Source organism: Dendrobates tinctorius, unplaced genomic scaffold, assembly GCF_039654945.1.
Source record: "Dendrobates tinctorius isolate UK_male_01 unplaced genomic scaffold, ASM3965494v1 ptg000120l, whole genome shotgun sequence".
In the NCBI taxonomy this organism is placed as follows: Eukaryota; Metazoa; Chordata; class Amphibia; order Anura; family Dendrobatidae; genus Dendrobates; species Dendrobates tinctorius.
Window position 1 is genome coordinate 35,958,980 of NW_027361788.1, and position 243,793 is coordinate 36,202,772.

At 45.7% G+C, this 243,793-nt stretch overlaps 4 protein-coding genes across 7 annotated transcripts; 2 read left to right on the forward strand and 2 right to left on the reverse strand.

Annotated features, from left to right (window-relative positions):
- The first annotated feature begins 17,330 nt into the window (after positions 1 to 17,330).
- DBH (dopamine beta-hydroxylase) lies at positions 17,331 to 97,023 on the forward strand. Its single transcript, XM_073541154.1, has 12 exons — positions 17,331 to 18,978; positions 19,539 to 19,685; positions 20,393 to 20,650; positions 57,981 to 58,157; positions 58,247 to 58,349; positions 62,861 to 63,027; positions 76,804 to 76,947; positions 77,378 to 77,416; positions 89,451 to 89,510; positions 94,115 to 94,242; positions 94,701 to 94,860; positions 96,594 to 97,023. The coding sequence occupies exons 1-12, from the start codon at positions 18,643 to 18,645 to the stop codon at positions 96,726 to 96,728; spliced, it is 1,854 nt and encodes a 617-aa protein (XP_073397255.1). The 5' UTR covers positions 17,331 to 18,642; the 3' UTR covers positions 96,729 to 97,023.
- Positions 97,024 to 119,130: 22,107 nt separating this feature from the next.
- On the reverse strand, positions 119,131 to 201,386 carry SARDH (sarcosine dehydrogenase). Of its 3 annotated transcripts, none has more exons than XM_073541158.1 (21): positions 201,246 to 201,386; positions 194,804 to 195,116; positions 194,169 to 194,347; positions 192,177 to 192,356; positions 191,662 to 191,785; positions 187,429 to 187,529; positions 178,231 to 178,335; positions 174,993 to 175,122; positions 172,995 to 173,081; positions 172,148 to 172,238; positions 166,514 to 166,655; positions 154,396 to 154,479; positions 146,712 to 146,825; positions 144,667 to 144,805; positions 143,670 to 143,783; positions 135,128 to 135,275; positions 133,438 to 133,531; positions 129,083 to 129,245; positions 123,884 to 124,052; positions 123,216 to 123,351; positions 119,131 to 120,325 (listed from the first exon to the last, which is right to left on the reverse strand). In XM_073541158.1, exons 2-21 carry the CDS (start codon positions 195,114 to 195,116, stop codon positions 120,200 to 120,202), a joined length of 2,739 nt encoding a protein of 912 aa, XP_073397259.1. In that variant the 5' UTR covers positions 201,246 to 201,386; the 3' UTR covers positions 119,131 to 120,199. The 3 variants fall into 3 exon arrangements, with proteins under 3 accessions (XP_073397259.1, XP_073397258.1, XP_073397257.1); XM_073541157.1 differs by lacking the exon at positions 201,246 to 201,386 and adding an exon at positions 197,732 to 197,846; XM_073541156.1 differs by lacking the exon at positions 201,246 to 201,386 and adding an exon at positions 195,568 to 195,714.
- Positions 198,552 to 223,269, forward strand: REXO4 (REX4 homolog, 3'-5' exonuclease). Of its 2 annotated transcripts, none has more exons than XM_073541161.1 (9): positions 198,552 to 198,656; positions 205,615 to 205,852; positions 205,956 to 206,266; positions 209,320 to 209,472; positions 218,131 to 218,324; positions 218,411 to 218,499; positions 219,034 to 219,108; positions 219,605 to 219,679; positions 222,712 to 223,269. In XM_073541161.1, exons 2-9 carry the CDS (start codon positions 205,637 to 205,639, stop codon positions 222,838 to 222,840), a joined length of 1,242 nt encoding a protein of 413 aa, XP_073397262.1. In that variant the 5' UTR covers positions 198,552 to 198,656; positions 205,615 to 205,636; the 3' UTR covers positions 222,841 to 223,269. The 2 variants fall into 2 exon arrangements, with proteins under 2 accessions (XP_073397262.1, XP_073397260.1); XM_073541159.1 differs by lacking the exon at positions 198,552 to 198,656 and adding an exon at positions 202,552 to 202,709.
- On the reverse strand, positions 223,070 to 243,354 carry STKLD1 (serine/threonine kinase like domain containing 1). Its single transcript, XM_073541388.1, has 19 exons — positions 243,340 to 243,354; positions 243,137 to 243,286; positions 242,916 to 242,987; positions 238,403 to 238,477; positions 238,165 to 238,269; positions 237,365 to 237,435; positions 236,791 to 236,906; positions 234,419 to 234,531; positions 234,181 to 234,341; positions 233,812 to 233,942; positions 233,277 to 233,360; positions 233,034 to 233,150; positions 230,391 to 230,528; positions 229,243 to 229,371; positions 227,746 to 227,874; positions 227,312 to 227,440; positions 226,928 to 227,068; positions 225,720 to 225,799; positions 223,070 to 224,529 (listed from the first exon to the last, which is right to left on the reverse strand). Exons 1-19 carry the CDS (start codon positions 243,352 to 243,354, stop codon positions 224,473 to 224,475), a joined length of 2,013 nt encoding a protein of 670 aa, XP_073397489.1. The 3' UTR covers positions 223,070 to 224,472.
- Between the last annotated feature and the right edge of the window lie 439 nt (positions 243,355 to 243,793).

Below are 243,793 nucleotides of genomic sequence, written 5' to 3' on the forward strand. Positions count from 1 at the left end.
TATCTGCCTATTGGGGACCTGTGCTGCCTACTGGGGACATTTATCTGCCTATTGGGGACATTTACCTGCCTGTTGGGGACATTTACCTGCCTATTGGAGACCTATGCTGCCTATTTAGGAGCCTATGCTGCCTATTGGGGACATTTACCTGCCTATTGGGGACCAATGCTGCCTATTTAGGACCCTATGCTGCCTATTGGGAACTATGCTGCCGATTGAGGACCTATGCTGCCTGATGAGTACCTATGCTGCCTATTGGGGACATGTACCTGCCTATTGGGGACCTATGCTGCCTATTGGGGACATTTATCTGCCTATTGGGGACCTGTGCTGCCTACTGGGGACATTTACCTGCCTATTGGGGACATTTACCTGCCTGTTGGGGACATTTACCTGCCTATTGGAGACCTATTCTGCCTATTTAGGAGCCTATGCTGCCTATTGAGGACCTTATGCTGCCTATTGGGGACTATGCTGCCTATTGAGGACCTATGCTGCCTATTGGGGACATTTACCTGCCTGTTGGGGACATTTACTTGTCTATTGGGGACTATGCTGCCTACTGGGGAATATGCTGCCTATTGGGGACATGTACCTGCCTATTGGGGACCTATGCTGCCTATTGGGGACATTTATCTGCCTATTGGGGACCTGTGCTGCCTATTGGGGACATTTACCTGCCTATTGGGGACATTTACCTGCCTGTTGGGGACATTTACCTGCCTATTGGAGACCTATTCTGCCTATTTAGGAGCCTATGCTGCCTATTGAGGACCTTATGCTGCCTATTGGGGACTATGCTGCCTATTGAGGACCTATGCTGCCTATTGGGGACATTTACCTGCCTGTTGGGGACATTTACTTGTCTATTGGGGACTATGCTGCCTACTGGGGAATATGCTGCCTATTGGGGACATTTACCTGCCTATTGGGGACTCTTGCACCACACCAGTCTAGGCCTGAGGTTAAAGCAGAGTTCCACCAATATGGGCACTGGTGAGGCTGAAATGATATGGACTGGCAAGGCTGCATTGATGGGCATTGATCAGACTGCATTGATGGGCACTGATCAGACTGCATTGATGGGCAGTGCAGTCTGTATGTCTCTGTGTGGGCAATTTTATTGCTGGCATATTGTTTTTGTAGTGCTGTATATATATTGGTATTTTACTAATAGCAATTTGGAATTCCTAGGAAACAATGATATCAAGAAAGAGAACAATTGCTTCACTTGTTACCACTAGCAGTGACAAATATGGAACCGGTCATTGACCATCTCATTAGCCAAAAGCAGGCCCACAGTTCCCATTGAAATACCAGTAAGTTTGTTGATTTAACTTTACTTGCTCTTTATTTTAAAAATTGTTTTTGTTCCTGTTTTGTTTTTTTTTACTTCAAAATAAGATATGTGCTGTGTGCATAGAAATTTGTTCATCGTTTTCTTTAACCCCCTAACCCCCAAGGGTGGTTTGCACGTTCATGACAGAGCCAATTTTTACAATTCTGACCACTGTCCACTGTCCCTTTATGAGGTAATAACTCTGAAACTCTTCCATGGATCCCACTGATTCTGACATTGTTTTCTCATGACATATTGTACTTCATGTTAGTGGTAAAATTTCATTGAAATAACTTGGGTTTATTTGTGAAAAAAAAGGAAATTTGGTGAAACTTTCGCAATTTTCCAACTTTGAATTTTTATGCCCTTAAATCACAGAGATATGGCACACAAAAAACTTAATAAATAACATTTCCCACATGTCTACTTTACATCAGCTTAATTTTGGAACCAAAATTTTTTTTCATTTGGAAGTTATAAGGGTTAAAAGTTGACCAGCGATTTCTCATTTTTGCAACACCATTTTATTTTTTCGGACCACATCACATTTGAAGTCACTTTGAGGGGTCTATATGATAGAAAATACCCAAAAGTGATACCATTCTAAAAACTGCACCCCTGGAGGTGCTCAAAACCACATTCAAGAAGTTTATTAAACCTTCAGGTGCTTCACAGGAATTTTTTAAATGTTTAAAAAAAATGATCATTTAACTTTTCACAAAAAAATTACTTCAGGTCCAATTTTTTTGATTTTACCAAGGGTAACAGGAGAAATTGGACTGCAAAAGTTATTGTGCAATTTCTCCTAAGTACGCTGCTACCTGATATGTGGGGGGGAACCACTGTTTCGGCGCATGGCAGAGCTCAGAAGGGAAGGAGCGCCGTTTGACTTTTTCAATGCAAAATTGGCTGGAAATCAGATCGGACGCCATGTCACGTTTGGAGAGCCCCTGATGTACCTAAACAATGGAAACCCCCCACAAGTAACCCCATTTTGGAAACTAGACCCCCCAAGGAACTTATCTAGATATGTGGTGAGAACTTTGAACCCATAAGGGCTTCACAGAAGTTTATAACGTACAGTCGTACAATTAAAAAATCATTTTTTCCACAAAAATGATCTTTTCACCCTCAATTTTTATTTTTCCCAGGGTAACAGGACACCAAAAGTTATTGTGCAATTTGTTGTGAGTACGCTGATACCCCATATGTGGGGGTAAACCACTATTTTGGCGCAAGCAGCACAATTTGATTTTTTTGGCTGGAATTGGTATTGGACACCATGCCGCGTTTGGAAAGCCCCTGATGTGCCTAAACAGTGGAAACCCCCCACAAATGACACCATTTGGAAACTAGACCCCCCCAAGGAACTTATATAGATGTGTGGTGAGCACTTTGAACCCCCAAGGGCTTCACAGAAGTTTATAATGCCCGGGCGTGAAAATAAAAAAATCATATTTTTTCCACAAACATGATCTTTTAGTCCCCAATTTTTTATTTTCCCAATGGTACTGTAGCAGGAGAAATTGGACCCCAAAAGTTGTTGTCAATTTTTCCTGAGTACACTGATACGCCATATGTGGGAGAAAACTACTGTATGGGCACACGTCAGAGCTCGGAAGGGAAGTAGTGACGTTTTGGAATGCAGACTTTGATGGAATGGTCTGCCGGTGTCATGTTGCCTTTGGAGAGCCTCTGATGTGCCTAAACAGTGGAACCCCCCCCACAATTGACCCCATTTTGGAAACTAGACCCTCTAAGGAACTTATCTAGATGTGTGGTGAGCACTTTGAACCCCCCAGTGCTTCACAGAAGTTTATAATGCCAGGGCATGAAAATAAAAAAATCATATTTTTTCCACAAACTTGATCTTTTAGTCCCCAATTTTTTTATTTTCCCAAGGGTAACAGGAGAAATTGGACCCCAAAAGTTGTTGTCCAATTTGTCTTGAGTACACTGATACCCCATATGTGGGAGAAAACTACTGTATGGGGACACGTCGGGTTTCGGAAGGGAAGTAGTGACGTTTTGGAATGCAGACTTTGATGGAATGGTCTGCGGGTGTCATGTTGCATTTGGAGAGCCTCTGATGTGCCTAAACTGTTGAAACTCCCCACAAGTGACCCAATTTTGGAAACTAGACCCCCCACGGAACTTATCTAGATGTGTCGTGAGCACTTTTAACCCCCATGTGCTTCACAGAAGTTAATAACGCCCGGGCGTGAAAATAAAAAAATCATATTTTTTTCCACAAAATGATATTTTTGCCCCCAATTTTTTATTTTCCTAAGGGTAACAGGAGAAATTGGACTCCTAAAGTTGTTTTGCAATTTGTCCTGAGTACGCAGATACCCTATATGTGGGGGTAAAACACTGTTTGGGCATATGGCACAGCTTGGAAGGGAAGGAGCACCATTTGACTTTTTCAACGCAGAATTGTTTGGAATTGAGATTAGACGCCATGTTGCATTTGGAGAGCCCCTGATGTGCCCAAACAGTGGAAACCCCCAATTCTAACTCCAACCCTAACCCCAACACAACCCTAACCCCAACACACCCCTAACCCTAATCTCAGCCCTAACCCTAGCCCTAACCCTAATGGGAAAATGGAAATAAATACATTTTTTTAAATTTATTATTTTTCCCTAACTAAGGGGGTGATAACGGGGGGTTTGATTTACTATTTATGGCGGGTTTTATGTTTGGCAGCTGTCACACGCTAAAAGATGCTTTTTATTGTAAAGATAGTTTTTGCATCACCACATTTTGAGAGCTATAATTTTTCCGTATTTTGACCCACCAAGTCATGTGAGGTCTTATTTTTTGCGGGACGAGTTGACGTTTTTATTGGTACCATTTTCGGGCACGTGACATTTTTTGATCGCTTTTTATTCCGATTTTTTGGATGCAGAATGAACAAAAACCAGCATTTCAAGAATTTCTTTTGGGGGGGTGCGTTTACACCGTTCCACGTGCAGTAAAATTGATAAGGCGGTTTTATTCTTCGGGTCAGTACGGTTACAGTGATACCTCATTTAGGTCTTTTTTTATGTTTTGGCGCTTTTATGCAATGAAAACAATTTTATATAAAAAAATAATTATTTTTGCATCGCTTTATTCTGCGAGCTATAACTTTTTTATTTTTTCGCTGATGATGCTGTATGGCAGCTCATCTTTTGCGGGACAAGATGACGTTTTCAGCGGTACCTTCGATATTTATATGCGTCTTTTTGATCGTGCGTTATTGCACTTTTTGTTCGACGGTATGATAATGAAGCATTATTTTTTGCTTTGTTTGTTATTTTTATTTTTTAAGGGGTTCACTAAAGGGGTTAACTAATGGGACAGTTTTATAGGGCGGGTCTTTACGGACGCGGCGATACCAGATATGTGTACTTTTATTGTTTTAGGTTTTTTATTTCCAAAAAATGAATTTTTAGGGAATTTTTTTTTTTTTAATTTATTTCGTGATTTTTTTATAAATTACTTTTACACTTTTTTTTTTAACTGTATTACAATGTCCCAGGGGGGACATAACTGTCATATGACAGATCGCTGATCTGTCACATCACAGATCACTGTGACAGATCAGTGATCTGTCACAGGCAGTGCTGCAGGCTTCCTCGTGCCTGCGCTTTGCATGCACTGAGGAAGTCGGCTCCCTGCAGGCCCCCGAATGTCCCCACCGCCAGTTTGGATCCGGGGACATCGCGCTGCTGTGGGGGTCGCAGGGAAGCACGGAGGGAGCCCCCTCCCTGCCGATGCTTCCCTAAACCCCCGGTACACTGTGATCGTGTTTGATCGCAGTGTGCCAGGGGTTAACGTGTTGGGGGCGGTCCGTGACCGCCCCTGACACATAGTGCCGGGTGTCAGATGTGATAATCAGCTGACACCCGGCCGCGATCAGCAGCGCTGACCAAGTGAGCGCTGCTGATTGCTATGACGTACTATCCCGTCCCTGGGAATTAAGTCCCAGGGGACATGGACGGGATAGTACATCATATGGCAGAAAGGGGTTAATTAAACTACTGTATATTCTGGCCCTCCAGTGGTCCGAGGGACAGTAAACTGGCCCCCTGTTTAAAAAGTTTGAGGACCCCTGATCTAAATCTTTACAGCGGTTGTGTCTTCACACAACCACCCAAGGTGAGAAAACCTATAGTTTTTACTGTCCCCTACATTTGGGTTTTACCCTATTGTGCTCTTCTCCCTTCACACTGTTTACTTAACGTAACCTGGACAATTTAGGGTCCCGTTTCACTTAGCAACGCACCAGCGATCCCGAAAACGATACGACCTGGTAAGGATCGCTGGTGCGTTGCTACATGGTAGCTAGTAAGCTGCCAAACAGACAGATATCTTCAGCGAAGCAGCAACGATCCAGCGATCAAACACAGTGATGGCCAGCAGGACGCCAACGACGAAAAAATGACCCAGGACATTCCTGCACGATCAGCGATATCCAGCAGGGGGGCCGGTCGCCGCTGCGTGTCACATGTAGCGAGATCGCAGGCGAGATCACTGTTGCGTCACAAAATCGGTGACGCATTAGCGATCTCGCTAGCGATCTCGCTATGTGAGACGGGGCTTTTAGACACCTGAATGTAGTTATTTCTTAGTTTTCTTAGTTTTCTTGTCCATTATTTTGCCCACTTCTCTTGCCAGCAGAAGGCGACACTGAGCACAGAGATAAACTTCCCCTAGTGTTATTTGAATGACAAATTTCAGACCCTCTGGATGGGAGCGAATTTAATAATAGAAATGAGGATATTAAGCAAACGCTCTTTTATGAAACTTATTACATTATAGAGTAAGGATGATTATCATATATTTGATGATGAGTTCGGCAGTGACGGGAGCTGCCCTTTAAATCCCTACTGCTCTGGTTCGTCAATCGTCAGAGCGTCTGCCATCATCATTAATTGGGGGAACGTCATTGCCTATCAGTGTGACTCTTTCATATCAAGGATTTATTTCCAGTTTCCCATTAGCAAAGTGCACTATCAGTTTCTGGCTCCGTGCACACAGACATCCAGTCACAAGCTGAGCTGCCAAACATGGAGAGCAAAACAATTTTTTTTTTTCTTTTTTTTTTTGCATGAATCTTGCATACACTAATTGCCAAGAACCAAAATTTCATGTATAATCTGCAGGAACAAGAATGGGACTTGTGTCGTTTTCTGAAGGTTGATGCCGCCACGCCGCCGTCTCCATCCTGTCCTTTACAGTCCTCCTGCCGCAGCTCTGATTGGCTGGGAGGCTACAACTATCTGAATTAATAGGGCAAAACAACACACACCATTATCTGTCTCCAAGGGACTGGACGGATCATTTTATTTTGCTTGACCTGCAAATATCCTCATTGTTAACTCTACTGCAGCCTCAAAAAAAAAATAGGAAGGTCACGGTATCACGGTAACTAGACTACTGCTCGTACAGCGGCGAAAGGCAAGCGAGCCCCTGCATGTATGTAAAAGGTTAAATATTGATGAGCAATCCTGAAAATCTAACCAATCTAACCAAGCGGGGGCTCTCCATTCAGGAGGCTATGGCTTAAAAAAATGTTTCTGATCCCAGAGGATTTGGCATGTTCATGAATTATACTGGCATTGTAATACTGCCTTCCTCCTATGGTGGCGCTGCAGGGAAATTGAACAATTGCTACGGGTCCCTCAGCTGATCGCTGGAACAGTAAACCCTGTGAGATGAGCTTATTTTCTAATAAAGGATTTTTTTAAGCGGACATCCCCCTTAAGAAATTGCAAATATAGTCATATCTCCCTTGAAAATAAAAGGATTGGTCAGATTAGATTCAAAATGCCCGATCCTTACTTCCTCTGATATCATTGGGTTTTTCAGAGGGCTCAACATAATAGTCTGTTTCTCTATTAATAATCTGTGGCGCCCCCAGGAGTATGGTCGCCACACTGGCTTTGCCTTCCTCCAGGGGAGGGTAATGCCAGGCTTGGAAACAGTGATGGGTCTCTCCAGTAGTTAACCTAATGCATGCAACACAGTTCCACTCCGGGCCAGCAGGGGGAACTCTGAACCAGGATTCTGGAGAGGAGTGTCCTCTGAAGGCCAGGAGGAAAAGGATCAGATAGTCTGCGGAGGGTGAAGTCTGCAGACGGGAGGTGCGAAGCTGAGAGGTTGAGCTGCAGAAGGCGAGCTCCCTCAGCTTGAGAGCGCACAGAACTGGAGCCTGGTCTCCACGGTGGTACGGATACTGACGGTCCTACCACAGATACCAGAGGAGTAGGAGGCTGTAAATGCCCTGCTCCCAGCAAAGACTTGGGGCACAACAGCAATTGAATAGAGAGCCAGGACTGAAGAGAGGAGTCCCCGAGAGAGACTACATCTGTCTGTCATACAAGTAAAGTTCTAGGAACATCTGAAGAGAGGCATTTCAGAGTAACTAAGTACTGGAGTGCTTCACACTACAAAGCGCTAGGAAGGAGACTGCACAGCCCTTCTGCTGAGAGAGAATCCTGATCTGCTTCCAGGCTAACCTGCTCCAATACCATCTGTAATCAGGACTCTGGTCTGCATTTACTCAGTAAAGGTACAGAAACTACAACCGCTGTGTCTTGTCTGTTCCCTACGCTTTCGGCACTGCTACATCCCCGTGCCAGCTACATCTACACTGCCCTGGGACTACAGCTCCACCTGTGGGGAGCTTTACCATCTAAGCTGCACATGCCATGAGTCCCAGCGGATCTGTATGCAGCATTGGCCTAACACCATATTTGCCAAACACCACGGGTGGCGTCACGAACTATCCTACCATTAACTACATCTCCCCATTGCTTGGGCGCCCAGGGCCACGGTCCGGGTCACTGCTGCTGTGACACATCCCCCTGACACAGGCCCGGTACCGAGTACCCCACAGCCCTGGGAGGGTGACCCAATTTGGCGTCACGAACAGGATCACGGAGCCCGGTATCCTCGGGTCCTGTGTGCCATAGACTGTGTTCCGGAGAACAAAAAGTCCTGCAGAAGGAGATCCGAGCCCTGATGCGAAGGCAACAGGTAGAACTCTCTGGTGGAGAGATTGGCAGCGTCAGAGTGAGTGATGCTTTTCCCATTGTAATACCCCCCAGATGTGAAATGTTGGTTTGGTGTCAGGCACCCATAGGGCTCAGAGGGCAGGATTACCAGGCATTGGTAGAGCCAGTATATTCAGATAGCAGACCACTGTCCTGACAGCCAGAGGGGTGGTTGATGTACGAAAGGGGAGAGTACCTGTACGCCTTCTGAATTGTGGGGAGGAGGAAGCCACAATACCTCGGTACGCCACAGTCGCTAAACTGCTCACTGTTAATAACAACTCATTGCAGGCAGCAGAGCCTTTGGTCTCATCCGATCCGGGGGAGGACAATGGCCCTGTGAAACAGCTAGAAGAGTGGTGCCAGCAACTGCAGGTGAGAACTGACTCTAAACCTTCATACCAGAGAAATGGGGTTTACGGAGTGACACAAGAGTATGAGCGGGTATTCAGCAAACACCCACTAGATTTTGGGCAGGCAAAAGGGGTCCAACATCATATCCCCACCGGAGACCATCCACCCATAAAGGAGAGGTACAGACCTATACCCCTAACACAGTACCAATGTGCTAAGAGTATGTTGAAAGAGATGAAGGAAGCAGGGGTCATTAGGGACAGTTGTAGCCCATGGGCAGCTCCAATAGTGTTTGTAAAGAAAAAGGATGGTACTATGAGAATGTGTGTAGATTACAGGAAAATTAACAGTATTACACATAAAGATGCCTACCCATTGCCTAGAATTGAAGAGTCATTAGCTGCACTTAAAACTGCTAACTACTTTTCCACCTTGGATCTCACCAGTGGGTACTGGCAGGTTCCCGTGGCAGAGGCAGACAAGGAGAAAACCGCATTTACCAGTCCAATGGGTCTCTGTGAGTTCAATTATATGCCATTTGGGCTCTGCACTGCTTCAGGAACCTTTCAACGGCTGATGGAGTGTTGCCTGGGACACATGACCTTTGAAACAGTCCTGTTGTACTTGGATGATGTCATTGTTTTTTCCAAGACCTATGAAGAGCATCTGGAACACCTGGCCGAAGTGTTTGAAGCTTTGTCCAATTTTGGCCTGAAAGTGAAGCCTTCAAAATGCCACCTCCTGAAGCCTAAGGTACAGTACCTCGGTCATGTGGTCAGTGCAGAAGGTGTGGCACCAGATCCTGACAAGGTCACGGTCATCCGGGACTGGACGAAACCCAACAACCTCCATGAAGTACGCCAATTCCTGGGACTGGTAGGTTACTACCGGAGATTCATCAAAGGCTTTACTGAAATAGCCACCCCGATGCAAAACCTTCTGGTCGGGCAGTCCAAGAAAGGCAAGCAGAAGAATTCCACATTTGAATGGACTGAAGAGTTGGAGAGGTCTTTCACCAGATTGAAGATGGCTCTCACAGGTGACGAAGTTCTGGCCTACCCAGATTATGACAAACCCTTTGTGCTGTACACGGACGCCAGCAACGTGGGATTAGGAGCAGTACTGTCGCAGGTGCAGAATGGAAAAGAGAGAGTGATCTCCTACGCCAGCAGGAAGCTGCGTCCCACTGAGAGGAACCCTGATAATTACAGTTCTTTTAAGCTGGAGTTCCTTGCCATAGTCTGGGCTGTCACCGAAAGGTTCAAGCATTACCTAGCTTCGGCCAAATTTACAATCTTCACGGACAACAACCCGTTGATCCACTTGGACACTGCCAAGCTAGGAGCACTGGAGCAGCGATGGATGGCTCGGTTATCCAATTATGAGTTTACCATCAAGTACCGGGCAGGGCACAAGAATGCCAATGCTGATGCGCTATCCAGGATGCCTAATCTGCCAGATGCAGGAGAAGACCCTGAGGCTCTGGAAGAGGTAGAATTGCCTCCCTTCCACCAGCCACTGGCGGCCCAACGTGCTCAAGGAGTGAGAAACAGGCGGCCTGGCTTGAAGGAAGTCACTCTGAATCCGTTGCCCCATCATGATTGGGCAGAAGCGCAAGATAGTGACCCTGCAGTCCGCCTGGTGAAAGAGCTGCTGACACAAGGTGACTCACGCCCAGAGTTGAATGCTCCTGAAGAAACTCATCAGTTGAAAAGAAAGAGGTCGGCTGTTCATTTATGAAGGGAAGCTGTGTCGGAGGAGTATCAATGCCTGCACACATGAGCTGGTCTGGCAGGTGGTGGTCCCAAAGAGAGATGCATCAATGGTCCTAGGAGCATATCACAATGGAGCTGGACACTTTGGATGGAAGAAGTTGGAAACATAGCTCCGAGAAAGGTTCTACTGGATGGGCATGAGAAAAGCCATTGAGAGGTGGTGCTGGGAGTGTGGACAATGTAACCTGCGCAGAAAGGATCGAGACAGCCAGAGAGCTCCCCTACTGCCAATTATCACCAAACAGCCACTGGAGTTGGTAGCCCTGGACCATGTGAAGTTGGTTCCAAGCCGGTCAGGCTACCTCTATGCCCTTACCATAGTGGACCACTATTCCAGATTCCTGGTGGTTGTGCCGGTCAAAGATCTATCGGCCAGGACCGCAGCCAGAGCGTTCTAGCAGCACTTCTGCAGACCACATGGTTATCCTGAGAGGGTGCTGACAGATCAAGGTCCAGCTTTCGAGGCAGAAGTGTTCCATGAATTTTGCAACTTATATGGGTGTAAGAAGATCCGGACAACACCTTATCACCCACAGACCAACGGCATGTGCGAGAAGATGAAACAGGAAGTGATTGATTTACTGAAGACATTGCCCTTGGAGGAGAGAAATCTGTGGCCAGAAAAGTTGCCTGATCTGGTGGACCTCTACAACCATATCCCAGTGAACTCTACCAACTGTACTCCAGCGTACCTGATGAGAGCAAGGCCTGGTAAGCTGCCTATTGACTTGGACATGGGAGTCCTGAAGCCTGAAGTAACGTCACCAGATGCTGACTGGGACAAGGAGAGGCAGCAGCAGTACAGAAGGGTACAGGAGTGTGTGGAGAAGAGTCTGGCTCAGGCAAGGCAGAAGCAGGAGAGACTTTATAACCAAAATGCACCTGCTGTTCCTTTTTCGCTGGGAGAACAAGTTCTCAAGAGAAAAAGAAGACTGCATAAGCTGGATGATCAATGGGAAGAGGAGCCCTATACAATTCTGCCCTCGAACTTTGATAATGCCAAAGTATGCCTTGTTAGCAAAGATGGAGGCGAGACCTCAGCAGCGGTATCCAGGGATCGCTTGAAGTTATGCCCTGAACAGTTGAAAGAAAAAGCGGGAGGAGCAGATAACATCCCACCTACAGAGGAAGAAAAGACAGTCAGTACCGTGCTGGGAGAGTTCCCTGCAAATTGGACTAGAGTTAATGATGCAATCGTGGTGCCGGTGTTGTTATTTCCCCAAGTAGAAGCACAGGAGAATAGGACTCAAGAAGACCTTGAAGATCGAGAAAATCAGGCAACAGAGGCCACACCAGCAGTGGAGCCAGAAAACCCTCACCCTGCCAGTGGTGAACCTGTTGCACCCATGGTGAGTCTAAGAGTCCATAGGAGAATGCTACCTAGTTTGCCTACACTAGGGTTATGCAGATCCACTCGCACCACACAAGGCATACTACCAGTTAGATAGCGCATATAGCAAAATAGATGTAAATGTTGAAATTATGTAAATATGCAACTGTTTTTCAAGCTTTAGTGGCTACAGGTAACCTGTAAGAGTTTCCTTTGGAGTTTGTTTTATGGACACTGAACCACAGGACTTGTCTGTGGTCAAAAACTTTTACCATTTGCCCAGGGATGGACCATGGACATTGATGCTGAACTTATCATCATAGGACCATTTTTGAGCTCTTGGTTTTTGTAAATTTTTCCCTTTTTCAAATCTTGTACAATAATTGGTGTTTAAATGTTTATATGTTGTTTTTCATGTTTTTGTTCAGCCCAGGAGTGCTGACTTGCACTAGGGGGGAATGTGGCGCCCCCAGGAGTATGGTCGCCACACTGGCTTTGCCTTCCTCCAGGGGAGGGTAATGCCAGGCTTGGAAGCAGTGATGGGTCTCTCCAGCAGTTAACCTAATGCATGCAACACAGTTCCACTCCGGGCCAGCAGGGGGAACTCTGAATCAGGATTCTGGAGAGGAGTGTCCTCTGAAGGCCAGGAGGAAAAGGATCAGATAGTCTGCGGAGGGTGAAGTCTGCAGACGGGAGGTGCAAAGCTGAGAGGTTGAGCTGCAGAAGGCAAGCTCCCTCAGCTTGAGAGCGCACAGAACTGGAGCCTGGTCTCCACGGTGGTACGGATACTGACAGTCCTACCACAGATACCAGAGGAGTAGGAGGCTGTAAATGTCCTGCTCCCAGCAAAGACTTGGGACACAACAGCAATTGAATAGAGAGCCAGGACTGAAGAGAGGAGTCCCCGAGAGAGGCTACAGCTGTCTGTCATACAAGTAAAGTTCTAGGAACATCTGAAGAGAGGCATTGCAGAGTAACAGAGTAAGTACTGGAGTGCTTCACACTACAAAGCGCTAGGAAGTAGACTGCACAGCCCTTCTGCTGAGAGAGAATCCTGATCTGCTTCCAGGCTAACCTGCTCCATTACCATCTGTAGTCAGGACTCTGGACTGCATATACTCAGTAAAGGTACAGAAACTACAACCGCTGTGTCTTGTCTGTTCCCTACGCTTTCGGCACTGCTACATCCCTGTGCCAGCTACATCTACACTGCCCTGGGACTATAGCTCCACCTGTGGGGAGCTTTACCATCTAAGCTGCACATGCCATCAGTCCCAGCGGATCTGTATGCAGCGTTGGCCTAACACCATATTTGCCAAACACCACGGGTGGCGTCACGAACTATCCTACCATTAACTACATCTATCCCCATTGCTTGGGCGCCCAGGGCCACGGACCGGGTCACTGCTGCTGTGACACATCCCCCTGACACCGGCCCGGTACCGAGTTCCCCACAGCCCTGGGAGGGCGACCCAAATCCATCCTCTATAGCCAAGATCCCATCTTGCCGTAATCTATAAGGACCCGACTGTAATAAGAACTTTTGCCACCCCTTTAATGATGGCTATTAGTTCACATATGGCATCTATATAATTATTTAAAAGGGGTTATTTGAAATTATTTCCAGAAATTTTGTGCTGCAATTCATCCCCATTCTCTTGAATGCTGCAATACCAGACACTGCCTGTGCACAAAAGTGGCGCTGTTTCCGGAACAAAATCAATTTCTAAATTTATGGTGTCTAGTGTTTGTAACTATTGCTCACTTACAGGAAACCTTGTATCCCTTGCCCTTTAATCAATTAATTGTTTTACCTATGAGTAAATTGGGCAGTGATTGTTTTTTTCCCGTTAAGATGACTACGTGTGTCTGATCAGTCGTCTCATGCATACCTTGTCCTCCCCCGAGGCTTCATTTTTGGTGTTGCGTCACAGCGTCCGTGATTCAATAAAGCCCCTTAAAGATGCGGATATGGGCAAAGTGAGAATGTCATTTACCCCGGGGCGACGGGGTCTGTTCACAGCACTCATCCAGTCTGTGAGGAGCAGGTGCCGTTCTCCTGGGTATAATTCAATTATCTGATAGGCAGGAGAGTGCAGCATTTGATTGCAGCTGAAGAGACAGTGCCCAGATCAATGAGACTTCAAGTGGATCACTTCCCGATAAACTGGTAGTAAATGATCCCTGGACCGTGGACGAGACGGGTCCTAGGAATAGCCAGAGGCCTTTCTCCTATGTATAACCAGAGAGAGGATGTGCCACTGTCTCCTGCAATGACACGCCAGATTAATGTAATAGACCCGGAATATGAGACTTAAAGGGCATCTCGTCCCTTGACATATATATACATTGGCGTTTAGAAACGTAGAATTTGTAACAGTTCAAAAAAAAAAATAGTGGAAGTAAAAGTGATTTTTTCGTGGTCTTAAAATACAGGACCATGGTGCTGTGTAGAGAGAACTGTTCATTTACGATTGCTCTCTCTGACATCGATTACTTGTTTCAGTAGGTGAGTGGTGTCTATGACACTGAGTCACCAAATATTGGCCACCGAACATTAGCAGGTATTCTGCATGCGCGTTGGAAGTGCCAACCGCACCACTCACCTACCAATGCTTAAGAGTGCATGAAGTCTACCAGATGTTACGGGATCTTGATCACCATTGGAAGTCTTTGTAAAATCTTTCACACCTAGAGACACCTGCGAATATTAGGTCATGGATGAGTCATTCCGATCAGCAGGGAAAACCCAGTCATTGCCATGAGGCCCCTGGTGTCCCATGGGGTTAACCAAACCAAAGTGTGGGACAGCAGGCTCAACGACAGATGAAGACAAGTTAGCTTAAAAGTATTTACAGACCACCACAACCGGTGACTCAATCAAGTCAGAATAAACAGTGTGGATAGTAACTTGTTGGGATGCCAAAAGTCCTGTACTTTAACCATATCTCGGTACTCCATGGGCTCTTGTGTCTTGACTTGTCCTCTCCACCAGTTCATGTTCCTGGTGGCTTTTCTAGCTCCATATTACCTACCTAATTCTCTGTATCCAGGACTAGTTACAGAGTTTGCACGTTAGTCTGTAGGTTTCTGTGCCCATTGTACTGTTTACACCTGGGTCATTGCCCAATATACACCACTATCAACAGCTACGTATGTAAATGCGAATATACAATAGATGAGCCTGTAGCCTTCGGCTGTGTGCACACGATGCAGATATCCAGCGGATTTGCAGCGGATTTTACCGCGCAGAAACGTTGCATATCCGCATTGTGATGTACAGTAGCATTTAAATCAATGAAAAAAAAAACCGCTGTGCAAACGCTGCAGATTTTTCCGCGTGGTTTTCCTGCGGTACAAAATCCGCAGCATGTTACTTCTTTTGTGCGGTTTTCCACCTCCCCAGTCTCCAAATCCGCAGGGGGAAAACCGCAGTGGAAAACCGCATGAAAACCGCATTAAAAATGGAAGAAATCCGCAGGAAAAATGCAGGTCATTTGACCTGCGGATTTCTTCAATTCTGCGCGGAAAAATCCGCAGGGCAAAAAAGTACGTGGGCACTCAGCCTTCCAGTTGTTTCAGAACTACAACCCCCTAACATGGCCTATATGTGATGGTCGCAGTCGGAGACAACCAATACTTGTAAACACTTGCCATGATTTGCAAAAACAAGATTATCTGCAGTCTTCATAGCCTCTGAAAATGTGCTAAAGCCTTGATTGTCCTCAATAAGATCTGCGAGGCGGCTGAAGAAAGCTGGATGAATACTATGTAAATTTCACTGTGATGCCAGGAGAATGCAAGAAACACGGAGCAAGCATTTACCGAGCTTTGCTTTTATTGTCTGTGTCTAGTGGGCCGTAAAAGGATTTTCCATAGAATTTATCGCACAAGTATTGTATGTGTAGGCAATAAAGCTAGGCATACACAAAGAAATAGCTGACAAGTGGCTACCCCCTGCCTGGGTTCTGCTGAGAATTGAGGTTCTTCCAGTGCTTCAGGTCCTACTGGAGCCAATGTTCTGCTATTCTACACCTCAATGGTTATATCTTTTGCCCTGTATTTAAATACAATGCTGGAACCCCTTGGTCTCCAGCACCCAGTCCCAGAGTATATGTCCCAGTAGCCCGCTTGGCTGCACCCTTCATTCTACACCACGTCAAGAAGAAGGTGAAAAGGAGAACAAGTGCTTGGTTCTCCATTTTGAGGATGGAAATTATCATGGCATCACAAAGAATCTCATTTAAGATTCGAAGCCCCACTTCATGTAGGTTAAAATAAGACCAAGGGGTTGGTCCTCAATTTTGGGGAATGGATTAGTGATTATAGGTACTAATATTCATAGGAGATTTGGCTTAAATATGTATTTAAATTTGGAGAAGATGGATAGGAAAACAAATGCTCTGTCCTCTGATTCTAGCTATGTGTGCAACCATTGACCATTCAGGATTGGGTGGAGAAACCTTATATTTCCAACACTGTCTAAAGAAGAGACTGGATAGGATCGCAAGTGCTTGGTCTTCCATTTCTAGCGGTGGTGAAATCTTATATTTACAACACAATATACAGGAGACCATGGATAGGAGAACAAGTGCTTGGTCCTCCCTTTCCAGCGATGTGTGCTGATGTAGGGTTCGTGGGCCGGGCTGGGGGGTGGTCCCTCTGTATACTGCGCAGAGACAAGATGGAGGCAGGTTCTGGGTGCAACGGGTCCAAGTTTATTCGTGCTCTCGCCGTCTGACTGACGGTCCTCACAATGCGACACAGTACCTTCCTTACGGCCCTCTGTGTTCGAGGCCGCTTCACACACCGTACTTTTCACCTGAGACGTATATGTACGTCCTGTACCTTTTTCACTCTTTGACGCTCCTGTCAGCTCCGTCACTGTGGCTGCCATAGGCCTGTACACCAACAGTAGTTTCACTGGTCAGACATCGTGCCAAATATGGTGTCCTACACCCGGTGTCTCGTCTATAGTGTGGTTCTTCCTGTCAGGACCACCCCCCTGACTTCCTCTCTTCTCGGTCCCCCGGTACGGTTTTCCTCACAGTGCACAAACTGTCATAGTCCTCCTGTCACTGGAGCCCCCCCTGGGGACTGGAACTTTCTGGAACCCTCCTGTCAAATTTATATCATTCCTGGTTCCCTGTAATTCCGCCCCCCATGACCAACGGTTTCCTAAGCCCTAAGCTGATGTCAAGTCCTTTGCTCACACTCCTCCCTGCCCTCTAATGTTCAACCCAAGGTACTGCACGTCCACTACACTTCCTCAGCTGTTTCCCCACTGTAGTAACTGACACCTGTCTAAACTGTGCAGACCTTCCTTTCTCTATTCTGACAAGTCCGTCCGTCCGTCCGTCCGGTCACCTTCCCTACACTGACATTAGCAGATGAATTCTTGTTCTAGTTTGGGTGTAAGAATCTTCTGTATAAAAAATAAATATGTAGAGAAGAAAGTGGAAAAGTGGATGGGAGCACAACGTTCTTGGTCCTCCATTTCTAGAGGTTTATGCAACGCTGGTGGATATGGACCCACTGCGCCACAGTGCCGGGCTTACCCGGAAGGGAAGTAACTAAATTTCTACCTGGTCTTCACTAGGGCCTCTGATGGTGAGGACAGGCGGGACTGCCAGTAAACACTAGGTACCACTCCAGAGCAGTCCCTGGGACTGCAGAAGATACCCGGAGGGTCAGAGATGTGAGTACAAGGTACAGCAGGGCATGACAACAATGTAGTTAGATGGTCCGAGTTCAGGGCTGGCAGCACGGGTTCACTATTCAAAGCTGAAGTCAGAAATATAGATGTCAAACAAAGTGGGTAAACAGGCCGGGTCGATAACGGGTGACAGAATACAAAGGTTCCGAGTAAGCTAGGAACCAATGATAGCAGGTGATAGGCTGGGGAAGCAAATCTTTGCAGCACAGAGTGGATACAAATTCCTGCAGAGTTAGGCCCCCCCTAAGACTCACAACCAGCACAAATCAACTCTTAGCAATGGTTAGGCACTTGGTGGAGCAGAGCGAAACACATGGTGAGTAGGAAGGCGTGCGAATGGCCAGCGTAACAATGTGTGCCACCACTGGCAGGTGAAGCCCCATCCTTGATTGGGTGAAGAAATCTTCTGTATACAAAACCTTGTAGAAAAGAAGGTGGAGAAGATAACAACTGCTTGGTCCTCAATCTTGGAGATGGGATGGATAATGGAAGCTACCACCACCTGTTTATGGAGCTCCAGCTAAGATTGGAGTGTGGAAATTGCCTAAATATGTACTTCCTATTGGTGAGTCCAAACATTCTGCATTATGGTTAGATATGAAGACTTAATCAATTTGTTGCTTTTTCCCCTAAAAATGTGCTGTTTTTTTTTTGGGTTTTTAGGACAAACAGTTACTGCCAAGTTCCACCATAGATTGCAGCTAATCATTAGTGATTCACTTAGCAGGACACTCTGCAAAGACTCTTGTAACAAAAAAGTGGACAGAAAGAGGCTTTTTAGTGGTAACTTTATTTAAAGTGGCAAAGGCTCATGTACCCAGGATGGACATTGAACCTGGCAGCCGTTGTCATTCAGAGATGTAGCAGGTATTGAAAGTCAGTTAAAAGCTGCATGGACATCTCCAATTAGGGCCCATTAGTGTGTGGCAGCCAATGAAGACAACATGACCCGAGGGCACTGAGCTCAATGAGATTTGCAAGCAACTAAATGTGATTATAGACCTTTGCTGACCCAACCTGCTGAGGCGAGTAGAGGTATAAAAGTCACCAGCCCGGCGACTGTTTCCTGATCACACGCAGAGATGGCTCAGGGGAGACCATGCTCCTTTTCACACCTGAAGATCACCACCGTCGTCCCCATCTACTTCACCATGATTGGTTTGGTTTTGGTTCTGTCTCTTGTGACTCTACATGACACAACCCAAGTGTCCAGCTCATTCCCATATACTGTCCCCCTGGATCCCGAGGGGTCTCTCCAGCTCTTCTGGAACATCAGCTATGCCGAAAAAGTGGTGAACTTCCAGATCCTCATCAAGAACCTAAAATTTGGGATGATTTTCGGCATGTCAGACCGAGGAGAGTTTGAAGGTGCAGATCTGGCCATCCTGTGGAGTGACGGATTCAGTTCTTATTTTGGCGTAAGCTTCTGTTTTCTTTTCTTCAATACATAATAATAATCTTTATTTTTATATAGCGCTAACATATTCCGCAGCGCTTTACAGTTTGCACACATTATCAATATAAGTAGTTTTGACTTTGAGGGTCTAATTCTCCCATAAAGCCAAGGTGCATTGATCTGTTGCTGCTCTGTTGATTGAGACAATATGGAAAGTCTAGTTTTTTTGATCTTTTGACATGGGACTGGTGCAGTGCTGTGATCTGAATATACTTTGTATTTCAATTCTTAACCTGCTTGTTGTCAGTGAATGTGAATATTAACATAGGCTGTTGTAACAATGTGCTGCTCACACAGCTGAAAGGCTTTTTACGAGTGGAGCTCAACCCACTGATAACCACATCTCCTATAACTACAGAATGGATCAGTGGACAATTCTCCAACTACTTCAACCAGACAGGAATTTAAGAGTCCACTTCCCGTGATCGGAGAAGGATCACAGTCAATGCCTAATGACAAACTCGGCTTTTTTGCATCTGCCACTATCAGCTCTGCTACATCTTTGTCCTTTTGCATTTTCAGGATGCCTGGAGCGATGAAGACGGACATCTTCATATTGATTCACACCAAGACTATCAGCTGCTTTCCGCACAACAGACTCCTGAGGGGCTCTATCTTGTCTTCAGGAGACCGTTCACTACCTGCGATCCCCATGACTACTTCATAGAGGTACTATGTATCTTGTTACTCCCGATGTAGGAGCATATATGTCATAGAGGTAGATACTGGGGCTGCTGTGGGGCCATTAGAGATAGGGCACCCATGTTAGGTTGGTCCTATCACCGTTTCTATTTGTGGGTAGATATATTCTCTATAAGTCGTATTTTCCAACTTTTGGCCATGCTCAACAGGAGGTACATGAGTAATTTTTTAACTGCTTCCCCTTTAGGGTCATGCCCTTGCATAACCTATTTTCACACCCAAAATGGGTGTTTGAAACTGGCATTTTGCACAAGAAACTGACTGCATATTCCTCTTGGCCGGAATATTGAAAAAATTTGTGAGCATTTATAAGATTTTCCAACTTCTACAGTAGGTCTCTCCTTTTTCCAAGAGCCATTTGGCAAATATGGTATAAACGAGCCACATTGTTAGCAATCAGTAGGATGGCAAATGGGCACAATGGTTATGGAAAGGGTGTGGAGGAGAGAGGACCAGATTATTCTATCTTGAATGGCAAAATCCGGCAACACAATTGGATTTTTACTATGGGACCCCATCTCTTCCATGTATAATGCCCAATATATTACAAAATTGGCTGAGCAGAGGGAATGCCCTGTCCATGACGGGGGCAAAGTGACAGTGATTGGTGCTTGCTCTAGATGGAAAACTCATTGGACATTCATATTTTTCTATTCATTAATCTTCCTCTCCAGGATGGGACAGTCCACCTAGTCTATGCCTTGCTGGAGAAGCCATTCCAATCCCTTTCTGCTATCAATATCTCCTTACTCCACCGAGGACTCCAGAGGGTGCAACTCTTGAAACCAGAGATCCCCACACCCCACCTTCCGAAGGATGTAGTCACTATGGATGTCCGGGCGCCCAATGTGGTTATCCCAGATAAGGAGACAACTTACTGGTGTTACATCACCAAGCTGCCGGAGGACTTCTCCAAACACCACATAGTGATGGTAAGCTCTACTAGATATGGCCATAGATTGAGGTGACCACAAGATGGACCACCAAATATCGTTTGTTTTACTGTAAACTACAATGTAGGATACTGTGTTTGAAATCACGTTAAAACCCCCGAATCCCAACTTCTATCTGATTTCAAGTAAATTCCAAGTTTTGGCTCAGTTTGTAACCATGAAACCTTCTCTCCAGGTTGATTCTATAGTTTCAGGTGTTTCTACTAGAAGCTACTGTATATATCCACAAGTTGGCTATCAAACTGTACAGCGTTTCCATGGAATTCACAAGCCAGAATTTGTGGATGTGGGGGGGTTATCCTCTTAGGCGGCATTCACACATCTATGCGTCACAGTCTGAGCATGGCCTGTGATTCTCCGACTGGTCGTGGGTCTCCTGACCCAAACTTGACAGTCTCATAGACAGTATGTCTATGAGACTGTGGAGTTCTAGTCAGTAGACCCATGGCCAGTACGAGAATCACGGTTATGCATGAGGTTGAATTCCTTTAGACTATGTTTACAAGGCAAATTTTAGGAGGAAAATGTGGAAAAATCACACTCAGATTCGCAAGAAAATTTTCTGCAGAAATCCGAGGTTGACCATTAGATTTCTGGCTTGGGTTTGCAGCGGGAAATACCTCCAATCTGCTCACAGATTAGCCCCATTGAATTGGACTAAGCAATGTCCCAATCCTGGTCACTTTATTGTAGCAAATGTCCCCATCTTGGTCACCTTGTTGTAGCATTGTCCCCATCCTGGTCACATTGTTACAGCAATATCCACATTCTGGTCACCTGATTGTAGAAAATGTCCACATCCTAGTCACCTTGTTGTAGTAATGTCCCATTCTGGACACCTTGATGTAGCAAATGTCTCCATCCTGGTCACTTTGTTGTAGTAATGTCCCCATCCTGATCACCATGTTGTAGCAATGTTCCAATTCTGGTCATCTTGTAGCAATGTCCCCATCCTGGTCACCTTCTAGCAATGTCCTCATCCTGGTCCACTTGTTGTAACAATATCCTCATCTTGGTCATCTTTACGTAGCAATGTCACCTTCATGTAGCAATGTCCACATCCTGGTCCACTTGTTGTAACAATGTCCTCATCGTGGTCACCTTCATGTAGCAATGTCCCCATCCTGATCAACTTCATGTAGCAATATCCCCATCCTGGTCACCTTCATATAGCAATGTCCCCATCCTGGTCAACTTCTTGTAGCAATATCTCCATCCTGGTCACCTTGTTGTAACAAATGTCCTCAATGTTGCTGCTCTTCATATAAACATAAAAAAATCCTTCACACCTGACCTCGCTCCCTTGGCGAACAGTGACCTTTTCCTTCTGCACAGCAGCACATGGCAGTGACGTCATACGCTTGCCACACCGACATGCTAACATCAAATGCCGGCCTCTGATTGGCCGGTGACTGGTATTGGTATTGCGGCGCAGGATGATGGTCTCTGTGCCGCAATACATTTCTGTTGAATGTGCTTCCAAGGACACACATTCAGCTGAAACAAACCGCTGACACAGGTGGCCCCTGGCTTTTGAGACCACTGGGCTAACCCAACAGGAATTCCATGTGGAGTTGGTGCAAAATTCTCTTTGAGAAGTAACCTCTCACAAAGAGCTGTAGATTTCCCACAGAAATCACTGAGAGATGGAGGAAGTGCCAGTCTGAGAGCGCACTGTCAATCTGCTGCCAGAAGAGTTAGAACTCGATTTTCAATGATATCGTCCTGAGACTGGGTTTTTTAATTTCTATCAACAGCCCGCTTAAATAACATGGAAAGAGGCGGGGGGATAATCTCCCTGCCTGCTCTTATGATAGGGGTTTGCATTTTTTGAGTGTCTTGGAAATGAAGATTAATTTTCGTCGTTAAATATATTCATTGCAGCGTCGCTATAAAACCTCCAAATGTGATATAAAATTAGGCTTTGCCACAGGAAAAATCTGACAGAAGCTGCTGACGGAGCCCGTTCTCTTCCAGTTGACACTGAATCGTAATTACTCTGGTAATTATACACGCAGAATGGAAGATGGCAGAATTGTGAGTCCTGTCAAATATGTTTGCCATACCAGCAGAAATGCCTGAAGAAATGATGAAAAAATTGGGGAGGGGGGAGAAAAGTCCCACATAATGACGAGACGGTTCCTAAGGCATTTCTAGATTAGAAAATTGCACCCTGTGAGGTGACTGACACTTCAGTGGAAGTAGAAAAGTACAAAAAATGCAGTGTAACAGCCTCCCCCTCATCAAGAGATGCCATTATCAACCTGCTGGACAGGAATCCCCAAAAACACCGGCAAGAGAAGACCCCAAATCAAACATGCAAAATAATCTAAATTGATAGAATTACTATTTAGCACAGCTCTGAGTATAATACAGGATGTTGCTCAGGATCAGTAATGTAATGTATGTACACAGTGAGTGCACCAGCAGAATAGTGAGTGCAGCTCTGGAGTATAATACAGGATGTAACCCAGGATCAGTATAGGATCAGTAATGTAATGTATGTACACAGTGACTGCACCAGCAGAATAGTGAGTGCAGCTCTGGAGTATAATACAGGATGTAACTCAGGATCAGTACAGGATCAGTAATGTAATGTATGTACACAGTGACTGCACCAGCAGAATAGTGAGTGCAGCTCTGGGGTATAATACAGGATGTAACGCAGGATCAGTACAGGATCAGTAATATAATGTATGTACACAGTGACTGCACCAGCAGAATAGTGAGTGCAGCTCTGGAGTATAATACATGATGTAACTCAGGATCAGTAATGTAATGTATGTACACAGTGACTGCACCAGCAGAATAGTGAGTGCAGCTCTGAGTATAATACAGGATGTTACTCAGGATCAGTAATGTAGTGTATGTACACAGTGACTGCACCAGCAGAATAGTGAGTGCAGCTCTGGGGTATAATACAGGATGTAACTCAGGATCAGTAATGTAATGTATGTACACGGTGACTGCACCAGCAGAATAGTGAGTGCAGCTCTGGAGTATAATGCAGGATGTAACTCAGGATCAGTAATGTAATGTATGTACACAGTGACTGCACCAGCAGAATAGTGAGTGCAGCTCTGGAGTACAATACAGGATGTAACTCAGGATCAGTACAGGATCAGTAATGTATGTCATAGTAAAAAAAGACAGCAGGATGGCGCTCACCGTTCTCTTGAAATGATTCACTTTATTTCATATCGACAAAGCATAGGCACCGGCACGGGAGGAATGTAAAAAGACGGTCCGTCTTTTTACATTCCTCCCGTGCCGGTGCCTATGCTTTGTCGATATGAAATAAAGTGAATCATTTCAAGAGAACGGAAAGTGCCATCCTGCTGTCTTTTTTTACTATGACATTTCATGTTTTTCTTCATATGGATAGAGCACCCGTTCAGTAAAGGGTTACAGGTGTTACACTGATAGCGGTTACAAGCAGCTTTGCGGGTATTTCTTTCCCAGGGACAGTGCCGGATGTTTTCTTTCTTTCTTTGGACTGATAGTTAATGTAATGTATGTACACAGTAACTGCACCAGCAGAATAGTGATTGCAGCTCTGGGGTATAATACAGGATGTAACTCAGGATCAGTACAGGGTCAGTAATGTAATGTATGTACACAGTGACTGCACCAGCAGAAGAGTGAGTACAGCTCTGGGTATAATACAGGATGTAACTCAGGATCAGTACAGGATCAGTAATGTAATGGATGTACACAGTGACTGCACCAGCAGAAGAGTGAGTACAGCTCTGGGTATAATACAGGATGTAACTCAGGATCAGTAATGTATGTACACAGTGACTGCACCAGCAGAATAGTGAGTGCAGCTCTGGAATGGGTAAGGAATGTATTCAGACACCTTTACATTTTTCACTCTTTGTTTCATTGCAGCCATTTGGTAAATGCAAAAAAGTTCATTTATTTCTCATTAATGTACACTCTGCACCCCATCTTGACTAAAAAAAACCCTGAAATGTAGAAATTTTTGCAAATTTATTAAAAAAGAAAAACTGAAATATCACATGGTCGTAAGTATTCAGACCCTTTGCTCAGACACTCATATTTAAGTCACATGCTGACCATTTCCTTGTGATCCTCCTTGAGATGGTTCAACTCCTTCATTGGAGTCCAGCTGTGTTTAATTAAACTGATAGGACTTGATTTGTAAAGGCACACACCTGTCTATATAAGACCTCACAGCTCACAGTGCATGTCAGACCAAATGACAATCATGAGGTCGAAGTAATTGGCCAAAGAGCTCAGAGACAGAATTGTGGCAAGGTATACATCTGTCCAAGGTTACACCACCTGTCCAATACAATCCCAACAGTGAAACATGGTGGTGGCAGCATCATGCTATGGGGATGTTTTTCAGCTGAGTGGACAGGACGACTGGTTGCAATTGAAGAAAACATGAATGCGGCCAAGTACAGAGAGATCCTGGATGAAAACCTCTTCCAGCGTGCTCTGGACCTCAGACTTGGCCGAAGGTTCACCTTCCAACAAGACAATGACCCTAAGCACACAGCTAAAATAACAAAGGAGTGGCATCAGAACAACTCTGTGACCATTCTTGACTGTCCCAGCCAGAGCCCTGACCTAAACCCAATTGAGCATCTCTGGAGAGACCTGAAATTGGCTGTCCACCAACGTTCACGATCCAACCTGAGGGAACTGGAGAGGATCTTCAAGGAAGAATGGCACAGGATCCCCAAATCCAGGTGTTAAAAACTTGTTGCATCCTTCCCAAGAACACTCATGGCTGTAATAGCGCAAACGGATGCTTCTACTCAATACTGGGCAAAGGGTCTGAATACTTATGACCATGTGATATTTCAGTTTTTCGTTTTTAATAAATTTGCAAAAATTTCTACATTTCTGTTTTTTTTCTGTCAAGATGGGGTGCAGAGTGTACATTAATGAGAAAAAAAATGAACTTTTTAGAATTTACCAAATGGCTACAATGAAGCAAAGAGTGAAAAATTTAAAGGGGTCTGAATACTTTCCGTACCAACTGTAGGATGTAACTCAGGATCAGTAATGTAATGTATGTACACAGTGACTGTGTACACAGTGACCAGCAGAATAGTGAGTGCAGCTCTACTCAGCTGCTGCTCATTGTGGTGACTGAGGGTGTGTTCGCCGCTGATCCTGCTGTGTGCTCCTAAGCTCTGAGAAACAACACCTCTCCACCTGGGCACCTGCTCTCTCTCCTACCCAGGGAGGAGTGGGTTTCCTGGGATGAGCAATGGAGCCAAGTCCCAGGCTTCTGTTTCCTGGACCAGGCCGGCGGGGGGCAGAAGAAACCTTCAACTGGCCTGCACATCAGAGGGACTCAGGGGTGAAGCGCTCCACCAGGAGTCACAGCAATGTGACTCCTACACCCCCTGGGTCTGCAGAGACCCAGAGATGCCGCAAGGCTTCCAACATGGAGGAGAAGCCTGCGAGCAGCGTGCAAGATGGCGGTCCTTCCGGAGGAAAGTTGAGTGCTCACGGAGGTGAGGCTGACCTCATTGAGGAAGGTTGGGGGCTGCAGAGACCTAAGGAGTCTGTGTCCACCTCCACCTATGGCTCCCGGGTCATGAGCCACCTCCATGAATATGAAGAGGCGAGTAAGACCATCAGGAGGCTCCGGGAGGAGCTGCGCTGCACAAGCGCCAAAGCTGCAGGTGCCTCCAAACCGAAGAAGACCCAACTCCAGGTGGAGGTAAAGAGACTGAAGCTTGATAGTAATGAGCTGGAGGTGAGGAAAGCATTCCTAAGAGAAAAAAGTGGACCATTTAAAGAAAAACTACTGAATGAGGACAGATTCAGAAAAATGGCTGATAACAGAGAGCAAAGGCATTTGGGGCTGCAGCCTGAGAACCATGCCCCTTGAGAAAGGCACCGCCGAAACGCGCATCAGAGTTTAACTGGTACATCTCCGTGGACCACCCTCCGGAGCCTAAGCCTGCCATTTTCAACCAGGTAACATGTCCATGCTATACCTTGCATTGAGAGCTTATTTATGCGGTGAGGATATCTCCTCCATAAATCCTACCTGGTAAACAGACTCTTTAACAAATTTACCAATTTAAATTAATTTATAGAATTAATGCATCTATATAAACATTTTGCATCTATTGTACAGCTTCTGTCAGGGGCTTCAGGGATTTGTGTGGTCTGTTATCTATACAGTTTCATCCCTTGCACAATTTTTTCCGTCTGTTCCCCATACCAAATCTATGTGTAGATCTCGAAAAAAATCAAAAAGGCCTAAAGCAGGCACTTCCCATATATAAATAACTCTTACCAAAAAAAGGAAGTATACGCCAAGTTCAAATAAATCTCAATCCATCTTTATTCAAAACACCAATAATAAGATAAAATAATGAAGATACAGGTGCAAATTAAGGACTACAGACCACAGGTAGCTTAATCACACATCATTAAAGTCATAAAAACTTGTATACTCTATTATTAGGCATCCTCTGTTAGAGATAATAGCTATATGTATGACCAATCAATGGTCTAAAAGACCTAAAATAGTTTCCACAAGTATAAAATTGCATAGGTGTTACAAAAATCACATAATAAAGTGCACTAGTGAAAAAATAAAGTATATATACTTAGTGTAGATGCCAAAAAAAAAAAATAAATAAAAATATATATATATATATATATATATATATATATGGCACTGCTTATAGGTTATATTAGGGTAGTACAAAAATAGACTTTCAATAAATCACAATAACGGTTAATCTGCAAAATGCAGATAATACAAAATGCTAGAGGTAATGCCAGCAGTCTTGGTAAATATATAAATATATCAACAGTACTACAACTAATAATAGTACCCTAATTCCCTAAATAAAGTGCACTAGTGCAGAACTAGGCTGTTAAACATATACTTAGTGTGAATGCCAAAAGTATAGTACTGCTAAATTAATATAGTACAGGAATGGACTTTCAATAGATCACAATAATAGTTAATCCGCAAAGTGCAGATAGTGCAAAAAGCAAATAGTGCATGGCAATCTTGGTAGATATATGAAGATTTAGCCCATTAAATATATAAAGTTAGGAGAGTAACACCTGGTGAATGATACCTGACCTGGGAGTAGTCATTGTGCCCCGACGCGCGTTTCACGTTTAGCTTATTCTGTGGGGGAAATACGTTAATGCCGGAGTGCCTCCTTGATCTATTTATAGTCCTGTCTGCATTGATGGCAGTGGGATGTAATGGCGCTCGTCTCGCTGTGAAGGGGAGTGACGTCAGGCTGCTCGGCGTCTCACGTGACTGATCCACCCACTGCCCGATGCGTCAGAACGGGGGGAAGAACCAGCCAAACTAAGGACGCGTTGCCACGGTGACTCACTACCTGACAGCATGAGAGAGCACACACCGCTATCTGAGCTAGTACAGGAGATAATACCATCAGTTCAAATGAGGAATTGAGAAATAATGAGACAGTGCCACTTTCTCTGATCATTCCAAATATAAAAGGGAATTTAAAGATTGTATATAAACTGCAGTCATCTTATCCATATTCTGGATATAAAAAAATATATTATAAAAAAAAATATATATATATATATATATATATATATGAAAAAATGAAAAATAAAAAATGAATAATAAAGTGATAATGAAATAAACAATAAATATCCATTAAGGTAGTCTCCATATATCCACCAACTACCAATAATCAACAAATTACAGCGTTTACAGTAATATAGTATAATGCTCCAATTTATTAATATTCAAATACATAAATATACATCCAGGTGATACATATATATAATTATAAATGTAGTGATATGAATGATAATATAAATTGATCCATATAGTGTAATATAATACAGATGGGCACACTTTAAAAAAGTGTGTGTCCAATTTGATGGTGATAGTGAATAGACATAAAATAGTTAATAAATAAACATTAGTGTTAAATTAGTGAATATACATAAAAAAAAATTCTAAAAAATTTTTCTATAAAGAATAATCAATGATATTCATATATCTAGACTCCTTATATGGAACATCTCGAAAATCGCAGCTGTTCATTTCCCAAAAAAGCTGTCTCCATCTTGGAATAATCCATAAAATCCTTATCCCCAATTTCCTGGACTGCTCCACCATACACAGCTTTGGTATTCCATGGATAAAGATAATTAACCTAAAAAGACTTAAAAATAAAAATGATTAAAATACAATAAAAAAGATATGACAAAAATAGAAACATGACTTATAAGAAAGGGGCAAAACTAAGAACTTCATTTAAGCCATTAGGTTGAACCGAACAACCCGAAAAATCCACTTGGCTTCCAATTGGGCCAAGTCTCTCCTCCAATTCCCTCCTCGTTGACTTATCAACACCTTATCTATTCCTATTACTTTAAGTTGATTTGCATTGCCATCATGGGCCTTTTTGAAGTGTCTTGGTATAGGTTTTAACTCTGAGATTTCTTCAACATCAGGAGCATTTTTGATGTCCCTAAAGTGTTCTCTTACCCGTGTTTTCAAGGGTCTAGAAGTTAGACCTATATATACTTTCTTACATGGACAAAATGCATAGTACACAACACCAATAGAGCTGCATGTTATGTTTTGAGTAATGGTAAATGTCTTAGTGCCATCACTAGATTGAAAGGTCAAGGCTCTCTGCATGTTGGGACACGATATACAATCATTACAGGGGTAAAAACCCCATTTAGGTCCTATGGATCCAAATACTCTCTCCACCTTTTCACCTCTATGGTAGCTGTGAACTAACATGTCTTTAAGATTTTTAGCCCTTCTGTATGTAATAGAAGGTACATCATTCACATGTTTGGTGATGGTTTGATCCATTTTCAAAATTGACCAGTATTTATCCAAAGCTCCTCTCATAGCTGACTACTTCTCACTCTATGTCGAAATAAACCTCACCTTTTGTTCACATTTCTTCCTGGATTTAGGTTGCAACAGATCAATCCTTTTTTCCCCAATAGCTCGATTCATGCCTCTTTTGATACTTCTATTGGAATATCCTCTATTTCTAAACCTTTCAGCGAGCTCATCAGCCTGTTGTCGAAAAAGGTTATCATTAGAGCATATCCTCTTGATACGAAGGAATTGGCTGGTCGGAATTCCATTTAATAATGGTTGAGGATGGGAAGACGATGCGTGTAATAGAGAATTCACTGCTGTGTGTTTACGATAAACATCTGTTTCCAATACGTTGTCAGCTCCTTTTGATATCATAATGTCTAGAAACTCAATTTTCTCCCGATTGTACTTATAAGTTAATTTAATGTTCATTGAATTATCATTTAAGATCTCAAAAAAGGCCTTCAGGTCCTGTTCTGAGCCCTGCCAAATCATGAAAATATCATCAATATATCGGGCCCAGAACAGGACCTTCTCAATGAACGCAATCGTATTGGTGAAAGAAAATTTTCTCTCCCATAATCCCAAGAAAACATTTGCATACAAGATGGCGAAAGCCACCCCCATCGCGGTCCCACGTTGCTGCAAATATACTGTTTCTTTAAAGATAAAATAATTATGCTCCAATGTAAATTGGAGAAGGGAGATAAGAAAATCAACTAAATCCATTCCATGTTCGGTCATAGACAAAAATGTTCGAGCTGCTTTTAACCCATCCTTGTGCTGAATAGATGTGTATAAGGATTCTATATCGAATGTGACTAACCACATATCTTCTTCCATAGGTATTCCGTCTACCTTACTTAACACATCTCCAGTATCCCTGATGTATGAAGGTAACGATTGAACCAGGGGTTTCAAGTAAAAATCCAAATACTTACTGATCACTTCGCATAGACTCCCATTCCCGGATACTATTGGTCGTCCCGGTGGATTAGATAAACTCTTGTGGATTTTTGGGATGAAATATATACATGCCGTCTTTGGATAGGCTGGTATTAAGTTATCTTTCAACTCCTTTGTAATTATTCCTTCCTGGAAGGCTTTATCCAATATGCTTTGTAGTTCACTCTGAAAGGTCAACATAGGATTAAATTGACATCTCTCAGTTGTCTCAGTGCTTCCTTTTCATATTGCACTCGGGGCCATACAACTATATTGTCCCCCTTATCTGCTGGTTTTATTATTATTTCATTAAGGCTCTGGAGTTCTCGCTGAGCTTTTCTCTGATTAATAGTTAAGTTATCATTAGATGTTCCCTTAGATATTTTCTCAAACTCCTTTGTGACCTACTTCACAAATAGTTCTATATTCGGGTATATGTTAAGCGGGGGAAACCTCTTTGGAGTTGGAGGTATAAATTTGTTCATACTAGATGTACTTACCTGATGTTCACTGTCTAGTTCCTCCAATGTAGTTATTGCTTCTAATTCCTGAGTACTCCAGGCTTCACCAGCATTAGACTTGTCATGTAATTTCTTTAAAATAAGCTTTCTCGCAAAGAGATGAAGATCCTTTACAGCTGAGAAAAAGTCAAAGGGAGACACAGCTGAACATGAAAGACTCAGGCCCAGAACTTCCAATTGAGATTTAGTTAATTCTATTTCTGAGAGATTAATCACCTGTAATCTAGAAGAGGTACCAGTCATCATCACCTGTATCTTCATTATTTTATCTTAATATTGGTGTTTTGAATAAAGATGGATTCAGATTTATTTGAACTTGGCGTATACTTCCTTTTTTTGGTAAGAGTTATTTATATATGGGAAGTGCCTGCTTTAGGCCTTTTTTATTTTTTTCGGGTGTTTACTGATTGTTTTTTTGTATTTATTACAGTGAGTATTTTCTCATATTTGGCCAGATGGATGTTAAAGCTAGGGACACAGCCTGGCTTTCTTGCATATATTCTGTTTTCAATGGAGATACAGGGCAAAGTAGTAATAATGAAAGTGGGCAAAAATTAGAATCCAAGAATACTATCAAATATCTTTTAAAAAGACGAACGCGTACCTGGTGGAACAAGGCTTCCCTAGAAAAATAATTGGCAAAAGGACTGATACCTAGAGGCCTCTGTGTAAAGATTATGCCTTCTTTTCCGGTAGATGACAGTACATTTAAAATCAAATGGGAAGATGCATGTAGTTCAAAGTCCCTTATGGAATTGCTTATAGGTCATAATAAGAAAAGTTTGGATAAATTTGATTTGGAGATTGAAAATATATGCAAGAAATTGACAGGAACACTAACAGTATCTGAGCTAGAAGAACTGAATAAGGATATTGATACTCAATTTCAGATATGGGAAAAAGAAGTTAAAAGTACCAAGACCAAAAAATTCCAAAGAGATTTGAATGATTTTAAAAATGGAACTGTCTATAAGTGGCAGAATATTTCTACTACAGAACATGAACGTATGAGGTCATCTTCAGTTTCCTCGATGTCATCACGGGATGAGGATACAGAACATTGTACTGGAAATCGACTTTATAATTTGAGGGGGAACAATCATAGAATAAAAGGAACATATCATAGTAATAAAAAGGATAGGAGGGTGACTGGTACCTCTTCTAGATTACAGGTGATTAATCTCTCAGAAATAGAATTAACTAAATCTCATTTGGAAGTTCTGGGCCTGGGTCTTTCATGTTCAGCTGTGTCCTCCTTTGACTTTTTCTCACCTGTAAAGGATCTTCATCTCTTTGCGAGAAAGCTTATTTTAAAGAAATTACATGACAAGTCTAATGCTAGTGAAGCCTGGACTACTCAGGAATTAGAAGCAATAGCTACATTGGAGGAACTAGACAGGTAAGTACATCTAGTATGAACAAATTTATACCTCCAACTCCAAAGAGGTTTTCCCCGCTTAACATATACCCGAATATAGAACTATTTGTGAAGTTGGTCATAAAGGAGTTTGAGAAAATATCTAAAGCCCCCGTTACACACTGCGATATCGCTAGCAATATCGCTGTAAAGTCACCGATTTTGCGACATTACAGCGATATTACTAGCGATATCGCTGCATGTGATACTTACCTCCGACCGGCTCCCCCGCTGGTAATCGCTGATCGCGCGAGAAGCTGCTGGACCATTCCTCGTCGTCCACTTCCTGCGGCGCTTCCTGCTGTGACGACGAGCGACGCGTGGAGCCGGGCGGGAGGACGCAGGATCGCCGCGTCTGACAGGTAAGTAGCGATCCCCGTCCCCTGCGATGTCGCTGGTGAGATCTGCCTGAGTGGCAGCTCACTAGCGACCACCCAGCGATTCACCAGCGATCCTGACCGCGTCATATCGCTGGTCGGGATCGCTGGTGAGTCGCTAGGTGTAACGGTACCCTAAGGGAATATCTAATGATAACTTAACTATTAATCAGAGAAAAGCTCTGAGAGAACTCCAGAGTCTTAATGAAATAATAATAAAACCAGCAGATAAGGGGGACAATATAGTTGTATGGCCCCCGAGTGCAATATGAAAAGGAAGCACTGAGACAACTGAGAGATGTCAATTGCTATAGGAGATTAACCTTTAATCCTATGTTGACCTTTCAGAGTGAACTACAAAGCATATTGGATAAAGCCTTCCAGGAAGGAATAATTACAAAGGATTTGAAAGATAACTTAATACCAGCCTATCCAAAGACAGCATGTATATATTTCATCCCAAAAATCCACAAGAGTTTATCTAATCCACTGGGACGACCAATAGTATCCGGGAATGGGATTCTACGCGAAGTGATCAGTAAGTATTTGGATTTTTACTTGAAACCCCTGGCTCAATCGTTACCCTCATACATCAGGGATACTGGAGATGTGTTAAGTAAGGTAGAAGGAATACCTATGGAAGAAGATATGTGGTTAGTCACATTCGATATAGAATCCTTATACACATCTATTCAGCACAAGGATGGGTTAAAAGCAGCTCGAACATTTTTGTCTATGACCGAACATGGAATGGATTTAGTTGATTTTCTTATCTCCCTTCTCCAATTTACATTGGAGCATAATTATTTTATCTTTAAAGAAACAGTATATTTGCAGCAACGTGGGACCGCGATGGGGGCGGCTTTCGCCCCCTCGTATGCAAATGTTTTCTTGGGATTATGGGAGAGAAAAATTTTTCTCACCAATCCGACTGTGTTAATTGAGAAGGTCCTGTTCTGGGCCCAACATATTGATGATATTTTCATGATTTGGCAGGGCTCAGAACAGGACCTGCAGGCCTTTTTTGAGATCTTAAATGATAATTCAATGAACATTAAATTAACTTATAAGTACAATCGGGAGAAAATTGAGTTTCTAGACATTATGATATCAAAAGGAACTGACAACGTATTGGAAACAGATGTTTATCGACACAGCAGTGAATTCTCTATTACACGCATCGTCTTCCCATCCTCAACCATTATTAAATGGAATTCCGACCAGCCAATAACTTCGTATCAAGAGGATATGCTCTAATGATTACCTTTTTCGACAACAGGCTGATGAGCTCACTGAAAGGTTTAGAAATAGAGGATATTCCAATAGAAGTATCAAAAGAGGCATGAATCGAGCTATTGGGGAAAAAAGGATTGATCTGTTGCAACCTAAATCCAGGAAGAAATGTGAACAAAAGGTGAGGTTTATTTCGACATAGAGTGAGAAGTGGTCAGCTATGAGAGGAGCTTTGGATAAATACTGGTCAGTTTTGAAAATGGATCAAACCATCACCAAACATGTGAACGATGTACCTTCTATTACATACAGAAGGGCTAAAAATCTTAAAGACATGTTAGTTCACAGCTACCATAGAGGTGAAAAGGTGGAGAGAGTATTTGGATCCATAGGACCTAAATGGGGTTTTTACCCCTGTAATGATTGTATATCGTGTCCCAACATGCAGAGAGCCTTGACCTTTCAATCTAGTGATGGCACTAAGACATTTACCATTACTCAAAACATAACATGCAGCTCTGTTGGTGTTGTATGCTATTCATTTTGTCCATGTAAAAAAGTATATATAGGTCTAACTTCTAGACCCTTGAAAACACGGGTAAGAGAACACTTAAGGGACATCAAAAATGCTCGTGATGTTGAAGAAATCTCAGAGTTAAAACCTATACCAAGGCACTTCAAAAGGCCCATGATTGCAATGCAAATCAACTTAAAGTAATCATTTTTATTTTTAAGTCTTTTTAGGTTAATTATCTTTATCCATGGAATACCAAAGCTGTGTATGGTGGAGCAGTCCAGGAAATTGGGGAATAAGGATTTTATGGATTATTCCAAGATGGAGACAGCTTTTTTGGGAAATGAACAGCTGCGATTTTCGAGATGTTCCATATAAGGAGTCTAGATATATGAATATCATTTATTAATCTTTATAGAAAAATTTTTTAGAATTTTTTTTTATGTATATTCACTAATTTAACACTAATGTTTATTTATTAACTATTTTATGTTTATTCACTATCACCATCAAATTGGACACACACTTTTTTAAGTGTGCCCATCTGTATTATTTTACACTATATGGATCAATTTATATTATCATTCATATCACTACATTTATAATTATATATATATGTAGCACCTGGATGTATATTTATGTATTTGAATAGTAATATATTGGAGCATTATACTATATTAATGTAAACGCTGTAATTTGTTGATTATTGGTAGTTGGTGGATATATAGAGACTACCTTAATGGATATTTATTGTTTATTTCATTATCACTTTATTATTCATTTTTTATTTTTCATTTTTTCATATATATATATATGTATATATATATATATATATATATATTTTTTTTTTAATTTTTATAATATTTTTTTAGATCCAGAATATGGATAAGATGACCGCAGTTTATATACAATGTTTAAATTCCCTTTTATATTTGGAATGATCAGAGAAAGTGGCACTGTCTCATTATTTCTCAATTTCTCATTTGAACTGATGATATTATCTCCTGTACTAGATCAGATAGCGGTGTGCGTTCTCTTATGCTGTCGGGTAGTGAGTCACTGTGGCAACGCGTCCTTAGCTTGGCTGATTCCTCCCCCCGCTCTGACGCGTCGGTCGGTGGGTGGATCAGTCACGGGGGATGCCGAGCAGCCTGACGTCACTCCCCTTCACAGCGAGACGAGCGCCATTACATCCCACTGCCATCAATGCAGACAGGACTATAAATAGATCAAGGAGGCACTCCGGCATTAACGTATTTCCCCCATAGAAGAAGCTAAATGCGAAACGCGCGTCAGGGCACAAGGACTACTCCCAGGTCAGGTATCATTCACCAGGTGTTAAGGCCCTTTTACATTTATCGATGCACCAGCGATCCGACCAGTGATCCGACCCGGTCAGGATCGCTGGTGCATCGCTAAATGATCGCTAGTGAGCTCTCATACAGAAAGATCTCACAGCGATGCAGCAGCGACGCAGAGCGCGATACTCACCTTTCACACACAGCGATCCTGACGTCCTCCCGCCCGCGTCCACGCGTCGCTCGTCGTCACAGCAGGAAGTCTCAGCAAGAAGCGCCCGACGAGAAATGGAGCCGGACATTCTCGCGCGATCAGCGATGGACAGCTGGGGAGCCGGTCGTTGGTAAGTATCACACATAGCGATATCGCTAGCAATATCGCTATAACGTCACAAAACCAGTGACGTTTTAGCGATATTGCTAGCGATATCGCTTAGTGTAAAACCCCCTTTACTCTTCTAACTTTATATATTTAATGGGCTAAATCTTCATATATCTACCAAGATTGCCATGCACTATTTGCTTTTTGCACTATCTGCACTTTGCGGATTAACTATTATTGTGATCTATTGAATGTCCATTCCTGTACTATATTAATTTAGCAGTACTATACTTTTGGCATTCACACTAAGTATATATTTAACAGCCTAGTTCTGCACTAGTGCACTTTATTAAGGGAATTAGGGTACTATTATTAGTGGTAGTACTGTTGATATATTTAGATATTTACCAAGACTGCTGGCATTACCACTAGCATTTTGTATTATCTGCATTTTGCGGATTAACCGTTATTGTGATTTATTGAAAGTCTATTTTTGTACTACCCTAATATAACCTATAAGCAGTGACATATATATATATATATATATATATTTTTTTTTTTTTTTTTGGCATCTACACTAAGTATATATACTTTTTTTTTCACTAGTGCACTTTATTATGTGATTTTTGTAACACCTATGTAATTTTATACTTGTGGAAACTATTTTAGGTCTTTTAGACCATTGATTGGTCATACATATATATATATATTATCTCTAACAGAGAATGTCTCATAATAGAGTATACAAGTTTTTATGACTTTAATGATGTGTGATTAAGCTACCTGTGGTCTGTAGTCCTTAATTTGCACCTGTATCTTCATTATTTTATCTTATTATTGGTGTTTTGAATAAAGATGGATTGAGATTTATTTGGACTTGGCGTATACTTTCTTTTTTTGGTAAGAGCTATGTGTAGATCTGTTTACACTGTTTGTGTATTTTAATCAATAAAGTTATTGTTTATTTAAAATATACTATTTTCTGGACTAGTACACTTTTGTTGCTTTTTGCAACTTTTTTTCTTTGAAAATGTGTTGGTGTGTCCCACACTCTAATCCTGCACACTGATTGCTATTATATTTGCCATTATGTGTGCTTGTTGGTGGAATTTACTGAGCCTGAGAACCAGGTGGATGATGATGATGAGGACCAGCAGAAAGCCCCACCTGGCAGCCTGCAAACTCACCCGCTGGCCACGTGCAGCGGGCTCCCTGCTGGACAGGCGACATTGGCATCTTGTCGCAGTTCTGCTGGCTCTCGGGATGACAGTAACAACAGCAGCCTGGGAGGGGCACTAATGGCGGAGATCAAGCTCCTGGAGTCCCCAGTGTGCCTTCAGTATTTCCTTCTTGGTGACGATTTACCAGAGGAGGCACCTGGTGGCCAGAATAAAAAGCCAAAGAAGACCAATCCAAAGCTCCAGGAAGCGGTAAGCTATGTATATGCCTCCCTCCCTGTACCCCCTGAGTCAGCTGCAGGGTCAGGTTGCTGTATAAGCCCCGTTGCCCAGCCCGGGTTCTGCTGTGGATCCGGTGCAAAGGCGCGGGGAAAGTACAGAGCATGGTAGTGAGGCGCAGAGCTCCATCTCTGCTTGTAGTAGCAGGGACATAGCAGGAGGTGCATCAGCCGAGAGGCTGGACAGTGAGGACGGCCCGGCGGCGGGCATACGGTTAGGCCACGATACTGTGGTGCGCTCCTCAGAGGGAAGGGGGAGCGGCCCAGTGTCGGGGGCAGCTCCAGTGGCCTCGACGCCCCTGAATGCTGATGCCACTGATCACTTAGTTGAGAAGCGGCAGAAGTGTGAGGGGGTTGTCGGGGCTGGACGTTCCGATCCTCCCAAAGTCCTGTTCTGCGTTGGTGCCGCTGGTCAGCAAGATCTTGATGTAAAGGATCAGTGGCGCCTCACAGCGGTAAAAGATCAGCGCGCCTAGTGAAGCAATGAAAATTACCAACTGATGATGCGGAGGGCACCCGTAAGTCCAGGGGTGAGGTCGCCTCCAGTTCTGTGGAGGATACTGAGCCCCTTGTGCCTGATGATGCGGAGGTCAAAATTCCACCCCTTGTCACTGGTCCAGCAGGAGAGAATGTGGTGGGAAGTGTGGATGAGGAAGTTTCTTGTCTAGTGGTGTGGTTGATGATTTGGTGGAGGGTGAGGGGGTTATGGAGGTGGGTAATAGTGGTGTTGATGTGGTCACTGGTCCGGTTGCCCCCATGGTGGTGGCAGAACTCGTCAGAAGTTATGCCGCTGTCACCTCCAGGGGAAATAGGGCATCCTCCTCATCTCCGGGCTCTGGCAACAGCATGTTGCAGCAGCGTCTCCTGGAGGCCCTAAAGAAGGGGGAGAGATCACTAACGGTAGAGGGTCGAGAGGTTGATCTATCCTTCTGGATAGAGAGGCATGGCCTCGGGGCCTTCCGAGAGCAAAATGGGGAAAATACAGTGTGGTTCCTTCCCGACAGCCGGGCCAGGTAGTGTGCGTAGGAATGTGGTCTGTCTTCGGTGGAGGGGCAGGGATGCGTGTCATCCAAGGTCTGAGGTTGTGGAGCTCCTACTGAAGATGGGCTTCAGGGCTATTGACATCTACGCCTTGATACATCCCTATTCCACGCCTGAGTTTGATGTCAGCTTTGTTCGGCCACAAGGCATTGAGCTCTTCTGGTCGTATTATGAGTTGGCAAAAAATGAGTCCGGCTGGCGAGACTTTGCCATCCAGGCGGTGTCATGCCAAAACCAAGTCAAGAAAGTGACCGTGATGACTTGTAACGAGTCGCTTTCTCATCATGACATCATGACGTGGCTTGGCCGATATGGAGAAGCGGTGGAGATGCCAAAGAAAAACCGTGACAAGTATGGTATCTGGTCATGGGCCTGGACATTTATGGTAAAACTTAAGCGTTCAGGTGGTACGCTTTCCCACATTCCATCATCTGCCTTCCTGGGTAGGGACCGTATCAATTTACCACAGGGGGGTTATTATAGTATCCCACCACTGCCACAATATGTTACAAGCTGTCGGGATTTATAGATATCCCACTTTTCAGATCCACTTTGGAACTCGCAACTCTCCAGCGCCCCCCCTTACCCTCAGGTCAGTCAGGGAATTACACCTGGGATAATTGGTCGCCGGACTGGCCACTCACTGTGGACAGGCTGTTAGGCGCGCTGCAGCGAGGGAATTATAAATGCTCTGGCCGCAGCCACAAAAAGCTTATACAACCCATTCCGTTGCTGCCAGCTTCACCCACCCAACCAGGATCACACTTTGCTGCCACCAGCTAACGATTCTCTTAATCAATAATTTAATTAAGAGGGTCCGTAGCAAACCCCAAATTAGTAGCGTAATTACTGCAGGCATACATTCGTCATAGAGCAAGGAGGCAGATCTAATACATTTTATAGTTTATTCCCAAAAGATGGGCAGTGTTTACAGATGATAAAAAGGCTTTACGAAATAAGACATTTAAAATATGTACAATGCAATTAGAAATAAAAGGGATTTAAAAGCAGAAAATACACTAACATAATGCTTAGATCATTTCAGGCAGAACCATGCGGGGAGGAGGAGCCAGATGTCCCAATGTATTTGAGATCCTATTGGCACGGCATTCCAGGCTAGAATGAGGGAGGGGATAGTGGAAAATACTTTATACCTTTGGACTTGTGACCTCACTAAAGGGGCTGTCTTGTGACGGTCCTCCCCCTAGCTCAGCGTTACAGAACTGGTTCCGAAACTTATAATAACCATATCTCGCAGAGGGTACCTCGTATAGAAGTGTACATAGTATTATCTTTTCCAGCTCATTGCTGGCATTGATTCAAAACCAAACTCAAACTTATTTCACATCGTTCAGGGGAAATCCATTTCTATGGTTCCGCGGGTGCTAAAAATTAGCAAGAACCACTGTGGTGGTGTAATGGTCAATGTGTGACTGGACACACCGCCTTCAGCAGGGCGAATTTATATGACACACGCGACCCTGGATACACCACCTCCAGTAGGGAGAATTTAAATAATAAGACGTGCAGCCGGATACACCGCCTCCAGCAGGCGAATTTCAGAAATACACGTGAAACTGGATACACCGCCTCCAGCAAGGCGAATTTAAAGAATAAGGGGAAACACCAGGGAAACAATTACAATGGTGGGCCCTGCTATAGGGAACGGGGACGTGGAGACCTTCTGCACTCCCCTGAGTCAGTGTCTCTACACTCCTACCGATCCCTAGGCCGGTTCCGCACCAGGCGCCGATCAGGATACCTTTAAACCCTAGCTCGCCCTGCACCTATCCCTTTCTAGTGAAATGGCCGGTGCAGAGACTAATCCCACCACTGCACTGAAACACACATAAAGAAAAGGCACAAACAGGGAAACACCACTTAGCGTTGCTCTTGCTCCCAGCAACAGAGTTCACCACCAGAATGCAGCTTTCCTCTTGAAGAGCTGCCACCAAGCTCTGTCAGAGCTGCAAGGAAATCCCCTCTGACTCCTTCCACACCAGGACTCTGACTGTGCTGCAAGGAACTCTCTCTAGCTCCTTTCTCCACCAAGGATGGTTGAAATGAACACTATCACCAACCCCAGTGAGAGCACATGACACACTTTTATCGTTAAGCCAGAGGAATCACACCTGTTAGTGATTCCCGTATAATAACGCTAACCACCACCGGGGGCAAACTAGAACAAAAGACACCACTGTGTAATAATCCTAATGGCCACCGGGGGCAAAACCAAACTTAAGCACACAGCTAAAGGAAAAAAAAAGTTACATGTGCTTTTAACTGTCATCATCCAACCTGGATCATGACCGTACCCTCCCTCAATGAGGGGCCTCTGGACCCTCAAGACCGCTCCTCATTGGGGAACCACCTACAGAGGGGATGCCCAGATCCCGAGTTCACCCCTGCAACTACCTGCATGTCAGGTTGATGACAAACGAACACCGCTGATATTGGCAATGTACCTTCTGGAGGCACCAGACATCTCCGAAGCGCCGACCTGGGGAACGAGTTGTGTATGTGTATGTTTGGGGGTAACTCGAGTTGGTAAGACTCCGCAACACACTTCCACTGGATGTTTTTTGGTGGCCACCCATACATGCTCGTTCACACACAGGTCCGGACCTGAACGTTTATTGCCACTCATTCGTTTGTCTCCATTAGGTAAACTCTTTCTGGGATTGACAACAGAGGCGTCCTCTGTGTCACCACCCTCACACCCCTGCAACTCCCCACGGGGTACACCACCCTCCAACCCCTTCCGCCACGAGTTTTGCGCCTCCCAGGGTTGGCTAATGGTGAGGGTTGAGACTTGCCCCTACTCTCCTGCAGCACATCTGCTGCTCTCACTGGAGAGAAAGGGGTCCGTTGAAGAGAGACGGCAGAGACAGTAGTCCCTAGGCAGCAGCCCTCACACGACTGCCCCCAGCTGACCACTTCCCTCGCCCGCCAATCTATTACCGGGTTGTGTTTTTTCAGCCAAGGGAGGCCTAAAACGATAGGTACTGGCATTCCCTCCAAGACGTAGCATGGCAAGTGGGTCGCCCTCCCAGGGCTGTGGGGTACTCGGTACCGGGCCCGATGAGCTTCAATGGGAGATGTCACGGCAGCTGGGACCCGGCCCGTGGCCCTGGGCGCCCATTGTAAAAAGGGGAAAGTTTATAAGTGAGTCATGACGCCACCTGTGGTGTTCGGCAAGGAAGATGTAAGCCAACGCTGCAGACAGATCCTCTGGGACAGATGGTGTGGTGCAGCAATGATGTTATAGCCCTCCACAGGCAGGGCTGTAGTCCCAGGGCAGAGTTGGTGAAGTGACACTTAGATGGTGTAGTGTCAGGCGCAAGGGATGTAGCAGTGCTGAGTGGGTTGGCGCAGGAATAAGTGGAGGACACCAGGGCATGTAGTTCCAAAGCTTTACTCACAGTCTGTTGTGCATACAGATGCCCGCCTCGATGCTGTGTCCTCCAGGTCAGGAGCTCAGCCAACTTCCAGGCAAGATGAAGTACTCCCTTCCAACACTCCGCCAACATATGTGCCTTTTCTGAACGTCTCCTCTTATAGCGCCTTTGAGTGAAGTACTCACAGTACTGAGTTACACTGGAGTTCCTCCTGTCAGATGTTCCTATGAACTCTACTTGTACGGCAGAGAGCTGTATCCTGCTTCGGGGACTCCTTACTACCTAGTCCCGGCTCACTATCGTTGCTGGTGTGCCCCCAAGTCTTGTGTGGGAATAAAGCGGTCACTACTTCTATTCCTCCGGTGTCTGCTGCAGGACCATTAGTATCCGTATAACCTCGGGGACCGGGCCCCGGCTTTGCACTTAGACCTTGGGAAGGCTTCTCTCTTCCAACCCCGATCCTTAGTCGTCCTATTCTCCATACGTTCCGTACTAATCCTTCTTTCCAATGGAGAATCAAGCTTCCTTTCTGTGTCTCTTTCCTGTGCCAGCAGACCCAGATCACTGTGGCCTGTTGCAGCACTTCCTTCTTCCATCCCTCTCCCGGAGATCTTCTCTTTCTCACTCTCTGTCCTTCTACATCCTCACTCACTGACTGAATGAAAGACTGACTGACTGACTCAACTCTTCCCGCTCTTTTTATGTGAACTAAACTCCATCTACCTCCCAGCAAGTTTCGTGTTCCAAGCAGGGAGCCAAGGGGTGCTATGCTACACTCCAAGCAGGGAGCCGCCGAAGGTGCTTTGCTACACTACTTTGTGGTGTGGGGTGCAGGTGTTGGAGTGTGGTCAGGTGTCTCCACCTTACCTCGATAGTGGGGTGCCACACCTCAGGAGGAGGTGCAGTACCTCTGTGGCGACTGAACCCTCAGGGGCGTCACACAATGACTCCTCATGATGTCCTATACATAGATGGATATTTTCTGCGACTTGGGTCATGCTCCCCTGGCTCAGTGGAAGAGAATTTATGGCCTGGACACTTATAGATTGGGCAAGCGTCCTACACCTCAGGCCATGAGACTGGACAAAGCAAGCATCCACCAGACTAACTCCTGCTCCGCTGTCAACAAGCACCGTCGAGCAATGTGGGAGATTATGACTCTGCCAAGGAAACTCCTTGACAATAGGGTTCTGTTGACCCATTTCCAGAGGCCTCTGGGGATTGCCCAAGTCAGGATCTTGGGGTGGGTTTGCATCTTTTGAGTTCTATCAGGATCCCCTCGAAGTTTTGGGAGTTGGCTTGGCGCTGCTTCCATGGGAAACTGTGTGTGAGAGACAATCTGAAGTGTAGGAGCTCTGAGGACAGGAACTGTCCTCGGGAGCATTGTGGTACCATGCTGGAAAGCATGGACCATTTCCTGCTTCATTGTCCCTTCAACACAGAGGTGTACAACGGGGTGGGCGCCTCCATTGGCTGGTCTCAGCTGGCCGGTCTCTCCTATGCGGAGTGGGCCTATGGAGCATTCGGAGATCTTGGTGGCCGGGACCGCTGCACTTTATTTCTAGTCAGCGCAGTGGTTAGGTATCACACGTGGAACGCACGGTGCTTAGTATCGACGCAACGGAAAATCCTCCCAGTGGACAATGTGTTTAGGACCATACTCAGTGAACTGGTGAAGGTGCGCTCTCTGGAGTGTGAGAGACTGGGCACACGTAGGGCCGCTCTCCTCTGGAGGGGCTTTTCTTTTAGTGTGCCCTAGTCTGGTCACCTCCTTTCCTGGTGGTGGGCTGCTGCTGACATTGTAGATTTTTGTTTTGTGATTGGTATACAGTGATGTAGGGCTGCAGGCGCCGAACTTGGGCTTTGTGATTTGTAGGTATTGTTGCTTGTTTCTGTATATATTGTATATAGGGATATAGATTTGGGTGTAGGTGTTAGGTTGGGTGGTGGGAAAAGGGGGGAGGTGGGTTTATCTTGTGGGACTATGGGACACTGGGGTGTTTGGGGAAACACTGGCACTGCCTGATCTGGCCTAGGGACGTTGGACATGGACTGAGGCATGAGACGCAGGACCAGCTCTCAGGTCAGTGCGGGGGTTGGGAATGGTGGGCTTGAGTGTGGGGTGTTTAGTTTAGTCTTGTATATATTTGTATAGTTTGGTTATTTCATATATATATATATTTATGAAAAAAAAAGTTTATGTATATATTTATGTCGGCCTTTATTTTATTGTTTGTAATTAGTTGGTTGGTGACCAGACCGGAAGGTGTAAGTTATTATTAGTTATTATTCTCTATATAATATGTGTGAGAGGAGATAATGAGCGGCAGCACCAGTGTTCAATATACGGATTATTTTCTAGCTGATATTCTTGTTATGTTTCTGTTATTATTATTGTTATGTTTTTCATTTTTATAATAAAAGATCTACAGGATGTAACTGAGGATCAGTAATGTAATGTATGTACATGGTGACTGCACCTGCACCAGCAGAATAGTGAGTGCAGCTCTGGGGTATAATACAGGATGTAACTCAGGGTTAGTACAGGTTCAGTAATGTAATGTATGTACACAGTGACTGCACCAGCATAATAGTGAGTGCAGCTCTGGAGTATAATACAGGATGTAACTCAGGATCAGTAATGTAATGTATGTATACAGTGACTGCACCAGAAGAGCAGTGAGTGCAGCTCTGGTGTATAATACAGGATGTAACTCAGGATCAGTGATGTAATGTATGTATACAGTGACTGCACCAGCAGAATAGTGAGTGCAGCTCTGGTGTATAATACAGGATGTAACTCGGGATCAGTAATGTAATGTATGTATACAGTGACTACACCAGCAGAATAGTGAGTGCAGCTCTGGTGTATAATACAGGATGTAACTCAGGATCAGTAATGTACGAGGGGCGATCCAAAAGTAATGATAATCGGGTATAATACAGGATGTAACTCAGGGTCAGTACAGGTTCAGTAATGTAATGTATGTACACAGTGACTGCACCAGCAGAATAGTGAGTGCAGCTCTGGTGTATAATACAGGATGTAACTCGGGATCAGTAATGTAATGTATGTACACAGTGATTACACCAGCAGAATAGTGAGTGCAGCTCTGGAGTATAATACAGGATGTAACTCAGGATCAGTAATGTAATGTATGTACACAGTAACTGCACCAGCAGAATAGTGAGTGCAGCTCTGGTGTATAATACAGGATGTAACTCGGGATCAGTAATGTAATGTATGTACACAGTGACTACACCAGCAGAATAGTGAGTGCAGCTCTGGAGTATAATACAGGATGTAACTCGGGATCAGTAATGTAATGTATGTACACAGTGACTACACCAGCAGAATAGTGAGTGCAGCTCTGGAGTATAATACAGGATGTACAGTGGGGAAAAAAAGTATTTAGTCAGTCAGCAATAGTGCAAGTTCCACCACTTAAAAAGATGAGAGGCGTCTGTAATTTACATCATAGGTAGACCTCAACTATGGGAGACAAACTGAGAAAAAAAAATCCAGAAAATCACATTGTCTGTTTTTTTTTTCATTTTATTTGCATATTATGGTGGAAAATAAGTATTTGGTCAGAAACAAGCAATCAAGATTTCTGGCTCTCACAGACCTGTAACTTCTTCTTTAAGAGTCTCCTCTTTCCTCCACTCATTACCTGTAGTAATGGCACCTGTTTAAACTTGTTATCAGTATAAAAAGACACCTGTGCACACCCTCAAACAGTCTGACTCCAAACTCCACTATGGTGAAGACCAAAGAGCTGTCAAAGGACACCAGAAACAAAATTGTAGCCCTGCACCAGGCTGGGAAGACTGAATCTGCAATAGCCAACCAGCTTGGAGTGAAGAAATCAACTGTGGGAGCAATAATTAGAAAATGGAAGACATACAAGACCACTGATAATCTCCCTCGATCTGGTGCTCCACGCAAAATCCCACCCCGTGGGGTCAGAATGATCACAAGAACGGTGAGCAAAAATCCCAGAACCACGCGGGGGGACCTAGTGAATGAACTGCAGAGAGCTAGGACCAATGTAACAAGGCCAACCATAAGTAACACACTACGCTACCATGGACTCAGATCCTACAGTGCCAGACGTGTCCCACTGCTTAAGCCTGTACATGTCCGGGCCCGTCTGAAGTTTGCTAGAGAGCATTTGGATGATCCAGAGGAGTTTTGGGAGAATGTCCTATGGTCTGATGAAACCAAACTGGAACTGTTTGGTAGAAACACAACTTGTAGTGTTTGGATGAAAAAGAATACTGAGTTGCATCCATCAAACACCATACCTACTGTAAAGCATGGTGGTGGAAACATCATGCTTTGGGGCTGTTTCTCTGCAAAGGGGCCAGGACAACTGATCCGGGTACATGAAAGAATGAATGGGGCCATGTATCGTGAGATTTTGAGTGCAAACCTCCTTCCATCAGCAAGGGCATTGAAGATGAAACGTGGCTGGGTCTTTCAACATGACAATGATCCAAAGCACACCGCCAGGGCAACAAAGGAGTGGCTTCGTAAGAAGCATTTCAAGGTCCTGGAGTGGCCTAGCCAGTCTCCAGATCTCAACCCTATAGAAAACCTTTGGAGGGAGTTGAAAGTCCGTGTTGCCAAGCGAAAAGCCAAAAACATCACTGCTCTAGAGGAGATCTGCATGGAGGAATGGGCCAACATACCAACAACAGTGTGTGGCAACCTTGTGAAGACTTACAGAAAACGTTTGACCTCTGTCATTGCCAACAAAGGATATATCACAAAGTATTGAGATGAAATTTTGTTTCTGACCAAATACTTATTTTCCACCATAATATGCAAATAAAATGAAAAAAAAACAGACAATGTGATTTTCTGGATTTTTTTTTCTCAGTTTGTCTCCCATAGTTGAGGTCTACCTATGATGTAAATTACAGACGCCTCTCATCTTTTTAAGTGGTGGAACTTGCACTATTGCTGACTGACTAAATACTTTTTTTCCCCACTGTAACTCAGGATCAGTAATGTAATGTATGTACACAGTGACTGCACCAGCAGAATAGTGAGTGCAGCTCTGGTGTATAATACAGGATTTAACTCGGGATCAGTAATGTAATGTATGTACACAGTGACTACACCAGCAGAATAGTGAGTGCAGCTCTGGAGTATAATACAGGATGTAACTCAAGATCAGTAATGTAATGTATGTACACAGTGACTGCACCAGCAGAATAGTGAGTGCAGCTCTGGTGTATAATACAGGATGTAACTCGGGATCAGTAATACGAGAAAAGTGGTTTGGTACCGTGTTAGCCAGTAGAAAAAAATATATAAAGTGCTCTCAGTGAGAGAAACAAAATAGGAATCTTGTGGGTATGATACCTTTTAATGGCTAACAAATAATAGTGAATGTTGTTACAAAGCAAGCTTTTGGGATTGCTTACGTCCCTTCATCAGGCTGATATGACAAAATATTTGAAGAAACCTTATTTATATACAGTTTAAAGCACAACATTTCAATAAACAAACAATGAGCTTGGAGAGAGAATCCTTAATTAGGTAAGATGAGATAGGTAGTATGAAAAGTTCTGAAGATCAAAGGGCTACTTGGAGGAGATAGCTCAGATATGGTAATGGGTCATAAAACCTTCTGACAAATTGAGTCCTGTGTGAATAGAATCAAAGATTGTAATGAATTTATGCTCCCACACTCTCCAATGTGTCTGTGATTTAAAATTGCCTTTTAAAATGACAACTTTCATATTGCCTATGTTGTGTCCTGGACCACAGAAATGTTTAGCCACAGGTAAATGGTTTTTTTTGTCTGTAATTGTATGACGATGAGACCTCATCCTTGCTCTCAGTCTCTGTCCTGTTTCTCCAACATAGAGGCCACCCACAGGACATATATTGCATAGAATTAAATACACCACATTGGAAGAGGAACATGTGAATGTCCCTGGGATCTTATAGTCCTGCTGTGTGTTGGGAATTTGGATTTTGTCTTTGGTCTCTATATGAATGCAGGTTTTGCATCTTCTCCCATTGCGAGGATATGTTCCTCTTGGTGAATCTGAGGGCATTGAACTTCGGATAATGATGTTTCTTAGATTGGGAGGTTGTCTGTAACATAGCAAGGGGGGGTCTTTGAATAGTGTTTTTAACCGGTCATCCTTGTGTAGGATATGGTGAAGTTTCTTAGCCATTTTTCTGAGTATTTCAAGCTGTGGGTTGTAGGTCACTACCAGAGGTGCACAATGATTTTCCTCTTTTTTTCTGTATTGAAGTACTTGACTTCTAGGGATCCTTGTAGCCCTAACGATCTGATCATCAATGGAGGTGGGATGGTAACCTTGATTTAAAAATGACATTTTAAGCTGGGTTAGGTGTTCATCCCTGTCCTTGGGACTGGAACAGATGCGGTTATATCTGAGGGCCTGGCTGTAGATAATGGATTTCTTAATGTGTTTAGGATGGAAGCTGTCCCATTTGAGGTATGTGGGACGGTCAATTGGTTTCCGATATACTGATGTTTGGAATGAACCATTTTGGATTTTTATGGTGGTGTCTAGGAAGTTGATTTCTGTTTTTGAATGGTCTAATGTCAAGTTTATGGTTGGATGAAATTTGTTGAATTTGTCATGGAAATTTAAAAGTTATTGTTCAGGCTCAGTCCAGATTATTAATATGTCATCAATGTAACGGAAATAGGCAAAGGGTTTGATGGAGCAGGATGCTAAAAAGTCATTTTCCAGTTTAGCCATGAAGAGGTTAGCGTACTGGGGTGCCATTTTACTTCCCATAGCGGTGCTGGTGCGTTGTAGGTATAGCTCCTCACCGAAAGAGAAAAAGTTGTGTGTGAGGATGAATCTGGTAAGTGCTATTACAGACTTGGAGGGGATCCCATTGGCCTCAAGAAACATTCGGCAGGCGGATAGTCCATCTTCGTGTGGGATGTTGGAATATAAGGATTCGACGTCCATGGTGGCTAAGATGGTGCTGTCGAGGAGGGGACCTATCGTGGATAGCTTATTAAGCAGGTCTGTAGTGTCCTGTATTTAGCTGGCTGTCTTCCTTACCAGCGGCTTGAGGATGTTTTCAATCCACCCTGAGAATTTTTCAGTTAGTGTTCCCACCCCTGAGATGATTGGCCTCCCTGGGTTGCCTGGCTTATGAATCTTGGGAAGCATATAGAAAGTTCCCATCCTTGGATTCTTGGGTATTAAGTCCAGAAGGTTTATTGGGTCTGTACATAGACCTTTGATGACTCTTTTCAACTCCCTCAGATATTTTGGAGTTGGGTCATTATCCAGTTTGGTGTAGTACTGTATATCCATCAGTTGTCTGTGAGCCTCTTTGAAGTAGTTGGTTGTATTAAGGAGAACTATGGGACCACCTTTATCCGCAGGCTTAATAGTGATCTCCCTGTTGTTCTTAAGGCCGTGAATCGCCATTTTCTCCTGCAAACTTATATTAGATGTTTCCTTTGCTTTTTTATAAATATCGTGGACTGCATCGAATGTCTAAATGAGTCAATATATTGGTCCAAAATGGTGTTGCGGCCAGAGGGAGGTGTCCAGTCAGAGTTTTTCTTATTCTCTAGGTTGACTTGAGTTTGGCTGCCCAGAAGCCCCAAGTCCTCTTTGACAGAGAAGAACTCCTTCAGTCCAAGTCTCCTGAAGTATTGTTCCATGTCACTACAAAGTTCTGTTTTGTCTAGAGGTTTTGTAGGACAGAATGTGAGGCCTCTGGAAAGTACATTGAGTTCTAGATTAGTGGGTTTGTAAGATGACAGATTAATAACACATCTGACTGTACCTGTGTCCTTCTGGTGGTTTTGCCCCATGCTGTAGTGTTTAGGAGGGTCTTGACTGGTGCTGGAATGTAATCCTGCTTTCAGTCGAAGTCTGTGGAGTTTCTTTTTCTTGTTGTATATTAGGGATCAGTAATGTAATGTATGTACACAGTGACTACACCAGCAGAATAGTGAGTGCAGCTCTGGAGTATAATACAGGATGTAACTCAGGATCAATACAGGATCAGTAATGTAATGTATGTACACAGTGACTGCACCAGCAGAATAGTGAGTGCAGCTCTGGGATATAATACAGGATGTAACTCAGGATCAGTGATGTACTGTATGTATACAGTGACTGCACCAGCAGAATAGTTAGTGCAGCAATGGAGTATAACACAGGATGTAACTCAGGATCAGTAATATAATGTATGTACACAGTGACTGCACCAGCAGAATAGTGAATGCAACTCTGGGGTATAATACAGGATGTAACTCAGGATCAGTATAGGATTAGTAATGTAATGTATGTACACAGTGACTGCACCAGCAGAATAGTGAGTGCAGCTCTGGAGTATAATACAGGATGTAACTCAGGATCAGTATAGGATTAGTAATGTACACAGTATGTACACAGTACACAGTGTATGTGTACATGTGACACAGTTATGTACACAGTGACAGAAATGGCCGGAGTGAGCCTCCCGGCCCCCTATAGGAGGCGTAGGCGGAGGCCATCATGACGGGGGCTTTGGAGGGTTTAGTGTGAGGGAAGGGTTAATGGGGCGGGGGAGCTAAGGGGTATTTAGGTGGGGTCCGGGGTGTTCCCGCTCTCCCAGCTCCAAGATAGACCCACATACTCACCGGGATGCCTGGAGTGGATCAGGCCCTGGACAGACTGCGGGCGGCAGTGGCGCGGCGTCCTCCGGGATGGTTGGAGGCACAAGTCGCGGGCCTGCTTCAAGGTGCACCTGTGCAGGCCGATGTGAGGGAGCGTAGCTCCAGGCGGGTGAGGCCTCCGGAACGGCTCTCACCCGACACCGCTCCCCGGGCCTCGCGTCGGCACAGGAGCCCCTCCCGGGACCCTCCAGGCCCTCCTGGGAGGAATCCTCAGGTGCGGCGAGGCCCTGCGGCAGTGTCTGGACCTTCGCCCCGGAGCAGGAGGGGGGCGGAGCCAGCACGCGCCCGGCTTCTGTCTCCATCTGCTCCTTCGGGGGGCCGCGGTGGTGACGGGCATGCCGTGCGGCCTGCCTCCACAGCTCCCATGACTTCGGCCGCCGGCAGAGTGGCGGCCTGCCGGGCGGGAGGGCCGGCTTCTTCGTTCCCCAGCGGTGTGGGGGAACAGTCCTCGGCGGGGGGGGCGCAGCTGCGCTGGCCCCGCAGCTGCGCCTGCCTCTAACGCCGTGACGATGCATCACAGCCCTGGGCGCCGGCTGCAAGAAGATTCGGGCAAAGGAGGACGATTTCGGGCTCCCAGCTATCGGCGGGGGGTGCCAGGAGGCATCAGACTTGTGAGTACCGCTGCCTGGTTCACTCCAGGGGTTCAGGCCTCTCACCCTCGCTGCGGGGGTTTTCGGAGACCAGCAACGCGGCATGCGAGTCCGCCACCGGGAGTCGCGAGGCTTCGGGGGATCCAGGCTTTTCGGCTGGAGGGCACACAGTCCCCTCGTAGCCCGGTGAGTATGCGTCTATGTCCCCTGTTTGTCACCCGTTTTTATCTTCATCAGTGGTGGAAAGGGGGCCCTTAGCTGAACCTAGTGGTGTCGGGGTGGGGGCTGGGTTGAGCAGTTCAGGGGCGGCCATGGGAGTGTGTGATATGCTGGCGGATGTGCGTAGCTTGCTGTCACGATTGGAGCGGGGTTTTGTTGGGTCGTCACCGGTAGCAGCGTGGGTCGGGTCGCAAGTTAGGGGGTTGTCTGGTCAGTGCGGTGTAGAGCCGGGCCCTCGCGCCGGCGAGCCAGTGTCGGTGTCGGTCCAAACCGACAGAGAGAAGGAGTGTCGTGTGCATTTGGACGATCGGGCGCATGGTGAGGTGTACGTGTGCTTCAAAGGTTCGTTGGGGGCTCATTTAAAAAAAGAGGTGAAAGAGCGAATTTGGAAGGATGAGTATGTGGAAATATTTTCGTTGCTGCCTCTTGAGAAGTTTACTTTAGATAAAAGCAAGAAAGAGGATAGCAGAAAGGAGGATGAGGAAAAGCGGAGGTGGCGTTTGATTCCTCAGACATTTGTAAATTGGCAGCAAGCTTTTGCCATTTTGGCAAGTGTTATTGGGGAACAGGCCCCTGACAATTGCTCCGCGCTGTTTTGTTATCTGGATGCTATAGGAGAGGCTTACAGAGTGTATGGCGGTCAGGCATGGCTGAGGTATGACGAGCAATTCCGTCAGAGGAAGGCTGTGCGTCCGGCTATTCGCTGGGACCAGAAAGATATTGGTCTGTGAATGCATGTGATAGCGCAGAATAAGTTTAGGAGCTCCTTTCATGGGGGGGCTGGAAGCACCAGCCAGAGTAGTGGCAACTCCAGCTCTATGGGTGGCGGAGGTCAAGGGCAGGCAGGAACGCACAAGGTGGGGGTGTGCTGGCAGTTTAACGATGGCCAGTGTAAGTTCGGGGCCAATTGTAAATTTAAACACCTCTGCTCTAATTGTAATGGCGCCTCACATGGAGCATCAAAGTGTTTCAAGAAAGGGAAGTCAAGAGCTGGGGGCGGAAATTCGCAAGGGGGAGACTCCGGTGAATCTGGAAAGGATGGTTCCCTATCTAAATAGGTACCCGGATAGGGAAAGAGCGGGGTTGTTGTATTCAGGTTTTAAGGAGGGTTTTCGCATTCCGAGTCCTCCGTTTAAAATCCTGTTAGTTTTGAAAAATTTGCGCTCAGCTTTGGAGCATTCCACAGTTGTTTCTGAGAAACTCAGGAAATAAGTTTCGTTGGGCCGCATGGCGGGCCCTTTCGCGTCCCCTCCTTTTCCAGATTTGGTGGTTTCCCCTTTGGGGGTGGTTCCGAAGAAGGAGCCGAATAAGTTTCAGCTCATTCAACATTTGTCTTACCCACATGGGAGGTCGGTTAACGATGGTATTGATCCGGAGATTTATTCGGTGGTATACTCTTCGTTTGACGAGGCAGCGCGTTGGGTGCGGAAATGTGGTCGTGGTGCCCTTATGGCAAAGACTGATGTGGAATCCGCTTTTCGTCTACTACCGGTTCACCCTGAAAGTGTGAAGCTGCTAGGCTGTTTTTGGGAAGGCAGGTTTTTTGTGGATAGGTGTTTACCTGTGGGTTGTTCGTTGTCCTGCGCATATTTCGAGGCGTTTAGTTCCTTTCTTGAGTGGGTCGTGTGCGACGTTTCCGGTTTTGACTCTGTTATTCATTACTTGGACGACTTTTTGTGTGTTGGTCCGGCGGATTCATCGCGTTGTTGCAGGATTTTGAAAGCCATTAAGTGGGTGGCGGATCGTTTCGGGGTCCCGTTGGCGCCCGGAAAAACGGAGGGCCCCACCACGTGTTTGCGTTTTCTGTGGATCGTCATTTATACAGTTGAATGGGAGTTCAGGTTGCCTGAGGACAAACTAGTGGATTTGAGGTTTGAAGTGGTCCGAGCTCTTAGTTTGAGGAAAATATCGTTGCGCGATCTTCAGTCGCTGTTGGGGAAGCTTAACTTTTCTTGTCTTGTGATGCCGATGGGTCGAGTTTTTTCACGTAGGCTGGCTAGCGCTACTTCGGGGATTCGGGCTCCCCACCATTTTGTTAGGTTGTCGTCGGAACTCAGGGCTTATCTGGCGGTCTGGGAGTCCTTTTTGGAGGAGTACAACGGTCGTTCTTTGGTAATGGCAGACGTGGTAGGTAACAATGCATTGGATTTGTTTACGGATGCAGCTGGCTGGAATCGGTTTTGGTGCCTATTTCAGAGGGCAATGGTGCGCAGCGCAATGGCCTGACACGTGGGTTTCGGCCGGTCTGGTGCGTAACATCATGTTGTTGGAGATTTTTCCGATTCTGGTGGCGGTGCACTTGTGGGGGCAGGATTTCCGGAATCGGCGTGTTCGTTTTAATTGCGACAACATGGGCGTTGTGAGCGCGATTAATGGTCTTACCACGTCGTCCCCTTCGGTTGTTCGGGTTTTACAGCAATTGGTGCTATTGTATTTGTCTTTGAATGCCCATGTGACTGCGACGCACGTGCCCGGCGTGAGGAACGAGATAGCTGACTCTCTCTCTCGTTCGCAGTGGGATCGTTTTCGTTCTTTGGCTCCGGAAGCAGAGTTCGAGGGTCTAATTTGTCCGGAGGAGCTGTGGAGGGTGGCTTACGAGCTGCAGAGTCACTGATTGAATCGTCACTGGCACCAAAAACTTGGGAGGCCTACCGAGCGGAGTAGTGGATGTGGGAAGAGGCCGGCCTCACCAGCGGGGCCGGGCTTGAGCAAGAGGGAATGTTGTTGGCTTGGTTGGGGCGAGGTACGAGCGAGGGTTGGTCCCGTGCGAAGGTGACGCGCTTGTTAGCAGGTTTGTCTTTTGGTTTTCGGTTGCGCGGGTGGAGGGATTTGACAAAAACATTTCTGGTAAAACAGGCGGCAAAAGGTTTTCGACGTTTCAGAAGCGGTGGTGATTTAAGACGGTCTGTATCGTTTAATATGCTGGAACAATTGGGGCGGGTTCTGGAGTCGGTCTGTTCGGATCGTTATGAGGCTGTGTTGTTTCGCCTGGCCTTCTCGTTTGCATTTTTTTGGGCTTTGCGGGTTGGGGAGCTCGTGTCTCCCAATAAAGAGTCGATGGGAGGCTTATTAGCCCGGGATGTGTTATTGACCTTGCGGGGGGTTGAATTTTGGCTGCAACGGTCCAAAACGGACCAGTCTGGAATTGGTCGCCGGGTGGTGTTGAGTGGTGTGTCCGGTTCGTTGATGTGCCCTGTTCAGTGCTTGCGGAATTTTTGGGAGCTTTGTCCCAGTTTGAGCGGTTCCTTGTTGTGTCACGCAGATGGGGGTAGTTTGTCCCGGTATCAGTTTGGCGCGGTTTTTAAAAAATCCATTCGGGGTTTGGGAATAGACGACTCCCGTTTTGCCTCTCATTCATTCAGAATAGGAGCGGCGACCGAGGCGGCGGTGTGTGGTTTAGGCCCCTCTTTGATACAGCGCATTGGGGGGTGGAGGTCCAATCGGTACCGCAGTTATGTTCTGCCTTAATTCGGAAAGGTATGGGGGGAGAGGGGTTTGGTTAGTCGCGAACATGGGATGGACAGGAGTCTGAGTGGGTGGCGACAATAAATTTATTCTGCGAGTTTTGCTTCTCTGTTAGTGTTGTTTTTTGTTTCAGGTGCTGAGCCGCCGCTGGTCTGGATTTTTGGGCACTCCTTCGTTTATTGGGGAGCGTTGCGAGCCAATGTCAGGAACGAAGGCAGACAGCTGGGGATTCCCAGGGAAGTGGCGGTGGTGCGGTAGCTCGGTTTCAGGGGACTGGTGTGGCGAAGGGTGTTGCCGGAGATCCACAAGTGCGTACTGTTGGATCGGGCTCCAGATATTCTTGTTATTCACGCTGGGGGTAACGATCTGGCGGTGCGGCCCTTCCGGGAGTTGGTCAGGGATATTAAGCAGGATTGCTTAAGGTTGTGGTTGTTGTATCGGGGGGTCTGTATTGTGTGGTCTGAGATTGTGCCGCGCAGGCGCTGGCGGTCTATGAGATCGTTGGAGAAGGTTAATCGCGCCAGGATAAAAGTTAACAGAGCGGTGTCTGCTTTCATTGTTAGGAATGGGGGAGTTGCCGTGCGGCATTTCGATTTGGAAAAGGGCGAGGGTGATTTTTGGTTGGCGGATGGTATCCATTTAAGTGCTGTGGGTTCCGATATTTGGGCCTTCGCCCTTCAGGACGGTATAGAAAGGGCCGTCGCTTGGCGGGTTGGAGGGGTCTCGGGTCGTTGAGGTGTTCAAGGCCCCCTCGTTGTGGTGGGTTTGGAGGAGGGGGAGTCCTTGAAATCGGTGGAAATTGGTTTTGGAGACTCGGTGTGTAGGGTCTCCTTCGTTAAAAGGTATGCTGGTCGTGATCTGGTGAAAGGTGGATGGGGAGTTTCCATTGGAAGAGGGCGGATCTCCAAGTAGTTCGTGGGCAATATCTATTGGTGTGCTGGTGCTCCCGAGCCTGTGGGGTAACGGCTGGGAGCAAATGGACGGGGGTTGTTCACAATATTTTGGACTACTTCACCATGATCTTGTGGCTTCAAGGACTTCTCCTTCCAGGGTTCAAGTCATTGTACAGTCATGGGCAAAAGTTTAGAGAATGACACAAATATTAATTTTTACAAAGTCTACTGCTTCATTTTTTCTAATGGCAATTTGCATATACTCCAGAATGTTATAAAGAGTGATCAGCTTAACAGCAATTACTTGCAAAGTCAATATTTGCCTAGAAAATGAACTTTATCCCCCAAAACACATTTCAACATCATTGCAGCCCTGCCTTAAAAGGACCAGCTAACATCGTTTCAGTGATTGCTCCATTAACACAGGTGTGGGTGTTGATGAGGACAGGGCTGGAGATCAATCTGTCATGATTAAGTAAGAATGACACCACTGGACACTTTAAAAGGAGGCTGGTGCTTGGCATCATTGTTTCTCTTCTGTTAACCATGGTTATCACTAAAGAAACACGTGCAGTCATCATTGCACTGCACAAAAATGGCCTAACAGGGAAGAGTATTGCAGCTAGAAAGATTGCACCTCAGTCAACAATCTATCGCATCATCAAGAACTTCAAGGAGAGAGGTTCCCTTGTTGCCAAAAAGGCTCCAGGACGCCCAAGAAAGACCAGCAAGCGCCAGGACCGTCTCTTAAAAGTGTTTCAGCTGCGGGATCGGGCTACCAGCAGTGCAAGGCTTGCTCAGGAATGGCAGCAGGCAGGTGTGAGTGCATCTGCACGCACTGTGAGGCGGAGACTCTTGGAGCAAGGCCTGGTCTCAAGGAGGGCAGCAAAGAAGCCACTTCTCTCCAGAAAAAACATCATGGACAGACTGATATTCTGCAAGAGGTACAGGGAGTGGACTGCTGAGGACTGGGGTAAAGTCATTTTCTCTGATGAATCCCCTTTTCGATTGTTTGGGACATCTGGAAAACGGCTTATTTGGAGAAGACCAGGTGAGCGCTACCACCAGTCTTGTCTCATGCCAACTGTCAAGCATCCTGAAACCATTCATGTGTGGGGTGGCTTCTCAGCCAAGGGAATGGGCTCTCTCTCAGTCTTGCCTAAAAACACAGCCATGAATAAAGAATGGTACCAGAATGTCCTCCAAGAGCAACTTCTCCCAACCGTCCAAGAGCAGTTTGGCGATCAACAATGCCTTTTTCAACATGATGGAGCACCTTGCCATAAAGCAAAGGTGATAACTAAATGGCTCAGGGAACAAAACATAGAGATTTTGGGACCATGGCCTGGAAACTCCCCAGATCTTAATCCCATTGAGAACTTGTGGTCAATCATCAAGAGACGGGTGGACAAACAAAAACCTTCAAATTCAGACAAAATAAAAGCATTGATTTTGCAAGAATGGACTGCTATCAGTCAGGATTTGATCCAGAAGTTGATTGAGAGCATGCCAGGGAGAATTGCTGAGGTCCTGAAGAAGGGTCAACACTGCAAATATTGACTTGCTGCATTAACTCATTCTAACTGTCAATATAACCTTTTGTTACTCATAATATGATTGCAATTATATTTCTGTATGTGAAAAAAACATCTGACAAACACACATAAAAACCAGAGGGCAGCAGATCTTGTGAAAATATAATATTTGTGTCATTCTCAAAACTTTTGGCCATGACTGTACTTATGTTATTTATGATACAGTGTTTACTGTTTTTTGTTTGTTTGTATAATAAAAGGCTGTTGTGGCCATAAAAATTCCAAAGAAAATACTTGTGTCGTGTATTAGTTGGCGGCGTTGAGGGGGTGGGTTTTTTTTTTATGGTCACGCAGGGGTAACGGGGGAAAGGCAAGACGCTTGGTCTCCCACGAGGTAAACCACTTGACAATACCAACGTTATGCACCAGCAGAATAGTGCCTAACTACCGCCATGTGTTCCTAGACCTAGAGAGAATTGCATGTTCTCGGTCTTGATCCTTCGCTGCTCACATGATTCTCAACTATTGTTCTGTCCGTCTGCAGTATGAGCCGATCATCACGGCGGGGCACGAGGCCATAGTCCATCATATTGAGGTCTTCCAGTGCTCGGAGGACTACGATACCATCCCCCACTATAGTGGACCCTGCGACTCCAAGATGAAACCACAAAGGCTCAACTACTGCCGGCATGTCCTGGCCGCCTGGGCGATGGGAGCCAAGGTTGGTACAGAGACCGGGAATGTGGCACTAGGTGGGCTTGTTATAGGGTCTCCTTGTCACAGGTGTAATGACCGTCCTCCGCACCGCAGGCTTTCTACTACCCTGATGACGTCGGCTTGGCGTTCGGAGGTCCCAGATCTTCCCGGTTCCTTCGACTAGAAGTTCATTATCACAATCCGCTGGAACTGAAAGGTAAAAACCAGAACCATGCCAGTCACACACTCTGCAGAACATTGCACCTCTAACCTGCCAGTCACACACTCTGCAGAACATCGCACCTCTAACCTGCCAGTCACACACTCTGCAGAACATTGCACCTCTAACCTGCCAGTCACACACTCTGCAGAACATCGCACCTCTAACCGGCCAGTCACACACTCTGCAGAACATCGCACCTCTAACCTGCCAGTCACACAATCTGCAGAACATCGCACCTCTAACCTGCCAGTCACACAATCTGCAGAACATGGCACCTCTAACCTGCCAGTCACACAATCTGCAGAACATCGCACCTCTAACCTGCCAGTCACACAATCTGCAGAACATCGCACCTCTAACCGGCCAGTCACACACTCTGCAGAACATCGCACCTCTAACCGGCCAGTCACACACTCTGCAGAACATCGCACCTCTAACCGGCCAGTCACACACTCTGCAGAACATCGCACCTCTAACCTGCCAGTCACACAATCTGCAGAACATCGCACCTCTTACTGGCCAGTCACACAATCTGCAAAACATGGCACCTCTAACCTGCCAGTCACACACTCTGCAGAACATCGCACCTCTAATCGGCCAGTCACACACTCTGCAGAACATCGCACCTCTAACCTGCCAGTCACACACTCTGCAGAACATCGCACCTCTAACCGGCCAGTCACACACTCTGCAGAACATCGCACCTCTAATCTGCCAGTCACACAATCTGCAGAACATCGCACCTCTTACCGGCCAGTCACACAATCTGCAGAACATCGCACCTCTAACCTGCCAGTCACACAATCTGCAGAACATCGCACCTCTAACCTGCCAGTCACACACTTCAGAACATTGCATCTCTAACCGGTCAGTCACACACTGCAGAACATCGCACCTCTAACCAACCTGCCAGTCACACAATCTGCAGAACATCGCACCTCTAACCTGCCAGTCACACAATCTGCAGAACATCGCACCTCTCACCTGCCAGTTACACAATCTGCAGAACATCGTATCTCTAACTTGCCAGTCACACAATCTGCAGAATGTCGCACCTCTATCCTGCCAGTCACACACTGCAGAACATCGCACCTCTAACCAACCTGCCAGTCACACAATCTGCAAAACGTCTCACCTCTAACCAACCTGCCAGTCACACAATCTGCAGAACATCGCACCTCTAACCGAGCAGTCATACAATCTGCAGAACATCGCACCTCTAACCTGCCAGTCACACAATCTGCAGAACATCACACCTCTAACCACCCTGCCAGTCACACACTGCAGAACATCGCACCTCTAACCTGCCAGTCACACAATCTGCAGAACATCGCAAGCACCTCTAGCCTGTCAGTCACACACTCTACAGAACGTCGCACCTCTAGCCAATCTGACAGTCACACAATCTGCAGAACATCGCACCTCTAACCTGCCAGTCACACACTGCAGAACATCGCACCTTTAACCAACGTGCCAGTCACACAATCTGCAGAACATCGCCCCCTAACTGACCAGTCACACACTGCAGAACATCGCACCTCTAACCTGCCAGTCACACACTGCAGAACATTGCACCTCTAATCTGCCAGTCACACACTGCAGAACATCGCACCTCTAACCTGCCAGTCACACACTGCAGAATATCGCACCTCTAACCAACCAGCCACACAATCTGCTGAACTTCGCACCTCTAACCTGCCAGTCACACAATCTGCAGAGCATTGCACCTCTAACCTGCCAGTCACACAATCTTCAGAACATCGCACCTCTAACCTGCCAGTCACACAATCTGCAGAGCATTGCACCTCTAACCTGCCAGTCACACAATCTGCAGAACATCGTATCTCTAACTTGCCAGTCACACAATCTGCAGAATGTCGCACCTCTATCCTGCCAGTCACACACTGCAGAACATCGCACCTCTACCCAACCTGCCAGTCACACAATCTGCAGAACATCGCACCTCTAACCTGCCAGTCACACACTGCAGGACATTGCACCTCTAACCAACCTGCCAGTCACACAATCTGCAGAACATCGCACCTCTAACCTGCCAGTCACACACTGCAGAACATCGCACCTCTAACCTGCCAGTCACACACTGCATAATATCGCACCTCTAACAATCCAGCCACTCACACAATCTTCAGAACATCGCACCTCTAACCTTCCAGTCACACAATCTGCAGAACATCGTATCTCTGACTTGCCAGTCACACAATCTGCAGAATGTCGCACCTCTATCCTGCCAGTCACACTGCAGAACATCGCACCTCTACCCAACCTGCCAGTCACACAATCTGCAGAACGTCTCACCTCTAACCAACCTGCCAGTCACACAATCTGCAGAACATCGCACCTCTAACCGAGCAGTCATACAATCTGCAGAACATCACACCTCTAACCACCCTGCCAGTCACACACTGCAGAACATCTCACCTCTAACCTGCCAGTCACACACTGCAGAACATCGCAACTCTTACCAACCTGCCAGTCACACAATCTGCAGAACATCGCACCTCTAACCTGTCAGTCACACACTGCAGGACATTGCACCTCTAACCAACCTGCCAGTCACACAATCTGCAGAACATCGAACCCCTAACTGGCCAGTCACACAATCTGCAGAACATCGCACCTCTAACCTGCGAGTCGCACACTGCAGAACATCGCACCTCTAACCTGCCAGTCACACACTGCAGAATATCGCACCTCTATCAAACCAGCCACTCACACAATCTTCAGAACATCGCACCTCTAACCTGCCAGTCACACAATCTTCAGAGCATCGCACCTCTAACCTTCCAGTCACACAATCTGCAGAATGTCGCACCTCTATCCTGCCAGTCACACTGCAGAACATCGCACCTCTACCCAACCTGCCAGTCACACAATCTGCAGAACGTCTCACCTCTAACCAACCTGCCAGTCACACAATCTGCAGAACATCGCACCTCTAACCGAGCAGTCATACAATCTGCAGAACATCACACCTCTAACCACCCTGCCAGTCACACACTGCAGAACATCTCACCTCTAACCTGCCAGTCACACACTGCAGAACATCTCACCTCTAACCTGCCAGTCACACACTGCAGAACATTGCACCTCTAACCTGCCAGTCACACACTGCAGAACATCGCACCTCTTACCAACCTGCTAGTCACACAATCTGCAGAACATCGCACCTCTAACCTGCCAGTCACACACTGCAGAACATTGCACCTCTAACCAACCTGCCAGTCATACACTGCAGAATATCGCACCCCTAACTGGCCAGTCACAGAATCTGCAGAACATCGCACCTCAACCTGCCAGTCACACAATCTGCAGAACATCGCACCTCTAACCGAGCAGTCATACAATCTGCAGAACATCACACCTCTAACCACCCTGCCAGTCACACACTGCAGAACATTGCACCTCTAACCTGCCAGTCACACACTGCAGAACATCGCACCTCTTACCAACCTGCCAGTCACACAATCTGCAGAATATCGCACCTCTAACCTGCCAGTCACACACTGCAGAACATTGCACCTCTAACCAACCTGCCAGTCATACAATCTGCAGAACATCGCACCCCTAACTGGCCAGTCACAGAATCTGCAGAACATCGCACCTCAACCTGCCAGTCACACAATCTGCAGAACATCGCACCCCTAACGGGCCAGTCTCAGACAGTATCGCTCTGTATTCTGGGCTGATGATTTTCTTATATAGATATAATCTCCTTATTATTAATATCTGGCGATTTTCTGCATCCCGGCCACAGTCTCTGTATTAGAGCCGGGATATAAGTAACCGTACAGAGATACTTAGCAGCGCTGCCACCCATCATCTGCCACAGAGCGCGCTAGCTCCTTTACCTTCAGTGTCTGAAGGGTTAATGCTGCTCATCCTGGAGTTGCCACCATTCATACACAGCAGCTCCTGCCGCCAGGATCTGGCAATTCTCACCGCGTCAGGACTGTGTGTGCCGTGTAGGATGCAGTGTGCCCGCCTGGCACATGGCTGATAATGCCCATTCTGTACACCGCCATCTGTGGAGGACACACACTGCTCCTGGTGGAGGCAGCAGCGCGGTATTTATAGATGGCGGTCAAAGGAAAGTTCACTGTTATGGAACAAAAACGTATTTCCGAGCTATTAGTATTTGTCCGATGTGACGGTAAATGCCAGGCCTGATTCCCAGAGAGGCACAAGCAGGAGCACGGGAGCAGCTCAGCGCCAGCGGCAGCCATTGTGGTGATGGGAGACGAAGGAGGGCTAGGAATGGACCCAGTGCTGAATACTCACTGGGGCAGCAAAGTATATGGGCACAGGAAAACGGCACTGATATTGGGGCACAGGATAACGGCACTGATACTTGGGATGCAGGATAACGACACTGAGACTTTTGATGCAGGATAATGGCGCTATCACTTGGGGTACTGATACTTCGGGTACAGAATTGTAACACTGATGCTCGGAGTACTAATTAGTATTATTTTCGATTTTTTTAGGTTTACGAGACTCCTCAGGTATCCGCCTCCATTATACTCCATCACTGAGGAAATATGACGCAGGGATCATGGAGCTCGGCCTGGTGTACACCCCAGTAATGGCCATCCCGCCCTACCAGAGGGAATTCTCCCTGACTGGATACTGTACAGGGAAATGCACAGACCTGGTGAGTGTCCTGTATATACACAGTACTACCCTCCTATCCTGTATATACACAGTACTACCCTCCTATCCTGTATATGCACAGTACTGCTCCTCCTATCCTGTATATGCACAGTACTGCTCCTCCTATCCTGTATATACACAGTACTACCCTCCTATCCTGTATATACACAGTACTGCTCCTCCTATCCTGTATATACACAGTACTGCTCCTCCTATCCTGTATATACACAGTACTACCCTCCTATCCTGTATATGCACAGTACTGCTCCTCCTATCCTGTATATGCACAGTACTGCTCCTCCTATCCTGTATATACACAGTACTACCCTCCTATCCTGTATATACACAGTACTGCTCCTCCTATCCTGTATATACACAGTACTGCTCCTCCTATCCTGTATATACACAGTACTACTACTCCTATACTGTATATACACAGTACTACCCTCCTATCCTGTATATGCACAGTACTGCTCCTCCTATCCTGTATATGCACAGTACTGCTCCTCCTATCCTGTATTTACACAGTACTGCTCCTCCTATCCTGTATATGCACAGTACTACTACTCCTATCCTGTATATACACAGTACTACCCTCCTATCCTGTATATACACAGTACTGCTCCTCCTATCCTGTATATGCACAGTACTACCCTCCTATCCTGTATATGCACAGTACTGCTCCTCCTATCCTGTATATGCACAGTACTGCTCCTCCTATCCTGTATATGCACAGTACTACTCCTCCTATCCTGTATATACACAGTACTACCCTCCTATCCTGTATATACACAGTACTGCTCCTCCTATCCTGTATATACACAGTACTACCCTCCTATCCTGTATATGCACAGTACTGCTCCTCCTATCCTGTATATGCACAGTACTGCTCCTCCTATCCTGTATATACACAGTACTGCTCCTCCTATCCTGTATATACACAGTACTACTACTCCTATCCTGTATATACACAGTACTACCCTCCTATCCTGTATATGCACAGTACTGCTCCTCCTATCCTGTATATACACAGTACTACTACTCCTATCCTGTATATACACAGTACTACCCTCCTATCCTGTATATGCACAGTACTGCTCCTCCTATCCTGTATATGCACAGTACTGCTCCTCCTATCCTGTATATACACAGTACTACCCTCCTATCCTGTATATACACAGTACTGCTCCTCCTATCCTGTATATACACAGTACTGCTCCTCCTATCCTGTATATACACAGTACTACCCTCCTATCCTGTATATGCACAGTACTGCTCCTCCTATCCTGTATATGCACAGTACTGCTCCTCCTATCCTGTATATACACAGTACTACCCTCCTATCCTGTATATACACAGTACTGCTCCTCCTATCCTGTATATACACAGTACTGCTCCTCCTATCCTGTATATACACAGTACTACTACTCCTATACTGTATATACACAGTACTACCCTCCTATCCTGTATATGCACAGTACTGCTCCTCCTATCCTGTATATGCACAGTACTGCTCCTCCTATCCTGTATTTACACAGTACTGCTCCTCCTATCCTGTATATGCACAGTACTACTACTCCTATCCTGTATATACACAGTACTACCCTCCTATCCTGTATATACACAGTACTGCTCCTCCTATCCTGTATATGCACAGTACTACCCTCCTATCCTGTATATGCACAGTACTGCTCCTCCTATCCTGTATATGCACAGTACTGCTCCTCCTATCCTGTTTATGCACAGTACTACTACTCCTATCCTGTATATACACAGTACTACCCTCCTATCCTGTATATACACAGTACTGCTCCTCCTATCCTGTATATACACAGTACTACCCTCCTATCCTGTATATGCACAGTACTGCTCCTCCTATCCTGTATATGCACAGTACTGCTCCTCCTATCCTGTATATACACAGTACTGCTCCTCCTATCCTGTATATACACAGTACTACTACTCCTATCCTGTATATACACAGTACTACCCTCCTATCCTGTATATGCACAGTACTGCTCCTCCTATCCTGTATATACACAGTACTACTACTCCTATCCTGTATATACACAGTACTACCCTCCTATCCTGTATATGCACAGTACTGCTCCTCCTATCCTGTATATGCACAGTACTGCTCCTCCTATCCTGTATATACACAGTACTACCCTCCTATCCTGTATATACACAGTACTGCTCCTCCTATCCTGTATATACACAGTACTGCTCCTCCTATCCTGTATATACACAGTACTACCCTCCTATCCTGTATATGCACAGTACTGCTCCTCCTATCCTGTATATGCACAGTACTGCTCCTCCTATCCTGTATATACACAGTACTACCCTCCTATCCTGTATATACACAGTACTGCTCCTCCTATCCTGTATATACACAGTACTGCTCCTCCTATCCTGTATATACACAGTACTACTACTCCTATACTGTATATACACAGTACTACCCTCCTATCCTGTATATGCACAGTACTGCTCCTCCTATCCTGTATATGCACAGTACTGCTCCTCCTATCCTGTATTTACACAGTACTGCTCCTCCTATCCTGTATATGCACAGTACTACTACTCCTATCCTGTATATACACAGTACTACCCTCCTATCCTGTATATACACAGTACTGCTCCTCCTATCCTGTATATGCACAGTACTACCCTCCTATCCTGTATATGCACAGTACTGCTCCTCCTATCCTGTATATGCACAGTACTGCTCCTCCTATCCTGTTTATGCACAGTACTACTACTCCTATCCTGTATATACACAGTACTACCCTCCTATCCTGTATATACACAGTACTGCTCCTCCTATCCTGTATATACACAGTACTACCCTCCTATCCTGTATATGCACAGTACTGCTCCTCCTATCCTGTATATGCACAGTACTGCTCCTCCTATCCTGTATATACACAGTACTGCTCCTCCTATCCTGTATATACACAGTACTACTACTCCTATCCTGTATATACACAGTACTACCCTCCTATCCTGTATATGCACAGTACTGCTCCTCCTATCCTGTATATACACAGTACTACTACTCCTATCCTGTATATACACAGTACTACCCTCCTATCCTGTATATGCACAGTACTGCTCCTCCTATCCTGTATATGCACAGTACTGCTCCTCCTATCCTGTATATACACAGTACTACCCTCCTATCCTGTATATACACAGTACTGCTCCTCCTATCCTGTATATACACAGTACTGCTCCTCCTATCCTGTATATACACAGTACTACCCTCCTATCCTGTATATGCACAGTACTGCTCCTCCTATCCTGTATATGCACAGTACTGCTCCTCCTATCCTGTATATACACAGTACTACCCTCCTATCCTGTATATACACAGTACTGCTCCTCCTATCCTGTATATACACAGTACTGCTCCTCCTATCCTGTATATACACAGTACTACTACTCCTATACTGTATATACACAGTACTACCCTCCTATCCTGTATATGCACAGTACTGCTCCTCCTATCCTGTATATGCACAGTACTGCTCCTCCTATCCTGTATTTACACAGTACTGCTCCTCCTATCCTGTATATGCACAGTACTACTACTCCTATCCTGTATATACACAGTACTACCCTCCTATCCTGTATATACACAGTACTGCTCCTCCTATCCTGTATATGCACAGTACTACCCTCCTATCCTGTATATGCACAGTACTGCTCCTCCTATCCTGTATATGCACAGTACTGCTCCTCCTATCCTGTATATGCACAGTACTACTACTCCTATCCTGTATATACACAGTACTACCCTCCTATCCTGTATATACACAGTACTGCTCCTCCTATCCTGTATATACACAGTACTACCCTCCTATCCTGTATATGCACAGTACTGCTCCTCCTATCCTGTATATGCACAGTACTGCTCCTCCTATCCTGTATATACACAGTACTGCTCCTCCTATCCTGTATATACACAGTACTACTACTCCTATCCTGTATATACACAGTACTACCCTCCTATCCTGTATATGCACAGTACTGCTCCTCCTATCCTGTATATGCACAGTACTGCTCCTCCTATCCTGTATATACACAGTACTGCTCCTCCTATCCTGTATATACACAGTACTACTACTCCTATCCTGTATATACACAGTACTACCCTCCTATCCTGTATATGCACAGTACTGCTCCTCCTATCCTGTATATACACAGTACTGCTCCTCCTATCCTGTATATGCACAGTACTGCTCCTCCTATCCTGTATATACACAGTACTGCTCCTCCTATCCCGTATATACACAGTACTACTACTCCTATCCTGTATATACACAGTACTACCCTCCTATCCTGTATATGCACAGTACTGCTCCTCCTATCCTGTATATGCACAGTACTGCTCCTCCTATCCTGTATATGCACAGCACTACTCCTCCTATCCTGTATATGCACAGTACTGCTCCTCCTATCCTGTATATACACAGTACTACTACTCCTATCCTGTATATGCACAGTACTCCTCCTTCTATCCTGTATATGCACAGTACTCCTCCTCCTATCCTGTATATGCACAGTACTACTACTCCTATCCTGTATATACACAGCACTACTACTTCTCTCCTGTATATGCACAGTACTGCTCCTCCTATCCTGTGTATACACAGTACTACTACTCCTATCCTGTATATGCACAGTACTCCTCCTTCTATCCTGTATATGCACAGTACTCCTCCTCCTATCCTGTATATGCACAGTACTGCTCCTCCTATCCTGTATATGCACAGCACTACTCCTCCTATCCTGTATATGCACAGTACTGCTCCTCCTATCCTGTATATACACAGTACTACTACTCCTATCCTGTATATGCACAGTACTCCTCCTTCTATCCTGTATATGCACAGTACTCCTCCTCCTATCCTGTATATGCACAGTACTACTACTCCTATCCTGTATATACACAGCACTACTACTTCTCTCCTGTATATGCACAGTACTCCTCCTCCTATCCTGTGTATACACAGTACTACTACTACTATCCTATATATACACAGTACTACTACACCTATCCCGTATATACACAGCACTACTCCTCCTATCCTGTATATACACAGTACTACTACTACTATCCTGTATATACACAGCTCTACTCCTCCTATCCTGTATATACACAGTCACAGTACTACACTCCTATCCCGTATATGCACAGCACTACTCCTTCTATCCTGTATATACACAGCACTACTCCTCCTATCCTGTATATACATAGCACTACTCCCCCTATCCTGTATATACACAGTCACAGTACTACACTCCTATCCCGTATATGCACAGCACTACTCCTTCTATCCTGTATATACACAGCACTACTCCTCCTATCCTGTATATACACAGCACTACTCCTCCTATCCTGTATATACACAGCACTACTCCTCCTATCCTGTATATGCGCAGTACTGCTCCTCCTATCCCGTATATACACAGCACTACTCCTCCTATCCTGTATATACGCAGCGCTACTCCTCCTATCCTGTATATACACAGCGCTACTCCTCCTATCCTGTATATACACAGCGCTACTCCTCCTATCCTGTATATACACAGCGCTACTCCTCCTATCCTGTATATACACAGCACTACTCCTCCTATCCCGTATATACACAGCACTACTCCTCCTACCCTGTATATACACAGCACTACTCCCCTATAATGTATATACACAGCACTGCTCCTCCTATCCTGTATATACACAGCACTCCTCCTCCTATCCTGTATATACACAGCACTACTCCTCCTATCCCGTATATACAAAGCGCTACTCCTCCTATCCTGTATATACGCAGCGCTACTCCTCCTATCCTGTATATACACAGTACTACCCTCCTATCCCGTATATACACAGCACTACTCCTCCTATCCTGTATATACACAGTACTACTACTCCTACCCGTATATACATAGCACTACTCCTCCTATCCTGTATATACACAGCACTACTCCTCCTATCCTGTATATACGCAGCACTACTCCTCCTATAATTTATATACACAGCACTACTCCTCCTATCCTGTATATACACAGTACTACCTTCCTATCCCTTATATACACAGCACTACTCCTCCTGTCCTGTATCTACACAGCACTACTCCTCCTATCCTGTATATACACAGTACTACTCCTCCTGTCCTGTATCTACACAGCACTACTCCTCCTATCCTGTATATACACAGTACTACTCCTCCTGTCCTGTATCTACACAGCACTACTCCTCCTATAATATATATACACAGCACTACTCCTCCTACCCTGTATATACACAGCACTACTCCTCCTATCCTGTATATGCGCAGTACTGCTCCTCCTATCCTGTATATACACAGCGCTACTCCTCCTATCCTGTATATACACAGCGCTACTCCTCCTATCCTGTATATACACAGCGCTACTCCTCCTATCCAGTATATACACAGCACTACTCCTCCTATCCCGTATATACACAGCACTACTCCTCCTATCCCGTATATACACAGCACTACTCCTCCTACCCTGTATATACACAGCACTACTACTCCTATAATGTATATACACAGCACTACTCCTCCTATCCTGTATATACACAGCACTACTCCTCCTATCCTGTATATACACAGCACTACTCCTCCTATCCCGTATATACAAAGCGCTACTCCTCCTATCCTGTATATACACAGCACTACTCCTCCTATCCTGTATATACGCAGCACTACTTCTCCTATAATTTATATACACAGCACTACTCCTCCTATCCTGTATATACACAGTACTACCTTCCTATCCCGTATATACACAGCACTACTCCTCCTGCCTGTATATACACAGCACTACTCCTCCTATGCTGTATATACACAGCACTACTCCTCCTGTCCTGTATCTACACAGCACTACTCCTCTTATAATGTATATACACAGCACTACTCCTCCTACCCTGTATATACACAGCACTACTCCTCCTATCCTGTATATGCACAGCACTACTCCTCCTATCCCGTATATACATAGCACTACTCCTCCTATCCTGTATACACACAGCACTACTCCTCCTATCCTGTATATACGCAGCACTACTCCTCCTATAATTTATATAGACAGCACTACTCCTCCTATCCTGTATATACACAGTACTACCTTCCTATCCCGTATATACACAGCACTACTCCTCCTGCCTGTATATACACAGCACTACTCCTCCTATGCTGTATATACACAGCACTACTCCTCCTGTCCTGTATCTACACAGCACTACTCTTCCTATAATGTATATACACAGCACTCCTCCTCCTACCCTGTATATACACAGCACTACTCCTCCTATCCCGTATATACACAGCGCTACTCCTCCTATCCTGTATATACACAGCGCTTCTCCTCCTATCCTGTATATACGCAGCGCTACTCCTCCTATCCCGTATATACACAGCACTACTCCTCCTATCCTGTATATACACAGTACTACTACTCCTACCCGCATATACATAGCACTACTCCTCCTATCCTGTATATACGCAGCACTACTCCTCCTATAATTTATATACACAGCACTACTACTCCTATCCTGTATATACACAGTACTACCTTCCTATCCCGTATATACACAGCACTACTCCTCCTGCCTGTATATACACAGCACTACTCCTCCGATGCTGTATATACACAGCACTACTCCTCCTGTCCTGTATATACACAGCGCTTCTCTTCCTATCCTGTATATACGCAGCGCTACTCCTCCTATCCTGTATATACACAGTACTACCCTCCTATCCTGTATATACATAGCACTACTCCTCCTATCCTGTATATACACAGTACTACCCTCCTATCCTGTATATACATAGCACTGCTCCTCCTATCCTGTATATATACAGCACTACTCCTCCTATCCTGTATATACGCAGCACTACTCCTCCTATCCTGTATATACGCAGCACTACTCCTCCTATAATTTATATACACAGCACTACTCCTCTTATCCTGTATATACACAGCACTACTCCTCCTATCCTGTATATACACAGCACTACGCCTCCTATCCTGTATATACATAGCACTACTCCTCCTATCCTGTACATACACAGCACTACTCCTCCTACCCTGTATATACACAGCACTACTCCTCCTATCCCGTATATACACAGCACTCCTCCTCCTATCCCGTATATACACAGCACTACACCTCCTATCCTGTATACAGTATACACAGCACTACTCCTATCCCGTATATACAGTTGTGGCCAAAAGTATTGATACCCCTGCAATTTTGTCAGATAATACTCAGTTTCTTCCTGAAAATGATTGCAATCACATATTCTTTGGTATTATTATCGTCATTTAATTTGTCTTAAATGAAAAAACACAAAAGAGAATGAAGCAAAAAGCAAAACATTGATCATTTCACACAAAACTCCAAAAATGGGCCAGACAAAAGTATTGGCACCCTCAGCCTAATACTTGGTTGCACAACCTTTAGCCAAAATAACTGCGACCAACCGCTTCCGGTAACCATCAATGAGTTTCTTACAATGCTCTGGTGGAATTTTAGACCATTCTTCTTTGGCAAACTGCTCCAGGTCCCTGATATTTGAAGGGTGCCTTCTCCAAACTGCCATTTTTAGATCTCTCCACAGGTGTTCTATGGGATTCAGGTCTGGACTCATTGCTGGCCACCTTAGAAGTCTCCAGTGCTTTCTCTCACACCATTTTCTAGTGCTTTTTGAAGTGTGTTTTGGGTCATTGTCCTGCTGGAAGACCCATGACCTCTGAGGGGGATCCAGCTTTCTCACACTGGACCCTACATTATGCTGCAAAATTTGTTGGTAGTCTTCAGACTTCATAATGCCATGCACACGGTCAAGCAGTCCAGTGCCAGAGGCAGCAAAGCAACCCCAAAACATCAGGGAACCTCCGCCATGTTAGACTGTAGGGGCCGTGTTTTTTTCTTTGAATGCCTCTTTTTTTCTCCTGTAAACTCTATGTTGTTGCCTTTGCCCAAAAAGCTCTACTTTTGTCTCATCTGACCAGAGAACATTCTTCCAAAACGTTTTAGGCTTTTTCAGGTAAGTTTTAGCAAACTCCAGCCTGGCTTTTTTATGTCTCGGGGTAAGAAGTGGGGTCTTCCTGGGTCTCCTACCATATAGTCCCTTTTCATTCAGACGCCGACGGATAGTACGGGTTGACACTGTTGTACCCTCGGACTGCAGAGCAGCTTGAACTTGTTTGGATGTTAGTCGAGGTTCTTTATCCAACATCCGCACAATCTTGCGTTGAAATCTCTTGTCAATTTTTCTTTTCCGTCCACATCTAGGGAGGTTAGCCACAGTGCCATGGGCTTTACACTTCTTGATGACACTGCGCACAGTAGACACAGGAACATTCAGGTCTTTGGAGATGGACTTGTAGCCTTGAGATTGCTCATGCTTCCTCACAATTTGGTTTCTCAAGTCCTCAGACAGTTCTTTGGTCTTCTTTCTTTTCTCCATGCTCAATGTGGTACACACAAGGACACAGGACAGAGGTTGAGTCAACTTTAATCCATGTCAACTGGCTGCAAGTGTGATTTAGTTATTGCCAACACCTGTTAGGTGCCACAGGTAAGTTATAGGTGCTGTTAATTACACAAATTAGAGAAGCATCACATGATTTTTCGCACAGTGCCAATACTTTTGTCCACCCTCTTTTTAATGTTTGGTGTGGAATTATATCCAATTTGGCTTTAGGACAATTCTTTTTGTGTTTTTTCATTTAAGACAAATTAAATGAAGATAATACCAAATAATTTGTGTTTGCAATCATTTCCAGGAAGAAACTGGGTATTATCTGACAGAATTGCAGGGGTATCAATACTTTTGGCCACAACTGTACATAGTACTACTCCTCCTATCGTGTATATGCACAGATGACTGGGGTTGGTCTGACTATTTTGTTTTTAAGCTTTTCCTCTGCACTCGACAGTGCTCTTTGCAGCCAGCACATCACACAAGGGGTTAATTCTATTGCCCGTTTCAGTCACACTTCATGTTGATGTGAGCAGCGGCTGTCGGAGATGCTCTGTGGATGATTTCTGCTTGTCTTTATGCTGCGCGGTGATGATTGTTTCATTCCCCCACAGTCCGGGTGTCTGCCACTTGCTTGTTCTTTGATAGATTTTCGTTTTCCTTTCATGGAAACAAAAGTATTTCCTGTAACAATTAATGGAGTCATACGGGGAAGAGGGTGGTGCTGTCATACATCCACATCGTATGGCACACTACTCCATGCTGCATACGTACACTCCATACCGCACACACATACACACTCTCCATACTGTTCACATACGCTCCATACTGCACACTGTCATGAACTGGGGGGGGTGAGGTTGCCCCCAGATGTCAGGGATTTATTGTATCTCACCTTCCAGTTACGGTTTAGGGACTTGCAGCTCTCTGGCGCCCCCTTACCCTCAGGTTAGTCAGGGAACTACACCTAGGATAAGTAGTCTCCAGAAAGGCTGATTTACCGTGTACTGGCTATTGGTCACTCTGCAGTGAGGGCAGTATGTATGTCTCCCGTCTCAGGCGGGTAATACATAATACATAAAACCTTTGTTGCATCACTAGCAGAGTCTGCCAAGTACCCCAGAAGACTTTGCTGCCACCAGCTCCTTGTTCTACATAAAAATCAATATTGAGTCAGGAGCCAACCCACTAGATAGCGTAAATTTAGCATGGAGGATGTGGTGGCACGTTATAAAGCAAGGAAAACGAAACTAGTAAATTTTTATAGATTTAGGCTAGTTTCACACTAGCGTTCATGGGTGTAGGGCCGCCGCTAAGCCCCGCCCCTGGCTGCGCCCCTTCCAGTCAGTTCCTCCTCTGATCGCATGAGGCTGCATGCGATCAGCATATCCTATATTTAGTGTTGGATAAGCTGATCGTGCGTTGGTCTGATTTTGCTGGCGCTGCACCCTTTTGGCACTGTACCCAGAGCACAAAAATGCAACACAGCGCGTTTTTGTGCGCTGGGCGCAGCGCCAAAAGGGCACAGCGCCTGCAAAATCATACCAGCACACAGTCAGCGCACGATCAGTGTATCCAACGTTAAATATAGGATACGCTGATCGCATGCAGCCTCATGTGATCAGAGGAGGAACTGACCGCAGGGGGCACGGCCGGGGGCGGGGCTTAGCGGCGGCCCTGCGCTGCGCCCACGAACGCTAGTGTGAAAAAGGACTTACTCCAGAAAATATAGTCAGTATTTACAAAAATATAAAAGATTTTACAAACAAGACAACATGCAGTATATACAGGCAATTACAAAATAAAGTGGATTAAAATAAGAACTTACATATCACAGTCAATGGCACGCCATGTGGAGGAGGGGGGAGGGGCGCCTTCCCCAAGTGAAAATGGTCTATCAGCACAGCTTCCTAGCTGGCACCCCGGGCAAATGACCAATTCCTAATTAGGCATCATAGCGTTATACTTTCTTCTGGCCCTTTTGAAAGTTACTAAAAGCTTATGAGAGACATAACTCTGGCTGCTGGGCTCACAGGGTGTTGACAGAAGTATCATATGTTTTCTTACCAAATTATCTTTCATTTAAGTCCAAACAGGCCGTGTCTGTCTGGCACGGTCGGGTAGAAATACGTTTCTTGGATTCTGGTGGTCGCAGAAGTCGCCAAATGCTGTGGTGAATAGCTTTAATGATGTAGATACCAAAAATATAAGTTTCCTGCCTCTATGCCTAATCTGCATTTTTATATTCTAGTTTGATTAGACAAAAGAACATGTGATACAGGCAGACCGGATTTTGCTGGTCATAAGCCACATTCCCTAGTTTATGGGGCTGTTTTTCTTTTGTACTTCCACTTTTGGGCTACTATGGATGAAATGTTCTTGTGTTTATCCTTGTTTGTCATGGTCAGTGTGTAGTTCATTTAGGTATGTGCCTACCTTTACAAGCCACAGGAGCATTGCTGTGATGGTCTATCTTATTATTCATTATGGCACATCTTTTTTATGATTACTGTCATTGATCCTTGGCAATTTATACATGTTTTGAGTCCTTGTTACTATTCTACATCATATTGTTATTAGGTCTCAATACTGTCTATACATTTTATACCCCATATCTGATCATTATCATTGATCTTTGGTATCTTACATGTGTCTTGAGTCCTTTGTACTGTCTTACATTATATTGTTATTAGGTCTCAATATTGCTTGTACATCTTATACCCCATACCCGATACTTTGTTTTGTAGATCAGTGCAAAAGGATTTTTTTGACACTGTGCACAATTCGCATATATCTTTTTCCTATGTAATTCATTTTTACTATTTTTATATATTTTGTAGTAAAATTATTATTTTTAACATTTTGGACTCTGTTCTCCATGTCTCTTGTAGGATATTAATTGAAGCGGAGTGTCCGTATTTTTCGGTCCATTATTATATAGAATGACACATTTTTGTGTCACTATATTATTTCTAGTTTGGATGATATTGATTGTTGCTCTGACACTGAGTGCTAGCCAGGACCCAGATTATATAAGAGATGGGAGTGACGTACAGTGAGCAGCTGAGAGCCTTAATGCAGGAAAGCTTGGAGGAGCTCTCAACTGAGCAGATTAACCCCTGCACTGCCAAACTAAATTTACACAATTTAATAAGAAGGTGAAGTGCTTCTAATCAGTGCAGGATTAGGAGAAATCAGACACTGCAGTATTTTGGCTCCTCTCTGTTGCGGTAAACCAGTGACACACACCATGCAGTACACCCCCATACTGTACACACCCCCTCAATAGTGTACACACACCATGCTGTACACCCCCATACTGTACACACACCATGTTGTACACCCCCATACTGTACACACCCCCTCAATAGTGTACACATACTCCATACTGTGTACACACCCCCTCCGTAGTGCACACACTTCAAGTTGTATACACACACTCTATGCAGCATACTCTCTCACACACGGTGCCCCAGCTACATCAGCCACATTTTATGTGTCACGTTCTTCCAAGGTAGACTGGAAGCTTTTAGGAATGAAGGGAAGCACCATAAAGAGTTAGTAGCCACCGGCAGATAGTCTTATTGGCACTGAATTATCACTAATGTCCTGCAATTCTGACACTTGGGGACCACCAGCCATTGACCTCACTCTGCCCAAAGTTTGGATGGCAACTTGTTCTAGCTCATGGGTTGGAGTCATGGACGTTGGGACCTGCAGAACGACAAGTGATAAAGCTGAGCTAGATCCTGGGAAAAAAAGAGAAATCTTCAACAATGATGGACTCACAACGGCCTCAGCAAAAAGTAATTTTATCCCAGTGATAGACTTCCTCAGGGGTGTACTCAAAAATTAGGGGGTCACAAAGCAAATAAAACTCCACAGATAGGCATGCTGGGAATTGTAGTTGTATAGTCAGGTGGGCGGGGCATCTGGTGACATCTAGTTCAGCTGCTCATGCCTGGACTGAACCTTTGTTACTTTCCGGACCCAGAGTTTCTGTATCCTCCATCGCCTGTCATGTCTCTGCCTCGCCCTCTCATGCAGAAGAGACATTGACATGAAGCCTGATGTATGAATAATTGAGGAGCGCACACAAAACTCACTTTTATTTTTTTGGATTACCCAGGTGTTTAGAGTGATGTGACAAGAAAGGGACAGAGGCACAGATCTGTAAGACGCTATTGATATAAATGGCACATTTCACATGGTGCCCCCTTGTATATATTTTAGCCATATTTTTTGTGTTGCAGGCCCTTCCCTCAGGCGGCATCCACATATTTGCCTCTCAGCTTCACACTCATTTAACAGGGCGAGCAGTGACCACTATGTTGGTGCGGGACAAAAAGGAAATGGCCATTGTGAATGAAGACAAACACTTCAGCCCACACTTTCAGGTAAGGGATTCCTGGACTTGAAGCGTCCATATAGGAGGAGGGACTGAACCAAAAAGCAAAATTGGGCACTATACTTGTAAAGCTTTATATTACCTCCTCATATCATGAATATGTAGAGAGGAGGAGGCCGTGCCTGGTTCTTACCACCCATGGAGAAGGGGCCAGCTTTGTAAGGAGACCATCCTCCATGTGGTCCCATGGACATCGAAAACAATGTGCAAGATATTTAGGGATGAGTTGCACACCTGTATTTTTCCCTGTCGCCTTCTGCTGACTCACGACCTGCGGTGTACTCTGCTGTGTCGCATTGTTGGAGGTGTAGTGTGTATAGCGTCCACATACAATGACCTGATATAACCCCCATTTCAGACATGTACTTACCGTAATTACAACTTCACCTAATTCCCATATTTTTGATTTGTTTCCACAGGAGATCAGGATGCTGAAGAAAGCCGTCCAAGTTTTACCAGTAGGTAAAATTCGGGATCTAAAATTGGGTTATTTAACCCTTACCGTGTTCATCTGGAGTATTGAGAAGAAGTGTATATTTATAGGGTCAATGATGTAAGGTGGATCATCAATGCCTGGGGCAAAGATAGTAATTTAAAGGGAACCTGTCAACACTTTTTTGGGCTACCAGCTAAAAATATAATTTAATTTAGTGTCACCTATGCATTACACAACTACTTCTGATACCCCCTGACTTCCCATATATCATCCATAAATACCTTTTTTTATTCCTCCCGCGCTGTATGTTAATATTGTCGGTCCGATGGGCGGGTCTTCGTTTCCATCCCCCGCTTGCTCTACGCATTCCTTGTGGTGAATTTCGGCAATCGCGTAGAGTTTATGCGTGTACGCATTCAAAAGGCATCTTGCGTGTGTGCAGTATGCTTTGCCCAACTGTGGGCAAAGCCGAAAAGCGGTATTGCGCATGCGCCAGCAGGGAACACACAAGTGGCAGCGAAATACCTCCTGGCCATAGAAAGTAAATACTGCTTTTTTGCTTTGCCCACAGTTGGGCAAAGCATGCTGTGCATGCGCAAGAGATGCCATTTGAATGCGCACTCGCAAAAACTGTATGCAATCTGTGATATTCACAGCTAGAAATACGTACAGCAAGCCAAGGAGGGGGAGGGAGAGATGGACACTAAACCACGCCCATCGGACCGGACAGAACAGATTACCATACAGCACAGGAAGAATAAAAAAGGTATTTATGGATGATACATGGGGAGTCAGGGGGTAACAGAAGTAGTTGTGTAATGCATAGGTGACACTAAATTAAATTATATTTTTAGCTGGTAGCCCAAAAAAGTGCTGACAGATTCCCTTTAAACCTAAACAGAGGGAAATACCAAAGATAAAGAACGCATAAATGCCTACGAACAAACCAACTGAAGACCCACAAAAACTTAGGCAAAAACAATCCAAATGATTAAAATATGTTCAAATAATTTTAGTAACACATTATAAACCATAACACCATAAAAATAGAGACAGAAAGAAAATAAAAGTTGTAATAAATAATTACAATATATCAAATAAGGGGGGAGGGGAGGTGTGCAAAATGATTAAACTGTCAGTTCATCATAATTTACCAATTGATGCAATAGGGCATAAGGTATCAATAAATGTAAATAGGAAGAGAACCACTGCATAAATAAAGGCATCAAGAAGTCATAAGGAAAGTGCTGCGTGCAAAAATATATTGTTCATACAAAATCTGATCAAATAAAAAGTAATAAATAAAGAATTTGTATATCACATAGAGTCAATTTATAATGAAAAATTGATCAGACTATGACTCAGGATATTGCACATAACCACTCTGCATAATGCCCAAGACAGAATATATATAATTTAACCCCTTAACGACCAGAGGTATTTTTGGTTTTGCGTTTTTATTTTTTGGTCCCCTTCTTCCCAGAGCCATAACTTTTTTATTTTTCCGTCAATATGGCCATATGAGGGCTTGTTTTTTTGCGGGACAAGTTGTACTTTTGAACGACACCATTGGTTTTTCAATGAGTGTGCTCAAAAAAAGGAAAAACAAAACAAATGCGGTGAAATTGCAAAAAAAGTGCAATCCCACACTTGTTTTTTGTTTTGCTTTTTTTACTAGGTTCCCTAACTGCTAAAACTGGCCTGCCATTATGATTCTCCAGGCCATTACGAGTTCATAGGGACCAAACATGTCTAGGTTCTTTTTTATCTAAGGCTACTTTCAGACTAGCGTACTGAGGCGCAGCGCAGGGCTGCCGCTAAGCTCCGCCCTCGACCGCGCCTCCTCCAGTCAGCTCCTCCTATGATCGCATGACGCTGCATGCGATCAGCATACCCTATATTTAGCGTTGGGTACGCTGGCCGTGCGCTGGTATGATTTTGCCGGCACTTGCGCCCTTTTGGCGCTGCGATGAGCGCACAAAAACGCACTCTGTTGTCATCAGCGTCATACGATCATAGGAGGAGCTGTGGCCAGGGGCGGAGCTTAGCGGCGGCCCTGCGCTGCGCCTCAGTACGCTTGTCAGAAAGTAGCCTAAGGCTGGTTTCACATTAGCGCTTTTTAAGCGCACGCACGGCCGGGGGTAGCTCCGCCCCCGAGCCGGCTCTCTGCCCGGCGTGCCCGCCCCTTGCTTGTAGCGCCGCCTCCTAGCGGACAGCGGCGCCTGCGATCGCCGTGCGCGCACCGTCAAAAGTGCGCAGCGCAGGTCAAAGCGCAACTAGCGCACGGCCTGCGCACGATCTGCGCACCCTATGCTAAAGATAGGGTGCGCCGATCGCAGGCGCCGCTGTCCGCTAGGAGGCGGCGCTACAAGCAAGGGGCGGGCACGCCGGGCAGAGAGCCGGCTCGGGGGCGGAGCCACCCCCGGCCGTGCGTGCGCTTAAAAAGCGCTAATGTGAAACCACCCTAAGTGGTGAAAAAAAATCCAAACTTTGTTTAACCCCTTCACCCCCAAGGGTGGTTTGCACGTTCATGACCGGGCCAATTTTTACAATTCTGACCACTGTACCTTTATGAGGTCATAACTCTGGAACGCTTCCATGGATCCCGGTGATTCTGACATTGTTTTCTCGTGACATACTGTACTTCATGTTAGTGGTAAAATTTCATTCAAATAACTTGCGTTTATTTGTGAAAAAAACGGAAATTTGGCAAAAATTTTGAAAATTTCGCAATTTTCCAACTTTGAATTTTTATGCCCATAAATCACAGAGATACGGCCCACAAAAAACTTGATAACTAACATTTCCCACATGTTTACTTTACATCAGCACAATTTTGGAACCAAAATTTTTTTTTGTTAGGAAGGTATAAGGGTTAAAAGTTGACCAGCGATTTCTCATTTTTACAACACCATTTTATTTTTAGGACCACATCACATTTGAAGCCACTTTGAGGGGTCTATATGATAGAAAATACCCAAAAGTGACACCATTCTAAAAACTGCACCCCTTAAGGTGCTCAAAACCACATTCAAGAAGTTTATTAACCCTTTAGGTGCGTCACAGGAATTTTTTTGAATATTTAAAAAAAAATGAACATCTAACTTTTTTTCACAAAAAAAATACTTCAGGTTCAATTTTTTTTATTTTACCAAGGGTAACAGGAGAAATTGGACTGCAAAAGTTATTGTGCAATTTGTCCTGAGTACGCTGATACCTGATTTGTGGGGGGGGACGACTGTTTCGGCGCATGGCAGAGCTCAGAATGGAAGGAGCGCCGTTTGACTTTTTCAATGCAAAATTGGCTGGAATTCAGATCGGACGCCATGTCACGTTTGGAGAGTCCCTGATGTACCTAAACAGTGGAAACCCCCTACAAGTGACCCCATTTTGGAAACTAGACCCCCCAAGGAACTTATCTAAATATGTGGTGAGAACTTTGAACCCACAAGGGCTTTACAGAAGTTTATAACGTACAGCGGTACAATTAAGGAATCATATTTTTTCCACAAAAATGATCTTTTCACCCCAATTTTTATTTTCCCAAGGGTAACAGGACCCTAAAAGTTATTGTGCAATTTGTCCTGAGTATGCTGATACCCCACATGTGAGGGTAAACCACTATTTGGGCGCATGGCAGAGCTTGGAAGGGAAGCAGCGCCATTTGACGTTTTTGGCTGGAATTGAGATCGGACACCATGTCGAGATTGGAAAACCCCTGATGTACCTAAACAGTGGAAACCCCCCACAAATGACACCATTTTGGAAACTAGACCCCCCAAGGAACTTATCTAGATGTGTGGTGAGCACTTTGAACCCCCCAGTGCTTCACAGAAGTTTATAACGCCCGGGCGTGAAAATAAAAAATTCGTATTTTTTCCACAAACATGATCTTTTAGTCACCATTTTTTTTATTTTCCCAAGGGTAACAGGAGAAATTGGACCCCAAAAGTTGTTGTCCAATTTGTCCTGAGTATGCTGATACCCCATATGTGGGAGAAAACTACTGTATGGGAACACGTCGGGGATCGGAAGGGAAGTAGTGACGTTTTGGAATGCAGACATTGATGGAATGGTCTGCGGGTGTCATGTTGCCTTTGGAGAGCCCCTAATGTACCTAAACAGTGGAAACTCCCCACAAATGACCCCATTTTGAAAACTAGACCCCCTAAGGAACTTATCTAGATGTGAGGTGAGCACTTTGAACCCCCAAGGGCTTCACAGAAGTTTATAATGCCAGGGCATGAAAATAAAAAAATCGTATTTTTTCCACAAACATGATCAATTATTCCCCAATTTTTTTATTTTCCCAAGGGTAACAGGAGAAATTGAACCCCAAAAGTTGATGTCCAATTTGTCCTGAGTAAGCTGACACCCCATATGTGGGAGAAAACTACTGTATGGACACACGTCAGGGCTCGGAAGTGAAATAGTGACGTTTTGGAATGCAGACATTGATGGAATGGTCTGCGGGTGTCATGTTGCCTTTGGAGAGCCCCTAATGTACCTAAACAGTGGAAACCCCCACAAATGACCCCATTTTGAAAACTAGACCCCCCAAGGAACTTATCTAGATGTGAGGTGAGCACTTTGAACCCCCAAGGGCTTCACAGAAGTTTATAATGCCAGGGCATGAAAATAAAAAAATCGTATTTTTTCCACAAACATGATCAATTATTCCCCAATTTTTTTATTTTCCCAAGGGTAACAGGAGAAATTGAACCCCAAAAGTTGTTGACCAATTTGTCCTGAGTAAGGTGAAACCCCATATGTGGGAGAAAACTACTGTATGGACACACGTCAGGGCTAGGAAGGGAAGTAGTGACGTTTTGGAATGCAGACATTGATGGAATGGTCTGCGGGTGTCATGTTGCCTTTGGAGAGCCCCTAATGTACCTAAACAGTGGAAACCCCCCACAAATGACCCCATTTTGAAAACTAGACCCCCTAAGGAACTTATCTAGATGTGTGGTGAGCACTTTGAACCCCCAAGGGCTTCACAAAAGTTTATAATGCCAGGGCATGAAAATAAAAAAATCGTATTTTTTCCACAAACATGATCAATTAGTCCCCAATTTTTTCATTTTCCCAAGGGTAACAGGAGAAATTGGACCGCAAAAGTTGTTGTCCAATTTGTCCTGAGTACGCTGACACCCCATATGTGGGAGAAAACTACTGTATGGACACACGTCGGGGCTCGGAAGGGAAGCAGTGCCATTTTGGAATGCCGACTTTGATGGAATGGTCTGCGGGTGTCATGTGCGTTTGGAGAGCCCCTGATGTACCTAAACTATTGAAACTCCCAACAGGTGACCCCATTTTGGACACTAGACCCCCCCACGGAACTTATCTAGATGTGTGGTGAGCACTTTGAACCCCCAAGTGCTTCACAGAAGTTTATAACGCTCGGACGTGAAAATAAAAAATTTTTTTCCACAAAAATGATATTTTTGCCCCCAATTTTTTATTTTCCTAAGGGTAACAGGAGAAATTGGACCGACATGTGGGGGTAAAACACTGTTTGGGCGCATGGCAGAGCTTGGAAGGGAAGGAGCACGATATGACTTTTTCAACTCAGAATGGGCTGGAATTGAGATCAGACGCAATGTTGCATTTGGAGAGCCCCTGATGTGCCCAAACAGTGGAAACCCCCAATTCTAACTCCAACCCGAACCCCAACACACCCCTAACCCTAATCTCAGCCCTAACCCAAGCCCTAACCCTAACCCTAACCCTAGCCCTAACCCTAGCCCTAACCCTAACCCTAGCCCTAACCCTAGCCCTAATGGAAAAATGGAAATAAATACATTTTTTTAATTTTATTATTTTTCCCTAACTAAGGGGGTGATAACGGGGGGTTTGATTTACTATTTATGGCGGTTTTTATTTTTGGCAGCTGTCGCACACTAAAAGACGCTTTTTATTGTAAAAATAGGTTTTGCATCACCACATATTGAGAGCTATAATTTTTCCGTATTTTGACCCACCGAGTCATGTGAGGTCTTATTTTTTGCGGGACGAGTTGACGTTTTTATTGGTACCATTTTCGGGCATGTGACATTTTTTGATCGCTTTTTATTCCGATTTTTGGTACGCAGAATGAACAAAAACCAGCGTTTCATGAATTTCTTTTGGGGGAGTGCGTTTACACCGTTCCGCGTGTGGTAAAATTGATAAAGCGGTTTTATTCTTCGGGTCAGTACGGTTACAGCGATACCTCATTTAGGTCGTTTTTTTATGTTTTGTCGGTTTTATGCAATGAAAACTATTTTATATAAAAAATAATTATTTTTGCATCGCTTTATTCTGCGAGCTATAACTTTTATATTTTTTCGCTGATGATGCTGTGTGGTGGCTCGTTTTTTGCAGGACAAGATGACGTTTTCAGCGGTACCATGGATTTTTATATGCGTCTTTTTGATCGCGCGTTATTGCACTTTTTGTTTGGCGGTATGATAATAAATCATTATTTTTTGCTTCGTTTTTTATTTTTATTTTTTAAGGGGTTCGCTAAAGGGGTTAACTAATGGGACAGTTTTATAGGGTGGGTCGTTACGGACGCGGCGATACCTAATATGTGTACTTTTATTGTTTTGGGGTTTTTTTATTTTCAAAAAATGAATTTATTGGGGAATATTTTTTTTTTTTTCACTAATTTATTTGGCGATTTTTTTTTAAATTATTTTTACACTTTTTTTTAATTTTTTTTTTACTTTATTACATAGTCCCAGGTGGGACATCACTGTCCTGTGACAGATCGCTGATCTGTCACATCACAGATCACTGTGACAGATCAGCAATCTGTCACAGGCAGTGCACAAGGCTTCCTCATGCCTGCGCTTTGCAGGCACTGAGGAAGCCAGCTTCCTCCAGGCCCCCGAAGGCCCCCGTCGCCATCTTGGATCCGGGGGCCTGGAGGAAAGGAGTCCCCCGCAGCAGCGCTGCACATTGCGCTGCCGTGGGGGGCTCAGGGAAGCACGGAGGGAGCCCCCTCCCTGCCGATGCTTCCCTTTAACTCCCGGTACACCGCGATCATGTTTGATCGCGGTGTGCAAGGGGTTAACGTGTCGGGGGCGGTCCGTGACCGCCCCTGACACATAGTGCCGGGTGTCAGCTGTGATAATCAGCTGACACCCGGCCGCGATTAGCGGCGCTCACCACGTGGGCGCCGCTGATCGCGCTAGACGTACTATCCCGTCCATGGGCATAGGGTCCCGGGTCCCATGGACGGGATAGTACGTCTGATGTCAGGAAGGGGTTAAAAGAAAAAAAAGTGCCATTTTCTGATACCCGCAGCGTCTCCATTATTCGTGATCTCGGGTTGGGTGAGGGCTTTTTTTGTGAACCAAGCTGGCGTTTTTAATTATATCATTTTGGTGCAGATACGATCTTTTGATCGCCTGTTATTGCATTTTAATCCAATGTCGCGGCAATCAAAAACCGTAATTCTGGTATTTTGACTTTTTTTTCTCGCTACGCCGTTTAGCGATCAGGTTAATCCTTTTTTTTATTGATTGGGCAATTCTGAACGCGGCGATTCGAAATATGTGTATGTTTCTCTTTTTTTTTAATTGTTTTATTTTGAATGAGGTGAAAGGGGGGTGAGTTGAACGTTCAGTCTGGCAGTGACAACCATAGATGTCTGCAGGAGACCTCTGGTTGTCAGGCCGACCCATGGGTGACCCACGATCACGTGACGGGGTTGCCAATGGGCGGATTTCCGTCTCGATTGCTGGAAGCGCATGTTAAATACTGCCGTCAGTGTTTCATAGTGGCATTTAGCGGGTTAATAGCCGCGGGTGGATTGCTGTTCAAAACAGCTGACATGTGCCGCAAAAATGTAGGTTCACCGCCGGAGAGAACATAAAAGGGAGGGCGTCCGATATCGACATACATTTACGCCCATTGTTGGGAAGGGGTTAACCACATAATGTGTGGATAACAATAAACGCGAGTAAACCGGATCTATAAAGAGCCCAGTGGATACTATTAAACATATGCATGGAGCCTGATGGAAAATACATAGATGCCAGCACCGATAGTACACACCAAGTCCCCCTCCCCAATCGGTGCTGTCATGTATGTATTTTCCATCAGGCTCCATGCATATGTTTAACAGTATCCACTGGTCTCTTTCTAGATGCGGTTTACTCACCTTTATTGTTATCCACACATTACGTGGTTAAATAATATATATTCTGTCTTGAGCATTATGCAGAGTGGTTATGTGCAATATACTGCGTCATAGTCTGATAAATTTTTCATTATAAATTGACTCTATTTGATATACAAATTCTTTATTTATTACTCTTTATTTGATCAGATCTTGTATGACCAATATATTTTTGCACGCAGCACATTCTTTATGACTTCTTGATGCCTTTATTTATGCAGTGGTTCTCTTCGTACTTACAATTTTTGATATCTTATGCCTTATTGCATCATTTGATATATTGTAATTATCTATTACAATGTTTTATTTTTTTTCTTTATGTCTCTATTTTTATCGTGTTATGGTTTATAATGTGTTAATAAATTTGAATATATTTTAATCATTTGGATTGTTTTTGCCTAATTTTTTGAACATGTTTTTGTGGTTCTCAAGGATAGTATTTTTCCTGAGACCCTGCCACCAGTATTGAACCCCTTAGCACATATGCTTTATTTTTAGAAAATACTGATGTACCGTATATACTAGAGTATAAGCCGACCCGAGTATAAGCTGAGGCACCTAATTTTGCCATGGAAAACTGGGTAAGCTTATTGACTTGAGTATAAGCCAGGTATGCATTGTCCCCTCATCCCTGTCCTGGTATGTGTGGCTCCCCCTGTTGTATGCATGGCTCCTCCGTCCTGCCCCTGCTGTATGCATGGTTCCTCCATCCTCCCCCTGCTGTATGCACCGTTCCTCCGTCCTCCCCCTGCTGTATGCACGGTTCCTCCGTCCTCCCCCTGCTGTATGCACGCCTCCTCCGTCCTCCCCCTGCTGTATGCACGCCTCCTCCGTCCTCCCCCTGCTGTATGCACGCCTCCTCCTTCCTCCCCCTGCTGTATGCACGCCTCCTCCGTCCTCCCCCTGCTGTATGCACGCCTTCTCCGTCCTCCCCCTGCTGTATGCACGCCTCCTCCGTCCTCCCCCTGCTGTATGCACGCCTCCTCCGTCCTCCCCCTGCTGTATGCACCGTTCCTCCGTCCTCCCCCTGCTGTATGCACGGCTCCTCCGTCCTGCCCCTGCTGTATGCATGGTTCCTCCGTCCTCCCCCTGCTGTATGCACCGTTCCTCCGTCCTCCCCCTGCTGTATGCACGGTTCCTCCGTCCTCCCCCTGCTGTATGCATGCCTCCTCCGTCCTCCCCCTGCTGTATGCACACCTCCTCCTTCCTCCCCCTGCTGTATGCACGTCTCCTCCCCCCCTGCTGTATGCACGCCTCCTCCGTCCTCCCCCTGCTGTATGCACGCCTCCTCCGTCCTCCCCCTGCTGTATGCACGGCTCCTCCGTCCTCCCCCTGCTGTATGCACGTCTCCTCCGTCCTCCCCCTGCTGTATGCATGGCTCCTCCGTCCTCCCCCTGTTGTATGCATGGCTCAGCGTCCTCCCCCATGTATGCATAGCTCCTCCCCATGTATGCACGCCTCCTCCGTCCTCCCCCTGCTGTATGCACGCCTCCTCCGTCCTCCCCCTGCTGTATGCACGCCTTCTCCGTCCTCCCCCTGCTGTATGCACGCCTCCTCCGTCCTCCCCCTGCTGTATGCACGCCTCCTCCGTCCTCCCCCTGCTGTATGCACCGTTCCTCCGTCCTCCCCCTGCTGTATGCACGGCTCCTCCGTCCTGCCCCTGCTGTATGCATGGTTCCTCCGTCCTCCCCCTGCTGTATGCACCGTTCCTCCGTCCTCCCCCTGCTGTATGCACGGTTCCTCCGTCCTCCCCCTGCTGTATGCATGCCTCCTCCGTCCTCCCCCTGCTGTATGCACGCCTCCTCCTTCCTCCCCCTGCTGTATGCACGCCTCCTCCCCCCCTGCTGTATGCACGCCTCCTCCGTCCTCCCCCTGCTGTATGCACGCCTCCTCCGTCCTCCCCCTGCTGTATGCACGGCTCCTCCGCCCTCCCCCTGCTGTATGCACGTCTCCTCCGTCCTCCCCCTGCTGTATGCATGGCTCCTCCGTCCTCCCCCTGTTGTATGCATGGCTCAGCGTCCTCCCCCATGTATGCATAGCTCCTCCCCATGTATGCACGGCTCCTCCGTCCTCCCCTTTTGTATGCACGGCTCCTCCCATCCTCCCCGTCATACTCACCGCCTCCTGGGGGGGTCTCTGGATTTTCCTGCTTCTACGATGGTCTCCGGCAACAGCAGCTTGTTCCTGTGTTCAGCGGTCACATGGCACGACTCATTAAAGTAATGAATATGCGCTCCACGCCTATAGGAGTGGAGACGCGTGCATATTCATTACTGTAATGAGCGGTACCACGTGACCTCTGAACACAGGAACAAGCTGCTGTCTCCGGAGACCATCGGAGAAGCAGGGAAATGCAGAGACCGCGCCAGGAGGGGGTGATTTAATGTGAAAGCCGCCGGCTCCTGCCGCTCCCCCTCCCTCGCCGACCACCTGGGTCAATGACTCAAGTATAAGCTGAGAGGGGTACTTTCAACCTAAAAAATGGGCTAAAAATCTCGGCTTATACTTGAGTATATACGGTAATTATAGTTTCTCCATTTTTTTTATTAGCTTTTTTTGTTGAAATCTGTCCAAAACATGTTACAAAATACAAAGGTATATCTGCTTATTCAATTTTTTTTTTACTTTTTTATATTATTTTAATCAATGTATTTTAGTATTTTTATTACTTTAGGACTAGCTCTAGCCCTAAACCTAACCATGGCCCTATGCATTACTCTAGCACAAACAGTAGCCTGAACAAATCTCTAGTACTAACTCTAGCCCTTACCATAGTATTAAACCAAATCCTAACCCTAAAGCTAATTCTAGCCCTAATTTTAGACCGTAAACCTAACCATAACCCAAAACCTAGTCTTAACTGTAGCCCTAATTCTAACTCTAGCCCTAACTAACCTTAAAACTAACCATAGCCCTAATTGAAACCCTAGCCTTAAATAAATCCCTATCTCTAAACTGAACTCTAGCAGTAACACTAGCCCTAAAGGAAAGCCTAGCCCTAAATCTAACTGGAGCTCTAAACCAAGCCTTAACTGTAGCCCTAAATTAAACCTAGGGCATAGCCCTAAATTTAACCATAACCATAGCCCTAAATTTAACCATAACCATAGCCTTAAATCTAACCATAGCCCTAAATCAACCCCTGCCCTAAACCTAACTGTAGCCCTAACCTGGAGATTTATCATGTTTATCAAAAACCAGGCCCCTTTTATATAAATTCTTAGCGGAGTCGTTCTTTAAAGTTGCGGCACCCCCTTGTCAATAACTCAGATTATTCACTAAGCCCCGATCCCTCCGCTCGTCATCAGTCTTAATTCCTTGTGATGTTTACTTTCATTAACCTTCAACCTGGGCGCTTTCATCTCTTAATTATAGCCGTCTGGATGGAGCAGGATCGAGGTGGGGAGTTATTTTTCTGATTAATCTATTAATCAGATTGTTCCCGGCTTTTACAGACGTCAATACCACTTATGCGGACAATGCACTCTGACATCTCTACGTGTAATAGTCTAAGTGTACTGTAAAATCAAGGTCACAACAGCAGCAAACTACCAGTAGCACCCTCATAGCGACTATTAATTGTAATGTTGCTTTAAATCTTGGGTCTGCATGGATTAGAAAACTAAAACAGCGCCACGTCAGTCCAGAGGTTGTGTCTGGTATTGCAACTCACCTCTATAGAATTCAGTGGAGTTGAGCTGCAGTACCACATACTACCTATGCACAGGAGAGGCGCTGTTTCAGTTAGAAAGCAGCCGTGTTTTTATAGTGGATATTCGTGTCATAGGTAGTTTTAGTTTTGCAACATGAATGTTCTTCAGTTATCCTTTTCCTTCCCATGTAGGCTGTAGTAACTGAACATGTTGTGTATTTGGCCTTCCAGGGGGATTTGCTGATTACAAGATGCTCTTACAATACACAAGACAGAAGCAAAGTCACAGTGGTGAGAACTCGTGCAACGCCGGCGTCTTTGTAGTTCACCATCCCGATCTATGAAGAAATAATAGTGGAGTCAGTACCACACTTTGAAAAAAAAAAGTACCTACCATATAGTGCCTACATAATACTGTTGTCTAGTGTCCACGTAATCGTGCCATACTGTGAAAAGATAATAGTACCATATAATGCACACATATGAATTCTGCTATATATAGTGACATAATGATGCCATACCGTTAAGTAACAGTGCCATATAGTGTCCACAAAATACTGCCTTATAGCACTTATATAATGATGCAATGCTGTAAAATTAGATAATGCCGTTTAGTGCTCATTTAAATAATGCTGATGTATAGTTTCCAGGCATTAGTGCCATACCAGACATTAGTGCACATATTAATACTGCCATATAGTACTTACATAATGATGTAAGGCTGAAGAAACATAAGGCCATATAGTATTTACACTACCGTTCAAAAGTTTAGGGTCACTTAGAAATGTCCTTATTTTTGAAAGAAAAGCACAGTTTTTTCCAATGAAGCTAACATTAAATGATTCAGAAATACACTCTATACATTGTTCATGTGGTAAATGACTATTCTAGCTGCAAACGTCTGGTTTGTAATGCAATATCTTCATAGGTATATAGAGGCCCATTTCCAACAACCATCACTCCAGTGTTCTTATGGTACTTTGTGTTTGCTAACTGTGTAAGAATTCTAATGGATGGTTAGAATACCCTTGAAAACCCTTGTGCAAGTATGTTAGCACAGCTGAAAACAGTTTGGCTGATTAGAGAAGCTATAAACCTGACCTTCCTTTGAGCTAGTTGAGAATCTGGAGCATTACATTTGTTGGTTCCATTAAACTCTCAAAATGGCCAGAAAAAAAGAACTTTCACGTGAAACTCGACAGTCTATTCTTGTTCTTAGAAATGAAGGCTATTCCATGCGAGAAATTGCCAAGAGACTGAAGATTTCCTACAACGGTGTGTACTACTCCCTTCAGAGGAGAGCACAAACAGACTCTAACCAGAGTAGAAAGAGAAGTGAGAGGCTCCGCTGCACAACTGAGCAACAAGACAAATACATTGGAGTCTGTAGTTTGAGAAATCGACGCCTCACTGGTCCTCAACTGGCAGCTTCATTAAATAGTACACGCAAAACGCCAGTGTCAATGTCTACAGTGAAGAGGTGACTCCTGGATGCTGGCCTTCAGGGCAGAGTGGCAAAGAAAAAGCCATATCTGAGACTGGCTAATAAAAGGAAAAGATTAATAAGGGCAAAAGAACACAGACATTGGACAGAGGAAGATTGGAAAAAAGTGTTATGGACAGACGAATCCAAGTTTGAGGTGTTTGGATCACACAGAAGAACGTTTGTGAGACACAGAACAGCTGAAAAGATGCTGGAAGAGTGCCTGACGCCATCTGTCAAGCATGGTGGAGGTAATGTGATGGTCTGTGGTTGCTTTGGTGCTGGTAAAGTGGGAGATTTGTACAAGGTAAAAGGGATTTTGAATAAGGAAGGCTACCACTCCATTTTGCAACGCCATGCCATACCCCGTGGACAGCGCTTGATTGGAGCCAATTACATCCTACAACAGGACAATGACCCAAAGCACACCTCCAAATTATGCAAGAACTATATAGGGAAGAAGCAGGCAGCTGGTTTCTATCTGTAATGGAGTGGCCAGCGCAGTCACCAGATCTCAACCCCATTGAGCTGTTGTGGGAGCAGCTTGACCGTATGGTACGCAAAAAGTGCCCATCAAGCCAAACCAACTTGTGGGAGGGGCTTCTGGAAGCATGGGGTGAAATTTCTCCAGATTACCTCAGCAAATTAACTGCTAGATTGACAAAGGTCTGCAATTCTGTAATTGCTGCAAAGGGAGCATTCTTTGACGAAAGCAAAGTTTGAAGGAGAAAATTATTATTTCAAATAAAAATATTTTTTTCAAACCTTGTCAATGTCTGGATTAGATTGTAAATTCATTTGGCAACTCATTTGATTTGGCAAGTCATTTTTCATGGAAAACACAAAATTGTCTGGGTGACCCCAAACTTTTGAACAGTAGTGTAAATAGTTATACTGCTATATAGTATAAGTGCCTTATAGTACTCACAAAATAGTACTGTTATATAGCCATATACTAGTGCCATGCTGTGAAAAGTAACATATTAAGAATGCTGTATGGTACTTACGTGATAATGCCAAATTGTGGAAAAATAAATAAAATACCATATAATGCCCACATACCTATACAGATATATACTACCTACATTACATATTAGTGCAATATTGTGAAAAGATAACAGTACCATATACAGTTAGGTCCATATATATTTGGACAGAAACAACATTTTTCTAATTTTGGTTCTAGACATTACCACAATGAATTTTAAACAAAACAATTCAGATGCAGTTGAAGTTCAGACTTTCAGCTTTCATTTGAGGGTATTCACATTAAAATTGGATGAAGGGTTTAGGAGTTTCAGCTCCTTAACATGTGCCACCCTGTTTTTAAAGGGACCAAAAGTAATTGGACAATTGACTCCAAGGCTATTTCATGGACAGGTGTGGGCAGTTCCTTCGTTATGTCATTCTCAATTAAGCAGATAAAGGGCCTGGAGTTGATTTGAGGTGTGGTGCTTGCATTTGGATTGTTGTGAAGCTGTGAAGGAAACATGCTGTCAAAGGAGCTCTCCATGCAGGTGAAACAAGCCATCATTAAGCTGCAAAAACAGAAAAAACCCACCCGAGAAATTGCTACAACATTAGGAGTGGCAAAATCTACAGTTTGGTACATCCTGAGAAAGAAAGAAAGCACTGGTGAACTCATCAATGCAAAAAGACCTGGGCGCCCACGGAAGACAACAGTGGTGGATGATCGCAGAGTAGTCTCCATGGTGAAGAGAAACCCCTTCACAACAGCCAGCCAAGTGAACAACCCTCTCCAGGAGGTAGGCGTATCAATATCCAAATCTACCATAAAGAGAAGACTGCATGAAAGTAAATACAGAGGGATCACTGCAGGGTGCAAGCCACACATAAGCATCATGAATCAAGAGGCTAGACTGGACTTTGCTAAAAAAACATCTAAAAAAGCCAGCACAGTTCTGGAAGAACATTCTTTGGACAGATGAAACCAAGGTCAACCTCTACCAGAATGATGGAAAGAGAAAAGTATGGCGAAGGCGTGGTACAGCTCATGGTCCAAAGCATACCACATCATCTGTAAAACATGGCAGAGGCAGTGTGATGGCTTGAGCATGCATGGCTGCCAGTGGCACTGGGTCACTAGTGTTTATTGATGATGTGACACAGGACAGAAGCAGCCGAATGAATTCTGAGCTATTCAGAGCCATACTGTGTGCTCAGATCCAGCCAAATGCAGCCAAACTGATTGGTCGCCGTTTCATACTACAGATGGACATTGACCCAAAACATAAAGCCAAAGCAACCAATGAGTTTATTAAAGCAAAGAAGTGGAATATTCTTGAATGGCCAAGTCAGTCACCTGATCTCAACCCAATTGAGCATGCATTTCACTTGTTAAAGACTAAACTTCAGACAGAAAGGCCCACAAACAAACAGCAACTGAAAACCACCGCAGTGAAGGCCTGGCAGAGCATCAAAAAGGAGGAAACACAGCATCTGGTGATGTCCATGAGTTCAAGACTTCAGGCAGTCATTGCCAACAAAGGGTTTTCAACCAAGTACTAGAAATGAATATTTTATTTACAATTACTTAATCTGTCCAATTACTTTTGGTCCCTTTAAAAACAGGGTGGCACATGTTAAGGAGCTGAAACTCCTAAACCCTTCATCCAATGTTAATGTGGATACCCTCAAATGAAAGCTGAAAGTCTGAACTTCAACTGCATCCGAATTGTTTTGTTTAAAATTCATTGTGGTAATGTCTAGAACCAAAATTAGAAAAATGTTGTCTCTGTCCAAATATATATGGACCTAACTGTATTGTGCCCATAACAGTTCTACTGTATTGTATTTACATAATAGTGCCAGTCTGAAAAAAAATAAAAAATCCATATAGTGCGCACATAATGCTATCATATAGTAAACTACATTGGAGTGCTATACTATGAACGCTACCATTCAGTGGATACATATTAGTACTGTCATATAATACTTTTATAATAGTGCAAAACAATGAAAAGGCAACAGTACCACAGAGTGCCTGAACAATAATACGATGTAGTGTTACAATTGTACGCATATAGTGCTAACCAAAAGTTTTCGCACCCTTGAAAAAAAGTTCCAGAAAATTATTGCAATTACATGTTTTATTATACTCGGTTTCCCCTTTGTGTCTATTGGAACGACACAAAAAAACTGAGAAAAAAAGGCAAATTGGACATAATTTCACCCCAAACTCCCACATGCTCTACTATTTACTGCACACATATTATTACTGCCATGTAGTAATTTCATAATAGTGACGTAATAAGAGTAATAGTACCGCAATACTACCACATAGTGCAAATACATACCACTATTATAGGGGGACTATATAGAAGTACAGATGTCGTGGTACTGCTTCTAAATGGCGGAGGCCTCTTTTTTATTATTGTGTTGCTTTTCTTAGGGTGGATTCAGCATTACAGATGAGATGTGTGTGAACTATATACATTATTACCCCCGCACTGACCTGGAACTGTGCAAGAGCCACGTAGATCTCGGATATCTGAAGAAGTATTTCAACCTTGTGAATAGGTGAGCAAGAGCGAAATATATCCTTGGGGGTGGGGATAGAACACCTGGTAGCCAATCAAATCACAAGGGTGATGACAGGCAGCAAGAGAACAGTGTGCTTATTTTGTGCATTCTGGTTAAACCAATTTTTGCCTTAGTCAACTGCCTCTTCTGCCTAACCCTAGTTTTCCCTGTGTCGTGCAGGGCCCTCCAAAGGCGACTAATATTTATTCAACATTATTATTTCTGCAGTTTATTAACATAAGTTCACATGTACACTGCAAAAAATGATCTATTTTTTTACCCACGTCTGCAAAAACTGAGTGACCCAATACAGTTGTCTCTTTATGGTAAGGGCCCCACTACTACTTTTATGTGTGCGCCTGCACTAGTGACAGGAACATGTGTCATGTACAGAACACTGTCCCATTGTACCTTTTATGATCCGGACGCCCCATTGACAGCTGTTGTTCCTGTAGATTCAGCGGTGAGGAGGTCTGCACATGTCCACAGTCAGCTGTCACCGAGCAGTTCAACGAGGTCCCATGGAGTTCCTTCACCAGCGAAGTCCTGGATTCCTTATATCGTTATTCCCCCATCTCCATGCATTGTAACAAATCCTCTGCTGTGAGGTTCCCGGTGAGTTTCATAGATTCGAGGGCTGCAATTAATGGTCAGAAGTCAAGAATTGACCACACTGTTAGCAGGAGGACCAGGCAATAGTATAGCATCCCAGCTCCACCATAGGAGTCATTATTGGGCAAAGGTAGCAGGCGCACTCGGTCCCTGGAGCTAAAGAGGTCCTAAAGGTCTCTCTACCAAATAAGTAGGACATAGTTGGAGAACTATACAGAAACTTCAATCACCTGTAACTTTGACTTTGACCTATACACGCCAAGGCCCCACATGAGAATGTTTGGGCTAGGGCCCACTGGGCTTGATGTATCTATGAATGCCCTATGCTTGTAGCGTCAAGGATGGAGTAGACAAGAGATCAACTCTACTGGGACCATAAGGGAACCAAACACAACCAGAGCCAGCCCCCGGCATGAGACAGCTGCACTCCAATAAAATGGAAAATTAGGATTAAGGTATATTTCCCAAAGTGTCAGGACTGGGACAGGGCAGCTGGCCGCTGGAGGAGAAGGATGGAGAGCCCGGGACTAGGACTGGGACATGGCAGCTGGCCCCTGGAGGAGAAGGATGGAGAGCAAGGGACTAGGTCTGGGACAGGGGTGCTGGCTCCCAGTTGGAAAGGATGGAGAGCATGGCATTGGAGCCAGGACAGGGGAGCTGGCCCCTGGAGAAGAGCCCAGACACATTGGAGCCAGGACACGTACCAGTATAGCAGTGATCTCATGAGGGGAGCCTTTCAGTCCTCCCTAGCTCCAGAACTCATGTGCATTTGCCCCCTCTATAGTTCCACCCCTGAAGTACCAGCTAAAGCCCACATATATAATAGAGAAAATGGGCCACATGAAGGGTGAAGGGGCCTCTAGATTTTGCTTTCAGCTTCAAGTATACATTTTGTAGCTTTTTCCCTGCACTGAACCTCGGGATACTGTAACCTTCGTCCCACACGTTTCTTAAAGAGCGCCGAAGAATACAAATTATATATAGAGGTGTGGAGGGTTCAGGCTCTCGAAAGCCCTCGTTTTATAGACCGTGAGACACAGAAACCTATAATTCCCTAATCTATACGTGGCACAGTCCTACACTGCACTTTTCTCTGCTCGCCTGTGAATACAGCTTTGTTTTCGCGCTGAGCTGGGTGAAATGTTTTCCCACGGGGAAGGAACAAGTAATCTTTTTGGGGATAAACACTACTAATGCGCTGCTCACCCACGCTGCTAGTGAGATGGAATAAACACGAGCACCCCCTCCGCCCCCCGTTGCTCGCTCGCTCTGAGGAGGAGGCGGAATCTCTCACCGCTTTCTTATACATATATATATATATATATATATATATATATATATATATATATTTTTTTTTTTTTTTTACTTGCCGTAGAAAAGAAAAGGTATTTTATATTTTGGGTTTTTTTCCTCTCTTCGCTCTGCGAGAAGGTGTTTGTAGGAAATTGAATGACAGATTTCATGCCGCTTTGGAGAAAAAGAAAGTAGGTCTATTGAAAAAGAATTGTGGAGAACTGCTGGGATTTAACTGAGCCAGTGATCCCGATATACAGAGCGGATACTAGTGGGGGGGGCCCTTACGGAATCGGGGTTTGTCATCCAGGACCCTGTGGACAATTTCTACCCAATTTTTGTTCCCCTATAGAGGTACACAATAGGAAAGGTTATGGGATTAACCACCACTACTGCCCCTATTTAAATCCAGTACTGACTGCCGCCTCTTTTCGCCTTTTCAGGGTGAGTGGGAGAATCAGCCATTACCAGTGATTAAAGAAGCCCCGGCACCCAAAGTTACAAGCTGCCCGCCCCAAGAGGTCTCCATGCCTGCCGGACCAGCCATTGTGAATATAAAGAATTGGGGATACCATTGAAAAAACCTGATTCATCCCATTTCTTTGGGTTTTTAGTGATCTGATCACATCGCCACCAACGGGTGATGCCAAGTATTAAGTCATCCATCTATAAGAAACATCAATAAAAAGTATTTTCACATCAAAAGATAAAAATATTTTTGGACAGATGAGCAGAAAACTTATCTGTATCCGCATTTACACAACACAGTGATTTTTTTTGTCATTTAAAGAAGATGTAGCATCCATTTTTTAACGTTTGATAAATTGGAGGTTTTTTTTGGCTTATTCTAATAAAATGTTTCCCGTTTCTGTATGTTCTTTCTTTCCTGAGTTATCATGTTTTAAAATATTATTATTTTGGAGAACAATAGGTTTATAGTGCATTAAAGGTTGGGGGCGCTGTTGAGCTGATATCTATGGAAAGTAATTTTCCAGCAGCTGTGGTGAACAGTGGTACTGCAAGTGATAGTAATTGTGAGCTGCAAAAATTAAATGAACCAAGTATCTTCTGGGAGAAAAGAATTGTGTTCTATTAAAATTATTTCTAATCGGTTCCAGTGGGAGATTAATATTTCTATCAACATATTAGAACAAGAAGAGAAAAGTAGATTTTTATAAAAAGATTTAGTAGAAGTTGCCATTTAGTAACGTTAATCGCTGACCTTATTGCACTTATGAGTCCAGTGGGCGGTCTCACTCAATGTTGTCAGATGAGTAAGACTGCCCTCTGGACTCATAACCACGGCAAGACCGGGATCAATAAATTACAGCTTATAAAAAAGTCATTTCCCACAAAACTATATACAGTATATCGATCTGCTCAGATCTATCACTCGCTGCCCTCAGATTGGACATCATATTTAGTGGAAGAATTTCCCTTGACGCATGAATCAAGAACACGCTTATCCCTGTGCGGAATCCTCCCGGAATCCACTCCGTCTTCTTCCTTACGTAGCCAGATCCAATGTATATCCCTTACAACATCCACATCTAACAGTTATGGAACTCTCGTCGTCACCAGGGTTTCAAAATGTCTATACTCGTGCTTGGCCTAGTGGAGTAAGCCATGGTGGCCATTAGTCCCAAACTGGCCAGGATTATCCCAATTTTTAGATAAATAATGGCAAATTCAGGGGTTTTATGTAAATCTTCCTAAAAGTAGGTGGCCCTGTTCGATTTTCAGGCGTGACTTTACTACCAGCAGCGATGTATATAAGTATTAGTGAACAGACATCTACTAATCTCCACTTTATAAGGATGGGACATGTTGAAATTCAACATGCCCAATTCTTCTTTCTTCCAACATCAGAAAATAGGCGTACACCCATACACATTGTTGGTGGGTTTAGACGACATTGAAGGGTGCTGCTCTTACTTGCACATCTATTAGGCATCAATTGATTTCACTTACTCGACAAGTCTTGGGCGCACATCATATTCTCATCGCAGGAGCGCAAGACTTGGAAAGATGCCGCATCAGCCACTCTTCTCACAGAAGAGCTGTTGCAAATTCCCTTTAAATCTAATATGTATGGCCACTTTAAGGAGGATATCACGCGATATGACTAAGGCATGCAGACATGCGCTTTTACTACAAACTGACATGATTTTGTTTTACCCGCATGTGGCCATTAATGGCACCGATTTGCAATAGAACCACACGCTGGCTGCACCGTGTAGACCAAGAATTAACCTTCAGTGTCTCCTCACCGTTGTCACTTAAGCTGTGCTCAGCAGAACTGAACTTCTTGGCATCCTCACCATATCCTCCCAAGGGGACGCAAACTATTTACACCTAAAGACATCGGACCCCTTGTCAGTTTACAAATGAATCGAGGGAGTCGGGAGCGGGAACAGAGCGCTTAGTTGTCACGAAAAAAAAAGGGAAACTTCAGTGAGGTCTTTCTCATATTCGCCCGGAGTCAGTGAAATGCAATCTCCATATTTTCATTTGGAACTTTATCTTATACATGAATATGAGGCGGCAGACAGCTGGCATCGGAGCTGGGCAATGCCCTCCAGGGATTTCACTGAACGGCTAATGAATCTCAGAAAGGTTAAATTGTTCAAGAACTGGGAGATTACGTAATGTCAGGGCAATGCTCAGATCTGGAATTGACATGTCAGGGCGGAAATACAGTGGGCAAACTGAGATACTAGGTCTGGGCCTTTAAAGAGGACCTCTGTAGTCTGTGGTCACAGACAGCGCACTATTTAGCGACATATTCCTATAACCGATACCATTTATTTCTTTCTCTCTGATCAAAACACACATTACAGCAGCTAAAATACTGCTCATCCTGAGCCTCCTGCTTCGACAGAGTAACAACAAACACAAAATGAAGAAAGGTAAAGGGACAGTGCATGATTAAAAACAGCTCCACATCTGTTCACAGGTTAGGTTTGGTATTACAACTCAGTCTTGAACTGCAATACCAGACATGTATAAAAAAAACTGGAGTCTGAACTGAGAAAGTAAGTTAATGTGTATGTACAATGTAAGTGCATATTAACACATGACCATTACCAGAGAAAACAAAAAGCAAAAAACACAAATATCCTGAACTAAAAAGTAAAAAATATACTGCAAATAATGCATAAAGGTAATAATAATAATAAGGGTATTTAGTAAACATAATTTTGATCAAAATAATGTACAAGCCATCCCGCCACGTCACGGCAACCCTTGTGGGACAGTCCCTACTCTAGTATCTAAAACCTTTTCACTTGCCAAGTGACGTGAATGTGAACAAGGATCGAGCAGCTGAACCACTTGTAACAGCTTAGGCCAGACTGGATGGCTTTCCCAGCTCAGAAAAAGGGCGGTCACACCCCTATATGCACTGAATGCACAATGAAATGAATAAAAAACAAATCTGAACTGAGAAAAGTAAGTCAATGTGTATGCACAATGTAAGTGCATATTAACACATGACCATTAACCAGAGAAAACAAAAAGCAAAAAACACAAATATCCTGAACTAAAAGTAAAAAATATACTGCAAATAATGCATAAAGGTAGTAAAAATAATAAGGGTATTTAGTAAACATAATTTTGATCAAAATAATGTACAAGTCATCCCGCCACGTCAAGGCAACCCCTATGCGACAGGAAAACCATCCAGTCTGGCCTAAGCTGTTACTAGTGGTTCAGTCCCTCGACCCTTATTCACATTCACTTCACTTGGCAAGTGAAAAGGTCTTAAATACAAGAGTAGGACTGTCCCATAGGGGTTGCCTTGACGTGGCGGGATTTAAATTTTTCACTCTTTGTTTCATTGCAGCCATTTGGTAAATTCAAAAAAGTTCATTGTTTTCTCATTAATGTACACTCTGCATGCCATCTTGACTGGAAAGAAAAAGAAATGATGATTTTTTTGCAAATGTATTAAAAAAGAAAAACTGAAATATCACATGGTCATAAGTATTCAGACCCTTTGCTCAGTATCGAGTAGAAGCACCTTTTGAGCTAGTACAGCCATGAGTCTTCTTGGGAAGGATGCAACAAGTTTTTCACCCCTGGATTTGGGGATCCTCTGCCATTCTTCCTTGCAGATCCTCTCCTGTTCCATCAGGTTGAATGGTGCACAGCTATTCATATTGTATCTGCTCCTATTCATCACATCAGAGTGGAGGTATAATTCTTTACAGTTTTCCCCCACATACTGTACATAGTTGTGCAGATGCTGCCCTCTGGTTTGAACAATAGGGTCAGTATTCGCACAGCAGGAATGTGTGTGATACTGTATGATTGGGACTCAATCTAAAGGCCCCGTCACACACAGCGAGATCGCTGCTTTTGTGACGTCACAGTGATCTCGCCAGCGACATCGCTGTGTGTGCCACACATCAGCGACCGGTCCCCCTGCTGGGTATCGCTAATCGTGCAGGATCGTCCTGGGCCATTTTTTGATCGTTGGTCTCCCGCTGGCCAGCACACATCACTGCGTGTGGCAGTGGGAGACGAACGATCAGAGACGCTGCACGCTGGTGTCTAAGGTAAACAGCGGGTTCCTAAGAGCCTAGCTTCATTCCTGATATTTCAGTGTGTTTAGAGCCCTCTATTATGTGTTTAGTTCAATGACACTGGTTATTAGTCAGCGCTATATGCCGGTACATTGTGCGCCAAAAAATTTGGTCAGTGTTGACAAATGGTGTCTGACTTATTAGTGGGCGAATGTGCAATAGATCCTGGCCGGGGTGCTTGATATCTTAACCCAGTGAAGGTTAGATCTATTGCAATATTATTAACATTAACCCCTTGTTGGGGAAATTTGAGGATATGATATAGGGCCCTAGTGCAATAATATTAAATACATATTCCTCTTTCCACTTTTGGGTATGGATAATTTTTTTCTGATAGGAAGATAAAATATTATCCATTTTGTTTTGTACCAGTGTCTGGTTATATATCAATATCCACTATTGGTAATCAAAAGTGGATAGACTGTACATAATTATGGTGGTCACCTCTATTTTTACTAGCTGAAGAGCCCGGTGTTGCCCGGGCATAGTAACTAACTACGGTTATAACAAATTATAATGATTATTTCTATATATATAAAGCTGAGTGTACAGCCCCGTCCACTCCGCATAGCCACATTCACTATAATATCCCACATCATCCCGTCAGCCAGAGCTACCGGACTACTACCACTAAAATCCCACATCGTCCCGTCAGCCAGAGCCACCGGACTACTACCCCTAATATCCCACATCATCCCGTCAGCCAGAGCCACCGGACTACTACCCCTAATATCCCACATCATCCCTTCAGCCAGAGCCACTGGACTACTACCCCTAATATCCCACATCATCCCGTCAGCCAGAGCTACCGGACTACTACCCCTAATATCCCACATCATCCCTTCAGCCAGAGCCACTGGACTACTACCACTAACATCCCACATCATCCTGTCAGCCAGAGCCACCGGACTACTACCCTTAATATCCCACATCATCCCGTCAGCCGGAGCTACCGGACTACTACCCCTAATATCCCACATCATCCCTTCAGCCAGAGCCACTGGACTACTACCACTAACATCCCACATCATCCTGTCAGCCAGAGCCACCGGACTACTACCCTTAATATCCCACATCATCCCGTCAGCCGGAGCTACCGGACTACTACCCCTAATATCCCACATCATCCTGTCAGACAGAGCCACCGGACTACTACCACTAACATCCCACATCATCCTGTCAGCCAGAGCCACCGGACTACTACCCTTAATATCCCACATCATCCCGTCAGCCGGAGCTACCGGACTACTACCACTAATATCCCACATCGTCCCGTCAGCCAGAGCCACCGGACTACTACCCCTAATATCTCACATCATCCCGTCAGAGCCACCAGACTACTATCCCTAATATCCTACATCAACCCGTCAGCCAGAGCTACCGGACTACTACCACTAATATCCCACATAGTCCTGTCAGAGTCACCGGACTACTACCCCTAATATCCCACATCGTTCCGTCAGAGCCACCGGACTACTACCCCTAATATCCCACATCATCCTGTCAAAACCATCGGACAACTACCCCTAATATCCCACATCATCCCGTCAGCCAGAGCCAACAGACAACTACCACTAATATCCCACACATCATCCCATCAGCCAGGGCCACCGAACTACTACTCCTAATATCCCACATCATCCCGTCAGCCTGGGGTCAGAACCAGAGCTCTGAGTGGAACTGTCCTAACTTCCATACCGGGGATTCCTTTAATAGAGGTCTGAGGTCAGAACCAGAGCGCTGAGTGGATTTGTCCTGACTTCCATACCAATGATCCCTTTAATAGAAGCCTGGGGTGAGAATCAGAGTGCTGAGGGATTTACCCTAACTTCCATACCAGAGATCCCTTTAAGAGGCCTGAGGTCAGTACCAAAGCGTAGAGTGGATTTGACCTCACTTTCATACCAGGGATCCTATTAAGAGAGACTGGGATCAGAACCAGAGTGCTGAGTGGATTTGCCCTGACTTGCATATCAATGATCCCTTTAATAGAACCCTGGGGTCAGAATAAGAGCGTTGAGGGATTTGCCCTAACTTCCATACACGAGATCCCTTTAAGAGAGCCTGGGGTCAGATCCAAAGCACTGGATGGATTTGCCCTGACTTCCATACCGGAGATCCCTTTAAGAAAGGCCTGGGGTCAGTACCAAAGCGCAGAGTGGATTTGCCCTAACTTCCATACCAATGATCCCTTTAAGAGACCCTGGGGTCAGACCCACAGAGCTGAGTGGAACGGTCCTAACTTCTGGATCCCTTTAAGAGAGGCCTGGGGTCAAAACCAAAGCCCTGGATGCATTTGCTCTGTCTTCCATACCAATGATCCCTTTAAGAGGGAAGATGTGCCTATGGGATGGAGGATGTGTGATGGGAATATGGGCAGGGAGGGGGGGATTCATATCTGTCATGTGCTCTCTGCTCCTTTTGGGGGGGCAGACAATGGCTGGGAGATTATGCTCCCAGGGATGCTAGATTTTTCCCACCATGTCAGTGTTTGCTGAGGCATTGTCAAGTGGGAAAACTTGCTCATAGCAACAAATCACAGCTCAGCTACTTTCAACCAGCTCTGGTGAAATGAGAGATGCTTAGTGATTGGTTGCAAGGAAAACTGTTGCTCATAGCAACCAATCACAGCTCAGCTTCTTTTGAACAGCTCTGGTAAAATGAAAGATGCTTCGTGATTGGTTGGTGATACACACACACACATACATACATACATTCACTTTTATATATATAGATTGGGAAATTATTAAAGATTATGTTTTAGCTTTATTGGTTGTCCACCACAGTCAGTGAATTTTTTGTTTCTCATTTGTTCCAGAATTTCTTTGGATCACAGCATGATGTCTAACTTTTCAGGATCTTTTGATTATTTCATTTTGTCAGGCAGGTCCTATTTAAGTGATTTCTTGATTGAGAACAGGTGTGGCAGTAATCAGGCCTGCATGTGGCTAGGGGATGTGAACTCGGCTTCCCAAAGATGTGATAAACCACAGTTAATTTATGTTTTTTTGGGGAAGGCAATCACTTTTTCACACAGGGCCCAGTAGGTTTGGATTTCTCTTTCCCTTAATAAAAAAGACCTTCATTTAAAGACAGCATTTTGTGATTACTTGTGTTATCTTTGTCTAATATTTACATTTGTTTGGTGATCTGAAACATTTAAGTGTGACAACATGCAAAAGAATGGGAAATCCGGAAGGGGGCAAACACTTTTTCACACAACTGTATGCTTTCAAAAGCTGGGTGAGCACATAACTCGATAAGTTTCCATTCAGGGTGCAGCCTCCTCGCCAATCATCTGTGCAATTCTATGACGCGCACTCATATGAAGCAACTTACCAGGAGCCCGGGACTTCCTTTATGATACCCACATGTCCTAATAGGCTCCATAGAACAATTCCTTTAACGGTTGTCATTAGGAGAATCGGAGTGAATCAGGACCCAAGAAAAGCTGTGTAATGTCCCATCGATGCAATATTGGTTGTAGCCAATAGAACAATACAAAATGATCATAAAAATATATAATAACAAAGTAATGAAATTAAAAAATGTAATAAAAAATTTCAGGGAAAATATCTAAATTAGCTGAAAAATTATAATAAAAAATATAATTTAAAAAATGGCAGAAAAATTCTAAAAAATGTAATTTTACATAATTTTGATGAAAGGATTACCCCGATTTCAGGATACTAATTTAAAGGGAAAAGTGATATGGAAAGACGACTATGTATGCTGAGCTCAGTAGCTGAGTCCGCTACGGGGGGCTGGGGGCTTCGTCTTCTTTTGTTATATTATTAGGTAGACTTTTCCTGCAGTCAGCAATCACAATAAGACAGCTTGACACAGGTAACGATCGCTCACTGTCATAATCATAGAGAAGTCACGTTTCTCAAACACCCAGCCACCCCCGCAGAGCACGAACAATGTGTCACACCCGCATTGTGCATTCAGCCCCCTAAAAGAAACATTTACTTATCCAGACTATGTTCTACCTGATGTTAAAAATCAGTACGGTTGGTGGTGGCTGAAAATCTTTTATCTTTGCCCCTATAAAGTTGTCCATCAGTCGAATATAATTGGTTAAATAGGTTTTCCAAGGTTTAAAAAAATTGCTTGGTTCCAAAAACAGCACCACACGTCTATGGATCGAATCTGAAATTGCAGCTTGGTTCCATTAAAATGAATAATGCACAATTGCATTACCCCCCATAACCTGTGTACAGTACAGGTGTGGCGCTGTTCTACGAAGACGGCAGCCATGTTTTTCTAATCTTGTAAAAATCCTTTAATTTTATATTTTACTCGTGGAAACATTGTTGAATGTTGCCACCTACACAGATATCCAATAAGGTTTTAAGGGGCACTTTGAAAAATCCCAAGGTCAATTTCATTTAACGAGGACCTGTCAAAAGTGACCAGTTTTTGCTTTTATTTTATTCTCCCGTGAGTATTCCATGTTTTCATCTTTTAAAAGCCATCATAAGGTTCCAGAAATACGTGCCTTTTTGTTTAGTACTATTTTTTATGGTCTTTACAGAGACATGACTCACAGAGTAATTATATGTGTTACTATGCGGCACTCAAAAAATGAAGGATAAGGTGCTCAAGCAGGGCATCCACCCCGCAAAGTCCAATATCCAATATACTTGGCACTCAGGTGAAAGAAAATCCTTTTTATTTTATTTTGCATTCATAATTATCAAACGTTTTCGGTCCTGCTAGGTACCTTCGTCAGAACTAAATACAAAGAAGGAAGGTGTACAGAAAAGAAAGGGAAAGGGTATTACTGTCACAGCATCACAATTTATACATATACCAAAAATCATCAACATCTCTGTTCGAACAATGAAACATATGTCAAGGGTTCCAAATAATTCTACAGGTGCCATTTTAACCTGTCCAGAGAGGAGAATTCAATATAAATCGGTTTGATGACATGATCAAGGTAACAAAGAATTTGCATATCATAGAATCATAGAATGGTAGAGTTGGAAGGGACCTCCTGGGCCATCTGGTCCAACCCCCTGCTCAAAGCAGTATAACAAACAAAGATAAGTATAGTGACCTTCTGAGCATCGAACACTATGCTGTATAAGGGATGAGAAGGTTACACTGGATATTCACAGTGATGGAAAGGTGGAAGGATACAGGGTTATCCTAAAAAAGGATACCGGAGAGAGAGTCCACTTCGCTAATCCACTTGAGGAAGGACAGATAGGTGCAGAGAATTCTATAGCTCTTGATGACAATATTCAGTGGTTGATCACAATATACCTGAGGGAGGGAGGTGAGGAACACGATTAGAGCCATAATTAGTATAGCATATGGGGTAAGTACAGGTAGGAGAGTGTTAGCCAAGCCGCTACCCCAATCTCAGTAATGCATGTAGTAGAGCGTATTACCTGAATGCCCATGGAGAAGGAACCTTGTTGCAATAGTGTATGTGGTCGCGAGGGTAAGCGCCATGTCATTTAGTGTTTTCTCCGGTTTAAATGGTGTCCGTGTAAAGAGGAAGACCGGGCCATGGGTACTTGTTCTGTGCCGGGTCCGGAACTGTTGGGGCTGTCTCCTACCTTTGTCTCTAAACTGTGCATTCTACCATTCAACTTTTTATTTCCCCATTTACCTGTTTACCTCCCTGCTGGAGTATCTCCCTGCTAAAGTATAGTTGTTAACTCTTGCTCTGCCTTGTGTCTGTCACTGCATCCCGCAACCTGCTCACACTTGGCGTAGTCGACAGGATGCAGTCCACAGGCATGGAAGTGACAGACCAAGCGGCTGTGGGTGCCCCAAGGGCCAGTATACCACTGGGGGCAATGTTGAGCAACCTCCCACAGTTCACAGGGAGCAACACTTTACTATGGGATTGGACTGAGTGTGTCAAGGGTATGTTGAGAATGCAACACATGACCCCCGCGATGCAGGCAGAGATTGTCATGATGGCCCTGAATGGAGATGCTCCATCATGTCCAGGCCCCCGCATGAGCAGGACACCTTTACCAACGTGTTACAAATCCTAAAAGAGATGCACGGGGACCCCACAGACATTGGAGAATTGCGCAAGCTCTTGTTTAGCCGTGTTCAAAAGGAGGGGGAGTCTGTGATACAATACATGAATGCAGCGTAGGAGATCCACGCTGCCATCGCTACGTGGGATGATGTAGGCGTAGGACCGCCTGATATGGTTCTGAGAGACCAGCTAGTGGCAAGCTTTAGAGATAACATAGTAACATAGTTTTGAAGGCTGAAGGAAGACCTTATGTCCATCTAGTTTAGCCTATTTTTAGTGTAGCTGTTCTGCATTGTTGATCCGGGGGAAGGAAAAAACCCACAAAGTAGAAGCCAGTTTTCTCCATAGGGAAAAAAATTCCTTGCCCTAAGCTGGGTCAACCATCTACCTATAATATTCTGTTATTCGTAACCTTCTATACTGTTACTCACAAGAAAAGCATCCATTCCTTTCTTAAATTCCTTCAGTGAGTTGGCCATCACCACTTCCTCAGGAAGAGAATTCCAGAGCCTCACTGCTCTTACCGTGAAGAACCCTCTTCTATGCTGGGGCAGAAATTGTCTTTCCTCCAAACGAAGAGAATGCCCCCTTGTTCTTGTCACAGTCCTTGGTACAAACAGTTCATTGGATAGATCTCTGTATTGCCCTCTGATATACTTGTACATATATATTAGGTCTCCCCTAAGTCTTCTCTTTTCTAGAGTAAATAGACCTAATTTTGATAACCTTTCTGGGTATTGTAGTGAACCAACTCCATTTATCATTTTATTAAAAACACATGTGACATACACACATATGAACAAGTCAGTAGGACACTGTTCATACCACCCACTGACTCAAACACAAACAGAGAGCACAGAATGACAATTGTGCAGAAATATCCTGCAGTAAAACATATAGCAGTAGTCAGCAAGTGCTGATGAAAAGATGATAACAAATACAGGGTATTTAGTCGATACTTTTTTTGCAAAAAAATGTATATCAAGCTGCTTCACCGCGTCAAGGTAACCCCTACTGAAGCAGTCCCTATCTAATGTATTTAAAACCTGAACATGTGAACAGTGTCTAAATGAACAGGATGAAGATAGGCCGCTTCCTAGTATGGGCACGTGGTGTAAGCCAGCTCTTTATGTGCATGTCACACAAGAGAGGGGTGGGGTCTCTCAAATCATGCATAGGCACGGAAAAAACTGGATTAAAAACACATGTAATATGCACACATATGAACAAGTCGGTAGGACACTGTTCATACCAGCCACTGACTCAAACACAAACAGAGAGCACAGAATGACAATTGTGCAGAAATATCCTGCAGTAAAACATATAGCAGTAGTCAGCAAGTGCTGATGAAAAGATGATTTATCATTTTAGTAGCCCGCCTTTGAACCCTTTCAAGTTCAGTAATGTCTTTCTTGAGCACCGGCGTCCAAAATTGCACACAATACTCCAAGTGTGGTCTGACGAGTGATTTGTACAGAGGGAGAATTATGTTTTCATCTCGTGTCCCCAGACCTCTTCTAATGCATCCCATGACCCTATTTGCTTTGGTGGCAGCTGCCTGACACTGGGCACTCCAATTTAGCTTCTTATTGACTAAGATGCCTAAAGGCACTGTCACACTTAGCGATGTACCAGCGATCCCGACCAGCGATATGACGCGGTCAGGATCGCTGGTACATCGCTAAGTGGTCGCTAGTGAGCTGCCACACAGGCAGATCTCACCAGCGACATTGCAGGGGTTGGGGGTCGCTACTTACCTGTCAGACGAGGCGATCCTGACGTCCTCCCGCCCGTGTCCACGCGTCGCTCGTCGTCACAGCAGGAAGCCCCAGCAGGAAGCTGACGACAAGAAACGGCTCAGGACGTTCTTGCGCGATCAGCGATAACCAGCGGGGGAGCGGTCGGAGGTAAGTATCAGACATAGCGATGTCGCTAGCAATATCGCTATAACGTCACAAAATCCAGTGACGTTATAGCAATATTGCTAGCGATATCGCTTAGTGTGACAGGCCCTTAAGTCTTTTTCCACGTCTGATTTGCTCAGCAGTTTCCCATTTAGTAAGTAATTGTAGCATCTGTTTCTCCTTCCCATGTGCATAACCTTACACTTATCGGTGTTAAACCTCATTTGCCATTTTTCAGCCCAATTCTCCAATTTACTCAAATCTGTCTGTAGTTGCAAACTGTCCTCCTTTGTGTTAACTACCTTACATAGTTTTGTATCATCTGCAAATACTGATATTTTACTGTATAAGCCATCCACTAGATCATTAATAAATATATTAAATAGTAGGGGGCCCAATACAGAACCCTGTGGTACCCCACTAGTAACCCTGGCCCAATCTGAGTATGCCCCATTAATAACCACTCTTTGTTTTCTATCACTAAGCCAGCTACCTACCCATCTACACACATTTTCCCCTAGCCCAAGCTTTCTCTTCTTACTTACCAATCTTTTATGTGGGACAGTGTCAAATGCTTTAGAGAAGTCGAGATAAATGACATCCAATGATTCTCCTTGGTCCATTTGAGAGCTTACATCCTCATAGAAGCTGATCAGCTTAGTTTGACAGGAGCGATCCTTCATAAATCCATGTTGATATGGAATTAAACATTTATTAACATTGAGATATTCCATAATGGTATCCCTTAGAAACCCTTCAAAAATTTTACCCACAACAGAAGTTAAGCTTACCGGCCTATAGTTTCCAGGTTCCCGTTTACACCCCTTTTTGAATATTGGTACCACATTTGCTTGCCGCCAATCAAAAGGAACAGACCCTGTTTCTATAGAGTCTTTAAATATAAGGAATAGAGGCCTGTCTATCACATTACTTAACTCCCTTAATACCCGAGGGTGAATGCCATCAGGGCCTGGTGATTTGTCAATTTTAATCTTACTAAGGCGGTTCTGCACGTCTTCCTGGGTTAGGCAGCTAATACTTAATGGGGAGTTTACATTATCACTCTGCATTTCCCCTGGCAAATCCTTTTCCTGTGTGAACACTGTTGAGAAAAAAGTATTTAAAGCATTTGCTTTTCCCACATTGTTCTTTAAAGGGCCGACACCATCAATTTTAATCTTTTTACTGTTTATATAATTAAAGAATAGTTTGGGGTTTGTTTTACTTTCCTTAGCAATGAGTCTCTCAGTTTCCACTTTTGCTAAATGTATTTGTTTTTTACACATTTTATTTTTTTCTCTATAACTTTTTAATGCTTCTTCATTGCCTTCTTGTTTTAGCTTCTTAAATGCCTTGTTCTTGTTATTTATTGCCCCTTTTACATCCTTATTTAGCCACATTGGTGTTCTCCTGTTCCTAGCCCTTTTATTTCTGTACGGTATGGCTAGCTCGCAGTGGGTGTGTAAAACTGATTTAAATATTCCCCTTAAACAAACCTTGCGAGAGCGCTTGCGGGTTAATCCACGTATGTCCTTTCTGGAAGTTGGGGTGGAAGCACGTGCACCTGAGCAGGAGCAGAGGGTGATAGTCCCGATGGGGAAGGTCCAGAGCTGGGAGGTATCCTTTTCGCTGAGAACTGAACCAAGTTAGGTGAGAGCTTTGGAAGGAAATCCAGAACATGTGAAAGGAATGGTCCGACTTAAGGAAGAAACCTTTAGTACCCCTGGGCCCCTCCAGAGTCAGAACTGAACCCGAACCCCGCCAGCAAACAAGATAGCTTCGTGCAGAAAGGCCGACAATCTGCTTCACCTGTGGACACACTGGACATTTTGCTCGAGGATGCGCGCGTCGGGCATGATCCCTCCACCACCGTCCGTTAAACTCTAGTGGGCTCCGTGGCTGGGGGAGCCTAAACAGCCAAGAAGGAGAGAAAGCAGTCCCACAAGTTTGGTTTCCCTGAGTCCTCTCATTTGGGCCAAAATAGATGGTCAGGCCGTCCGCTGTTTAGTTGATACCGGCTCCCAAGTAACCACCATGCCCGAGACTTACTTCTGATGGCATTTCCCCGAGGTGATGCGGCCTGAATGAAGCCCAGTGATCAAATTGACGGCAGCCATTCAGTGGCCCATTCCGGTTGTAGGGGTAGTCTGGATGCAAATCATTGTGTGCGGCAAAGATGTGGATCGGAAAGGAGTCGTGTTGACCGCTGGGGACCCTGGCAATGTTCCCCCTGTGACTTTAGGAGTGAACATGTTGAAAAAACTCAGGAATAAGAAAAAAGTGAATCAGAGAAAAGTGTTCCAACAGTTGATACGGGTGGCCCAGGCCCAAGAGACGTCGAGTGAAGGAAAAACATTGTACAAGGTGGTCATTCTGGCTGCCGCCAACCTCGTCTTACCACTAGGGCAGACTGTGCTCACTCTGCCTGTCCGAGCCTGCACCCATCTTGAAGGAGTGGAAGTTTAGATCGAGCCAGCTTTTATGTGTATCAGCTACCTCCAGAACTCCTCGTTGCGCGGACATTAGCCACTGTTTACGACGGTAATGTACCGGTGCGATGTGTCAACCTAGGAGAAGACGATCTTACGCTCTCTCCCAAGAGTGAAGTAGCACAGGTAATGGGAATGCCGGAAGAGCTGATACCACCAGAGGCCGTTCAGCTGGCGGTGAAACAGGGGGATCCCTGGACAGTGGCTGTAACGGTGTCCTCCGAACAGACATCCAATCACCTAAAAGAAGGACGCCGAATCCTGGAGCAGATGCAGGCCGAGCTAACAGAACTCTCAACCCAACAGGTACAAGTGGAGGCAGAACTAGAGCTATATCAGGACGTTTTTGCTCATCATGATGATGATTTAGGGTGTACCATAGTCATCACCCAGGAGATTCCAACGGGAAACACCGCATCAAATCCAACCACAAATGTGCCAGAAAGTGAAAGAATTGTTGGTGCATATGCTGCAGAGTGGGGTCATCCAAGACAGCCAAAGTTTGTGGGCTGCGCCCATTGTCCTAGTACAGAAGGATGGAACCCTGCGCTTTTGTGTAGACTACCGGAAACTGAACGCCTGCACCATGCGAGACTCATACCCACTACTGAGAATAGAAGAATCATTGTCTGCCATGGGAAAAGCAAAGTACTTCTGTTTGTTGGATCTCGCCAGTGGATAGTGGCAAGTCCCCATGTCTGAGCATCACTGGGCGAAAACAGCATTCATACTGCCCACGGGATTGTTCAAATTCAATTGGATGCCTTTCGTCCTTACCTAAGCACCTGTGACCTATCAACAATTGATGGAGAGATGTTTGGTAGACTTGAACTTTGAAGCTGCCCTCATTTATTTAGACAACATCATCGTTTATGCAGCCACCTTTGAGGACCACCTGCGACGGCTGGAGCAAGTGCTGAGCTGGCTACAGAAACACAGCCTGAAAGTGAAACCTCGGAAGTGCTATCTCTTCGGAAAGCAGATTGAATATCTGAGACATGTCATATCCGCCGAAGGAGTGAGACCGTCGCGTGAGAAGATCGCAGCAGTACAGGACTGGACCACCCCGAAAACCGTGAAGGATGTCCGGGCATTTCAGGGCCTTACTGGGTACTATCGACAGTTCGAAAAAAACTTCAATCGTATTTCTAATCCGCTGCTGGAATTGTTTGAAGGGGTGCCGTCTGGCGCAAAGAATCGGACCATCCAGTGGGGAGATAGCCAAGAAGAAGCTTTCTGAGCCCTAAAGATGGCCTTGACTGAAGCACCCGTGTTCGCCTATGAAGACTTCTCTCAACCCTTCATCCTTCACACTGACGGAAGTCTGCATGGACTAGGAGCGTTATTGGTTATGAATAGGTCACCGAGGAGGATGGCAGGAATAGGCTAGGAAACCAGGAACTAAGACATTTAGTTGATACTTTTTTTGCAAAAAAATGTACGCTAAGCCACTCCACCACGTCACGATATACCCTTCTCGGAGCAGTCCTATCTAATATATTTAAAACCTGATCATTTTTTGCAAAAAAAGTATCAACTAAATACCCTGGTTTTGTTAACATCTTTTACTAGCGCTTGCTGCTTACTAGTACATATATTTTACAACAGAATATTTAGGCACGTTTGTCATACTGTGTGTTTTTTCTGTGTCTTAGTTCTTGGGTGGTGTGAACAGGGTCTTACTGACCTGTTCATTTTTTGTGCATGTGTCATGTGTTCTGAATTTATTGATTTCTTGCTTATGCAAGCTTTGGGAGATCCCCGTCTCTCTCTTTTGGGACATACACATAAAAAGCCATTTTGCCCAGCGAGCCCATACCGGGCAGCACCTTTCTGAACCCTGCTCATGAAGGTATTGTTCACATGATCAGGTTTTAAATATATTAGATAGAACTGCTCCGAGAAGGGTATACCGTGACGTGGTGCAGTGGCTTAGCGTACATTTTTTTTGAAAAAAAATGTATCAACTAAATACCCTGGTTTTGTTAACATCTTTTACTAGCACTTGCTGCTTACTGTTACATATATTTTACAACAGAGTATTTATGCACATTTGTCATACTGTGTGTTTTTTCTGTGTCTTAGTTCTTGGGTGGTGTGAACAGGGTCTTTTACTGACCTGTTTATTTTTTGTGCATGTGTCATGTGTTCTGAATCTAGGCCACCAGGAAACCAGAAAGGTTGGTAACTTTGCGGATTGCAGACCCCTAATCCTAACAACACAACTAGCAGTAGCCGTGGGGCATACCTACGGTGTCCTAGACGCCTCAGCACAGCCGGAGAACTAACTAAGCTTAAAGCAAGAAAGGTGAAATCTAAACTGCCCCGGAGTAGAACCCCAAAGAAATAGATAGCCCCCAAACATATATTGTCGGCAGAAAATAGACTGAGCAAATGATGAGGCCCAAACTGTCTAGATAGGATAGGAAAGGAAAGACATGGTCTGCAATCACGCAAAAACCCTAAAAAATCCAACACGTCTGATGTACGAAAACACTGATATCTCACGACCTCTCCCCCACTAAATCAGCATTCTGGTGTGAACTGGCAGCAAAGCAAAAGAGACTAATATAACAGGGGACTGAACAAACTGACACAAGCTGTAACATATGGAGCGGGGTCCAGCACTGCCCCAGCAGGGAGCACGCTGAACCCTCACAGCAAAGCAGAAAGAGGCAAAACTAGATCAGATGCAAAGGATTGGCAAATGAACAACTTAACTGAAAAATGCAGGATCAGGCAGGAGACAGCAGACCTCAAAATGCACAGGACGATACAAGTCACCAGCAGCAACTTAGGGAAGCCTGCTCACTTATATCCTCCCAGTCAGTAACCCCTGATTTCCAATCATCGTCGTCAGGTGGCAGACTTTTGTCAACCCAGCCAGCTCCACTTCCCACTGTAACCACCAGAGGGAGCCCCACTCAGAAGTCAGATCAAGAGAATTCACAACAGTTATTGTCACAAATGCAGGACAAAAAAGAGTGAGTGATTGCTTATGCGAGTCGGTCCCTCCATGACTCTGAACGAAATCCAGTTAACTACAGTTCTTTCAAGCTGAAACTACTGGCGTTGGTGTGGGCCATGACTGAGAAATTCGCTGAGTACCTGTCTGGGTCTAAAGTCTTAGTACACATCGATAACAATCCTCTGGCCCACCTGGAAAATGCAAAACTTGGAGCCCTGAAGTAGAGATGGGTGGCCCGTATGGCCAAGTACCGATACAAGATCGCGTATTGAAGAGGGGTTGAGAATATACATGCCAATGCTTTATCCATAATAACTCACGAGCGACCTGAACACAACCGGGATTAAGAGCTGGAGGCCGAAGAGATTCCTGGATTTCAGAATTCCGCCAAGACGCTGGCGGCAACGCAGGGACAGATCGGGGAGATGACTGGAAAACATACACTGGGATGACCCCGTGATGATTGGGTACGGCTGCAGCAGGAAAATGGGGAGCTCGCTCAGTTGAAGCAGTGGGTGGCTTTGAAACAACTTCCCAAAGAGACAGAGACGCCCTGTCTCCAGGAACCCTGCAGATCTTACGGCAGTGGGAGAGACTCCAACTGGAAGATGGCATGCTGTATTGGAAAGTGCAGTTAGCACGGGAATGGGGAGTCACTTGGCAAGTGGTGATCCCAGAAAAGTTGCTCAGGGAGGTGGCCACAGAAGCTCATGAGAGAGGGGTCCACTTTGGCCCAGAGAAGACGCTCCAGTGGCTGCAGAAGCTGGTCTACCATCCTCGGCTGAAGAATGCAGTAGATAAAGCCTGTCAGCAATGCAGGAACTGTGAACTAGCTAAGCCTCCGGAACAAAGGGTTCCTATGCAGACCATCATGACTTCTGCTCCCCTAGAGGTGTTAATGATCGACTACTTGACTGTGGGTCCAGCTCATCTGGGATATGAACATTGTCTGGTCATGACCAATCATTTTACCAAATTTGCTGTGGTGACTCCGACCTGGGATCAGACTGCTGAGTCGCCGGCACAGGCCGTTTGCAGACACTTCATCCAAGTGTATGGTTGTCCAAAGAAAATTCATTCTGACCAAGGTGCCTGTTTTCAAGGACGAGTAATAAAAGAACTACATCGCCTGCATCAGATTGAGAAATCCAGGACAACGCCCTACCATCCGCAAGGAAATGGCACCTGCAAGTGTTTCAATCGGATGCTGATTAAGATGCTGAGGATGTTGGAGGAAGACAGGAAAGTTTGCTGGCCTAAGTATATGGCTGAATTAGTCTGGGTGTACAACCAGGTGCACAGCACAACTGGATACACGCCCTACACCCTGCTGTTCGGCCGAAAAGGGCGAGAAATCACTGAGCAGGAAATGGATCCAGAGGCGGAATACCCACGAACGTGGGTGTCCATCTGGGTCCGTGAACATTGGTATCTGTTGCAGACTCTCCATTGACTCGTGCAGACCAAGTTTCAGGAGCTTGAACACCATGAGACAACTCCCCTGTGAGGGACAGCTCTCAAGGACGGGGACCGAGTGTTGGTCCAAGACAAACGTCCTCGAGGAAATTGGAATACCGGTGGGAAAAGACTCTGTACCAGGTGAAACGCCGGATCAGAACTGATGGTCCTGTCTATAAGGTTCAACATGAAGGGGAAGATGGCCCCACTCGAGTAGTCCATCGAAACATGCAGCGTCCTTGCTTGTCGCGAAATCTAGATCAACCAGAGAAAGTGCACATAGTCCCTGAACCACTCCCTTCTAAAGCTTTTGACTATGAGAAAGAAGAGGAACAGGAGCCTGGAGCTCCTGAGATGGCTGCTCCATTGAACCTGGGCACGTACCATCCTCGCCCACTCAAACTGACTCCAATACCCAACCTGACTTATGCCGCACAGAACAGACAACGGCTGGAATACCACCCAACCTGTTGTGAATTCCCTTGCTCGGATTTCTGAGCCGAAGCTCCCTCTGCTCCCTCTGTTGGTTACTGAGAGTAATGGAGCTGGCTAGGTTGATGGAAGTTCCCCACCTGACGACGATAATTGGGAACCTGGTATTACTGGTTGGGAGCATATAATTGAGCTGGCTGCTCTTGGAGGTTGCTGGTGATTTTCCTCCTTGTGCATTTGGAGTTTTTTTTGTCCCCTGCCTGATCTGCATGGTTCAGTTAAGTGATTCTTTTGCTAATCCTTTGCATCTAATCTGATTGTGCCTTTTTTTTGCTTTCTGCTATGTTGCTAGGGTTCAGTGCACTCCCTGCTGGGGGCAGCGCTGGGCCCTGCTCCATAAGTTACTATGTTACAGCTTGTCAGTTTGTTCAGTCCCATGTTATGTTAGTATCTTTTGCTTTGCTTCCAGTTTATACCAGAGTGCTGATCTAGCGGGGGTGTGGTCGTGTGGCCTCAGAAGTGTTGGATTTTTTTAGGGTTTTGTGCGTGATTGCAGACAGTATCTTTTCTGTCCTGTCCTGCCTAGACAGCTTGGGCCCCACCGTTTGCTCAGTCTGTTTTCTGCCTGTGTTTGTGTCTCATCTTGTCTCATCGACAATATATGTTTGGGGGCTGTCTATTCCTTTGGGGATCTGCTCCGAGGCAGTTTAGATTTCACCTTTCTGGCTTTAGGCTTAGTTAGTTCTCTGGCTGTGTCAAAGCGTCTAGGGCATCGTAGGAACGCTCCACGGCTACTGCTAGTTGTGTTGATAGAATCAGGGGTCTGCAATCCGCTTAGTTACCAACCTCTCTGGTTTTCTGGTGGCTTAGCCTGTTCCTGCCATCCTCCTCGGTGACCTATTCATAACACCAACCATTACAAACAAGACCAATTTGGCAGCGAATCATCCAAGAGATGGAGGCGTGTCAACGTTTGCTACAGGAACTGTCACCTGTGGAATGGCAAGCTAAAGGAGAGGAGGAGTGTAAGGAGGAAGATCGGGCCACTAGTACCTGTTCTGTGCCGGGTCCGGAACTGTGGGGGCTATCTCCTCTGTTGTCCGGGGGAAAGCATAAGGGACCAGACAACCTTTGCACCTGGAAGTAGTGGGTGTGGCTAAGCTGCAACAGCCACAGCACACGCGGAAGCAGTCAGTCTTGGTGGGAACAGGCAGCGCGTGGCAGGGAGAGAAGAGTGTGTTGTCCCTGGAGTACCACTACCGCACAGGCCCGCGTACCTCCGCCACCACTAGTGGAGACGTGCAGTGTGTGTGGTGGTGACTAGAAAACAAGGTGACATAATGTACGCTGCGAGTCCGTGAGTACAGCGCATGTGCCACCTAAGAGAAACCGGGTGCGGGACAGACGTTTGCGCCCTGACTTGCCAATATACATTTGTCAGGCTACGTTGGACCCGAATAGCGCTGTGGCCTGCCCAATCTCGGCTTCACCAATTAATGGACTAGGGGCTCAGCAGAACGTACCGGAGACTGACCGCTGCCGCCAGAAGACGGAACATCGTTACCCACAGGACCTCATCAGACAAGCATAACGCCATCCGTTGTTGGCGCCATCATCCGTTCAGCAACACCCATGGCCTGAGAAATGACTGACAGGATAAGTTAACTTAAATGAACTGCCGTTACTGAATTTCTTCCTCTTCATCCCTGCATACCCTTTGTCTGTGCATTCTACCATTCAACTGCTTATTTCCCCATTTAACTGTTTACCTCCCTGCATGGGAGTATCCCCCTGTTAATGTAAAGTTGTTAACTCTTGCTCTGCCTTCTGTCTGTCACTGCATCTGGCAACCTGCTCATATCCGTATCCGGAAGTGTGGGTATGCTGCGAGACTCTCATGACGGCCGGTCACGTCATCGCATCACGTGACGTGACACGGGGCCAAGGGATACATAAGGCAGCATTGGGCATTTGTGAGTAGGAATGATCGGTGCGATGCATCAGTGGGCGTATACGAATATTCTACAGCGCTAGCTGTAGGATCGGTATAGAGTATTGAGAGGGAACATTGCCAAGGGTGGACACATAGTCATATATATGCTAATAAAAGGGCATTGTGATGTAAAGTATCGCAGCGTGTAATACTTTACTTGCGCTGCTATGTGGCCATTGGTGTGTATCACTTGCAGCACTTGACACTTGTGCTGCTGTGTGGCATTTGGTGTGTATCACCCCCCTTTTTTGGAATATTGTGGTTTTACATACATATGTTATAGCATGTATGTTGTGATGAACCATTAAGTACTCTGCGTTCTACTGTATACTCGATTACTGTGTACTGTATGAAACAAAGGCAATTACAAGTCATATATTATCATGATGGATTATAACTGCTTTTCCGATATGTTATGTAGCATGCTATACTATGTGAGACCGTGTTATATGCTGAGTGTAGCCAGAGTATACTATACCATAGGTGGCCAGAGGAAGTCAAGAGAGGTTCGAAAAGAAAATCTAGCAATTCTAGAAGGAATGAGAGAGATAGTCATTCACGCTACAAGGCATACTAATATCACAAATGATTCACATCAATATAGAATGCATTATTATGTAGCAGTCCCATTTGGACAGGCAGATTCTTCAAGAAAGTTTGCCATGTCATAGTCCCTATCGAGGCCTATGGGTTTCGGAGTCTGTAGTGCGAAGATCCAAAACGCCTCTCTTCTCTTGAGAATTTTGATCCAGTGTAACCTTCTCATCCTTTATATAACATAATTTTCTAGGTCACTATCCTTATCTTTGTTTGCTATACACAAATTCTTTGTTACTTTCATCATGTCGGCGAATGGGTTTATATTGAATTCTCCTCTCTGGACAGTTTAAAATGGCAACTGCATAGGGTAATTATTTGGAACCCTTGACATATGTTTCATTTTTCACCGTATGTACTGTTTCAAACAGAGATGTTGATGATATTTGGTATATGTACAAATTGTGATGCTTTGACATTAATACCCTTTTCCATTTCTTTTCTGTTCACCTTATTTCTGACAAAGGTCCCTAGCAGGACTGAAAACGTTCAACAATTATGAATGCAAAATAAAATAAAAAGGAACTCAATTCTCACAAAGGATTTTTTTTTTCGTCAGCGTGCCAAGTTTATTGGGTATTGTAAGTCACAGAGTAATTATGCCAAGCAGCCTAAAGACACGCCCCAGAGGATCTGTGAGCCATGCCCCCTTAGTAAAAACCATACAAATTAGCACCAAATAAATAGGGTAAAGAGTGCACAAATCTCAGCAGGATAGCGGGAATAAAATAAGGGCAAAAAATGGCCACTTTTCACATATTGCCAGTTCCTCTTTAAAGGAATTACCGTAAACAGTATTAAAAAAAAAATCTCTGCTTATCTTCAGAATTAGCGCCACACTTGTCTACAGGCTGTGTGTGCTATTGACGCCTGGCTCCATTAACTTAATTAGAGCTAAGCTGTTTTTAGAAGATAGCAGGTATATTTTTCTAACCCTTTACAACCCCTTTATGGCAATATTCGATTTTGGCACCTGTAAATATGAGAAATGACAAATCCTTCTCTAGCTCACCCCATTCCTTGTACAGATAGCAAATTCTCATTTCATAAACTGTAGGGGTGTGAATGACCGCTGGCCAGGACTTGGGTAAGGCAGCAGGGTCTCTTTGATGGTCGTTTCTCTTCAGGACTCCATTGTTTGATCAGAGTCAGTGAAGGTTGGACCGTTGGACCATACCATTATGTATAAGAGGTGTGACAAATTATAAAACCTCATAGCTCCATTTAGGTATTGAATCCAGCCATCAAACCTCTAATGACCAAACTATTGAGAGATGTCCAATCATGGACCATGAGACTATGACAATGCTAAATCCGTCATATCCCCCGCTAAAGAGATCATAGAAGCCTTATTAACATGGCAATATTCTAGTTATTTCACATACATAATCTACGTAGCACAGGCAATACATTATTCGCCTTATAAGTAAATTTACTTTAGTCTTTTCTGCCAAGATGGCAGCTTGATCGGTTAATCAACAAAGGACGACATTGCCATCACTCATAGATTTCTTGGGTACATGTTCTCTAGATAATGATTGAACCTTGGTGGCTAGTAAGAGTAGTAAGGGCTAATAAGTGTCTCTGACCAGTTTGTGTCACAGTGACCAGTTTAGTAAATCCCCTTGACCCGATTATTATTGGGGTCAAATGGGGACTTGAGGTGGGCTTCTGCCAGGTATGTCACCCCCATCCTCTCCAGAGCGTATTCTCCGCTGCGAACAAAATCCAAAGTGACCTGCGTAAAGAAGATCAAAATCAAGCGTCAAAATCAGTGAATTCTTTTTTTTTTTTTTTTTTTTTTACAAAAATCTGATCAATAACAGGCATCACTTAAAAAAACACAAGCCCTAATATGTTTCTATTGACAGGAAAATAAAAAAAAAGGATTTTTGAATGTGTGGAAAAATTGAAAGCTAGAGAAGCCGACTGGAAATTTGTTGCCCAAGGGTCCAAACTAGCCTGAAGCCAGATCACCATATTGGATGGTACTCAAATAACCTCGCCACACACTTCCATACAGTAATCTAAAAAAACAACAAAAAAATGTTGCCAATGTCGTAGGCAATGTTGAAATAAATAAATAAATGAACCAAGTATGGTAATCCCCTCACAGGTTCTGTAACGATGCAGCCCAAGTTTCCCGCTGGCCTCTACTTCCTGGTGTTATCTCAATACAAAAAAACTAACCAATCATTAGTCGCAGTGGGGACACGCCTCAAGACGTGATTGTTTGAGAGGCAAGACCAGGAAGTGGAGACTGGGCAGTGCCAAAACAAAACAGGACCAGTGGGGTAAATCGATGAAATGGGGATTTTAAAGCCGTCAACCCTAAGAGTAATGGTGGAAAGAAAACTTTAGCGCCAGGTCATTGATGGCAGCCACTGGAGAGGATTATTGTGCCCAGGGTGGTCATCCTCAAAACTGGTCCTGGTAAATAGTAAGTAATGGTGGGCAGATGTCGGGCTGAATGTGCATAGAGTTGTTGCTTCACCTTATGTCTCCTTTTTCATAAATGTTTATTCTTTCTGGCAGAACGTGCAGCTCCTCAGCTTTATAGGTAGATTAATGATCCTGGCACATGAGAGCGCTGCGCCCATCACCCCCAGGGCTTGATTATCGGACCATGTTTTAAGAGACTGAACAACCAGTGAACCAACCATCAACTTATTACGTTCTCCAGAGGGCCGCGCCAGCTGGATCCGGGTTGTAAAATAGCTCGTTAGCTAATGAATGTGACATAAAACAGCTGGTATGGAATGAGATGTGCCGTATCTTTATACGGTGCCGGATTCATTTCACTGATAAGTGCCAGCGAGCATTGTGTGTGACGGGTCGTAAGAGCGGCAGGAAGATAAATTGTACATTTTGGGCCCCCTTTTCCTTAATGAGCATTTTTTTTTATCTCTCTAGAAAAAAACACAAACAAGCTTTCCGGGCAAATAAAGTGATCAATAAGGCTGGACCAATTTATATGATGAACTGCGCCATTACATTATTGGTGGCCGTGGCTTCCCAAGACCATGGACTAAGGCTTATGATCGTTACGTCCTGAATAATGATACAGGAAGGATATGGAAGGCCAGACCGTGAATCTACTGAGAATTAGGGTCCGAGGTTCTGCTCAATTAGTGGTTGGAAATCATACACAAGGGTAAGGACTGGTTTACAGCAGGCACTACGGGAAATTAGGAAAGTCTGTACGAGAATATAGCATTATTGCGTTAATTAGAACTCCAAAAAGTGGCAAATGGCAGCATTAAGTCATCTGAAAGAAGGATTGTAGGCTAGGCTGATAAAAAATCCAGATATTGCATCAGAATATGGGCCTTACCATTTGGTCTTCAGCTTACTGGCCTGCCCAAGGTACATTACCAAATATCGGAGCCATAACCAGGGGCCCTGATTCAAAATCTGCATTAGGTTCATAGATTTGCAACCAACATATATGCAAACTGTCCCAAATTTGCTAGATTTTTCCAAAAATTTCCTACATTTTGCCAGGAAAATTCTTCCTGCCACCGGTCAAGCCACAAATAAGCCACATCTGCTCTTGACCCCTCTCCATGATGCCTATATGTCCCTATTAGTGAGAATGAGGTGCTAACATTCTGCTTCACTGTAAGCTGTAAAGCGAGATGCTTTATTTTTCTCTAGTGAAACCCATTGTGCTGACATCTAGAGGTCAATGTGAACACTGCGACAAAATAAACATCTCAATTTTTTTTTAGAAAATTGTTGACAGTCTATTTTTTGTTCCCATATGCCAAATACTTCTCTACTGATCAATTAGGCAGTGTTTTACCTTTCATGACACACAGCTTAAGAAACACCAGAGCGTGTTATAGGCGGTGATAGGAAAATAACTCAAATTACAGATTATTTTTACTCTAGAGATAAAGGCACCTCTCTGGGGACTGACAAATGAAATTCAGATGCCCACAAGTCTCCTTTTTGCTGGCAATCATTACTTGCCCCGACAATAGGCCAAAAATAAATGATTTAATGAGTAGTTTAGTAAATGGCCAATAGCAATGGTTTTGTTGACAAAAATAGACAACTGCTAACGTCACGTATAGAGAAAAATACACACTCCCAGGCAATGCAGAGGAATTCGTGGCGATTCACAAAATTGTTCCTTAAGTGTCCCTTAATCTTAGCTTTAACCCCACCAAGTCCAATGCTGAACGGATGATGCAAGCTTATTGTACATTTAATAGAACTTTCCAGGCTATATTTAAAAAAATGACTTAAATATCAATTTGGGCTCCGCAGCAAAAATTTAATTGGGCCCCCAATTATAATGTCAGGTTCTGCTACCCAGGCCAAAAAGGGCCTAGAGTTTCCTTTCTCTGTGCATTCATCTTTGGCCAATTTCCTATCCCCTTGTTTATAACCAATGTAGTTCCTCAGGGGAGGGGCTTGTTTTGCAGCCAATGCTAAGCCACCCCTCCCAAAGGAGTCTTCTTCAATTGTAGGAAAGCTCTTGTGTCAAATGTGACATCTACCTACAGCATGATCGCATTTTTCTTTCAATTTTGTCTCCCTTCATTGGTCTAAATTGATTTGGAATTTCTAAAGATGTTTTCTGATTGGTCAGAAATATTACTAAATTAACTTATACTTACCGGACCTCCATCAGGATTTCTGATGTAACCATACGCAATTGTTTTATTAATCGCAAATCCAAAGTCGGCCCTTCTGATGTGACCGACAGCGATACCATTCCTCCAAATGGCTTCTAGACCAAACAGAGGGACCTTCCTTGATAATTCAAGAAAACACAGATAAAGATAAGAAATTATGTAAATAAATTTAAAGAAAAATATGAATGATGGCTGCTTTTTTTTAATCAGAAATAGCGCCACACCTGTCCAAAGGTTGGTTGTGGTAATTCAGGTTGGTACTATTCACCTGAATGGGGTTAAGCTGCAATACCAAATTTAAGCAGCCAAAAAAATCGTATTAAAAAATGCATTCTTTTATCGATCTCTCTGTTGACATATAACTAAGGTGAAAGGAGAAGAACCTATTAGCAGCACATATCATTTCAACAGAAAAGTGCACTGTTTCTGTGTGTGGTCGTACCTTGTGAACTAATTGATCTGTATTACTGAGGACAAGATTGCATGTGGTAGGGCAAAGGTAGCAAAGAGGGTTATATGCTAAAAAACCCACAAGCAACACAGAGTATTTTAGGAGAGGAATGTAATCTTGTGGGAGGGAAGTTGCACAAGATCAGGTAAGGAAGAGAAACTAAGCAATTTTGAGTCCACAGAGTAAAAAAAACACTCACTCATTAATAGTAAATCCCACCAGCCGCTTACGAAGTCCCTCAGTCTTCTGCTTCTCCAGAGCTTCCCGTCCTAGAAATGGGATGCTGGATTTGAGTTTACAAGTAAAGGCGAGGCCGGCCTCCAGAGGGGTGTCATCGGGGCGCAGGTCTGCATGCCAGTGCCGGTAGCCTAGAAAACAGAAGGGTATTTACAAAGTGATATTTTGGAATCTCTTGGGCTACTCAGCATGGCGTTATTTACAGTCACCCTAGATGGCGGCACTTGTACTTTTACTGTTGATTTTTCTACATGGGTCAATCCTGTAATCTGGTGCAGTACACTGTTAAAGATCTTTCACTGCTTATCTGCTAGCCACTACTCAGAAACATGCTCAGGATACTACACATGCAACAGAAGTGGGACTCTTGCAACAGACGTTGCACCCCAGCAATAGATGTGGCAGCCCCGCAAGAGATGCTGGCCCATCCCAACAGAGAAGGGACCCCCTGCAACAGACACAGGACCTGTGCAATTGACATGGGACACCTGCAACAGATACAAGAACCTTGAAACAGACACTGGACCGCAGCGATAGATGCGCGATCCCTGCAACAGACGCAGGTGTAAGAGGAGGCGATGGTACCCTTGAAGAGTGAAGAGCCCCTGCATGATGTCATTAATGCAGAAAGGTTACCACCTACTGGCTAGACCGGACCATGGAGAACCAACCGACACCAGAAGAGTTGCAGGGGGAATGAGTTCAACTGTGGGACCCGGTCAGGTGCCTTGGATGACAAAGTTCCTGAATATGAAAGGTCTTGAGTGCCAAACTGCGGAGGGATTTGGTGCCAAGGAAAGGAGCGGTATGGATGTAGGCCAGAGACTACGCTGAAGCCAGTGTGACAGGCCTCAGCAGAGAGCGCGCAACAGCAAGGTGCAGGCCGCTGTCAGACTGAGCCCGGACGACGCCCAGTGAGATTTGACTACGCTTGTCAAGACCCGTGAACCAGATATAAGCCAGTCAAGATCCAGAGCCCAGACTGCATACGTGAAAGTCCGAATCCCCAATCTGCGCCAGTCAAAGTCCAGAGGCCAGATGACGGTAGCCGGAGCCCAGCCCTCTTTTCCCTCGGCCCAGGAGACACCCAATGCAGTCAAGCACCGAAGATCCAAAAGGAGACATAGACCAGGGGAGGCTGCTTGCAGTGATAGAAGGGAAACGGGTTGTCACTTTCTACACCAGCGTACAGCACAGGGGTCAGCCTGGGCAAGGACAAAAGTTGGGGTGGGATCAGCTGGGACAAAGAAGGCTCAGCATTCAGGACTTTATTAGGAGGACTTGTGGCCTAGAGGGAATACCCGGTGACCCCTGTTAGGGCCATTGTGTCAATAGGAGCTACCGTAGCAGCTCTCGCAGGAACAAAGAGACACCAGTATAATCGTTTAAGAGACTTCTCCGATTATTCCGATTGAACTGTAAGACTTATTGTAGGTTTTGCATTGTGTATGGGTCGCCCTCCCAGGGCTGCGGGGTACTCGGTACCGGGCCGGTGTCAGCGGGATGCGTCACAGCAGCGGTGACCCGGACGGTGGCCCTGGGAACCCAAGTAATGGCTATATGTGAATGGTGAATAGTTCGTGACGCGACCTGTGGTGTTCGGCAAGGTGTTAAGCCGAAGCTGCAGACAGATCCTCTGGGACAGTTGGCGTCGTGCAGCAGTGATGGTATAGCCCTCCACAGGCAGGGCTGATGTCCCAGGGCAGTGTAGATGTGGGGACACTTAGATGGTGTAGTGTCTGGTGCAGGGGATGTAGCAGTGCCAGGCGGACGGACGCAGGAAGGAATGGAGGACACCAGGGCATGTAGTTCCAAAGCTTTACTCACAGTCTGTAGTGCCCGCTTCTGTGCCGTGTCCTCTGGGTCAGGGACTCAGTCAACCTCCAGGCAAGATGGAAAGCTCCCTTCCACTCTCCGCCAACTTATGTGTCTTTTCTGAATGTCTCCTCTATAGCGCCTTTAAGTGTGAAGATCTCCTAGTACTGAGTTACACTGGAGTTCCTCTTGACAGATGTTCCCAAGAACTCTACTTGCACGGCAGACAGCTGTAGCCTGCTTCGGGGACTCTCTACTCCTGAGTCCCGGCTCTCTATCCGTATTGCTGTTGTGCCCTCAAGTCGTAGATGGGAGTAGTGCATTTACAGCCCACTACTCCACCGGTGTCTGCTGCAGAACCATTAGTGTTCATACAACCTCGGGGACCGGGCCCGGCCTTGCGCTTAGAACTTCTAGGCAGGGTTCTTCCTCTAACCCACGTCCTCTGTGTTCCCTTTTACTCCTACGTTCCGTACTTGTCTTTCCCTTCTATGGAAGCTCAGGTTTCAGTTCTACGTCTTTCTCCTTCTTTCCTTTTCCGTGCCAGCTGGCTCAGGTCACTGAGGCAGCTGCAGCACTCCTTCCTCCATCCCTTCTTCCAGGGATCTCCTTTCCTCACTCCTCTCTGAGTGACTTCCTCCCTCCGACTGACCTCCTGTCAGACTGACCTGTAATCCTAAACTATCCCACTCTTTTATGTATTCTAAACTCCACCCGCCTCCCAGCATGTTTAGTGTTCCAAGCAGGGAACCACCAAAGGTGCTCTGCTTCTCTCTAAGCAAGGAGCCACAATGTGGTTATGCTGAACTACTCTATTGTGTGGGGTGCGAGTGTTGGAGCGTTGTCAGGAGCCTCCAACCTACCTGGATGGTGGGGCACCACACCTTAGGAGAAGGTGCAGTACATCTGTAGCGACTGAGCCTCAGGGGCGCCACATATACTCCACTTGTGTTTGCACCGTTTTCTGTTCCGCAAATTCCCGCCACACTGGAATTAATAAATAGTTTTGTTGACTGTTCCCGCCTTGTGCTCATCTGTGCGTTGCCTCCGGTCTCCTGCTTACACGGGACTCGTGCAATAGACCCGGATCCCTAAAACAGATGCTGGCCCCCTGCAGTAGACGTGGGATCCGTACAACTGACACAGGCCCGCCATATTTTATTTCCCCTTCAATTCTTGCCCCTGGTGCCATGTACCTGCTCTAGTCTGGGTAGCTAGATAAAGGACTAGGCAGCTGAGTGAATCTCTGCCCTATTAAAAGAAAGCCTTTCCATGCCATCTCTATGGTCAGGTGCAGTTTGATCCAATCCCAATTATTATAAATCAACATGGCGACCATGATCTAAATCAGCTTCGGCTGTAATTACGCAGCACCACGGACAGATGCTGGGACCATTAACACCATTATGACTATTTAACGCTAATTGTTCTTAATTTTTCCATTACCACCCACAGTCAGGGTTTTGCTTTCCTTTCATGTTCTTCTTCCGGCTGGGGAGTCCTCCAATTATTTAGTCATCTGTGACTCCCGCTAATGATCATCTCAGTGTGACACAGGAGCCGCTCGGGGATCATCGTTAAATCTACACATCTGTTAAACGACAGCAAAAAGTCTCCCGTGTGATCTCACATAAAAGTGTCACGGCTCCATTCACGTCTCTCTCTTTTTTATTACAGAAAATGAATATTCCTTCAGCTTCTTGTCACAGGATAAAAAAAAAACCTCTTAATCATCCTGAGACATTTGTTGTGAGAGGTGGCAATTTATCTCCATTTGCACATGTCAATATCTTTTCATTTCTAATGAGACCACGACATTCAATTCACTTAGCGAAGGTCTAAGGAAATGAAACGTTACTTTCCGTCTTCCATTCTCCGTGTCTTTTCTTCCCTAAAATTCATACATGTTTTATGTGAACTTCAAAATCGCAGTCAGGAAGCGGCGGGGAGCACGTAATTTAATTTCTAGGTGAAGGTTTCCTTGCAGACAATGTGACATCAACCAAGGAGATTGGATCCGGTGCCCTTGTTTCATGTATGCTGCCCAAATACATATTTAAAGGGCAAGGCCGCACGCATGCGATATCACCATCAATGGTGCAGAAAATATACAGAAAATGGTAACTACATTTTCAAAAATTATATCTTATTGTAACTCTGAGTTTTCCACCCGTCAAGTGTCTGATTGTCTATTAGATTTCATAGTCTCTTTCATTAGTGCTCTTTGTCGCCCCCTGCTGAGTCATGCCCTTTGTACAACCTGCCAAAAGAAGAGATCCATTAAATACCCTAAGCCCAGAGGAATATCTGTGCCCCAAAATCTGTATCAGCCCCTCCCTATATTGTGTCTTCTTATGGGACATTAGGGCCCCCTCGAGGCCTTGGGGTTGGGTATGACTCTAACCTCAGTAACCCCCAATACCTACATTCCTCAGCCAGTTAATGTGTTACACCTCCTCCGTTGTTTTTCGGTGTCGCTACATGAACGCTGTCAACAAGTTGCAGATGACGGATCCATCATCAAGATGCTATTGATAGATCTTGTAGATATTAAATGTATAAAGATGTTCAGCTGTTGGTGTGAACAGATCCAGAGTATGACCTTATACCTCCTGGGCAAGAGGAGCAGTGTCGCTACATGGAAACCTTTAGCAAGGTGCAGATGACAGAACTATCATCAGCAAGTTGCTGATGATGGATCTTGTAGACACTACAGTAGATGCAACAGCATTTCCTGCTGAGGCTTGACTGTTGGTGTGAATGGATCCTTGAAGCTCCTGGGCCCCAATGTAAAATCTGTAAATAGGCCCTACCTGCTCATGTGGCACCCGAGTCTATACCTACACCCTTCAGCCATTAAATGTACCTCCTTCTTTAGTAAGCAGAGGGGAGAGTAAAAAATAAATCTCATGTCACTGAAGAAACAGTCAGGAAGTTGCTGATGACAGATCTTGTAGACTTTAAATGCATAAAGATGTCCTGGCGGGGCTGAGTGGTCTGTGTGAATGGATCCAGAGCCGGACCTTAAGCTTCTGGACCCTGATGTAAAACCTGTTAAAGAGCCCATCTGCCATGTGTCATATGTGACACCGACCAAGGGAAAAAAGGCTATTTGGCATTTTAGCTGTGTCCCCAATTGGATCAATACGATACGCCGGTATATATGTGTTAGTAAACATTACATCATCATGCAATAAAAAGGTTAGATGAGGATCTGTAAACTGAAGCACCAGCTATCATACTTGCTGCTTGTTTCCATTTATTAAAATTGCAAAACTTCCTGATGTTACTCCACTTTGGATGGTGGTACTGTGACCCCCTAGCACCAACCTTTGGTGAGCATTACCTTTTTCGATGCTGAGAGAGTCGATTGCCCTGTACCCGGCGTTGCCAATTCCATGCTTGGCTCCAGCTTCCATGACTGCTCGATACACGGGCACACAGGCCTCCCTGGGCATATGTAGTTCCAAACCCATCTCTCCTACAAAGGACAGCCGGATGGCACGCACCTGGATGGAGACAGGGAAGAGTTAATAAGGAGAATGTGTAGAGCGGATTCCATCAGAGCGGAGAAAATGGTTTTACCAAAGGGGCAGCCTGGAGCTAAAGTGCTTTACCGTAGTGCAGAAGCTAATGCAACCCTGGACTTAACTTGTCACGTCCCCTATGCATCCTCTATGTATGCGGCCATGCACAGCGCTACTTGTGTACGTTCTGAGAAACTGAACCTGCACATTGTCAGGGGGTCAGTGATCGAGACTTGTCTCTGGCGTTCACCGCCAGCCCCCCATCCGGAGCAGAATACAGGCCGTCTCCTTCCTTATGGCTGCAGAATGGAGCCCTTTGATATTCCCTACTGGCCCTATATGGGAAGCCAAGAGCGCAGTCCCCATGAGGCTCTATTATTTGGCTGCTTTGGTTGATAGAGCTGAGTATGATGTTGGAGCTATTAGTTGCTTTCCTATCGATTCCTCTTGTGGTTTTTGCTTGCTCGCTGATTAATAAGTGGATGAAAAGGTTCCCGTGGGTCTGATGATGGGCAACGCTGTAGCACTGGACTTTAATCAGGGAGATTTACAGATAAATGGATGGAGATCCTGTCGTCTTCTCCACACGGACTCATACATCTAGGAGCCGCCGCATTTTGATAAATATGGATTTTTAACGATCATATTTTGGGGTCTTCCTCAGAAGCTTCATATTAAACAAGTGAGTGATTGAAATCCGAGACTAAAACCAGGTCCAGGAATCAGAAAAGTAAAAAGAGAGATTGCTATAACGTGTAGAGCAAAAGTCTGAGAAGTCATATAGTACACGGTCATATAACGCCCTAATAATATCACCACACAGCGCCTAAAGAAAGCCTCCATACAGCATCTAAATAGCACTGCCATACACTGCCATCCTGCCTATGGTAGTGTCCCAGGTAATCAAGGGAAAAGTAGGTAGTAAAGTCCCAGGTGGCCTAGAGCAGTATAGGGAATATAAGTAATGCCCAAGAAGGACTAGGGCAGTGTAGGGGGAAAGTGTGAAGTCCCAGATGATTTAGGGCAGTGCAGGGAAGAATGGTAATATCCCAGGTGGTCTAGAGCAGTATAGGTACATAGTTACATAGGTCTTTTTTCAGCCTAAGTTCAACCTTTCTCCACCAATTGTTCATTTTGTCACTAATGTAACTATAACCCCCAATGTTATGTGTATCAAGGAAATCGTCCAGCCCTTGTATAAAAGCTGTTATAGTGTCGGCCATTACTACCTCTTGTGGTTGGCATTCCACAGTCTGACTGCTCTAACTGTAAAGAATCCTTTCCTATTTAGCTGCCAGAATCTCCTTTCTTCCACCCGTAACGAGTGCCCCCTGGTCTTTAGAATGGTCCTTGGAAGGAAATGATTTATAAAGGGGTAACAATACATTGGGATCACAGGATTTTATGTCTCTTTTCATACACCCCAAGACCTTGTTTGCTTTTGCGGATGCTGCCTGACATTGAGCACTGCTGCTCTGCTTACTTGTAACCAGAATACCCAATATTTGCCCATTCAGACGTTTCATCCAGATCGTTTTGTAATACTATAAAGTCAAGGTCAGATTTTAGTATTCTACATAGTTTGGTGTCGTCAGCACAGCCTGACACTTTACTCTCAATCCCATCCACAAGGTCATTAAAAAGGTTAAAAAGAATCGGTCCCAGAACAGATCCCTGAGGTACCCACTGCTCCCACTACAGATCCCTGCGGTACCCACTGCTCCCACTACAGATCCCTGCAGTCTACACTGCTCCTAGTACAGATCCCTCTGGTCCCCACTGCTCCCAGTACAGATCCCTGCATTCTCCACTGTTCCTAGTACAGATCCCTGCAGTCCACACTGCCCCAGTACAGATCCCTGCGGTCCCCACTGCTCCCAGTACAGATCCCTGTGGTACCCACTGCTCCCAGTACAGATCCCTGCAGTCTACACTGCTCCCAGTACAGATCCCTGTGGTCCCCACTGCTCCCAGTACAGATCCCTGTGGTCACCACTGTTCCTAGTACAGATTCCTGCAGTCCCCACTGCTCCCAGTACAGATCGCTGCAGTCCCCACTTCTCCCAGTACAGATCCCTGAAGTACCCACTGCTCCCAGTACAGATCCATGCAGTACCCACAGTGCAGTGCAAGGCAAAATGGTAATGTCTCAGGTGGTCTGAGGGCAGTGCAGGACAAAATGGTAATGTCCCAGGTGGTCTAGGGCAGTTCAAGACAAAATAATGTCCCAAGTGGTCTAGGGAAGTTCAGGACAAAATAATAATGTCCCAGGTGGTCTAGGGCAGTTCAGGACAAATTAATAATAATGTCCCAGGTGGTCAAGCGCAGTATATGGAATATTTATAATGACCCAGGTGGTCTAGGGCAGTGCAGGACATAAGAGTAATGTCCCAGGTGGTCTAGAGCAGTGCAGGCCAAAATAGTAATGTCCCAGGTGGTCTAGAGCAATATAGGGAATATTAATAATGTCCCCGGTGGTCTAGAGCAGTGCAGGCCAAAATAGTAATGTCCCAGATGGTCTAGAGCAATATAAGAAATATTTATAATTACCCAGGTGGTCTAGGGCAGTTCAGGATAAAAAGTAACGTCGCAGGTGGTCTAGAGCAGTATAGGGACTATTAATAATGAGTCAGGTGGTCTAGGGCAGTGCAGGAGAAAATGATAATGTCCCAGGTGGTGTAGGGGGTATAGCTGATCAAGTCTTTGGTGGTTTATAGCAGTGTCATAGCTCATGGCTAGATCTTTGACAGTCCAGGACACTAAAGGCGGGTAATAGTAAGCACCATGGTGGTCCAAGGTAGTGTTGGGGCAAATTATAAAGTCCTTTGTGGTCTATGGCAGTTTAAGGGAAAATAATAAAGTCCCAGGTAGTGTGGGGCAGTATAGGGCATAATAGTAAAGTCCCTGGTTGTCTATGACAGTTTTGGGCTTAAGTCCCTGGCGGTCTAGGGTAGTGTAGTGGTTTATGGTAAGTGCCCTGGTGGTGTAGGGTAGTAAAGGAGCTACCTGTTAATTACCTCTCAAGGCTCTAGCAATGTCAGGCTGTTACGGGAAGCTGAAGGTCGGATCAGTTTACCATTGATCATATAGATCTATTCAAAAGAGGAGCATGAGAAGAGCGCCACTCTTGGAAACATCTTGTATTGCAGCTCAACCCCAATTGCTATACCGAGACCGAACAGCAATACCATACACAAGCCATATGCCAGGACTATGCCTACCTGTGAGGAATATGTCCCCTAGGTGATTACGGGGTCCCGTACATGACAATTTGGAAATTTAATAATCGGATTTACTGCATCCCACTTTTCTATTTTCTCATCTGTTCTTTCCCAGTGAAGGATGCACCACAAGGAGTTAAGAGAATTTCTTGCTACCAGCAGAGTTAAATGAAGTACAAAACGCAGAAATCCTTCACGGTGTGTGATAGAAGCCGGCGTGCATTGCAGATGATGTTCACGTAACCCCTCACTTGTCTCCCCGTCCCTCAGATTGTGTCAGAAGCGTACTTTCGGAGGCTCTTTTGCACACGGGGCCGTGTGCTGGGCCAGCCAGGAGCTCTTTTCTCCATTATACTATTAGATCAGTCAGGCAAGGAGATAGATGGAAGGATATAGCTGGGGAGGATCCCACAGCCTATTTGGGTTACAAAAAGGAAGCTTTTAACAAAACACAGCTGCTAGGGATCCGGTGGGGGTCACTGAACAATCCCAAGCACCTGCAGACCCAGAATAGCAATGTGCAGCAAAAAGTAGGGTGTAGGACTCAACCAGCTAAATAGTAGTCACCTAACTGTCTCTGTGGATCCTGATTGCTCCTATGCAGCACTAATCGTCTTTTACTAAGCCATTCAGTAAGTGTCTCTTACAATGGATTACACAAAATATCAATTCATTGCACATACAGCCCATTAGTTTCAATTGTCTTGGTGTAATGCTTTGTTTAGCCACTGGTGGCACTGCAGGAAAAAGTAACACTTGCTGCAAGGTCCCTCCGACAATCACAACTGATTGCTACTAGTCCTAACAGCAGAATTACCCATGATGATCTTATGGTAGCAAAATGGGGTTGTCCAAACCCCTTTAATGAATTTTAAGCCTATATGAAGCCAAACGAATACCAATACATGAGAACCATACTGTCACTTACCTGCTGAAAAGAAAATGGCACATACCTTAAACCCAGCAGCTTTGACAATCTTGTGCGTGGAGAATGGAAAAGCGTCATTGCTCAAATCTTTATCCAGGACGTCTTGAAGAATGGAGAGACTGAAGACAGAACACAGATGGTTACTTGGAGCTAACTTCTAGTTTATTACAGGGATTATCTAAAAAATAAAACACTTCATGTGATCTTTTACGCTGTAGACTGCAATTTAGCTCTCTTCCATTAGGAGGCAGCAATGATCATTGACTCCAGCTGAACTGCATTGTCTGTTGGAGTCTGAGGTAGTCCAAAATCTCACAAGTTCAAAAGGAAGTCAGTACTCCATTCCATTTCATCGAAAATAAAAGCTAGGGAACAAGTTGGCCACTCGAACGAGTCCCATAATGGCATTCATCCACCATTCTCTGACTTCCAACCATTATGCCGAAATACATCCCCTGTGACAAGACCTAGGAATTTGTAATGGGAGCCAACTAGCTTTCCCCAAACTGAAACAGCAAGCATGATAGAAATTTTGAGGGGGACTTCATCTCTCAAGTGATATTAAAGGGAACCAGTAACATTGTACATGGCATCAATCCATTTTATAGAGTGGGAGGAGACGAGTAGATTGATATATAGTTTTTGGGGGAAAAATATTCAATATAAGTTGTAGTTTATCAATTGGAAACCCATTGTCTTATATCACCAAGTAGGACCGCCCACTGGACTCTTGAACATAAAAAAAGGAGGGATTTAAATAAAAAATATAAATACAAATTATGCTGAATGTTTCCGCACAAATTATATATCAATCAGCTCAACCCCTCCTGCTGTATAACCTGCTGACGGCATTATGATGCTTTCCTAATCATCCTAATAACCTAATCAGAGCCATTTACCTGCATCCATCCAGGCATGCTGACTGTTTCCCCTTACCTGTTGTGAGTTAAATGTAATTTAAAGGGCCGCAGGGCTAAATATGTTGCATGTGAATTTAGGTAACTGGCATGAGATCAGTTCTAGACGCAGACAGCAGCAGTAATCCGTGTTATTAGGATTTAATGTGACATCTTTGGTTCTCGCCTTGTCGCAGGCCGCTCGTTACAGGCACACACATGTGCGAGCCACACGCATTAAAGATTGATACAAGTTGAAAGAGATTTGGGCTTCGGGGCTGCCGGGAAGGAAGGAGCTTGCTGATTTTAAGCTAACGTGGCAGGTCACACAGAATGACCGTAAGGATGGGACATCAAATATTCTGACGATTTAGCACTGAACATTTCTGTCTGCACCGTGCGGAGAGGAAGGAGGCGCAGTACAGACACTGCCATACGGTCACCAGTCTTTCAAACAGGCGATGTGAGGAGCACACTGGGTATGTTATGCCATTATAAGTGGCAGGGGGGATTCAGAAGACCCACAGCAGTCATTTGCCTTGGGCACAATGACTTAAGAAACAGAATTCACGTACATTTCTTAAAGGGGTTTTGCGGATTTTACACAAATTTTGCGAAAAGTTCTGCTCTGAAGAGCGCAGCTATGAGTATGTAGCCATGCTACTAGTTACCAGACTGATAAGAACCTATTGGGAATGAGAATGAAGACCTTCTTCATGGACACTCTACCTCTAGAACCTCCATCATCATATTTCCACAAGGTCCAACTTGTTGTAGACTACATCGAAGCCATAAATGAATCAAGTCCTTCCAACCTACCTGGCCGGTCCCTGAATGCTTATCATCCCCAGATCTTCAGAGCAGTCAATCAGCTTACACTTGAACTTCTTGTCCTGGAGGACATTGTTGATGTGGCTCCAGTTATGTTGAGCGACTGCTCCACCGATGGCTAGATAGTAGCCGTCACCTGAGAATAGAACAGACGTCTAAATTTTAGTTTCTATCAGACCCTTTATGGATTACTACGACTATCACTTGTTTGTTCATGTCAGGTTTTCACCATGCTCCCACCAATGATCATAGCATGATGTGAAGATGGAAATCATCACTGGCTTAGGAGCTCATAAAGATCTCCCACCTTTTCCACTTTTACTAAATTCGGTTCACCCTCCCAGGATCCTTCTCAGTCCAGTTCCTCTGGCACTTTTTTGGTGTCTTCTGTCATTTAGCAGGCACAAAATCTTGTGGTCAGCATGCACTACTTGGACAAAAGTATGTGCCCACTCCACATTACATCTCCAGGAACTTTTGTAACTTCCGATTTTACATTCACAGACATTAATATAAAGTCGCCCCTCTGCAGCTATAACGGCTCCCGCTCTTCTGGGAAGGATTTCTACAAGATTTTGGAGGTGTGCCTTGTTTTCGCTATCATGTTTTTCCAGTAGCACTTTTGTTGCCCTTTTTTGATTGGCAGCATTTTCCCAATTTTGAACTAGCGATCATGAACTAGGAGTGATCCAAAAACTTTTATTGTAAATAGTTTGCACCTCTTTAGGTGCCCTTTCTTGGTTTTACATAAAAAGACACTTTGCGAAGAAAATGTTTCTGCATGGACACTTTTCGAAGATGATGTCTACCTCCAAGGACACTGCAAGAAATCCCGGCTGGGAGCGGTGTCCAGCACTTACAAGAATAATTGTTGAATGTTTTACTGTGAAGTATTTGATAATGTGTTTTATAAGAGTATTAGTAACTGAGAAATGGCTTTTGTAGAAGAATTAGGAATGTCTGTTCTAGAGATGAGTGATGTGAATAAAGAATTCAAAGTAAACAGGTGACAGACCAGGTACTTGCGGTCAGCGTCTTGCGTCTAGAAGAGACAGTGAAAGTAGAAAAATAAATGTGTACTAGAGAAGAAAATGAGAGGAAATGTGTTACGGAGAATAGCACTTTGACTTGAGAATTGCACTTAGAATTAAAAATTTTAGATAGGATTTGAGATAGAATTGTTTGTAACGTTCAAGATGAGTACCTCCTATAGTAGGAAGATTAGTATAAGAAGTGTTTATGCATTACAAAATTTTTTGTATGTTTCTTTGCTGTCTACTTTGTTATCTTGCAGCCCGCGGACGTGCTGTGTTTAACGAGGGGGTATGTGGCGCCCCTGAGGCTCAGTCGCCACAGAGGTACTGCACCTTCTCCTAAGGTGTAGTGCCCCATGGCCTAGGTAAGTCGGGAACTCCCTTCCACACTCCAACATCTGCATCCCACACACAGGATAGTTCAGTAGGTCCGCCTAGCAGCTTCAGGCTGGGGGTAGCAGAGCACCCTTCGTGGAACCCTGCTTCGTAACACAAGATGTGCTGGGAGGTGGGTGGAGTAAGGCTGAGTTCACACATGGCGTTTTTTTCGCGTTTCCGCGGCGGTTTTAACCGCGCGATTTTGCCGCGAAAACGCGAAAAATAAGCATCTCATGCATTCCTATGGGATTCCGCAATGCTGTGCTAATGCTGCGGTTTTTACCGCGGTGGAATCGCTTCACGGTAAAAACCGCAGCATGCTCATTAATTTTGCGGAATCGCGGCGATCCCGCACCCATAGGAATGCATTGTTCCGCTTACTTCCCGCATATGGCTGTGCACACCATGCGGAAAGTAAGCAGAACATTTGCGGATGGTACCCACGGTCCGGAGGAGAGGAGACTGTCCTCCGGGCTTTGGGTACCATATCCCTGTAAAAATTAGAATTTAAAATAAAAAATATTGTTATTCTTATCTTCCGGCGTCCCGTGCAGCCTTCCCGCTTCTCTCCACGCTCTCGTTCCCAGTAATCCTTTGCGAAAATGCCCGCGACGACGTCCGTTCTCGCGGGATCGCGAAGTCTCTCGGTCATTCGCGCGACGTCATCGTGAATGACCGCGAGACGTCACAATCCCGCGAGAACGGACGTCATCACGGGCATTTTCGCAAAGGATTACTGGGAACGGCTGCGCGGGACGTCGGAAGGTAAGAATAACCCCATTTTTTTTTTTTTTTTTACACTTTATCTTTTACTACTGATGCTGCATAGGCGGCCTCAGTAGTAAAAAGTTGGTCACACTTGTCAAACACTGTTTGACGAGTGTGACCAACCTGTCAGTCAGTTCTCCAAGCAATGCTACATATCACTTGGAAAACGCTAGCATTTTGCAAGCTAAATACGCTTGCAAAATGCTAGTTTTTCCGCGGGAAAATCGCGGGAATTTAAAATGCAATTTTCCCGCGGAATGGAATTCCGGAATTCTCGCGGTAATTTCCACCAGAGTTCCGGTACGTGTGAACTTAGCCTTAGTATAAAAGAGAGGGAAAGTTGAGAATTGTAGGTCAGTCTGACAGGAGGTCAGGCGAGAGGAGTTCAGTTCTGAAGTTAGTTTTGAGTTCAGTCTGAGTTCAGTTTAGAAAGAGTGCTGCAGTTGCCTCAGTGATCTGAGCCAGCTGGCATGGGAAAGAGAAGAGAAGGAGAAAGACGTAGACCTGCAACCTAAGCTTCCATAAGAGAGAGAAGGAACAGCGCGGAACGAAGGAGTAGGAGAACAGAGAGGAGTTGTGGGTTGGAAGAGGAACACTGCCTATAGGTTCTTAGCGCAAGTCCGGGGCCCGGTCCCCGAGGTTGTATGGACACTTATGGTTCTGCAGCAGACACCGGTGGAGTAGTTGGCTGTAAATGCACTACTCCTATCAAAGACTTGGGACACAACAGCAACTGGATAGAGAGCCAGGACTTCTGAGAAGGGAGTCCCCGATAGAGGCTACAGCTGTCTGCCATACAAGTAAGGTTCTAGGAACATCTGACAGGAGGGATTCCAGAGAACTACGGTACTGGAGTTCTTCCCCCCTGACACCGGCCCGGTACCGGGTAACCCGCTGCCCTAGGTGTGAGGGAGACCCAATTTTGGCGTCACGAACAGGATGACGAGACATGATGCCATCGGGTTCTGTGCGCCTGAAATTTGTGAGACTTTGTACTTTTGAAAATGTGCAGAAGACCTGATTTGATAGACTGTAAAATGGACATTAGAAATGGCCGCTAGTGCGGAGAAGAAGGGCGTGAAGAGATGGGAGGTTCTAAGAAAAGACCGCGAAGAGTATTGGGCCTTCCCTGCCTGAATTACTATGTGACAGATACATGGCCCACCCCCCGAGGGGTTTATATACTGGCTTGGTATGGAGGCGCTGGAAGAAGACGCCGCCCCCGGAAGGAGGGGCAGAAGAAGACAGTGGCGGGAAAGGGGCTGAGGCAGGAAGAATGCCAGAACGCCATTTTGGAGAGTGAGGGAAGGAGGCCTGCGGAGCGCGGAGAAACAGATCTCCCTGGCGCCATGGCTGACAGCTCCAACCCGAACTATGAGATGAACCGCCGGCATTTGGAAGAAGAAATAGTCACGCTGACCACCCGACTGCGGCTGAGGCAGGAGGCCTTAGAGAGACTGAGCCGGCAGGGGCCTATACCTGCGGTACCCGCGACACCGGTACCCGCCGCTGCTGCACCGGATCTTTTCCTGACAGACCTTGCGGAGCTTGGAGCCGCTGCCATGCCACCAGCAGCGTACTCTGTCCCCTCTTTGCCGCTGATACCGGAGGAGTTGTATGCAACGCAGGGAGCTGAAGCGGAGGAAGAGAAGCTCCTGCCCGGACCTGGTGCGGCTGCGCAGGTCTCGCCAGCGACCCCCGCGGAACCGGAGCTGCCATGGGCTCCACCGCCGTCCCCGGTGTCTCACCGGGCAGCGCCCGCTGTCACACTACCTTCACCGGAGCAGAGGCCGCACCGTCGGGAACTCCCAGGTATATATCCCGGCCTTCCTAATGGGTTGATGGGGAGGAGGAGGACCATGTTGGTGGGAGTACGGTTGGAGCCGGCGTGCCCGATCCGACATCTACAGGCCAGAGGGGGGTCTGGATCGTTTTGGGACGGTGATTTCAGGATTCCTTCACTGCCCAGTCCCCAGGTAGTTGCTTGTCAGCGCCACCAAGATGCAGAGGCCTAAGGAGCTAGACATCGTACCAGAGCAACGGAGTCATCTATTGTGGAAGAGCAGTTGATGGGCGCTGAGAAACATCATGTGTTCCATTTGCCACAGCTTCAAGGTCCTTTAGAGAGAAACCAAAATCAGGGTGAGGACAGTTCCAGTTCTTCCAGAGCCCCAGGAGGGGACCAGCACTAAAGAAAACTTTTCAAATCTCGTTACCCAGGAGGGCTTGTTTGCACCAGTTGTGCCTTGTTTTTGCTATCATGTTTTTCCGGTAGCACTTTTGTTGCCCTGTTTTTGATTGGCAGCGTTTTCCCAATTTTGAACTAGCGATCATGAACTTGGAGTGATCCAAAAACTTTTATTGTAAATAGTTTGCACCTCTTTAGGTGCCCCTTCTTGGTTTTACATAAAAAGACACTTTGTGAAGATAATGTTTCTGCATGGACACTTTTCGATGATGATGTCTACCTCAAAGGACACTGCAAGAGATCCCGGCTGGGAGCGGTGTCCAGCACTTACAAGAATAATTGTTGAATGTTTTACTGTGAAGTATTTGATAATGTGTTTTATAAGAGTATTAGTAACTGAGAAATGGCTTTTGTAGAAGAATTAGGAATGTCTGATCTAGAGATGAGTGATGTGAATAAAGAATTCAAAGTAAACAGGTGACAGACCAGGTACTTGCGGTCAGCGTCTTGCGTCTAGACGAGACAGTGAAAGTAGAAAAATAAATGTGAACTAGAGAAGAAAATGAGAGGAAATATGTTACGGAGAATAGCACTTTGAATTGAGAATTGCACTTAGAATTAAAAATTTTAGATAGGATTTAAGATAGAATTGTTTGTAACGTTCAAGATGAGTACCTCCTGTAGTAGGAAGATTAGTATAAGAAGTGTTTATGCATTACAAAAATGTTTGTATGTTTCTTTGCTGTTTACTTTGTTATCTTGCAGCCCGCGGACATGCTGTGTTTAACGGGGGGGTATGTGGCGCCCCTGAGGCTCAGTCGCCACAGAGGTACTGCACCTTCTCCTAAGGTGTAGTGCCCCACGGCCTAGGTTAGTTGGGAACTCCCTTCCACACTCCAACATCTGCATCCCACACACAGGATAGTTCAGTAGGTCCGCCTAGCAGCTTCAGGCTGAGGGTAGCAGAGCACCCTTCGTGGAACCCTGCTTCGTAACATGAGATGTGCTGGGAGGTGGGTGGAGTTAGTATAAAAGAGAGGGAAAGTTGAGAATTGTAGGTCAGTTTGACAGGAGGTCAGGCGAGAGGAGATCAGTTCTGAAGTTAGTTTTGAGTTCAGTTTGAGTTCAGTTTAGAAAGAGTGCTGCAGCTGCCTCAGTGATCTGAGCCAGCTGGCACGGGAAAGAGAAGAGGAGAAAGACGTAGACCTGCAACCTAAGCTTCCATAAGAGAGAGAAGGAACAAGGCGGAACGAAGGAGTAGGTGAACAGAGAGTTGTGGGTTGGGAGAGGAACCCTGCCTATAGGTTCTTAGCGCAAGGCCGGGGCCCGGTCCCCGAGGTTGTATGGACACTTATGGTTCTGCAGCAGACACCGGTGGAGTAGTTGGCTGTAAATGCACTACTCCTATCAAAGACTTGGGACACAACAGCAACTGGATAGAGAGCCAGGACTTCTGAGAAGGGAGTCCCCGATAGAGGCTACAGCTGTCTGTCATACGTAAGGTTCTAGGAACATCTGACAGGGGGGATTCCAGAGAACTACGGTACGGGAGTTCTTCACACTAAAAGGCGCAATAGAGGAGTCGTTCAGGAAAGGCACATGTTGGCGGAGTGTTGGAGAGGAGAACCCTGACTTGCCCGGGAGGTTGATCGAGTCTGTACCCCGGAGGACACGGCACGGAGGCAGGCACCTGTGGTTACCAAGAACTGTGAGTAAAGCATTGAAACTACAAGCCCTGGTGTCCTCCATTCATTCGTCGCTAACACCTTCAGCACTGCTACATCTGGGTACCAGCATCTATACCATTCTGCACCTCTCCTCATCTATTGCACCTACACTGCCCTGGGACTTCAGCACCACCTGTGGGGAGCTACACCATCTTTGCTGCACCACACCATCAGTCCCAGTGGATCTGTACGCAGCATTGGCTCAACATCTTACTTGCCAAACACCACGGGTGGCGTCACGAACCATCTAAATAAACTATTACACTATTAACATCACCGCCAGTGATATTGGGCGCCCAGGGCCACGGACCGGGTCACTGCTGCTGTGACACATCCCCCCTGACACCGGCCCGGTACCGGGTACCCCGCTGCCCTGGGTGTGAGGGCGACCCACTGAAGAATTAAGATTTCCCTTTACTGGAACTAAGAAGCCGAGGCCGACCCCTGATAACAGCCCACAGCATTATCCTCCTCCACCAACTGTACAGTGGGCACAATGCAGTCAGGGGGTAACGTTCTCTTCACCAAACCCAGACTCTTCCATCAGACGACGGATAGAAAAGAGTGATCAGTCACTGCACAGAGCATGTCTTCTCCAGAGTCCTGTGGTGGCGGCTTTACACCACTCCATCCGATGCTCTACATTGTGCTTGGTGATGTAAGGCTGCATGCAAATGCTCAGCCATGAAGCTCCTGGTGGGGGCGCAGTGGTTGTGCTGAAGTTAATACCAGAGGAGGTTTGGACTCTGCAGATATGAAGTCAGCAGAGCGTTGGTGAATTTTGCTTCTCAGCACTCGACCCCCGCTCTGTAACATTACGGGGTCTCCACTTTATGGCTGAGTGGCTGCGGTTCCTTCCACTTCTCAATAATATCACTCACGGGTGATGGGGAAGATTTAGGTGGAAGAAATGGCATGAAAGAACTTGTTAGCCCAGTGGCTCCTATTACAGGACCGCGCTGGTATCAGTGAGCTTAGCACTACTGGCCATTCTGTCACATGTTAGTAAAAGCAGACGACATGGCGAGGGGACGGAAGTTATACAGTGGGGGTGAGGACCACATATTATACAACAGGGAGCAATGGGGCCAGATGTTATTCACCAAGGGTCAATGGACCTGAGGTTATACACCAGTAGGAAATGGGGCCTGAGGTTTTACACCAGGTTAAAATGGGCCCTGAGGTTATACTACAGGAGGAAATGGGGTCTGAAGTTACAAACCAGAGGGAAATGGGGCCTGGGGTTATAAACCAGGAGGAAATGGGGCCTGAGGTTATAAACCAGGGGGAAATGGGGCCTGAGGTTTTACACCAGGGGAAAATGGTGCCTGAGGTTTTACACCAGGGGAAAATGGTGCCTGAGGTTATACACCAGGGGGAAATGGGGCCTGAGGTTATACACCAGGGGGAAATGGGGCCTGAGGTTAAACATCAGGGGGAAATGGGGCCTGAGGTTATACGCCCGGGGGAAATGGGGTCTGAGGTTATATGCCTGGGGAAAATGGGGTCTGAGGCTACAAACCAAGGGGCAATGGGGCTGAATGACAAACCCAAATTTAATGATTAAGACGTGTGTCCCAATACTTTTCTCCATAAACTGTACATCCACACAATTCCTTGTAATTGTAGAATGTCACCTTCTAGTTTTTGGATGAAATGCCCATCAAATACTTAGAGTTAATGAAAAAAAAGTGATGTTTAAATTAAAACTATGACATGTAGCAGTATATAAAAAAATGTACCACAGCGAGCGACGCGACGCCTGAACTAGCTATAAATGGAGTAGACCATATCGCTAGATGTTCGCCTCAGTTGTGATGAGAGACAGAAACATCAGAGCGAGAGCTTCAAAGTCAAAGACTGAAGGGAGAATCAAGGATCAGAGGTCAACCGAGCGGCGTATGGGAATCGTAGCAACTAATAGGGATGATACCTAACCCAACTGTTACACAGAATATGATTGGATCCAGCAGAAAAGTACTAGAACACATTGGAAAATTACAATACTGCAACTAGTAGCACATCGTTCTTAGAAGCGGGCATATGGGCAGGTAAGGTCTCAGCTAGAAGGCATTATATTGGGGTTTTATATAAGCTCAAATTAAGAGAACTACCAATATCTAGAAAATTTGTGAGATCTTTTACCCACTGAATAACCCTGCTGCTGTGACTATACTCAAAACACACCAATAATAATCTTGTCAGTCTCTTGAGAGGCAGGAAATATCCCTACAGCCAAAAGGGAAAGTGATATTGCGGTGTGTGCATTGGGTGGTCAATTGGCAGCACATATGAAGAAGGGGGGTCCGCTCTAGGTTTTGTATTGATAGGGGCATAGCTACTGGGGTGGAGAGGTAGCAGTCAAATCAGAAAGGTGGGCGCTTTGTACCCCCAACTTGAAGATGTGCCATTTTCTCACCTTCGTGAATACCCACCCTCAAAGTCTGGTGAAAGAGCTGATGGAGAAGCTTCAGGTGTAAGGACGCTGACCGTAAGATCACTCTCTGTTCCTCCCCTCTGGTTCAACATGCAGGTGTATACGGTTGTACCTACAGATTAAAGAGACTGTAACAACTGTCATTGGAGATAGTGCACAGTATATTCTGCAGTACAAGCAGAATACAGCCCATTGGATCACTAGTGATTTATCAGAGAATTATATACTATAATTATATACTAACGAGATTTCAAGGAAAGGGCATAGTTTGTACAAATGAGATGGTAGAAAAAGGCTCATTGGATTCCCAGGGACTAGACATAGTAGCTAGTACATGTCACGGGAGGAGAGCAGCAGTCACTTATTTGCTGAGGAAAGGAGTCATAGAGTACTTGATCATTACTTAAAAGGAACCTCTCAGAATGATTTTACTAATGAAGCTAGTGATATGGCTGTAAAGGTCTTAGTACAATGATGAACATGACACATGTTTTGTGGCAATCCGTTGTGACAGCGCTGAGAAATCAAGCTTTAAAGCTGCATGCAAATTAGACAGGAAGTGCACTGGTACATTGACACGCCAGCGCATTGTAACTTCCTGGCTATTTTTTATGTGGTTTCTAAGCTTGATTTCTCAGCGCTGGCACATCCGATTACCACAAGACAGGTATCATTTTCATTGTTTTACTTGGACCTATACAGCTATACCAGTAGCTTTATTAGTATAATCATCATGGTAGGTTCTCTTTAAGAAAAGTATTTAGAAGGACGACACTATGATTCTTCTGAAATTGGGAATGGAGCAGCTGTAAGATAAGCCAGTTTTTGACAACAAATACGTATTAGGTGCTAAGGCATATCAAAGATAATATCGATCTAGGGTATATTTTTGGGAAATATGGCTTATTGTTTTAGGGTCTTGGCTATATGCAAGGACAGACACTCTCAATAAACCCCATTGGTTCTTCTCTCAGATCTTGGAGTTGATTGTATACCTGGATTCTTGTCAATGTTTGCAGTAAACAGCCAGTTAGCCGCCTTCTTGGCATCAGACCCAACTAGGTAGAACTTTCCAAAGTAGGACATGTTGAAGACAGCCGCCGTGTTCCTGCACATAACACATTCTTTCCTGATCTAAAAATGACAGCACGTCAAACACAACAGATGAACATTGGAGGGGAGGTGGAGGAGGGGGGAGATATTCTGAGCTTTCCACAGTTAGGAAAAGAACTAAAAGATGGAAATAAACTGTAAATGACTCATCCAAAACTTTCTGTCAGGTGGGTACAATGCACAAAAATCTCAAAAAGTAACCCTTTCATGAGTCTCTGAGCTTGGACCCCCGATCATCCTAATCAAGCAAAGCAGATAAAAAGTCCAAGTCTCTTAACATTACAAACAGAACGTTCCCCCAATCTCCCGGATGTGACAGCCGTAGCGAGAGGTTCTGGACTGCTAATTATAATGGAGATCTGTAAGGGGTTTATCATCCTGTCATGGTACATGTTCTCTACTCAACACAGACTGTGCCTCATCTTTGCCGAGATGCCGGGAGACGCTGCCAAGAAAGCTGGCACACAAATCTGACAAGCGCAGAGCAGAATATGTGTATTATTAACTTATGCCATCCCAATAGAATTTATCTAAACAGATAGGACTGGAGGGAGGTACGATAAGTGGTTAATAGGAAGTATTTGGTACTAAGGAGAAATAAAAACATCTAAAAAGTAAAATTATAGGGTAACATAACAGATTTGCACTATGGAGTGCTACGGCTCAATGACTCCTCTGCTCTCAATCTTACACACCATTTTTGTGTTGTTTTTTTTAAGAGTTCAGACCCTAAACTAGTGGCCTATCTATCCTACCATTGTGGGCAGCGAATCTTTTGAAATACAACCTTTGCCAAATTTTGCCAAGAAACTCAGCAAGCAGCTAAATCGAAAGTACTGCAAAGCCTCCAGCTGCCCTCAAAAGACATATGTAATACTTTGAGGTTTCCTAAGAGTGTATCCAACCCCTTTAAAACTGTAACACAAAGACAGCCTAAGTGATGTCAAAGTGACTTCAACATATAGGTTTATAGAATTATATGGTAACCATTGTTCACAGCTGTGCTGTCAGACACTCTATGTAATGTTTATTCAGTGTTTTATGGATAAGCCAAGACATTCTCTCACCATCTAGTTTCATCACAAATGGCTGCTGCATTCCCTGCCTCTGCTTTTATACAGGCTAGGATAGTCCCTCTTTATTGGCTGTGCTATATCATATGATGTGATAGTTGCAAGGCATTATAGAAATTCACTCCCTGCTGTGCTCAAAGTCATGTCAGGCTTCTGTGGATGATCTTCTGAAATGTGTAAAATGGCGCAGGCATCAGGTTACTGATCAAAAAGGTTTGCAGGACAGCGGTACAATCGGTAGTTTGTGGAGACATGGACCAGAGTGCTGAACAGACCGGACTAGAAACATGGTGTGAAAAGATTGCATTTGTACAGCCACCAATTGATTATTTCCACCTTCAAATAAAAATGTTCCGAAAGAAAAAAAGATAAAATAAATAACCCAAACCAAATGCATTACAATCTGTGAGCTGCATAATTCACTCTGGCAGCGAGAGGAAGTCAAAAAGAAAGAGAGAGAAACTCTGTGACTTAAATGAAAAGGGAAGGCAATAATTAGAAATGACTATTTTAGGGACAACGAAGACAAAAAAAAAGGGAGAACACCAAGTAATAATTCTCGGGGTTTCGAACGGTCACCTGGAAAAAGAAAAAAGCCAAACTTGAAAATTTTACTTTGCCCAGGGTGTTAGGTCTTCCGAACTCTGCCCTACCCAGATGAAGGTGGGGAAAAAAAGGGGTGGGCATGTTGAAGTTAAACACCTGATCTTATTTTGCTCAGGGAAGATAAACCGTTGCCAGGGAAGTCTGGCAGCGGCTTACTCCACTTAACCGAGCATACATGCATATGGGGTGGAATATATTAATCTGCCAGCTATTGAACGAGTATAAGCGCCTTTAGACCAATTACTTACTATATCATGGTGAGGAGGGAAGTTGAAGGTGTACTCTTTCTCCAGGAGTTCACTGTAGGCATAATCTTGGTGCGGCTGAAGGCCGTAGGAGCCATAATAGTCATAGTCTTGGACCTATACACAAAGTAGTCATGTTAGTATAATCTATCATGACTAACTGAGCCAACATACAGGGCAGATGGCGGCTGTTTAATGCAGCCGACATCTACCTCTAAAAGAACAGCAGAGATCAGCACTGGTTTTGATGTCTGATGTTCAACCTTTTACATGCAGCTGTCAATTACTGATGGACACATTTATGCTGCGCCATACGGCTGAGTGTCCACTCCAGTACCCCCTCAATGTGATCACAGAGTACCAATGGATTGCAATGGCACCTGGGGGTTTTCTGAAGACCCCATCACTGCAATCTTTGTACTTCTGTGAAGCACAGCCGTAGGATGGGCTTCAGAGGAGACGACGAGTTGTCCTATAAATTGCAATACTTAGGTACTGTGGTATACAGTACAAGTAATCAAATGTAGGTTCAAGTCCCCTAGGGGGAAGGCAAAAAAAGTTTGAAAAATATAATAAAAATGAAGATAAAAGTTTGAATCACCCTGCTTTTCCCCCAAATTAAAAAAAAAACATATTTGCTGGTACTGCATCTGTAAATGTCCAATCTCTGAAAATATTAATTTATCTAACCTATACGGTAAATATGACAAAATATTGAGATGCAAAAGAAACTGAATTTGTTTTTTTGAGTGGGGGGCTATGGCATAATACTGTTTTGTTTATTTTCTTACCACTTCACCTCAGTTTTCTTCCTTATATTTTAGTACGTGACATGGCAAAGTATAAAAAAACTACAGCTCTTCCCACCCACAAAAAATAAACTCTCTTAGGCTATGTGCACACGCTGCGGATTGGTCTGCGGATTTGTATCTGCGGAACTGCAGGTAAAACAGCAGGTAAAAACATGGATTTTTGTGAGTACTCACCGTAAAATCCTTTTCTCCGAGACGCTCATTGGGGGACACAGAGACTGTGGGTGTGTGGTTCTGCCGTCTGGAGGCTGACACTAAGTATACAAAAAAAGAGTTAGCTCCTCCTCTGCCGCATACACCCTCGCCCCCAGACCGGGCGTAACTCAGTTTAGTGCATAAGCAGTAGGAGAACGCGCCTTAAACTCAGGCAAGAAATTATACGTCTGAAAAAGGGACCACCCTGATCCTTACATAAGGATTTGTATAATTCAAAATAAACAGATGCCAACTGGCTAATAGGGTGGGTGCTGTGTCCCCCAATGAGCGTCTCGGAGAAAAGGATTTTACGGTGAGTACTCACAAAAATCCATGTTTCTCCTTCGTCTCATTGGGGGACACAGAGACTGTGGGACGTTCTAAAGCAGTCCCTGGGCGGGATCTTAGCTCACCCAATCCATGCTATTTTGCGCCCCTGATTAGAGGTGCGCAACTGCTGCCTGGAGAATCTTTCTTCCCAGGCTTGCATCCGAGGATGCCTGGGTATGTACGTTATAATGTTTGACAAACGTATGCAAACTGGACCAGGTAGCTGCTTTGCACACCTGTTCCGCTGAAGCCTGGTGTCGCAGTGCCCATGAGGCACCCACTGCTCGAGCCGAGTGTGCCTTGATCCCTGCCGGAACCGGCGTGCCACTGATTTGATATGATTCTTGGACTGTCAGACGAACCCATCTGGCCAAAGTCGCTCTGGACGCAGCGAGTCCCTTCCGCCGCCCTTCTGGAATCACGAATAGAGAGTCTGTCTGGCGGAATGGCGCTGTCCTTGTCACATACCTCCTAAGGGCTCTTACCAGATCCAGGGTGTGCAATGCCTTTTCTACCCTATGCACCGGTGCCGGGCAAAACGAGGGTAAGACAATGTCTTCGTTGATATGGAATGCAGAGACAACCTTCGGCAAGAAGGGGGGAGCTGGCCTTAAAACTACTTTATCCTTATAAAAAGTCAGGAACGGCGGTTTACAAGATAAAGCCGCCAGTTCCGAAACCCGCCTAATAGATGTTATCGCTACCAGAAAAACGACCTTCCTGGACAGGTAAGGTAAGGAGACTTCTTGTAACGGTTCGAAGGGAGGCTCCTGAAGGGCCCTGAGCACTAAGTTCAGGTCCCATGATTCCATCGGTGCCTTATAGGGGGGTACTAAATGTGCGACCCCTTGCATAAACGTCCTAACCTGCCAGACCGAAGCGACCTTTCGTTGGAAAAGCACCGACAGGGCCGAGACTTGCGTTCTGAGCGAACTCGGAGCCAATCCCGCGTCCAGCCCTGCCTGCAGAAAAGCCAGTACGTTGGGGATCGAAAAAACCAGAGGAGCCACTCCGCGATCCCTACACCAACGGAAAAACACTTCCCAAGTCCGATGATATACCTTCGCCGAGGAAGGCTTTCGGGCACTCACCATCGTGGCCACCACATCGCGCCTGAATCCTGCCTGTGTTAACAGCCAAGATTCAATGGCCACGCCGTCAAACACAGGGCCCCTAAGTTCGGATGGCAGATCGGCCCCTGGGACAGTAAGTCCGGCCGATCTGGGAGACGCCAGGGTACGTCCACCACTAGTTGAACCAGATCTGCATACCAGGCCCGCCGAGGCCAGTCTGGGGCCAGCAGAATTGCTGGAACCTTCTCTCTCCTTATCTTTCTGATGACTCTTGGAAGCAGAGGTAGCGGGGGGAACAAGTACGGGAGCCGAAACTGGCTCCACGGAAGCACCAGAGCGTCTGCTGCGATTGCCTGCGGGTCGAGGGATCGAGCGACGAACCTTTGAATCTTGGCGTTCTCTCTGGATGCCATAAGGTCCACGTCTGGTGTCCCCCACCGTTGGCAGATCTGTTGAAAAACCTCGGGGTGCAGGGACCACTCCCCTGCCGCGACCCCCTGTCGGCTGAGAAAATCCGCCGCCCAGTTTTCGATTCCCGGAATGTGCACCGCTGAAATTACCACGTGGTTTTTCTCGGCCCAACGCAGTACCAGCCCGACCTCGCGCATGGCTGCCTGGCTGCGCGTGCCCCCCTGATGGTTCACATACGCTACCGCTGTAGCATTGTCCGACTGAACGCGCACCGGCCGGTTTGTCAGCCAACGCTGAAAATGTTGCAGGGCCAATCGTATTGCCCGTATCTCCAGAATGTTGATCGGGAGAATTACCTCCCGAAAGGACCACCGCCCCTGGGCTGTGTGACTCTGGAAAACTGCTCCCCAACCCTGCAGGCTTGCATCGGTCGTCACCACCAACCACTGTTCCGGGGGAAAGGGTTTCCCCTGAACCAGAGACGAGTCGCGAGTCCACCACTGGAGTGACCGTCGGACCGGTGGAGACAAACTGCACCGATGATTGAGGGAAAGCAGCCTTCGGTCCCATGCTGACAAGAGCGCATGTTGAAGCGGACGGAGATGGAACTGGGCAAACGGGATTGCCTCCATCGCCGCCACCATTCTGCCCAACACACTCATGCCGTACCGGATGGATCTGGAGCCCGGCTGAAGAAGGTTCCGTACCCCCTGTTTGATCCTTTGCGCCTTGTCCTGAGGGAGGATCACCAGCCCCTGGGAGGTGTCGAAAACCATGCCTAGAAATACGATTCTCTGAGCCGGAACCAAGGACGACTTGTTCCGATTGATCAGCCAACCTAGGCGGGCCAGGGTATCCAGAGTGATACCGACATTCTCCTGGCACGCCTGAAACGACGGCCCCTTTACCAAAAGGTCGTCCAGGTAGGGTAGTACCGTTATGCCCCGAGCATGCAGGATGGCCATAACCACCGCCATTATCTTTGTAAAGACTCTGGGGGCAGTAGCCAGACAGAAGGGCAGAGCAACAAATTGGAAATGTCGCCCTCCGATCGCAAAACGCAGGAACCTCTGGTGTGGAGGAAAAATCGGGATGTGTAGATATGCATCCTGCACATCGATCGAGGCCAGGAATTCCCCTGGATCCATGGCTGAAATGACCGAACGGAGGGATTCCATCCGGAATCGCCTGACCCTGATAAACTTGTTCAGGATCTTTAAATCCAGTACTGGCCTTACTGTCCCGTCCTTTTTGGGGACTGAAAACAGGTTGGAGTAAAAACCTTGCGTCTCTTCGCTTTTCGGCACTGGGACAATGACCCCGTTGCGCTGTAGCGTCATTATAGCCTGCAACAGACCTTCCGCCTGCGATTCTGTTCCGGAGAGCCGGGAACGGAAGAAACGCCGTGGCGGGAGTCCGACAAACTCTATCTTGTACCCGGACGATATCAGTTCTGCCACCCAAGCGTCGCGTGCCACTGCGACCCAAACGTGGCTGAACCTTAGTAGGCGTCCGCCCACTCTGTCGTCCGTAGGTACGAAGTGCCTCGAGTCATTTTGCTGGAGGCTTTTGTGATCTGGCCCCCCTCGCTCTGGGCAAACGGCCTCGGCCTCTACCCAGCGGATTGGCCCTGTAAGAAACTTGTCTTTCTCTAATCTGACCATCATTTGCGGAGGTGGATGCCCTGGCCGAAGTCCACCTCCAGGAGCTACGAAAGGGCCGAAAACGCCTCTGCGTCTGCCTGAATGCCGGCCAACTCTTCTGCTGCGGTAGAAAACTACTCTTCCCCCCTGTGGCTTCTGAGATAAGCTTATCAAGCTTTTCACCGAACAACCGATTGCCTTGAAAAGGCAATGAGGTCAAGGATTTTTTAGACATAGAATCCGCTTTCCATAATCTCAGCCATAATGCTCGCCTTACGGCGATCGCATTTGCTGCTGCCACAGCAGAACACTCGGCCGCATCCAGAGCGGCGCCGACGAGATAATCACTCGCTCCTGATATCTGATTTGTCACCTCCAAGATTTCCGCGGGCAGATCCCTGTCTTGGAGGGCCCTATGCAGAGTGTCTGCCCATGAAACCATGGCTTTAGCCACCCAGGTAGCCGCAAAGGAGGGGGCCAGAGCCGACCCTGCTGCCTCATACACTGAGCGGGCAAGCCCCTCTATGAGGCGATCAGTTGGGTCCTTAATAGAAGAACCGCTGGGTATCGACAATAGCGATCTTGATGCTAAACGTGACACCGGTGGGTCCACTACTGGCGACTCCACCCACCCTTTATGGAGTTCAGGAGGAAACGGATACTTTGCTTGCAGCGCCTTTTGCATTGCAAAGCGCTTATCCGGGTGTTCCCTATGTTTCTGGACTAGCTCCTCGAACTCCGGATGTGTGGCAAACCTTCTATGCGGACGCCTGGTTTTCTTGAAGGAGACCTTGTGACCTGAGGCCGTGGACACATCATCCTCGATCTCTAAAGTCTGGTTGACCGCCTCAATGAGGCTGTCCACCGAGTCCTGGTATCCCAGGCTTTCTGGATTCCAGGCTTCCTCCTCCTCCTCCTCGCCCTCGTCCTGATCGCTTCCTGAGCTTGGCGACAGGGAACGAGATGCCCTAAAAATCGCCGCCGACTCCCCAGAGGGCCCGGCCGACGGAGAACGAGCTCTCTTACCATGAGCTTGTCTGGTGCTGGAGCGGCCCCTAACGGACGAAGGGTCCTGAGACGTGGATGAGCTGTCTTCCGCTGGCAGACCACCATCCTTGACCCTGCCCGGGCCCCGAAGGGACTCAATTGCCTTCGTAAGGGACATCATAGAATGCGATAAAGACACTGCCCATTCTGGGGGGTCCTGACCCCTGGGCTCTGCAACAATGGGGGGCTCCTGGGCTCGCTCCGACTCACAGGCTTCGCAAAATTTACCCGGCTGCGCCTTAGGCAGCCTGACCCCACAGGAAACGCAAACAGCGTATAGGAAAGAGTGAGCTTTCCCTTTGCCAGACATATTGCAGGGTAGGGTAGGAGGAGGAGGGTAACCCCTTCCTTGACAACCAGTGCGGCACTCGAAACGGGGTTGCACTCACCCACCGGTAACGTCCCACCTCTTCCACGGGGTGCTCTGGACGCAGCGAAAACCCTGAGACGTGGACGAGCTGCTTCATGTGCCGTTACTCGCCGGGGGCACTGCGGTGCACTTTGGAGAGAGGCGGCGGGGCTTCCGACCGCACTCCGGCGAGGAAATGCGAGGAGGGGGAGGGGGGCGGGAGCCTCCGGTCACTGTGCGCGCCCGCCGCGCTCCCCGGGCCGCCGGAAGTCAGTGGGCGGGGCTTCCGGCCCCCACCGGAAGCGGCGGGCGGGCCTCGCGCGGAACTCGCGGCCCTCCCCATACAGCGGGGACCGCGGCCGCCGGCGGAGCTTCAGCCGTACTCCGGCGGGGACCTGCGAGGAGGGGGAGGAGGGCGCGCGCTCCCCGGTCACTGCGCGCCTGCCGCGCCCCCCGGGCTGCCGGAAGTCAGTGGGCGGGGCTTCCGGCTACCACCGGAAGGGGCGGGCAGGCCTCGCGCGGCCTTGCGGATCTCCCCATGCCGCGGGGACCGCGGCCGCCGGCGGGACTTCTGCCGCACTCCGCATGTGGCACTACTCGCACCGGGTTCCACCGGGGAGAGAGTCGGGCCCCGAGAGAAAAAGTAACCCCGTCGGGCGGGGGAACAGACAGCCCCGCGGCGCATTCTGGAGGGTCCCGTTCCGGGGGGTGACCCTACAAACAAAGGTGAGCCTGGCCGCCGGGGGGGCTCTCTTGGGGTGCTCTCAACCCCATCCCTGGGCGGGGAGGGGGAGGCTACTGGGGGTGGATGCTTCGATCCCCTGGCTCACCTGCGCCTCCAACTGCACCCCTGGTGTCACTACCTAGGGGTGGAAGGGGCCAACCTGAAATCCCGCGTTGCAGGAGAGGAACAAAACGTGGAGTCCGTTGGGGATCGCCCATCGCTCACACGTGCTCGCCCGTTGTAGTTCATGGGGAAATCGAATCCTCTCATCAGGATGCGTTGCCCCTCTTTACAAAATAAACAAGAAAAATGGTTGTCTGGGGAAAAGTCCCAGATGTGTCCCTCGGTGCGGGAGAGAAAACACGTGGAGGACTACTCACACGTGGTCGCCCGTTGATGATTTGGGGAGATCGGACCCTCTCTATAGGATCCGTCGCCCCTGTCTTATCTTCAAAGAAAGGAAAAAAAAAAAAAAAAAACCTAGTCTGGAGCTCCAGACTGCGTGTGCCTCCATCAGACACTAAGCAAAAACTGAGTTACGCCCGGTCTGGGGGCGAGGGTGTATGCGGCGGAGGAGGAGCTAACTCTTTTTTTGTATACTTAGTGTCAGCCTCCAGACGGCAGAAGCACACACCCACAGTCTCTGTGTCCCCCAATGAGACGAAGGAGAAAATGACCTGCAGTTTTACCTGTGGATTTCCCTGTGGTTTATCAATGGAGGAGATGGTAAACTGCAGCAGAATCCGCAGAAAAGAAGTGACATGTCATTTCTTTCTGCGGATTCAAAACCGCAGCTTTTCTGCAGTTAAAAATCCGCAGCATGTGCACAGCAGATTGTAAATCACATAGATTTACATGCTACTGTACACTGTCTGCAGAACTGCTGCAGATCCGCAGTGGCCAAATCCGCAGTGGATCCGCAGCAAAAACCGCAGCGTGTGCACATAGCCTTATAGCTATGTCGATGGAAAAAAAAGGCTCTTGTAAGAAGTGGAGAAAAAAATAAAAATGCAAATGGTTAATTATAAATATTAAAAAAAATGTAGATGCATACTGAGACATTTGCCAGCCCAGTCTTGGACCACCTGAAGGAATGAACTCACCGGAGCTGGACCTTTTGGATTAAACCACCCTGGCCGTTCCCAGCCGTGTCTCTCCTGGAACACACATCCTTGTTGGAGCAGCTCCTGTGGAGAGGATAAATATTATCAGAATTTTTTTTTTCTAGAAACTGCACCACTGTTGTCTATGGGTTGTGTCTGGTATTGTAACTTGATGGCAGCTTGCATTACCGGAGTATGATCCCCGGGCAAATTCAACTCTTCTCCATCTGACCACCTCAGCTCTGCCTATGCACAATGTGCATCCCGAAGAAGTGCAATACAGAGCTTGCCACCAGCGACAAAAAATACAAAAGTGCTAAAACGGGCAATAAGGGTGATATAAATATCCCAACTTATGGGATAACTTTAGGCATATGCAGCAGGAGGCTCTTGGCAGTCGTATCTATCCATCATGTAGTGCCCGAGATGCCTAGCAACCATCTTAAAATATACCAGTTACCGGGAGACTAGCTAACCCCATTTTAGAGGGATCTGTCAGATGACACCACAGGGAAGGCACAGTGTCAGCGTCTTATTATACACCATTGTTCAGAAATGTCTAAACTTTTGGGGCTAATTAAATGAACCAAAAGGATGGCATCTGAAATTGTTAGTCAGAAACAAGCCCTGAATATGGGGTACATAGAGAGGAGGAGGTCTCATGGCTAAATTGGGCTGGTTTATTCCATCATCACTTATTCACTATTGTAAAAGGGCATCTGTTACTTGCCATAAATATGTATTCTTTTTAGCTGGTGTAAATGCCACTGTTCTCCTGAATCCAATGCTGCTTTCTTTTTTTCTTGCACCTCTCCACTCCTGAGATACGGCCCTGTTGGAATATGTTTGGTGCAACAACTCCATTCCTGTCTATGAGTGTTTAGTTGCTAGATTTGTATGCTGTTTATAAAGTTTAAAAATAAAACTCTCAGAGGCTCACACAGGGAGAGCATGTGACTGTATTTCCCGTTTTTCCTGTGTCTGTGTATGAGAGAAGCAGCCTGCTCTAGATGATGCACAGATAGAGACACACAAATGATTTATTCCTGATCTATTAAGCTTATCATATATTGTTCCTGTTTGTTCCTGAATAAAGAAGCTCTGTTGTCACAAGCTTGGAGAGTTTCCTGAATTATCCGCTGCCAACAGGTTATGGGCCAAGAGTGAAACAACCCCAGAGTAACACAGCAACAGAAGCCCAAAGCAAAAGCAGCACAGAGCAACAGAGAAGATATCCACTAGCAGCAATCCTGTCAAGTTCTCAGCGCCAAGCCTCACTAACCAGAACTACCAGTCCTGGAAATTCAAGGTGAAGATACTGCTCATAAGAGAAGACACGTGGAAATATACTCAGGAACAAGTGCCTCATCCATTACCAGATGATTGGCTAGAGAAGGATCAGAAAACACAAAGCACGATCTCCCTCAGTGTAGATGATAATCAGATTGTGCATATATGCAAGTGTGCAACTGCAAAGGAGATGTGGGATGAGTTACAGAAAGTGCATGAAAGATCAAATCTCAGCAATAAGCTTTCTCTCATGAGAAAGCTGTATCAATCTAAGCTAAGTGATGGACAGAATATGCAGGACTATAAAAGAAACACCCTAGAGATTGTGGAGCGTCTCAGGGGTACTGAAGAAGAAATTAAAGATTTTCATGTTGCTGCACCCAGAGGTGTATCTAGGTTTTCTGGCAACTGGGGCAAGAATTTCGTTTAGCGCCCCCCTACCCCCATGTACATATGTGATTTGCACACTTAGGGCTCATACTCACTTCCGAGAGACTTGCACGATTCCCGTGCGAGTCTCTCACATGAAAACCTGGCACTGCCGCCGGCACTGGAGCATGCGGCTGCATAGAAATACATGTATCTGTAGGAGGAAGGTAGGAGGAAGGGCCCCCGCCGAGTGTCCGGGCCAGAACCAAGGGGACCGTCATCTAAGTTCCTAGGGAGCCTGTTTCCGGGGAGCAGAGTTAGGGGATGGACCGCTGAGACTGACAGAATGGTTGGGGGCGGAGCCTATACAAAGGGGTGGAGCACGCCAGTCAGGGTGAGTCAGCAGAACGGGAGAGAAGGAGCAGGAGACCGTGGGAGTGCCAGGGAGCGAGAGCCACGAGCAGAAACCAAAGAGGAGGACAGCGACGGGAGGGAGGCTCACGGTGGACTGCAGAGAGACGGCGCCGAGCCGACCGACAGAAGACCGCTGCTTCACTCCAACCCACGGCCGTTGCCGCCTCACTCCAGCTCATAGCTGCGGCCTGCCTGCAGTCACCCGCGGCCACTGCCGCCTCACCCCAGCTCGCGACTGCAGCCTGCCCGCAGTCACCTGCGGCAGTTGCCGCCTCACTCCAGCTCGCGGCTGTGGCCTGCCCGCTGCTGCACACAGCCACTGCCGCTCCACTCCCGACCGCGGCTGCGGCTTGTCCATTGCCGCTCGCAGCCGCCACCGCCTCGCTCCAGTCCTTGGCAAGGGCCGGGCCGTCGCCCGCCGCAGGTCCCCTAGTGCAGCCGCCACTCAGCCCCGCCGCTGCCTGCCCCCATACAGGAGCTGCGGCCTTGACTCTCCCACCCCCAGGCTGTGTCCCGCTGCCTCTGCCGGGAGACATCCCGCCAAAGAACTTTTCTAGGGCCTGTTGTGCCCCTGCTTCGCCTGGGCGTCGGAACGCCCGAAGACTACGCCAGATCCTCAGTAGTTGGGCCCAGCGGCTGCTACGCCGAAGCACCATCGTCCAGGACGCCGAAGGACGTCAGGATGGATAAGTGACACCACATAATTAAGGACCCGTAGTCGGCCATACCGCGGCCCTATAGTGACCGGCCTTTGCCGGAGTAGTCGTGTTCTTATAACCAGTGTTTGTTTGTACTGAGTCCCTGCGAGGACAATTTCTGTTATTTTGTGTGGTTGCTTAGGATAGCCCTAGCGGCATCAATCCATAAAAGTTATTAATAAAAGTATAATCCGTCTCGCGCCTCGTCACTGCATCCCTCATACCTGCCATGACCACATATCCGCACGCTCCGGTCCGAGTGCCGGCGGCAGTGCAAGGTTTTCATGCGAAAGACTCGCACGAGAATCGTGCGAGTCTCTCGCAAGTGAGTATGAGCCCTTAGTCATGTACCGACGAGCTGCTCTCCCTAATGCTCTCAATGTTCAGTGAAAAACTGAGAGAAGTAGGAAGAGAAGCTCGTTGTCACATGACCATAAGTTATGAAAATCGCTTATGAGTGAAGTGTCCATGTGATGACTGCTGGAATCTTCAGAGCTGAATCCTGACATTGCAGCTTCTGAATTCTCACAATGAATGCACTGCACACTTTTAGGATTCTGCCTTGCTGGTGGACAGTCATGTCAAGTATGTGATTTGTATATTTCAGGCCACATTCCCCCTAGACGTGCCTGGCCTCCCACAGCTCATTTTCATGTGACTGCATGTATGTAAATCGCCAACATGAGAGAATCCTGACAGCGTTCAGTGAGCGCCGTGAGAATTCAGAAGTCTGCAGTCACATAGAATGACTGCAGACTCATCATAAACCTAGATAACCCCTTTAATGCTCCTAACATAAATAAAAATCTGAAAATTAGTCAGTATCACAAATAACATTTGCATCCAGGTACCTTATAGATGTCATTGTCTCTGGAGTCGTTCTCCATCTTTTCTTCATCTTGTCCAGACCCCATGAAGAGTTTTCTCATCCACAGGTATCTCTGCAGACTTCCATCTTCTCCGCTCTTTTGCAGAAAATCTCCACATGATGCCCTTAATGATAGAATTGTCATTATAATGCTTCTGGTTAAAAAATTGCCCCTCACTATATTGTCTGCACAAAATATGACCCCACGCTTTCCTTCCTATGGTACACGCTCTTTACACTGATCTCTCCTTTCCATACCGGCCCGCCTCTTCACACTGGCCTCTCAAACTGTGTCCCCCTGTAGGGCCCAGTCTTTATACTGTACTCTCTAATCACACTCCCCCCTCCTTGGTATACTGTCCCCTCCTGGCTATGCCCTTACACTGTCCCCCCATGCTACGCCCCCACTACTCTGTTTCTATTCTGTGCCCACTCACTTTTCTCCCCCCCATACTGTCTCCTCACACTATTCCTCTCCCTCCTCATACTGTCTCCTCTCACATCCCCCCTGTTCACCATACTGACTCCTCATATATTTACCCCCCTCACTTTCTATACTGACTGCTCACACATACCCCCAACTCCACATACTATATCTGCACACATCCCATCACCCTGACTCCCTGTACTCAGTCCATACATTTTTCACATCGCTACTCATACTGTGTCTGCATATATTCCTCCATTCGCTCCCCATACTGTCTGCATCCATCCCCACTCACCATACTGTGTCTGCACCCATCCCCCATACTGTTTCCTCGTACATGCCCCCATTCCCAAGTACTGTTTCATCATACATGCCCCCATTCCCTTGTACTGTTTCCTCATACATGCCCCCCATTCCCCTGTACTTTTTCCTCATACATGCCCCCCATACTGTTTCCTCATACATGTCCTGCATCTCCCCCTTTGCACCTCATTTTATGTCCTCAAATCTTCCCCCACACATTAAATCCTCCATCCCCACTCCAAATCTCCCTCAGACACATTAAACGCTCTCATGCCCACTCCAAATCTCCCCTGTTCCCACTCCAAATCTCCCCACACATTAAGCACTCCCATCCCCACTCCAAATCTCCCATGTTCCCACTCCAAATCTCCCCACATATTAAGCACTCCCATCCCTACTCCAAATCTCCCTACACACCCCTGTGCACTTAATCTTCAGTATCTTCAGCTCCAGAGTGGAGCACTTGCCACCGATGCTCTTCACGCTTCTGGGTGCTGGCGAGTGACATCAGCAGCGTGATCACATGACTAGTGTTGAGCATTCCGATACCGCAAGTATCGGGTATCGGCCGATACTTGCTGTATCGGAATTCCGATACCGACTTCCGATATTTTTTCAATATCGGAAGTCGGCATCGGAATCGGAAGTTCAAAGTTGATTGACAGCCTGACGTCATCATGATGCGCGGTGTGTGCGCATCATGATGCGCCGTCATTTCGGGCCTTCCGGGGATCTCTGCCGGCCTGCCGGGGGGCTGTGTGGACTGCCCGGGGTCTGTACCGGCCTGCCGGGGGGCTGTGCCGGCCTGCCGGTGGTCTGTGCACCCTGTGGGGGTCTGTACCGGCCTGCCGGGGGGCTGTGCCGGCCTGCCGGTGGTCTGTGCACCCTGTGGGGGTCTGTACCGGCCTGCCGGGGGGCTGTGCCGGCCTGCCGGGGGGCTGTGCTGATGTCCGGGGGTCTGTGCAAGCATCGTCCGATGGGACTACAAGTCCCATCTGGCGATGCCTGCTACCATGACAGTGATTGACACATTAGCCAATGATGGGACAGTAGTAGTCCCATCATCCGGCTAATGTGTTAAATGTTAAAAAAAAAAAAAAAAAATACTACATACATACTACATGCATGCTACATACATACTACATGCTACATACATACTACATACATACCACATACATACTACATACATACTACATACATACTACATGCTACATACATACCACATATATACATACTACATACATAACACATATATACTACATGCATGCTACATACATACTACATGCTACATATATACTACATACATACTACATACATACTACATGCATGCTACATACATACTACATATATACTACATGCATGCTACATACATACTACATGCTACATACATACTACATACATACTACATACATACTACATGCATGCTACATACATACTACATGCTACATACATACCACATACATACTACATACATACTACATGCTACATACATACTACATACATACTACATGCATGCTACATACATACTACATGCTACATACATACCACATACATACTACATACATACTACATGCTACATACATACTACATATATACTACATGCATGCTACATACATACTGCATGCTACATGCATGCTACATACATACTACATACATACTACATGCTACATACATACCACATATATACTACATACATACTACATACAATACATTCATACAATACATACATAGACATACAGTACATATAACATAGAGTAACATACTTACCAATACTTGTCACATTGTTCCCCGAAGCCATTGTCTTTTACGGAATAAATATTAACATAACAAACCACAAAAATACTCACCCACGATCCGAAGCAGTCCACGAGTGTGTCCCACGACGATCTTGGGTAGAGAACTGCAGCATCAGCTGTTGCTGCCGTTCTCTACGGGCTGCAGGAATCCAATGACGGAAGGTAGGTATCCTTCCGCACTGTATTCCTCCGCCACTTAAAAAAAAAAAAAGTCCCTAGTCTCACTTTATGCCATTGCTGTGTGGGAATTTCCCACGCAGCAATGGCATAAAGTGAGACTAGGGACTTTTTTTTTTTTAAGTGGCGGAGGAATACAGTGCGGAAGGATACCTACCTTCCGTCATTGGATTCCTGCAGCCCGTAGAGAACGGCAGCAACAGCTGATGCTGCAGTTCTCTACCCAAGATCGTCGTGGGACACACTCGTGGACTGCTTCGGATCGTGGGTGAGTATTTCTGTGGTTTGTTATGTTAATATTTATTCCGTAAAAGACAATGGCTTCGGGGAACAATGTGACAAGTATTGGTAAGTATGTTACTCTATGTTATATGTACTGTATGTCTATGTATGTATTGTATGAATGTATTGTATGTAGTATGTATGTAGTATATATGTGGTATGTATGTAGCATGTAGTATGTATGTAGTATGTATGTAGCATGCATGTAGCATGCAGCATGTATGTAGCATGCATGTAGTATATATGTAGTATGTATGTAGCATGTAGTATGTATGTAGTATGTATGTGGTATGTATGTAGCATGTAGTATGTATGTAGCATGCATGTAGTATGTATGTAGTATATATGTAGTATGTATGTAGCATGTAGTATGTATGTAGTATGTATGTAGCATATATGTAGTATGTATGTAGCATGTAGTATATATGTAGTATATATGTAGCATGTAGTATGTATGTAGTATGTATGTGGTATGTATGTAGCATGTAGTATGTATGTAGCATGCAGTATGTATGTAGTATATATGTAGTATGTATGTAGCATGTAGTATATATGTAGTATGCATGTTGCATGCATGTAGTATATATGTAGTATGTATGTTGCATGTAGTATATATGTAGTATGTATGTTGCATGTAGTATATATGTAGTATGTATGTTGCATGTAGTATATATGTAGTATGCATGTTGCATGCATGTAGTATATATGTAGTATGTATGTTGCATGTAGTATATATGTAGTATGAATGTAGCATGTATGTAGTATGTAGTATGAATGTAGCATGTATGTAGTATGCATGTTGTATGTATGTAGCATGTATGTAGCATGTAATTTTTTTATTTTTTTTTTTTTTTACATTCAACACATTAGCCGGATGATGGGACTACTACTGTCCCATCATTGGCTAATGTGTCAATCACTGTCATGGTAGCAGGCATCGCCCGATGGGACTTGTAGTCCCATCGGACGATGCCGGCACAGACCCCCGAAGCCTGCACAGCCCCCCGGCAGGCCGGCACAGCCCCCCGGCAGGCCGGCACAGCCCCCCGGAGCCTGCACAGCCCCCCGGCAGGCCGGCACAGCCCCCCGGCCGGCCGGCACAGACCACCGGAGCCTGCACAGCCCCCCGGCAGGCCGGCACAGACCACCGGAGCCTGCACAGACCCCCTGGCAGGCCGGCACAGCCCCCCGAAAGGCCCGTACAGACCCCAGAGAGGCTGTACAAGGGAAAAACAGGATTTTTCTTATTCCGATACCGGAAGTCCCATAGACTTGAATGGGACTTCCGGTATCGGAATCGGCGATACCGATACTTTTTTTTAAGATCGGCCGATCCATTCCGATCCGATACTTTGAAGTATCGGACGGTATCGCTCAACTCTACACATGACCTGATGACACTGCTGGAGTCGCTCTGACTCTGCAGTCAGAGCCTCAATTGTACTCGCGTCTGTATGGCGTGAGTACAATTGATCCCTGGGAGCTGGCGCGCTGCAGCTTCTCCGTGCCGGCTGTCAGCATGACAGTCGACTCAGAACTGCTGATTCCCAGTCCGGGGGCAGCAGAATGCAGCCGCCGGGGAAGACACTGTGGACCGCCACATTAGACAGCCCGACTGCGCACCCCTGCCAGCTGCGTTTGGGGCACATGCCCTGGCTGCCCTCCCAGATATGCCTCTGGCCGCACTTCTATTAAGTGGTCTTCCAGAAAGTTATGACACACTCATGACTGCACTAGATGCACGGCCAGATGATGAGCTGACACTAGAGTATGTTAAAGGCAAACTTGTGGATGAATTCTAGAGAAAAACGTAGCATGTAAGCAGCAGTAATGAATCCAGAGCAGAAACAGCATTAAAGACACAGGATTTCGCTAAATATAAGAGCAATCTAAGAGAAACTCATGAATGTTTTGAGTGTAAAAAGCCCGGCTACCTTAAAGCAAACTACAGAATTTGGAAAGCAAGAATGAGTCAGCTTAAAGAGCAAAACAGTCATCAAAGGGTTAAAACAACTTTAAAGGAAGATTCTGCATGTGATGAAACTTCATTTAATGCCAGTACAGGCCCATCTGCAAAGCATATATGGTGTACAGATTCTGGTGCAAGCAGTCATATGACAAATAACAAGGATTTCTTCCCTGTCCTTAAAGAAAGCAAGTCAGAAAAGGTCATCTTAGCTAATGGTCACTATATGACTTCAGAGGAAGTAGGAGACGGCTACCTCCACTGTGCAGTTTCCTTAGCACAAAGCAGAAAGATCCCAGTAAAGGATGTTCTCTATGTTCCCGGCCTTGAAAGCAATCTTCTGTCAGTAAAGAAGCTTACACAAAAGGGGAATGTTACTTTTAAAGGTAACAGCTGCATCATCCCAAACAAGGGTCAAACTCTTGCAGAAGGAAAAATCCAAGATGAACTTTATCAGCAAAATGCAAAGAAAGCGTGTACAGTGCTAGACAATATCTGCATAAGAACTGTATCCATGTATGGCACAAACGTCTTGGGCACAGAGACCCAGAAGCAGTAAGGAAGCTAGCTCAACTTGCAAATGGTATTGAAATCAACCAGTATAGTCAAATGATGAAGTGCACTAGCTGTCTTAAAGGGAAAATGTCCAGAAAATCCTTTACTAAAATAAGCACCACTAGATTTGCACAGCCCCTGGATCTGATACATACAGATGTATGTAGTCCAATGAGTGTTCAAACTCCTAGCAAGAAGAGATATTTTCTCACATTTATTAATGACTACTCGAGATATACAGTCGCCGACCTGCTTCACGGTAAGGATGAAGTTCCACAGAAACAGAATATCTTGCTGTAGTGTTTAACAAATTTGGAAGAATGCCAAAAGCCCTGCGTGCAGAAAATGGAACCGAATATACAGTACAAGTGGTAGGATGCAAACCATTTTGACAAAGGATGGAATCGTGTTCCAGACTACCACTCCATACAATCCAGAGCAAAATGGCATTGCAGAGTGAAAGATCCGTATTCTCTGTGAATGTGGAAGAAGTATGTTGTTTGATGAGAATCTACCTACAACGTATTGGGGAGAAGCCATAATGACAGCTTGCTATCTTCAAAACAGAGTGCAAGGTAAAGCCACAAATAAAACTCCATATGAGCCATGGAACTGCGAGAAGCCTAACCTGAAGCACCTCAGGATATCTGGAAGCAAAAGGTTTATGTATGTTCCCAACGAAAAAACTTTCCAAGTGGGAATCACACGCAAAGCAAGGAGTCCTGGTGGGCTATAGCGACACTCAAAAGGGATACAGAATCCTGAACCCAGAGACCAACACAGTAACAATCAGCAGAGATGTAGTGATTGATGAAAACTCTGTATCGCTCAAATTCCATGAAGTTACACCAGTTATTCAACCTAAGAAGCAAGAACAAAAATCTCAATCACCAAACCCAGATGCCGAGAAGGAAAACAATGAAGTGTGGATAAGCTCTGAAGCCACCAAGGAAGACACAGAAGAACCAAGTCATCCTCCAGTAAGGAGATCAGAAAGTCAAAGCAAAGGTATCCCAGCTAGACTCCTTTCTTACTTGGTCAGAACACTTCCTGAACCAGAGCCACAGTCATGGCAAAAGATGCAAAAACTGCCTGTTCACGAGAAGCAGAAGTGGATAAATGACGCTAATGAGGAGATGGAGTCCCTCCCCAGACATGGGAGCTTAGTGCGCTACCACAATGAAAAAGAAATTGCAAAGCTAGGTGAAATTGTCAACCAGCACTTTGAGACTAAGGACCTTGGAAATGTGACATATTATTTGGGAATCCAAATCCAGAGCGAGGAAGATGGGAGTTTTCTTCTCAACCAAAGTTCTAAAATTTCCACAATACTAAACCAGTTTGGAATGTCAGAAGCCAAAGGTGCGTCAACACCAATGCACTCATCCTACTTAAAGTTGGAAGGAGAAGAAGATCTGCTACCCAGCAATGACAGTTACAGACAAGAAGTGGGGGCGCTTCTGTACATAGCAGCCACAACTCTTCCGGATATCACAGCCACAGTTGGAATTCTCTGCCGACGTGTAAGCAAGTCACGCCAAAGAGACTGTAATGCAATTAAGAGAATTCTTCAATATCTTAAAGAAACTCAAAGGCTAAATCTTAATATATCTGCATATGGAGATCTCACTCTTGGAGGTTATGTGGATGCAGATTGGACTGGAGATTCAAGTGATCGGAAATCAACAAGTGGTTACTTGTTCAAGTTAGGAGAAAATTCAATTTTTTGGTCCAGCAGAAAACAAGTGTCAGTCGCATTATCTTCTACAGAAGCAGAATATATGTCTGCTGCTTATTGAAGTCAAGAAGTAATTTGGTTGAACCAACTTTTGGAAGATTTCGGCAAGCCACTAGCTCAACCAACAGTTATCTATGAGGACAACCAAGGATACATTAAACTTGCCAGCAGTGAGAAGATTAGTGCAAGCACTAAGCACATTGATGTAAAACATCACCACCTACGTGACTTAGTGGAACTTGGTGTATTAGAAATTGTTTATTGCGAGTCTGACAAGATGATAGCTGATGGTAATGCAAAGCCATTATCAAGAGCCAAGTTTGTGGACTTCAGAACCGCAATTCAAATACACAGTAATCTCCAGCAATCTCAGACAGGAAGGTAAGTATAAAAATTATTCTTTTATTTGTTACATTAGAAGTGCATATTACAGGCAGTGGATACTCCAGTGGATGGTAAAAAGTCAGACACGTTTCAACTCAAAAGAGTCTTAATCATGGATCCGCCAGGCCAGGGAGGCTCCGTGTGACGGTGTGGATCCTGCTGTACAAGGACGCCAAGTGGCAAGATAAACATTTTTTTCAGAATTGCAATGGGACCAACAGGATAAATAGTTGTTGAGTGGGAGTGTTGGAATATGTTTGGTGCAACAACTCCATTCCTGTCTATGGGTGTTTAGTTGCTAGATTTGTATGCTGTTTATAAAGTTAAAAAAAAAACCTCCCAGAGGCTCCCACAGGGAGAGCATGTGACTGTATTTCCTGTTTTTCCGGCGTCTGTGTAAGAGAAGCAGCCTGCTGTATATGCTGCACAGATAGAGACACACAAATTATTTATTCCTGATCTATTAGGCTCATCATATATTGTTCCTGCATAAACAAGTTCTACTGTCACACACTTGTAGCGTATCGTAAGTAATTTACTGTCAACAGGACCCCTTTTCTCTGTATATAAATCTAGATTTGGTATCCAAATGGGTGTGGTCATCATCAAGACTGCCATAAAAGAAGTTGAGGACTATGCCCACTTGGCTAACAAGACTAGATTTGTATAAAGGGAAGAAGGGGCCATATTTCAGGAATAGAGAGGCTCAGGAGCAAAAGAAAAACATTGCCAGATTCAGGAGAACAGCAGCATTTACACCAGGCAAGAAAGTTACATATTTATTACAAGTAACAGGTCTTAAGTTTTTAATTAATGTCTGGGACCTTTTCTAGATTATTTGCCCCTATTACCTTATACAGGGGATCGATCCGCATGCCTCTCCCAGCCAGAGGTTCATCATATGGGAAAACTACGGAGTAATTTTTGGCATAGGACTCATGGCTCCTCTCTCGGATCCAGCGGTTATGATTGGTTAATGAGTGATGGAATCTCCTGTAGTTTAAAAGAGACGTAAGGGTTAATTATGGATGGATGGGAAGTTTAACACTTACAGTGTGGGCCCTTGGCCTACAAGGATACCTTAGAGGAATACAGATATTCATGGGCCCTTTCAAAGCCCAAAGGTACCTGGTATCAGCCTTGGTTGAGACAAAGTTCCTACTTTTATTATAGTTCAGGATAATTTGGGGGTTTCTTGGTCCATTGAGATATAATAAATCTTCCTAAAGATATATATAGTCTCTATCAGATGTATCAAGACAGACAAAAACAATATGGGGCAAATATCTCAATGTGTTACACTCTGCCAGGGCACTACGGTGCTGCTATAGTCAAAGGCCCAAGATGGAGGGTGTATATTTAGTGGAGCTCGCCTGCGTTCTGTATTTATATGTGAGGTCTGGTCTAGGGGTCAGTAGAGGACCTAATCTGGGGACTATATGTAGTACCTCCTGTCTAGGGTCTGTATTAAATTAGGGGTGGTGGTTTCATGTGGGGGTCTATATCTATTTACAGAGTCTCATTTAGACTCTAGGGAGTCTGAAGGTCTTTACTCAGCTGGGTCGGTCTGTATTTATTTGGGAGTCTGGAGTGTGTGTTTTTACTTAGGGTGTCTGGTTTGGGGTCTGTATTTCTTTAGTATCCTGGGCCATTATGAAAAAATCTAAAATGCACTGGTTTATAGATTTATATCTGTATACACCAGTAAATTATTCCTGAAAAAGAAAAAAATTGATGTTTTCAGCTGGTGAAAATTCTCTCATACATATCAGCGCAGCCTGCGGCTCACTTTTAGAGGTTCTGCCTTTCATACTGCCGAAGGGCATAATGTACTGATGGTATATACAGATGAAGCTCCATAAGCTAGTGCAAAGTCAAAAGGATATATTGAGGCATCCACTGCGAGACGTCAAACACCGGACGAACCTTCCACCCAACGTCCTGCTTTGAAGGACAATACTAGGAAAAAACATGGGACACAAAGTGGTGATGGCTAAACACTGTTCAGATCATTATCCTGACTCATTTATTTAAAGGGTCTGGTGTACAAATTAATGTAGGCCTGGTCTGGTTTGGGGTCCGTAATTAGTTAAGGAGTCTGGTCTGGGGGAATCTGTGCAATTTTGGAGTCTGGTCCGAGGGAATTTGTGCATTTAGGGAGTCTGGTCCAGGGGAATCTGTGCATTTAGGGAGTCTGGTCGGGGGGAATCTGCGCATTTAGGGAGTCTGGTCAGGGAAATCTGTGCAATTTTGGAGTCTGGTCCAAGGGAATTTGTGCATTTAGGGAGTCTGGTCCAGGGGAATCTGTGCATTTAGGGAGTCTGGTCAGGGGAATTGTCACGGGTGACTGGATACTCCGCCTCCAGCAGGGCGAATTTCTATGACACCCATGACCCTGGATACACCGCCTCCAGCAGGGCGAATTTAAACAATGAAACGTGCAGCCGGATACACCGCCTCCAGCAGGCGAATTTCAATAGTTACACGTGTATTTGGATACACCGCCTCCAGCAGAGTGAATTTCCAGAGATAAGGGAAACACCAGGGAAACCGATACAAAGGCGGGCCCTGCAACAGGGAACGGGGACGTGGAGACCTCCTGCACTCCCCTGAGTCAGCGCCTCTACACTCCTGATGGTCCCTAGGCAGGTTCCGCACCTGGCAACGAGCAGGATACCTAAAAACCCTAGCTCGCCCTGCACCTATTCCTTTCTAATGAATTGGACGGTGCAGAAACTAATCCCACCACTACTCTAAAACAAACATAAGTAAAGTTACAAACAGGGAAAAACCACTTAGCTTTGCTCTGTTGCTATTGCTCCCAGCAACAGAGTCCAGCACCTGAGTGCAGCTTTCCTCCTGAATAGCTGCTACTTCACCAAAGCTTTGTCAGAGCTGCAAGGAACTCCTCACTGTAGCTCCTTCCACACCAGGACTCTGACTGAGCTGCAAGGAACTCTTCTCTAGCTCCTTCCTCCACCAAGGATGGTTGGAAATGACCAATATCACCCCCAATGAGTGAGACCACCTGACTCTCATTTATAGGCAAGAGCCAGAGCAATCACACCTGCTAGTGATTGCTGTGTAATAATACTAGCCACCACCGGGGGCAAAACTAGAACTAAAGACACCACTGTGTAATGACCCTAATGACCACCGGGGGCAAAACTAACTTTAAGCAAACAGCTTAAAGGAAAAAAAAGGTTACATGTGCTTTTATCTGTCACAATCCAGCATGGATCGTGACAGGAATCTGCGCATTTAGGGAGTCTGGTCAGGGTAATCTGTACATTTAGGGAGTCTGGTCGGGGGAATCTGTGCATTTAGGGAGTCTGGTAGGGGGCAATCTGTGCATTTAGGGAGTCTGGTAGGGGGCAATCTGGGCATTTAGGGTGAATCTGGGCATTTAGGGAGTCTGGTAGAGGGATCTTGGCATTTAGGTAGTCTGACCGGAGGTCTGTTCATTTAGGGAGTCTGGATGAGGGAATCTGTGTATTTAGGGAGTCTGGTCGGGGGAATCTGTGCATTTAGGGAGTCTGGTAGAGGGATCTGGGCATTTAGGAAGTCTGGCCGGAGGTCTGTGCATTTAGAGAGTTTGGTCGGGGGTCTGTGCATATAGGGAGTCTGGTCTGGGGTCTGTGCATTTAGGGGGCCAGTCGCAGTCTTTATTGATGAAAGGGGGGTCATATGCACTAATTGTTATTCCAATGCTTTACGTTGAGCGATTGTCCTATAACATCAGGGCATTTCCTCACCTTGGGATATCTCAGCATCTCGTCTCAATATGTCTCTTGATTGTGAATATCAAGCTGATTCCGCAACGACCCTGGCTGAGCATTATGCCATCACACCGTGTCATATTGTGTGATGTAATTACCATTATTATTGCTGGTTTAAGATCACATTGACCTTGAGGAGAGAACGGCCGTGCTCACCCGTAACTAAAAGCCTCCTGGGAGTGAGATAAAGGGCCGGTAATTGTCACATCTCCTGTAGTTCTTCCTTTATATCGTTTCTTGGCCATTGTCTGCGGATTGTTACTTGCAGAAGGACATGGGTCTTGAGCCCTCTCCTCCTTCTCCATTTGCTCCTCTCACCTCTGTTATTAGCCCGTGGCATAATTAAGCGGCAGAAATAGATTTAATTACAAGCTTTAGCGCTATGTGATTACCGCCTGGCACTGTCCGGATGCCGCAGAAGTGCGGTAATCACAGGAAGCGGCAGATGCGTCACAATGGAGAGATCAAGAAGAGGCCAAGAGAGGGAAGTCACAACGCACAGGACTAGGGGAGAGGGAAATAATTAGCTGACGTGCTCTTATAATTAATATCTGCGGCTGGTCCAGGATGGGATTTCAATATGGAGGACTAGAGGGATGAGGAGCGAATGCGGAGTTGTGAGCAAAAAACCCTTATTGCAACTTTTTATCGGAAATGTGGATGAACTGCTTGCTGTCGGTGAATAGAAAAAAAGCGTTAGAGCATGTCAGAGCTCTTGAAAAAAGCAAATCAACACCCATAAAGTATTTAAATAGTGCCACCTAATGGAGATAGTCACTGATGTAACAAAGATGGTGGCGGAAATGTGCAAGCATCATATTGTGTCAGGGGACTGTGCGGGCATCATACTGTGTCAGGGAACTGTGCGGGCATCATACTGTGTCAGGGGACTGTGCGGGCATCATACTGTGTCAGGGGCCTGCGCGGGCATCATAATGTGTCAGAGGACTGTGCGGGCATCATACTGTGTCAGAGAACTGTGCAGGCATCATACTGTGCCAGAGGACTGTGCAGGCATCATACTGTGTCAGAGGACTGTGCGGGCATCATATTGTGTCAGAGGACTGTGCAGGCACCAAACTGACGGTACTGTGCAGGCATCATACTGTGTCAGGGGACTGTGCAGGCATCATACTTTGTCAAAGGACTGTGCAGGCGTCATACTTTGCCAGGGGACTGTGCAGGCATCATACTGTGTCAGGGGACTGTGCGGGCATCACACTGTATCAGGGGACTATGCGGGCATCATACTGTGTCAGGGGACTGTGAGGGCATCATTCTGTGTCGGGGGACTGTGCGGGCATCATACTGTGTCAGAGGACTGTGCAGGCATCATACTGTGTCAGAGGACTGTGCAGGCATCATACTGTGTCAGAGGACTGTGCAGGCATCATACTGTGTCAGAAGACTGTGCGGGCATCATACTGTGTCAGGGGACTGTGCGGGCATCAAACTATGTCAGGGGTCTGTGCAGGCATCAAACTGTGACAGGGTACTGTGCAGGCGTTATACTGTGTCAGAGGACTGTGCAGGCATCATACTGTGTCAGGAGACTGTGCAGGCATCATACTGTGTCAGTGGACTATGCGGGCATCATACTGTGTCGGGGGACTGTGAGGGCATCATACTGTGTCGGGGGACTGTGAGGGCATCATACCGTGTCAGGGGACTGTGCAGGCATCATCATACTGTGTTAGGAGTCTGTACAGGCATCATGCTGTGTCAGGGGACTGTGAGGGCATCATACTGTGTGGGGTGACTTTGTGGGCATCATACTATGTGTGGGAGCATTGTACTGTGTGAGGGGATGTGGTCAGAACCATACTGTATGGTGGGACTGTGGGGAGAATCATAATGTGTAGGGGGACTGTGGGGGCATCATACTGTGTGAGGGAACTGTGAGGATATCATGGTGTAAGGGCATCATATGGGGTGTGGGAGCTGTGAGGTCATCATTCTGTGTGGGGGGACTGTTGGACTCATACTGTGGGAGGCATCATACTGTGTAAGGGGACTGTGGGAGGCATCATACTGTGTGAGGTGACTGTGGGAGGCATCATACTAACATAATGTGTAAGGGGACTGTGGGAGGGATCGTACTGTGTGAGAGGACTGTGGGAGGCATCACACAGTGTGGGGGGACATCATACATGTGGTGTGGGGGAACTGTGAGATGCATCATAAGCGTGAGGGGATTGTGAGAGGCATAATACTGTCTCTATGAGCTCTGTTAGGGCCATGAAAGGGGTATTGTACTGTGTAGGAACACTTATGGGTTTCATTAGGAGCAATAGTCTGCATCCACACATAATGGACTGGTCCAGGTTAGAGAAGGATCTTAGATTAAACTGATAGATACATTATGAGTAAGTGATGGCCTATCCCAATGCACGCATACCCTAATAATCTTACAGTTAACCCTATGCCATCAATAGTTTTTCCCTTTCAATAAATGCTAACAGAGCAGTTGTAATGTGACAGCTGCTTCTTCCCTAGGGTACAATGGAGCTGCTGTCAGATGACTACTGCTTTTCATCATTTACACCACAATGTAGGGTGTGGATTGAAGGACCCAGTCCTCGGTTGACCTCCTTTCTATACGAGGTGAGGGGTTATGTTCTGGACTCCATGCTCAGAAATGTGCGAGCAGCGATTATATTCCATAAATCATTGATGGTGCTTGTACTCAGTAGACTCTCTTCTCACCTGATGTCATAGCCATACATGTCTTTCTCTGGGCGGCCATGAATAATCCAGTGAGCAAGCTCCTTTCCGCATCCTCCTCCCAACATCATACCTGAAAAAACCACAGGAGCCGTCACAAGAAATAGGTCTTTACAACGATTTCTAGTAATTAATCTGTGATTCAAGGTCAGTGAAAAGTACTGGAAGCAGAAGAGACATGCTACCTGGTCCGCCTTGGGCCCTGCTGCAGATAGGAAATGATGCCTGCCGCCAAGATGGCTGATCACACCAAATTATTCATGGCGCCTTAAGGCTGGAATCAGGGGAGGAAAGGCTCCCTAAGTGCCGCTGTTCTCCTGAATCTGACGTTATTTCTGTTTCGTTCCTGCTCCTCTATGTTCCTGAGATACAGCCTACTCTTCCCTGTATAAAAATCTAGTCTTGTTACCCAAGTGGGCGTGGTCCTCAACTTCTCGGTGGGAGTCTTCTTGATGACCAAGCCCACTTGGCTAATAAGACTAGATTTATGTACAGGGAAGAGGAGGCCATATCTCAGGAACAGAGAGGAATTGGAACAAAAGAAAAACAATGCTGGGTTCAGGAGAACAGCAGTATTTATACTACCAGGTAAAAAAAAATGTACATATCCAAAAAGCTGATTGTGGCGAGGGTGATTGGTCCGGTGATTATATGCCAGTCTTCCTAATACATGATGACTTCCACCTCTACTACAACTCCCATTGTGTCACCAAAGGCATAACATTTCATTGCATGCTGGGAATTGTAGTTTGACAACTGATGGAGAGTCACTGAACTGGCGGTATAATTGCCTACATGGTGTGGCGCCTCTATATTTTGGCCTCCTTACCTGCACTATTGAATCCACAGCCTAGGAAAAAGCCTCTAACTTCTGGTGATTCACCTAAGAGCGGCTTGTGATCAGCAGTGAAGGACTCTGGAAAATACAGAAAAATAGATAATATGGAGACCGTTACAACTTTGTGCTGCGGGACAGTAGTCCTGTAGAAACCCATCAAGTCTCTGTCTCAGGCAGAGTGTTAAACATCTGTGTGGTCAAAAGTCATATTCATTGGGGTCTCAGTTCCCCAAATGACACAAATATTTACACCCACCCACAAAATGAATCATCCTCTTGTGCTGCCCCTATCTATTGCTTATGGCTACCGCACTGCCTAAGAAAGCGTTTTCCTCAAGGAATGCAGCGTGCTGCCAGCAGCTCATTGGCGATGAAGCAAATGGGGGGAGTTGATCTACCCCTAATAATAACCTGGGAACCGAAAAGCAAAAATAGCCATTATGGCCCTCTAATGAAGACTATATGACGGCAGATGAGGATCATAAATAATTGGCTTTTTGGGATTTCTTGGGCAGCTGTTCTTACTGAAAGACATGTATAGACATTCACCTGCCACCTTCTGCCTTCTACACCTCTGTCCAAGATCGCATTTTCTCGGGCCAGAGGATCTCCATTGTACATGTCATGTCAGACCTGGTTAGGAGAAAGATGTGACCTAGATATCAATGGCCAAAGCAGAAGTCCCCGGAGGACACAGTAGCTGGAGCCCGAAACTGTCTACTCAGCAGAATTAAAAGATGCATTTTATGAATTGCGGCCGAGGGACAGGAGACATCGCAGCTTTGCTTTAATATCCATCATATAATGAAGGCTAATGTGAACTGATGTAGAAGTCCATAAGTCGTCCATTTAGTCATTTCTTAGTCTCTGTTTTTACGGAAGCTGGGTGAGACCACTATAGAGCTCATTGCAGCTGCCACCCAGCTTTTCTAGACCTCTGATTGGCAAGTTTGTCTAGTTGGGTTGTGCTATGGTGTGCAAGTTCCTGACTGGCTAGAAGTCTAGGAATGCTGGGTGACACATCAAGTTAAAGAGATTGGAATAGCATGCAGGGACATGGGGAAGCCTCCGGCTGAGATCAGATAGAAATAAAATTAAAGCTTCAGATAACGGGGCGCATAGATTATATATTCTATCCTCAGAAAGTTATTCTAAAAGTGTCACCAGGTGTATATCCAGAATCCAGAGAGCAGGGCGAGACGGGAACATCTCCTACCATTCGCTGCCACCTAGTGGTGACATTTTTACTTGTTATCAATTGTATTTTTCTCCTAAATTATTATTTACATCTGTGTGATTTGCTGTATTTTCATTTTTTTATATACAAAGTCCAATGTTTCAAATTTGGGACAATTCCCCCAGCAGTTCTCTGTCTTTCCTCTGATAAAAAATACAAAATAGAGTGGAGAATCTGCAGGAGAGGATAGGGCAGTCTGTGTAATCTCAATTGCTGCCTATTCAGAGAGCAGGAGTTGGGTTTATTTCTATATCGGCTGCTGTGCTCTGCATAGACAGCAACTGAGATGACAAAGCTCACTTAATCATACTGAGAGCTTTGCTATCTCATTTCATACAATCATAGAATGGTAGAGTTGGAAGGGACCTCCTGGGTCATCTGGTCCAACCCCCTTCTCAAAGCAGGATTCGCTAAATCATCCCAGACAGATGTCTGTCCAACCTCTGTTTCAGGACTTGAAGACAGCCTATGCAGAGTGCGGCAGCCGATGACACCCTCATCCTGCACAGTGTGCTCTGCACAGAAACCTGTGCCAGCGAACTAGATATCAAAGCAGCGCCTGGCGGCTTTAGTAACTTTGACAATCGGTAACTAGGCGGACACTCACTGTGCCCGATGCCACGCCAAGAAGAAGCAGCAATTAGGGCAGGGAGTGAAATTTAGAGCCCCCATACAATTTGGCGCTCGGGTCCCCTCCACACTACGCCACTACCTAAGCTGGGAAGTTAAAATTGTGTGTGGTAATTGCTCACCTGGGCCACACACAGTGGATTTAATACCCGTGGTCTCTAGGGCAGGTACCCTGTTTATCGCCCCTTGGATGTGTTGAATGAAGACATCCCAATCCAGATCAAAGAGGCCGAATGCAAACGTATCCGATACCTGAAGTTAAAATAAAAAAAATCCTTTTTTTTAAGAAAAGCACCACCCCTCTCCAAAGGTCGTATTTAGCATTGCAGCTCAGCCCCATTGACATAAGACCTTCCTGACATGTGACATCCGAGTACATCCTAAATCAGGTGTGGCTCCATACAATACAAGCATCAGCCATGTTACACAGCCGGCACCTGACTTTAACAGGAGCGCTGAGCTGTTTAACCATTTAAATGCTGCCAAAAAGAACCTGCGATCCAAAGATTGCAGTTTCAAGTCCTGTGCGGCAGAGCTGAGCAAACTGCAGCCAATGGGCCACATTCAGACTCTGACTGTTGGAGTCTGGCCCATGAACCGAGACAGCCAAAGAGCAAAACCACTTACCCTCATTTGTCCACCATCGCCCGCTGTCCCCGCTATCCACATCCTCGGGATGCAGGCAGTAGGGTGAATATATTGGTGGAGGAGGGGGCCGATGGCTGCTTCTTCCACCAATCAGTGTGTGCGACAGAGCCAGCAGATGTGATGACGTCGCTCCATCACATCTGCTGTGCAGAGAATCAGTGCACCGGAGACAGGAGAAGGCCACCAGGGGAATGGAGCGAGGTGAGTAAGTGATGTTGTTTTCATTGTTTATGTGATGTTTGTATATACGGTATAGATATATATATATATATATATATATATATACAGTGGGCTATGTGGGTGTGCATACTATATTTAGGGGGATACATAGGGCTCATACTGTATTTGGGGGGGCTCACTATATATAGAGGGTTGTGTGGTGGCTCACTGTATATAGGAGGCTCTGTGGGGGTTCATACTGTCTTTAGGGGCTATGTAGGGGCTCCTTCTGTATTATGGTGCTCATACTGTATAGGAGGCTATGTGGGGGCTCACTGTATATAGAGACTCATACTGTTGTGACTTATACTGTATTTAGGGGGCTATGTGGGGCTCACACTATTATGGTGCTCATACAGAATAGAAGGCTATGTGGGTGCTAACTGCATTCAGTGGGCTATGTGGGAGCTCACTGTATATAGGAGGCTATGTGGGGGCTCACTGTATATAGAAGGCTATGTGGGGGCTCATTATATATAAAGGGCTATGTAGGGACTCACAGTATATAGGGGCTATGTGAGGACTCATACTGTATACAGGGAGCTATGTGGGGCTCATACTCTATAGAGAGGCTATGTGGGGGCTCACACTGTACATAGAGGGGCTATGTGGGGGCTCATACTATATATAGATGGACTATGTGGGGGCTCTTACAGTACATAAGGGGCGGTGTGAGGGTTCATATGTCATATGGGGGCTGTGTGTGGCTCATATGTTATATAGGGGGTTAGATGGGGGTCTCAATACTGTATGTAGGAGGTCATGTGGAGTCTCATACTGTAATAGGTGGTATGTGCGTCTCATATTATATATAGGGGCTATGTGAAGGCTCATACTGTATATAGGGGCTGTGCCGGGACTCATATTGTATATAGAAGGCTGTGTGGGAGCTTATAACTGTATATAGGGGTGTCAGCATACTTAATTTTGCTCAATATTAAGAGATATATTAACTATAATTATTTAATATTAATTGTGTTAATATTAGGCAGAATTAATTTCAGCCTATTGGTTCGGTCTCCACAACAGTCATGGTCTCTCATTTGCTCCCTTGGGAAAATTAATTGCCCAACCCTGCTCTAGGGGAACATCAACAAAAAAAAAAACTTTGAAAAAATAATTAAAAATAAAAGAAAAATAAAATTGGAATCACCACTTCTCCATGCCTTCATTTAAAAGCTACCATCCCTCACAAACCTTCTTAGCAACCAATTTGTCATATGTACCCCAAAATTGTATCAATAAAAACATCTCAGTGCACAATAAACAAGCCAAACCAGTTTTACAACTGAAATAAACAACAACAACAGATTGGTATAGTCACTGTACTGACCTAGAGCATCAAGATACCAGGTCACTTTTACTAAACAATGAACAGTGAAAATAAAAAAAAAAATGGTGGAATTGCGAAGGATTGTTTTCACCATTTCATCCCATTTTATTTTTCCATTTTTAAAGAAATTAAATTGATGGTGTAAGTTAAATCTATATAAAACAATATGGCTATAATGATGGGAAAAAATACTAAGGTTATCAGAAGAAGGGGAGGAAAAACGAAAGCGCGTATATTTTAAAATTTGTCTGGTCAGGATGGTGTTAAATGAAAATTTATTCTCAAACATTTACAGCATATCCAGGGGATCTGATAAAGGAGGGTGCGGGTAACACCAGGGTGTTTTTGGAACTCTCATAGAAGTGAATAGTGAGAACTGAGCAGGGGGGCTGGGAGATGGGAGGGTGAGGACTCAGTGGTCATTGGCGGTCCCAGATCAGTGGTGATTCGAGTATCACTCACACTTCAATAATTGAAAAATAATATTAGCAAATACCTCCAATTAGAAATGTAGTATAGTTTTTCTGATTCGCTATATATATTTCCACATGTGCAGGCAGTGCAGGACCTTAGGTATCCATGGTTACAACCACAAGCAACTAGCTAACTGTCAATATATCAGTGGTCATAACCATGGAAACCTAAGGTCCTGCAATTTCTGCACATGGGGAAAGATACAAAGCGAATCAGAAAAACTATACTACATTTCTAATTGTTGGTATTTGATAAAAATATTATTACATCTACTACGTATTGATATAGGATCTTGGAAATGGGAATACCACTTTAAGGCTTATACAATCAGACACACTAGAATGCATGTTTATAAATAAAGTTTATTGAAAGAAGCACAATCAAGACAGAATTAATGGAACATCTATGTAACACATTCCGAATTCACTTCAATAAACTTTATTTATAAAAACCTTAATTTAGATGTTATAAATGCCCTCCAAATCCTCGATAGATACAATGAAATAACGATAATCAGGTTTAATTCTCAATTATTTAAGTGCAGGAAGGGATGTGGCTGGTGGAGCGGAGCTGCCACGGTGTAATGACTGATAATAACCGCCGCTGACAGGAGAGGAAGGAGCGGCGCGGTACGCGGCTGCTCATCTCGCTTTGTCTCATGTATCTGACAGCAATCAGCGTCTCACCTCTTCCCAGAATATAGGGTTTGACTCATATCCACCCACTGACAAAGCGTCACCTTGGAGACGGAGATACACCGAAGCGTCGTGGTCCCGCACATTAGGCATGTTCTATAAATAAAACGCCACAGAGAAATTGGAAGAAAAGGAATTTAGACACATTGTGATCTGCTCTGAGCGTCTCAAGACTCAAATCCTGAGGTGTGGAAAAGAGAAGAAAGGAGATAGGGAAAAAATAATACTTAAAAAAAAAATTCATTAAAAACAGTGATTAAAAATAAGAAAAATGAAAAAAATCATTATTAATTTCCTATGCAACAGATTGGATAGATGGAGGGAGAGACAGAGGAAGACAGATAGATGGAGACAGATGGAGAGAGACAGAGGGAGAGAGAGACAGAGAGAGAGACAGACAGGAGAGAAAGACAGAGGGAGAGAGACAGACAGAGGGAGAGAGAGTGAGACAGAGAGACAGACAGGGAGAGACAGACAGAGGGAGGGAGACAGACAGAGGGAGAGACAGAGGAAGACAGATAGATGGAGACAGATGGAGAGAGACAGAGGGAGAGAGAGAGACAGAGAGAGAGACAGACAGGAGAGAAAGACAGAGGGAGAGAGACAGACAGAGGGAGAGTGAGACAGAGAGACAGACAGGGAGAGACAGACAGAGGGAGGGAGACAGACAGAGGGAGAGACAGAGGAAGACAGATAGATGGAGACAGATGGAGAGAGACAGAGGGAGAGAGAGAGACAGAGAGAGAGACAGACAGGAGAGAAAGACAGAGGGAGAGAGACAGACAGAGGGAGAGAGACAGACAGAGGGAGAGAGAGTGAGACAGAGAGACAAACAGGGAGAGACAGACAGAGGGAGGGAGACAGACAGAGGGAGAGACAGAGGAAGACAGATAGATGGAGACAGATGGAGAGAGACAGACAGAGGGAGAGAGAGACAGAGAGAGAGACAGACAGGAAAGAAAGACAGAGGGAGAGACACAGACAGAGGGAGAGAGACAGACAGAGGGAGAGAGAGTGAGACAGAGAGACAGACAGGGAGAGACAGACAGAGGGAGGGAGACAGACACAGGGAGAGACAGAGGAAGACAGATAGATGGAGACAGATGGAGAGAGACAGAGGGAGAGAGAGAGACAGAGAGAGAGACAGACAGGAGAGAAAGACAGAGGGAGAGAGACAGACAGAGGGAGAGAGACAGACAGAGGGAGAGAGAGTGAGACAGAGAGACAGACAGGGAGAGACAGACAGAGGGAGGGAGACAGACAGAGGGAGAGACAGAGGAAGACAGATAGATGGAGACAGATGGAGAGAGACAGAGGGAGAGAGAGAGACAGAGAGAGAGACAGACAGGAGAGAAAGACAGAGGGAGAGAGACAGACAGAGGGAGAGTGAGACAGAGAGACAGACAGGGAGAGACAGACAGAGGGAGGGAGACAGACAGAGGGAGAGACAGAGGAAGACAGATAGATGGAGACAGATGGAGAGAGACAGAGGGAGAGAGAGAGACAGAGAGAGAGACAGACAGGAGAGAAAGACAGAGGGAGAGAGACAGACAGAGGGAGAGAGACAGACAGAGGGAGAGAGAGTGAGACAGAGAGACAGACAGGGAGAGACAGACAGAGGGAGGGAGACAGACAGAGGGAGAGACAGAGGAAGACAGATAGATGGAGACAGATGGAGAGAGACAGACAGAGGGAGAGAGAGACAGAGAGAGAGACAGACAGGAAAGAAAGACAGAGGGAGAGACACAGACAGAGGGAGAGAGACAGACAGAGGGAGAGAGAGTGAGACAGAGAGACAGACAGGGAGAGACAGACAGAGGGAGGGAGACAGACACAGGGAGAGACAGAGGAAGACAGATAGATGGAGACAGATGGAGAGAGACAGAGGGAGAGAGAGAGACAGAGAGAGAGACAGACAGGAGAGAAAGACAGAGGGAGAGAGACAGACAGAGGGAGAGAGACAGACAGAGGGAGAGAGAGTGAGACAGAGAGACAGACAGGGAGAGACAGACAGAGGGAGGGAGACAGACAGAGGGAGAGACAGAGGAAGACAGATAGATGGAGACAGATGGAGAGAGACAGAGGGAGAGAGAGAGACAGAGAGAGAGACAGACAGGAGAGAAAGACAGAGGGAGAGAGACAGACAGAGGTAGAGAGACAGACAGAGGGAGAGAGAGTGAGACAGAGAGACAGACAGGGAGAGACAGACAGAGGGAGGGAGACAGACAGAGGGAGAGACAGAGGAAGACAGATAGATGGAGACAGATGGAGAGAGACAGACAGAGGGAGAGAGACAGAGAGAGAGACAGACAGGAGAGAAAGACAGAGGGAGAGACACAGACAGAGGGAGAGAGACAGACAGAGGGAGAGAGAGTGAGACAGAGAGACAGACAGGGAGAGACAGACAGAGGGAGGGAGACAGACACAGGGAGAGACAGAGGAAGACAGATAGATGGAGACAGATGGAGAGAGACAGAGGGAGAGAGAGAGACAGAGAGAGAGACAGACAGGAGAGAAAGACAGAGGGAGAGAGACAGACAGAGGGAGAGAGACAGACAGAGGGAGAGAGAGTGAGACAGAGAGACAGACAGGGAGAGACAGACAGAGGGAGGGAGACAGACAGAGGGAGAGACAGAGGAAGACAGATAGATGGAGACAGATGGAGAGAGACAGAGGGAGAGAGAGAGACAGAGAGAGAGACAGACAGGAGAGAAAGACAGAGGGAGAGACACAGACAGAGGGAGAGAGACAGACAGAGGGAGAGAGTGAGACAGAGAGACAGACAGGGAGAGACAGACAGAGGGAGGGAGACAGACACAGGGAGAGACAGAGGAAGACAGATAGATGGAGACAGATGGAGAGAGACAGACAAAGGGAGAGAGAGACAGAGAGAGAGACAGACAGGAGAGAAAGACAGAGGGAGAGAGACAGACAGAGGGAGAGAGACAGACAGAGGGAGAGAGAGTGAGACAGAGAGACAGACAGGGAGAGACAGACAGAGGGAGGGAGACAGACACAGGGAGAGACAGAGGAAGACAGATAGATGGAGACAGATGGAGAGAGACAGAGGGAGAGAGAGAGACAGAGAGAGAGACAGACAGGAGAGAAAGACAGAGGGAGAGAGACAGACAGAGGGAGAGAGACAGACAGAGGGAGAGAGAGTGAGACAGAGAGACAGACAGGGAGAGACAGACAGAGGAAGGGAGACAGACAGAGGGAGAGACAGAGGAAGACAGATAGATGGAGACAGATGGAGAGAGACAGAGGGAGAGAGAGAGACAGAGAGAGAGACAGACAGGAGAGAAAGACAGAGGGAGAGAGACAGACAGAGGGAGAGAGACAGACAGAGGGAGAGAGACAGACAGAGGGAGAGAGAGTGAGACAGAGAGACAGACAGGGAGAGACAGACAGAGGGAGGGAGACAGACAGAGGGAGAGACAGAGGAAGACAGATAGATGGAGACAGATGGAGAGAGACAGACAGAGGGAGAGAGAGACAGAGAGAGAGACAGACAGGAGAGAAAGACAGAGGGAGAGACACAGACAGAGGGAGAGAGACAGACAGAGGGAGAGAGAGTGAGACAGAGAGACAGACAGGGAGAGACAGACAGAGGGAGGGAGACAGACACAGGGAGAGACAGAGGAAGACAGATAGATGGAGACAGATGGAGAGAGACAGAGGGAGAGAGAGAGACAGAGAGAGAGACAGAGAGAGAGACAGACAGGAGAGAAAGACAGAGGGAGAGAGACAGACAGAGGGAGAGAGACAGACAGAGGAGAGTGAGACAGAGAGACAGACAGGGAGAGACAGACAGAGGGAGGGAGACAGACAGAGGGAGAGACAGAGGAAGACAGATAGATGGAGACAGATGGAGAGAGACAGAGGGAGAGAGAGAGAGACAGAGAGAGAGACAGACAGGAGAGAAAGACAGAGGGAGAGAGACAGACAGAGGGAGAGAGACAGACAGAGGGAGAGAGAGTGAGACAGAGAGACAGACAGGGAGAGACAGACAGAGGGAGGGAGACAGACAGAGGGAGAGACAGAGGAAGACAGATAGATGGAGACAGATGGAGAGAGACAGAGGGAGAGAGAGAGACAGAGAGAGAGACAGACAGGAGAGAAAGACAGAGGGAGAGAGACAGACAGAGGGAGAGAGACAGACAGAGGGAGAGAGAGTGAGACAGAGAGACAGACAGGGAGAGACAGACAGAGGGAGGGAGACAGACAGAGGGAGAGACAGAGGAAGACAGATAGATGGAGACAGATGGAGAGAGACAGAGGGAGAGAGAGAGACAGAGAGAGAGACAGACAGGAGAGAAAGACAGAGGGAGAGAGACAGACAGAGGGAGAGAGACAGACAGAGGAAGAGAGAGTGAGACAGAGAGACAGACAGGGAGAGACAGACAGAGGGAGGGAGACAGACAGAGGGAGAGACAGAGGAAGACAGATAGATGGAGACAGATGGAGAGAGACAGACAGAGGGAGAGAGAGACAGAGAGAGAGACAGACAGGAGAGAAAGACAGAGGGAGAGAGACAGACAGAGGGAGAGAGACAGACAGAGGGAGAGAGAGTGAGACAGAGAGACAGACAGGGAGAGACAGACAGAGGGAGGGAGACAGACACAGGGAGAGACAGAGGAAGACAGATAGATGGAGACAGATGGAGAGAGACAGAGGGAGAGAGAGAGAGACAGAGAGAGAGACAGACAGGAGAGACTGACAGAGGGAGAGAGACAGACAGAGGGAGAGAGACAGACAGAGGGAGAGAGAGTGAGACAGAGAGACAGACAGGGAGAGACAGACAGAGGGAGGGAGACAGACAGAGGGAGAGACAGAGGAAGACAGATAGATGGAGACAGATGGAGAGAGACAGAGGGAGAGAGAGAGACAGAGAGAGAGACAGACAGGAGAGAAAGACAGAGGGAGAGAGACAGACAGAGGGAGAGAGACAGACAGAGGGAGAGAGACAGACAGAGGGAGAGAGAGTGAGACAGAGAGACAGACAGGGAGAGACAGACAGAGGGAGGGAGACAGACAGAGGGAGAGACAGAGGAAGACAGATGGAGACAGATGGAGAGAGACAGAGGGAGAGAGAGAGACAGAGAGAGAGACAGACAGGAGAGAAAGACAGAGGGAGAGAGACAGACAGAGGTAGAGAGACAGACAGAGGGAGAGAGAGTGAGACAGAGAGACAGACAGGGAGAGACAGACAGAGGGAGGGAGATAGACAGAGGGAGAGACAGAGGAAGACAGATAGATGGAGACAGATGGAGAGAGACAGACAGAGGGAGAGAGAGACAGAGAGAGAGACAGACAGGAGAGAAAGACAGAGGGAGAGAGACAGACAGAGGGAGAGAGACAGACAGAGGGAGAGAGAGTGAGACAGAGAGACAGACAGGGAGAGACAGACAGAGGGAGGGAGACAGACACAGGGAGAGACAGAGGAAGACAGATAGATGGAGACAGATGGAGAGAGACAGAGGGAGAGAGAGAGACAGAGAGAGAGACAGACAGGAGAGAAAGACAGAGGGAGAGAGACAGACAGAGGGAGAGAGACAGACAGAGGGAGAGAGAGTGAGACAGAGAGACAGACAGGGAGAGACAGACAGAGGGAGGGAGACAGACAGAGGGAGAGACAGAGGAAGACAGATAGATGTAGACAGATGGAGAGAGACAGACAGAGGGAGAGAGAGAGACAGAGAGAGAGACAGACAGGAGAGAAAGACAGAGGGAGAGAGACAGACAGAGGGAGAGAGACAGACAGAGGGAGAGAGAGTGAGACAGAGAGACAGACAGGGAGAGACAGACAGAGGGAGGGAGACAGAGGGAGAGACAGAGGAAGACAGATAGATGGAGACAGACGGAGAGACAGACAGAGAGAGAGAGAGACAGAGAGGAGAGAAAGACAGAGGGAGAGACAGACAGAGGGAGAGAGACAGACAGAGGGAGAGAGAGACAGAGGGAGAGAGAGTGAGACAGAGAGACAGACAGGGAGAGACAGACAGAGGGAGGGAGACAGACAGAGGGAGAGACAGAGGAAGACAGACGGAGAGACAGACATAGGGAGAGAGTGAGAGACAGACAGGAGAGAAAGACAGAGGGAGAGACAGACAGAGGGAGAGAGACAGACAGAGGGAGAGAGAGACAGAGGGAGAGAGAGTGAGACATAGAGACAGACGGAGAGACAGACAGAGGGAGGGAGACAGACAGAGGGAGAGACAAAGGGAGACAGATAGATGGAGACAGACGGAGAGAGAGAGAGAGAGAGAGACAGACAGGAGAGAAAGACAGAGGGAGAGACAGACAGAGGGAGAGAGAGACAGAGGGAGAGACAGACAGAGGGAGAGATAGAGAGAGACAGACAGATGAAGAGACTGACAGGGGGAGACACGGAGAGAGAGACAGACAGAGGGAGAGAGACAGACAGAGGGAGACAGACAGAGGGAGAGAGACAGAGGGAGAGAGACAGACAGAGGGAGAGACAGACAGAGGGAGAGATAGAGACAGACAGATGGAGAGACTGACAGAGGGAGACACAGAGAGAGAGACAGACAGAGGGAGAGAGACAGACAGAGAGAAAGAGACAGAGAGAGACAGACAGGAGAGACAGAGGGAGAGAGACAGACAGACGGAGAGAGACAGACAGAGGGAGAGAGACAGACAGAGGGAGAGAGACAGACAGAGGGAGAGAGACGGAGAGACAGACAGAGGGAGGGAGACAGACAGAGGGAGAGACAGAGGGAGACAGATAGATGGAGACAGACGGAGAGAGAGACAGACAGAGGGAGAGACACAGACAGAGAGAGACAGACAGAGGGAGAGACTGACAGAGGGAGAGACTGACAGAGGGAGAGACTGACAGAGGGAGAGAGACAGAGAGAAGGAGAGACAGAGAGAGACAGACAGATGGAAAGACTGACAGGGGGAGGCACAGAGAGAGAGAGACAGAGAGGAAGAGAGCAAACAGAGGGAGATAGACAGAGGGAGAGAGACAGACAGAGGGAGAGAGACAGACAGAGGGAGAGAGACAGACAGAGGGAGAGACAGACAGAGGGAGAGACAGACAGGGGGAGACAGAAGGAGAGACTGACAGAGGGAGAGACAGAGGGAGAGAGATAATAGATGGAGAGAGATAATAGAGGGAGAAATAGATAGAGGGAGTGAGATAGATAGACAGACAGAGGGAAATATATTTTTATAGATTTCATTAAATATTAGAGGGCTGAAGGGCCAACTATAAACACATAATTATTGTCATAAAACATATAACACATGTGCTTGTGGAATAAGGGTCATAAAACTGGACTGATGGGAGGTATTCAGGGAGCATCTATGGTCCATGGGTTAGGCCTCTTTCACACATCCGGTTTGTGCCGTCAGGCACAATCCGGCATGTGTGTAAAAAAACGGATCCGTTTTTTTTTACCGCCGGATGCGTTTTTTTGTCATTGAGAAGCACATGCGCCGGATCGCGCCGCATGTGCTTCCGTTTGTTCCGGTTTTCACCGGATCCGGCTGAATTCCTCTGTCCGGCGGCCGGGCAAGACGGGTGCTGCAGCGTTTTTTTGTCCGGCGAAAAAAGCCGGACATGGACGTATGCGGCCCTTCCGGCTCTGCGGGACAATGTTTCTCAATGGCACATTCCGGCCGCCGGATCAGACTTCTACCTGATCCGGCCACCGCATGCACGGTTTTACCCTGTGCGCATGCCCGGATATCTCTCTCTCTCTCTTTAACCCGTTCTCTCTCTCTCATACCCCGGTCTCTCTCTCTCTCTTTCATATCCCGTTATGTCTCTCTCTCTCTTTCATGCCCCGTTCTCTCTCTCTCTCTCTTTCATACCCCGTTCTCTCTCTCTCTCTTTCATGCCCCGTTCTCTCTCTCTCTCTTTCATGCCCCGGTCTCTCTCTCTCTCTCTCTTTCATACCCCGGTCTCTCTCTCTCTCTTTCATGCCCCGTTCTCTCTCTCTCTTTCATACCCTGTTCTCTCTCTCTTTCATACCACGTTCTCTCTCTTTTTCATACCCCGTTCACCGGCTCCTGGATCCTTTTCTTCCCTGGTGACCCCTTTGAAACATAGCCGTGTCAGGCGCCGTAAGATGCGCCGCATATACTTCCGGTCCCTCCGTTCACGGCTGGATCCAGGACTCCATCTTTTTGCCGCATGGCGCCGGAATGCCACCGACGGACATGTGAAAGTAGCCTTAGGAGCCACTAAATACTTATCTTGCCCCCCCTCCCTGTTGGTAACCCATGCTGCATCATTGCTTATGTGTCTGCATGTCCAAGATATCTGGTTATAGGTTTGGATATAGTCCCTCTTGTGGTCAAATGTTGAATTGCATAACTATGGCTCATCACATATCAGAGGGTAATGAAAGGCGAAAACTGTTATCAGTTGTGTCCCATCGATATATGACAGACAGTATAGGGGCTTTCAGAAAGTTGTGGGAAGCAGGGTGTGTTGCAGTCCGCGCTGCCGAGATTCACAAATCACCTGGGATGCAAGATGTTGTAGCAGTGTACTCCTTTATTTCCTCCTACGCGTTTCGGCGCCCTTCCTGGCACCTTCCTCAGGGATATCTGAGGAAGGTGCCAGGAAGGGCGCCGAAAAGCGTAGGAGGAAATAAAGGAGTACACTGCTACAACATCTTGCATCCCAGGTGATTTGTGAATCTCGGCAGCGCGGACTGCAACACATCCTGCTTCCCACAACTTTCTGAAGGTTTTTCCACGTGCGAGTGGTTGGTGGAGGTCCTGCAGCAGCTGATTCTGTGATATGCTCTCAAGCCAGTTGTGAGTTACACAACTTGAATAGGTGAGTGGAACTGTATTATACCGCTCATACTTCTAGTGTCACTAGTGATAGGGCACTATTGCGCCTCTTGTTCTCCCCACCATTTTTTGTATTGATACAGTATAGGGGCTTCACATTCCTTGGCTAACACAAAATCTCCAGTGATTGCAGGAATGGATACTGCGCAGCCTGATGAAGGTCAGGCCCAGTGCATTGTGGGGATGACAGATGGGGGCAGACCGCGCACTTCACACTATGGGATTGTGACCTAATTAAAAATGCAGTAATATTTTAACATAATTGTGGTGACATGTTGGAGAATGGTGACATAATGACAGCAGATACACAAAACAAGGACAAGATATAAAATACTGCGAGCTGAGTAACGGGACCTGGATTCCCTCAATCCGCTCAGTGACCACGTAGGCATGGTGCATCGCTACCAGAGGAACGTTCACCCCGGCCATTTGTCCAAGAGTCCTAGCCCAAACACCTACAAGAGATAACAGCAAAAAATAATAGTGTATTAGAAAAAAAAGGAGAAGGAAAGAGAGAGAAGAGAGAGAAGGAAAGAGAGAGAAGGAAAGAGAGAAGGAAAGAGAGAAGTGGGTCGCCCTTGCACCCAGGGCAGCAGGGTACTTGGTATCGGGCCCGCGGATCTCCACGAGTGGGGTTGTTGTCACGGCAGCTATGACCCGGTCCGTGGCCCTGGGCGCCCATTGTAACTAGCGGAAATGTTCATTGGATGATTCATGACGCCACCTGTGGTGCTTGGCAAGAAAGGTGTTAAACCGACGCTGCGAACAGATCCTCTGGGACAGATGGTGTAGTGCAGCAATGATGTTGTGGCCCTCCACAGGTAGGGCAGTAGTCCCAGGGCAGTGTAGGTGAAGAGATAGGGGAGAGACGTAGATGGTGCAGTGTCAGACACAGAGATGTAGCAGTGCTGAGGGTGTTGGCGCAGGAATAAGCGGAGGACACCAGGGCATGTAGTTCCAAAGCTTTACTCACAGTCTGTTGTGGTACAAGAGCCCGCATCTGTGCCGTGTCCTCCGGGTCAGGAGCTCAGCCAACTTCCAGGCAAGATGAAGTACTCCGTTCCAACACTCCGCCAACATATGTGCCTTTTCTGAACGTCTCCCTCTTAGCACCTTTTACTGAAGTACGCTCAGTACTGAGTTACACTGGAGTTCCTGTCAGATGTTTCTATGAACTCTACTTGTACGGCAGACAGCTGTAGCCTGCTTCGGGGACTCCTTACTACCTAGTCCTGGCTCACACACGTTGCTGTTGTGCCCCCAAGTCTGGTGTGGGAATAAAGTGGTGACGACTTCTATTCCTCCGGTGTCTGCTGCAGGACCATTAGTATCCATACAACCTCGGGGACCGGACCCCGGCCTTGCGCTGTGAACTTGGGAAGGGTTCTGCTCTAACCCTAATCCTCAGTCCTCCTCTTCTCCTTATGTTCCGTTCAAATCTATCTTTCTTATAAAGAGTCAGGCTTTCCATCTATGTCTCTTTCCTGTGCCAGCAGACCCAGGTCACAGAGGTCCGCTGCAGCACTCCCCTCGTCCATCCCTCCCCGGGGATCTTCTCTCACAGACTGAACCGTCAGACTGACTAAATCCTAAACTCTTCCCAATCTTTTGGTGCAGACTAAGCTCCACCCACCTCCCAGCACTCTTCGTGTTCCAAGCAGGGAGCCACCAAAGGGTGCTTTGCTACACTACTATGTTGTGTGGGATGCAGGTGTTGGAGTGTGGTCAGGTGTCTCCACCTTACCTGAATGGTGGGGTACCACACCTCAGGAGGAGGTGCAGTACCTCTGTGGCGACTGAACCCTCAGGGGCGCCACAGAAGGAAAGAGAGAGAGAGAAGGAAAGAGAGAGAGAAGGAAAGAGAGAGAGAGAGAAGGAAAGAGAGAGTGAGAGAAGGAAAGAGAGAGTGAGAGAAGGAAAGAGAGAGTGAGAGAAGGAAAGAGAGAGTGAGAGAAGGAAAGAGAGAGTGAGAGAAGGAAAGTGAGAGTGAGAGAAGGAAAGAGAGAGAAGGAAAGAGAGAGTGAGAGAGAGAGAGAAGGAAAGAGAGAGTGAGAGAAGGAAAGAGAGAGTGAGAGAAGGAAAGAGAGGGAGAAGGAAAGAGAGAAGGAAAGAGAAAAGGAAAGAGAGAGAGAAGGAAAGAGAGAGAGAGAAGGAAAGAGAGAGAGAGAGAAGGAAAGAGAGGAAAGAGAGAGAGAAGGAGAGAGAGAGAGAGAGAGAGAAGGAAAGAGAAAGAGAGAAGAAAAGAGAGAGAAGGAAAGAGAGAGAGAGAGAAGGAAAGAGAGAGAGAAGGAAAGAGAGAGAGAAGGAAAGAGAGAGAGAAAAAGAGAGAGAAGGAAAGAGAGAGAAAAAGAGAGAGAAGGAAAGAGAGAGACAGAGAGAAGTAAAGAGAGAGAGAAGGAAAAAGAGAGAGAAGGAAAGAGAGGGAAAGAAGGAAAGAGAGGGAAAGAAGGAAAGAAAGAGAAAGAAGGAAAGAAAGAAGAAAAGAGCGAGAGAAGGAAAGAGAGAGAAGAAAATAGAGCGAGAGAAAAAAAGAGCAAGAGAAGGAAACAGAGCGAGAGAAGGAAAGAGTGCGAGACAAGGAAAGAGAGAGAAGGAAAGAAAGCGAGAGAAGGAAAGAAAGAGAGAGGGAAAAAGAGGAGAGAGAGAACGTAAGATAGAGAGAACGAAATTGAAAGAAGAAAAGAGAGAACTACATAGATGCAAAGATAGAAAAATAGATATGAGACTGGTAGACAGACAGCCCATGTGAACAGAGGCAATGCTTCAGCTCAGTACAGCAGAGCCTTTGTCGAGCGTCCTTTTAAAAGATAATTAGATACAAAGATAGATCGCTACTAGGGATAAGCAGACACGTGGAAGTTCAGCTTTGGACGAACTTGAGAATAAAGTTTGGTTAGGGTACCAGATCTTAACCCCGGACCCAAATCCTATATAAGTCAATAGGGACCTGGTGCTGTAAAATGGCTATAAAATGGTCGTAGTAAGGGCTAGAGCGCAGCAAAAGGAAGCAAAATGGGGCTAAGAGCTGGACAATTGCCCTGCAAGCAAAGGTGGATAGGAAAATGAATTAAAATATAGAAAAAAAAATAAGAAAAATCTTGAACCAGGAGGCAGAGGTCCAAGTGGAGGAGTGGAGCAGTGCCTTGCTTGTGTGTTTTACTGCACTTGTTAATAAACAAATTAATGGAAAAACAATGTGGTGTCTACCCTATTTTTATAACCAGCAAAGGGAAAGCAGATAGCTGTGAGCTGGTATTATTATGCTCGTTCTCACAATGGCAGCGTGAGTGTCAGACTGATGAGCGGTGACGTCACCGCTAGTCATAGGCGAGTACCATTGTTGCTTGGGTGTCCTCCGAGTATTTTGGCGTGCTCGGAGATTTAGTTTCTGTCGACACAGCTGCATGATTTGCGGCTGCTAGACAGGCTGAATACATGTGGGGATTCCCTAGCAAACAGGCATTCCTCACATGCATTTAGTCTGTCCAGCAGCCACAAATCATGCAGCTGGGTCGACAAACACTAAATCTCCGAGCACGCCAAAATACTCGGAGATCACCCGAGCAACGAGTATACTCGCTCATCACTAGTCACCGCTCATCAGTCCGGCACTCGCACTGCCATTGTGAAAACAGGCCGCTGTGAAGGGAGGTAACCTAACAAACGTCACCTCAGCTCACAGCAGCCGAGCCTCACAGAGCACAGTGTCAGAACCGGCAGTGGCTGCTGCACCAGTCTATGAAGCTGCATTTTCTGAATGGGACTCCATAGACTGGATGAATGAGACATGCATCGTCGTGGACCCCCATTTGGATTGCGGCAGACGCCTGTGGAATATTATTTTTTTAATAAGAAACTGGTAAAAGAGGGAACTTGTAGGGGACTGATTTTTGCAAATAAAGGAGTTTTCTGTGTGTGTTTATTTCTTTTGACTATGGGGTTAGTAATGGGGGTGTCTGACAAATGCCTCTCCATTACTAATCCCTGGGCTTAATGTCAGCAGACGTTACATAGCTGACATCAACCCCAAAACCATTACCCCGATTGTCACTGCACCAGGGCAATCGGGAAGAGCTAAGTCTAAGCACCAGAATTGGCGCATCTAATGGATGTGCGATTTCTGGGGTGGCTGAGGGCTGGTCTTATTAGGCTGGGAAGGGGCCAATATCCACGGCTCTTTCCAGCCTATTAATAAAAGAGCTATCTGATTTGCCTTATCTGGTTCTTAAAAATAGGGGGGACCGCCAAGTCATTTTTTTAATAACCAGCAAAGGAAAAGCAGACAGCTGCAGGCTGGTATTGATAGGTTGGGAAGGTGCATGGTTTTTGGCCCCTTCCCAGCATAATAAGCAGCATAATAAGACCAGCTCACAGCTGTCTGTTTCCCCTTGGCTGGTTCTAAAAATAAGGGGGACTACACGTCGAGCTGGGTCACGTGCTGCGCCGGCCAATCAAAGACATGCCAGTACTTGCCTACTTGCTACATAGCAATAAAGATACAGAGATACATGGATAGATAAAAAGATAAATATAAGATAGATATAATATAGATAGATAGCTTTATTGCAGTAGATATATATTTGTTACCAGCACAGTTCACCACACAGGGGGTCTTCACAGTGCCATATTCAGTTTCCACAGCAACAACCCTCTTGACCCCAAAGTCATCAGTCTTTACTTGGATGCCAGTGACAGGACAGTTCTCTATGACCTGTGTGGGACAAGAAGTGATGCATCAGTCCCTCAGCCATTTATCATGTTCCTCCACATCCAGAGATAGACCAACAATTAGGCAAAATGAAGAAACCGATTGGTAGAAAAAGATATAGTATATACTATATATGAAGGAACGAGCCCGTCACTCTCCAATGTCGTCTCAGTTATTGTTGCTATCCCACCTTCCCCCATTACACTCAGAGGGATATGGGAAGCTGAGATTCGCAGTTTCATTTGCGGCCTCACAGAAGGTATCATGAAGGGAAGTCACTAACAGTTTTCGTTCTGTGTCTAATATTATAAAGGCGCTGATTAATCATAGGAGGCTCTACAGTGTGAGGACCCTATCAAGCAGCCCCTCATATCTCAACCCTCACTCCTGTTACCTGAGCTCCCCTGGCAGTAGAAGCCCTTGCTAAGGTTGTACAAGTGCCGGCAGGGTCCATAGTACCGTCCTTAGGGACGTAGAGGGTGCCGTACAGATCCTCAACGTTCATGAGCGGATATAAATCCTTGGTTTCAGCAGGGGACAGGACGTACGATTCCACACCATAAACCTTTCCCAACTATTGAGATAAAAAGGCAAAATCATCATCAATGGAGCGAGTGTACGGTATTTTTTTAGTAATTATATTTAAAGGTATAAGATTAGAAACAGCGCCACACTTTTCTTCAGGCTACATCTGGTATTGCAGCTCAGCCTCAAAATGAATGATGCCAAGCTGCAATACCTAACACAACCCATAAAAAATTGGCTTACGTAAAGATTACATATGACTAAAAGGAGGCATTTAGTGGGTCCAGTTAGTATTTTAAGATGCACTGGGCACTATTAGTTAAAGGGGATGTCTACTTTAAGATGCTTCAGCTATAAAAGGTGACCACAAATTGTCCTGCTGCTGAGAACTCTAACAATCAGATGAACTCAGAAAGAAGTGTTAAAATTCCCTGCAGCACCCCCTACAGGGCAAAGAAAGCATTGCACAGCTTTTTGGGGGGTTTTTTGCAGGCCAATTATGATCCAACTCACAGATCAAAATCTGCTTTTCATGTTAATGGGTCCGTGAAAAAAAAAAATAGACAGCACACAGATGCAATCTGCATGTCATATATGTGCTTTCCAATTTTTACTGCCCAATGGGTGGAAACTTAGCAACTCTTTTTTTTCCATAGAATAAAACTGGATACCAGATGAATAAAAAAAATGGAAACAGAGACCAAAAAAAACTTGATAAAAATCACTGATATGAAAAGAAAAAAAGAAAATATCGATCCATTTGTCACACTACCCCAAAAAATTATGTGTAAATGAGGCCTAAGAGATTAATTGTGGATGCTAAATGGTGAAGTTATACAGCTATAAAAGGTGCAGGGCTTCTGTAAACCGTGCCCAAAAATGGATGATCAGTTTGATGCTCCTCATAGGTGGAGTTATGCTGCTCATGGGTGGGACTTAAACATCCCTATTCAGCAATGTACAATCAATTCTGTAACAGGCTGTTTGAAAATGAGTTTTCTATCCCAGATGACTCTTCTACATGATCAGTGACGGGAAGGCGGTATTATGTAATGGAACTGTAGAAAATAAATTAATAACACACTCATTACTAAGAAGCAATTAGCAAACGCATTAAACCAGTGATCACAGCTTTGCAGTCTGTGAAGTTAGCGTGAAAACCATTAGGGGAGATACTGAATCTGCATGCTACAGAGGAAAAACAATTCTGTTTGGAAATATCGCGGTTGCAGTTTTGCTGCAATTTTTTTTTTCTTTAAAAAAAAAGGACATTGAAAACCGAAGTGAAAGTGTAACAAAAAGCTTTATGTGCAGGGGCGACCACAGGTGGAGGAACACAAGACTGATGAGTCATTCAGCAGATTAGTAACCTAATGGCCCGCTGGCCTTAATGATGCTACATCTGGGCCAGCTGCATCGCATGGTATGGCAGGAAGGGTCTGCGCAGTCACCTGTCACCCCTGATTCCACTCATCCTCATGGAAAACAACGATGATTGGCTGAAAGAAAATCACTATGAGGTGCACAGATTTCAGTCCCACCCAGACCTTGTAGGAAGACATTAGGATAATAAATGTGAGGCCCATCACAGATTTTGGTGGGTTTCTCGCTCCTTTTGCAACCCATTAATCAGGACGTAAAAGAAAGTTATGTTGGGTCTGACCTCTGAGACCCTTAACCAACACCTAGGGGCACCAAGTCCTGGTTTTAGCCAAATAACAGGACAAGGATGCACTGTCATCCCCATGAGGGTAAATGGGACCATCAGCTGGATGAGCACCATGGGGCTCACAGCTTTCAGTTATCAGACTGAGGCTTATCTGTTGTACATACAGTACACTCGGGGTTACACCGCTCTTACAGACATTAGTCTTTTATATTCATCCAGACGCTGCTTGTTGGATGCGATGAAGAGACCTCCATTCTCGATCCATCCAGTGTGCAGACCTGTCTCCTGCTCCAGGTCTTGGCTGACGACATTACGAGTGTGGGCCAACAGTTCAACCTCCACATCACTGGGCCGCAGCTGCCACAAAAGCCCTGGAAGGGGAGATAAGTGTCATGTCATTCATTATAAGGTTTCCTTACTGTAGGGCATCGATAGGCCTCCAGCTAATGCCCACATCTCAAAGCCATACATCGCACCTGTAGATTTCATGGGGCAGTTAGGGAACTGAAGATCCAAGGGCCCTTAATACAAAATCTCCAACAAGGACCCAACAAACATGGGTCTTTAATAATATTGGTCTTCACATATTGGCCAAAGTGACATTTTTGCCTCCCCCCATAGAAGATATTACCATAATACCATAATACATTACTGTACACCGCACCATATGGTGGTGCTCAGTGTGCCTATGTCTCTGTAGTATGAGGCCACAGCGTCTTTGTGCTGCCCTATAGGCATCTTGTCTATACAGGAGAGAAAAAGTCCAACACAAATCCACCTACTGATTACTCTGCAAACCTGTGATCTTGCAATTTTGCCCTTTTTACCTGCCGTATGCCATGTCGTCCCAGAAGTAAGCCGGTCTCTTTCCAGCAACACGACATTCTTCATGCCCATCTTGGCTAAATGGTAAGTGGTTTGGCATCCCAAACTGCCCCCACCAATCACCACCACGTCTGCAGTTTCAGGCAGGGGCTTGGTTGGACCTTTGGTAGCAGAACCTTCCTCTTTTAGCGTCGTGACATAGGGTACGCTCTTCTCTGTCGTGTGACCAGTGGCAGTGCTGAGACCACGGTAGCCATATCTGTAGCCAGCCCTGGTGGCCAAGTGGACCAATCTGCTTAGGTATCTCATGGTCATCTGGAACAAATGGACAAGTCAATCAGCGGACTCAACAAGCCATACATGTCCTGGACTGTGACGTCCTGATAGAAGTCCTTGTAGGACACCTCATCAGGGCTGAGCATTGGAGTAGTAGCGTGGGCGACACATGGAGTCGCCCGCCTTCCTGGAAGCGTAACATCTGCCCCAGGCATCGTCACGTGACCCTGACACATTCCATCTGCTCGTCTTCTATAATGACAATCTGCTCCTAAAGCGTCAAGTATCCGATTAACCCTTTACTAAGTTGGACTTAGTTAATGTACATCCACACAAAATAATTATGCCCCCCGAAGCTCTGCTTGTTCGGATTGGCTTCCGTTTATAAGCGCAAGCCCAGCAAAATATCTACAGGACGTCAGTGCAAGAATTCCAGAAAGGACAGAACGATTCCAAGTCCAATATTTGCCCCGTACGTCCTCCCGTTTACCGTATGCAGGTTCACTGATCCTCGTCACTACGTCCACATGTGCTCAGTGTTTGGCAGGAGGTGTGTGAGGGGTGTGCCAGGACACGTCCCCCTCCATTCCCTTCCCCCCTACCACATGTTTCCCCAAAGGAGTCTGCACTGAAATACACAAGAGAAACTGATCCGTTTACTGCATTTTTAATGCGTTTTTCTTTACAGTACGGATTTCATAGCTCAAGCTTAATGTGGGTTTGTTTTGTGCAGAAACATCGTAATTTTGCACTTAAAAAACACAATTGCGATCTTTACATGCATTTTTTAAGACCTTTGATTTAAGGGGACTGAAAAGAGCACCAATTCTGCAGAAAAATGGCCGTGAGAAATGAAAGCGTCTGGGTCCTCTCTCCTTCTGTACTTGTGTGTGTCTTGTATTGCTGATGTTTATTGTACTTGTCTATATTTGCCCCTTTTCACATGTAAAGTGCCAGGGAATAAATGGCGCTATAAAAATGTATAATAATAATAATAACAGCTCAAAATAATAATGCCATAGTGTTGCCGTCATTTAGCCTATGGTCAGTGGCTCCGTTGGGGCTTACGTCTGAAGTCCTGAAAGACAAGGCTCTGACGTATACGCTGACAGGGGCCATACGGAGGCAGACGTAGTCACTGTGTGCTCTGTCGGCCATTCATTTTGGCACAATACGACATAATGTCATCGACTGCGATCTGGTGCTTATTCTGCCAAAATTGCTGTCCAACAGCGCACACAGTGACTCCATCTTCATCATGTAAGCCAATGGCCCCTGCTGGTGCAAGCAGCTGTATCCCATTACTACAGGGCTTCAGACGCAAGCTCCGACGGAGCCACGGATGTGAGGGTCAAAAGCAATGCGAACACAGCCTAAGGGTTCTTTTACACTTGCCGTGTTTTTGCGGCCCCAATAGATTTCTATGGAGCTGCAAAAATGGCCCGCAAAAATTCATTGGAGCACCGTGCAGCGTATGGCCCTGAGGGCCATATATACGGCTGTGAAAAAATATCGAGCTTGCTCGATATTTTTCACGGCTTACGGACGGACACGGCTGCAATAGATTTCAATGGTGCTGCAAAACAACGGTAGCTTATTTTTGCGGTACACCGTATTTGCAGAACGCCGTATTTTTTTCCCACCCATTTGTCAAAACAGGGAAAAACGGCGATCCAAGGTGGTTTTTTGCAGGCCGCAAAAAACACGGGAAATGTAAAAGAACCCTTAGGTGCACAAACAATGCCATAAAATGTGGAAATAAACCGTGCAGTAAATTGCGCTAATAACAGTCCTATAAAGTAGGCAAATAACCCAATTGAGAAAGCGAACGGCATTCACATAAAGGGGGAGACTCACGGTGCAAATCTGTGGCCCCGCCTTTAGTAATGGTCATTGTTTTTCCTTTTGTGACTGTACTGGACCTAAACCCACCCCTAGGGCCCGCTGTGTAGCCCCCACCATGTTCTAACATCTCCCTCCAGTCCCCATGCTGTATTATGTGGCTCAGGGACCCCTGTCCCCGGAGCCTACGCTAACGCCATGTGCACACCACAGGTATCAGACACTGGTGTACCACAATCAGTTTTTAAGCAAAAGCCAATTCAGAAAAAAAATTTTTTTTTGGACATCACTTGTGCTTTTTTTGTTTAAAAAAATCCATATATATCATAGTGGCAGCTTCCAAGCAGAAGCCGTCAGAATAACAGACCGGCCATGGTGAGAAACCATACTCGGACAGCTCGGCTATGTGGCACCATGCATGCTCCATACTGATCGTCTATGAGGGGCCCCCAGACCCAAAATCTGCTGATTACGCCGTGTGGACATATCACTGGGGCAACCTCTGCAGCCGCACAGGGCCCCAAGAAGTAAAGGGGGGCCCAATTCAACTTTCAAAGCAGGTGAAATTGAGCATTATGATGAGTTATTAGACTGCAAAGGGCCCAAAAATTGTTCGTGCACGGGGGGCCTTCTATTGACCGTGTCCACCAGCGGTCAGGGGACAGTCGTACGTGCTGTACTAGAAATGTACTTTATTTCTTAAGTTTCCCAGCACAGAGTCCCCGGCACGAGGCGACGTTACCAGGGACACAGAGCTAGCCCAGTCCCAATTTGCGGATATACCCCATGTCCTCAGCCCTGGGTTCACGTACCGTCTGAGTCGACAGCAGCTGAGCTAAAAGAGAACTTGGATGTGGCTATTATTGGTCTACGTGGGCTTCCTATACAACGCCTTCCAGCGAAGGGTTAAACTGGGTCTCCTCCCTCAACCCTCCCCATGAGAGAGTCAACAAGAGCCTGCACTGCAGAAAGCATGGCAGCCGCCTGTGCACTGAGACACATGGCAGATCGTGCCCGGATATCTGCCCGCAGACGGGGCACGACTGCGCTTTCTGCCCCGGTTACATTCACACATGCAGTTTTGTTTAGACGAATCCGGAAGTAGCGCTAGCATTCCTCCCTCCTTTGTCCTGAAATAATTACTTCTCACAGCTGAGGGTTTGTGATAATTGTACGCAGTCTGGACAATCCTAAGTAAGGCTATGTTCACACATTGCATTTTTGCAGCATTGTTTTTTATGGAAATTTTCAGCTGTGTTTCACAGTACCAGCAAAGTTTATGAGATTTCAGAAATTTCATGCACACACCTTGTTTTTTTCCTGTTTTGTCAAAGAGCTTGTTTTTCGCAAAATGCAGCATGTCACTTCTTTCAGTGTTTTTCACCAATGAAAGCAATGGATTGTGCAAAAAAAGCTGCAAAAAATACAGGTATCAAATCTGCAACATGTGCACAGGCCCTAGGTGGCTACATTAAGACACATTTTGCAATTTCACTAATACATTGTAACTGGCAAGACAGAGATTTGTACAGATGATTCCATTGTAACAAATTCTCAGCTGTGAAAATAAAAGGTGTACTCCCAACTTAAACTAGTTGTTTGGAGGCCCTCCTCCCTTCCACATTGGGATGTGAGAGGAGCAGAAGTCTGCCAGGGAGCGCATGATTGGCAGGTGTATGATTAGTGCCGCTCTCCTCCAGATACACAAGTGAGCAGCACAAGAGAGTTGCTTCAAGGGTAAGTGCACATGTAGTTTTTAGGTTGTGCGGATTTTGTTGAAAAATCCGCAGGACAAAAGTCCTGCGGTTTACCTGCAGATTTGCCTGCGGTTTAGCCCTGCGGTTTCACACCTCATAATGGATGAAGTGTGAAACCCCAGCGGAATCCGCACAAAGAATTGACATGCTGCGGATTGTAACCAGCAGCAAAACCGCAGCATGTGCACAGCGGTTTTCAGTTTACCATTGAAAACAATGGTACTGTACAACGCAGCCAAATCTGCTGTGGACCCGCAGGGCCAAAACCGCTGCGGATCTGCAGCAGAATCCGCACCGTGTGCACATAGCCTAAGTTTTTGGAGCAGAAACTGATTAGAAACACTCAAAAACGCAAAACTCCTCAACAGACTCATTGCTAGACCTGCGTGCGCTGGTATCCAGGGTAAACAGCGGGTATCCAAGAGCCGCGCGGCTCTTAGTTACCCCATGTTTACGTTGGAAACCAGCGTCGCTGATCGCTGGTCTCTCGCTGCCACACGACCAACGATAAAAAAATGGCCCAGGACGATCCTGCACGATCAGCGATACCCGGCGGGGGGCCGGTCGCTGATCCCCGTCACACACCGCGATATCGCTGGAGAGATCGCTGATGCGTCACAAAATCAGCGATCTCACTGTGTGTGACGGGGCCCATACAGACAGCACATAGATGGCATCAAGATTGGGTGGGCTTCCTGCAGATACTTGGGCACTACCTATGATGGGTCAGTCGGCCCTTGTGTGTTGGGAGAGTGCACCGAGATGTTACTAATGGTGGTCTGCTTTACGACTCTATAAATCAGCTGAATACTTCTTCACCAGATCTTCCTTCCCGGGAGTAAATAAAACTTCTCGGATAAATGTCATTTTTGCAATATTTGGCGCCGGTGTCCTGCAGGTGTGAGGAGCCGAGACGATGAGTTCATGGCTTGACATTAACAATGCAGATGTTGGCTCTCGCCATCGGCTGTCTTCCTCCCAGGTAGACGGCTCCGAGGACTGGACCACAGCCATCTAGACCATAACTTTGGAGATGTGATCCAGCTGGGAAGCGACCCCCTGTGTCTGGCTGGATGTGAGGTCTGGGTTTTATTGTGCTCTTTACATTAATTTATTTGGGATGGGATGGATGGTGTTTCATTGCCAAATGTGACATCTGTGGGGCTGCAGAGGCGCAAATGAGGATTTTGGGGTCTGTCTGGGGCTGACTGCACATGTGCTCATTATAATATGGATACAGGAGAGTGAAGACACAATGGAGGGACAAGAATACATCCTGGCCAAAACATTTTTACAAAACGTAAGCAACAAAAGATGACTACTTTTGGAATTTCATGTTGACCTGTAACTCTGGTCCATAAGATTCAAGAAAATGAAATGTGCATTTTCTAATGGGAGTCCCTTGGGTTGGCTAGAGGTTGAGAAGTCCAGGATACAAACCAAGGATAGTTAGGACTCAAAGGTCCCAGCCTTAGTTTATTGGCAAGGTCAAGGCTACATACACTATAGAGGAGCTTCCATGGGGTTCACAAAGAAGGGGCTCCAGCTTAGGTGGGTCCCATCCATTTCCCATGAGCGATGTGAACCAGCCTATGACTCCTTTTCAAAGTACCACATTATAGGACGGAAGTGACCATGTGGGGTATGGAAAGGAAGGATATGAGAGGTGATCGGGTCATAATGATCACACCCTATAACTGATGATTACTACTCAACAAGCTACTTGGATCACAACCCTACAATGCACTGTAGATGGAAAAAACAAAATTTGAGCTTGGTTTAAGTTGGTATACATTCAGCACATAAACGCATGTTCACATTGGCCGTAAAGCATACAAAACCTACAAGAAACAGTTGTCGACAGTGGGATGGCTTTTATGCTATTTTTGATCAAAACAGTATTACTAGGAACCCAGGTGTTATTTAGGTGCATTTTGCTTTTTACTTATTTAGTTACAGCAGGGTTTTTGCTCATTTTGTTTCTTGTAGGTTTTGAATGAACGGTAAATGACTGTAGGGTTCACATACTTCACAGTGGGGTTCACATACTTCTGGAGACATTACACTAAAGTCAAAAGAAGTTAAAGGCTATGAACACCTTTGACATAGAAAAATATGTATTTTTTACACATTAGTGTTTGCTTTTAGTTAATAACATTTCAGCTGGCAATCTTCATATCCATTGTGCAACATACTCTTACTGACAGATTTGTTTTTGTTGGGGGAGTATCTCTCCCAGTAATACAGGCTGATCCTGAGCTTATCTACAGCTTGTTTCATTTTTCTGCCCTCCCAGAGACAGTAGATACTTTCCTCTCTGTCCACACTGTGGAAAACAGTGTACAACCCTCCTCATTGCTGATAAATCTAGCAATGAGAGCAGAGAACCCCAGAAGAAGAAGATCTGCTAGATTTGTATATTTTGTGTGCACATCGCTCATCCATGGAAAGGGCTTATAGACGCTCTGCAGAAGCAAAATCATGAATAACTTTGCATTTAGGAAGCAAATTAATAATAATAATAACAATATTAATACATTTTCAGACGCCTGGAAAAATCACAACTAACCTTAATGTCTTACTGCAGTGCCTAATGGGGCATCTCCACATGACGCTGAGCAGATCGCTAAGTACTCGGGTGTCTTCTCTCCTTCCACATACCATGGATTGTTTCATAGAACATCGGAGCTGAGTGGATGTCTCCGAGCGTATCGCCACATACGACGCGTCCAATGGACTTTACACCTCTGCAGAACTATTGTGGCAACTTTGATTTTTACACACAAACTCCACTAGAATAAATATTAACCTATATTAGACCTGAGAATGCAGATTGGAGCGCCGGGAAACTGCATGGACCAAAGGGGCACTCGTTGCCGAATAGTTTGCGCAAAAAAATAAGAGCATGTAATGCATTTTCAGTTGGGCCATGTTCACACACTCAGTATTTGGTCAGTATTTTACATCAGTATCTGTAAGCCAAAACCAGGAGTGGGTGATAATACAGAAGTGGTGACGTGTTTCTATTACTCATTTCCTGATTGTTCCTCTCCTGGTTTTTGGATTACAGATACTGAGGTAAAATACTGACCAAATACTGAACCTGTGTACGTGGCCTAAGGCTATGAGCACACGCTTGGTCTGCTGATTTGTCACATGTGTGGTCCGTGTGTAATCCGTATTTTTTGCGCACCCATAGACTTGCATTGGCGTATTACGGCCGTAGTACGCTGACAATCGCAGCATGCTGCGATTGGCACGGAGCGTAGGATACGGAGGAGAAATATACGGCTGGTGCGAGGGACCCCATAGAGAATCATTGGTCCATGTGTAATGCGTGCTTTTAGCGCCTCTCACTCGCCCGTATTCCTCGCCAGTGTGACCCCGGCCTAATATGAAACTCTGCAAGCAATCTGTCACGTGTGAACAAACTCTGAGGTACCTGCATGGGCACTGTATGGACCAGGTATGGCACTATCCGGTCACAATATAGCACTTTAGGTGCACAGTCTGACACTATGAGGTCTGACTGACACGATGTAGGCACAAAATGGCACCATGATGGCAGGATTTCCTCCATGGGGGCACAATATGGCTCTCTGGGCTCTTTTTGGCACTACATGACATTCTTTGGGCACGTCGGTACAATATGACACGTTCTGTGCCCCTTACGACCCTCTTTGGCCACTCTCTGACATAATGGAAGCACAATACGGCATTGTGGCTGCAGTATTTTCTTCTGTGTGGACAACGTATGGCTCCGGGCACATTCTCTTCAGCACTGCCCTGTCATCTTCAAAATGGCCAGCAGGTGGCGGGCGTATGCAAGCAAACGAGCGCGCATGTCAAAAAATGAAGAAAAAAAAAAAACAGCCAGACAGCGCATGCGTGTGCTTTTCTGGCCAGGAACTAGCGATGTGGTCGTTGTTTCAGGTCGGAGCGGATTATGTGCCCGCCGGTTTCCGGAGTAACAACCATGCTTCGTGTTCACTTGGGAGGCATGAAGTTGTGGAGGAGCTGAGCCGTGTCACGTGTGAGTACAGTCCCTGCAGCTGCTGACACCTGATGCATCATATCACACTGTGTTGCCTTTCATTTTTGGTGGGGGTCACATTATATATGGGGGAGGGGTGCGCATATTTGTTTTCTTCTTTTCGGTCTTGGCCATGATTGAGTCGTTCAAAATGTTCCTCAGCATTGGAGGTGGAGTCCCCCCTATGTATATACACCAATTCACTTCTCTTTCTGCTTCGTGTACAGCGCCACCCTTGTCCTTCCGGCCGTGCCAGGTATTACACCTCATGTGGAAGTGGCACAACCAGAGTTGGTACGAATTGTCCACAACCTGGCTGCCAGATGGGAGCCCTGAGAGCCGCCTCCTTCCTCCAGGCATCTGCAGCTCTTCCTTTGACTATTCGGCCTACCGTAATGCATGTGTGACACTGCTGCAGGCCAGTTAATCAAGAGAAGAGCTGCCTATATCGTCAGATAAGACACGGTTCTCGCGGCAGATGGACCACACCAACTCTATACACAACCCTTGGACAAGAGTGGTGCTGTGTAAGTTTCCTTTAAAGGGAACCTGTCACCTGTTTTGGCGGCTATAAGATGCGGCCACTGCCTTTCAGGGCTTATCTACAGCAGTCTACAGTGCTGTATATAAGCCCCCGTTCCGACCTGCAAGAGACGGAAAATAACTTTTATTATACTCACCCGGGGGGACGGTCCGGTGCGGTCCGATGGGTGTCGCAGGTCCGGCGCCTTCCATCTTCTTGCGATGCCGCTCTCCTGTTGCTTCATGGCTCCCTGGCATCTCGCTCCTGTACTGCAGTGCGAAGGAGCCAGGAAAGGTCAGAGAAATCCTGATCACTGCAGGACTTTGCTCTGCCATCAACAGGGCAGATAAGTACGCCTGCGCAGGAGCGAGATGCCGGGGAGCCATGAAGCAACAGGATGGCGGCATCGCAAGGAGATGGGAGGCCCCAGACCTGGAACACCCATCGGACCGCCGCCTGAGTGAGTTTAATAAAACTTATTTTTCTTATCTTTCAGGTCGGATTGGGGGCTTATCCCAGCAGCACCTGCTTCTCCTTAGGCTAAGTTCACACGTAGCGGAGTCCTGCAGAAGTTACCGCGAGAATTCCGGAATTCCATTCCGCGGGAAAATCGTATTTTAAATTCTCCCGAGATTTTCCCGTGGAAAAACTAGCAATTTGCAAGTGTAATTAGCTTGCAGAATGCTAGCGTTTTCCAAGCGATCTAGAGCATCGCTTGGAGAACTGATTGACAGGTTGGTCACACTCGTCAAACATAGTGTTTGACGAGTGTGACCAACTTTTTACTATTGAGGCCGCCTATGCAGCATCAGTAGTAAAAAGATCTAATGTTAAAAATACTAAAAAAAATTAAAAATGGTGTTATATTCACCTTCCGACGTCCTAAGCAGTGTTCCCAGGCCTCCGCGATGCTCTAGCAGCTCCCGTTCCCAGTGATGCATTGCGGCAATGACCTTTGATGACGTCGTGGTCTTGCGAGACCGCTACAGCATCACGAGACAGCGACGTCAGCAAAGGTCATTATCGCAATGCATTACTGGGAACGGGAGCTGCCGCGTGTATCGCTGAAGCCTGGGGACGCTGCGCGGGACGTCGGAAGGTGAATATAACACCTTTTTTTTTATTATTCTATTTTTTACAGGGATATGGTACCCACAGCCCACAGGACAGTCTCCTCTCCTCCAGACCGTGGGTACCAACCGCAAATGTTCTGCTTACTTTTCGCATGATGGGCACAGCCACATGCGGAAAGTAAGCACAACAATGCATTCCTATGTGGGCGGAATTGCCGCGATTCCGCAAACTAATGAGCATGCTGCGGATTTTTCCGCGATGCAATTCCGCGGCGGGAAAATCCGCAGCATTGCCGAATCCCATAGGATTGCATGGGATGCTGGGTTTTTTTTTGTGTTTTCGTGGCAAAATCGCACGTTAAAAACTGCTGCGAAAACTCGAAAAAACCGCGACGTGTGAACGCAGTCTTAATGCTGCAGAGCCCTCCTGTGTGCTCCTGACAAGCCGGCTGACTGATGAATGTTAAAAACAACCTAGGCTTCCAGATCAGCTCTGCTACACTGTGTTCATCTGCTTCCACCACAGATATTTGGCACATCATCACTATTCATCTGTGCACCTTAACACTAGTCACTCTGCCCGACCCATTTTATCTTCTTCCAGCCACATCAACATAACATCTAAATCTGATCTGTTAGCTAGTTTCCAGCACAATTCAACAGTTATGCACGCAACTCTGCGTGCACAGCAGGGCTGATACCTGCAGGGCTGGGCTGTGTTTAATGTCTGCTGTTGACAGACCACTGATGCAAAATTGCAAATGCCCCACTGATGATGTTATATGGCAGAAGATAATCCTTTGCCATGTGCATCAACTGGGCGGTATTTGTAGTTTCACTTCTTTGATCTATGGATATCAGACAGCTCATTGCTTCCTGTGTCAGCTGTGAGTGGAGTGCAGAACTGTTGAGTTGTGGTGGAAACCAGCCAACAAATGAATGATGGAAAAGTACACAGGCAGCTTTGTTGATGTACAATTTTTAAATGGAAGAAGATAAAATTAGGCTGACACACTACTGTACAGGACCATGTCAGCACTGGAGGCAGAGCAGATCTTTACTGGAAGCCAACTGGTACTGTACTGAGAAGGAGCACTGGAACTGCAAAATGAAGGACCCAGCGGCAACTGCAGATTAAATAGAGCCCAAAGGTTCGTCTTTGGATGGGCCGTGTGTGCATACCAGGGCAGATTTAAAAAACTGAATATATTGGCACAAATGAATTATTATAAACATTATTGTAAGAACAAGTTAAGATTTGGCGACTAACCCTTTAATGGTTTATAAAGTATGCACTTTGTCTTTACAGACTCATTAATGACAGAGCAGTAATGGCAAAGGCTGCAGTAGCGAAAGACATAAAAGCCCCTCCAACCGTGAAGGAGACGAAAAACCTTAACCAGACCAAAAAAAGGAAGAAAAAGAAGGAATTCTGGAAAAATCATCCCAAGATCGCAGCAAAGGAAGAGAAGATTAAGAAAGTGACGCCCGTGCTACCTCCCAGGACCCCGCAGGAGTTTTCTTCTAACTGGAAAATGTTACAGACTGTAAGTGTATATGCAGAGAATCTCGCTATATATTGTATACTAACCTTTCCTGTATAGGAGGTTATAATGTCGAGATGTAATCATGTGAATGTTGTGCTTTTAGTTGCTGAAACCAGAGAGCAGTAGCCCTGCACCCACATTGACTAAACCCCCCAAAAAACAGGACAAGGGCTTGAAAAAGGAAACAAAAGCGAATGGGAAGGAAAAACTGGAGCCCACAGCTGATACTGTTCCCCCTAAAATCAACGGCCATCTGAAAGAGACCCTGATGTCTCCTAAAAATACATCAATAAAGGAGCCGGCTACCAACCACAAGAGGAAAGAGTCCACAAAGAAGAGAAAATTACCCGAGGAACGTGATAAACGCCAGCATAAAAGAAAGCACAGTGAGGAAAACACAGCAGAGCCGCCAAAGTAAGCCTTGTGTATATTATATGGGGGGGTACAGGTGCATCTCACAAAACTAGAATATCATCAAAAAATTTATTTATTTCAGTTCTTCAATACAAAAAGTGAAACTCATATATTATATAGAGTCATTACAGAGTGATATATTTCACGTGTTTATTTCTGTTAATATTGATGATTATGGCTTACAGCCAATGAAAACACAAAAGTCATTATCTCAGGAAATTAGAATACTTTATAACACCAGCTTGAAAAAATGATTTTAAAATCCAAAATGTTGGCCTACTGAATTGTATGTTCAGTAATTGCACTCAATACTTGGTCGGGGCTCTTTTTGTATCAATTTCTGCATCAAGGCATGGAGGCAATCTGCCTGTGGCAATGCTGAGGTGTTATGGAAGCCCAGGTTGCTTTGAATAGCAGCCTTCAGCTGGTCTGCATTATTAGATCTGGTGTCTCTTATCTTCTCCTTGACAATACCCCATCACGGTCCCAGAGTTTGTAGGAACAGTGAAGAAGCACGCAATCCAAGCTGCTTGAGGTCTAGTGTGAAGTATCCACAATCAGTGATGGTTTGGGGAGCCATGTCATCTGCTGGTGTAAGTCAAGTGAGTGTTATCAAGACCAAAGTCAGCACAGCCGTCTACCAGGAAATTTTAAAGCACTTCATGCTTTCCTCTGCTGACAAGCATTTGGAGATGGAAATTTCATTCTCCAGGAGGACCTGGCACCTGTCCACACTGCCAAAAGTACCAATACCTGGTTTACAAACAACAGTATCACTGTGCTTGATTGGCCAGCAAACTCGCCTGACCTTAACCCCATAGAGAATCTATGGTGTATTGTCAAGAGGAAGATGAGAGACACCAGACCCAAGAATGCAGATGAGGATGAAGGCTGCTATCAAAACAACCTGGGCCTCCATAAAACCTCAGCAGTGCCACAGGCTGATCCCCCTCCTTGCCATGCCACATTGATGCAGTAATTGATGCAAAAGGAGCCCCGACCAAGTACTGAGTGCAGTTACTGAACATACATTTCAGTAGGTAAACATTTTGGATTTTAAAATCATTTTTCAAGCTGGTGTTATAAAGTATTTACTGAGATAATGACTTTTGGGTTTTCATTGGCTGTAAGCCATAATAATCAATATTAGCAGAAATAAACACTTGAAATAGATTGCTCTGTATGCAATGACTCTATATAATATATGAGCTTCACTTTTTGTATTGAAGAACTGAAATAAATTAACTTTTTGATGATATTTTAATTTTGTGAGATGCACCCGTATGTATCACATATTAAGTATTTGATTCAGTATCCGATCCTGGAGAATCTGGGTGACAGCCAATATGGCCACCTTTACCACTCCCTGTGTAGTGTTAAAGCCAACCAGCCCCTACCAATAACTAAGCTCAACGAAAGCACATGGGATGCCTTATTGGTAATAATAATAAATTTTATTTCTATAGCGCCGACATATTCCGCAGCACTTTACATTTCAGAGGGGACTTGTACAGACAATAGACATTACAGCATAACAATAATCACATAGATCATAACAGATACCAAGAGGAAAGAGGGCCCTGCTCGCAAGCTTACAGTCTATGAGGAAAGAGGTAGACACGAAAGGTGGGTGGTAACAGTTGCCCTGATTGTATGGACCAGCCATAATGTTAAGTGTGTAACAGTACAGATACAGAAGGCTAATGGATGCATAAAGCATGTGGGAACATGATGCGGGGAACCTGGTTATGGTAAAACTTTTGACTGTGCCACACAGGGATAGATTAGGTTAATGTGTTGAGGCGATAGGCCAGTCTGAATAAATGAGTTTTCAGGGCACGCTTAAAATTGTAGGGATTGGGGACTAATCATATTGACCTGGGAAGTGTATTCCAGAGAATTGGCGCAGCACGTGTATAGTCTTGAAGACGGGAGTGGGAGGTTCTGATTATCGAGGATGCTATCCTCAGGTCATCAGCAGAATGGAGGGCGCGGGTAGGATGGTATACTGAAACAAGGGAGGAGATGTAGGGTGGTGCTGAGCCATGGAGGGCTTTGTGGGTGAGGGTAATAAGTTTATACTGAATTCTGGAGTGGATGGGTAGCCAGTGTAATGACTGGCACAAGGTAGAGGCATCGGTGTACCGATTGGTGAGGAATATGATCCTGGCTGCAGCATTCAAGACAGATTGGAGGGGGGAGAGTTTGGTAAGAGGGAGACCGATTAGAAGGGAGTTACAATAGTCGAGACGAGAATGAATAAGAGAAACAGTAAGAGTTTTTGCAGAGTCAAAAGTAAGAAAAGGTCAAATTCTAGAAATGTTTTTGAGGTGCAGATAACAAGAGCGAGCCAGTGATAGGATATGGGGGGTGCATGAAAGCTCGGAGTCAAGTATGACCCCAAGTCAGCGGGCATGTTGCAGGGGAGTAATAGTGGAACAACACACGAAAATGGCAATGTCGGTTATATGTACATTAGTAGCGGGAGGAAACACAAGGAGTTCGTTTTTTGACATGTTCAGTTTCAGATATAGTGAGGACATGATGTTAGACACAGCGTTTAGACAATTGCCGGTGTTTTCTAGAAAGGCTGGCGTGATGTCAGGAGAAGAAGCGTATAATTGGGTGTCATCGGCATAGAGATGGTACTGGAAACCAAATCTACTGATTGTTTGACCAATAGGGGCAGTGTACAAGGAGAAGAGGAGGGGGCCTAGAACCGATCCTTGGGGGACCCCAACAGTAAGGGGAAGATGAGAGGAGGAGGAGCCGGCAAAAGATACAGTAAAGGAGCGGTCAGAGCGATAGGAGGAGAACCAGGAGAAAATGGTGTCCTTGAGGCCAATGGCGCGGAGCATAGTGAGGAGGCGCTGATGATCCACAGTGTCGAATGCTGCAGAGAGATCCAAGAGAATTAGCATGGAGTAATGACCATTTGATTTAGCTGTTGGTAGTCACCCAGCTTTCTCAGATTCAGATTTAATGACTGAATTGAGACATTTAACCATTAGTGGACATTATCTACATTATTTATTGTTTATATTTCTTTTCAGAATAGACCTCTGGTTTGATGACGTGGATCCGGATGATATTGAGGCTGCGCTAGGTCCAGAAGCGGGTAACATGGCACGGCAGATGCAAGGATTGCCAGAGAAAACATCAGATGCTGTGGACAAGGTTCTAGTGAAGGACAGGGCGTTTGAGGGGTAAGTGAACCCACAATTACACACGTTTACTGTGCATTACACCCCACACAGCTGCCGGCTGACAGCCCCAATGATCACCTATCCATACACGGGCATGCTATGTTAGGTGAAACGTGCAGAAAGTTCCAGTCGCCTCTGGCGGCAGCTCATCTTTCCTGAGAGGAAAAGATTAGGTGTTAATGCAGCAGGCTGATACTTCTCTCCCCAACATTATCTTTCGGGAGTCCATCATGCACATAAGTGGTCAGTCTAGACGGCCCACCTTAGGCCTCATGGAGACGGCAGTGATTCAAGTACGTGTTCTTCAGACAGAACATTTATCCATTATAGTCTATGGGACTATTCACATGTCACGGTCGGTTTATGAAAATGACGGCCTCACACAGATACCATCCATGTGCTATTTGACTGATTTTTAACATTGTAATGGATAGCAGATGCTTTGCAAGATTTTTATGGGTGTGTGAGAAAATCACTGGTGGTAACCAGATCGGTGGAGTCGGTAAGCCAAACCTCCAACTCCTCAATTTCCCTGACTCCGACCCCACAGCACTGATCACTACTGAGCATGTGCATGAAGTGCAGCACAGATTCATCTCATCTACAACCCCACAGCACTGGTCACTACTGAGCATGTACATAAAGGGCAGCACAGATTCATCTCATCTATGACCCCACAGCACTGGTCACTACTGAGCATGTACATAAAGGGCAGCACAGATTCATCTCATCTATGACCTCACAGCACTGGTCACTACTGAGCATGTACATAAAGGGCAGCACAGATTCATCTCATCTACGACTCCACAGCACTGGTCACTACTGACATGTACATAAAGGGCAGCACAGATTCATCTCATCTACAACCCCACAGCACTGGTCACTACTGAGCATGTACATAAAGGGCAGCACAGATTCATCTCATCTATGACCCCACAGCACTGGTCACTACTGAGCATGTACATAAAGGGCAGCACAGATTCATCTCATCTATGACCTCACAGCACTGGTCACTACTGAGCATGTACATAAAGGGCAGCACAGATTCATCTCATCTACGACTCCACAGCACTGGTCACTACTGACATGTACATAAAGGGCAGCACAGATTCATCTCATCTACAACCCCACAGCACTGGTCACTACTGAGCATGTACATAAAGGGCAGCACAGATTCATCTCATCTATGACCCCACAGCACTGGTCACTACTGAGCATGTACATAAAGGGCAACACAGATTCATCTCATCTATGACCTCACAGCACTGGTCACTACTGACATGTACATAAAGGGCAGCACAGATTCATCTCATCTACAACTCCACAGCACTGGTCACTACTGAGCATGTACATAAAGGGCAGCACAGATTCATCTCATCTACAACCCCACAGCACTGGTCACTACTGAGCATGTACATAAAGGGCAGCACAGATTCATCTCATCTACAACCCCACAGCACTGGTCACTACTGACATGTACATAAAGGGCAGCACAGATTCATCTCATCTATGACCTCACAGCACTGGTCACTACTGAGCATGTACATAAAGGGCAGCACAGATTCATCTCATCTATGACCCCACAGCACTGGTCACTACTGAGCATGTACATAAAGGGCAGCACAGATTCATCTCATCTACATCTCCACAGCACTGGTCACTACTGAGCATGTACATAAAGGGCAGCACAGATTCATCTCATCTATAACCCCACAGCACTGGTCACTACTGACATGTACATAAAGTGCAGCACAGATTCATCTCATCTACGACCCCACAGCACTGGTCACTACTGACATGTACATAAAGGGCAGCACAGATTCATCTCATCTACAACCCCACAGCACTGGTCACTACTGACATGTACATAAAGGGCAGCACAGATTCATCTCATCTATGACCTCACAGCACTGGTCACTACTGAGCATGTACATAAAGGGCAGCACAGATTCATCTCATCTATGACCTCACAGCACTGGTCACTACTGACATGTACATAAAGGGCAGCACAGATTCATCTCATCTACGACCCCACAGCACTGGTCACTACTGAGCATGTACATAAAGGGCAGCACAGATTCATCTCATCTATGACCTCACAGCACTGGTCACTACTGAGCATGTACATAAAGGGCAGCACAGATTCATCTCATCTATGACCTCACAGCACTGGTCACTACTGACATGTACATAAAGCGCAGCACAGATTCATCTCATCTACAACCCCACAGCACTGGTCACTACTGAGCATGTACATAAAGGGCAGCACAGATTCATCTCATCTATGACCTCACAGCACTGGTCACTACTGAGCATGTACATAAAGGGCAGCACAGATTCATCTCATCTACGACCCCACAGCACTGGTCACTACTGAGCATGTACATAAAGGGCAGCACAGATTCATCTCATCTACGACCCCACAGCACTGGTCACTACTGACATGTACATAAAGGGCAGCACAGATTCATCTCATCTATGACCCCACAGCACTGGTCACTACTGAGCATGTACATAAAGGGCAGCACAGATTCATCTCATCTACGACCTCACAGCACTGGTCACTACTGAGCATGTACATAAAGGGCAGCACAGATTCATCTCATCTGTGACCCCACAGCACTGGTCACTACTGAGCATGTACATAAAGGGCAGCACAGATTCATCTCATCTACGACCTCACAGCACTGGTCACTACTGACATGTACATAAAGGGCAGCACAGATTCATCTCATCTACAACCCCACAGCACTGGTCACTACTGAGCATGTACATAAAGGGCAGCACAGATTCATCTCATCTATGACCCCACAGCACTGGTCACTACTGAGCATGTACATAAAGGGCAGCACAGATTCATCTCATCTACAACCTCACAGCACTGGTCACTACTGAGCATGTACATAAAGGGCAGCACAGATTCATCTCATCTATGACCCCACAGCACTGGTCACTACTAAGCATGTACATAAAGGGCAACACAGATTCATCTCATCTATGACCTCACAGCACTGGTCACTACTGACATGTACATAAAGGGCAGCACAGATTCATCTCATCTGCAACCCCACAGCACTGGTCACTACTGAGCATGTACATAAAGGGCAGCACAGATTCATCTCATCTATGACCCCACAGCACTGGTCACTACTGAGCATGTACATAAAGGGCAGCACAGATTCATCTCATCTACATCTCCACAGCACTGGTCATTACTGAGCATGTACATAAAGGGCAGCACAGATTCATCTCATCTACATCTCAACAGCACTGGTCACTACTGAGCATGTACATAAAGTGCAGCACAGATTCATCTCCTCTATGACCTCACAGCACTGGTCACTACTGAGCATGTACATAAAGGGCAGCACAGATTCATCTCATCTACGACCCCACAGCACTGGTCACTACTGAGCATGTACATAAAGGGCAGCACAGATTCATCTCATCTACATCTCCACAGCACTGGTCACTACTGAGCATGTACATAAAGGGCAGCACAGATTCATCTCATCTACGACCCCACAGCACTGGTCACTACTGAGCATGTACATAAAGGGCAGCACAGATTCATCTCATCTACAACCCCACAGCACTGGTCACTACTGAGCATGTACATAAAGTACAGCACAGATTCATCTCATCTATGACTCCACAGCACTGGTCACTACTGAGCATGTACATAAAGGGCAGCACAGATTCATCTCATCTACATCTCCACAGCACTGGTCATTACTGAGCATGTACATAAAGGGCAGCACAGATTCATCTCATCTACATCTCCACAGCACTGGTCACTACTGAGCATGTACATAAAGGGCAGCACAGATTCATCTCATCTATGACCCCACAGCACTGGTCACTACTGAGCATGTACATAAAGGGCAGCACAGATTCATCTCATCTACGACCTCACAGCACTGGTCACTACTGAGCATGTACATAAAGGGCAGCACAGATTCATCTCATCTACAACCCCACAGCACTGGTCACTACTGAGCATGTACATAAAGTACAGCACAGATTCATCTCATCTATGACCCCACAGCACTGGTCACTACTGACATGTACATAAAGGGCAGCACAGATTCATCTCATCTATGACCCCACAGCACTGGTCACTACTGAGCATGTACATAAAGGGCAGCACAGATTCATCTCATCTATGACCCCACAGCACTGGTCACTACTGAGCATGTACATAAAGGGCAGCACAGATTCATCTCATCTACATCCCCACAGCACTGGTCACTACTGAGCATGTACATAAAGTGCAGCACAGATTCATCTCATCTATGACCTCACAGCACTGGTCACTACTGAGCATGTACATAAAGGGCAGCACAGATTCATCTCATCTACAACTCCACAGCACTGGTCACTACTGAGCATGTACATAAAGGGCAGCACAGATTCATCTCATCTACGACCCCACAGCACTGGTCACTACTGAGCATGTACATAAAGTGCAGCACAGATTCATCTCATCTATGACCCCACAGCACTGGTCACTACTGAGCATGTACATAAAGGGCAGCACAGATTCATCTCATCTATGACCCCACAGCACTGGTCACTACTGAGCATGTACATAAAGGGCAGCACAGATTCATCTCATCTATGACCCCACAGCACTGGTCACTACTGAGCATGTACATAAAGGGAAGCACAGATTCATCTCATCTACGACCTCACAGCACTGGTCACTACTGACATGTACATAAAGGGCAGCACAGATTCATCTCATCTACAACCCCACAGCACTGGTCACTACTGAGCATGTACATAAAGGGCAGCACAGATTCATCTCATCTGTGACCTCACAGCACTGGTCACTACTGACCATGTACATAAAGGGCAGCACAGATTCATCTCATCTACATCCCCACAGCACTGGTCACTACTGAGCATGTACATAAAGGGCAGCACAGATTCATCTCATCTACGACCCCACAGCACTGGTCACTACTGAGCATGTACATAAAGGGCAGCACAGATTCATCTCATCTACGACCCCACAGCACTGATCACTACTGAGCATGTACATAAAGGGCAGCACAGATTCATCTCATCTACATCTCCACAGCACTGGTCACTACTGAGCATGTACATAAAGGGCAGCACAGATTCATCTCATCTACATCTCCACAGCACTGGTCACTACTGAGCATGTACATAAAGGGCAGCACAGATTCATCTCATCTACATCTCAACAGCACTGGTCACTACTGAGCATGTACATAAAGTGCAGCACAGATTCATCTCATCTACGACCCCACAGCACTGGTCACTACTGAGCATGTACATAAAGGGCAGCACAGATTCATCTCGTCTACATCCCCACAGCACTGATCACTACTGACATGTACATAAAGGGCAGCACAGATTCATCTCATCTACAACCCCACAGCACTTGTCACTACTGAGCATGTACATAAAGGGCAGCACAGATTAATCTCATCTATGACCTCACAGCACTGGTCACTACTGACATGTACATAAAGGGCAGCACAGATTCATCTCATGTACGACCCCACAGCACTGGTCACTACTGAGCATGTACATAAAGGGCAGCACAGATTAATCTCCTCTATGACCTCACATCACTGGTCACTACTAAGCATGTACATAAAGGGCAGCACAGATTCATCTCATCTACAACTCCACAGCACTGGTCACTACTGAGCATGTACATAAAGGGCAGCACAGATTCATCTCATCTACATCCCCACAGCACTGGTCACTACTGACATGTACATAAAGGGCAGCACAGATTCATCTCATCTATGACCCCACAGCACTGGTCACTACTGAGCATGTACATAAAGGGCAGCACAGATTCATCTCATCTACATCCCCACAGCACTGGTCACTACTGAGCATGTACATAAAGTGCAGCACAGATTCATCTCATCTATGACCTCACAGCACTGGTCACTACTAGGCATGTACATAAAGGGCAGCACAGATTCATCTCATCTACGACCCCACAGCACTGGTCACTACTGAGCATGTACATAAAGGGCAGCACAGATTCATCTCATCTATGACCCCACAGCACTGGTCACTACTGAGCATGTACATAAAGGGCAGCACAGATTCATCTCATCTACGACCTCACAGCACTGGTCACTACTGACATGTACATAAAGGGCAGCACAGATTCATCTCATCTACAACCCCACAGCACTGGTCACTACTGAGCATGTACATAAAGGGCAGCACAGATTCATCTCATCTACATCCCCACAGCACTGGTCACTACTGACATGTACATAAAGGGCAGCACAGATTCATCTCATCTACAACCCCACAGCACTGGTCACTACTGAGCATGTACATAAAGGGCAGCACAGATTCATCTCATCTGTGACCTCACAGCACTGGTCACTACTGACCATGTACATAAAGGGCAGCACAGATTCATCTCATCTGTGACCTCACAGCACTGGTCACTACTGACCATGTACATAAAGGGCAGCACAGATTCATCTCATCTACATCCCCACAGCACTGGTCACTACTGAGCATGTACATAAAGGGCAGCACAGATTCATCTCATCTACGACCTCACAGCACTGGTCACTACTGACATGTACATAAAGGGCAGCACAGATTCATCTCATCTACAACTCCACAGCACTGGTCACTACTGAGCATGTACATAAAGGGCAGCACAGATTCATCTCATCTATGACCCCACAGCACTGGTCACTACTGAGCATGTACATAAAGGGCAGCACAGATTCATCTCATCTACGACCCCACAGCACTGGTCACTACTGAGCATGTACATAAAGGGCAGCACAGATTCATCTCCTCTATGACCTCACAGCACTGGTCACTACTGAGCATGTACATAAAGGGCAGCACAGATTCATCTCATCTGTGACCCCACAGCACTGGTCACTACTGACCATGTACATAAAGGGCAGCACAGATTAATCTCATCTGTGACCTCACAGCACTGGTCACTACTGACCATGTACAGTACATAAAGGGCAGCACAGATTCATCTCATCTACATCCCCACAGCACTGGTTACTACTGACATGTACATTAAGGGCAGCACAGATTCATCTCATCTATGACCCCACAGCACTGGTCACTACTGAGCATGTACATAAAGGGCAGCACAGATTCATCTCATCTACAACCCCACAGCACTGGTCACTACTGAGCATGTACATAAAGGGCAGCACAGATTCATCTCATCTACAACCCCACAGCACTGGTCACTACTGAGCATGTACATAAAGTGCAGCACAGATTCATCTCGTCTACGACTCCACAGCACTGATCACTAGTGAGCATGTACATAAAGGGCAGCACAGATTCATCTCATCTACATCTCCACAGCACTGGTCACTACTGACATGTACATAAAGGGCAGCACAGATTCATCTACATCTCCACAGCACTGGTCACTACTGACATGTACATAAAGGGCAGCACAGATTCATCTCATCTACAACCCCACAGCACTGGTCACTACTGAGCATGTACATAAAGGGCAGCACAGATTCATCTCATCTACATTTCCACAGCATTGGTCACTACTGAGCATGTACATAAAGGGCAGCACAGATTCATCTCATCTACAACCCCACAGCACTGGTCACTACTGAGCATGTACATATAGTGCAGCACAGATTCATCTCGTCTATGACTCCACAGCACTGATCACTAGTGAGCATGTACATAAAGGGCAGCACAGATTCATCTCGTCTACGACTCCACAGCCCTGATCACTAGTGAGCATGTGCATGAAGTGCAGCACAGATTCATCTCAACTAAAACTCTAGATCCTTAGATCAGGAATAGAGCAGACATTCATAGGAGACATTTTATAACTTTCCCAAATTATCATGATAACCTTTACGTCATATCCTGAACTGAACTACCGGACCCAATTTATTAGATATTTTAGGAGTTGGATTCTGTCCATTTTATTCCGACTCCACAGCCCTGGTACAAACAGACACCAATCAAACACAGATGGAAATTGGTCTTTTTATTTTTTCTCACATGTAAAAAAAAAAATAAAATACAAAGTGAGGCCTTACTGTAATGTGTGTGTGGAGCAGGCTTGTGTCTTGCCAAAGACATGGATGGGATAATGAGGTAAAGGTATCCTGACTACAGATGTGGCATATATGTCTCATAGGTATCAGCCTCATCTTTCCAATCTTCACCTATTGGGAAACCTGTGGTCCTTCGTCCACTTTTTAGCTGTTGCGCAGCAAAGACGGAAGCGAGGAGAGCTGTCATAACCTGATCCCAGGACTGTTTCAATGATTCGCATAGACTACAATAGAATGAGCTCCAACTCTCTTTTTACACTTCTTTATGCGGTCGCAAGACAAGGGATCATAGGTCTCCAAATAAGTGTTGGGGATCCCACCTTATGCCATTAATTTAATCACCCTTTAATAGAAAAGGTGAAACGCACTGAATATAACCTGGACTGAGCCTGTGCCGATTAGTGCACCATGCTCTTACTTTTGCATGACGTGGATTTCCTGCTGTTTCTATACGTGGTTACCATTTCTTACTGTATGCTATATTTCCATCCATCCTGTAAGACGGGGCGGTCCATACCGACAGCTCTCATTACTACTCTCATATGTGACATTGTTCTCTCCTTTTCTGTTTCAGACTCACAAGAACTGTCGCCATGGACTGTGAGATGGTGGGAGTGGGCACAGATGGTGAAGAAAGCATCCTGGCGCGGGTATCCATTGTCAACCAGTTTGGGAAATGCATCTACGATAAGTTTGTTAAACCCACAGAACGCGTCACAGACTACAGGACGGCAGTGAGCGGAATCAGGCCGAAGGATGTAAAGAATGGTAAGGACACCAGGGGCCATGTCGTCTTTTTTTTTTTTTTTGACATATCCTGATAAATATCTATATATCTATCTGTGTTTTTATAGGGGAAGATTTCAAGGTTGTACAAAAAGAAGTATCCGAGATCCTTAAGGGACGTATCCTGGTTGGTCATGCTGTACATAATGATCTAAAGGTCAGTAATGATTGGCACATCTTGAGGGCTTTCTCTGGAATACAACTCTTGTCCCTGTGCCCAGTTGGCATATATTCATGTCATAATGAGGAGGGGGATTACCTGTTTTCACCAGAGCGGAGAGACGTGATGGTAAGAGTGGTCTCCGCTTTGGTAGATCCTCATCTATCAGTCAGAGTGAGAGCGGTTACAAAGGACTACTCTCGCTCCGGATCCAACCTGAACCAGCAGTGCACTGGCAGTCTATTGATGTGAATGGGCACTTCGCAGTTTTTCATTTCTCCTGTGGTGGCGCTGCAGGGAAATTAAACACTTATTGCCTGGTTTCCTCACAGATTGCGGGAGATCCAAGCAGGAGGCGGGGTCTTTGTAATCTGCTTTCTTTTACCATGTAAAGACTGTGTGAAGCAGAGAACCCCCTTAAGTATAATTGGTGTCATTCATCATTATTTATTTTCAGTGCTGGGCTGATTTTCTTACTTTGCAGCCGTAGTGTATGGATTTGCGGTTTAAAGTTTTGTTTTACTTTTTCAGATTTTCTTTCTGGATCATCCTAAAAAAGCCACAAGAGACACTCAGAAGTACAAACCGTTCAAACAAAAAGTGAAGGTAAGCTGCCATCATATGGAAGTCCGAGCAAGTCAGAAAGTCACACATAAGTGTCACGTGGGTCTAAAACTGCACTTGGGGTGCAGTCCTATATCCATAGAGATAACCAGTGCCAAGACCCCACACCCAGTGTTAGAATAAAGGTGATTGTAAAGCTGAAGTGGTCTCATGTCTCGTCACTTGGGAGCCTCTCAACTTCTGTCAAATCTGTGTATTCACTAAATTGTGGTTGGGCCTCATCCTAAAAACAGGGTTATGACCTACATTTATTGGTAATATGCCATAACAAACTGAGATGGGAATATCCCTTTAAGCAGAAAAATAATGGTGCAATGGGACTGTAGCATGGATTTCATGACTACCTATGATGAATTGCTGTAAAAAAAAAGCCGCACCGCTGTACTGTAATTTTTAGCGCATTCATTTAAAAAATCTGAATGTATAAGTTTATTTTTTTAATGTACTCACCCTTCTGTCCCATGTCGTCTCCTTCCAGTCCTCGCGTCCATCCTTGAAGCTGCTGTGTGAGAAAATCCTAAATGTTAAAGTACAGAGTGGAGAACATTGCTCAGTAAGTAACTAGTTCGACATCCGTTTTCCCTGGTTTAGAGATCCTGCTCTGGAGGACACTGTCACCATGTAATGCTATCAGTGCTATCATCTTGGCTTTGTGCAGTGGATGATTTTGCAAACTCCCCTCTCCCGCTCTTTGACCACAATCTTCTTTCATTCTCTATCAAGAACTGCCAGGCTGCTCAGGTCACCCCCACTGTCCAGACTTATAGAAACATACAGGCCATTAACACCCAGAAACTTATGAAGAACTTGCAGTCTTCATTGGCCCCTATCTCCTCCCTCTCATGTCCTGATTCTGCATTGAAGCATTACAATAAAACACTTCAAAGTGCCCTGGATGAATTTGCACCCCCTATAAATAGAACACCACAACGCAGACGGCGACAACCCTGGCACACGGTGCAAACACGTTTCCTGCAGCGATGCTCCAGGTGCGCCGAACGTCTGTGGAGAAAATCCAATCTACACGAAGATTTCATCCATTTTAAGTTTATGCTTAGAACATACAACACTGCCCTTCACCTCTCCAAACAAACCTATTTCAACACCCTCATCACCTCACTGTCCAATAACCCGAAACGTCTCTGACACTTTTCATTCTCTACTCAATCCAAGAGTACAGGCCCCAACCACGGAGCTCCGAGCTGACGATCTGGCCAATTACTTCAAAGAAAAAATTGATTGACCAGATTCGACAGGAAGTTATCTCCCAATCACCATATACCATGCACTGTCCTTCCTCCCCCACTGCATCTAGCTCACTCTCTGATTTTGAACCAGTCACAGAAGAAGTAGTAAGCAGGCTCCTTGCATCTTCTCGCCCAACCACTTGCACCAGTGACCCATTTTTGTCACATCTCCTCCAGTCCCTTTCCCCTGCTGTCACCCCTCACCTAACTAAAATATTTAACCTCTCTCTCTCTTCAGGTATTTTTCCCTCCTCATTTAAGCATGCCATCATACATCCACTACTTAAAAAACCATCCCTCGACCAAAACTGTGCCGCTAACTATAGACCTGTCGCTAATCTTCCCTTCATCTCTAAACTCCTGGAACGCCTGGTCCACTCCCGTCTTATCCGCTATCTCTCAGAAAACTCTGTTCTAGACCCTCTCCAATCCGGTTTCCGCTCTTTACACTCCACTGAAACTGCCCTCACTAAAGTCTCTAATGATCTGCTAACAGCTAAATCAAATGGTCATTACTCCATGCTAGTTCTCTTGGATCTCTCTGCAGCATTCGACACGGTGGATCATCAGCTCCTCCTCACTATGCTCCGTTCCATTGTCCTCAAGGATACCGTTCTCTCCTGGTTCTCCTCCTATCTCTCCGACCGCTCCTTTACTGTATCTTTTGCCGGTTCCTCCTCCTCTCACCTTCCCCTTACTGTTGGGGTCCCCCAAGGATCGGTTCTAGGCCCCCTCCTCTTCTCCTTGTACACTGCCCCTATTGGTCAAACAATCAGTAGATTTGGTTTCCAGTACCATCTCTATGCTGATGACACCCAATTATACGCTTCTTCTCCTGACATCACGCCAGCCTTTCTAGAAAACACCGGCGATTGTCTAAACGCTGTGTCTAATATCATGTCCTCACTATATCTGAAACTGAACCTGTCAAAGACTGAACTCCTGGTGTTTCCTCCCTCTACTAATGTACCTATACCCGACATTGCCATTTCTGTGTGTGGCTCCACTATTACTCCCCAGCAACAGGCCCGCTGTCTTGGGGTCATACTTGATTCTGAGCTTTCCTTTGCCCCCCACATTCGATCACTGGCTCGCTATTGTCATCTGCACCTCAAAAACATTTCTAGAATTCGACCTTTTCTTACTTTTGACTCTGCAAAAACTCTTACTGTTTCTCTTATTCATTCTCGTCTGGACTATTGTAACTCTCTTCTAATCGGTCTCCCTCTTACCAAACTCTCCCCTCTCCAATCTGTCTTGAATGCTGCAGCCAGGATCATATTCGTCACCAATCGGTACACCGATGCCTCTACCTTGTGCCAGTCATTACACTGGCTACCCATCCACTCCAGAATCCAGTATAAACTTATTACCCTCACCCACAAAGCCCTCCATGGCTCACCACCACCCTACATCTCCTCCCTTGTTTCAGTATACCACCCTACCCGCGCCCTCAGTTCTGCTGATGACCTGAGGTTAGCATCCTCGATAATCAGAACCTCCCACTCCCGTCTACAAGACTTTACACGTGCCGCGCCAATTCTTTGGAATGCACTTCCCAGGTCAATACGATTAGTCCCCAATCCCCACAATTTTAAGCGTGCCCTGAAAACGCATTTATTCAGACTGGCCTATCGCCTCAACACATTAACCTAATCTATCCCTGTGTGGCACAGCCAAAAGTTTTACCATAACCAGATTTCCTGCATCATGTTCCCACATGCTTTATGCATCCATTAGCCCTCTGTGTCTGTACTGTCACACACTTTATGGCTGGTTCATACAATCAGGGCAACTGTTACCACCCACCTTTCGTGTCTACCTCTTTCCTCATAGATTGTAAGCTTGCGAGCAGGGCCCTCATTCCTCTTGGTATTTGTTATAATCTACTGTATGTGATTATTGTTATGCTGTAATGTCTATTGTCTGTACAAATCCCCTCTGAAATGTAAAGTGCTGCGGAATATGTCGGCGCTCTAAAAATAAAATTTATTATTATCAGTTCTGCTGCACTGGTCTCCATGTTGTGCCCCATTTTATCTGTTCTCGCTTTGTCCCAGTTATAAGGCCACCCTAAAAGTTTGCTAAATCCAATGTTGGTGGGATCAGGTGATTATTTTGTGTGTGGACTATGGAACATAGTTGTCTGTTCCGGGACAATATTTAAAAACTTATTCTATTTTCTCCTCTCCAGGTTTTGTTGCCTTTTTATGTAGCTTTCCCCACCTCCGGATATCTAATGTTTTATCTGCTCTCTGTGATGATCTGGCAACCTTCCCAGAGGAGGACCTGGAATACGTAAGATTGTTTAACCCTTCTGTGCTCTTCACTATCATAGATCCAGGATGCACAGGCTGCCATGAGGTTGTACACCATGGAGAAGAAGAACTGGGAAAACGCCATCAAAGCAAAATACAGCCAAACTAAAACAGAACCACGAAAACAGAAGCTGCCACCGCCACCATGAACCGCCTCCTGATCGGCACTGGACAGTATAGTATTGTGAGGACTGATGGATAAGCCGTGCCTTGTTCCTTCCCCTATCTAAATCTGTACATCGGTTCTTTACACCTCACTGTCTGATCCATGGAGGAGCAAGAAAGACTAAAAAAATTATGGACTGAAAATTTAGGTTCACTTTATTAAAAACTGTTTATAAACCTAAATGACGGGTGAAAAAAGCATCTTCACACACAAAATGGTAAAGGTATTCTTTATTTTTAAAGGGAACATATCATCTAAGACCTCTTTATGCAGATGGATGAAATGGACTTTCAGTTGTAGAATATGCTACTGTTAATGAGTACCACTGACTTTATTTGCAGGGCGCTCTGCATTTGACAAAGAACATGGCAACTTTTGTGATGTATCAAACAATTAAAAATAATTTTACCTATTTTTATTGAGATATTGTTTCTAATAGACTGTTTATAGGAATATTTACTGATAGAAAACTCTGACCTTCAGCTGACTATAATGGATGGTTTTATACTAGGGGCTCGTTTATACTGTAGCATATACGCGTGCCAGAAAGATACCGCAACCATCCATGCAGAACTACCATGTGACGTAATGTATATGTGATATTATGTCTGCAAAATGGTGTTAAACGCATATCTAAACGGCCAATAGCAAATTTCTTCTTTTAAAGGGATATTCTGAAAGGTCAGGGGGTTCTAAGACAGGGTCTAAAATCTTCTGCACTCCACAACTGTTATGAAATGACAGGTCAATGAATGGTGGGAGTTGTAGTTTCACAACAGCTGGAGAGCTGCAAAGGAAAAGAGGAAAAGCTATTTTTGTCAGGGATACAATAACAGGATACTCCTGGCTTAAGTGATTGGTTAAGATATGGAATGGTTTAATAAGTGGTGCTTGATCTAACTCTAGGACCCCACCATTCTTGAGAATGACCACTGCTCCTCTGATGTAGTGCTGCAAGCGCCCAGCCATATGCTGGGCAGGGGAACTGCAGCACCGCTCCATTTAAAGTGGAGTCGGCTGCAATTCCCTGCACAGCCGAGCGGCCGTGGTGCCCAAAACTGCTAAGGGGCCACAGGACTAAATCAGCGGTGCATTCCTTTGTCATGGGGATCTAGAAGGTCGGACCTTTCAGATTATACAGTGATGGCTTAAGTTGTGTAACAAGATTTGCACGACCCTGGTCAAATGGCTGGTACACCGTGGCTGCCAGTCCAGAGCCTCACAAATCCCTTCCTAGCTGCGGCAGCCCCAGCATAATGATGTGCCAGGCCTAATCAGAAAAGATCCCAGGAATGCTGCAAGAAGATACTTGCAGGGTTCTGAATCGGTGGTCATGGACCAGGGTCGTACATCTTTTTGCTACACTCTTGTGATGATCTACCCCCTAGGCACAGCGTTAATGTAATGTCATTGGTTATTTTTCTTCAGCTGTACCATCCTATAGAGAATCTAGAAGCGAGGGTTGTACATAAAGCCGCGACCCCCCCTTCATTGATGACATCTGTGATGTTCCCAGCTTTGGACACATCAGCTGTATTTTTTTACATCTCTATTTAAAAAAAATAAATAAAATAAAAAATGAATAAAGCAACAAATCTGGTTGCAGAAGTCACATTTAGTTATATGCATTCTTCAGTCTTGAGAGTGCAGTGTCTGCCAGGGTCGTAATCTCCTAAAAAAGGAAGCAGATGCTTACTGTGTTGGTCTAAGGCAGGAGGTACGAGGCACAATTCTACCAAACCAAACCTGGAACCTATGATAATTATGGATGTCTGAAACCAGCCAAAGTGTCATATATTACTAGCACTGATCTACAGTTGCATGTGGTTTTGTTCTATGTCCAAAGCTACATTCAGAATTCAACTGTAATAGCGAAACTGTCAGGTCATGTGTCATAAATACAATCTGTCACCAGAAAATTAATTTTAATTCAACTTATATGATAAATATTTTTTGAATTGATGCTTTTTTTGTTTTCCAATTTTCCCACATCACTACATAAAAAAAGGGTAATGGGCCTTAAATAAGTACCGGTATTTTTTTCTTTTCACCATTTTTGGTGTGCTGATTTTCTTACATAACAAAAAAAAAGTCTACAAGAATTCAATCTATGTACAGTAGATAACAGGATCCGCCATTAAGGCTGATATCACAGCTCACCTCCTCCTCCTGTACAATGACCGATAACACCTCTATATACAGTAGATAGCACAGGGTCCACTATCCACAATAGGTGATGTCACAGCTCACCTCCTCCTGTACAATGACTGATAACACCTCTATATACAGTAGATAACATAATCCACCATACACAAAAGGTGATGTCACAGCTCACCACCTCCTGTACAATGACTGATAACACCGCTATACAGTAGATAATACAGAATCCATCATTCACAATAGGTGATATCACAGCTCACCTCCTCCTGTATAATGACTGAGAACACCCCTATATACAGCAGATAACACAGGGTCCACCATTCACAATAGGTGTCACAGCTCACCTCCTGTACAATGACTGATAACACCTCTATATACAGCAGATAACACAGGATCTACCATTCACAATAGGTGATGTTACAGCTCACCACCTCCTCCTGTACATTGACTTTTAACACCTATGTACAGTAGATAACACAGGGTCCACCATTCACAATAGGTGTCACAGCTCACCCCCTCCTCCTCCTGTACAATGACTGATAACACCTATATACAGCCAATAACACAAGATTCACCTTCTGTACAATGATTACAAGTTATTGTACAGGAGGGAGTTAATTACTGGTGAAAATGTTCTCCCAGAAGTTGCAGAACTTGCTTTCCCAGCAGTAACAGATATCTGTAAATACGGCCTCCTCGTACCTCCAGGCAGTCGTATCGCGCTTTGATTTCACCCATCAGCTGGTCCACGTGTTGTAAGAACAGTTCGGGATGTGCGCTACCTGCAGGAGACAACAAGACCGATGACTAATATGACATCCGTGGTAATGTCCTTAACCTTTGTGTTTTCTGTAAAACCGCCAGATCCATAGGTCTGATACCCCAATGCTTACAATGTGTGGTCAAGGGGAGTCCTTACAGCAAACAAAGAGTGTCCAGAAGTAAGACTCACCCCACAATCAGGGTGAGGGGGGTACTGTCATATGATGTCATCGAGGCTTTATTGTAAAAGCCAGGACTAGTCACAGTTTCATAGGGGTATTCCAAGTTGGCGCATATGGATACCATTAGTGGAAACCACCAATCCTGAGACTGAAGAGCCGTAGGTTCACGTGTGCGGCCCATTATGTTGTATCCTAGACAGCGGCAGCCGGCCCTTCCTCTTCTGCTCTGGAGCTGTAGTTACAAGGCGCTGCCACATGGGGAAATACTGACTACAATATGTGTCATCACTTTATGGGGTCTGACGTCTAGGACCCTCATGCATCCAGAGAATGAGGGATGGCGGCACAGTTTCCTTGCTCTTGCCCTTCATTCTCAGAATCAAAAGGGGTACTAAATGCTAGACCCCCAACAATAATAAAGTGATGGCCTATCCCATTGATAAGAACACCACCTGTACTCATAGCCTGCCTGTCCACCCTTACAATGTTCTTAGATCTGAGAATCTACATGTGGTGGTTAAGGGGGGCTTGCTCAAGGTTGGTTAATTGCTGGGGGTCTGCTTTTTTCTAGCAGTCCCGTAATACAACAAATTGAGCAGAGCTTGACTCCCATTTTCTGCAGAGATCCCTGGTAATGGATTGTTGGGGAGGAGGGTTGACTTTCTTAAAGATAGAGCTCTCTGCTCCGATCTGGCCAGTAAGTGCTGGGTGCAGTTTCTGAAGACCATGCCATATTAATGCAATGGTAATAGGCAGTGCGTCATCTGCAGAGCCCTGATCACGCTGAGGGGTTAGTCCAGCTGGTAATGGGCCTGACGTGCCCCATAGTAGAGTATTTATCACCAGCCATGGCTGAACAGAGAGTACTGTGACAGCGGGAGGTTTGGAGACGTGTACGACGTACTCGGGCTGTGCCGTGTCAGATTGCTAATCCTGTTACACGCTTATCCGCCGGCTTCTCCTCACCATAATGGGCCATCTCGCTGAGCAGCAGGCAGACGTTCTCCACCATTTCGGGGTCATCTGTGTGTAATCGGTACAGCTTTGTAATTAGGGAGAGGCCACTTTCGTCAGCCACAGGCACCAGCACACGTAAAACGGCCAACTCTGAAAAAGTCAAATTTACTGATCAGCCACAGGGAAGAAAAGATCCTGGGAATCTGCTCCGAGTCGTATGAAAAGAGACAAACATGGCTGCTTTCTTGTCTATGGGCCGTGTTTGGTATTCACAGCTCAGCCCTAGTAACACGAGCGAGACACAGCGGAAATACCAGACGTAGCCTATGGGCAAGAGTGGCGCTATTTCTAAAAGAAGGAAGCCATGTTTTCTGAAACTGATGTCACAGATACCTGAGGTCACAACCAATGCGGTCAGCGCCAGGCAGACGTTCTTGGACAGAAGTGGACGCTGTGAATGTGCCCGCAGAGCGTCCAGGAGAAGTAATGTCAATGATTCACTCTGCTCTGCCATTATGAGACCTGTAAATACAGAATATAAGTCTGAGCAAACGGAAAGGTTGAATGATTGTACCTGCTCGTACTTACACCAGGTATGGGGGGAATGGGAAAAGGAAACACCACCAAAAACATAGCTGCAGTATTTAAAGGGGTTGTCTGATGCCGTCCAAGGCCACTCCGCTAAGTAGTGCTGATGGCAATCTGTCCCCCACACATGTGCTGGCAGGTGTGCGGGTCAGGACACAATCAGCACCACCGAGCGGCCCCAGATGGCGACAGAGGCAGCCATGTTAGCTATGAAATATAATAAAGTATTAGGTTTCAACCTTTCATCCCGAGAGTCCACAGGGCTGTGCAGGCCGATTCTATTAGTGGCCCATCAACAAGGTACTTCCTGAGCAGAGTACCGATTACTGGGACAGCTTTCCTCAGACAATCCCCTTCTGTCTGGTTCTCTGTGACAATCACAAAATAGTGTTTGGAGCATGAATAGGTAATAAAGTGTTAAGGTTAGATCAGAGCTTACCCCCCTCCCCACAACTAAGAGTGAAGGTCCATAATCCCCCCCTGTTCTCTATAACGGGGCAGATCGGGCATGGAGAGAGCAGCGGAGGCTACACGCATGCTTCCAGCTCGATTATACCCCATAGGAGTGAGGGGCTCCATATTCATGAGAGTGGAGACCTCCCACCACCAAGTGACAGCTTTCTTCCTCCCCAAGGTATAGGGGAGAAGATGTCCATGAGCACAGGGTGGGCGGAGGAGAGCCACACAATAATGAGTTAGTGCTTCTGCCTCTGTGTTCAGCACCCAATCCCAGATCAGGACTTGTGACGTCTCTGTGACAAATCAGTCTACTCCAATTAATACAACATTGCGCTTTTAATGACATTTAAGGGGGTTTTACACATAGCGATATCGCTAGCAATATCACTATAACGTCACCGGTTTTGTGACGTTATAGCGATATCGCTATGTGTGATACTTACCTCCGACCGGCTCTCCCGCTGTCCATCGCTGATCGCGCGAGATCGGCCGGCTCCATTTCTCGTCGGGCGCTTCCTGCGGCGCCGGCGAGCGACGCGTGGATGCAGGTGGGAGGATGTCAGGATCGCCACGTCTGAAAGGTAAGTATCGTCCGCTGTATCGCTGCTGCATCGCTGTGAGATCTGCCTGTGTGGCAGCTCACTAGCGACCATTTAGCGATGCACCAGCGATCCTGACCGGGTCATGTCGTGGTCGGGATCGCTGGTGCATCGCTAAATGTAAAAGGGCCTTTAGTCACGTGCCTATTCTGTGGCCATGTACCACTACCTGTCGCACAAGGTTCAGGATGGGGCTGCACAGCGCCAAGTGTCGGGGGACAATTCTCTGACACGTCGGGTGATCAAAAACATCGGCAACTCGAGGTCGTGCGACTGATTAATGCGAATTTGTTGTAAGAGAATAGCCAAATTGCATGTAACTTACATTGAAATCTATGGCAGCTGAATCGCGTGCAACTTCCGACACATGACAAAAAAAAAAAAAATCACCATTGACACTTTGTTGCATTTGTAGAAGGTCGCAATCAGACACAGATCGCTCTTCCCTTATAGTGACGAAGGACCCATTCAGACACCCGATTTTCACGTTAAGTGTATGATCTGTGATTTGCACAAACAGAACATGTTCCCATTACAGTCTGTAGGGCTGGTCACATGTCCGGATTTAATACAAATAGGACCCAAAACACTTATAGAAAGCGGTTCAGAAAAATCCCTGAATGAGGCCCGACTGTCCCGTGCAGTCCTGTATATAATGGGAATTGTGAATGTCAGTACCGGTCATAGCCAGGGACCATATAAGAGCACAGCAGGACTGACACAGGGCCCTGTCCTCCAGAGAGGACTCCATGATGGTCACAAGATCGGAGAGGAAACCTGTCCTCCTCAGCGCCTCCGCAGCCGACTCTAAGAGAAGCAGAAAAAAAACATCAGATGATGATGGGGTTAAATAGAAGCCGAACAGACAAGAACCAGAGCAGCGACTCGTGCACCTGTCAGATTTGCTTCACTTGGATATTCCCCCCAGACGCGCAGTGTACAGGATAGTGGACGTACATAAGGATTAGCCCTATTACTGGGGATAAGCTGCGGGATTTCCATATGGAAATCACAGAAAGTTACATACAGATTATCCTGAGCAGATATTTTCTGATAGGTGTAAATGCGGGTCACAAAAATGGGATACAGATCATATACTGATACAGGAGGAACACCCATCCTGAAATGTGAAGGGTATAAACACATCCCAACTATTGTGAGCGGGATCTGCTCCTGCCCCGGTCCCCAACCGTTGTGTCACCGAGTGAGGAGATCGCTGAGCTGTCACATACTGTGCGGTAAGAGAAAACCCAGATATATACTATATGGAGAAAAGTATGTGCCCCCCACTCCCCACCTACAGGGGCTTTTCTCACCTCCCCTGCAGGTATAATGGCTCACGCTCTTCTGGGAAGGGTTTCTTCAAGATTTTGGAGGCGTCTGTGGGAATTTTTGCCCCTTCATCTAGAAGAGCATTTGTGAGGTCAGACCCTGATGTTGGGGGGAGGCCACGGTCACAATCTCTGCTCTTGGATGGGGCTGAGGTCCGGGCTCTGTACGGTCGCTCATGTTCTTCGATCAAACTCCCCTCCATGTCTGTATGGTCCTTGTGCACTGGGCACAGTCATGGGGAACAGTAAGGGGTCTTCCCCAAACTGTTCCCACAAAGCTGGAGGCTACAATTGGCCACAATCTCTTGTGCTGAAGAATTAAGATCTCCCTTCTCTGGGACTAAGGCGCCAAGGCCGACCTCTGATAACAATCCCATAGCATTATCCTTCTCCACCATCTGTACAGCGGGCACAATGCAGTCAGGGGGTAACGTTCTCCTTCACTAAACCCAGACTAAAATATTTACCCAAATACAAGATAGATAGATAACATACCACTAACAGAAATCATCATCATCACACTGAAGATGGCAGATATTAGTTCAGCGTTCTGTGGATAGCCCCTCGCTGCTTCCACCAAAGTACCGATGAGCTGGTCCGATGAAAAGCTCTCATAATCTTCTCGCTCCAGTGCTTAAAACACAGAAGTTACCTGTTGGGTCAGACATTTATACCTGCTCCGCCGCATGTGCTTACTTTACATTTACAGAACCCTCTGTCTATAGTCGCATCATAATAATCTTTATTTTTATATAGCGCTAACATATTCCGCAGCGCTTTACAGTTTGCACCATGTTTGAAGCCTCCATTTGGCATATACGTTCTCAAAATATCCCATAAGTAGTCACCTGAAAGAGACCAAAACAGTGTCCATTAGCTTCTGTTAATGAGATGCATCGCAGTCTTGTGTCATAGGTGTCTTATACAGGGCTGGCGTTAGCGGCAGGCAGATTAGGCAGCTGCCTAGGGCCCCCCAGGGACCCCCAACCAGTAGCATGCCGCTAATAGCGGCACACCACATGGCCGCTATGGGGCCCGTGAGTCAGGGGGCTCGCCTGGTGCCAATGCCGACCCCCCCCTCCCCCGCATTCAACTATATTGGCATCATAGATGCCGATACAATTGAAAGCAATAATGGAGGAGAGAGCGTCAGATGACGCTCCCTCTCCCATCATTCCCCTCTGCCTCTGACCCTGCCTGTGCGCAATGACGTCACTTCATCGCGCACCCACTGTGTGCGTGGCAGTGCAGCTGCTAAGACCGGAGCCGGGAGCAGCGCAGGGAACAAGGAGGTGAGGATTGTGTGGTGTTTTTTTTTTTTTTAAAATATATCAGTCAGTGAGTACAGGACTGTGGGGCTGGATTATATTCTATGGGAGAGGGTGGGGGACTACTTTATATTCTATGGGGGGTGGGATGGTTTATATTCTATGAGGGGGACTGCATCATACTGTGAGGAGGCTTTATTATACTATATGAGGGGGCTACATTATAGTCTATGGGGGCTGCATTATACCCTATGAGGAGGCTACATTATAGTCTATGGGGGGGGTGGCTGCATTATACTATATGAGAGGGCTACATTGTATTCTACCGGGATCCTGCATTATACTCTATGAGGGGGCTACATTATATTCTATGGGGGGCTGGATTATACTATATGAGAGGGGCTGCATTATAGTCTATGGTGGGGCTGCATTATATTCTATGGGGCGGTGGGGGCTGCATTATACTCTATGAGGGGGCAACATTATATTCTATGGGGGTCTGCATTATACCCTACAAGGGGGCTGGATTATATTCAGTGGGTGGCTGCATTATACTCTATCGGACTATTGGCAGTGCATTATACTTAATGTGCTAAATGGGACCCGCATTATACTGTATTGAGGGCTATAGGGAATACATTATACTATATGACGAACTATGGGGTGCGTTATACTATGGGAAGTGAATTGTACTACATGGAGGACTATGGGGGGTGCATTATACTATATGGTGTACTGATGAGTGTACTTTAAGCCCAACAAAAGAAAAAATGCATGGCAACTAGGGAACACAAATCGCCACTGTAGACAGACGGAGCTCTTTATCTGAACTTTTGCAGTACAAATAATTAGCCAAAAACAGGTGTTTGCATGGAAACAAGAAATGTCCAAATACTTCATAAAGAAAAAATGCAGCACTCACCAGCTGAAGTGAAAAATTATATGTTCTTTATTTCACAAACGTGCCATGTGTCCATTGAAAGGACAAGCAGGGCGCGAAAGGAATGCTGGGGGAAGTGAAATAAAGGACATATAATTTTTCACTTTAGCTGGTGAGTGCTGCATTTTTTTCTTTATGAAGTATTTGAGTGCATTTCAATATATGGAGGACTATGAGGAGTGTATTATACTATATATGGTATGGAGGACTATGAGGAGTGCATTATACTATATGGAGGACTATGGGGAGTGTATCATACTATATGGAGGACTATGGGGAGTGTATCATACTATATGGAGGACTATGGGGAGTGTATTATACTATATGGAGGACTATGGGGAGTGTATTATACTATATGGAGGACTATGGGGAGTGTATTATACTATATGGAGGACTATGGGGCACATTATCTTATATGGAGGACTATGGGGTGTGCATTGTACAATATGGAGGACTGTGGTGCACATTATACTATATGGAGGAATGTGGGGTGCATTATACTATGTGGAGGACTATGGGGTGTATCATACTAAACAAACAAAATGCTGCCTATTCATTGAGAAATTGGCTTGTTTATGCCGCAACAAAAATCATTATTCTCAGCAGCACATCGGCCTGTGAGAACTGCACATGTGCTGCTGATAACATGATACTGTATGGGGACAGATTGATCTATTAGTGATTGTTCTGTCCCCATTATTCTTCTTCAGCCGGTGGAAAGAGGCCGGGAAACAAGCGTTCAACGACTTCAATATAGTCGATCACACTCGTTTAGCGTCCTGAACTCAGCGCATGTAACTACATCTGAAATGCTTCTGTGTGATGTGCAATACGTCAGCATTTTGGGCCCCATTTTAAACTTTTGCCCAGGGCCCCACTTTGCCTAAAACCGGTCCTGGTCTTATGTCATCATGACGTAAATGGAGGTACCTTGTGAAATAAGCCTCTGGAGCGCTCGGCTGCCCTCCCATTGTACCGCGGAGGAGTCTGCGTGTGTACTCATAGACAGCGATACAAGATGGATTGTGTCTCCTATGTCCAAGGGTCCTGCAAAAGTAGGATAAGCGATTACAAATCTACAGGGATTGCTCTTGAATAGTGTATATGTAGGGTTTTGGGTGCTGCCAGCCGCTTTGATTTTCAGACCCCACTAATGAAGACTCCAAAATATACCATTTCTTTCTGAATCATATTTAGCCAGATGCTTCAGGGCTGATAGCTGAGCCTCCTCGTAGTCAGGGTACCTCTGCATGAGCCCTGTAAGAAAAAAAACAATACATCAAAACTGTATTTGGAAATCGACAAAGCCCAAAATGAAAGGAGGACACTTCAAAAGAGTTGAGACACCCAAAAATAAACTGATCACAGTTGTTCTTGTCAAGACCCCCAGAAATCAGCTGTAATCTGTGGGTAAGCCTGGCAGCAAGTGTTTAATGACTCTGCAGCACCTCCACAGGGGAAAAAAAGCATTACATGCTTCCTACTGTAATCTACAGATGGTGGGTCCTCCAGAGAGAGTTATACTTTACAACTGCGGTCCACCATGGGTGGATCCACTTATTTTATTCAACATTATAATAGGCCATTTGTAAGTCTGAAGACCATTAAAAGGGGTTGTTACGTGACACAATGTCATGGGTGCAGCTCAACTCCTGATGTGGATGTGACTGGCCCCCATAATTATATGTGACTGCTGTATCCTTCTTACCCATTACTTTTTCTATGCCGCCATCTTTAAACTCATCCAGAACACCAGGTGGCAGAGTCTTCTTCACGCCAGACAGAGGAGAACCAACTAACGCCAAACACTTAATGACATAAGGATCACGCAGCAAGTCGCTACGGAGTAAAGGGAAGAGAGACATGGACGTTAAAGAAACTCTCCGAATAAAAGTGGTACATTGCGGCGTGCCTAGTGCAGCGCCCAAGGGGGCAGAGTATTAAGAAGAGAGACCCCCTGTGCCGTAGTCCACCCCGTAGACCGTGTGTGTGTGTGTATATATATATATATATATATATATATATATATATATATACATATTTATATTATATATACACACACAGTCAGTGTACTCACTGTGCACGGGGCCTCTCCTCTGGATGAATCTTCAGCATCTTTGTCAGCAGCTGGCACAGCTCCTCTGAGTAACCAACTTTGTACTGAATTTCCTCTAAATGTTGATGCAAGCATAGTGGGTCCATCTTTATCATCTCCAAGAGCGCAGAGACCTCAGCGTCCTACAAGAGGATACGAATCATGAAATCCTATTATAATGGGAACACAGGACTGCGGGCAGAGACCTGACACAACATACCGTCTTCATAGACGTCGTCATCAAATCCAGCAAAATACATCCCAAAGAGAAGATGTCAGACTTGTCCGTATACTGAAGCCCTAGTGATTCTGGAGCCATGTATATTTTATGTACTGCGGGGTCAGAGAGGGTTATATCATCCATAGAGTACAGAGCACAATCTAATATGTACCAATGTCTAATATACCGCCATTATTTATGGTTGCCTTACAGGAGACCATAAGTCTTAAGACCATTCAAGCACACTCAGTGATTTTTTTTTTTTTTTTTAAAGGAGCACAACGCGTTACTTAAATACATTTCACACTATGTTTCCTTTCTGTTAACATTATTTTATACAGTACTGTATATAGGATGTTTTTATGTTACTTTTTTCTCAACAAAAGACAGAGATAAAAACAGCGGGTCAGACTGAAGTCTTTTTATTCCCTTTTTTATTTTACACGTTGTGTCCCCCTTAAAAGTCATAAAAGACCTTTGGAGGGGGAATTTCAATATATATATATTTTTTACATATAATTTTTCTTAATAGGAGACTTCTCCTGTAATTGCGGTTGGTATATTAGCCCCAGTTACAGGGAAGATTCAGGCTCCGGACCCTTCCTATCACTCGATCTCTAGGACGAGTGGCGGACATATCCCTTACTAAACAGTGTATATCTAGGATGTGTATACAGGTCATAGGAGTAAGGCAGGGACAGTAAAAAACCATCTCTGCCTTGTCTTCATCAATCAGTGATCTCCAAGCAGCTGCTGATTCAGTGAGGGCGTTTTATACCATCCTCGCAGGATCATATGCGGACCACCTAGACATACGGTATTAAGGCCAGATTCACACATCTGTGTGTGGTGGTCCAAGTGCGGATTGGTCGCGGGTCTCCTGAATCAACCTTGGCAGGCTCGTATTGTGGCGCCCCTGAGGCTCAGTCGCCACAGAGGTACTGCACCTCCTCCTGAGGTGTGGTGCCCCACCATCCAGTTAAGTTGGAGGCTCCTGACCACGCTCCAACACTCGCACCCCACACAACACGGTAGTTCAGCAAAGCCACATTGTGGCTCCTTGCTTAGAGAGTAGCAGAGCACCTTTGGTGGTTCCCTGCTTGGAACACGAAACGTGCTGGGAGGCGGGTGGAGTTTAGAATACATAAAAGAGCGGGAAGGTTTAGAATTACAGGTCAGTCTGAGAGAGGAAGCCACTCAGAGAGGAGTGAGGAAAGAAGATCCCTGGAAGAGGGATGGAGGAAGGAGGTGCTGCAGCAGATCTCAGTGACCTGGGTCTGCTGGCACGGGAAAGGAAAGAAGGAGAAAGACATTGAACTGAAACCTGATCTTCCATAAGAGAGAGAGATTAGAATGGAACGAAGGAGTAAAAGGGAACAGAGAGGACGTGGGTTAGAGGAAGAACCCTGCCTAGAAGTTCTAAGCGCAAGGCCGGGGCCAGGTCCCCGAGGTTGTATAGACACTAATGGTTCTGCAGCAGACACCGGTGGAGTAGTGGGCTGTAAATGCACTACTCCCATCTAAGACTTGGGGGCACAACAGCAACTTGGATAGTGAGCAGGGACTCAGGAGTAGAGAGTCCCCGAAGCAGGCTACAGCTGTCTGCCGTACAAGTAGAGTTCTTGGGAACATCAGTCAGGAGGCACTCCAGTGTAACTCAGTACTGGGAGTACTTCACACTTAAAGGCGCTATAGAGGAGACGTTCAGAAAGGCACATGTTGGCGGAGCGTTGGAAGGGAGCATTCCATCTTGCCTGGAGGTTGACTGAGTCCCTGACCCGGAGGACACGGCACGGAGGCAGGCACCTGTGTGTACTACAGACTGTGAGTAAAGCTTTGGAACTGCAAGCCCTGGTATCCTCCATTCATTCTTGAGCCAACGCATCCAACCCCGCTACATCTGGGTACCAGCTTCTACACCGCTTGTGCCTCTCCTCTTCCCCCACATCTACACTACCCTGGGGCTACAGCTCCACCTGTGGGGAGCTTCACCATCTTGGCTGCAACACTCCACCAGCCCCAGAGGATCTGCATGCAGCGTCGGCCTAACATCTCACTTGCCGAACACCACAGGTGGCGTCACAAACTATTCATTCAAACCATTACATTCCCCCATTACTTGGGCGCCCAGGGCCACGGACCGGGTCCCCGCTGCTGTGACACATCCCGCTGATACTGGCCCGGTACCCACAGCCCTGGGAGGGCGACCCAGTATATTACTACGAAGCTGTCGAGTTCAGGTCGGCAGATTCACGGCGGGTCCATGTATCACACACCAGACACTCAGATGTGTGAATGAAGCCCAAGAGGAACAGGGGTCCACAAGTAGCTCAGGGGAGCATGAGGGCAACCATGTTTTACAAGGCAGTTACCGGGGTCCAGTCTTATTTTCATCTTCATTTCATCTGTCGCCAACGTCTGAGGAACAAAGTCGCTTATGAGGAAGACATTTTCCTCCTTCATGAGGATGTTACTTGGTTTGAGGTTTCTATGAAGGAAGAAATCACATCATGGAATGTCAGGTAAACCCACCAACGTGGCGCAAATAAACATGGAAATAAATGTACTGATGGGGTTAAGATCGGCTGTAATGATGGACAGGCTGGGTCCACCAAAGCAAGACCGGATAATTGATAGGCACAGACCCCCATGGAGGTCCAAGGTTGTAGTCGTGATGGGTGTCCTACTATTACATTGCCTGTCATTTCTCTCTTATAATGGGCTGGATGACACAATTTGTAGCCTCTGGATGTCAACTATGTCGTCTCTATTCACTGACAGCAGGGAGAGACTTGAAAAGTAATGAAAAATTGACACTTACAGAACTGTGCAGCGTGAAATGGATAAGTGCACTGTGCGTGAAATCAGCGTGAAGGGTGGAGATGACCCCTCCGGACTCACCACATCCCAGAATGAAACCCTCTGATCAGGAAAATCAGGACGTACCTGTGCGGACCGCACTGTTTGTGAGCATAGATTAAAGCATCGATGGCCTGACCGAGAAATCTCTGAATAATCTGTAGGTAGGGGACACAAAAGGGGAAATTATATAATATCACAGAGCATTAACATCAGTCACTACAACACCCAGCATGTCCTAGTATCTGATCAGAAACAAACCAAAGCACATCTAATCTAGCAAAAGAACAACCTCATCAACTCCTCTCCATCATCGGAGCCATGGGTGGTCAGAGGCTACAAATGGGAAGTTTGCTCCGGAGATCAGCGGCAGCAGATGTCTGACAGGCACATATGTCACAGTTCGGATGTGGTGCATGGAGCGGGCTCAGGAGCTGCGCCCGCTCCTTACATGGCCAGTGCCGATTGCTTCTGTTTAACCGCTTAAATGCCATTTTCATCAGGTCAAGCTGACAATCCTCCACCTCCAGCAAAGGTATAAGGTGCGTATTGGGCATTTGTGGTGGAGATAACCAGGCCTATGGCCAAACACTTTACACAGCTGTTACCCAAACGACGGCCCTGACGTCCTCCACACTTGGTTCGGTGAGCAGACATGCGATCTCTTTGGAGTGAGCAGCTGCACCTCCTATGGCAGAAGCTTATCTTCCTTGATAATAAAAGGATCAGCCATATTAATCCAACTGCCTGATCCTACATCTTTCTAACATGTGGGAAGTTGGGACATCAACATACATGTTAGGGTCACCTGGTTTTTCCAAAATCAGGAGGTTCGCCCATCTTGGATCTAATGTGTAGAGCCACCTTTATTTTATTTCTCCCTTCACCTTTTCATTCATTAGCTTCCTCTGTAGTCTGGTTTCCTGCACCATTCGCTCCAGGTTCCCCCCATCGCAGTAATCCATCACCAGGCAAAAAAAGAGGGAGGAGACCTAAAACAAGAAGGCTATTCAACATCATCCGTTAGTTACTGCAAATGGTGAACAATGGCTGTCGATAGCAATACTATGGATGCCGAGATAATGAGACACCACAGTGAGCATATAATACCGTTATAATACCGACCTTAGGATCCCAAATCATGAAGAACTCCCTGTAAGAGCACACATGGGGGTGCTGAAGCTCCAGCAAGGACATGGCCTGTGTAGCGGGGCAGAAAATAGAATATTATCACCTAGATCCTCCACAATAGCGGCCGGTTCTGGCAGCCATTAGTCTGTAAAATCACTGCAGCGTGCCAGGAGTGTGCTGTGGGAACGCACGCCGCCTTATTTCACATTTTTTGGAGCTTTCGTTCACACTGTGATAAAAGTGACCTGACAACATGATTCTGCTGGTCAATACAATGACGACCATACCAACCTTGTATAGTTTTGCTTTTTATATTTTGGTGGTTAAAGAAAAAAAATCCAAACCTTGTAAAATAAACAAAAAGGTGCTTTGTGTCACCATTTCCTAAGATCCATAAACTCTTTATTTTTCTCTTAAGTGAGTTGTGTGAAGGATTGTTTTTTTTTGAGCGGCGAGTTTTATTTTTTTTTTTGTTTCGTTTTGGGGTACACAAGATGTTTTGATGATCTCTTTTTACTGCGGGGGCAACAGCAGCGACAGAAATGCAGCAATTCTGGCGTTCTGATTTTACTTTACGATGTTAATTATATGGGTTAAGTAATTTTACTTCTTTGATAGATGGGACTTACAAGGAAGTAGCAATACCAAATGTTTCGAAAAAAAAAATTGAGGGATTTGGAAAATTTATGCTTAGATTTATTTTCATCATTTACTTTTACATATATTTTAGTCGCCCTTTGGCACACGCCAAGCTCTGGCCTGCAGGGCGAGTATATCTATGAATGGAGCACTATGTTGGGCCATTATACTGTATGGAGCACTATGTGGGGCCCATTATACTGTATGGAGCACTATGTGGGGCCATTATACTGTATGGAGCACTATGTGGGGCCCATTATACTGTATGGAGGACAATGTGGGGCCATTATACTGTATGGAGCACTATGTGGGGCCCATTATACTGTATGAAGGACTATGTGGGGCCATTATACTGTATGGAGCACTATGTGGGGCCCATTATACTGTATGGAGGACTATGTGGGACCATTATACTGTGTCGAGCACTATGTGGGGCCCATTATACTGTATGGAGGACTATGTGAGGCCATTATACTGTATGGAGCACTATGTGGGGCCCATTATACTGTATGGAGGACTATTTGGGGCCATTATACTGTATGGAGCACTATGTGGGGCCATTATACTGTATGGAGCACTATGTGGGGCCATTATACTGTATGGAGCACTATGTGGGGCCATTATACTGTATGGTGGACTATGTGGGCTCATCGTACTGTATGGAGGACTATGGCCCATTATTCTGTATGGAGCACTATGTGGGGCCCATTATTCTGTATGGAGGACTATGTGGGACCATTATAATGTATGGAGCACTATGTAGGGGCCATTATACTGTACGGAGAACTATGTGGGACCATTATAATGTATGGAGCACTATGTGGGGCCATTATACTGTATGGAGCACTATGTGGGGCCATTATACTGTATGGAGCACTATGTGGGGCCATTTTACTGTATGGAGCACTATGTGGGGCCATTATACTGTATGGAGCACGATGTAGGGCCATTACTGTATGGAGCACTATGTGGGACCATTATACAGTATGGTGCACTATGTAGGGGTCATATTGTATGGATCACTATGTGGGCCCATTATACTGCATGGAGCACTATATAGGGGCAATTATACTGTATGGATCACTATGTGGGCCCATTATACTGTATGGAGCACTATACAGTCATGGCCAAAAGTATTGACACCCCTGCAATTCTGTCAGATAATATTCAGTTTCTTCCTGAAAATGATTGCAAACACAAATTCTTTGGTATTATTATCTTCATTTAATTTGCCTTAAATGAAAAAACACAAATGAGAATGAAGCAAAAAGCAAAACATTGATCATTTCACACAAAACTCCAAAAATGGGCTGGACAAAAGTATTGGCACCCTCAGCCTAATACTTGGTTGCACAACCTTTAGCCAAAATAACTGCGACCAACTGCTTCCGGTAACCATTAATGAGTTTCTTACAATGCTCTGCTGGAATTTTAGACCATTCTTCTTTGGCAAACCACTCCAGGTCCCTGATATTTGAAGGGTGCCTTCTCCAAACTGCCATTTTTAGATCTCTCCACAGGTGTTCTATGGGATTCAGGTCTGGACTCATTGCTGGCCACCTTAGAAGTCTCCAGTGCTTTCTCTCAAACCATTTTCTAGTGCTTTTTGAAGTGTGTTTTGGGTTATTGTCCTGCTGGAAGACCCATGACCTCTGAGGTAGACCCAGCTTTCTCACACTGGGCCCTATATTATGCTGCAAAATTTGTTGGTAGTCTTCTGACTTCATAATGCCAAGCACACGGTCAAGCAGTCCAGTGCCAGAGGCAGCAAAACAACCCCAAAACATCAGGGAACCTCCGCCATGTTTGACTGTAGGGACCGTGTACTTTTCTTTGAATGCCTCTTTTTTCTCCTGTAAACTCTATGTTGATGCTTTTGCCCTAAAAGCTCTACTTTTGTCTTATCTGACCAGAGAACATTCTTCCAAAATGTTTTAGGCTTTTTCAGGTAAGTTTTGGCAAACTCCAGCCTGGCTTTTTTATGTCTCGGGGTAAGAAGTGGAGTCTTCCTGGGTCTCCTACCATACAGTCCCTTTTCATTCAGATGCTGACGGATAGTACGGGTTGACACCGTTGTACCCTCGGACTGCAGGGCAGCTTGAACTTGTTTGGATGTTAGTGGAGGTTCTTTATCCAACATCCGCACAATCTTGCATTGAAATCTCTTGTCAATTTTTCTTTTCCGGCCACATCTAGAGAGGTTAGCCACAGTGCCAAGGGCTTTACACTTCTTGATGACACTGCGCACGGTAGACACAGGAACATTCAGGTCTTTGGAGATGGACTTGTAGCCTTGATATTGCTCATGCTTCCTCACAATTTGGTTTCTCAAGTCCTCAGACAGTTCTTTGGTCTTCTTTCTTTTCTCCATGCTCAATGTGGTACACACACGGACACAGGACAGAGGTTGAGTTAACTTTAATCCATGTCAACTGGCTGCAAGTGTGATTTAATTATTGCCAACACCTGTTAGGTGCCACAGGTAAGTTACAGGTGCTGTTAATTACACAAATTAGAGAAGCATCACATGATTTTTCGAACAGTGTCAATACTTTTGTCCACCCTCTTTGTTATGTTTGGTGTGGAATTATATCCAATTTGGCTTTAGGACGATTCTTTTTGTGTTTTTTCATTTAAGACAAATTAAATGAAGATAAGAATACCAAAGAATTTGTGTTTGCAATCATTTTCAGGAAGAAACTGAGTATTATCTGACAGAATTGCAGGGGTGTCAATACTTTTGGCCATGACTGTATATAGGCCATTATACTGTATGGAACACTATGTAGGGGCCATTATACTGTACAGAGAACTATGTGGGGGCCATTATACTGTATGGAGAAATATGTGGGGGCCATTATATTATATGGAGCACTATGTGGGACCCATTATACTGTATGGAGCACTATGTGGGGCCCATTATACTATATGGAACACTGTGGGGCCCATTATACTATATGGAACACTGTGGGGCCCATTATATTGTATGGAGCACAATGTGGGGCCCATTATACTATATGGAGCACTATGTGGGGCCCATTATACTGTATGGAGCACCATGTGAGTCCCATTATACTGTATGGAGCACCATGTGGGGCCCATTATACTGTATGGGGCACTATGTAGGGGCCATTATATTGTATGGACGAATATGTGGGGGCCATTATATTATATGGAGCACTATGTGGGGCCCATTATACTGTATAGAGCACTATGTGGGGCCCATTATACTATATGGAGCACTGTGGGGCCCATTATATTGTATGGAGCACAATGTAGGGCCCATTATATTATATGGAGCACTATGTGGGGCCCATTATACTGTATGGAGCACCATGTGAGTCCCATTATACCGTATGGAGCACTATGTGGGGCCCATTATACTGTAAGGAGCACTATTTGGGGCCCATTATACTATATGGAGCATTGTGGGGCCCATGATATTGTATGGAGCACAATGTGGGGCCCATTATACTATATGGAGCACTATGTGGGGCCCATTATACTGTATGGAGCACCATGTGAGTCCCATTATACTGTATGGAGCACCATGTGGGGCCCATTTTACTGTATGGGGCACTATGTAGGGGCCATTATCCTGTATGGAGCACCATGTGGGTCCCATTATACTTTATAGGGCACTATGTAGGGGCCATTATACTGTAAGCAGAACTATGTGGGGGCCATTCTGTATTGAGCACTATGTGGGGGCCATTATATTGTATGGCGCACTATGTGCAGGCCATTACACTGTATTTAGTGGGGGTGCGTGTCCCAGCAGCCACTTGACATGAAGAGCACAATCACGCAACATCCCATCCAATGAAGTTAGCATAGTGGCGTACACTGTACCGCAACTACAACATACCTGTTGCCAGATATAAATTCTCTTTACCTCTTTCAGGGTGAGATTTCCCTCCCGCTCATCCATACATTCCACCTGTAAAATAGTGAGCATTTAAAGGGATTAATCATTTAAAGGGATATTCACACTATTAATGATATTATCAATATTAATCAGGGTATTGGGGGTCGTCAGCCCACATTTCCATGGGGTAAAGTCAGACTGTACATTTTTCACCTTCTTACCTTTTTAACAGCAAATTTCCTGCCTCCTTCTAGCTCCTCCACATGACAGGTCACCCCAAAAGCCCCTGCATCCCATTCTTCCAATACCTTTAAGTACGGATTACACAATATTAGGCTAGGGGTGATATGACTTCCCTGACAGAGGCAGAGCTGTCCGCCACGTACAAACCGATACAAATAACGTCGGAAGCTCGTTTTGTTACCTTGTAGTTATTCATGCTGTGCCTTAGTTTGAGCCGCATCGGCTTCCGTCAGACACCACAGCGTCCGCTCGTTACCATGGAAATTGTCAAAGGAGCGAAAGACTACAGTGAGAAGACCTAAAGACACGCCCCTTTCATGCTGATTGGAGAGAAAGAAAGCTTATGGCCGTTCAAAGTCACACCCCCTCCGTGGCTGATTCTTGCAGAAGTGTTCCAAACGCCGTAGAAGTGAGAGTGCGCATGCGCGTTTCGTGCAAAGGCGTTGTGTACGCATGCGCACTAACTCTAAACTGAGTGCACTGCAGAACGTGAAATCTGGCATGGAGAGGTTTGGGGCTCTGTGACCCGTGTACTGTGCACAGTCATGTATGCAGTCTGCAGGAATGGTGCAGTCATGGAGGGACATTTCCCAGTCACTGATTAAACTGCTGCAATCAAATGAAAGAAAATGGTC

What these genes read in the sequence shown, in the direction of transcription:
- REXO4 (XM_073541161.1), top strand. Translation starts at nt 205,637, where the DNA reads ATGGCAAAGGCTGCAGTAGCGAAAGACATAAAAGCCCCTCCAACCGTG. An exon ending in ACTGGAAAATGTTACAGACT is followed by an intron (nt 205,853 to 205,955) that starts GTAAGTGTATAT and finishes TTGTGCTTTTAG; the next exon opens with TTGCTGAAACCAGAGAGCAG. An exon ending in AAGGACAGGGCGTTTGAGGG is followed by an intron (nt 209,473 to 218,130) that starts GTAAGTGAACCC and finishes TTTCTGTTTCAG; the next exon opens with ACTCACAAGAACTGTCGCCA.
- STKLD1 (XM_073541388.1), bottom strand. An exon ending in GAAAATAAGACTGGACCCCG is followed by an intron (nt 234,532 to 236,790) that starts GTAACTGCCTTG and finishes CTGACCCCGCAG; the next exon opens with TACATAAAATATACATGGCT. An exon ending in GATGATGATTTCTGTTAGTG is followed by an intron (nt 229,372 to 230,390) that starts GTATGTTATCTA and finishes TGCTTCTCTTAG; the next exon opens with AGTCGGCTGCGGAGGCGCTG.
- SARDH (XM_073541158.1), bottom strand. Translation starts at nt 195,116, where the DNA reads ATGACCATGAGATACCTAAGCAGATTGGTCCACTTGGCCACCAGGGCT. An exon ending in TCCCTCCTCACCATGATATA is followed by an intron (nt 144,806 to 146,711) that starts GTAAGTAATTGG and finishes TGTCATTTTTAG; the next exon opens with ATCAGGAAAGAATGTGTTAT. An exon ending in TCTTTCACCAGACTTTGAGG is followed by an intron (nt 135,276 to 143,669) that starts GTGGGTATTCAC and finishes TTCTATTCTCAG; the next exon opens with GTGACGGCTACTATCTAGCC.
- DBH (XM_073541154.1), top strand. Translation starts at nt 18,643, where the DNA reads ATGGCTCAGGGGAGACCATGCTCCTTTTCACACCTGAAGATCACCACC. An exon ending in ACTTCAGCCCACACTTTCAG is followed by an intron (nt 76,948 to 77,377) that starts GTAAGGGATTCC and finishes TTGTTTCCACAG; the next exon opens with GAGATCAGGATGCTGAAGAA. An exon ending in TATTTCAACCTTGTGAATAG is followed by an intron (nt 94,243 to 94,700) that starts GTGAGCAAGAGC and finishes TTGTTCCTGTAG; the next exon opens with ATTCAGCGGTGAGGAGGTCT.